The sequence below is a fragment of the Microtus oregoni genome, unplaced genomic scaffold (genome assembly GCF_018167655.1).
Source record: "Microtus oregoni isolate MIOR12 unplaced genomic scaffold, Mior012 000210F_ref0000141, whole genome shotgun sequence".
In the NCBI taxonomy this organism is placed as follows: domain Eukaryota; kingdom Metazoa; phylum Chordata; class Mammalia; order Rodentia; family Cricetidae; genus Microtus; species Microtus oregoni.
In genome coordinates this window covers 2,072-290,429 of record NW_024544868.1, presented here as the reverse complement: position 1 = coordinate 290,429, position 288,358 = coordinate 2,072, and the positions used below count along the sequence as shown (strand labels likewise).

The 288,358-nt window shown below is 41.4% G+C and overlaps 4 protein-coding genes across 6 annotated transcripts; 2 read left to right on the top strand and 2 right to left on the bottom strand.

Annotated features, from left to right (window-relative positions):
• Positions 1–40,762: 40,762 nt before the first annotated feature.
• On the top strand, positions 40,763–42,701 carry LOC121445573. The gene is made up of 2 exons (XM_041647711.1): positions 40,763–40,791; positions 42,029–42,701. The coding sequence occupies exons 1-2, from the start codon at positions 40,763–40,765 to the stop codon at positions 42,699–42,701; spliced, it is 702 nt and encodes a 233-aa protein (XP_041503645.1).
• Positions 42,702–57,805: 15,104 nt separating this feature from the next.
• Positions 57,806–58,967, bottom strand: LOC121445572 (cytochrome c oxidase subunit 5A, mitochondrial-like). The gene is made up of 2 exons (XM_041647709.1): positions 58,628–58,967; positions 57,806–58,188 (listed from the first exon to the last, which is right to left on the bottom strand). Exons 1-2 carry the CDS (start codon positions 58,952–58,954, stop codon positions 57,955–57,957), a joined length of 561 nt encoding a protein of 186 aa, XP_041503643.1. The 5' UTR covers positions 58,955–58,967; the 3' UTR covers positions 57,806–57,954.
• A 36,639-nt stretch (positions 58,968–95,606) lies between these two features.
• Shroom2 (shroom family member 2) lies at positions 95,607–215,153 on the bottom strand. 3 transcript variants are annotated; one of them, XM_041647705.1, is made up of 10 exons: positions 214,986–215,153; positions 160,583–160,734; positions 143,583–143,714; positions 140,426–142,769; positions 139,517–139,617; positions 110,526–110,735; positions 106,343–106,888; positions 105,189–105,351; positions 100,719–100,991; positions 95,607–98,580 (listed from the first exon to the last, which is right to left on the bottom strand). In XM_041647705.1, the coding sequence occupies exons 1-10, from the start codon at positions 215,133–215,135 to the stop codon at positions 98,314–98,316; spliced, it is 4,338 nt and encodes a 1,445-aa protein (XP_041503639.1). In that variant the 5' UTR covers positions 215,136–215,153; the 3' UTR covers positions 95,607–98,313. The 3 variants fall into 3 exon arrangements, with proteins under 3 accessions (XP_041503639.1, XP_041503640.1, XP_041503641.1); XM_041647706.1 differs by lacking the exons at positions 139,517–139,617; positions 140,426–142,769; positions 143,583–143,714; positions 160,583–160,734; positions 214,986–215,153 and adding an exon at positions 127,199–127,336; XM_041647707.1 differs by lacking the exons at positions 139,517–139,617; positions 140,426–142,769; positions 143,583–143,714; positions 160,583–160,734; positions 214,986–215,153 and adding an exon at positions 126,639–126,770.
• An 8,207-nt stretch (positions 215,154–223,360) lies between these two features.
• On the top strand, positions 223,361–251,126 carry LOC121445571 (G-protein coupled receptor 143-like). The gene is made up of 9 exons (XM_041647708.1): positions 223,361–223,677; positions 225,588–225,697; positions 226,925–227,019; positions 236,047–236,139; positions 239,219–239,328; positions 245,905–246,013; positions 248,280–248,397; positions 249,020–249,242; positions 250,995–251,126. Exons 1-9 carry the CDS (start codon positions 223,428–223,430, stop codon positions 251,042–251,044), a joined length of 1,158 nt encoding a protein of 385 aa, XP_041503642.1. The 5' UTR covers positions 223,361–223,427; the 3' UTR covers positions 251,045–251,126.
• The last annotated feature ends 37,232 nt before the right edge of the window (positions 251,127–288,358 follow it).

The following is a 288,358-nucleotide window of genomic DNA, read 5'->3' as shown; positions in this document are numbered from 1 at the left end:
GCTACAAAACCCTGTCTCAAACAAAATTTAACCTTGAAATGGTTTTCAGCACATAATGCGATTAACTACTGAAAAAAAAGAAGTGTGAATGTAGTAGCACATAGTATGTAAAGCCCATTTATTCATGTGGCGAGGTCTATTAAATGAAAAGTGCATATAACTCCTTTTATTTTTACGCAAAACATACATAAAGACAAACACAGTCTCTCTCTCTCTCTCTCTCTCTCTCACACACACACACACACACACACACATACACACATACACACACACACACACATACACACACACATACATACACACACACACACACACACACACACACACACACACACACACACACTTAAGTGGTTCCCAGAATCCAAGGACTGGAGATATGGCTCAGTGTGTAAAACAGTTATAATACCAACATGAGGACCTGATTGAAGATCCCTATCACCCATGTTAAAAAGCCAGGCATTGCAGAACACACCTGTAAACTCAGTTCTGGAAAAGCATAAACAGGAAGATTCATTGGTGTCAAAACACTGAGGTCAGGCTTTAGAGAGAGACCTGCTTCAAACAGTAAAATAAAAGGCAAAAGAAAATCCCTAACACTGACCGATTGCATGTACCTGCCTGTGTACATGTGAGTGGGCGCACACACACACACACACACACACACACACACACACACACACACACACACACGCAGGCATGCACACACACACACTCACACACACACTCAAAATGTAATAAATCAAAAATAAAATAAATGGCTTCCAGTGGAAATTTTTCTAAACTACTGTGAAGTGTTTGGGAATGTGTCTTTGTGAAATTCGTTAAAAGGGCTGAAATATATCTCAGGCTTAAATTTTCTGACAGATAACTTAAGGCAGAAATACACCTTTCAAAACCAAAACTTATATCTCATATATGAGATTTTGAAAAGTATTGAAAAAGAAAACATTAACTTAAATTTTATCAGAAGAATCAATGACAAACAGCTTTATCTCAAAGAAAAATAGTAAAACTTTGAAACAGAAGGACAACCAGAGGGAAAAAGTAGACAGCACAGGGGCATGAGTTTAGAGAGCATCGGTTGGCTCATCACGTCATAGCTGCAGCTAAACAATTATGCCAGTAAATGCAAAGAAAATAATGAGTAAGTGTGGGAGGCAAGAACAGCTCACAGGTAGAGTCCTCAGAACACTCTTGTGATCAAGGGTTCATGAGTTTTTCATCATGAAAACAATTGCTTCAGAGTACTTTTTTCCTGGCACACAGGTCTAACTTTAAATGCCTATAAACAAGAATACTTTCCAGACCTAAAGATGAAGGTGAAAAGGCTGCCTCTCTGTTGTTTGTACTCATTGTCCTTCAGAAAATTAAAACAAATGCCTTCAAGCATGCACTTCTGTATCGAGAGTCCAGTGTGGCCTCTCTTCACTTACTAGGGGGACTGATAATTGCTTGTAGTTCAAAGGAAACAATTTCTTCATAATTAAACTACAAGAAAAAGTAATAATTACTCCTCTTGCCATGAATTTGAAACATGAGCCCAAGATAAATGTGATTGTGAGCTGCAAAATCACTTAGGATCAAAACAAAAAAAAATATGGTGGTTTGGTAATTTTTTATGTTTCTTTCTTTGTTTTCTTGAAAGACAGGAGAGAGAGAGACAGACAGACAAATACAGAGAGAAAGAGAGGAAGAGGGACAGAAAGGGAGGGAGAGAACCTTAAATTAGGTGAGCATGGAGGTAGGGTGGATCTGTGAGCAGTTGCAGGTGAGAAAAAATGACCAAAATATATTGTATTAAAATTTCTTAATTAAAAAGTGATAGAGATGTTAGTAACTGGCTTCTGATATGTGAGGGGGTGTATAGAAAGAAAGAAATAACACTCCAATATCTAAGAGAACAATGCTTATCAAATTATGATTTATGCAAGTATTCAGTGATAAATTGAATAAACAAAACATTATGCAAGAAATAACTGTAAAAGTTATGGTTTAGACAATCCCAGATAAAGTTCATTTAATTTCTTCAAATCTCATCTTGATACCAACTAAATAAAATGGATATATTTAAGTCAAAGTAACCATTCTATTTTCATGATGGTATACCTTTTAACCCTAGATTCTGGTAAATATATTGATATCAGATATTAAAGTATCTGTGTATTTTAATATTTTAAATAACCCCTCCTACTTTTATCTAGAATATCTGGGTAATTATATTGTAGAATGAGTAAGGGATTTATCTAATTATGACCACATACCTTATTTGGAGATGTTTATTTCATTTCCTTTAAAAATTGTTTGATAGTTAAACTGAAATGTGATCACAGAACAAATTTCATTTTCATTTAATAATGTACTTAGATATCCAGTGCGCCAAAATTCTGAACTATTTCATCACTTCATTTTTTATTTATACAACTCATGTCATTGTGCCAACATACCTGGGCTGTTTAATTAGGACACATATAAAATTATTGTAATTGTCTCTATACTAAAAATGATAAGTGAAGGTATAAAGTAATTGTAGGAGTTCAGGTCATGAAAAATTTTTACCTAAAATATATCTAAAATATTTTGTAAAAGTTTCTGATGACTATAATAGCAGGGGAGTGGTAATTTACTAAAATTTGTTGCCATATACAGTAAAGATATTTTTATATTTATTTTTACATGAGAAATTGTGGATTTATCTCTTTTGAACTTCTATTAATTTAAAAAGTCTACGATGAATCATTTCTCATTGGTAATAAGACTTTAAGTGCAAAGTGATATTATCAGTATTATTTTATATTTACTAATTCTATATATCAATATCAGTGTTTACTAGTTAAAATTGATTATAATGTCTTTCTGTATCTGTATATAGATATACTCAATACTGGTAAATCATAGCTTAAATATAGTGATAACATCTTTCAATTTTCTGTCTGAATCTAAAGAATGTTCCATGGCTTAGTAATGCCATTGCATGTCAATGTTAATCCAGTGTCTTATCATCATCACCCCTTCATTGATGAAATACATTCCTAAATAGTGTTAACTTATTTGGCATCTGTTACCCTTGCTTTATATATAAATAACACATACAAAAGCTTTGTGTAAGTTTTCTTTGTCTTTTCTAATACACTTTTACTGATTCAGTTATAGCTAAGTTGTAGTGCTTTTGCCTAGCATGCACAAGGATTCACTGAATCAAACTCTCTTTGTACTTCTTCCCTCTTTCCTCACCCAATCACCTTCCCCTGTCACACACACATAAACACAAACACTGGCAAGGGAAGAGGGGAGGGAGGAAGAGACATGGCTTACCAACTTAAAGCTTTGAAAGTGTTCAATTCAGTAGAGTTTTAGTACATGCAAAATGCTGTTGCCCATCATCATCTCTGAAACTAAGAATGCTTTCATCAAAACCAAGCAACAAACCAAACTAATTTGACATTTATTCCTCACTATCATCTTGGCTTCTTATAAATATTTCCTATAAGTGGAATCATAATCATATACAATGTGGCCACACTGTTAGTTTCCCTTTGTGTTATGAATTATTTACTCCTAGTAATGCTAGTATGTCTAATGCTAAAAGATTCCTGAGTAATCCATTTCTTCTCATGACAATATATGAAACTTTTGTCTATTAACCATTTAACTCATTTCTATTATTTCCTATTTGGAAAACTCAGAACTTACTATTTGAATTCCTGTTATCATTTATATTAGATATATACACAGAACTGAAATTGTTAGGTTCTATAGTGATTATGATTCTATTTTAACGAAATGTCCAAATATTAGAACATTGTAGAAGTTTATATTTGCATTTGTAATACAGGACAGTTACAGTTTCTCAACAAACTCACAAATATTTTAGAACAAATTTATTTATGCCACTCTAATATACATGAAGTGGTATATCTGCCATTATTGTTTTGCCCAATAATAAATGTGCTTTCCTGTTTGTTTCTTTGGTAATTTGATCATCCTTTTGGAGAAGTGTTTATTGAAGCTTCTTGTCCATTTGCAATTGGTACTTTTGGTTGTTTTATCTATTTTTGTTGATGAAGTGTTTTCTATCTATATATTCTCACTATTAGTACACCATTTGATATACAATTTGCTAATATTTTCTCTATTCTATGGGTTTTCTCTTCACTATCTTGAACAAAAATGTTTTAGTGTTGACAAAGTGTATCAGGATTTCCTTTAGTTTCTTGTACATTTAATGTTATTTCTAAAACTCTAAAAGTTTCTCCAAATCATTCGATGGCTGCCCCCACAAGTTTTCCACTAGAATTGCTCCAGAACATATAACATGCAGGATACATTGTAAGTGGAATGTTTTGTGGATGGGTTTGGTCCAAGTTTCTCTTTCCAAAGAGACTAGAACACAGGGGTAAAGTCTCCAAGCCTGCACCAGCTTGACCTCTCTATTTTCAAAGAGCTGTATGAATGGTATCTTCACTATCAGTTTTCAGAGAGAGAGACTGTGTCCTACCATCAACCTGCACTGTTAGGGCTATCTACCATTGCCTTTTACAGCCTAAATAAAAGGGGTTTCTGCCTTGTCTTACTGTATCTTGTTTTGCCCTGTTTGGTTGTCATTTCTTGGAGGCCTTCTCTTTCTGAAGATGAAATGAAAAGGAAGTGGATATGAGTGAGGGGAGCGGGGATGTGTGAAAAGGTGAAAAGTGTTAGGGGTATATTATATAAGAGAAGAAAATATTTTCAATTACAAAAAATTAATAAAAGTAAAATCTCTAAATGTAAATCTTTGATTTAATTTTGTTAAATTTTTAATTGGTTTGAGGTAGTAATCCAGATTCATCCTCTTCCCTATGATCTATGACTGCGATCCTAATGAGAACTCCTATTAATAGGTAATATGGGAAACTCAACTGGGCATCTTGTGACCGGGCTTCAGTGGAGATACTGAATTGCATAGATATGATGTGTTGGTCAAAGGGGTCCCATGGAAATACCAAAACAAGCCAGGCTGATATTAAGGGAAATGGTTGCTCTCTGAAAATGGATAGTGTATCCCCATTGCTGAGGACAACATCCATACTCCTCAGTGAACATGGAGAAGTTGAGCTGTGCCTACATAGATGTAGGCAGGGACTGCTCATTCGTTCCCGGCTGCCCAGATCTGAATAATTACATAGCAACCATATTAATTACAACATTTCTTGGCCTATTAACTCAAGATTCTTATTAACTAACTCTTACATCTTAAATTAACCCATTTCAATTATTCTGTGTATCATCACAAGGCTGTAGCTTACCAGTAGGGTTCTGGCATGTCCTTCTCCTTCAGCAGCAACATGGCATCTCTCTTGTCTTGACTCTGACTAGTCTTTTTATTTTCAATTTCAAAAAGTGATCAATTCATAAAATACAATTTTCTAGAAACATGGTGGTAGATATAAATGAAGTTAAAACCCCTGAATTTTATCTATACTACTAAGATTGTAATAGTAAATCATGTATTTTTCATTCTTAACACAGTAATAATAAATTCTTTAACAAGCATGAGAAATGAAAGTTATATTGATAATAAATGTGTAGTTATATCTTGTTTCTACAAATAAAGCATGCTGGAAGATCAGAAAGCAGAGCTAGCCACTAGCTAACCATAGAGGTATGGAGGTCTATACAGACAGACAGGAAGTGATATGGCTAGGCAGAAAGAGTAAGTGATAAGGCAGGTAGAAACAGAAACTTAATCTCTTTTTGGATGGAAATTTGAGAGGTAAGGTGGCTGTGGTTTTGCTCCTTCGTCTCCCTGAGCTCTCAACATTTTCTCCTATATCTGACTCTGGGCTTTTATTATTAAGACCTCTTAGACCTAAGAAAAGGATGATAAAGACCACCAGAAACAGACTGAATAATGCTTTGTTAACGTTGAATTTTCTAAATGTTAATGAAAAAGAAATAACAACTTTGGAGAGACATTGTATAGTAGAAAAAAACCTGTGGAATTAAATAAACTGGTATACGATAAAGATATGTTGACCTCAGAAAGGAAACCAGGACATGAGCTATATTAGGGAAGGTATTTGCTTTGGATACCATAAAATTGGTAAAGCTATGGATGCCATAGAAATTGATAAAGATACGATTTGAAGAAGCGATAACCCTTAATTAGAAGAGGTAATATTTAATCAAACAGTATGGCTGTTCATTTTAAACTAACTTTAATTCTAACAAATGCTTTTTATTTGATTGGATGTAACTTGCCATAAGTGAACCTCCCAAAACTTAGGGCTGGGGAAGGGTTTTGTATTTGTCTTTTCAGAAGAATAAGGACATCCAGCTAAGAAATCTAAAGACCCCTGGACAAATGAGATATCTGAGGACAGAGGACAAATCATCCAGAAAAATGTCCCAAGAATAAAAGTAAATTGTCCTATTGGAATACAATATTTGTAACACGATAAATTTCATAAATCTTCCCAACATTTATTTTTGCTTTTCTCTACAGGAATTTAATGTAAATGGTCTTTTGATAGTCCCAATCTAGTTAAAAATTAAAGCTGGCTTTGGAGTTAAAGTGTACTCTTCTGCAGAAGCTAATAGTCATTGCATGTCAGAGAGTTAAATACCATGCTGAAAGGCAACAGTAGTGGTGTGGGTGACTCTACATATCATATGTGATAGCTGATGGACCTAAAGTGACTTTGTAGATAAGGCTGATTTTTGGCAATAACAATTATAATGCTTGGGAAGGAAGGAAAGGGAGCACAGAAAAATATATAGCTCAACAAAACAATAAATAAATAAAAATAAATAAGAAACCAATTATAATTTTCTTTAAATAGGGAACTTAATCAGACAGTGACATGTGATTACTTAAGTGTGATGAATTATAAAAAGACTGGGTCAGCTTTAAAGGCAAATGCCAATACATGCATTCTCAAAGATAAGAAAAACACCTTTGAGGCGCTTTGTTTACGAGCTGCCCAACCAACACGGAGATCTGATCTCTGCACCAGGAGAGCCATCATTGGGGTGGGATTTGGACCTGTGGCAGCAGCCCGGGACAGGGAACTCAGATTTTCCTCATCCTCCCTATACTTCCTGGGCTTCCTGCTGGGCCTATACTCCCAGCATAGTGCCTCTCTCTTCCTATGCCACCCAGCTTGCATCCAGAACCCTCCCCCTCTCTGCCACCCTTCACTCTTGGGGAGCTGGGGCTGAATCCCGAGGGCAACCTAGCGGGCAGGTGCTCCTTTGTTTCAATAGCCTGCCTGCAGCAAGCAAGGTAGGCTCTTTGTTTACGAGCTACCCAACCAGAACGGAGATTTGATCTCGGCACCAGAAGACACATCACTCTAGCACCAGGAGAGCCATCACTGGGGAGTGCCATCACTGGGAAGATACATCAGTAGGCAAGGAGACGTGATCCTGTAAAAGAAGATCCATAGGGAAGCATTTGGAGGAAGAGATGGGCAGGCGCCAATGCAAGAATTCACCCAACAATCTGACAAACAACATAAAACAACCAGAACCCAGTGACCACACAACAGGAGGACAGGAACACTTTAATCAAGAAGAAGTAGAAAAAAAATGACGTTATGAAAGTGATTGACACCCTTAAACAGCATGGGAAAATGCTTTTATAGAAATGGATGAGAAGTATAACAGAAAGTTTGAAGAATTGAATAAATGAGTGAATGATACCCTAGGAAACCAAGGAAAAACAATCAAACAGATAATGGAAGCAGTTCAAGACTTGAAAACTGAAATGACAGCAAAGAAGAAAACACAAACAGAGGGCCAGCTGGACATGGAAAATCTAGGCAAACGAATAGAGACTACAAAAACAAGCATAACCAGCAGAATACAAGACATAGAAGAAAGAATCTCAGATTCTGAAGATACCATAGAGAAAATAAACACACTGATCGAAAAAAAACAGCAAGTCCAACAAACTCTCATCACAAAACATTCAGGAAATATGGGACACAGTAAAAAGACCAAACCTAAGAATAATTGGAATAGAAGAAGGAGAAGAAGTGCAGCTCAACGGTCCAGAAAATATATTTAATAAAATTATAGAAAAAAAACTTTCCCAACAAAAAGAAAGATGTACCTATGAAGGTTCAAGAAGTATACAGAACACTGAATAGGCTGGGTAAAAAAAAAATCTCCTCACCATATAATAATCAAAACACAAAGCATACAGAATAAAGAAAGAATATTAAGAGCTGCAAAGGAAAAAGGCAAAGTTACTTATAAAGGTAAACCTATCAGACTTACACCTGACTTCTCTATGGAAACCATGAAAGCCAGAAGGTCTTGGATAGATGTACTGCAGAAACTAAGAGACCATGCATGCAAGCCCAGACTACTATATCAAGCCAAGCTGTCATTCACTATAAATGGAGAAAACAAAATTTTCCAGGATAAAAACAAATTTAAACAATACGTAGCCACAAATCTAGCCTTACAGAAAGTAATAGAAGGAAAATCACTAACCAAGGAGTCCAACAATGACCACAATAACTCAGACATCTAGAGACCCTTCACGAGCGCAATTCAAAGAAGGGGAAACACACAAACTCTACTACTAAAAAAGTGACCAAAGTTAACAACCACTGGTCAATAATATCACTTAATGTCAATGGGCTCAACTCACCAATAAAAAGTCACAGGCTAAGAGATTGGATAGGAAAACAGGATCCAACATTCTGCTGTTTACAAGAAACACACCTCAACCACAAAGACAGGTACCTACTCAGTGTAAAGGGCTGGGAAAAGGCTTATCAAGCAAATGGACCTAAGAAACAAGCAGGTGTGGCCATACTAATTTCTAACAAAGTTGACTTCAAACTTAAAACAATAAGAAGAGATGGAGAGGGACATTTTATACTTATAACAGGAACAATTCATCAGGATGAAGTCTCAATCCTGAATATCTATGCCCCTAATATAAAAGCACCCACGTACATAAAAGAAACATTACTAAAACTCAAGGCTGCCATCAAACCGCACACACTAATTGTAGGAGACTTCAACACTCCTTTCTCACCAATGGACATGTCAATCAGACAGAAACGTAACAGAGAAATTAGAGAATTAATGGAGGTAATGAATCAATTGGACTTAACAGACATCTATAGAATATTCCACCCAAATAGGAAAGAATATACCTTCTTCTCTGCATCTCATGGAACCTTCTCGAAAATTGACCACATACTCGGTACCAAAGCAAACTTCCACAGTTACAAAAAAATATTAGTAACCTCCTGTGTCTTATCAGATCTCCATGGATTAAAGTTAGAATTCAACAACAATGTTACTCCCAGAAAGCCTACAAACTCATGGAAACTGAACAGTCAACTACTGAACCACACCTATCCTGAGTGAGGTAAGCCAGACACAAAAAGAGGAACATGGGATGTACTCACACATATTTGGTTTCTAGCCATAAACCAAGGACATTGAGCCTATAATTAGTGATCCTAGAGAAGCTAAATAAGGAGAACCCAAAGAAAAACATATAGGCATCCTCCTGAATATTAACCTTCAGCAAGCCATGAAAGGAGACAGAGACAGAGACCCACATTGGAGCACAGGACTGAATTCTCAAGGTCCAAATCAGGAGCAGAAGGAGAGAGAGCATGAGCAAGGAACTCAGGACCATGAGGGGTGCACCCACACACTGAGACAATGGGGATGTTCTACTGGGAACTCACCAAGACCAGCTGGCCTGGGTCTGGAAAAGCCTGGGACAAAACTGGACTCTCTGAACATAACGGACAATGAGGACTACTGAGAACTCAAGAACTATGGCAATGGGTTTCTGATCCTACTGCACGTACTGGCTTTGTGGGAGCCTAGGCAGTTTGGATGCTCAACTTACTAGACCTGGATGGAGGTGGGGGTTCCCTGGACTTCCCACAGGACAGGGAACCCTGATTGCTCTTCGGGCTGAGGGGGGGGGGGACTTAATTAGGGGAGGGGGAGGGAAATGGGAGGCGGTGGCTGGGAAGAGACAGAAATCTTTAATAAATAAATAAATTTAAAATTAAAAAAAAAGAAATAAAAAAAGATATTAAAGTCTTCCTTGAATTCAATGAAAATAAAGAAACAACATACTCAAACTTATGGGACACTGTGAAAGCAGTCCTAAGAGGAAAGTTCATAGCACTAAGTGCCCACTTAAAGAAAACAAGAAAGCACACATTGGAGACTTAAAGCACACATTGGAGAGCCCACCTGAAAGCTCTAGAAAAAAAGAAGCAGACTCACGTAGGAGGAGTAGAAGACTGGAAATAATCAAGCTGAGGGCTGAAATCAACAAAATAGAAACACAGAAAACAATTCAACGAATCAATGAAACAAAAAGCTTGTTCCTGGAGAAAATCAACAAGATTGACAAACCCCTATCCAAACTAATCAAACGGCAGAGAGAGAATTTGCAAATTAATAAGATCAGAAATGAAAAGGGGGACATAACCACAGACACAGAGGAAATTCAGAGAATCATTAGATCTTACTACAAAAGCCTATATGCCACAAAACTGGACAATGTAAAGGAAATGGACACTTTTTTAGATAAATACCGTATACCAAAGTTAAACCAGGACCAAGTGAACAATCTAAATAGACCTGTTAGTCGCGAAGAATTAGAAGAGGTTATCAAAAACCTCCCTACCAAAAAAAGCCCAGGACCAGATGGTTTCAATGCGGAATTCTACCAGAACTTCCAAGAAGAACTAATACCTATACTCCTTAATGTATTTCACAATATAGAAACAGAAGAGTCATTGCCAAATTCCTTTTATGAAGCTACAGTCACTCTGATACCAAAACCACACAAAGTCTCAACCAAGAAAGAGAATTACAGGCCAATCTCACTCATGAACATTGACGCAAAAATCCTCAACAACATGCTGGCAAACCGTATCCAAGAACACATTAGAAAAATTATCCATTATGATCAAGTAGGCTTCATCCCAGGGATGCAGGGCTGGTTCAACATATGAAAATCTATCAATGTAATCCATCATATAAATAAACTGAAAGAAAAGAAACCATATGATCATTTCATTAGATGCTGAAAAAGCATTTGACAAAATTCAACATCCCTTTATGATAAAAGTATTGGAGATATTAGGGATACAAGGGTCATACCTAAATATAATAAAAGCTATATACAGCAAGCCGACAGCTAACATCAAATTAAATGGAGAGAAACTTAAAGCCATCCCACTAAACTCAGGAACACGACAAGGCTGTCCACTCTCGCCATACTTCTTCAATATAGTGCTTGAAGTTCTAGCAATAGCAATAAGACAACATAAGGGGATCAAGGGGATTCGAATTGGAAAGGAAGAAGTTAAACTTTCGTTATTTGGAGATGATATGATAGTGTACATAAGCGACCCCAAAACCTCCACCAAAGAACTTTTACAGTTGATAAACACCTTTAGTAATGTGGGAGGATACACGATCAACTCCAAAAAATCAGTCGCCCTCTTATACACAAAGCATATGGAAGGAGAGAGGGAAATCAGAGAAGCTTCACCTTTCACGATATCCACAAACAGCATAAAATATCTTGGGGTAACTATGACCAAGTAAGTGAAAGATCTATTTGACAAGAACTTTAAGGCATTGAAGGAAGAAATTGAAGAGGATACCAGAAAACGGAAGGACCTCCCTTGATCTTGGATTGGGAAGATCAACATAGTAAAAATGGCAATTCTACCAAAGGCAATTTATAGATTCAATGCAATCCCCATCAAGGTCCCATCAAAATTCTTCACAGATCTTGAGAGGACAATAATCAACTTTATATGGAAAAACAAAATACGCAGGATAGACAAAACAATCTTATCCAATAAAGGATCTTCTGGAGGCATTACCATCCCTGACTTCAAACTCTATTACAGAGCTACAGTAATGAAAACAGTGTGGTACTGGCATAAAAACTGAGAAGTCGACCAATGGAATCATATAGAAGACCCGGATTTTAACCCACAAACCTATGAAAACCTCATTGTAGATAAAGGAGCTAAAAGTATGCAATAGAAGAAAGAAAGCATATTCAACAAATGGTGCTGGCATAACTGGATGTCAACCTGTAGAAAAATGAAAATAGACCCACATCTATCACCATGCACAAAACTGAAGTCCAAATGGATTAAAGACCTCAATATCAGTTCAAACACACTGAACCTGATGGAAGAGAAAGTGGGAAGTACCCTACAACAGATGGGCAGAGGAGATCGCTTCCTATGTGTAACCCCAGTAGCACAGACATTAAGGGCAACATTGAATAAATGGGACCTACTAAAACTGAGAAGCTTCTGTAAAGCAAAGGACACTGTCACTAAGATAAAAAGGCAACCTACTGACTGGGAGAAGATCTTCACCAACCCTGCAACAGAAAAAGGTCTGATCTCCAAAATATATAGAGAACTCAGGAAACTAGACTTTAAAATGCTAATTAACCCAATTAAAAAATGGGGCACTGAACTGAACAGAGAATTCTCAACAGAAGAAGTTCAAATGGCCAAAAGACACTTAAGGTCATGCTCAACCTCCTTAGTGATCAGGGAAATGCGAATCAAAACAACATTGAGATATCATCTTACACCTGTCAGAATGGCTAAAATCAAAAACACCAATAATATCCTTTGCTGGAGAGGTTTTGGAGGAAGGGGTACCCTCCTCCATTGCTGGTGAGAATGCAACCTTGTGCAACCACTTTGGAAATCAGTGTGGCGGTTTCTCAGGAAATTCGGGATTAACCTACCCCTAGACCCAGCAATACCACTCTTGGGAATATACCTAAGAGATTCCCTGTCATATGACAAAAGCATTTGTTTAACTATGTTCATAGCAGTATTATTTGTTATAGCCAGAACCTGGAAACAACCTAGATGCCCTTCAATGGAAGAATGGATGAAGAAAGTATGGAATATATACACATTAGAGTACTACTCTGCGGTAAAAAAACAATGACTTCTCGAATTTTGCATGCAAATGGATGGAAATAGAAAACACTATCCTGAGTGAGGTAACCCAGACCCAAAAAGATGTACATGGGATGTAATCACTCATAATTGGTTTCTAGCCATAAATAAAGGTCACGGAGTCTATAATTGGAGAACCTAAAGAAGCTAAATAAGAAAGTGAACCCAAAGAAAAACATATAGTTATACTCCTGGCTATGGGAAGTAGACAAAATTGCCTGGGAAAAATTGGGATTATGGGGGTGGTGTGGGATTGGGGTCAGGGGAGATGGGGAGAGAAAAGTGAGAAGGGGAGGATGGGGGGAACTTGGGGTAACAGGGTGATTTGGATAAAGGAAGGTTGGATAGGGGAGCAGGGAAGCACCAATCTTAGTTAAGGGAGCTATCTTAGGGTTGGCAAGAGACTTGAACCTAGCGTGGCTCTCAGGAGCCCAAGGCGATGTCCCCAGTTAGTTCCTTGGGCAGCTGAGGATAGGGAACCTGAAATGACCCTATCCTATAGCAATTCTGACGAATATCTTGCATATTACCATAGAACCTTCTTCTGGTGATGGATGGAGATAGAGACAGAGACCCTCACTGGAACACCGGACTGAGCTCCCAAGGTCCCAATGAGGAGCAGAAGGAGGGAGAACATGAGCAAGGAAGTCAGGACCATGAGGGGTGCAAACCACCCACTGAGACAGTGCGGCTGATCTATTGGGAGCTCACCAAGGCCAGCTGGACTGTGACTGAAAAAGCAAGGGATAAAACCGGACTCTCTGAACATGGCGAACAATGAGGGCTGCTGAGAAGCCAAGGACAATGGCACTGGGTTTTGACCCTACTTCATGTTCTGGCTTTGTGGGAGCCTAGCCAGTTTGGATGTTCACTTTCCTAGATATGGACAGAGGGTGGAGGACCTAATACTTTCCACAGGGCAGGGAACCCTGACTGCTCTTTGGACTGGTGAGGGAGGGGGAGAGGAGTTGGGGGAGAGGGACAAGGGTGGGAGGAGGAGGAAGAAAATTTGAGGCTGGGAGGAGGCAGAAACTTTTTTTTCTCTTTTTCTCAATAAAAAATTTTAAAAAAAGAAAAACACCTTTCCAGGTGTTTCATTTTATTTCTTTCCTGCTGTTCCTTTGCTCTGTACTTTACTTAAAGAAGCTAGCACGCAATACCCTAACTCTCATACAGTCTTTATAAGAAAAAATTTGTATCTCTATGTAGCAGGAGACCCAAGATTGAGAATTTTCTTAGTTATGTGCACAGTGGGTGGTATCAAGCTTGCTTAACATTGAGAATGTTTACATGAAATCTAAGAAACTTCTGAGAGCAATCCAGGAAGAATGAGAGTCTTGTCATACAAATCAGATTCCAGAATGGCTCAGATTTGGAAGGAGTTAGAAATGACAATAAAGCTCAGTGTGGGATCCTAGATCATCCAGCCCCATGCTTTTGGTACCTGTGGCAGTTCACTGAAGCCACCCCAAATTGGTAGTAAAAATAAGAACAAAACAAAATTCCTCACTAAGTCTCCTAGAAAAGAAAAACACCTACCCCTCCCAATAAACACATACAAAAGAAGAAAAACTGAGCCATAAACAGTCTTTCTCCTTAAGCAGCAAGAAGAGTCCAAGAAAGTGAGGATAAACTTTGGAACCTCCACATTCTGTAATGCTGAAGATAAGGTTTGACTGTAGTGAGTAAATGAGAAGGAAATGAGCACTGAGTCCTGGGAACCATGGTTAGGATAAAAGCTCAAATCACAGCCAGATGATAGAAGATCAAAATGGCAGAAGAGAGGAGTAATTGATCAATACTACACATGGAGGGGCACTGAAAATTCTATAAGTTAAGCCAAATAACAAGACTGAGATCCATCAGATGGAATTAGAAGCGATTTGAAGTTAATTATAGACTTACATTTCTCAATTACAAGAAGACAGGAGAAAGTACACAAACCATTTTCTTTTTCTTTTCTTTTTTTTGTTGCTGTTTTTTGTTTTTTTTATATTTTTAAATTTTTTTCTTTTAATTAAAAATTTCCTCCTTTTCCCCTCCTCCCATTTCCATCCCCCTGCCCCTCATTTACCCTCCCCCACCCTCTACAGTCCAAAGAGCAGTCAGGGTTCTCTGCCCTGTGGGAATTCCAAAGTCCTCCCTCCTCCATCCAGGTCTAGGAAGATGAGCATCCCAACAGACTAGGCTCCCATAAAACCAATACATGCAGTAGAAATAAAACCCAGTGACATTGTCCTTGACTTCTCAGTCAGCGCTCATTGTCAGCCACGTTCAGAGAGTCTGGTTTGATCACAAGCTCCATCAGTCCCAGTCCAGCTGGCCTTGGTGAGCTCCCATGAGATCAGCCCAACCATCTCAGTGGGTGGGCGCACCCCTTGTGGTCCTGACTTCCTTGCTCATGTTCTCCCTCCTTCTGCTCCTCATTTGGACCTTGGAAGCTCAGTCCAGTGCTCCAATGTGCGTCTCTGAGAGCCACAAACTATTTTCTAAGTCATTTATGCCCTTATTTTTACCTCTGCAGTGTACAAAATATCTCTGGTTTCCATGCTTTAAAGTACATTAGAAGAAAGATTGAAGAGCTATAGCGCAGCTGTTATGAGTGTTTATTATTCTTGCAGAGAACATGGGTCAGACATTAGCAGCTCTCTACCCCTATAGTTCCCACTACATTAGTAGCCTCAACAGCATTCTGAACAGAAGTGATAACTTGCAATCAGGCAAAACAATAATCCATACAAAAATAAAATAATTAATATGAAATTATATCTTAGGGAAAATGATCATTGTGGGTGTTGTAACTCAAATCATAAGAATCTGCACTCAAAATCCTAACATGATGTACAAGTAAATTAAGGCCAGGATGACAGTTTACTGAGATTAACAAGGAGAGCACAGATTTCCTGTTTCTAGAATGTGTTCTTGCCGTGTAATCACCATAGTAACTAACATAGTTTAATATAACCACTTTGTAACCTTCTTCTCTGGTGATTTATTTCTCTAACATGTCCCTTCCACACTAATTTTACAAAAATATACTACAGACATTTCAAGTCTCTTGTTCAGTGAAGAGGCTCCCTAGTGTCAACAAAAATCAGTGACTCAGAAATCCTTAATTTCACTTATTTCACATTTCTCACTTCCTAGTTTTCAATACCTCCTAGACCATCGGAAAGTTGTCTATAATTGCTAAACTTTTAAAAATAAGTAACAAGTTTTATTAACTTGCTTCCCTTCTTCCACATCCCCTCTTCTCTGAACTTATTTATCAATTTATCATCCCTTATAAACTGACATCTGTTGTCAACATTATTGCTGCTTTTATTATTAACTCATAGTTACTCAGTCCACAATACTGAGTGCCTCAGTAGTCCTAACCTGGCTCTGCAGACCTGGAAGATTTCTGGAGGAGTGCTTTTGCCTAGTCCATGCTAAAAGCCAAAAATGCTGCCTCTGATACCAGCATAGAAAAAAAAAAGAGCAGTAGCAGGGCCAATTAACATAGAGGCAAGAGGGAAGGCCAAGAGAGCAAAAGGTGAGATGACAGGCCTTCTGAAATATCCTTTTTATCGGGACTGCTACCTGAAACTGACACACACAATTGGGCTGTTTCTTCCCACATCAATTGAGACAGCCAAATTATTCTAATTTATATCAAGTTGACATTAAAACCAACCATAATTAACTGCTTACCACTTCTCCATTAAGAGCTTGTAATACAAACATGCTGTGTTACTCAAGGATACTTTGGGAACAGAATCTGAGGGGGCTGAGAATGGATTGAGTCATATGTTTACAACCTGATATCAGTCAAATTTACCCATTTAAAAATTTTGATTATGACAACTTCCTCTAGCCTACCATCTTCTTTTATGAGATCAATAGTATCTGAAACTCGAAAAAAAAGATGACAGTTTTCATAATTTAGATCAAGCTTTTATGCAATTGGATTCATGATAGAAGACACTATTCAGAATAGACTTTAAGAATGGAATAATGAAAGTTAATGAAGAAAGAAAGTACAGAAATTGCCGGGCAGTGGTGGCGCATGCCTTTAATCCCAGCACTTGGGAGGCAGAGGCAGGTAGATCTCTGTGAGTTCGAGACCAGCCTGGTCTACAAGAGCTAGTTCCAGGACAGGCTCCAAAACCACAGAGAAACCCTGTCTCGAAAAACCAAAAAAAAAAAAAAAAAAAAAAAAAAAAAAAGAAAGGACAGAAATGGGTAATTCAGAAATATTTCATTAACATAGCTCAAAGAGTAACATAAAGTCAAATAAAATATTTTTCCAATGATTTAAAAAAATGAAAAATCTCCCAAGAATATGGTAGTGTTCGTGACTTAAAGTGTATTCTAAAAATAAAAGACAGTTTTTATAGCAGTCACATAATAGCTATAAAAGAAAATAGCATTGCTGATACATCACTTAATTCAAAGTCTGCACAAAATGTCTTTGCATCCTTGAAACTACTTGAAGATACAGTCACTACTATTATTCCCTATTACAAATAAAGGAAAGGGCTTGGAGAGCTTCAGCAATTTCCCCTAAAGTCAGATAGCTCTTAAATGCCAAAGGCAGAAGAATATGATTTTGAGTCACTCTGACTTCAAGTTCCAGGTACTAAACTGCAGTTATTATTGTTCCCAAGTCATATTAGAAAACCGACTCAAACAAAAGAGCTCATACTCTATGCCTCATGCTTTCTTTGGTTTCCTGAATAAAATAATAATAATATTATTATTATCATCAATAACTCAGGGACAAGATGCGTGCTACAAAAGTGTTTATTTGCAACAGAGAAGAATGGAGAGCACCAACCAATCACTGATTTATAACAAATAGTTAAATCCTTCTGGGGTATGGCATGTCTTGATTTGACCCCAAGTCACTTAAAGTTACAATAACAAAATAGACTGAAATAGATTTGCTATTAGTGCATGAGATTCTTGGTAAACATATAACTCAAGTAAATCTGTACTAAGAGAGGCAGGGCATTCCAGATGTGCCTTCTGGACATATATGTTCAATTTATGCTGGGAGGCAGTCCAGGTACCTAATAGAGGGAATAGAGGACTTCACTTAATCAGGCCAGGAGTATATTTTATAAGGAGAACTTAATCATGAATTTTTTTAATTTATATTTTCCAAGTTATTTTGTTTGTTTGTTTTTTGTTTTTTGAGACAGGGTCTCTTTGTAGCTTTGGAGCCTGTCCTGGAACTAGCTCTTGTAGACCAGGCTGGCCTTGAACTCACAGAGATCCGCCTGCCTCTGCCCCTGGAGTGCTGGGATTAAAGGCATATGCCACTACACCCAGCTTATTTTCCAAGATTTTAAAGAGCCTACCTGCGGCCTTTTGCACACATTATGTTGTCTCGGCTTAGAAATAGTTCACTGCATTGAGAGATAGTGCTGGATGACCCACAGCAGAATGAAGAAAAGATAGGTTTCCACAAAGCTGAGACTACAAAAGCCCTGTCAGGCAACAAACAAGGAGCAACACATTTGGCAGCAGATTCCCAGGGATTGGGAGAGCAGTTTGAAAAAGCAGAACTTGAGATATTCAGTTCCCAGCCTTGATAGAGATTTCTATTTCAAGCATAGCGGAGGTGGAACAAAGAGGAGTTCCATGACGCTAAGGTGCTCATAAGTCACTATTAGATATAGACACTCAGGTCCAAGTTGGCAGAGGAGATGACTGAATGATGGTTTATGTTAAATATCTCACTATCCTGTACATACAGCATTTTGAAATCAGTTTTGATTTGAAGAAGTAAACAATGGAATATTTCTTTCCCCCTTTTTGAGACAGTGTTTCCTGATATATCAGGCTGTCCTTGAACTGTTTTTGAACTTCCTTTTCTTCTACTTCTACCTCCCTCACACTGGGAGGTAGTCCTCATCACTACACCCAGTTCATATGCAGTTGGGAGTTTAACTTGGGGTTCCCTGCGTGCTAGGCAATTACTTTACCTGGACTGTTTCTTCAACAACTAAATTTTAGGCTGATACTCATATGTGTTGTGAAAATATGGTTGTCTCCTAAGGATAACATTTAGAAAAGTATGACATTTCTTGGGTGAGCAAGAAGGATATGATGCTTATGTATTTTTAAATGTTCAATTTGGAAGAAATATCATTAGCAACAAATATTACTGGTAAAAGAAGGAAAATAAAATCAATGTGAACATCATCAGTACATCATTACTGTGAAAATAAATGCCCCCAAACAACTACACAATCTCCACAGAAATTAGGATATGAATTTCTTGTGTGTAGTGGACTTTCCTGGACTGCCAGCCCCCAAATCATAACACAGAGACTTATTATTAATTATGAATGCTCCACCTTATTTTGGATTTCTTTCTAGCGAGTTATTTTTTTTTGTACTTAACTCATTTCTCTTCATCTTTGTGTTGCTCCAGGCTCGTTCACATCATCGATGTACTGTCCCATCCTGCTTTTCTGCTTCTGTGTCTGTCTGCCTGGCCCCTGGCTGGCTGGTTCCCCTTTTCTCTCTGCCCACCAGCCCTGCCTATTCCTCCTCTGCCTAGCTATTGTCTATTCAGCTTTTTATTAGTTGAATCAGTTGCCTTAGGCAGGCAAGGTGAAACAGCAACACATCTTTATATAGTTAAACAAATGCAGTACATCTTCACATAGTTAAACAATTGTTACACAACACAAACAAATGCAACACATCTTTACATAGTTAAACAAATATTCTATTTCACAACACTGGTGACATTAAATGTTTCCAATATTTTTGTTTTTACTGTCTCATATATATAACCACTGACATTATGATATTTTAGTATCTAGTATAGTACATCTATTGGAAGAGAATACATACATCATACTAGCTTTTGTTTGTAGCATAACTGACAAGTTTATTTTTCATTACAAATGAGATTTCTATTTTTATTTGATACTTCTGTGAGTTAAGAGGCACCTTAGTTATAAGCAGCGTTGTGCATAACTGGTGGTTTAGAGTATTAGCACAAATTCCATGACTATTTTTCTTCATGATGTGGTTGGTGGTCACAGCCTTGACAAAAGCCTCTTTCTTTTGAGACTTTCACCCTTGGAGTGCTGGGCACCACAAAAGAAGTTAGATTACTGTGATATATTAAACGAAAGAGGGCTTCATGAGGGCCTGAGACTATATGAAGAGAGGAATATTCTTGCTCCTGTAGTCATCCAGCTGAATTTCTTGATTCCTGGGACAGAGAAACTGTGAGAAATAATATACATTATTTCCTGGTAAAAGCAATTAAGTTGTGAATTGATTTTCTAGGCATGGGTACATCATTAGAAAATGTACCAAGGAGTTTACATTTCTGGGCCTGTAATGAAGAGGTACAGAATTTGAGCAGTGAGGAAAATACCAAATCAGTTCCACAGTGAAAGACTTTTGATGGTAAGTCAGATAGCCTCTGCCATTTAACTGGGACTTTCTCATTAAAAACTCAACCCCAGCTAGACATTTTTATGTACCATAAAACCACCTTTCATTGCGTGTTATCCTATACCTGACAGTGTTAATATTGAGTATCTATAGCAGATACGTAATTAGCACTAAGATGATCAATGAGATATCAAGAAAACCCTACAGTGCAGCTAAAAGTCTCCTGCCCCAGAAGATTTATCTTAATCAAAACTGCCCATAAATAAAGGACATTGAGCCTATAATTCATGTTCCTAGAGAAGCTAAATAAGGTGAATCCAAAGACAAACACATAGGCATCCTCAGGAATATTAACCTTCATCAGGCGATGAAAGGAGACAGAGACAGAGACCCACACGGGAGCACCGGACAGAAATCTCAAGGTCCAAATCAGGAGCAGAAGGAGACGGAGCACGAGCAAGGAACTCAGGACCACGAGGGGTGCACCCACACACTAAGACAATGGGGATGTTCTATTGGGATCTCACCAAGGCCAGTTGGCCTAGGTCTGAAAAAGCATGGGATAAATCCGGACTAGCTGAACATAGCGGACAATGAGGAATACTGAGAATTCAAGAACAATTGCAGTGGGTTTTTGATCCTACTGCACGTACTGGCTTTGTGGGAGCCTAGGCAGTTTGAATGCTCACCTTACGAGACCTGGATAGAGGTGGGCAGTCCTTGGGCTTCCCACAGGTCAGGGAACCCTGATTGCTCTTCGAGCAGATGAGGGGGGGGGACTTGATCGGGGGAGGGGGAGGGAAATGGGAAGCGGTTGTGGGGACGAGGCAGAAATCCTTAATAAATAAATAAATTAAAAAAAAAACTGCAGCTACCCTGGAATACTAACAGCTAACATTTTTGGATTGGCAAAATCTCTGAAGTTTTTCCTCTGTGCCCTAAACTCTCCAGGCTTTTGAAAACTTAATGCTTATAGCATCTCTATGATGTAGATTCCATTATCATCTCTATTTTGCAAATGAGGATACTGAGTCATAGCGAGTTGAAAATACTATTGCAGGGACACTCAGAAAAGAAGCTACAAGAGGAATGGAGCTCATGCTCTCTTAATATAATTCCACTATCTACTACAATTTTCTAAGTGGACTTATTCTATGACAAAATCATCACTCATTTTTGTATGTAGGTTATATAGTAAAGGATAGAGCACAGAAGACTTAGGGTCTGGTTTTGTGTAAGAGCTTAGTCTTTTACTGAATGTATTATCTCACACATGTTATATAACTATAAACATTCCTTTGTGAAAAAGTCAGTAATGGAGATACTACAATACCACTTTCAGGACTCAAAGCTTGTTAGCAGATTTGCATAATGCCAGTTCTAGTGACCATTCATATTTGATTAACTAACTGGATGGCTGCTATCTTCAGCTGATAAGGCAAACCAGAAGATGGAATTATACGCCAAAGGAAAATAAAACTAAGGCAGATTTAGTTCAATTGAAATTGCCCAAAGAATCTCTATATACACTAAATACAAAGCATATCAACCAAATATTCAAATTTTGAGGGAATGTGCTTGCCAAAAATATCAGAGATGAAGAAAAATTTTAATGTGGAGAAGATTTCCGTTATGAAACCTGATCTTAGTAATGATATAAGAGGTGAATCTTCCTTTTCATAGTCTCTGGCAGCTGAGGAAAGTGGCTCCAGGTTTCTAGTATTAGAAGGAAAGCCACTGTGTGCACATTGCCAACATGTCTTCTCAGTTTTGAAGAAAGACACCAGAAGAAACTTGACACATCCCAGAAATTACAGCCCAGGAGCCAGAGAGGCTGCTGTCCTGTCAAGGGAAACAAAGACTCCCCTGCCTGACGAGTTGCAGCTGCTGCCTGCTCAATCTGCTCTGAGAAGACCTGGGAAGAGCTGTCCATGGGAGTCTTGGAGAGCTGCCACTATACAGAAGAGGAGAAGCCAGCAAGCAAGATGGGCATGGCTCCTTATTTTATACCCCACAAACTCCACAAAGGAGGAAAGCATCCCATCCTTTATTCAGTAGCCCTAAACATAGCATGAAGGCAGATAATTTTGTTTGTAAACCTCTGAGGTTTTTCACTTTCATGATTTTGTAATGAAAAGTTTGTTTTGGCTTCATTCTCAAAGTAATTTAAAAGACAAATTACACTTATCTTGAGGAAGTATAATCCCTTTTAACCTCCTTTCTCCCTCTCATTAATGGCAATAAAGCAATTTGATATCTTCCTGTTACATTAGTAAAATAACAAACACCAAAACAGAGAAAGGTGATTTAATTTATGCTTAGAATAATATTCTTTGATGTTATAAAAGTTTAAAAACAAAGCATAGGGAGAGTGGTGGAGGACAAGAAGAAATTATCTCTTGACATATAAAACTGTTTCTTAGAGAAAATATTATCTCAAATGACCTTCAAAATAGACAGAATTTTAACTACCTGATTAAATTTAAGGAAAATCACAAAACCCAAGGAAAATATATGAAAAACATATGAATGAAAAACCATTAGTTTCTTTTAAAAAGCATTAGATTTTCTTAAAAGATGATCCAAATTGTGACTAATATCATATGACTACCAGAAATATTCACTAGTTTGTACTAATTTGGTTTCAATAAACAAATAACAGAAAATATTTTTATTATTGCATATAAATTATACAGTATAATTAGTTTGTATTGACATTTTCAAACATGAATAGAACATATATGAGTAATAGCTGCACTTCCTTAGGTAACTGTTGTGCTCCCAACTACTGAACTTTCTGCTTTTCGAATAAATCCCCTTGTACTTTTGTGATGTACCTTTCTGTTTAGATTCCACGTAAGAAAGTTTTGTGTGATACTTGTCTTTTTTAAGTCTGTCTTATTTCACTTAATGAGATGATGTTCAACTCCAACAATTTTTTGAAAAGTACATCGATTTATTACTTCTGAATGAATAATACTCTGCTCTGTAGCAAATACACAATAATCTACTGTATCGATTATTTTCTTCATCTATTCATTTGTTGATGGGTGCTTAGGGTGATTGCATTATTTGGCTATTGTTAATGCTGTACTTATAAGCATAGATATGCAAGTATTGTGTGTGTGTGTGTGTGTGTGTGTGTGTGTGTGTGTGTGTGATGTTTACATGTATGTATTCAGGTGGAAGCCAGGGATTGAAGTTGAATGCCTTTCCATCAATCTTGACTATAGTTCTTGATATAGGTTTCTCACTGTACCTGGAGGCTGCCATTTTGGCTAGACTGGTTGGCCAACAAGCCTCCAAGATCCTTCTGTCTCTATCTTCCAGCTCTGAGATGATAGGTGTATGCTGCCATGCCAGGCTATTTTTTTCATAGGTCCTGAGGATTCAAACTCTGGTCTACTGGCATGCATAGCAAGCTCTTTATCCAGTTAGCTATCAATCAGTCCATATTCACATTCGCATATCTATATTATATGTTTGCTTTTATTTTTAAGGGTGTATATCAGAGGATTGATGTAACTAAATCATATGGTAGGTAGATTTATTTTTAGTTCTTTTATTGTCTCTATGCTATTTTTCATGGTGTCTAGACCAATTTGCATACTGCCAAAGATTGTGTAATGATTACCTTTCCCTTAGATCATTACCAGCATTTGTTGTTTCTTTTTAGTTTAGTATATAGAATTTCAGCATAGCTTGACTTCCTTCCTTCCCTCCTTCCTTCCTTCATTCCCTTCGTCCCTCCCTCCCTCCTTCCTTCCTTTCTTCTTTGTGGTTTTATTTTGCTCAGTTTTTTTGAGACAAAGTCACATTATATAGCCTAGGCTAGTTTCAGACTCACAACTCTCTTGCTTTAACCTCTCAAGTACTGGGATTACAAGCTTTTACCAAACACAATGTGGTTTGAATGTAGTTTTGATTTGCATTTCTCTGAGAGCTAAAGATAGTGAACATTTTACCATATGCATAATAGTCACTTATATTTTTCACTTGAGACATGTCTGCTCATTACCACTGTCTAGTTACTTTTGAATTATTTGCTTCACTAGTGGAGCTCTTTGTAACAGGAGAGGGCTACTTGTTCATCTGGCCTCCTGACTAGCTTGGCCCCAAAATAACCATACAGAAACTGTATTAATTAAAACATTACTTGGCCCATTAGCTCTAATTTCTTATTGGCTAACACTTACATATAAATTTAACCTATCTCCCTTGATCTGTGTATCACCACGAGGTCGTGGCCTACCAGCCAAGTTCCAGCACGTCTATCTCTGGTAGTTCCATGGCATCTCTCTGACTCTGCTTTCTTCCTCCCAGAATTCAGTTTCGTCTTCCCCACCTACCTAAGTTCTGCCTTATCAGGCCAAGGCAGTTTCTTTACTAATTATCCAATACAAGAAACACATAGAAAGAAGGACCCCCTGCACCAGCTTTTTATTGTTGTTGTTGTTGATGATTATTTTTGTTTATTCCTTATATATTCTGTATATCACCTGTGAGATACATGGTTAAGATCTCATTTTCATTCAGTATGCTGTCTGTCACTCAGATAATTGTTTTTTACATGTGCAGAAGCCTTTCAAATTTCAAACAATCCTATTTATTACTTTTTCACATTATATTCTGCGTTGCCAGCATCCTATTCAAATGTCTTTGTCCATGCCTGTGTCTTGAAGTATTTAATTTGAGCAATTTCTAAGTCTCAGGACCTACATTAAATATTTTATCTATTTTGTCTTAATCTTGGTGAGAGATAGTTAGAGATAGGGATCTATTTTCCCAACAGCACTTGTTTTAAAAGTCTGTCTTTCTTCCCCTATATTTTTGCCATTTTTGAACCGAATCAGAGACCATATCTTCATTGGCTTAATCCTCAGTGCTCTCTTGCATTCAATTGGTTGATATGTCTGTTAAGGGCCCAGTATCATGCTGTATTTGCTATTATGGTTCTATATTACAACTTAAAATCCAGTATGATGCCTCCAGCATTGTTCTTTTTACTCAAGATTTATTTGAATATTTGGGGTTTTCTGTACTTCAATATGAATTTTAGAGGTAATTTCAAGACCAAGCAGATGGAGTATGTCATGGGACTTTTTTAAAATGCAATTTTCAAAATATTTTTTCTGCCTATTTTTTTATCTATTTTGTATTTTTTTCTTGATTTGGAGCTTTATTGGTTTTATTAAATTCTAAGTATTCAACCAACTTTCCTTGAGCCAAATTATCTGTTTTGGTAGTAATCTACAACTTACTGATATTAACATGGTGGTAATGGAGGAGCTGGCCATTACAGGTGTGGCATATTCATTTTCTAGTTGACTTAACTAGTATGATGGGTCCTTGAAAGACATTGGCCTACCCTTCCCATTGGCTCTGGGTAGATATTTTTCTTTTTAATACATTTTTAATTTGAGAGGGAGGAGCATGGAATGAGTTGGAGGGGAGAAATGGAAAGGGGAATATGATGTAATTATATGCTTACTTTTAAAATTTATAATTTTAACTTGCTTACAAAGTAGCAGGTTTTCTTATGGAATTTTTGTGGGGATGTTTAGGATAGCTTTGGATCTTTGTAGATTGCTTTCAGTAATATAACCATTTTCCTTATATTAATTCAGTCTTTTCGCATGGAGTTCTTTCCCTCTTCTATTGTCTTCAATGATTCTTAATGCCTTATAGTTTTTATTGAAAAAGACCTTTCTCCTTCTTATCTAGGTTTATTTTGAGATATTAATGTTGAATACAATAGTTCTCTCTTTTTTTGTTCTTATTTGGCTGTTACACGGGTTTTTGTTTTGTTTTGTTTTGTTAGCTCATGCATCAGATATAGATCCTGCTCCTACTGCCAGGTGCCTCATAGATAGTCCAAGTTTCAGCACTGTCTCCCACATATGGGGGGCCTGGTTTGGTCCCATGGAGGCTCCATAGCTGTCTGAATGGAGGTTATGAGTTTCCATGAGCTTGGTTCAGCTGTCTCTGTAGATATCTCCTTCATGATCTTGACCTCCCTTGCTCAGATATTCCTTCCTCCCTCTTTTTTGATTCGATTCCTGGAACTCGGCCTGGTGCTTGGCTGTGGATCTCTGCATCTGGTTCTCTCAGTTACTGGATGAAGGCTCTGTGATGAGAGTTGGGGCATTCACCAATCTGATTACAGGGGAAGACCAGTTCAGGCTCCTTCTCCACTATTGCTAGGAGTCTTAGCTGCTGTCATCCTTGTGGATTATTGGGAATTTCTTTTTTTTTTTTGTAAATATGATTTTTTTTTATTGAGAAAAGGAGAAAAAAAAACAAGTTTCCACCTCCTCCCAGCCTCCCATTTCCCTCCACCTCCTCCCCTCCTACGCCCCCTCCTCCCACCCTTCTCCCCCTCCCCCCCACTCCTTTCCCCCTCCCTCTCCAGTCCAAAGAGCAGTCAGGGTTTTCAGCCCTGTGGTAAGACCTAGGACGTCCCACCTCCGTCCATATCTAGGAAGGTGAACATCCAAACTGGCTGGGCTCCCACAAAGCCATCACATTACGTAGGATCAAACCCCCGTGCCATTGTCCTTTGCGTCTCATCAGCCCTCATAGTTCGCCATGTTCAGAGAGTCCAGTTTTATCCCATGCTTTTTCAGTCACAGTCCAGCTGGTCTTGGTGAGCTCTCAATAGATCAGCTCCACTGTCTCAGTGGGTGGGTGCATCCCTCGTGGTCCCGACTTCTTTGCTCATGTTCTCCCTCCTTCTGCTCCTCATTGGGACCTTGGGAGCTCAATCCAGTGCTCCAGTGTGGGTCTCTGTCTCTATCTGCATCCATCACCAGATGAAGGTTCTATGATGATATGCAAGGTATTCGTCAGTATTGCTCTAGGATAGGGTCATTTCAGGTTCCCTATCCTCAACTGCCCAAGGAACTAACTGGGGACCTCAGCTTGGGCACCTGGGAGCCCCTCTAGGGTCAGGTCTCTTGCCAACCCTAAAGTGGCTCCCTTAACTAAGAATTGTGGTTCCGTGCTCCCCTGTCCAACCCTCCTTTATCCCAATCCTCCTGTTTTCCCAAGGCCTGACCTCCTTCCCTTCTAACTTTTCTCTCCCCATCTCCCCTTACCCCCATCCCACCCCACCCCCAAGATCCCAATTTTCTCCCTGGCAATTTGGTCTACTTCCCTTAGCCAAGAGGATAACTATATGTTTTTCCTTGGGTTCACCTTCTTACTTAGCTTCTTTAGATTCACCTATTGTAGACTCTGTGACCCTTATTTATGGCTAGAAACCAATTATGAGTGAGTACATCCCATGTTCATCTTTTTGGGTCTGGGATACCTCACTCAGGATAGTGTTTTCTATTTCCATCCATTTGCATGCAAAATTTGAGAAGTCCTTGTTTTTTACCGCAGCGTAGTACTCTAGCGTGTATATATTCCATACTTTCTTCATCCATTCTTCCATTGAAGGGCATCTAGGTTGTTTCCAGGTTCTGGCTATTACAAATAATACTGCTATGAACATAGTTGAACAAATGCTTTTGTCATATGATAGGGCATCTCTTGGGTATATTCCCAAGAGTGGTATTGCTGGGTCCAGGGGTAGGTTGATCCCGAATTTCCTGAGAAACCGAAACACTGACTTCCACAGTGGTTGCACAAGATTGCATTCCCACCAGCAATGGATGAGGGTACCCCTTCCTCCACAGCCTCTCCAGCAAAGGTTATCGTTGGTGTTTTTGACTTTAGCCATTCTGACAGGTGTAAGATGATATCTCAAAGTTGTTTTGATTTGCATTTCCCTGATTGCTAAGGAAGTTGAGCATGACCTTAAGTGTCTTTTGGCCATTTGAACTTCTTCTGTTGAGAATTCTCTGTTCAGATCAGTGCCCCATTTTTTAATTGGGTTAAAAGAATATACCTTCTTCTCTGCAGCTCATGGAACCTTCTCGAAAATTGACCACATACTCAGTAACAAAGCAAACCTCCACAGTTACAAAAAATATTAGTAACCACCTGTGTCTTATCAGATCACCATGGATTAAGGTTAGAATTCAACAACAATGCTACCCCCAGAAAGCCTACAAACTCATGTAAACTGAACAGTCAACTACTGAACCATACCTGGATTAAGGAAGGAAGAAAGAAAAAAATTAAAGTCTTCCTTGAATTCAAGGAAAATAAAGAAACAACATACTCAAACTTATGGGACACTATGAAAGCAGTCCTAAGAGGAAAGTTCATAGCACTAAGTGCCCACTTAAAGAAAACAGCAAAAGCACACAATGGAGACTTAACAGCACACCTGAAAGCTCGAGAAAAAAAAGAAGCAGACTCACCTAGGAGGAGTACAAGACTGGAAATAATCATACTGAGGGTTGAAATCAATAAAATAGAAACACAGAAACAATCCAAAGAATCAATGAAACAAAAAGCTGATTCTTGGAGAAAATCAACAAGATTGATAAACCCCTATCCAAACTAATCAAATGGCAGAGAGAGAATATGCAAATTAATAATACAGAAATGAAAAGGGGGACATAACCACAGACACAGAGGAAATTCAGAGAAACATTAGATCTTACTACAAAAGCCTGTATGCCACAAAACTGGAAAATGTAAAACAAATGGACACTTTTTTAGATAAGTACCATATACCAAAATTAAACCAGGATCAGGTGAACTATCTAAATAGACCTGTTAATCATGAAGACTGAGAAACTGTTATCAAAAACCTCCCTACCAAAAGAAGCCCAGGACCAGATGGTTTCAATATGGAATTCTACCAGAACTTCCAAAATGACCTAATACCTATACTCCTTAATGTATTTCACAATATAGAAACAGAAGAGTCATTGCCAAATTCCTTTTATGAAGCTACAGTCACTCTGATACCAAAACCACACAAAGACTCAACCAAGAAAGAGAATTACAGGCCAATCTCACTCATGAACATCGACGCAAAAATACTCAATAAAATACTGGCAAACCATATCCAAGAACACATTAGAAAAATTATCCATTATGATCAAGTAGGCTTCATCCCAGAGATGCAGGGCTTTTTCAACATACGAAAATCTATCAATGTAATCCATCATATAAATAAACTAAAAGAAAAAAAACCATATGATCATTTTTAGATGCTGAAAAAGCTATTGACAAAATTCAACATCCCTTTATGATAAAAGTATTGGAGAGATTAGGGATACAAGGGCCATACCTAAATATAATAAAAGCTATTTGCAGCAAACCGACAGCTAACATCAAACTAAATGGAGAGAAACTCAAAGCCATCCCACTAAACTCAGGAACACAACAAGGCTGTCCACTCTCTCCATACCTATTCAATACAGTGCTTCAAGTTTTAGCAATAGCAATAAGACAACATAAGGGGATCACGGGGATTCGAATTGGAAAGGAAGAAGTTAAATTGCCTTCCTACACACTAAGAATAAGGAAGCAGAGAGGGAAACCCGAGAAGCATCACCTTTCATGATAGCCACAAATAGCATAAAATATCTTGGGGTAACTCTGACCAAGGAAGTAAAAGATCTATTTGACAAGAACTTTAAGGCATTGAAGAAAGAAATTGAAGAGGATACCAGAAAATGGAAGGATCTCCCTTGCTCTTGGATTGGGACCATCAACATAGTAAAAATGACAATTCTATCAAAAGCAATCTATAGATTCAATGCAATCCCCATCAAAATCCCATCAAAATTCTTCACAGATCTGGAGAAGACAATAATCAACTTTATATGGAAAAACAAAAAACCAAGGATAGCCAAAACATTCTTATACAATAAAGGATCTTCGGGAGGCATTACCATCCCTGACTTCAAACACTATTACAGAGCTACAGTATTGAAAACAGCTTGGTATTGGCATAAAAACAGAGAAGTCAACCAATGGAATTGAATAGAAGACCCTGACTTTAACCAACAAACCTATGAACACCTGATTTTTGATAAAGGAGCTAAAAGTATACAATGGAAAAAAGAGAGCATCTTCAACAAATTGTGCTGGCAAAATTGGATGTCAATCTGTGGAAGAATGTAAATAGATCCATATCTATCACCATGCACAAAACTCAAGTCCAAGTGGATTAAAGACCCCAATATCAGTCAGAACACACTGAACCTGATAGAAGAGAAAGTGGGAAGTACTCTACAACATGTGGGCACAGGAGACCACTTCCTACATATAACCCCAGCAGCAGAGACATTAAGGGCCTCATTGAATAAATGGGACCTCCTGATACTGAGAAGCGTCTGTAAAGCAAAGGCCACTGTCACTAAGACAGAAAGGCAACCCACTGACTGGGAGAAGATCTTCACCAACCCCGCAACTGACAAAGGTCTGATCTCCAAAATATATAAAGAACTCAAGAAACTAGACCGTAAAAGGCTAATCTACCCAATTATAAAATGGGGCACTGAGCTGAACAGAGAACTCTCAACAGAAGTTCAAATGGCCAAAAGACACTTATGGTCATGCTCAACTTCCTTAGCGATCAGGGAAATGCAAATTAAGACAACTTTAAGATACCATCTTACACCTGTCAGAATAGCTAAAATCAAAAACACCAATGATAGCCTTTGCTGGAGAGGTTGTGGAGAAAGGGGTACACTCATCCATTGCTGGTGGGAATGCAAACTTGTGCAACCACTTTGGAAAGCAGTGTGGCGGTTTTTCAGGAAATTCGGGATCAACCTACCCCTGTACCCAGCAATACCACTCTTGGGAATATACCCAAGAAGGCCCTATCATATAACAAAAGTATATGCTCAACTATGTTCATAGCAGCATTGTTTGTAATAGCCAGAACCTGGAAACAACCTAGATGCCCTTCAATGGAAGAATGTATGATGAAAGAATGGAATATATACATAGTAGAGTACTACTCAGCAGTAAAAAAACAATGAGTTCTTGAATTTTGCATACAAATGGATGGAAATAGAAAACACTATCCTTAGTGAAATAATCCAGACCCAAAAAGAGGAACATGGGGTGTACTCACTCATATTTGGTTTCTAGCCATAAATAAAGGACATTGAGCCTATAATTTGTGATCCTAGAGAAGCTAAATAAGAAGGTGTACCCAAAGAAAAACATATAGGCATCCTCCTGAATATTAACCTTCATCTGGCGATGAAAGGAGATAGAGACAGAGACCCACATTGGAGCACCAGACAGAAATCTCAAGGTCCAAATGAGGAGCAGAAGGAGAGAGAGCACGATCAAGGAACTCAGGACCGTGAGGGGTGCACCCACACACTGAGAGAATGGGGATGTTCTTTCGGGAACTCACCAAGGCCAGCTGGCCTGGGTCTGAAAAAGCCTGGGATAAAACCCGACTTGCTAAACATAGAGGACAATGAGGACTACTGAGAACTCAAGAACAATGGCAATGGGTTTTGATCCTACTGCACGTACTGGCTTTGTGGGAGCCTAGGCAGTTTGGATGCTCACCTTTCTAGACCTGGATGGAGGTGGATGGTCCTTGGACTTCCCACAGGGCAGGGATCCTGACTGATCTTTGGGCTGACGAGGGAGGGGGACTTGATTGGGCGAGGGGGAGGGAAATGGGAGGCGGTGGCTGGGAAGAGACAGAAATCTTTAATAAATAAATAAAATCGTCCATTGTCTTAACAAATCTGCCTTTGATTTTTATGAAGATGTGAGGCTTATTGCTGCAGAATAGAACAATAAAAACATGACTGAATTTCAAGGCAGCTACCTAGTTTGGCAGCAGTCCTTCAGGAGAGAAGAAAGCAAAACCTAACTCGTAGGGTAGTGACGTTAGCCACATGTAGCTCTCACCTATGACAGTGGCTGTAAAGCAGCAGGCCAATGGTTTTCTTATGAATTCGTATACCAAACACCGGTCACCAAATGCAGCACAATTAATGAAAACCCAGAGAGAGATTTTGCAGTTCAAGTGGAAGATTAAAAAACAAATCAGCCAAATACAAGAGAAACTCTTTACCTTTACTAAGTCTTCCTGTGTCCACGAATTCGTAAACTCCATACTCCAGTGAGTTCCTTTCTTGTCCCCTTTATATTCTTCTTTTCACCCAGCCTGTTGGAGAAGGGAAGCTTGTTGGTTCCCGGCCATCTGGCAAGCATAGACCCGAAATAATCACACAGACACTATATTAATCAAATCACTGCTTGACTCGTTAGCTCTAGTTTCTTATTGGCTAAGTCTTACATATTAATTTAACCCATTTCTATTAATCTGTGTATCTCCACTTAGCTGTGGCTTACTGGCTGAAGTTGCAGTGTCTGTTTCCAGCAGGGCTACATGGTGTTTCTTTCTCTGCCTTCTTTCTTCCAGCATTCAGTCCAGTTTTCCCTGCCTACTTAAGTTCTGCCCTATCCACAGGCCAAGGCAGTTTCATTATTCAATAACCAATAAAAGGAACACAGACACAGAAGGTCCTTCCACACTACCAGCCATATTGCTCTTGTCTCCACTTAGATAGTGCTCCTCTACCTCCATAGGATACTGGCATTAAAGATGTGAGCCATCACCATCTGGATGTGTTTCTGAATTGATTTTGTTTCTGGGTACTCTTGAACTCATGGAGATTTATCTGCCTCTGTCTCCTGAGTCCTGAGACTATAGAAATGTATGGCTGACTAGTGTGGCTGCTTTGCCCCCTGATCTTCAGGCAAACTTATCTATTAAAATACAATGTACCACTATAGGGTGCAGTATGTGGCTGTACTTGCCTATGAAGGCCAGCATGTGAGTACCTTTGTCTGCAGAGGTAAAAGGAGTGCAGGTAATGCAGGTGCCTGTAGGTGCCTGCAAAGTCCAGTGGAGCTAATGCATTAGAGTGAAGGTGTGCACATAGACCAAAGTGTGTCCACATGAGTGAAGGTGCCTAAAGAGGCCAGAGTTGGACTGTTGGCATGAGAGTACAGGTGCTTGGAGATATCAAAGTAAGGCAGCGGGCTTGTGAGTGCAGGTGCCTGCAGAAAGCAGACAGGGACAGTGGATAGAGTGAATGCAAGTGCCTGGATCGGCCAGAGGACAGTGGGTATGTGAGTGTATTATCGTGGCCGGCAAGTGAGAGTATTTGCCTGCAGAGGCCAGAGCAGGGCTTTGGGCATCTGAGTGTAGAGTTATGAAGAGTGTATATTGGTAAATTTGTTATATTAACTTAAGATTTCTCTGAAGGAAAGAGAGAGGCAGACAAGAAGTGAGTGCTGGTGTCTGCCAAGTCCAGAGGAGAGGGTGGCTATGAGTACAGGTCCCTGCAGATCAGAAGGGATTCGCAGGCATGCTTACAAAAGGCCGAGTGGGGACCAGGAACATCTGAGTACAGGTGGCGCCAAAGGGCAGAGAGGGTCAGTGTGCATATGAGTGTAAGTAACTACATAGGACAGTAAGAAAGTAGTCATGTGAATGCAGGTGTCAGCAATGATCAGTTGGGCAGTGGGTATGTGAATTCAGATGCCTGCAGAACCCAAAGGGGCAGTGGTCACATGTGTGAGATGCCTGCAAAGGCCACAGTTGGAATGTACTTTTACTGCACACCTTCAGTCCCTCAACTTGTGATGCAGAGGCATGTTGGTCTCTGATTTTGAAAACACCTTGATTTACAGGGCATTTTCCAGGACAGCCAGGACTACACAGGGAAACTATGGCTCAAAAAGAAAACAAGAATTAAAACTCTGGGGGTGCAATTGACATATGAGTGCAGTTTTATGCAGAGCCCAGGGTGCAGTAAACATGTTTGTGTAGGTGCACACAAAGGCAAAAAGCTGACAGGGTGCATATACAGCTTCCTACAAAGACCAAGTGGGCAGTGGCCATGCGATTGATGCTGCCTGCTGAGACCAGGGACAGTTGTCATATGAGTGTAAGTGCCTACCGAGGCCAGTGAAAATGGTCCTTAAGAGTTCAGGTGCATATAGACCAGAGCATTGATATGTGAGTGCAGGTTCTTGCAGACTCATGGTCCGGCAGTGAGCATGTGTGGAGGCCCCAAAATGTGAGCCTATTCCAACTTACCTGAAGGTCAGAGAGTTTCAGCTTTCTCAAAGTTATTAACAACCAGTGTGACTACATACCCTGACCTAGTGTGTGCTTATTTGGTGTTTTGGACATCAAGATGGCCCAAAGAGGTAGATTCACTCCACCCTGACCAAAAGTCAGAGAATTCAAGCCTAGTTCTGCTCCTTCTTTTGAGTTAGGAGTTTTGACCTAGGTAGTGACTGTTCTTAGGATATTTGATCAAGGGTGGGTTCACTGCCTAAACAACAGAATGTTTTTCTCAAGAAATAATGACTTGATGTCTCGAGTGTTGAGGCAAATAACAGTTCTGGTAGTCCTTTGTATCATGTTAAAGCAGTTTTTTGCCTTCTTTCCTCTTATTGTATTGGGCTATATAGATGTATGGAAAATTAAATGTGGGCAAACTCAGAAATAAGAAGTCAGAATAAGAATTCAGCATTCAGTGCTGAGTTGCTCTCCCATTTCTTGTCCCACTTGATGTCTCGAGTGTTGAGGCAAATAACAGTTCTGGTAGTCCTTTGTATCATGTTAAAGCAGTTTTTTGCCTTCTTTCCTCTTATTGTATTGGGCTATATAGATGTATGGAAAATTAAATGTGGGCAAACTCAGAAATAAGAAGTCAGAATAAGAATTCAGCATTCAGTGCTGAGTTGCTCTCCCATTTCTATCCTGTGTCTCTGTAACTCTTTCTTATCTCTGTTCCTCCTACCTAACATTTCTAATCCTCAGCCCCTACTCTGGAAATTGCAAGCTGGTTGTAGCTAGGATCATGGCAGAAGTCACCCCCAAAAGTGCACCCCTAACAGGCATGTGAGTGGAGGTGCCTGCAAAACCAGTTTGTGGCAGTGGGCATGTGCATGAAGGTGCCTACAGAGGCCAGAGTTGGGAGGTTGCCATGGCAGTGCAGGTGCTTGAGGAGAACAGAGAGGTTGCAGTGGGTCTATGAATCGCTGCCTAGGTCAGGGGGCATGCGAGTGTACTTGCCTGCAGAGCATGGAGGTCAGTGAGCATGTGAGTACATTTTCCTGAAGTTGCAAGAGCAGAGCAATGGATATGAGTGCAGAGGGTTTTGAAGAGGGTAGATGGGTAAATTTGGCATGTTAGAGAAGATTCCTTCTGAGGAAAGAGTGAAGAAGAGAGCAAGTGAGTGCTGAAATATGCAGAGGCCAGGAATGCAGTGGACATGTGAGTGTGGGCTCCTATGCTCCTACAGAAGACAGAGTAGGGTATGTAGGATCTAGAAAATGCTAAAGGAAGACCCGAGACTCAAATAGTATGTAACAGCAAAGAGTGTTAGTTATACCACATGTACATGGGCTCATTCACCTATACAAAATGGCAAGAAATCCTGAGAGAAACTTATAGGCTCCTTTTATGCATAGCTAAGGGGCATTTCAGGAGGAGTTAGGTCATCGCAAACTTAACTGACTAAGCAAGCATCAGTTATGTTAGTCTTATCTTTTTTGGACACATCTGCACAAGCTTGGAGGTCACTCAGAAATGGGCTGCCGTGTTTGTCCTTGAGATATTGTGAGGCTGACTTAGACCCTCTGTGTTTGCTCTCTCTCTCAACCCTGAGCATAAGGGCCTTGAAGATAAAGGATCCTTTGTTGGAAAAGACACCTGTGTGTCCTTCTCAGACAGCTGAAACTTAAATTCAGTTGTAAAATGTGGGAGAACTTAACCCCTTCGGATGGTAAGCAAGTGACTGAAGGTGCCTACAGAGGTCTGACTGTGCCAGTGAACTTGTGAGGACTGGGGCCTGAAGAGGCCCACGGGCAGTTGGCATGTGAGTGCAGATAATTGCAGAGGACAGTGGGGAAGTGGGATGTGAATGCAAGTGCCTGTAATGGTCAGTAGGCAATGAACAAGTGCCTGCCAAGAACAGAGGGGCTGTGTTCATGGGAGTTCAAGTGTGCACAGAGGCCAGAGGTGGACCATGGGTGCATGAGGGCAGATTCCTGGAGACACGAGGGCAGGCAGTGGGGATGGTATTTATCAGCTATAGGAGTTCTCTGGTAGAGTTTTGGGGGTCACTTATGTACACTATCATATCATCTGCAAATAACCAAAGTTTGACTTCTTCCTTTCCAACTTGAATCCCCTTGATCTCCTTATGTTGTCTTACTGCTATTGCTAAAACTTCAAGAACTATATTGAAAAGATATGGAGAGAGTGGACAGCCTGTCTTGTTCCTGATTCCTCAATATTTTCAAATTATTTGGCACAGAAAGATAATTATCACATGTACTCACTCATAGGTGGTTTTTAAACATAAAGCAAAGAAAGCCAGCCTACCAACCACAATCCCAGAGAAGTTAGACAACAGTGTGGACACTAAGAGAGACTTGCATAGATCTAATCTACATGAGAAGTATAAAGTAGAAAAAGACAAAATCCCCTGAGTAAATTGGGAGTATGGGACCTTGGGGAAGGATTGAAGGGGGAGGGAAAAGGCAGGGAGGGGAGCAGAGAAAATGTAGTGATCAATAAATATAAAAAAATGTATACAAATTATTTTACCAGTGCCTTTTGTGAAGTTTGAATCTCATGTCCAGTGTTTTGTTCTAAATGCTCTTATTGATGAATCCAAGTTATGAAATTTGTCCAGTAAAGATAACATCTCATCCTTGGATGTAATTGTGATGGTGTACGTATTTCCCTCCTGGAGAGACACCTTATCCATTAACCTATCATAACTTTTCAACAGATTCCTATTGGTAAGTTCAACATCATGACTTCTTTCAGATATTATCTCAGCACCCTTCAACATTGACTGGATTTTGTCTGTTAAATTAATGTTATCTTTTTCGATAGTATAAATTTTTCAACTAGCCGTTTATTATTAGTATGTAAAGACTCTACCATTTCTAAAAGTGTCTCATTCTTGGCTCTGTTATGAAACTATATTCTTAGTGATATAATACGAAAAACAAAACTATTTCCCAAAATCAAATAAATGGATGTATCACGAAAATCACATAAGCCTTGCAGAATAGCATAAGTAAAATTTGGTTAGTAAATTCATAAATAGTAATATTGTTAGTCATCATTTAATTCTCAAATCTTAATCTGCCTTAGGTAATTATGGTGAATTGGAATACGTGTAATAATCTGTATTGACCAGAAGGTGTCATGGTTGTAGCCATCTAGTAGAGGGACATCATTTCTTTGATACTGATAAATATGCTTTGTTTAACAAATTAATAGCAGTTATTAAGGACAATTAAAGTGATTCTGAGAGTTAGTGGTCAGAATAAGAAGGAAGCCCAAAGCTTTCATTCAGTTGTGAGTCATGAACTATGTACTACTGGCAGAAGAAACACCACAGGGATCACTGGCTATAAAAGGAATGGCATGTGAGTCGTGAGCCATGGGTAGGGAAAGTCAGGTAACTAAGCAGCGGCAGACAGGCTGGTGAACAAGGAGTGCCACAGGAGTGGGGCTGTCCCAATAAGTGTAGACTTGTTCCCATATTGGGGGCACCAGAGAGAGTAAATAAAGGAATCCCACACTAGTTCTGAATAGGGTGTATTAAGGTGTTTGTTTACTAAAAGGGAACTCATGGATAACTGCAATGAAATATCCAGGTGTGGTACATGGGAAGAAGAGGGTGAGTGGGTGGGACTGTGGCCTTTTTGTACACAAAGTCTTGCCTCAACCTGGTCCAGCCTTTCAAAGGCCTTTGGCTGAAGGAGGTTACTCATCAAATTTTTATTGAATTTATGATCCACTGCATGAGAAGACACCACTGAAGTGGAAAGGAATCTGGAATTAGATAGGTCATATTAAATCTCCTATTATTATTATTCAGAAAAGGAATACTGAAATAAAATGACTTCTAAAGAACTATTCCCATAGATTTATGTCCCACTATACCCCACACATATCATAGAAACTTCTGTACTAGATGGTAATTAACACAGAGGCCCACAACTGGACAATCTGCAGAATATGAGACATATTGAAATACTCAGTCCTCAATGGAATGTCCTCATCAGATTTCCCCCTTCAAGGCTTAGGGATCTGTACAGTAGAAGAGAGGGAAAGATTGTAGGAGTCAGAGTTAGTGGATGACTCTTAGGAAACAGTGTCCTGGAGACACAAGACAGATACCACATGAGAACTGAAGGAGACTTTGAAAGGACAAACAAGACCCATACTCATTCAAACCAGACCTTATGCCAGTATTATTAACTATGTAGTAGACACAAAAAATCTCCACTAACCAAGAAGATATTTGCAATTGATACGTGCTGGAAAAAGAAAATCAGTTTTGTTCAAAGGAATATAACTGGGAAAACTCAATACATTCCAGCATAGGCCTCATAACTAGCAGTAGCTGGCCAATGCAAACCTTATGCCATGTGTTCATTTTGTATTTTTGTCTTTCCAGTATTAAGATTTTTTTCAGAGAGATAGAGAAAGCAAAGACTGAACAAGTGGGCAGGTAGAGATGTGGGAAACAAAGGGATTAGAAAACGTTGTGGAAGGGAGAAATCATGATAAATTTATATTTTATGATAATTTTTTCAAATTAATTCTAGATTAATTTGTACCTTTAATAGATCAACTATATCCCTAAGGGTTTATACATATGAGAGGGACATTAACCACCCTGGCCCTTTAAGACTATATGTCTTGACTCTGGTTCTTTGCTCATAATGTGACATTCATCTCTGGTAGCTACGGAAACAAGAATTTTTTTTTTAATTTATTTATTTATTAAGGATTTCTGCCTCGTCCCCACAACCGCTTCCCATTTCCCTCCCCCTCCCCCGATCAAGTCCCCCCCCCCTCATCTGCTCGAAGAGCAATCAGGGTTCCCTGACCTGTGGGAAGCCCAAGGACTGCCCACCTCTATCCAGGTCTCGTAAGGTGAGCATTCAAACTGCCTAGGCTCCCACAAAGCCAGTACGTGCAGTAGAATCAAAAACCCACTGCAATTGTTCTTGAATTCTCAGTATTCCTCATTGTCTGCTATGTTCAGCTAGACCGGATTTATCCCATGCTTTTTCAGACCTAGGCCAGCTGGCCTTGGTGAGATCCCAATAGAACATCCCCATTGTCTTAGTGTGTGGGTGCACCCCTCGTGGTCCTGCGTTCCTTGCTCGTGCTCCGTCTCCTTCTGCTCCTGATTTGGACCTTGAGATTTCTGTCCGGTGCTCCCGTGTGGGTCTCTGTCTCTGTCTCCTTTCATCGCCTGATGAAGGTTAATATTCCTGAGGATGCCTATGTGTTTGTCTTTGGATTCACCTTATTTAGCTTCTCTAGGAACATGAATTATAGGCTCAATGTCCTTTATTTATGGCTAGAAACCAAATATGAGTGAGTACATCCCATGCTCCTCTTTTTGGGTCTGGCTTACCTCACTCAGGATAGTGTTTTCTATTTCCATCCATTTGTATGCAAAATTCAAGAAGTCCTTGTTTTTTACTGCTGAGTAATACTCTAATATGTATATATTCCATACTTTCTTCATCCATTCTTCCGTTGAAGGGCATCTAGGTTGTTTCCAGGTTCTGGCTATTACAAACAATGCTGCCATGAACATAGTTGAGCATATACTTTTGTTGTATGATAGGGCCTCTCTTGGGTATATTCCCAAGAGTGGTATTGCTGGATCCAGGGGTAGGTTGATCCCGAATTTCCTGAGAAACCGAAACACGGCTTTCCAGAGTGGTTGCACAAGTTTGCATTCCCACCAGCAATGGGTGAGTGTACCCCTTTCTCCACAACCTCTCCAGCAAAGGCTATCATTGGGGAAACAAGAATTTTTAAAGTCACTCTCATACTGGGCAGTCACTAGCATTTGGCCTTCATAGAAGGGAAGAGAGGCAAGTATTTTATGTTTTCTACATGGTTTCTGTTAAAAGCTTTCAATTTCAGGAGACATAGAAGGTCAAAGAAGTCAATGACCTAAGATTCAACTCTTTGTTGCTATCATTTCTATGTCAGTAAATCCTACTGAATATAAGTACTGGGAATCCCTGTGTAGCTGTGAAGGCTCTGTAGCCTGTATTGACCTTTATACATTTGTAGTTTCCTGAAACTGAGTATGTGAATTAGACTTTCTGTGGTTTTTTCTGTTTATTTAATGGGGTAATGATTGCGTGAATCTCATTGGAGGGTCAGGACTATCAGATGGGCTAATATCCCTGAAGGGTGTATAAATGAGGCTTCAACTAAGCAAAGCAGAGGAAGGGGTTGGTTTGTGTGAACCAGGGGTTGATGGTGAGACACCATTCTGAGCTGAAATATCTGCCTAACAGAACTTCTTTTACTGAAGGTGATTCAACTCTTGTGCGACTCCCTGTCCAACATTTCCTGCTATTTTGAAGATATTTATGATCGCGACATTCCTCAAATGGATCTCTTCCTCCTGGATAAACAAAGGTAAAAGCTTAAGATGAGCTTCATGGAGGGTTTCAAATTGGATCTTTATGAAGCATAAGCACCTCCTCCATGGGTTTCAGACATGGGCAAAACTAAATCTTGCCATGCTAGCTCATTTGTCTTGCACAACAGAATTTTCCACCCTGATTCTGGTTGTGCTTCAAAACTCACTGATTCTGACGTCAAAAGGCTCAGATCTGCCTTAACAAGGAAGAGGGCATGGGTAGGGTGTTACTCAATTCATACTAGATTTTAAAGTCACCTTGCTGATGTGACTTCCCAATTTAGTAGAGCTACTGCCTTTACCCCGTTAGGAAGTACATTCCACAGAGAATGTGGAGTAATGGGGAGCGGGTAAGGAAATTTTCCTGGCAAAGTGATACAGTTTGTAGGCCACTCAAACCTTCTGCATTGTAGGTGGCAATGTTATCATGTACATGCCTGAACTTGCTTTCTGCTCATGAACACAGTGACATCCTTCAGGGCATAGTTATTCATGAACATTAAGCCTGCATCCAAAGATATGAACCAAGAAGTGATCTAAATATATTGGTGCATACAGTAAATGTAGAGTATTAATTTGGTGCTGGAGAAGATAGTTGCTCACATAAGACAGTTGGGATACTTCATATTCAGCAATGAAATGAAGATCATTTTCTAATGTGTATGTTTGAGTAATTTATAAGAAATGATTGAAATATCCATGAGGGCTCATGTTTCACATACAGATTTTAATTTTGGTCACATAATAAGAATTTAGGTTTTCAAATATGTTTTCCCATGACACGTACACTAGCATACACATTTACAAATATAGCAGACAATATAGGTGAATTAAATTTGTATAAGTTCACTACCATAATTTATAGATATTTGTGCTTTCTTCTGCCTATACCTCTCATTTAAGCTATTTTTTCTTTTTTATGTATTGTAAAGACTGATTAATTAAACATCATTGTGTTGTAAACATTGTAATCTTTATTCACTATTAATTCCGAGCATTAAATGTTTAGTTAAAAATCTGCACATTTCAGCATTTGATAGATACAGTGAAATTGCTAATCAAAACCTCTTATAGAGGGAACTTTGGCCATAAGTATATTATTTAAATACAACTTTATGTGACAGCAAGGACAAGGTATGAGAACTTATTACTCTGTAAACCATGTCTCATTTTGTTTTCCACTGTCCTTTGTGTTCCTGACTTGACCATATACTTGTTGAATTTCATCTTCAGATTTGCCAATGCGAAGGAGTGCTTCTTCAAGTTGAGTGGCCTCCTTTGCAGCCTATCAGCTTTGGTGTTTGAAACAATCATTGCAAGAAGCCAATCCTGGCGCCTGTGGGAATTCGATGACAAGATTGTACAATTTGTGTCCCTAGGATTGTGGGAAGCTTATTACCCTCAAGAGTTTAACGTCTCAGGGACTGTAACCAAGATTCTGGTGCACACCCCTATCAATTCCACATGGACCATTTCACCCGAATTTCAGTACGCACAAACCCTGATAATGTGGACTGTTTTGATGAAGCCTGTAGTTCTGATTTTCGGGTCAATTGCCAATAAGATTGGCTGTATGAAAGACCCATTTATTGAGATGCAGATATATTGCTACAAGGTTGCTGCCTTTGTTTTGTATGTTAGCAGCATCTTCACATTTGTTTCTGTGAGCTGGAACCACTTTGTAGATCATTATGGCCAAACCACTCTTGACTTTCCACCTGACTTTCCAGTTAAAAAAGAAGCCTTAATAAGCAAACACTATACTGCTGTGTTCCCAGTAGGGGTACTGATGACCACCATTTCACTCATTGGTGTGATATTCTTTCTATCTGAGATGAACTCTTTGAAACTACAGAATCAAGTGAAGGCCAAGTGTGCTTCTATTGTGGCTGATCAGGAAATCTGAAGTGAGGACTCCTACATTTACAACATCTGTCAGAAGGTTCCTAGAAAGAGTTTCCTATTGACATACAAAACTCCTGTAGTTCCCAACTTGTTCTAAATAAAGCATCAAATGGATTCTCTTGGTCTGTCTAAATGACTTCTTCCTCTGTCTAACTTGTTTCTTTCTTTGGATATTTTCATATCCCAATCTCTGAAGGCCATGATCATGCGTTCAGATATTTCTGACAAGCAGTAGCAAGCAAAAGTAATGGTGAAATGCATGTTGCAAAAACATTTATCACAAGATAAATATCAAGTGAAAGAAGGTTGTAAGGAAACTGACACATAAACAGAAAAGTAAACACCATTTTATCTGGAGACCCTCTGAATCTCGGGTCTCCTGAAGGCAGAGCTGGACTTCATAGTGTTGGCTCTGCAGACAGTGTGTGCCTTTGTCATGGAGTATGAAGACTATACTGAACGCTGGACAGTCAGACATATCTTCCTGTTTGTTAATATTCCAAATTGCCAAGCATTCCCAGTGTGCTCTCACAGAAAATGTGGTGTGAAGATCAGAGGGCTGCTTGCCCGAGTTGTATTTCTTGTTTTTACCTTCTGAAACACTGGGTTCAAACTCATATTAAGCTTGATGGCAAGCTTACATAGCCACTGGGCAATCTCACTAACTTCAAATATACCCCACTTCACATAAGGATATCCCATGCTTGGCATCCATAGAATGTAGGCCATTTCATAAAGTAAAAGAAATTTGCTTGCAAATGGGTAGAACTAGAAAAGGTCATCCTGAGTGAGGTAACCCAGACCCAGAAAGACAATCATTGTATGTACTCACGTATAAGTGAATATTAGCTGTAAGGTAACCATGATGCAATCACAGGCCCAGGGAGGATAACCATGCTACAATCACAGGTTCAGAGAGAAGCTAATTAACAAGGGGTCACAATGGGGCTTGAGAATCTCACTGTGAAAGGGTAATAGAATAGACATCACTGATGGATGGGATAGGGGTCTAGATGCAGGTAAGGAATGGGAACAAGAGGGATCAGGTGAAGGGAAGATGGAGGGAGAGTACTGAGAGAGACATCTGGCTCCTGGGACATCTCTGGGATGAGCTATAAACCTAGGAAAATGGAAATTCCCAGCAATCTATGAGGTAACCCATTCCTCTCCATCATGCCTTGTACTCCATCCACTCTTCCTCCTCTGTTTCTCTTCAGAAAAGGGTGGGCCTCCCATGGATTTCAGTCAATCACGGAATATCAAGTTGCAGTGAGACTAGGCATCTTCTGTTTTATTTAGGCTGGATTAGGTAATCTGGTAGGCAGAAAGGGTCCCAAAAGTAGGCAACAGCTTCAGCGATAGCCCCTTTTGCCATTGATAGGAGTCCTAAAAGAAGACCAGTCTACACGGCTGTAATACACACACACACACACACACACACACACACACACACACACACACACACACGTAGAAGGCCTAGGGCTTCTGATTTTCCTTGTTAGATTTACATAACTTTATTCACCAGGTCAATGTCTAAGCACAAAGACCTATTTCTTGCATCTCTGCTTCTATATGGATTCCCTGCTTAATCCCATTAAAGCCAGGCCTACCAGAATAATCTGCAATCCTCAATTCTTGACTGTGCATGAATATATTATACATTGGATGTCCCTGTTGCTCTTGACCATATCTTACTCTTCTGTTTAATCCTAATGCTCTTAATAGTACTTCTCATCATATAGTTTCTATACCAGCTTTCCCTGATGGATCCATAAGACATAAACTCATGTTCTTGTCCTCTTCATAGTCCCAAGTCCTATCTGTGGGAACACAGATTAAGCACTAATTTCCATGATGATTTTCCCCATAACCTCTTCTGCTCTGTGCCATTTCCATACTCCTTGGCTTTGCTCTGGTAACACAAGTTCATTCACTGGCTTTCGCTGCCATGTACCATAAGAACAGATCTTGCTCCAGTGCCTTGATATGATACCTACTTCTCAATACACACATTGCTTAGCCATTTTCCTACTGCAAAAACCTCAGCTGTCAGTTATCCCCATGTCCCCAGTCCTACTTGTGATCACACAATATAATTGATTTGCCTGGTGAGTGCCCCTATTCCACATACACCTCCTTCATTTCCACACACAAAGCCCTAGACCTGAATGCAGAATCAGTCACCAGTTTTCCTCATGACACTCAACTCACTTCTGCTATCTCTGGACTAGCCAACTGTACATTGACTTTGCATGTGGATTTTCCAAGAATGGCATTTCACAGCCTCAAAACCAGACTTCTAACACAACCAGTAGTCATGCAACTTCTACATCAGATTTCATGTTGAGTTTCACCAAATCCAAATTCATCGGATCCATCTCTACACTTTAGTTTGACCCTGTGTTTGCAGGAATCTAAAACATGATTGTTTTGGTGTGCTCTCTAAGTCGTTCTGCACCAGTGCCTCCCCAACACTCTCAGATCTATCTGTGGAGATGCAGCTCCTGCAACAGATTTCCCTGATAAGTTCTGCAAAAAGACATCCTATATGATATTCACTATCCAATGCCTGCCATCAGATGCACAGTAGGCATATTAGCTATGCCTGATGGAATTACCCTAAGTCTGTCACACTTTCTTGTTTAATACCTAGCTGTGTGTTTTCAGATTGCATGACATATTTGCTCTCTGAGTTCAAAAAAAAAACATTGTCTGGAAGCAAGTTTTAAAACTGTGGAGTAATTCCAACTAATGCATATCCCGCTGTGGTCATACATTATAAATATCCCCAGTACAGGGATTGCTCATGTCAAATCCACAACCCAACGAGTAATTTGGGGTTGCCAATTTAGATATACATATACAGAATTCTCAGATTCCTTGAACCTTTCCAACCTCTGTGACTTCCATCCTCTTAGGTTTAGATCTGCTCATTCATATCTTGTTTCTTTCCATGCCACATTACCACAGAATCAAAAAGATCCCTACTATGTGCACTATTAGGCTTCTCTGTAGTCACACAGCTCTGGCACTTTCTCTTCCTGGTGATTCCCTCTCGGACAACAGCTGGCATGTCCCAAATTAAAAAGCTGATTCCTGGCTAAAGAATGAGTAAATGGCTTTTTGCTTTCACTGGATAAGAGTCACAGAACTTGCTCCACAGGACCATTCGGAATTTCCACTTCTAGCTCTGGCCACCCAACTGTTGCTCTGGATTTATCTAAGAAGTACCTTCAGAAACCTTTCCGTTTGGGATGTATTAACATTATCATGTTTAGCTCTGGAAACATAGATCCTCTCTAGGTCTGTTTGGTGGGATCCTAGGAGCCCTACCACAGCATGTCAAAGCCTAGAACTACCCATTTAGTTCCTGCACCATGTTTCCCTGATCCTTTTCCAGAACCCAGGCTGTGTAGAACACATCTACTCTTTTAGGAATAGCTCCCTTTCATTACCTATGCCAAATTTGCAACATAATTTCAACAGAAGTTTGTGTGCCAGCTTCATCCCCACAGTCCCAGGCATAGCTTGGTTTGCAGCTCTTTAGTTTAATTCTCCTTCACCATGCCCCAGAGCCACGCCTACCTGTATCATCTGCACACTCCAAGTGTTGATATGCAGGTCATGCATCAGACTATTCTGGTGATCTTTACCTATTTTCACTGGCCAGTTTTATCCATTTACTCCCAACAGTGTCTGCGACAAAACATTTGCTGTATCATCTTTCCCTGGTCTTGTCTTCAGAAACAGGTCTGCCTGTATCATCTCCACACTGACAAATACTAGTGCAATAAGTTCAGATTATGCACCAGTTTGTATTGGTGCATACATCCCCTGCCAGTACCCATACTCCCTGGTCTAAAGTTCCAACACAGTTAAATGCACAGAACACATACCTGGCTTGCCTAGTTTACTAGTACCATCCCTCCTGACTCCCATACATTGCTCCTTTGTAGCAGATTCTGTGAGATCTTCCCCTGCAGCATCCTCCACTCAGAACTAAGCCTCCTTCAACCGTCTGTCCAGTCCAAGGCCTCTCTGGAATTTCATCTACTATGCATCAAGTTTTCCTGGTGATCTCCACATAACCTCACCTGCTTTTGCCATTCCCACTCTCCCAGAAGAAGCTTCAAGGCAACTGCACCCAAATTTCCTAGTGAGTTATGCTTGAATCCAGAACTCTTGGATCTCTCTGTATTCCCAGGCCTACTTGCAGTTGCTTTCATTACTCACCAAATTTTCCTTTTGAGTTCTCCTTAAGGTTGACTGCCAGTGCCATCCGTACACTTTGAGATCTTATCTAGTCTTGAGGCTGCAGCACTGACTTTCCTTGGTCAGCTCTGATGGAAACAACACCACCTGGACCATCTCCATAATCCAGATTCTAACATTCTCACTTGCACAGTTCATGAAAATGTTTGCCTGATAATGGTCATCAGAAAGCTTTCCCTAGCATATAACTGCCTCCCTTTCTGATGGGATAAAATAATATGATCAACAACCACTTTGGAGGAAAAGGTTTATTTCAGCTTAGACATTCCAACTCCAGTCAGGAACCTCAAGGCAAGATCTGACACTGAGGTCACATAGGGAAGTTGGTTACTAGTTTTAAATCCATGGCTCACAAAACTTGCTTTTTAAAATATAATTCAATATAACCCGAACAGGTGTGATAGGAAGTCTAATTGGCTGGGCTCTGAAATATCAAACATTAATCAAGAAAATGTTTCACAATCTCCATTACAGGCCAATCAGATAGAAACATATTTTTTCAATTAAGTTTACTTTCTTACAGATGACCCTAGTTTATGTTAAGTTGGCAAATTATTAATCAACCCCACTGAGTACTTACCCTTCACATACGTGCTTCACTGTTAAGCCATAATATTTCCTTTCATGGTTATCCCCTAGGTCTCGGTTAATATTGTGATACATATATATATATATATATTTGTAAAAGCCCTTCAGTTTTAACAAATTAAAATACTGAAAAATTTCATGTTCTTTAAAATAATTAATGACTCTTCAAAAGTCCATAGACTCTTATCTCTTGGCTCCTGTAAGACAAAAATAAAACTAAAACCAAAATCAATATAAATGCACTCTTAGTCTAAAGGTGAAGAATAAAGGAAAAGTTTGAACAAACTAAAGTCTAAAAAAACTGTAGAAGGGTAAACCACTTAGTTTTCAATGTATGGGACTCAATCACAACTTTCTGGACTTCACAGAGATTAGGTAACTCTGGCTCTGTCATCAAAAACCAAAAACGTAATCTCACTGTTGGGTCCAGGTCCACTCCAGACCTGCCACTGCCCTTGGTCATACCCTGTCCTTCCATCTCCACCACACTGGGGTCTAAGATACAAGTAGGTTGTACTTTTTCCAATAGCCTCTCCTCAGGTTTTTACAGGGCTTCTGATCTTACATAATAGTGCCAAGGTTCAGCTTCTATCCATGTCTTCTTTAATCCTTCTTCCTTCACTGCAGGTAAGGTTGCTCCTTCAAAAAAAATGGCCTCTTCTGTTGAGAATTCTCTGTTCAGCTCAATGCCCCATTTTATAATTGGGTTGGTTAGCCTTTTACGGTCTAGTTTCTTGAGTTCTTTATATATTTTGGAGATCAGACCTTTGTCAGTTGCGGGGATGGTGAAGATCTTCTCCCAGTTAGTGGGTTGCCTTTGTGTCTTAGCGACAGTGTCCTTTGCTTTACAGAAGCTTCTCAGTCTCAGGAGGTCCCATTTATTCAATGAGGTCCTTAATGTCTGTGCTGCTGGGGTTCTATGTAAGAAGTGGTCTCCTGTGCCCATGTGTTGTAGAGTACTTCCCACTTTCTCTTCTATCAGGTTCAGTGTGTTCAGACTGATATTGAGGTCTTTAATCCATTTGGACTTGAGTTTTGTGCATGGTGATAGATATGGATCTATTTTCATTCTTCTACAGGTTGACATCCAGTTTTGCCAGCACAATTTGTTGAAGATGCTCTCTGTTTTCCATTGTATACTTTTAGCTCCTTTATCGAAAATCAGGTGTTCATAGGTTTGTGGGTTAATGTCAGGGTCTTCTATTCGATTCCATTGGTTGACTTCTCTGTTTTTATGCCAATACCAAGCTGTTTTCATCACTGTAGCTCTGTAGTAGAGTTTGAAGTCAGGGATGGTAATGCCTCCAGACGCTCCTTTGTTGTATAAGAATGTTTTGGCTATCCTGGGTTTTTTGTTTTTCCATATAAAGTTGATTATTGTCTTCTCCAGATCTGTGAAGAATTTTGATGGGATTTTGATGGGGATTGCATTGAATCTATAGATTGCTTTTGGTAGAATTGCCATTTTTACTATGTTGATCCTCCCAATCCAGGAGCAAGGAAGATCTTTCCATTTTCTGGTGTCCTCTTCAATTTCTTTCTTCAAAGACTTAAAGTTCTTGTCAAATAGATCTTTCACATCCTTGGTCAGAGTTACCCCAAGATATTTTATGCTATTTGTGGCTATCGTGAAAGGTGATGCTTCTCTAATTTCCCTCTCTGTTTCCTTATCCTTAGTGTATAGGAAGGCCACTGATTTTTTTGGAGTTGATCTTGTATCCTGCCACATTTCTAAAGGTGTTTATCAGCTGTAGGAGTTCTTTGGTAGAGTTTTTGGGGTCGCTTATGTATACTATCATATCATCTGCAAATAACGAGAGCTTAACTTCTTCTTTTCCGATACGAATGCCCTTGATCCCTTTATGTTGTCTTATTGCTATTGCTAGAACTTGAAGCACTATATTGAAGAGGTATGGAGAGAGTGGACATCCTTGTCGTGTTCCGGATTTTAGTGGGATGGCTTTGAGTTTTTCTCCATTTAATTTAATGTTAGCTGACGGCTTGCTGTAAATAGCTTTAATTATATTTAGGTATGACCCTTGTATTCCTAATCTCTCCAAGACTTTTATCCTAAAGGGATGTTGATTTTTGTCAAATGGTTTTTCAGCATCTAATGAAATGATCATATGGTTTTTTTCTTTCAGTTTATTTATATGATGGATTACATTGATAGATTTTCGTATGTTTAACTAGCCCTGCATCTCTGGGATGAAGCCTACTTGATCATAATGGATAATTTTTCTAATGTGTTCTTGGATTCGGTTTGCCAGTATTTTGTTGAGGATTTTTGCGTTGATTTGCATGAGTGAGATTGGTCTATAATTCTCTTTCTTGGTTGAGTCTTTGTGTGGTTTTGGTATCAGAGTAACTGTAGCTTCATAAAAGGAATTTGGCAATGACTCTTCTGTTTCTATATTGTGAAATACATTAAGGAGTATAGGTATTAGGTCTTCTTTGAAGTTCTGGTAGAATTCCGCATTGAAACCATCTGGTCCTAGGCTTTTTTTGGTAGGGAGGTTTTTGATAACCGCTTCTAATTCTTCGCGACTAACAGGTCTATTTAGATCATTCACCTGGTCCTGGTTTAATTTTGGTATATGGTATTTATCTAAAAAGATGTCCATTTCTTTTGCATTTTCCAGTTTTGTGGCATACAGGCTTTTGTATTAAGATCAAAAGATTCTCTGAATTTCCTCGGTGTCTGTAGCTATGTCCCCCTTTTCATTTCTGATCTTATTAATTTGTGTGTTCTCTCTCTGCCGTTTGATTAGTTTGGATAGAGGTTTATTTATCTTGTTGATTTTCTCCAAGAACCAACTTTTTGTTTCATTGATTCTTTGGATTGTTTTCTGTGTTTCTATTTTGTTGATTTCAGCCCTCAGTTTGATTATTTCCAGTCTTCTACTCCTCCTTGGTGAGTCTGCTTTTTTTTCTAGAGCATTCAGATGTGCTGTTAAATCTCCAATGTGTGCTTTCTCCATTTTCTTTAAGTGGGCACTTAGTGCTATGAACTTTCCTCTTAGCAGTGCTTTCATCATGTTCCATAGGTTTGAGTATGTTGTCTCTTTATTTTCATTAAATTCAAGGAAGAATTTAATTTCTTTATTTTTTCCTTGACCCAGGTGTGGTTCAGCAGTTGACTGTTCAGTTTCCATGAGTTTGTCAGCTTTCTGGGGGTAGCCTCATTGTTGAATTCTAAGTTTAATCCACGGTGATCCGATGAAACACATGTAGTCACAAAAATTTTTTTGTATCTGTGGAGGTTTGCTTTGTTACCGAGTATGTGGTCAATTTTTGAGAAGGTTCTATGAGCTACAGAGAATAAGGTATATTTTGTTTTGTTTTGATACTTATACTTGCAAGTGAAATCCTTTTAAATAAATATCAACGACAGGGTTTGAGCCCACTACTGAATTTCCCAAGTCAAGATATTACAAGGTAACATCCATTTTTTCCTCAGTCTCTTTTTATGCAAACCATGCATGTCAGTCAGTGTAACCCTTTAACAATTCCAATCTATATCTCCTGGGGGGGACATCTGTTTATTATATAGACAAGATATCATGAGAAAGACTTTTGAGATTTCTAGGCCACAAACAAGAACAGAGTAGTAATTTCTTTTACAGATACTGAGTATGAAAGCCCAACCAACTTGAGATCCTGTACAGTACTGAGCATAACTCCTATTCAGTCATTCAGAAGCACTGCTGTCAGTCTTCCAGTCAATAACTTCAACCTGGGTTTGACAACACCTTATACATGAACATTAGCTTTACACAAATGAATGATTGTCTCTGTGAACCTCATGAAATATCAACTGGAGCCATTCATGTCTGTGAAGGCCCCACTTGGGTTACAAAGCCTAATCGGAAATCCTTTCTGAGAATTCTCTGAGAAACCAACAGTGGAAGCAAGAAATAAGGCTCCATGATTAGAATCAACTTATTTTGTTTCTTACAAGTGAGATTTTATTTAAAGGAGTGGTGTGGCCATAAGATACTACTGACACATACTCCATTCTTGTATTTACAGAATTATTTATATGTATTTGTTAATATATAATTTATGGGGTGATGATTTAGAATCATAACACAGAAAAGACAAGTTCAAATAATGCTCATTAGAAAGTAACTGCAGTTAAAAGTTACAGCTATGATACAACAATTTGATATTTAACCAATTTGAAAATTTTTGGAATCAAAAGGTTGTAGCATAATATTGTAATTGTCTGGATATTTTGTTTAAATGGAAGGAATTACATTGATCTGTTTTCTAGTAGTAAAACTTTTTTTGTCAGTGAATGAATGTATGTAGTGAGAGGTAACATTGGGCACCATTGTGTATGTGTGTGTATATACACATATATATGTATATATATACATATATATATAATTTTACATACCAATAGCAACAGTTTCCTCCTCCTCCTCACTCTTCCCACCTCTCAACCACCCTACCCCTATACAGCCTACAGATAGGGTGAGGTCTCCCATGTGGTGTCAACAAAGCCTGTGCCAACAATTAAGGCTGAACCAAGGTCCTCCTGTACCTAGGTTGAGCAATGTACCCCTCCATAGGAAATGGACTCCAAAGAAATAAATATTCGTTCTACTGCTAGGGACCTCACACACTATCCATAACCCACAACTGTCACTACCCACAAGGCTAGCTCCCCAGCTGTCAATCCAGTGTCAGTGAACTCCCACTAGCTCGAGCCCGCTGTTTCTGTGGGTGAACCCATCATGGCCTTGGACCAGGCAACAATTATTATCTCAGTCTGTTCCACTCCAGTACATCTCCATAATCTAAACAAATTTCATCTACCTTTCACACCAATCATATAAGCTAATTTACTTTATACTAAGGACACAAAACTGTGTGAGATAACTTTCAATTTCTGCTACGACAGATCTTCCTACTATGGCTGCTGTTAACTACACATGCAATTGAAAGAGTCACCTTATCAATGTAATAGATTGAAGAACACATAGACATTGTTCATATTATCCCCATGTTATATCTCCAGAATGGAGCCCAAACCACCAATGTTACTTTGGTGGCCTGCTACCCTACCTTGATGTCCTTTGTTTATAGCTAGTATCCACTTATGAGTGAATACATACTATATTCATGATTTTGGGTCTGGGTTACCTCACTCAGTTAGGGTTTCCTAACTCCATCCATTTGCATGCAAAATTCAAGATTTCATTTTTTTAACTGCTGAGTAGTAATCTAATGTTTAGATGTGCCACATTTTCTGTATCCATTCTTTGGCTGAGGATCATATAGGCTGTTTAAAGGAACTGGCTATTACAAATAATGCTGCTATGAATATAATTGTACAAATGCTTTTGTAGTATGATTGAGCATATTTTGGGTATATGCCCAAGACTAGTATTGCAGGATCCTGAGGTAGGTTGAATCCCAATTGTCTGAGAAATATCATACTGATTTCCAAAGTGGTTGTACAAGTTTGCATTCCCAGCAGCAATGGATGAGTGTTCCCCTGACTCCACAATCTTTCTGCCATTAGCTATCATTGGTATTTTGATCTTAGCCATTCTGACAGGTGTAAGATGGTATCTCACAGTTGTTTTGATTTGCATTTCCCTGATGGTTAAGGATGTTTAACATTTCCTTAAGTGTCTTTGGCCATTTGATATTTTTCTGTTGAGAATTCCCTGTTGACTTCTGCACCCCATTTTTAATTGGGTTATTTGGAATTTTGATGTCTAATTTCATAAGTTCTTTATAAATTTTGGAGATCAGTCCTATGTCTGATGTGTATTTCATGAAGATCTTTTCCTATTCAGTAGGCTTCCTTTTTGTCTTATTGACTGTGTGCTTTTTCTCAGTATCAGGAGATCCAATTTATTTATTGTTGCTCTCAGTATCTGTGCTACCGAGGATGTATTTTTGAAGTCATTTCCTGTGCCGATGCATTGAAAAGTGCATTCCACTTTATCTTCTGTCAGGTTCAGTGTGGTAGTTTTTCAGGTCTTTAACCATTTGGTCTTGAGTTTTTTGCATGATGATTTTATGATGTGTTCTTTGATTAGGTTTGCCAGTGTTTTATTGAGTATTTTTGCATCTATACTCATTAGTAAGATTGGTATGTAATTTTCTTTCTTGGTTGAGTGTTCCTTGTAGGTTTGGTATCAAGTTAACTGCAGCCTTATAAAAAAAGTTTGGCAATGTCCCTTCTATTTCTATTATGTGGAATGCTTTGAGGTGTATAAGTATTAGGTATTTTTGGATGTTCTGGTAGAATTCTGCACTAAATCCATTTGGCCAGGGGCTTTTTTGGGTTGGGAGGTTTTTGATGATAGCTTCTATTTCCTTGAATTTTATAGGTCTACTTAAATTGAGCACCTGGTCTTGATTTAATTTTAGTATATGATATCTATCTAATAATTGTTCATTTCTTTACATTTTCCAGTTTTGTGGAGTACAGGTATTTATAATATGACCTAATGATTCTCTGAATTTCCTTTGAGTTGCCCTTTTCATTTCTGATTTTGTTAATTTGAATGTTGTCTCTTTCTTCTTTTTGATTAGTTTGGATAAGTGTCTATCAATCTTGTTGATTTTATCAAAGAACCAGGTCTTGAGTAGATGTGCTGTAGATACTAAGAGACCATGGTTGCAAGTCCAGACTACTGTAGCCATCAAAGCTCTCAATCACTATCATTGAAGGAAAAAATATTCCATAACAAACCCGATTTAAGTAATATGTATCCACAAACCCAGTGCTACAGAAAATACTTGAAAGAAAACCCCAACCCAAGGAAGCTAACTGTACCCACAAAAATACAGGAAACTGATATATTTGATGTAGGTCTTTCTATCTGTTGTTTCATTGGCTAATTAATAAAGAAAACTGCTTGGCCTGATAGGTCAGAATATAGGTGGGAGGAGTAGACAGAACAGAATGCTGAGAAGAAGGGAAGTGAGGTCAGACGCAATGGAGCCAGCCGCCAGGTCAAACATGTTGAATCTTTCCCAGTGAGACACCACCTCATGGTGCTACACAGATTATTAAAAATGGGTTAAGCAAGATATGAGAGTTAGCCAAGAAGAGGTTAGATATAATGGGCCAGGCAGTATTTAAATGAATACAATTTGTGTGTTGTTATTTAGGGTAAAGGTAGCCAGTGGCTGGGCGCTGGGTGGTGGGAAGTGGCCTGCAGCTCATCACTACATATATTTCCACTAGCAATACCCCCAACAAAGAAAACACACAACCACTATCACAAATAATAACAGGAATTTACATCTATTGGTGACTAATATCAATAAATTCACTTTGCCTATAGACAGATACACGATAAAAGAGAATGGATATGAAAACAGGATCCAGCCTTCTTTGTAAAAGAAACACATCTCAACTTCAAAGATGGACGTTATCTCTGAGAAAAGGAGTGGGAAAATGTTTTCCCAAGAAATAGACATAAGAATCAAGTAGGTGTAGCTACCTTAATATCTAACAAAAATAGATATCTAACTGAAATCAATCAGAAGACTTGGAGAACACTTTATACTCATAACAGAAACAATCTATGAAGATAAAGTTTCAATCCCAGACACCTATACCCCAAATACAAGAACACCAACATATGTAAAAGAAACACTACTAAAAGTTAAACAACACATCAAACCCCACACACAAATAGTAGGAAAATTCAACTCTTCACACTTGCCATTGAACAGGTCTACAAGACATAAACTTAACAGAGAAATAAGAGAACAAAGAGATGTCATGATACAAAAAGACTTAAGAGAATATTCAACCCAAACACAAAAGCATATACCTTCTTCTCAGCACCTCGTGGAACCTTATATAAAATGGACCACATACTCAGTAACAAAATAAACCTCAATAGATACAGCACCCCAAAAACTCTACCAAGGAACTCCTACAGCTGATAAACACCTTTAGTAATGTGGCAAGACACAAGATTAACTCCAAAAAATCAGTTGCCTGTAGTGAAGAGGCGAGGAGGACTGCTTTTTGTCCCGCCCAGCTCCCGCATGGCTAGCTTGTCCCCAGAATAAATACACAGAAACTGTATTCAGTTAAACAATTATTTATAGCCTCTTATTGGCTAACTCTCACATCTTGATTAACCCATTTCTAGTAATCTGTGTACTACCATGATGTGGTGGCTTACTGGGAAAATTCTAACCACCATCCATCTTGGGTAGGAGAAGCATGGCATCTGCCTGACTCTGCTTCTTTCTCCCAGCATTCTGTTCTGTCTACTCCACCTATCTAAGCTGCTGTCCTATCAAAGGCCAAGGCAGTCTCATTATTTGACCAATGAAAGTAACACATACACAGAAGACCAACTTACATCAGTTGCCTTCCTATATACAAAGGATAAAGAAGCAGAGAGGGAAATCCGAGAAGCATCACCTTTCACGACAGCCACAAATAGCATAAAATATCTTGGAGTAACTCTTAGGGAGAAGGTGAAAGATCTATTTGACAAGAACTTTAAGGCTTTGAAGAAAGAAATTGAAGATGATAGCAGAAAATGGAAGGATCTCCCTTGCTCTTGGATTGGGAGGATCAAAATAGTAAAAATGGCAATTCTACCAAAAGCAATCTATAGAATCAATGAATCCCTATCAAAATCCCAACTAAATTCTTCACAGATCTTGAGAGAACAATAATCAACTTTAGATGGAAAAACAAAAAATTCAGAATAGCCAAAACAATTCTATACAATAAAAGTACTTACAGAGGTATTACCATCCTTGACTTCAAACTCTATTACACAGCTACAGTAATGAAAACACTCTGGTATTGGCATAAAAACAGAGATGTTGATAAATGGAATTGAATTGAAGACCCAGATATTAACCCACAAACCTATGAACACCTGATTTTCAACAAAGGAGCTAAATTTATACAATGGAAGAAAGAAAGCATCTTTAACAAATAGTATTGGCATAACTGAATGTCAACCTCTAGAAGAATAAAAATAGATCCATATCTATCACCATGCACAAAACCCAAGTCCAAATGGATTAAAGACATCAATATTAATTGGAACACAGTGAACCTGATAGAAGAGAAAGTGGGAAGTACTCTACAACACATGGTCACAGGAGACCACTTCCTATGCATAATCTCAGTAGCACAGACAATAAGAGCAACAATGAATAAATGGACCTTCTGAAATGGAGAAGCTTCTGTAATGCAAAGGACACTGACATTAAGACAAAAAAGGCAACCTAGTGAATGGGAGAAGATCTTCAACAACCCCACATCAGACAATGGTCTGAATTCTAAAATATATAAAGAACTCAAGAAACTAGACATTAAAACTCTAATTAACCCAATTAAAAATGGGGTACTGAACTGAACAGAGAATTCTCAACAAAAGAAGTTCAAATGGCTAAAAGATACTTAAGGTCATGCTCAATCTCCTTAGTGATCAGGGAAATGCAAATATAAACAAATTTGAGATACCATTTTATACCTGACAGAATGGCTAAAATCAAGAACACCAATGATAGCCTATGCTGGAGAGGTTGTGGAGTAACGGGAACACTCATCCATTGTTGGTGGGAATGCAAACTTGTGCAACCACTTTGGAAATCAGTGTTGTGGTTTCTCAGGAAACTGGGAGTCAACCTACCTCAGAATCCAGAAATGCCACTCTTGGGAATATACCCAAGAGATGCCCAATCATACTACAAAAGCATTTGTTCAACTATGTTCATAGCAGCACTATTTGTAATAGCCAGAACCTGGAAACAACCTACGTGCCCGTCAATAGAAGAATGGATAAAGAAGGTGTGTCATATATACATTTTAGAGTTGTACTCAGCAGTAAAAAAAAACCCCGACATCTTGAATTTTGCATGCAAATGGATGGAAAGAGAGAACACTTTACTGAGTGAGATAACCCAGACCCAAAAAGAGTAATATGGTATGTACTCACTCATAAGTGGATTCTAGCCATAAACAAAGGACATTGAGCCTATAGTTCATGATCCTAGAGATGCTAAATAAGAAGGTGAACCCAAAGAAAAACATAGAGTTATCTTCCTGGATATTGGAATTTGACAAGATCGCAGGGCAAAAGTTGGGAGCAGGGGGGTGGGTAGGTTGGGGGAAGGGGAGAGAGAAGGGAGAAGGAGATGATGGGGGAAAGCTTGGGGGAATAGGATGGTTGAGATGGAGGAAGGGTCAATATGGGAGCAGGGAAGAAGATATCCTTTTTTTTTTTTCAGTTCAAACTCATTTCCCTTTATTAAAGTCCAAGTTACTATTACATGGTTTGATACTCAAAGGAAAATTTGTTCAAATAAAACATTTCCAGGCAACTATTTTAATCAAGTAGCAATAGCACTAAGTCCTTGGGAAGCCCATAAATGGGAGTTTACACTTTGTCGAGGCCCAGTTCCTCTGGAGTGGAAATTCCCAGTTCATTTAAAGTTGGTCTAAGTTCCTGGATGATATAGGGATAGATTTCCTTATGAGGTCCTGTTTTGTCCTTAACAACCTCCAAGATGCGAACAGCACTAGCAAAATCATTTAACTGTCTACATGCACGCAAAGCAGCATCAATGATTTTGGGCTCAGGAACCAAATCATAACCAACAAGTGTGTTCATCTATAGTAAATAGGGGTGGCGGGGCTGTGTCCCCAGCACCCCAGCTGCCTGGCTAGCTTATGCCCGAAATAACAACACACAAACTGTATTCATTTAATCACTGCTTGGCCCATTTCTATATAGACTCTTCTAGGCTAATTCTCACATATTAATTTAGCCCATTTCTAATCATCTGTGTTGCGCCCCTAGGTGCACTTACCAGGAAGATTCTAGCCTATGTCCATCCTGGGTCGGAGCTTCATGGCATGTGTCTGCCCAGGAGCCGGGAGCATGGCATCTCTGCTGAGGCGTCTGCTCCCAAGAAGAGAGCTGTGGAGTCTGAGCTCACTTCCTCTTCCTCCCAGCGTTCTGTTCTGTTTACTCCTCCCACCTATCTTCTAACCAATGAGGGCCAAGCAGTTTCTTTTTATTTAACCAATGACCTTCCTCCATCATTTATCCCTTTACGCAATTCCCAGGCATCGATGTCTGGCTTGTTGAAGTATGTCACCCAGCGAGCATCAAACTCCTCATCTGTCTCATGTGATCCATGAGAATAGCAGCGAATGGACTGGACAGCGGCGGCAGGGCTGGGGGCCAAGACAGGGTACAGAAAGTCTCGGGTGGCCACGGCTGCGGTACAGCGACGAAGGGCAGCGGCAAGAATGACGGCGACCGCAGCGCACTGACTGAGGCTGAAGAGAAGCTGGTGTGAGCTCGCGGGTGGCTCAGCAGCTCGTGGGGGCCCGGACTCACCGGAAGAAGATATCTTATCTAAGGGAGCCATTTTACGGTTGGCAAGAGACTTGGCACAACAAGGGTTTCCTGGTGTCCAAGAGACCATGGATGTTTGGATGCTGGCAGAATAAAAAATAACTGTCCTATAAGGATCATCAAGAAAGACGAGCATGACTCATAAGTACAGGTGATTTATATACACACATATATATATATATACATATATACATTAAATGGGTGTAAATATATGTGTGTGTGTGTGTGTGTATATATATAAAACTGGGTTTGGATTTAGACACTGGCTCTGTTACTCTCTAAATCAAAGCATGTTGTTAAACTAAAAATTCAGAGTTTCAATCTCACATCAGCAGCCATGACTTGGGAAAAACATAAAAAAGAGTTTAGAAAAAAAATTACAACTTCACCTTGTTGATATGATGTCATGATGTTGATAGCACTACTTTAAGACCTGTTTTGGGTACCGGCTGTTCAAGATGGTTCCAAATTAGTTAGCTGAAATGGGCCTTTTTTTTTTTACAATGTTCTGGCCAGACATTCAAATAGGAACCTCAGAAAAATCCTACCAAATACTCAGAGACTAGTTGCAATTATACCAGACAGTAATCTTGTAACTTAAGCATCATTTTCACTCCCATGACAGCTAGAAGTAATTCTAGAAGATAACGTCCCCTCTCTCAACAAAGTTTGTCCTCAGAGTTAGGGACATCTTTTAGGGGTTGATTATAATTGGTATAGGGTTGGGGGTTGGTGGGAAATTTAGTAGGCTCAGGGATCTCTTTGGGGAAAAATGAATTTTAGATGGGATAATAGATTAGTGTGAGCTTACACAAATAATAAAAGTGAGTAATAGAGTGAATACTTGTGAGTTATTATTTATAGGCAATTTACATTGGTTAGATTCTTGTATATTGATACAAAGTTAAATTATATTGAATATTGTATGCATGCATGCTTCTACCTCTGCTTAAAACACCTTTATATATTGATATATATTTATCATATTGCAATGTACATTTCTCTGATCAAGATGCTTATACACTGCTTACATTTTGAGGTCATTGTCCTCATTTATTGCACAGTTGTTTATTGTCTTAAAGATATATAGGTATTAAGAATTATAGATCAATAGTCATCTATGTTTGTTATACTTAATAGTTAGACAAATCAGGTTCTTTAGATACATACAGATTATATTCTGCATAGATAGATAATCTTTAACCACTTTAAAGAGCTGTAGAATATGGCATTTAAATAACTTAGGGTTCTGTTGAAGTGAGACCTGATTGCTCCTGGAAGCACTGATCTATTCCTGAGAGAATGTTGAACAACAAAGACACTCCACTCAGAGTTTGTTTTTTTCTTGGCAAAACTGGCCTTTGAGCAAGGAACTGCCCATGCAACAACCAATGACAAGATACACGGTATCCAGAAATGGATAAGCAGGACGGTCAAATCTTGCCAAGACAGAGTAAGATGGTTTTGAAAAAAATTCCTGACTCTGAAAATGGTCTGTCAGTTACTCTAGGCCATAGCCAAAGTTGGTTGCTTCAACATTGCAAATAAGATCTTGGGCGATTGCCCAGGTAGTCAGTTGTCTCTGTCATTAGTTGCACATTTTGGAAGTTGCTTGATTACACTTCCTGCTTACTCAAGTAATATTATATCCTTTTTCGGATCTTTGATGAGGTTGAAGACTAGATAATTGTAGTTACTTTCCTTTCATAACTTGGTCAAGTTATTTATTATACAAGACTTAAACTCATTAGGATAAGATAATTATTGAATATATTTGTTCTTATTGTATATAATTTTATATTAGGTGTAGAACTCTCTTATTTAAACAAAAGGGGTAGGTGTTTTAGCAAATCCTACAGTCAGTAGTTACCCTGCTCACTGGGGCATGGCCTCTTACACTATTTATGCTGCTGTAGAGCATGCGACCTGCCTCTTTTCCAGCTGCAGGATTTGGTTTCTGATCTTCTTTCCAGGGGAGGATTCTTTTTTTTTTGCATATTAAAATAAAATATGTGATGATTTTATTTACATAATCAAACTTTGTCAACATCTGATTTTGAAGAAGGAAGGTAGAAAAATATCAAGGACTCATTCTAAGACAAGTGTTGTGCTTGGTTTTTTTTTTTTTCCTTTTCTTTTTTTATTGAGAAAAGGAGAAAAAAAAAACAAGTTTCCACCTCCTCCCAGCCTCCCATTTCCCTCCCCCTCTTCCCATCCTACGCCCCATCCTCCCACCCTTCTCCCCCTCCCCCCACTCCTTCCCCCCTTCCTCTCCAGTCCAAAGAGCAGTCAGGGTTTTCTGCCCTATGGTAAGACCTAGGACCTCCCCCCTCCGTCCATATTTAGGAAGGTGAACATCCAAACTGGCTAGGCTCCCACAAAGCCATCACATTACGTAGGATCAAACCCCCATGCCATTGTCCTTTGCGTCTCATCAGCCCTCATTGTTCGCCATGTTCAGAGAGTCCGGTTTTATCCCATGCTTTTTCAGTCACAGTCCAGCTGGTCTTGGTGAGCTCTCAGTAGATCAGCTCCACTGTCTCAGTGGGTGGGTGCATCCCTCGTGGTCCCGACTTCTTTGCTCATGTTCTCCCTCCTTCTGCTCCTCATTGGGACCTTGGGAGCTCAGTCCAGTGCTCCAGTGTGGGTCTCTGTCTCTATCTAAATCCATTACCAGATGAAGGTTCTATGATGATATGCAAGATATTCATCAGTATTGCTCTAGGATAGGGTCATTTCAGGTTCCCTATCCTCAACTGCCCAAGGAACTAACTGGGGACCTCAGCTTGGGCACCTGGGAGCCCCTCTAGGGTCAGGTCTCTTGCCAACCCTAAAGTGGCTCCCTTAACTAAGAATTGTGGTTCCATGCCCCCCTGTCCAACCTTCCTTTATCCCAATCCTCCTGTTTTCCCAAGGCCCGACCTCCTTCCCTTCTAACTTTTCTCTCCCCATCTCTCCTTACCCCCATCCCACCCCACTCCCAAGATCCCAATTTTCTCCCCGGCAATTTTGTCTACTTCCCTTAGCCAAGAGGATAACTATATGTTTTTCCTTGGGTTCCCCTTCTTACTTAGCTTCTTTAGGTTCACCTATTGTAGACTCCGTGACCCTTATTTATGGCTAGAAACCAATTATGAGTGAGTACATCCCATCATCATCTTTTTGGGTCTGGGATACCTCACTCAGGATAGTGTTTTCTATTTCCATCCATTTGCATGCAAAATTCAAGAAGTCATTGTTTTTTACCGCAGCGTAGTACTCTAATGTGTAGATATTCCATACTTTCTTCATGCATTCTTCCATTGAAGGGCATCTAGGTTGTTTCCAGGTTCTGGCTATTACAAATAATACTGCTATGAACATAGTTGAACAAATGCTTTTGTCATTTGATAGAGCATCTCTTGGGTATATTCCCAAGAGTGGTATTGCTGGGTCCAGGGGTAGGTTGATCCCGAATTTCCTGAGAAACCGAAACACTGACTTCCACAGTGGTTGCACAAGATTGCATTCCCACCAGCAATGGATGAGGGTACCCCTTCCTCCACAGCCTCTCCAGCAAAGGTTATCGTTGGTGTTTTTGACTTTAGCCATTCTGACAGGTGTAAGATGATATCTCAAAGTTGTCTTGATTTGCATTTCCCTGATTGCTAAGGAAGTTGAGCATGACCTTAAGTGTCTTTTGGCCATTTGAACTTCTTCTGTTGAGAATTCTCTGTTCAGATCAGTGCCCCATTTTTTAATTGGGTTAATTAGCATTTTAAAGTCTAGTTTCTTGAGTTCTCTATATATTTTGGAGATCAGACCTTTGTCTGTTGCGGGGTTGGTGAAGATCTTCTCCCTGTCAGTAGGTTGCCTTTGTGTCTTAGTGACAGTGTCCTTTGCTTTGCAGAAGCTCCTCAGTTTTAGTAGGTCCCATTTATTCAATGTTGCCCTTAATGTCTGTGCTTCTGGGGTTATACATAGGAAGCGATCTCCTGTGCCCATCTGTTGTAGGGTATTTCCCACTTTCTCTTCTATCCTTTTCAGTGTGTTTGGGCTGATATTGAGGTCTTTAATCCATTTGGACTTCAGTTTTGTGCACGGTGAAAGATGTGGGTCTATTTTCATTCTTCTACAGGTTGACATCCAGTTATGCCAGCACCATTTGTTGAAGATGCTTTCTTTCTTCCATTGTATACTTTTAGCTCCTTTATAAAAAATGAGGTGTTCATAGGTTTGTGGGTTAAAATCCGGGTCTTCTATACGATTCCATTGGTCGACTTCTCTGTTTTTATGCCAGTACCACACTGTTTTCATTACTGTAGCTCTGTAATAGAGTTCCAGGGGAGGATTCTTATTTGTGAGTCTATCCCTAAATAAATAATCATCTATCTCTCAATTCTGAGCTAGTGTGGGATTTTTTAAGTGTCCTTCTTCATCCTCTGAGTCAGGAAAACCTCTCTTAAAAGAGCTCCGGTATGCTGCAAGCAAACAGCAAGAAGCTGTGTTAAACTCTGCATCTTTGTGTCTAGAAGTCCTTTTCAAGCTTTCTTAGGTTTTTAAGTGGATTTTAGTTGGCCACATAGGTGCCAATTTGTTTGAGGAGGCTGCTTGTTTTACCTGGCCACCCTGAACTGAAATAATCACAGAGAAACTCTATCACTTAAATCACTGCTTGGCCCATTAGCTCTAGCTTATTATTGACTAACACATCTTAATTTAATTAATTTCTATTTAACTGTGTATTGCAAAGTGGCTATGGCTAACCAGCTAAAGTTGTAGCATCTGTCTCTGGCAGGGCCTTGTGGCTTTTCTCTAACTCTGCCTTTCTTTTTCCCAGCATTCAGTTTAGATTTCCCCGCCTACCTCTATTCCCTATGCAGGCCCAAGTCAGTTTCTTTATTAAGCAATGGTATTCATAAGATACAGAGGTGAATCCCACATCAATAGGACACCAAGCATGAGCAAGGACCGAGATACCTTGAAAGAGGTAGCCATTTGGGGGTTAGCCAAAAAACAGGTACTAGGGAAACTCACAGAAAATCACAAGGATGAACCCAACTAAGAATCTCAGCAATATTGGAGAAGGTATCTAAACTGCCCTTGCTGTGTAATCAAATTCATGACTACCTTAATTGTCATCACAGAACCTTCATCCAGTAACTTATGGAAGCAGATGCAGAGATCCCCAGCTAAGCACTAGGCTAAACTCCTGTAGGACAGTCACAGACAGGGAAGAGTGATATTATGAGCAAAGGGGCCAAGGCCATGATGGGGTTGCCCACAGAAACAGCTGACTCAAGCTTGTTGAGAGTTCACTGACTCTGGATTGACAGCTGGCAAACCAGCATAAAAAAAATCTAGGTCTTGTGGGTGGTGACAGTTCTGTGGCAAGGATGGTTTGTGGGGCCACTAACAGTACTACCAGTATTTATCCCTAGGGCACAATATGTCTCTCTAGGGCCCATTCCGGTACCGTGCTCAGCCTATATACACGAAAGGGACCTTGTTTCAGCCTCAAGTGATAGCACAGAATTTTTTGACACCCCATGGGAGACTTCATCATCTCTAATGAGTGAGTGAGGGTAGACTGGGTAGAAGCTGGGAGGAGTGGGAGGAGGAGAGGGAGAGAAAACTGTTGTTGTTGGCATGCAAAATAATATTGCTTCAAATATATGTGTGTGTGTATGTATGTATATGTATATGTATATGTATATGTATAGGGTGCCCAATGATAGATCCTACTACATACATTCAGTGGCAGGAAGAATAGTTTTCCTACTAGAAAACAGGTCAATGTCCTATATAAATAAAACTTGTACACAACTCTAATATTATGCTTCAATCCTTTGATTCCAAAAATTTTCAAATTGGTTAAATTTCAGATTGTTATAACTCAGGTATAACTTTTAACAGCAGCTTAATGTTCAATAACGACCTTTTGAATTTGTATTATGATTCCAAATCATTACCCTATGGAATATGTATTAACAAATACATGTAAATGATTCTGTAAATAGAAGAATGGAGTAGGTGTCTGAAGTATCTTATTAGCACCCTACTCCTTTAAATAAAACTCATTTGCAAGAAACGAAATGAATTGATTCCATTCACTTCCTTTCACTGTTGCTTTCTAAGAGAATTCACAGAAAGGATTTCTATTAGGATTTGTATGGCCAAGTGGGCCCTTCACAGACATGAATGGCTCCAGTTGACATTTCATGAGGTTCATGCAGACCATCATTCATTTCTGCAAGGCTAATGTTCATATATAAGATGTAGGCAAACCCTGGTTGAAGGTATTGACTGGGAAACTGACAGAAGTGCTTCCCAATGACCAAATAGGAGTTGGTCTCAGTAGTTGGGGGGGGGGGGGGAGGTCTTGAGTTGGATGGTCTTTTATACTCAGTTATCTCTAAAAGAAATTACTACTCTGTTTTTGTTTGGGGCAAAAAAATCTGCAAAATCTGTCTCATGATAATTTAGCTATAACAATGAACAGATATTCCCCCAGTAGATTTAGATAGGAATGTGTTTAAGTGTAACAGTGACTGACATACACATTTTGCAGAAGCACAGACTGAGGGAAATAATGGATGTCGCCTTGTATCATCTTGGCTTGGAAATTTCAGAAGTAGCCTCAAACCCTGTTTTTGATCTTTATTTAAAAGCACTTCACTTGCAAATTTCAGTATCAAAACAAAACATAGAAACAAAAAGCAAACCACGTTTTTCGAACAGTGTATACTTGGAATACCCATAAGTTCCCAAAGCTATGGTGGAAGAGGAAAAGATTAACATGGATCCAGAGAGAGACAGAGTAGACTGCTATGAGAGAAATGAAGGAAGAAAAGAGATTCATTCTTAGAGTGAAAATGTTAATTTTAGATATTTATAAACATTGAATTGATTTTTGTAAATGTCACCGGTAGGGAAAACAATTTAACACTAACTGTATAAGCAGGGACTTTTAAAACAAGATTCTGATACCACAGGAAATACTCTCAATGATCAATAAATGAAACTATAAGAAATTAAAATATTTCACAAGAAATGGAAGAGAGAATATCAGGTGCTGAAGATACTATAGAAGAAATTAATTCTTTGGTCAACAAAGAAATTCTTAACACACAACATCCAGAAAATCTGGGACACCATGAAAAGACTAAATCTAAGAAACATGGGGATAGGAAAAGTTGAAGAACTCCAGCACAAAGGCACAGAAAATATATTCAACAAAATCATAGAGGAAAATTTTTCTAACCAAAAGAAAGACATCCCTGTAAATGTACAAGAAGCTTATAGAACACCAAATAGACTTGATCAAAAAGCATTCCCCTGACAACATAATAATCATAATGCAAAACAAACAGAATAAAGAAAGAATATTATGAGCTGCAAAGAAAAAAGCTCAAGTAGCATATAAATGTAGACCTGTTTGAATTATATCCAACTTCTCAATGAAAATCATAAAAGCCAGTAGGTCCTGGCCGTATGTGTTGCAGATACCAAGAGACTATGAATGCAAGCCCAGATGACTATACGCAGCAAAGCCCTCAATCACAATCAATGGAGAAAAAAATATATTCAATGACAAAACCAGATTTAAACAATATGTTTCCACAATCCCATCCATACAGAAAGTACTAGAAGGAAAACCCCAACTCAAGGAAGCTAACTGCACCCACAAAAATACAGAAAACAGATAGCTTCCCACTAGCAAAACTCAAAAAAAAAAAAAAGAAAAACACAACCACTACCACTGTAAATTAACAGGAACTAACAACTATGGATAATTAATATCTCTTAAAATCAATGGAATCAATTCACCTATAAAATGACACAGGCTAAGAAAATGTATACAAAAACAGGATCCAGCCTTCTGCTGTATACAAGAAACACACCTCAACCTCAAAGACAGATGTTACCTCAGAGTAAAAAGGTGAAGAAAGTTTTTTCCAACAAACAGACCTACTAATCAAGTGGGTGCAGCTATCCTAATATCTAGCAAAATAGATTTCAAACAGAAATCAATCAGAAGAGATGGAGGACACTTTATACTCATAACAGGAACAATCAAGATAAAGTCTCAATTCTGAACATCTATGGCCCAAATGCAAGAGCACCCACATATGTTAAAGAAACACTGCTACAGTTTAAGCCACACAGCAAACCTCACACACTAATAGTAGGAGACTTCAACACTCCATGCTTGCCAGTGGACAGGTCAGCCAGACAGAAACTTAACAGAGAAATAAGAGAACTAACAGATGTCATGACTCAAATTGACTTTACACACATCTATAGAATATTCTACCCAAACAAACAAAAGTGTATACCTTCTTCTCAGCACCTCATGGAACCTCCTCTAAAACTGACCACATACTTGATAACAAAAACAAACCACAATAGATATAAAAAACTAGAGCAACCCTGTATTATATTGTATCACCATGGTTTAACGTTAGAGTTTAATAAAAACACTACTATAAGAAAGCATAAAACCTCATGGAAATGGAATAGTGTTCTATTGATCCACCCCTGGGTCAAGGAAGAAAGAAAGAAATGAAAAACTTCCTTGAATACAATGAAAATGAAGGCACAACATACTCAAACCTATGGGACAATATGAAAGCAACACTAAGGAAATTTCATAGCACTAAGTGTCCACATAAAGAAAATACAGAAAACTGACACTAGTGACTTAACAACACACCTGAGAGCTCTTGAACAAAAAGAAGCAGATGTACCCAGCAGGAATAGAAGACAGGAAATCATCAAATTGAGGGCTGAATTCAATAAAATAGAAACAAAGAAAATAATACAAAGAATAAATGAAACAAAGAGCTGGTTCTTTGAGAAAATTAACAAGACAGACAAACCCTTATCCAAACTAATCAAAAGGCAAAGAGAGAACATCCAAATTAACAAAATCAGAAAGGAAAAGGGCAACAACAGACACTTAAAAAATCCAGAAAATCATTAGGTCATATTACAAAACCCTGCACTCCACATAATTGGAAAACAAAATAGAAATGGAAAATTTTCTGTATAGATACCATATACCAAAATTAAATTAGGAACAGGTGAACAATTTAAATAGACTTATTAAATGAAAACAGAAGCTGTCATCCAAAAGCTTCCCAACCAAAAAAACCCCAGAGCCAGATGATTTTAGTGCAGAATTCTATCAGAGCATCCAAACAGAGCTAATACTTTTCCTCCTCAAAGTATTCCATATAACAGAAAGTGAAAAAACATTGTCAAACACTTCTCGTGAGGCTACAGTTTCCTTGATACTGAAACAACACAAAACCTCAACCAAGAAAGAGAATAACTGATTGATCTCACTCATGAACATAGAGGCAAAAATACTCTATAAAATAACGGAAAACTGAATCCCATAATACACGAAAAAAATTCATCATGATCAAGTCGGCTTCATCCAAGTGATGCAGAGATGGTTCAACATATGAAAATCTATCAAGGTATTCCATCATATAAATAAAATGAAAGAAAAAAGCCATATGATCATCTCATTACATGATGAAAAATCATTCACCAAAATCCAAACCCCTTCATGATAAAGGCCTTGAGGACATCAGTAATACAAGTAACATATCTAAACTAAATAGATAGAAACTCAAGGCAATTCCACTAAAATCAGGAACAAGGCAAGGTTGCCACTCTCTTTATATCTCTTCAACATAGTTCCTGAAGTTCTGGATAGGACAACATAGTTCCTGAAGTTCTAAATAAGACAAACAAAAGGAAATCAAGGGCATTAAATATTGGAAAGGAAGAAGTCAAACATTTGTTATTTTCAGATGATAAGACAGTATATATAAGTGACCCCAAAATCCCTTTGAGGGAACTCCTACAGCTGATAAATACCTTCAGTAAAGTGACAGGATATAAAATCAACTCAAAAAAAATTAATATTCCTTCTATATACAAATCATAAAGAGACTGAGAAAGAAAACAGAGAAACATCACCCTTAATATTAGCCACAAACAGCATAAGATATCTTGGGGTAACCACAACCAAAGAAGTGAAAGACCTATTCGACAAAAACATTAAGTCTTTGAAGAAAGAAATTGAAGAATACACCAGAAGATGGAAAGATCAACATAATAAAATGCCAATCCTACCAAAAGTAATCTATAGATTCAATGAAATCCTCATCAAAATCCCAACATAATTCTTCATAGACCTTGAAAGAACAATACTAAACTTCATATGGAAAAACAAAAAACACATAATCACCAAAACATTCCTGTACAATAGAGGAACTTCCAAAGTCATCACCATCAATGACATCAAGCTCTATTTCAGAGCTACAGTAATAAAAACAGCTTGATATTGGCATTAAAACAGTGGTTGACCAATGGAATCCAATTGATTTCCCAGATATTAATCAAGCTCAGCGATCTGCCGGCCTCTGACTCCCGGAGGCCGGAATTTAAGGCGTGAGTCATCTCAACCCAGCAATAATTTCTAATTTAGTAAAATTCAGGAATGATAAACCTCCATGATAGACTTATAATGTATTAACATTAGTTCAGAGTTTCAAACAGTTTTGGATGTGTTAACCATATAGTTTAATGTATATGTGCTTGTTAGCACACTGTGATCTACTGACTAAAGATAATACATAGAAAAAGAATTCATTCTCATTGCATGACAGTTATGAATGCATTTCTAAAGGCATGTGACAACACGGTCTGGTGTGTACTGACTTTATCTGCCTTCATTGTCTTTCTTTGTCTCTCTCTCTCCCAACTCTATTAAATGGAAACATCAAGTAGGGAAATTGGAGCAAGTTGGGTAAAATCGATTATAGGGTCAATTGTTATTTAACAACATTCTTTGCATTTGGGTTGATAGAAGGTAGTGATGTGTTGCTTCATTCCAAAAGGATTTCACATGATATTGAAAGGGATGTTAGTTCAGACAGAGCGGTGGCAATAGGTGGCTCTTAAAGGGTAAAGATAGCCCAAGATAATCCATATCAGGATGTGAAACATTCCTAGCCTTCATCACCACCAGAAGTTTCAAAAAAAAATTAACTTCCTAGAATCTTTAACAAAGGTTTACACACACACACACACACACACACACACACACACACACACACACACCCTGCTTAGAGCTTAGAATGTCAGTTCACTTCAAACTGTCATTTGTCACTTATAATAGAGGATTTACCCAGTACAACTGCATCGAGAACAAGCATCTTCCTTTGAAACAAGTGTTTCTGCCATATACCTACCCAATTTGTATTAGACATTTCTAAACAGACCAATTAGTTTCCAGAAAGTTTGATATGTAGCCCTTACTCCTGCAAATATGACAGCTGTCACTGTGTTTCCATCCCTCACTTATATTAAAACCTTTGCAGCATGGTGAGAACTCCTCATTTCCCTTTGGCCAGGAAAGTGCTGTTGGTCTTTCCACTGTGCATCCTGTGTGGGATTTTGTGTTGTTTGCACAAGTAGACCGTATCTCAGTTACTCCAATGGTGTTTGGTCTGAATCATCTGTCCAAACAGTCCTTCTCTGTTTGTCGGCAAGTGACTGTCAGGTGGTTCAAATTCTTTATCAATGATCTTTAGATAAATCTATGTAAGGTAGACCTGGTGACCCACATTTATGACTCCAGCCCACAGAAGGCAGAGGCAGCAGACGCCTGCTTATCCTATATACCCAGATGTTGTCTCCAAACAAAAGCGAACACACAAGAATTTCTCAAGGGCCTTATTCCATATTGGGTGTAGCTAGAGTACTTGCATAGCATGCAGAAGGCTCTGGGTTCCATCCCAGCACTGCCAATCCTTTAAAAAGTGAACAAGTGATACTAGTGTTTGCCTACTAGGTCTGGATGCATGATTTCATTCCTTGACCAGGAGTGAGTAATGTTAAAATATCCTCCTGGTCAATTTGACAGGCCAGAAATACAGAAGCCATAAGACTTCACTCTTATCCTTTCATTTACCTCATGATTTTATTGAATTAAAAATATCCAGCCAAGTTAGGAAGAATGCTTAGCATGTGTAAGGTCCTTGGTTCTAGTCCCAGCATTGCAACCCCAGATAAAGTCACTTCTGTTGGCTTGTTTGTTGTTTTCCTCCTTAGATAGGCTCTCCTGTAGGTCATGCTTGCGTTGAACTCTCTATGGAGTTTGTGATGACTTCAAAATCCTGATCTTGCTTTCATCTTTAGACTGCTGCAATTAAAGGCACACACCCTGCCTTTAGATTACCTATTATTTTAGGGGTACAGTGAAACTGATATTTCAGAAGATGGCAACTCTTATTTTTAAATTTATTAATTTTTATTTTCTGTGCATTTGCATTTTCCCTGCATATATGTCCGTGTGGAACTGGGTGATAACCAGGAATTAAACTGCAAACAATGGTGAGCTGCCACACAAGTGCTGGTAATTGAAGCTGTGCCCTCGGGAAAAGCAGCAGGTGTGCTTAACCATTGGGCCATCTCTCCAGCCCCGAGATGGTAATTTTGTAAAAATTTTATTTTTTTAATTTTTATTCATGAGTGTTCTGCCTATTCGTTCGTTCATTTGTTCATTCATTTATCATTCCTTCCTTCATTCATTCATTATGGATACAGAATTCTGCCTGTTATGTCTGCCTGTTGGCCAGAAGAGGGCGCCAGATCTCATAACGGTTGTCTGTGAGCCACTATAATATGGTTTCTGGAATTGGATTCAGGATCTTGGGAGAGCAGCCAGGGCTCTTATACCTTGTGCCATCTCTCCAGCCCTCTGCATATATTCTTGCATGCCAGAAAAGGGCATCAGATTGTATGATAGGGATTCCTGAAACACAGTTTATAGTTCATAGGTTCTAAGAAAGAAGTTGGCTACATTGGGAAATACTAGGGCAGGCTCTGGATGGGGGTCAATATAAGGGAAAAAATGGGTTAGGTTGTAATAGAAAAGTCCCCTTGTTGTGTTGTGATTTGTGTAGGTAGGAAGGGTGCTTGGCTAGGTGAGCATGTTAAAGATTGGCTAATTTGAATGATTTCAGTGGGTGAGTCCAGACTTACCTAGAAACTGGCCCTGGGGAGAACTAGGGCTAGGGAAATACTAATAAAGGGGGTGGAGATGGAGCTAAGTTGGCTTTTGCGTTTTTGCATGGGAAAGGCACTAATCCAAGTAGCTGATCTTCCTGACCTTCAGCACCTTGGGACTCTGTGAGGAGAAGGGACAGGGGTCTCATGTGGGGGTGGGGTCACCGCAGATGGTGCGGCCATGCTTACCTCTGGGAGGCATCACTGTTCATAGCAGCCACACCCAACCAGTGACACCACCGCGAACCCAGGGACCACACCCACCCCCGAGTGGCATCAATTCAGTGGCCAGGCCCCATACCCACGATGTCATAACTTTGTTCACGTGACTGAGACCACGAGTAGTGATGCCCACACCCAGGGGCCAGCCCACTGCCATGCCAACATGCACCCTGTCACAATGCCCAAGAGGATCCTGTCAATCATCCGGGAGGAGATGGTTGTGAAAGAAGACAGGCATCGTGGGAGGGGTCAAGACTGATGATTGAGGGAGCCTGACTCTGCCCCACTGTCAGACTCGGCCACGCCCCTGCAATGCAGGCCTTGCCCCAATCGAATGCCCCTCCCCCACCCTAAACCCTCTGTAGGACCCACCCCTCACACAAAGCTGACCATGGTCAGAGGCACATCAGGTTCTGCACGCCCACCTGCTGGTCCTATCCTCAAACTCTAGCCCCTTCCAGCCAGGCCCTGTCACACCCCAGGCCCTGTCCATCTCCGACCCTCACTGTGGTTAGGATGGTAAGCAGGTCCTGCTTGTCCATCTGCAAGTCCCGCCCCCATCCGAAGTGCCTCCCACCCCTTAAATCCCTGACTGTGGTCAGCATGGTACCCAGGTCTTGCTCATCCACCTGCAGGACAGGCCACATCAGAAGCTCCTCCCACCAGGCCCCACCCACATCCAGGCCTTGCCTGTCTTACACCCTCACTGTGGTTGGCGTGGTGCCCAGTTCCTGCTAATCCAACTGCAGGCTCCACCACATCCAATGTCCCTCCCACCAAGGCCCCGCCCACACCCCAGGCCCCTCCTGTCCCCGTCCTCCCCCCCACCACTGTGGTTAGTGTGGTGGCCTGGTCCAGAGGGGCAGACAAACGGAAGAGAAGAACAGACACACGGACTGGAAAAGAGGACACACCGGAAAAGCAGACTCACGAAAGGGGAGGGAGAGTGGACCCACTTAGGGGGGAGTGCGGACACACGGACAGGGAAGGGAGGGGGACACGCAGACCAGAAAAGCGGACACACGGAAGGGGAAGACACACTGACCAGAAGAGCGGACACATGGACCGGATGATCGGACACACGGACGGGGAGGGAAGGCGAAAACGCTGAGCGGAAGGGCAGACAAACGGACCGGAATGACGGACGGACAGGAAGGGCAGGAACCGAATTGCAGACATGCCCGCTACTCAGCTCTTCTTAAAAACCGGCGCGTCCGCGGCGAGGGAAACGCGTCATCACAGTGACGTCGGGAAAACGGAGGTTTGCGTCATCACGGCGCGCTGGCTCACAACATGGCGGAACTCGGGGGCGAGGAGTGACGCGTGCACTCTCCTGCTACTTAGCGTCATCAGAACAGCACTTGCAACTTGAGGGCGCGTCATCAGAACGCGCCGACCGTCTCCATGGCGACAGCCCAACGCGATCTCACCCTTTGTGCGTGGGGGCTTAAAACGGGGCGCGCGTGTTAGTCCAGGTGAATCGCGTCATCATGATGGAGACAGACAGGAAGAAGGGGCGGTGCTCACGGCGGAGGGCGTTTGCATCTCGCCGCTCAGAGTCTTCATCCCCGCGGGGCCGTCCTTACACTCATGCTTCATCCCCGCGATGCCGTCCTTACATGCAAGCTTCACCGCTGGGCTGCCCTTACACCCATGCATCATCACCGGGGCCATCCTTACACTCGTGTGTCATCACCGCGGGGCCGTCCTTACACCCATGTTTCATCACCCTGGGGCCGTCCTCACACCCATGTTTCATCACCCTGGGGCTGTCTTTACACCCATGCTTCATCACGTGGCTCTGTCCTCAGACCCCTGCATCATCACCTCCTCGGGTCGCGTTCGTAAAGGTCTAGAGAGTAAAATAAGTCATAGAAGAGAGGTCTTTTTCCCTCCGTGGGTGATCAGTCTGTCTCTCGGAGAGAGGAAACTGCTGCTGCTAACAGCTTCTGGAAAAATCCACATCAGTGCCTACAAACATCGCAATGTATAGACTGTATCTCCCAGTCTTTTTTATAGAGAAGAAGATGCATTTAGTGTCAACGCCGCACTTTCTTTTCTTATTCAACATTATGTCTCTGAACATTTTCCCATATGCAAACACACAGATCTCCTTCACCACGAGGGTCTCCACAGGACTTATTGTAAAGACATAGCCTCCAACAGTACATACTGTCTAGACATTTTCTTTTTTGTTTTTTTTATTACTTTAAAAGAAATACCAATCCAAATTCCCACTCCCTTTCCTCCTCCCATTCCCTCCACACACCCTCCAACCCCACCTTCTCCAATCCTCAGAGAGGGTAAGGCACTTCGCTTTATGCAAGGTATAAGGCCCTCCCCCACTACGCCTAGGTTGAGCAAGGTATACATCCAAAGAAAATAAGATCCCCAAAAGCCAGTACATGCTGTAGAGGCAAATCCCAGTGCCATTGACATTGGCCGCTCATTCTGCCTCAACTGTCAACCACATTCAGAGTGACTGATTTGGTCCTATGTTTCTTCCTTCCCATTCCAGTTGGAGTTGGTAAGCTACCATTAGCTCAGGAAAACTGTCTCAGTGGGTGAATCCATCATGGTCTTGACCTCCTTGCTCATACTCTCACTCCTTCCACTCTTCAACTTGACTTTAGGAGCTCAGTCCAGTGATGTGATGAAGGTCTCTGCCTCTGTTTCCATCTGTTGTTGGATAAAAGTTCTATGGTGATATTTAAGGTAATAACCAATCTGACCACAGGGCAAGGCCAGTTCAGGCACCCTCTCCTCTATTGCTTAGGGTCTCAGCTAGGGTCATCCCTGTAGGTTCTTGGGCATTTTTCTAGAGCTAGGTTTCTTGCCAACTCCATAATGGATCCCTCAGTCAAGATATTGTCTTTCCTTGCTCTCATATATGTCCTTCCTCCTATCCCATTCCTTAAGTTCTCCTCAACCAACCATGTCCCCTTCCTTCTACCCCCTGCACCCCTGCTTCCAAATTTTTGTCTGATTCCAGTTTCCAGGTTAGTCTATATATGTTTTTCTTTGGGTTCACTGTATTACTTAGGTTCTCTAGGATCACAAGCTATAGGCTCATTGGCCTTTGTTTATGACTAGTATCCACTTATGAGTGAGTTGATACCATGTTGGTTTTTTGGGGTCTGGGTAACCTAACTCAGGATAATGTTTTCTAATTCCATTCATTTGCATGCAGATTTCAAGATGTCATTAATTTTTTACTGCTGAGTAGTACTCTAATGAGTAAATGTGCCACAATTTCTTCATCCATTCTTCAGTTGAGGGGCATCTAGGTTGTTTCCAGGTTCTGGCTATTACAAATAATGCTGCTATGAACATAGTTGAATAAATACTCTTATAGTATGATTGATTATCTTTTGGGTTTATTCCCAAGAGTGGAATGCTGGATCCTGGGGTAGATTGATTCCCAGTTTTTTGAGAAACCACCACACTGATTTCCAAAGTGGTTGCACATGTTTGCATTTCCACCAGCAATGGATGAGGGTTCCCCTTGCTCCACAACCTCTCCAGTATAAGCTATCATTAGCGTTTTCGATATTAGCAATTCTGACAGACGTAAGATGGTAGCTCAAAGTTGTTTTGATTTGCATTTCACTGATAGCTAAAAAAGAAGAAAATGTCCTTAAGTATCTTTTGGCCATTTGAAATTCTTCTATTGAGAATTCTCTGTTTAGTTCAGTACACCACTTTTTAATTGGGTTATTTAGAATTTTAATGTCTAATTTCGTGAGTTCTTTATATATTTTGGAGATCTGTCCTTTGTCTGAAAAGGGGTTGGTGAAGATGTTTTCCCATTCAGTAGGCTGCCTTATTATCTTATTGACTGTGTCCTTTGCTTTACAGAAGTCTCTCGGTTCCAGGGGGTCCAATTTATTTATTGATGCTCTTATTGTCTGTGCTACTGGGGTTATACATAGCAAGTGGTCTCCAGTGCCCATGTATTGCAGGCTACTTCCCACTTTCTCCAGGTTCAGTGTGGTCAGATGTATATTGAGGTCTTTAATCCATTTGGACTTGAGTTTTGTGGATGGTGACAGAAATGAATCCATTTTCATTCTTCTACAGGTTGACATCCAGTTATGCCAGGACCATTTGTTGAAGATGCTTTCTTTTTTTCCATGGTATCTCTTGTGCTTCTTTGTCGAAAATCAGGTGTTCATAGTTATGTGAATTAATATCTGGGTCTTCAGTTTGATTACATTGGTCAACGTCTCCACTTTTGTGCCAATACCAAGCTGTTTTCATTACTGTAGCTCTGTAATAGTGCTTAATATCAGCGATGGTAATGCCTCTGGCAGTTTCTTTACTTTACAGGATTGTTTTGGCTATCCTTGGTTTCTTGTTTTTCCATATGAAGTTGATTATTGTTCTCTAAAAATCTGTGATGAATTGTGTTGGGATTTTGATAGGGATTGCATTGAATCTACAGATTGCTTTTGGTAAGATTGCCATTTTTACTATGCTGATCCTTTCTATCCAAGAGCATGGGAATTCTCATTTTCTGGTATCTTCTTCAATTTCTTTCTTCAAAGACATAAAGTTCTTGTCAAATACATCTTTCATGTCCTTTGGGACTGTTACCCACAGATAATTTACGTGATTTGTGGTTATTGTGCAAGATGATGTTACTCTGATTTCTCTCTCAGCTTCTTTCTCCTTTGCATATAGGTGGGCTACTGATATTTTTAATACTTATTTATTATGTATACAATATTCTGTCTGTGTGTATGCCTGCATGCCAGAAGAGAGCACCAGACCCCATTACAGATGGCTGTGAGCCACCATGTGGTTGCAGGGAATTGAACTCAGGACCTTTAGAAGAGCAGGCAATGCTCTTAACCTCTGAGCCATCTCTCAAGCCCCGGCTACTGATTTTTTTTAAAGTTGATCTTGTATCCTGCCACATTACTGCAGCTATTTATCAGCTGCAGAGGGTTTCTGATATAGTTTTTGAGTCACTTATATACACTACCATATCATCTGCAAATAACGAAAGTTTAACTTCTTCCTTCCTAATTAGAATCTCCTTGATCTCCTTATGTTATGTTATTGCTCAAACTTCAAAAACTATGTTGAAGAGATATGGAGGGAGCAGACAGCCTTGTCTTGTTCCTGATTTAAGTGGAATCGCTTAGAGTTTCTCTCCATTTAATTTGATGTTAGCTGTCGGCTTGCTATATATTGCTTTTGTTATATTTAGATATGATCTTTATATCCCTAACCTTCCATAGGTTTATACATCTTATTGTTGGGTACAGACCTGCTGTTTTTTCCCACATAAATACTGGTATATCTATTGTTCGATTTTTAAATTGCTGTTTATGTATTATAAACATGTTTATACTGCCTGATTGGTACGTTTTGTTAGAGTACAGGAAACTATCAGAGGTAAATGAAGGTATTCTAGATTGTAAAGCAAAGAAGAAACATCAATCAGATTCTGATCTCAAAAATTTTTACAAGAGGAACATTTTGAGGAACACTTCAGTGCTATAGATCTAGGCCATAATATGCAGTATATATTGAGGTTGTAGAGGACACCAAAAAGAATAAATTTGGGTAGCTGCCTCATCAGCAGGAAATAGCTCACACATTAATCTATGTTTAGTGTAAATTAATGGCTGTAAACCTCTAATTCCCTTGATATACTTGTACCCATGAACCCCTCCTAAGGACCTACATTTGAAAGGTTTTAGCAATAAAACAGTCTAGCTGTTCTAAAGACAGAAGACAGGCCCATTCTAGCCACTGTTCTACTGAGGTAGGTAAAAGCCCAAACTTTGAAATAGAAATATGACTAATATATACCCAGGAAAAATGCACCCTGAAAAGTTACAGCCCCTCCCATGAAAATCTATACAAACCTAATCTTCCTCTCTGTTCTATATTGTTTCTTGTCTGAACATAACCACCTTCCTGATTTAATCCAACCCAAAAATCTCTGGTGTCAGTTTTTTTCTGTGAAGTGTGACATTTTGGTATCCTTTGGCACCCACCTGACAAGATTCTATTCCATCTGAGTGATAACAATTAATGAAACATTGCTGAACGAGGTAGCAATGGAAAACTCACCATTTGTGGGATATGATTCAGGCCTTTAATATTTTTGTTCAGAGTTTTAATTCTGGATGTGTACCAACTCTTTGATAAACTCTTCCACACACTGTATTCAGTGAGATGAGGTAACCATGACTTGGAAAAGAGTGTCAGTTGCTAAGTGATTGATCATGAATTTGATCAAAGCCTCATTTGGAAAATCGATTGACACCTATTCTGCCACTGAAGAATACTTATACAGTATACTTATACCTGAGACTAAAATCACAAAGGAAACACTACATTTCAATAACTCCTTGCTTCTTTGCACTTTTATATGAGCAGTAAGAATCTCATTGGCATTTGGAGGCAACAGTTAGGATCTCAAAGTCTGTCCAAATCTAATACATCTCCATATTCTAAAGCAACCCCGAGCACCTACATTTTCCACATTTAGCCTAATTTAATTTATACTAATGACATAAATTAGTTTGATAATACTATTATCATTTCTTCTACTCCATAGCTACTGACTATGAAACAGGAAACCACATATATGTGAAGGTGTTACTATAGCCTTATAATAGATTAAGGAACATTAAGATCTAGATCTTTTCTTCTATATTTCACATCCCCAGAATGAAGAAAGCACCAGTCGTATTCCTTTGTTTTATTCCATACCCTTAAATTTAAATAGTAACACGTTTGCTAATTCCTGTGTTTCAACCCTCTCAGAATTCTCATCAAGATCAAGCTATGTTTTCCAATAGTCTTATAAGTTGCTCTACACATGGTTGCCAGTAAAGGTCTTAGAAACTATCACAGGAAAATAGAAAACTCTGCTGACGAGAATAGATGACTGTCCGAACTACTCCAATGATTATAGCCTGTGTTAACCAGGGCTCTGATGAAATTTCTATCTGTAGATGGCCTCCTCTTTATAACTGTGTTTGTCTGTCTTAATATTTGGAAAGTTATTTTAGTAAATGTGTTGTTCTACATTTACTAATTGCAAAAATCACTCTGAAATTTTTCCTTCAACTTTCCCTGTACAGATTCATCTCTAGGAGACAAACACAGAATGCATAGTCTATCATTATTTTATGGGATTTCTTAAGTCAGATTTTTATATGTAATATGTAGACTTTAAGCTACCAATTACTCCACCTTGATTTTACCATATCTTAACAAAGAGTACTGACATGTTTTACCATATTATGACTGGAAAGTTTTATGAGTTTTGACCCTGATATTTCTACATGGGTTTTTATCCAACTTGAAAAAACTGCCACAGTAGTAAAAGTGAGTCAGGTATTTCAAGATGCATGTTGTTTAGGTTAGCCACAAAGAAATTAAAAGGTGGAAACAGATCTCTTCTTATTTCACTGGTTTAAACCCAAATTTTTGTCATAGCCAGAATCTGGAAACAACCTAGATGCCCCTCAACCAAATAATAGATAAGTAAAATGTAGTACATTTACACAGTGGAGTACTACACAGCAGAAAAAAATAATGACATCCTGAAATTTTCAGGCAAATGGATGCAGCTAGAAAACATCATGAGTGAGGTAACCCAGATACCAAAATACAATTATCGTATGTACTCACTCATAAGTGGTTTTGAAACATAAAGCAAAGAAAACCAGCCTACAAATCATAATACCTGAGAACCCAGACAACAAGGAATAACCTAAGAGATACATACATGAATCTAATCTACATGGGAAGTAGAAAAAGACAAGATCTCTGGAGTCAATTGTGAGCATGGGGACTTTGGGGGAGGGTTGAAGGGGAGGGGAGAGGCCAAGAGGCAAGCATAGAAAAATGTTTACCTCAATAAAATCAATAAGAATAAAATAAAATGAAGTATGAAAAAACACCAATTGATCACAACTCAAAAATCACTCCTTCAGCAAATCCTTATACTGAGAAAAAACACTCTTCTCTTTTATGACACATATCCACTGCCAGAACCAGATGCCAAATATCCACACCAAGCAACAAAGTTTCTAACACCAAGAAGTAATACTGGGACAATTTTTTTTTAGAATCATTGTTTGAAATGTAGTTAACCCATCATATTCATATTCACATATTTTACTGTATCCTGGTTACAGTTGATCCTATCTCATGTGATGTAACAAAATTATTGAATCCCCATGGGGGGCCTTTCCCTCCCTGACGGGTGGTTGGGGTTGAAATTAAAGAGTATATGAAGGGATCAGAAGAAAAGTATGGAAAGTGATCTGTGATTTTTATATAAAATAAAAATATTATTTATGAAAATGAAATAAAATTTAGGATTTAACAAAAGAAATGTAATAAAAATACATAAGTAAAATAATCTACAAAAGAAACATGTGTAACTAGGCCTTGATGGTACGTGCCCTTAATCCCAGCACACAGGAAGCAGAAGCAGGCAGATCTCTATGAGTTTGAGGTCAGACTGATCTGTAATATCTAGTTCCAGGACAGGCTCTGGAAACTACAGTGAAACCCTGTATCAAAAAATAAATGAATAAAAGAAAAGTAAGAGAAAATAAAAGAAACATGTAGTTTGGGATGATAAAAAAAATAAATGATGGAAAGTTGTTAGGAAGTCATAAAGTTACAAAAAATAAAGCTAGGAAGGAAGGACAAAGTCAACAAGTATAGCTAACAGAGTACTTATCTGTATTTACTAATAGATGGGTACACACATATATAAACATCAGGTGTTGGGAAAAGAATTATTAAAGAAAGGGGACAATAAAATAAAAGTAATGGGAAATGTATGTTTATGTAGTCATAGCTGTGGCATTTTATTGCAGTATTATTTTGTCTAAACAAAAAATTTTATTGAGTAACAAATATTTCTCTAACAGTAGAAATATTTCTTACTCAGTATCCTTGAGTTTCTTCTAGATGTTCATGAGGATGGAGTCCTCCTGCTCTTTCCACTAGAAATATAGGAAATTCCTCTGTCAGATTTCTGAACTCTGTTCACGCTCTCATAGTCATGTTTACCCTGTCATACAGGCAAGAATTTACCAGAGGGCAGAAAGCAAAGAGAGGTAAATGTGAAGTGTTCTAGATTTTGAAGCAAAGGGGAGACATCAGTCTTATTCTGATCTCAAAAGAAAACATTTTGAGGATGATTATAACCCCATGGGCAGAGACCAGAATAGAAGGAACATGTCATGTTTTCAGTGGACATCAAATAAAATAATATGGATAGCTGTCTCAGTAGAGGAAAATTCCTCAAATTTCAATCTCTGTCCACTCTGAGAAATGTCTTACAAACTGACTAACCCGAAGTATATGCTCAATGTCCTTTATTTATGGCTCGAACCCAGTTATGAGTGAGTACACACCATATTCCTCTTTTTGGGTCTGGATTACCTCACTTAGGATAGTGTTTTCTATTTCTATCCATTTGCATGCAAAATTCAAGATGTCATGGTTTTTTACCGCTGAGTAGTATTCTAGTGTGTATATATTCCACACTTTCTTTATCCATTCTTTCATTGAGGGGCATCTAGGTTGTTTCCACGTTCTGGATATAACAAATAATATTGCTATAAACATAGTTGAACACATGCTTTTGTAGTATAATAGGAAATCTCTTGGGTATATTCCCAAGAGTGGTATTGCTGGATCCTAGGATAGGTTGATCCTGAATTTCCTGAAAAACTGAAACACTGATTTCCAAAGTGGTTGCACAAGATTGCATTCCCACCAGCAATGGGTGAGTGTTCCCCTTACACCACATCCTCTCCAGCAAAGGCTATCATTGGTGCTTTTGATTTTAGCCATTCTGACAGGTGTAAGATGGTATCTCAAAGTTGTTTTGGTTGGCATTTCCCTGATTGCTAAGGAAGTTGAGCATGACCTTAAGTGTCTTTTGGCCATTTGAACTTCTTCTGTTGAGAATTCTCTGTTCAGATCAGTGCCCCATTTTTTAATTGGGTTAATTAGCATTTTAAAGTCTAGTTTCTTGAGTTCTCAATATATTTTGGAGATCAGAACTTTGTCTGTTGCGAGGCTGGTGAAGATGTTCTCCCAGTCAGTGGGTTGCCTTTTTGTCTTACTGACAGTGTCCTTTGCCTTACAGAGTCTTCTCAGTTTCAGGAGGTCCCATTTATTCAATGTTGTCTTTAATGTCTATGCTGCTGGGGTTATATGTAGGAAGTGGTCTCCTGTGCCCATATGTTGTAGAGTGTTTCACACTTTCTCTTCTGTCAGGTTCAGTGTGTTCAGACTGATATTGAGATCTTTAATCTATTTGGACTTGATTTTTGTGCATGGCGATAGATATGGATTTATTTTCAATCTTCCACAGGTTGACAACCAGTTTTGCCAGCACCGTTTGTTGAAGATGCTTTCTTTCTTCCATTGAATACTTTTAGCTCCTTTATCAAAAATCAGTTGTTCATAGGTTTGTGGGTTAAAATCCAGGTCTTCTACTCAATTCCATTGATCGACTTCTGTTTTTATGCCAATACTAAACTGTTTTCAATACTGTAGCTCTGTAATAGAGTTTGAAGCCAGGGATGGTAATGCCTCCAGAAGATCCTTTATTGTATAAGATTGTTTTGACTATCCTGGATTTTTTGTTTTTCCGTATAAAGTTGAATATTGTCCTCTCAAGGTCTGTGAAGAATTTTGTTGGGATTTTAATGGGGATTGCGATGAATTTATAGATTGCCTTTGGTCGAATTGCCATTTTACTATGTTGATCCTACCCATCCAAGAGCATGGGAAATCCTTCCATTTTCTGGTATCCTCTTCAATTTCTTTCTTCAATGCCTTAAAGTTCTTGTCAAATAGATCTTTCACTTCCTGGGTTAGAGTTACCCCAAGATACTTTATGCTATTTGTGGCTAACATAAAAGGTGAAGTTTCTCTGAATTTTCTCTCCGCTTCTCTATCCTTTGTGTATAGGAGGGCTACTGAATTTTGGAGTTGATCTTGTAACTTGCCTCATCACTGAAGTTATTTATCAACTGTAGGAGTTCTTTAGTAGAGTTTTGGGAATCACTAATGTACACTATCATATCATCTGTAAATAACAAATTTTGACTTCTTCCTTTCCAATTTGAATCCCCTTGATCTCCTTATGTTGTCTTATTGCTATTGCTAGAACTTCAAGCACTATGTTGAAGAGGTATGGTGAGAGTGGACAGCCTTGTCTTGTTCCTGATTTTAGTGGGATGGCTTTGAATTTCTCTCCATTTAATTTGATGTTAGCTGTTGGCTTGCTATATATTACCTTTATTATATTTAGGTACGACCCTTGTATCCCTAACCTCTGCAAAACCTTTATCATAAAGTGGTGTTGAATTTTGTCAAATGCTTTTTCCGCATCTTATGAAATGATCATATGGTTTTTTTCTTTCAGTTTATTCATGTGATGGATTACATTGATAGATTTTTGTATGTTGAACCAGCCCTGCATCTCTGGGAGAAGCAAAATAAGAAGGTGAACCTGAAGAAAAACATGCAGTTATTCTCCTGGATAATGGAAGGTGACAGATTGCCAGTCAAATAATGGGAGTTTGGGGGTGGGGGTGGGGTTTGGGTAATGAGAGATGGGGAGAGATAAGTGAGAATGGGAGGATGGGGAGAACTTGGGGGAATGGGATGGTTGGAATGGAGGAAGGGTGGATATGGGAGCAGGGAAGTATATATCTTAATTAAGGGAGCCATTTTAGGGTTGGCAAGAGACTTGACTCTAGAGGGGTTCCCAGGTGTCCAAGGAGATGTCCCCACCTAGTTCCTTAAACAACTGAGGAGGGAACCTGAAATGGCCCTATCCTATAGCCATACTGATTAGTATCTTGACTATCACCATAGAAACTTCATCTGGCGATGGATGGAGATAGAGACAGAGACCCACATTGGAGCACTGAACTGAGCTCCCAAGGTCCAAATGAGTAGCAGAAGGAGGGAGAACATGAGCAGTGAAGTCAGGACCATGAGGGGTGCGCCCACCCACTGAGACGGTGGGGCTGATCTAATGGGAGTTTACCAAGGCCAGCTGGACTGGAACTGATGGACCATGTGATCAAACCGGACTCTCTGAACATGGCAGTCAATGAGGACTGACTAAGAAGCCAAGGAAAATGGCACTGGGTTTTGATCCTACAGCATGTACTGGCTTTGTGTGAGACTAGTCTGTTTGGATGCTCACCTTCCTAGACCTGGATGGAGGGGGAAGTCCTTGAACTTCCCACAGGGCAGGGAACCCTGACTGCTCTTTGGACTGGAGAGGGAGGGGGAGGGGGAAAGGGGATGGAAATGGGAGGAGGTGGAAATTTTTAATAAAATTTTTAATAAATTAAAAAAGTAATTATTTGCTAAAATACTGGTCCAGGAAGTAGAATCTAAATTGCATAAATATAAATATTTGATATTTTCATTTCATTGAAAATTTTATAACCATATATATATATAGATACAATTTTTGCTGTTGTACAATGACTGTGTCTCAGTTTCTTACTTTTTATCTTGTGATCGGGAAAGTTTTCCTATTTGAACATGAAGGGTTAAAAGATTAGTGAAGATTGATCTTTTACAGACTGTAAGATGATGACTCACAACCATGGTAAAATAAAGCTTCCATCTCATTCTCTATGGAAAAGAAAAAACTGACGAACCCTGAGAAAGACTCTGGTCCAGGGTCATTCTCTAAAAAAATTCAACTGCCACTTCATACCCAGGTTAACACTCTAACTGTTACATAAGAAGAAATTAGCCTCCATCTTAGCCCCTATCTTTTGTATAAATAGTTTAAGCTCTGTACTAAAAACCCAACCAATGAATATTATGAAAAACTCTTGTAAACAGCAGAATGTTGGGTCATAATTTCGTTTCCCATCCTCTTAACCTGTGCCTTTTTATTCGTGAATGGAGTCATTTGAAACAGCCATGCATCTCTGGGATGAAGGTAATTAATCAGAATGGATAATTTTTTTTGATGTTTTCTTGGATTCGGTTTGCCAATATTTTATTGAGAATTTTTGCATCGAAGTTCATGAGGGAGATTGGTCTGCAATTCTCTTTTTTTGGTTGAGTCTTTATATGGTATGGTAACAGGGTAACTATAGCTTCATAGAAAGAGTTTGGCAATGACTCATCTGTTTCTATTATGTGAAACACATTAAGGAGTATAGGTATCAGCTCTTTTTGGAAGTTCTGGTCAAATTGTGCATTAAAACCGTCTGGTTCTGGGCTTTTTTTTTTTGTGGTTGGGAGGTTTTTGATGACAGGTTCTATTTCCTCATGACTTACAGGTCTATTTAAATTGTTCTCCTGGTCTTGGATTTAATTTTGGTACATGGTACTTATGTAAAAAAATGTCCATTTCTTTTACATTTTCCAATTTTGTGGCATACAGGCTTTTGTAGTAAGACCTAATGATTCTCTGAATTTCCTCAGTGTCTGCTGTTATGTCCCCCTTCTCATTTCTGATCTTGTTAATTTGCGTGTTCTCTCTGTGCCTTTTGATCAGTTTCAATAGGGGTTTGTCAATCTTGTTGATTTTCTCAAAGAACCAGCTCTTTGTTTCATTAATTTTTTTTTGTTTTCTGTGTTTCTATTTGTTGATTTCAGCCCTAAGTTGGTTTATTTCCAGTCTTCTAGTGAACCTGTGTGAGTCTGCTTCTTTTTTTTTCTAGAGCTTTCAGATATGCTGTTAAATTTTTAATGTGAGTTTTCTCCTTTTTTATGTGGGCACTTAGTGCTATGAACTTTTCTCTTAGCACTGCTTTCATAGTGTCCCATAGGTTTTGGTATATTGTGTCTTTATTTTCATTGAATTCAAGTAAGACTTTAATTTCTTTCTTTATTTCTTCCCTGACCCAAATAAGTGAAACAAACAGTTCAAGACTTGAAGACTGAAATAGAGGGAATAAAGAAAACAGAAACTGAGGGAATTCTGGATATGGCAAATCGGAGTAAATGAAAAGGAAGTACAGAGACAAGTATAACCAACAGAATACAAGAGATAGAAAGAATCTCAGACAATGAAGATACTATAAAGAAAATAGACTCATTGGTCGAAGAAAACATTAAATCCAACAAATTATTAATGCAAAACATCCAGGAAACCTAGGACACCATGAAAAGACCAAAACTAAGAATAACAGGGGTAGATGAAGGAGAAAAACTTCAGCTCAAAGGCACAGAAAATATATTAAACATCCTTTTGTCCGCGGGTCCTTGGGCTACCAGGCGTCCCTGTTTCAGTGCTGAGGAGTTCCATCTGGACAGATGAGTGTGTGCTATCTCGTGGCGGCCTGTCAGGGAAGAGAGCATAACCCCCCTCCCCCAGCCCCTGCTGCAGGGGTGTCTTTGGGCTACCAGGCGTCCCTGTTTCAGTGCTGAGGAGTTCCATCTGGATGGGTGAATGTGTGCTATCCCAGGGCAGCTGGGCCCAGAAGAGAGCACAACCCCCCTCACCCAGCTACTGCTGCAGGGATGTCTTTCTTACACACGACCCAGCCCCCCTCAAGCCTGCCCTTTTGTCTGCAAGGTCCTTGGCTCAGGAACTTTTTCCCGCTCCTGCACTAAGGCTACCCACCCAGAGGGGTGAGTGCCTGCGTACCGGGCAGGCCTGAAGGTCCCCAAAGGGAGTGCGGGCACCTTCAGCTTGTGCTGCAGGGTCTCCTGTGTTATACTCGACCCCACACTGCCCCCCACATTAGCCCTTTTGTCCTCAGTGCCTTTGGACACTGAGGCATCCCTGTTTCAGTGCTGAGGAGTTTTATCCTGACGGGCTATCCACCCAGAGGGGGATACCAGGCATCCAAGTATCAATGCTGAGGAGATCCATGCAGACAGGAACGGTTCCTGCTTCAACACTGAGGAGATCCACCCAGAGAGTCAGTCACAGCAAAGACTGGACCAAGACACCAGGCCTCTCCTGGATCCATTTGAAGGAAAAGATGGGCAGTCGCCAAAGCAAGAATTCCTCCAACAACCTGGAAGGCAACATGACATCACCAGAATCCAGGGATTCCCAAAACAAGAAGAATTGAACACCCTACTCAAGAAGAAATAGAAAAAATCGACTTTAAACTGAACTATATGAAAATAATAGAGGACCTTAAACAGGAGGTGAAAAACTGCCATAAAGAAATAGAGATAACAAACAAAAAGGTAGAGGTAATGAATAAATCTCTCAAAGATACCCAAGAAAAACAAAAGAAACAAGAAAAAAACAATCAAACAGGTAAGGGAAATGGTTCAAGACTTGAAGAATGAAATGGAGGTAATGAAGAAAACAATAACCGAGAAAAGGCTGGAGATGGAAAATCTGGAAACGAACAGGAACTACAGAGACATGTATTACCAACAGAATCCAAGAGACAGAAGAATCTCAGACACTGAAGATACCATAGAGAAAATAAAAGAACTGATTAAAGAAAACAGAACATCCTACAAATTATCATAACAAAACATTCAGGAAATCTGGGACACAATAAAAAGACCAAACCTAATAATAATAGGGGTAGAAGAAAGAGAAGTACAGCTCAATGGTCCAGAAAATATATATAATAAAATTATAGAAGAAAACTTTCCCAACCTAAAGAAAGATATACCTATGAAGGTTCAAGAAGCATACAGAACACCGAATAGGCTGGATCAAAAAAAAAAAATCCCATCTCCTCGCCATATAAAAATCAAAACACAAAACATACAGAATAAAGAAAGAATATTAAGAGCTGCAAAAGAAAAAGGCCAAGTCACTTATAAAGGTAAACCTATCAGACTTACACCTGACTTCTCTATGGAAACCATGAAAGCCAGAAGGTCCTGGATAGATGTACTGCAGAAACTAAGAGACCATGGATGCCAGCTCAGACTACTATACCCAGCCAAGCTTTCGTTCACTATAAATGGGGAAAACAAAAATTTCCAGGATAAGAACAAATTTAAACTATACGCAGCCACAAATCCAGCCTTACAGAAAGTAATAGAAGGAAAATTACAACCCAAGGAGTCCAACAATGACCACAATAACTCAGACATCTAATGACCCTTCACCAGCACAACTCAAAGAGGGGAAACACACAAACTCTACTACCAAAAAAAAAAAATGACCGGAGTTAACAACCACTGGTCATTAATATCACTTAATATCAATAGACTCAACTCACCTATAAAAAGGCACAGGCTAAGAGACTGGAAGAACAAAAAACCCAGGATAGCCAAAACAATCTTATACAATAAAGGATCTTCTGGAGGCATTACCATCCCTGGCTTCAAACTCTATTACAGAGCTACAGTATTGAAAACAGCTTGGTATTGGCATAAAAACAGAGAAGTCGACCGATGGAATCGAATAGAAGACCCTGACTTTAACCCACAAACCTATGAACACCTGATTTTTGATAAAAGAGCTAAAAGTATACAATGGAAAAAAGAGAGCATCTTCAACAAATTGTGCTGGCAAAACTGGATGTCAATCTGTGGAAGAATGAAAATGGATCCATATCTATCACCATGCACAAAACTCAAGTCCAAGTGGATTAAAGACCTCAATATCAGTCTGAACACACTGAACCTGATAGAAGAGAAAGTGGGAAGTACTCTACAACACGTGGGCACAGAAGACCACTTCATACATATAACCCCAGCAGCACAGACATTAAGGACAACATTGAATAAATGGGACCTCCTGAGACTGAGAAGCTTCTGTAAAGCAAAGGACACTGTCACTAAGACAGAAAGGCAACCCACTGACTGGGAGAAGATCTTCACCAACCCCGCAGCTGACAAAGTTCTGATCTCCAAAATATATAAAGAACTCAAGAAACTAGACCGTAAAAGGCTAATCATCCCAATTATAAAATGGGGCACTGAGCTGAACAGAGAACTCTAAACTGAAGAAGTTCAAATGGCCAAAAGACACTTAAGGTCATGCTCAACTTCCTTAGCGATCAGGGAAATGCAAATCAAGACAACTTTGAGATACCATCTTACACCTGTCAGAATGGCTAAAATAAAAAACACCAATGATAGCCTTTGCTGGAGAGGTTGTGGAGAAAGGGGTACACTCATCCATTGCTGGTGGGAATGCAATCTTGTGCAACCACTTTGGAAATCAGTGTTTCAGTTTTTCAGGAAATTGGGGATCAACCTCCCCCTGGACCCAGTAATACCACTCCTGGGAATATACCCAAGAGATGCCCTTATATGAGAAGAGCATTTGTTCAGCTATGTTCATAGCAGTATTATTTGTAATAGCCAGAACCTGGAAACAACCTAGATGCCCTTCAATGGAAGAATGGATGAAGAAAGTGTGGAATATATACACATTAGAGTACTATGCTGCGGTAAAAAACAATGACTTCTCAAATTTTGCATGCAAATGGATGGAAATAGAAAACACTATCCTGAGTGAGGTAACACAGACCCAAAAAGATGAACATGGGATGTACTCACTCATTATTGGTTTCTAGCCATAAATAAGGGTCATGGAGTCTACAATTGGTGAACCTAAAGAAGCTAAGTAAGAAGGTGAACCCAAGGAAAAACACATAGTTATCCTCTTGGCTATGGGAAGTAGACAAAATTGTCGGGGAGAAAATTGGGATCTTGGGGGTGGGTGGGATGGGGGTAAGGGGAGATGGGGAGAGAAAAGGGACAAGGGGAGGATGGGGGGGGGAACTTGGGGAAAAAGGAGGATTGGGATAAAGGAAGGTTGGACAGGGGAGCACGGAAGCACAATTCTTAGTTAAGGGAGCCACCTTAGGGTTGGCAAGAGACTTGAACCTAGAGTGGCTCCCAGGTGCCCAAGGCGATGTCCCCAGTTAGTTCCTTGGGCAGCTGAGGATAGGGAACCTGAAATGACCCTATCCTATAGCAATACTGACGCATATCTTGCATATCACCATAGAACCTTCATCTGGTGATGGATGGAGATAGAGACAGAGACCCACACTGGAGCACTGGAGTGAGCTCCCAAGGTCCCAATGAGGAGCAGAAGGAGGGAGAACATGAGCAAAGAAGTCGGGACCACTAGGGGTGCACCCACCTACTGAGACAGTGGGGCTGATCTATTGGGAGCTCACCAAGGCCAGCTGGACTGTGACTGAAAAAGCATGGAATAAAACCGGACTCTCTGAACATGGCGAACAATGAGGGCTGATGAGAAGCCAAGGACAATGGCACGGGGTTTTGATCCTACGTAATGTGCTGGCTTTGTGGGAGCCTAGCCAGTTTGGATGTTCACCTTCCTAGATATGGACGGAGGTGGGAGGACCTTGGACTTACCACAGGGCTCTTTGGACTGGAAAAGTTAAGTAAACAAACAGAGTCTACAGAAACAAGCATAACCAACAGAATACATGAGTTAGAAGAAAGAATCCCAGATTCTGAAGATACCATAGAGAAAATAAACACACTGATCAAAGAAAACAGCAAGTCCAACAAACTCTCATCACAAAACATTCAGGAAATATGGGACACAATAAAAAGACCAAACCTAAGAATAATTGGAGTAGAAGAAGGAGAAGAAGTGCAGCTTAATGGTCCAGAAATTATATTTAATAAAATTATAGAAGAAAACTTTCCCAACCTAAAGAAAGATATACCTATGAAGGTTCAAGAAGCATACAGAACACCGAATAGGCTGGATCAAAAAAAACAAAAAACATCTCCTTGCCATATAATAATCAAAACACAAAGCATACAGAATAGGAAAGAATTTTAAGAGCTGCAAAGGAAAAAGGCCAAGTCACTTATAAAGGTAAACCTATCAGACTTACACCTGACTTCTCCATGGAAACCATGAAAGCCAGAAGGTCCTGGATAGATGTACTGCAGAAACTAAGAGACCATGGATGCAAGCCCAGACTACTATACCCAGCCAAGCTTTCGTTCACTATAAATGGAGAAAATAAAATTTTCCAGGATAAGAACAAATTTAAACAATACGCAGCCACAAATCCAGCCTTACAGAAAGTAATAGAAGGAAAATCACAACCCAAGGAGTCCAACAATGCCAACAATAACTCAGACATCTAGAGACCCTTCACCAGAACAACTCAAAGAAGGGAAACACACAAACTCTACTACTAAAAAAGTGACCGGAGTTAACAACCACTGGTCATTAATATCACTTAATGTCAATGGACTTAACTCACCTATAAAAAGGCACAGGCTAAGAGATTGGATAAGAAAACAGGATCCAACATTCTGCAGTTTACAAAAAACACACCTCAACCACAAAGACAGGCACCTACTCAGAGTAAAGGGCTGGGAAAAGGCTTATCAAGCAAATGGACCTAAGAAACAAGCAGGTGTGGCCATACTAATCTCTAACAAAGTTGACTTCAAACTTAAATCAATCAGAAGAGATGGAGAGGGGCATTTTATACTCATAACAGGAACAGTTCATCAGGATGAAGTCTCAATCCTGAACATCTATGCCCCTAATATAAAAGCACCCACGTACATAAAAGAAACATTGCTAAAACTCAAGGCAGCCATCAAACCGCACACACTAATAGTAGGAGACTTCAACACTCCTCTCTCACCAATGGACAGGTCAATCAGACAGAAACCTAACAGAGAAATAAGAGAATTAATGGAGGTAATGAAGCAAATGGACTTAACAGACATCTATAGAACATTCCACCCAAATAGGAAAGAATATACCTTCTTCTCTGCAGCTCATGGAACCTTCTCGAAAATCGACCACATAGTTGGTAACAAAGCAAACATCCACAGTTACAAAAAAATATTAGTAACCACCTGTGTCTTATCAGATCACCATGGATTAAAGTTAGAATTCAACAACAATGCTACCCTCAGAAAGCCTATAAATTCATGGAAACTGAACAGTCAACTACTGAACCATACCTGGATTAAGGAAGAAATAAAGAAAGAAATTAAAGTCTTCCTGGAATTCAAGGAAAATAAAGAAACAACATACTCAAACCTATGGGACACTATGACAGCAGTCCTAAGAGGAAAGTTCATAGCACTAAGTGCCCACTTAAAGAAAACAGAGAAAGCACACATTGGAGACTTAACAGCCCACCTGAAAGCTCTAGAAAAAAAGAAGAAGACTCACCTAGGAGGAGTAGAAGACTGGAAATAACCAAACTGAGGGCTGAAATCAACAAAATAGAAACACAGAAAACAATACAAAGAATCAATGAAACAAAAAGCTTGTTCCTGGAGAAAATCAACAAGATTTTTAACAGATTTTGATTTTCAAATTCAACAGTATGAATTCTTTCCAATAATTTCTCAGCACCCTTTGACAAGGATTGTATTTTGTCTCTCAAATTAATGTTAATTTAGAGCAATTAAATCTATTATGTACATAGAGTTTTTTGATGGTCAGAATATCCAGGCCAGAGCTCATGAGCAAGGAACACAAACCGAAAGCTGCGCAAGTCACCACATAGCAGGGAAACCAGCAGGGGTGGGGAAGCATGTGCAATCCCAGGAAATTGCCAAGCCACTAAGGTTTTATTTTCCCCTAAAACCTCTTAGTAGGTGAAATCAAGCCAGGCGGGTAGTTTTGGGAGACCTTCTGGGTCACAGACCTTTTGGGGCTATCCTGGTAGGTGTGGAGTTGGGATTCATGTGGGCAACAGATGGACACTATAATGTAACCCACACTAATTCAGAATTGAGTATAATAAAGGGTTCTTTATTCAGGGGCAGATGCACAGATTACAGCCCTCTGCACAAATGGGGAACAGGAACTGAATCCAGCAGCCGAGAGTGTGCAAACTTTATGGCTGCATTTATAGTATAAGAGACCATGCCCAAGTGGGCTAAAATCTTAAAGGCTGTTTGGCGGAAGAGGTTCCCACAGCATAGCATGTTGGGATTGGAAAGATGACTCAGCAGTTAGGAACTGCTCTTCTAAAAGACTCATGTTTAATTTCCAACACCCATAAGGTAGCTCACAAAGGTCTGTAACTCCAGTTCCAGGGCCTGGAACACCCTCTTCTGGTTTCTGTGGGTAGTAGGCTTGCATGTGGTGCACAGACATACATAAAAGGTAAACACTACCCATACACATAAAAGAATATCAAAGTGCAAAGCTGAACAGACTTAACAACTTACATATCTCAAATCAAGGAACTTGTGCTCTGGAAAGAAACATTTTCAGGTGCCAAGCAAAGAGGATGAGTCATAACTAAAACATGCTACAGGGAAGAAGATGAACAGAGGAAGCCACAAGGACATGGGAAGTTTTTTGATATTTCTTCCAAGTGTCTAAGTGTTAGAAATGAGGAGAAGGGATAGTAACACATGTCTAAGACTGGCCTTGAACTGCAAGGTCAGAATAGTAGATTTGGATGCAGGAGAATGAAGGGTGAGATAGGAAAGCATTGAAGGTTGTGAAATTCCTAAAGGAGCTACCCTGGACAAAGAGGGTAAGAGGCTACTGTAGACTGATAATAGAAATCCCTCCTTTATGCTTGGGCAGTCCCGCTAAGGAACAAATTTATAACCATCCTTTTTTGGCTGATTAATCATGAACAAATTATTTTTGTCTGTTTTTGCAAATTGAAGCTAGGTTCCCGTGCATGCTAGGAAAGAACTCTACTAAGCTAGCCCAAGGAGGCCTTAATTTTGTAATTCTTCTCAGCCTGCAGAGTAACTTGGATTACAAGCATCTATCATAAAGCATGGACAAAACAAAAACAAAAACTATTTTTGAAAGGAAGGCCTCTTAAAGATTTCTATTGTTATGGTAAAATGCCATGATCAAAAGTACGTTGGAAAAGGTTTATTTTTATTTTCAGTTGTTTATCATCCAGGGAAGTCAGAGCAGGAACTGAAGGAGAACCAGGGAGAGGTGCTGCTTATTAGTTTCCTCAGATTGCTTTCTTAGAGAACTCAGGACAACCTGCCCAAGGGTGGCATCATCCCGCATTGGGCTGGACCCTCCCACATCATCAAATAGAAAAATGTCCTATAGACTTGCCTACAGACCACCTGGTGGCAGCTCAACTTGAGATTCCTCTTCCCAGATAATTCTAGCTTGACTCAAGTTGACCAAAACAAAACACACACAAAATCCAAACCAAAAACAAAACACCAAACAACCAGGTCTGATAATATAAGTTAGAAAAGTTAAGAGTGTAGTTGAGTGTAAATAACAGTGTATATGTTTCTTCTAAGATAGTCGGAAATGCCTGTCCCATTATAGGATTGACAACAAGTGGCTACATGGAAAGCATCAAACTTGTGGTTGAAGACGAAAATTTAAGTCATGGAAGTGTGGGCTAGATGCATTCTCACCTGGAAGCCTTTGTTACCCAGAGTATCAGGCAAGCTAGACAACCAGGCTTGACAAGAATGAAATAAAGTGAAAGGCTGCTTCTGAGGTCCTAAGATGAGCCAGGTGGGGGATAACACTCTGCTCAGACAAAAATTTACACCAGACAAGGTACTTAATGCTCAGCAGACATCATATTCAGCAGAAAACCTATGTCCTTCTGCTGTAACCACCCAAAGAACCCCATGTTTCTAGCTTCATGTGCCGAGTAAGGTGAGAGAGAAAGGTGTGGTATTTAAGCCAGATTGCAAGAGATTGGTAGAATGGGTAGGTCTAAACAGATCAGAAAGGCTGCTCAGAAAGTAGTAGTATAAAGGACAATGTCATGAATTAAAAAGAGTTGTTGTAGGTATACTAATGCACTTGAGATGTTAATATCTCATTGAATACACTCAACATACATGTTGTTCAATTGGTTTTTAACCACCAGGAAACCATTCATGTTAGCACACATTAATTATCACCACTGATTTTTAGTTAGGCCAAAGAATTATGACAAATATGATTGAATGGCCATACTGTAGACCTACAAAGACAAAATACACAGCAGCCCGCACCTAGCTAAATCACAAGAATCTTGCCTACCATGCCAATTAGGGATGTGTTTGGCACCTGTATACATAAGGAACACTATGCTGTGGGTCCAGCCACTTGCCACTCCACCAAGGGCTGGGCTTACAGGTGCTTGCTACTGTGTTTGTTTTAGGATTTTTTTTTGGTGGATGATACTGCTGGTATTTGAACACAGCACTATGCTCATACCCTTTCCCTTGGACTACATGCCTATCACTGGTATTTTTTTTTTTTTTTTTGGTTTTTCGAGACAGGGTTTCTCTGTGGCTTTGGATCCTGTCCTGGAACTAGCTCTGTAGACCAGGCTGGGCTCGAACTCACAGAGATCCGCCTGCCTCTGCCTCCCGAGTGCTGGGATTAAAGGCGTGCGCCACCATCGCCCGGCTTATCACTGGTATTTTTATTTTTATACAAGCTATAATATAGGAAATAAAGACATTTTTCTTTCATCTGAAGAGAAATTATTTATTCGTTAAAGTCAAGCAAGAGGATCTGTTGACAAGTGGTAAGCATCAAGCACAATTGTGCATTTTTTTCCAGGGCAGAGTTCAGGGTAAAGCCACAAAAACCGACCACAAGCAAGATCAGTGTGTATACAGAGAGTTCCACAACTGTACCCACGCCTATGCATGCCAAGGACAAACCATTAGCACCAGATTGTTTCTTATGCAATAGTATCAATAGTCACAGACATATGTACATGAACTCTCTGGAAATCTTAGATCCCTGCTAATCAGACATGGAACAGGCAAGCAGGGAATGGACAAGAATGTCATAATTGCTATATATTTTAGTACAAGCATGCTAGAGCACTACATATTGTTTTCCATAACAGACAATCTTCGAACAACACGAAAAGCCAGGTTACAGACAAACAAAATTCCACTATTCACAGTTTACACACATATCAAATTTTCACAACACTGTATTTGGGGATAAAGAACCACAGGTAAATAGCCTGGTGTAAATTAAAAGCAAAACAGTCTGCAATTCCTTGAAAAGTGTGTGGACAGTCAGCATTACATTTTCTGACATGACCCACATTCACAGCAAGGACTGACCAAGTGGAAAGAGGACGCTGCAGTGACAAATCAGGGACTTCAAAAGGTAGAAGTAGCTTTGTTTAATAGGATTCAATACGTTTGCAAAGGTTTTCTTCCAGCCGACGAGCGATAGATTGTCAACAAGGCCATCTGTGCTCTGCAGTACAGAAGCTTGCCTACCTCGACTCAATTGTACAGTGTCAACCTCTGTTCCTCTGGCTCAGGAAGCATGGATTCTGGTCCTTTAAGACAACTGTGTATGGGAGTGTGAGCTCATGCATATACACATGGATCTAAGTGTGCATGTGTATTCTGGAAAGGGTGTGGTTATTGGCAAAAGGGAAATCTTTGCATCTGCTGCAATCTCGAGGGAAAACAAGAATTAAATAATCCCTTGATAGAACAAAGATTAGTGATGCCTAAACATCAAGTCACTAGAGGGACTTGCTCATCTTTCACCATGCATTTAGTTACATAAACATCTCTGGAACTACACCAAACCTACACACATTTAACGCAAGTTATACACGCCATTAGTGCCTGAACATTTTTCATGTGTTTATCTGCCATACATACATTCTCTTTGGTGAAGTGTCTAGTCAAGTCTTTTGCCCACTTTTTCCAAATGATTTGTTTTCTACTATTGGGTATTGGGAATTCTTTTTTTTTTTTTTTTTTGGTTTTTCGAGACAGGGTTTCTCTGTGGTTTTGGAGCCTGTCCTGGAACTAGCTCTTGTAGACCAGGCTGGTCTCGAACTCACAGAGATCCGCCTGCCTCTGCCTCCCGAGAGCTGGGATTAAAGGCGTGCACCACCACCGCCCGGCTTGGGAATTCTTTATATAAATCTTTTATCAGATGTATACCCCATGGAAGTGGGTATGCTAGTAAACTTGGAACTCAGGAAGTGGAGGCAGGAGGATCAGGAGTTCAAGGTCATCAGGACTACATAGGGGGACTGAGGCCAATCCAGGTTATGTGAGACTCTTCTAAAACAAATAATAATAAAAATAAAATAAGGAACAAATCAGACACATGGTTTACAAATACTTTTTCCTAATCCTTGTCCTGTTAACTGGAAACCAATAGAATGACAGTGTTGCTTTAATGAGTAACACTCCATTTATCCATCTTTCCATTTCAACTGTTAAGGACAAGGAATCTTGAAACTTGATTTCAAATGTAAGTACTAATCACTCCATAGGACCTCTGACAAATAAGAAGATGGAATCTTAAGTCTTAAGGTACATGGTATGTGGCTCATGGTAACAGACAGAAATGTAAAAAGAGACAAACCACCAGTTATCATTAAGGATTGCATACACAAAGTAGTGTTTTGGGGGAGAAAACTTCAAAATATTCCATTGGTCTCAGAAAATAAAGAACAAGCAATAACATTACAGGTAGACACACTTTTAACCAAATAATGTCACTTGGTTAGAAATTATTTAAGATGTGACAAGAAGGACACTTAGCTTCTGCTTGTTTGGGTATTTCAAAGCATGCATACAAAGCTATATGATAATTTTATTCTTGGAATGAATGTGTCCAATATGTAGGTTGTTCATTTCATAGTTGGTTTTTAATCACTAGAAAACTGTTCATGTTTCCCACATATCAATAAATTATCATCATCACTGATTTTTACTGGATCAGAGAACGTCACGATGATAAACCAATGAATGCTCACATTATTAAATGAAAAACAGAACACACAGCAGCCGAGGCCTGGCTAAATCACAAGGGTCTTTCCTCTCATGTACCATAGGGATGTATTTGGCATCTACACAAGGGAGGAACAATGGTGTCAATGCTGCAAAGGAGTGCTTGCATGTATTGTGGGCCCAGCCATTGGACATTCTAGGGGTCCCTGCTGACCAGTAAAGGCTGGCATTCTGTGAAGTCACATGTAATATGAAACTCTGCTCAACAAACCAATAGAAATGAAAAACATAAATCAATCATCACATACTAACAGGACATTATTGCTTTTTTACTAGTCTTGTGGCTCCAGAGTGTGTCTCTCCAGAGATGGGCAAATAGGCTTGGATTCACTCTTGTATTCCCAGGCATTAATTTCCAAGGCTCAGTGTCCAACTTCTGCAGGGACAGGTCTCTTACTTGCTTCTCTCAGGCTGTAGGCTGTCAAACAAGCACTTGAGCTGCTCTTCACCCAGGTGGATTTTATCTTCCAGCTCTCGTTGCTCAATGATGAGGGCTGACTTCATCTTCACGAAGTGTTCATAGTCAGCCAGGTTCTCCTCACTGAGGTAGTTGGCCAGGATATCAAACACAATGCGCTCACGACGGTCCAGGTTCTCTTTAAGCTCCTTGGCATCCTCATGCTGCTGGGTTAGGATCCTCTGTTTCTCCAACAGTGACTGCTGTTGAGGGGAGGGAGACAGAAAGTCCTGTTGAGGCAGGGCTAAAGCAAAGACTCTGGCCAATTCTTTAAAAGCCCTGCAGCTTTTGGAAACCGGTCTGATGGAATCCTTGAAGTCACATGGGATCCCCATAGAAATGACCAGAATGTAGTCTACATGTGCTTTTAACTATGGCCAGCTTCTCTACAACTCCTCCTTTCCTCACCCTTCCTGAAGTCACTCTTAGGCCCCTCTGGATTTCCTCTTTGTCTGTGCCTTCTCTTCCATTTGCCTTAAAATCAAGGACCAGCAGTTACAGAGTTCTGACATGCTTCAAAGAGACAAAGGACTTGGGAATCCTGTTTGTCCCAAAATTGAAAAAGGGAAATACTATAATTAAGTTGAGCCCAGTGGCACAGGCCTGTAATCTCATCTACTCAGAAGACTGGGGCAGAAAGCTCATAAGTGAAGGTATGTCTTAGCTGTGAAGTAAATTCCAATCCAGCCCAGACAAATTACTGACACCTGGCCTCAAAATAGAAAGATTATAGGATTGGGCTATAGCATGAAGAGGGAGAGGAGAGGAGGGGAGAGAAGAAGAGAGAAGCAAGGGGAGAGGAGGGGGGAAGAGGAGAGGGGGAGTTTATCTTTCTTACACTACAATTGATGTAGCAATTTAACGTCCCTTCCCCCAACAATTCCCCTTCTCTATTTTTCTTGGCCCTCTCCAACTCCAAGCTTGCAGAGTCAACACTATGAAGAGAGGGGAAGGGAGGGGAAGGGAGGAGAGGGAGAAGAGAGGAGAGGGAGAAAGACAGGGGAAACACACACACACAGAGAGAGAGAGAGAGAGAGAGAGAGAGAGAGAGAGAGAGAGAGAGAGAGAGAGAGAGAGAGAAGAAGAAGAAGAAGAAGAAGAAGAAGAAGAAGAAGAAGAAGAGAGGGAGAAAGACAGGGGAACACACACACACACAGAGAGACAGAGAGAGAGAGAGAGAGAGAGGAGAAGAGAGGGAGAAAGACGGGAACACACACACACAGAGACAGAAAGAGAAGAGAGGGAGAAAGACAGGGGAACAGAGAGAGAGAGAGAGAGAGACAGAGACAGAGACACAGAGAGATTGATTGATTGATTGATTCTAGGACAGGATGAAATTCTTCAACAGAAGGCGGTACAAAGACAAAAAAAAAAAAAAAAAAAAAAAAAAAAGGCCAGTAAAGCAAGACCCAGAGCAAAAGCTGCTGGGAAGTATGTGTGGAGCAGCCCTTCACTCCTTACAGTGTCTTGCTTCAAACAATGTCTGACACACAAAACTTACCATCATTGCTTTTAGTTTATAGAATATCCACGTCCAATAGAAACCCTACCAAGTCTAAGATGAAGGAAGTGAAGAAAGGAAGAGATGAACGCACTCATTGTCTTCACATGGCAGGAGCTCAGGAAAGAGGGGCTGTTATCTCTTACACAATGTGGCCTGAACCGGAAACTCTCTTTGGGATTCCCATGACCATAGAAACTTTAGAGTACATCTTGCCTTGTCAGGCCTGAGACAAAGAGATGAGATACCTTCCCTGAAAGAGGGGAGGTCAAGCCAACATCCTCCAAACGGAAAACAAGTGGACATGATTAACGTGTTCTACAAATATTGCTCAAGTTGTGAAAATCACACGGATTCCTGAAAGCTACTGAGACAGCAGTGGGAAAGAGCCAGACGTGTTTCATTAATAAAAAGATTGATTTTGAAGTTCCATAATATGCAAAGAGCAGAGAAAGATGTTGGGCTGAAACATAACCTATGGAAGTGAGAAATTTATCTTCTTCTGAGTACAAGAAAACCGAGGATACATGTGACGGCATAAGCCTGTAATGCCCCTCCTCCCTGCGAAAGTCCAGTACCTATTTAATTAACAAAGAGATTGATTTTGAAGTTCCATAATATGCAAAGAACAGAGAAAGATGTTTGGCTGAAACATAACCTATGGAAGTGAGGGATTTATCTTCTTCTGAGTACAAGAAAACTGAGGATACATGTGATGCTTTATGCCATGCACAGACCTTATGAGGCTTCTAAGAGCTGACTTTCCTAGCACCCCAAGGATGGTCACTCTAAAGCATCCTCACCACTTCCCATTTCCCACATAGACACGTTTGCCAGTACCCGATCTCCAGGAGAAGGACTGTCGTCCAGATTATTGAGGGCATTTTCCACACGGGCCAAGCGGCCTGACAGTGACAGCAGGAGGTTCACCACTTTGTCTAGGTCCCCAATAAACATCCGGAACTTGTCAAACTCATTGGGTTTGCAGACGTCTTTCACAATGGCTTCCACCTCTTCTCCCAGGGCATTGTTGGCTTGGATGTCTTCCAGCAGGCTCTCTCGGGCTTCCCGCAGTACCCGCAGCTTGCGGCCGATGCTGTCGATGAGCTCTTGCTGTAGGGCGCAGGGAAGCATTGGGACATTAGTTAGAATCATCCCAAGCTGGGGTTCTAGGTTAGTATAGCCAAGTCATACACAGTCTGGGAAGAATTCAGCTAGATTGGGGATGTTAGTCTTTGAGCCATCAAATAACGGGGGATTTATAAAACCAGGGAGAGGAAAAGGCCTTCTGGTTAAATATGAGCTTCCTTGTTTGTGTGAGCCAAAGAGGTAGCTCAGCAAATAAAGGTCTGATGACCTGAGTTCTAATCCTACAACCCACTTGGTGAAAGGAGAACCAGCTCCCACCAGTTGGACTCTGACCACCATGTATGTGCTGTTGCATGCACACATGTACATGTACTTGCACGCTTACACACAAATGTTAAAAGAAATTAAATTAAATGTATATATAAAATGTATTAGAGACAAAACAGGGCTGGTGTATATATAAGTCAGTGATAAAGTACTTGCATAGCATTCATGTGGTTTTTGGGTTCCAACCTCAGCACCACAAAAAATACACGAATGAATCCAAAAATGAAAGAGGAACCCAGGCCTGGTGCTTTATGTCTTTAATTTCAGCATCAGGGAGACAAAGGCTCAAGGATGATGAACTCCAGGCTGGCCCAGGTTATATAATGAGATACTATTTCCAAACATAAAAACAAAAGCTAAATAAAATAAATTCTCATTTGGTGAATGTCCTGGAATGCTAGAGCTACCTCAGTTTGACTCACAGTAGATGCTATTCTGATCTCTGTGTCTGCAAGGATTCACGAAATCTATTCGATACCTTGACTGCTGTCATTTTAAGCATATAAATTAAAGATTTACATACAGAGACAGTTTGAGTCTATATCCAGCACTATTGATCCCTGTCTTTGAGCAAAACAGCTATCACATGTTTTTATTAAAAATTATTTATTTAGTATGTGTGCATATATGCGCACATGTGCATTCACGCATGCAAGTACAAACGAGCCATGGCACACATGGAGAAGTCAGAGGAAAACTGAGGACTTGTACAAGCGAGCCATGGCACACATGGAGAAGTCAGAGGAAAACTGAGGACTTGGTTCTCTTCTGACACCTTGTGAGATCTGGGGAGTAAATTCAGATTTTTATGCTTGTATAAAAGTGCCTCTACCTATATAGCTTTCTCCCAGGCTTGTCATTACTCAAAAACAAAAAAGACCACCAATAAGATCAGCTTGTTAACTCTTCCTCAGAAGAGAGAATAGGGAAGGTCATTAGACCCTTTCCTGAGATTCCAGCCACTTTCTCTCGCACATTTCCTATGAGCATGTAAGACCTCCCCCAATGCATGTGTCTTTGAGAGGGGCAAAATGGTGTGTAGACTAGGACTCCACCTATGTAGCTTTAGGGAAATTGTTACTTAAGCCGGGGTGAGACTTTCCCAGTGATGTGATTGTTCTGGGGTCATTCATGCTCCTTGCAGGAAATCCAGTAAACTCATTGATTCACCAAGCTATATATGGATGAAACCCATCTTTTTGATGCCCATTATGAAAGGAGTTAGAAATGAGGCACCTGAGGACCACTGAAGTTATGTGTCTTAACCACTATGTCTCTTTGAAGCTGCAGGTAGGCTGTTCCTCTTTGTCAGAAACGAAGGAGCCAGGGCATCCTCCTACACATGTGAACTAACGAAGAGTCTGTATCCACAAACGATCTGAAATCAGCATTTGCAGTAGGGTCGACACCCTTCCTTTTGGAGCTTTTTTAAGAGGATCAGGTAAACACTATCCCTTTAAAAAGGAAATCTGGTGCACCATGATTTCAGAAACGAAAAGAGTTGCTTTATTCCATGAATATGCCACCTGCCTCATAAATAGTCATTAAAATCCTTTCAAATTTCACAATGAAGAACTATGGGCTACTCGGTGCTTTGGGAAGCCCACCCAATTCATCTTCACAATGTTTGCTTTGCCTAGTTTTGCTATGGAGCCTTTTGCTTCATCTGTCTGTCTCTTAACAGAATTCTTTCAATAAGACAATACTGAAGAGAACCCTAACCAAAATATTACCTTGATACCCTTGATCTATGGTAAATAGGTGGTTTGTTCTTATCTTCTCAGAAAAATTTAACAGATACTGAATACCATGATTCCAGAGGCAATTAGATCTTAGAGCTCTGACCCAATTAATGGTTTTATCCATCTATGGTTTCAGAATTTGAAAAAATAAATTATTGGGAGGTGGTAGAACTATATAGAAGGTAGAGGACTGAGACACTGGGCATGATCTAAGCACTGACACAAGTAATTTAAAGCAGTGGTTCTCAACATGTGGGATGTAATCCCTAGGCTGAGTAAGACTATTAGAAAACACGGATATTTACAAAACATGATTCTGTGCACAAAAATAAATAAATAAAATGTAACAAAACTCATCACGCTCTGTGATTCACCCTGACCCAAAGCAGTGGCCTCTTGACACGGTATTCCAGTACCTGGTGCTCTTCAGAACAAATAGATAGAGCACTATATAGACAAAGGTGGTAAAATTATTTTGTAAATTGTTTTTCGGGGGTGGCATTTCTGAGAAAGGAACTTGCTGTATAGCTCTGGCTGGTATCCAGCTGGTTATGGATCCCAGCTGGTTATGATAATCCCCTTCCTTCTTCCTCCTGAATCACGGATTATAGGTACATATCACCGCACCTGGATTTTAAAGGTATTTTGGCATACTTTGTAAGGTAGGGAGCTAGAGAATGAATCTAGGACCTAATACATGCTAGGTAAGCAAGCATTCTGGCAATAAGCTATGTCCTTGGCCAAAATATGCACTTCTAAATGCACTGTGCTAAGAAATAACAAAGCCTAACTAGAAAGAAGGAGGAAGAGACCCAGTCAGTCGTCCTCATCAACTTAGACCATGAAACCCAATATGGACAAGTTCAACAGAACCGCCATATATGGGCTACCTGTGCATACTTCAGCATTGCCAGGGCATAAAATAAAAATGTATGTACAGCATAGCCTAAATCAAAATGCTTCAAATTCTATGAATTCTGTTTCATGAAGAAAAACTGTAAATGCTGATGTTTTTAAAAATATGGACACATGACTAGAATAAAGTGTATATTGCTCTAATTCAAAGTCTCTAAGAGATCATCTTTGGTTCCCAGAACCCAGAAGGTTACCATTTTCTACACTGAAAGGATTTTTATTATATAAATAGGTCATAATACTCCCTTCCCTAACATTTCTTACATAATTAAGATCAATCTGTGCTATCTTTCAAATCACTGGGTCAGGAGCAATAGCTAACAGTATCCTTGCCATGACTGCCGTGGGTACTGCATACAATGGCCCTGAGTTAACTTCCAACCTTCTTTCTTGGTTCATGAAGCTGAAGCCCTGCCTTTTGCTGCTTCTCCCCAAGACCACCAAGCTCCCACCAAGGGTATCCGTACCTCCTCTACCTTTCCATCACACAGGACACAGTTCTAGGGTAAGAGCCTGCCTGACATTACTCTGTGTTTCTACAATCACAGGCATTTGTCTCTTTCTAGCTATTCACTCTATCCAACTGTCTAATACCTGATACAGTATAGCAAGGGTTGGCAAACTTTTCCCATGAGGGACTAGTGTGTATATATTTTACTCCTTGTAGGTTCCATGATTAGTGACAGTCAATATATAAGCAAATGAATGTGGCTATATTTCAATAAAACCTATTTCTAAAAACAGGTAGAGGGTCAGGTTCACCAAGCCTATGTTAGACATGTCTTTTTTTTTTTTTTTTTTTTTTTTGTGGTAGCCGTACATAATTCCATAAGAACACAAAGGCCCTTACAGAGGGCTCCTTTCTCCAGTCTGCCTACAGATGGATCTTCAAGGGCTTTGTAGAAAGGCTAGAACATACAATTCTGAGGAAAGGGTTGTTTGTTTTTATTTTAATTTTTTTGAGGAAGGATCTCACTGTGAAGATCAGGCTGAACTTACCGTGCAGCGCAGACTGATTCAAACTCGTCACCGGCCTGCCTCAATCTTCTTAGTGTTGGAATAACATGCATATATCTCTATGCTCAGCAGGTAGGGAATTTTGATTGCATAGAGGAAGGTCTCCTTATTCCTTCCAGAATGGTCCAGAACTCCCAGCTTTAAATGATTCTCTAGCCTCAGCCTCCTTGGTAGTTTTCAATTAAAGCTACTGAGTTGAGGTCAGATTTGTACTTCTTACCTTCTTAACTGACAGGTCGTGGTCCAAGTCACCCCCTGAATACTCCTCAGGCTCCTGTAGGTCCTTCATCTTGATAAGAAGTTCTGCCTTGGGGGCTGATGTGCTGTAATAGGTAGAATTGGTGGCCAAGGACACGACCCCTGGCACGCCTGTGTCCTGTTTCCTGGGTGAAGAGGCAAAAAAATTGCTTTTCCCATCCCAGCAGTGATTTGGATTAAATCCAAGTCCTTTCATGCGCTAGGTAAATACTTTACCTCTGAGATGCATCCTTGGCCCCTAGGTAACCGAAATTTAAACAGATAGAAAAACAAACATCTCTAAAGAAAGAAAATGTTATCAATATAACATCCTTAGATTAGAGGCAGGCTCTGGAATGGGACTTAAAAGTAGGTGAGAGGCAGGAAGACCAAAGAGACACAGATTAAATACACGTAAAGATGCTAGCTCTCAGGAATCTAAGGCGGGAGGATTTGAAGTTTAAAGCCAGTCTAGGCAACTTGTCTCAAAACAAGACAAAATAAATAAGGCTTATAGCTCAGTGATGACAGCTTGCCTAATATGTATGAAGACCTGCGTTTCTAGTTCAACATTATCAAGAAGTGGGTAGGAGGGAGACAGGGACATGAGGTGGCATATTCCTATAACCCTAGCATTGAGGAAGCTGAGGTAGAAGAATCAAGTTCAAGGAAGCCCGAAGTTCATAGAAAGACCCGACTTTTCAAACAAATAGATGGACAGGCATGCGATCTTTATATTGAATATGGAGATTAGATGACGGACACCACACAACTGAGGAAGCAGACTGATGGCCTCATGCCAACAAAGGGTTTCTCAGGGTCAGCACTGATGGTATCTGGGAGCTGTCTCATACACTGTAAGGTCTTTAGTCGTTTCTGCTATGCTTCCACTAGATGTCAGGAGTGTTCCATTCTCCAGTGGGCATCATCTCGCCTCTGCTAAGCCCCAAGCAATCAAATCCAGGTATGAACATTTAAACACTTACCAAAAAGCACTAAGTACTAGGGACCCCAAGGAAAACCATCACCTCCCCCGAGAAGCAATAATGAATATCAATATGCCCCAAATTCCTTCTTTTACTTCTAAGCCTAGGAGATAGGGACTGATAAACAAGCAGGTGTATGCCATCTACTTACTGGTCCTCTGTGACTCTGGGTGAGGGGACTTTGGGAAGCAGCTTCCTCCGCTGCTGAGCTTCCTCCAGGAGGGATTCATCTTTGGGGAAAATCCCTTCCATCAGATCCATGGTGGTCTTGATCTTCACGCTAGGGTCCAGGATGTCAGCCAAGGACTTGTCTTTTCCCACAATCTCCCTGGCTAATTCTTCAGACTTCAAGTCATCCACGGTCTTTTCCTTGGCCTTCCCGTAGTTAAGTGAGGGAGGGGAGGAACAGCTATCTCTGACAGGAGGCACTGGAGTGCTGGGTGGCTGGGGCTCTGGAGGGCGGGCTCTATGAGGGGCTTCTACCTCCTGTCGTGTGTACACACAGAAGCGGGAGTAACACTGCTCTGATGTCCTCAATGTCTTGATCTGGTCCCTCTCCAGCCCACTGGGCAGTGGGGGCAGCTCGGCTGGGCACGCAAGACTCTGGCGGCTCTCCTTTTCGGGCTGGCTTTCTGAGTGCACGATTTTTATGGGCACCATTTTCACTGTGGTGTTATTGTCCATCACCCGCTCGATTCTGTAAAGACAAGGGCTGTCTTCTTGACATGTACAGGTTTCCACCCGCTATTCACAGGTATCCTAACACAAAGACCCACTGTTAACTAGTCAAACAGAAAGACAAAGCAGAGGTTGGAAATGGTCCCCGTTTAACCCCTCATATGGCCTCTAAATGTCTAGCAGTTCAACTCAAACTCTGCCACACATCTATAGGCATCGGAGGGAGAGGTTCTGAATGACACAAAATCTGTTTAATATTCATTTTTGTTTTCTTATGAAATTGGGCATTGAACACAGGGATTTAAGACAAATGCTCAATCACATGAGCAAAATCAAGCACACTCCTTGATTTTGTGTTTTTATTATGAGGGCAATAAAAAAAATGCAGTGCTGGGTGGTGGTGGCGCACACCTTTAATCCCAGCACTTGGGAGGCAGAGGCAGGCAGATCTCTGTGAGTTCGAGACCAGCCTGGTCTACAGAACGAGTTCCAGGACAGGCTCCAAAGCTACAGAGAAGCCCTGTCTCGAAAAAAATAAAATAAAAAACAATAAAAAAAACATCAAAACCATTTGTTAAATCTCTCTGTTTCACTATGAAGCCTACAGTGGTTCAGTATAATTCTAATGAATTGAGATGCTTATAGGCACCGGAAACTGCCTGTATGAAAATGGTATACAGTTTCTCTATCACAAAGGTCACCTTATTGTTTTTCCTACTGCTATGATAAGAACATGTATGTGCACCCAAACTCCTAGGATTTATTTTAAGACAGGTCTCACTATGTAAGACCATGCCGGTCTCAAACTCATAGAGATTCACCTCTGCCTCCTCAATGCTGAAATTAAAGGCTTTTTCCATGACATCTGGCTTCCCAGGTTGAAATTTAATACCCGAGGTGTGGTCTTGGGAGACAGAGCCTTAGAGAAGTGGTGTGTTGGAAATGGACTCTTCTAAATGGTATTAGTGTCTTTACAAATGAATATTGGAGAGCTTCCTGCCTCCTTTACCATGTGAAGACACAGCAAGAAAGTGCTATCTATAAACATGTTTCTGAATTTGCCACACTTTGACCTTGCTCTTCCATTCTCCAGAAACATAAGCAAGCCACGTCTGTTGTTTCTAAGCAACTCGGGCTGTGGGATTCCATTGAAGAAGAAACTACCAGAAAAGGATAGCTTCTCTGTAGATTACTAACAATATTGCCAATTGAAAGATGCTTAATTTAAGACATAAAGCACAGCTGAGGCATACACAGAAAGTCCTCTGGGAAGACAGAACCCCAATTGGACAATGCCTCCATCAGAGTGGCCTATAGGCAAGTCTGTGCAGGTATTTTCTTGATTAATATTTTATGTGGGAGGGTCCAGCCCACTGAGGCTGGTGGTCCTGGGTTGTATAAAAAAGCAGGCTGAGCAAGCAATGAGCAGCAAGCCAGTAAGCAGTGTTCCTCCATGGTCTCTGCCTCAGTTCCTGCTCTGACTTTTCTAATGGTGACCTAGATATTGTGAGGTGAAAGAAATCCTTTCCTCCCCAAGTTGTCTTTGGTCATTGTTCTTATCACAGCAGTAGAACCCTCACTAGGACAGAGATGTAATAACAACATCAATGATGTCCTTTCTAAAATGGCTTTTTATTATTTGAGGATTTCATACATGCTTATTTTTCATCAAGTACCCCCACTATTCCTTCCCAATTTCATGTTGCTTTTTGTTTTTTAATAAAACGTCCAAGTCTACTTAGTGTTGTTAGTATGTGTTTGCCAAAAGCTTCTCAACAGGGGGTAGGACTTTGTGAAGCTCTCCTCCATCTATGCTGGGATTTGTCTGGCTTAATCTTGCACATGCAGTCACAGCCACTGTGAGCTGATATGTGCAGCTGCCCCGTCCTGTCTGGAAAACAGTTTCACTGTAGTCATTCATTACCTCTGCCTCTTACAAGCTTCCCGGCCACGCTTCCACAATGATCTCTGAACTCGGGGAGAAGGTGTGATATCATGTCCCATTTAGGGTATTGTGGTGATATTTTGTTTGTGACCTAACAATTAAAGCTTGCCTGAAGATCAAGAGTGCAGACCTAAACCACTAGTTAGCCATGGAGGAGGCCAGGCAGTGGTGGTACACACCTTTAATCTCAACACTTGGGAGACAGAGGCAGATGATCTCTGAGTACAAGGCTACCCTTGGCTACACAAAATTGATCCAGTCTCAAAGAGAAACAGAGCTGGGTGGTGGTGGTTCACACCTTTAATCCCAGTACTTGGTAGTCACATGCCTTAATCCCAGCACTAGGGAGGTAGGATATGCCTGGGTGGAGAAAAGAATAGAAGGCAGGAGGAGACAGGAGCTCAGTTGCATTCTGAAGTGTGGCAAAGAAACATTCATTGTAAGGATTTGTAGAGACAGGATCTCCCCTTCAGCCTGAACATTGGTAGGACAAGAACTCTCTAGTGTCTCGCCACTCTGCTTCTCTGACCCTTCAGCTTTCACACCCCCCCCCCCATAGCTGACTCCAAGTTTTTACTATAAAGACCAATTAGAATTTATGCTACAAGGGTATGAAAACTTGGAGGTTTCATATTCTCTGCAAGAGTTATGGATCTCTATGTTAATTGTCTTCTATTGCAAAAGAAGCTTCTCTGATGAATGCTAAAATGTACCAACCTATGAGTATAAAGACAAGTACTTAAATGGGAAGATTTAATGCAATACCCTCTTATCAGAATGAGAGTAGTTGGTTCTCTCCTAGAGTCTTTGACCTACCCAGCTATGGGTTCTCGGCACTGTTAACAGTAGCAGGCATAAGTTCCAATTTGTGGAGCAGGTCTTAGATCCAATCAGAAAATAGTTACTTCCACAACATTCATTATTATAATTCCCAGAGTTCACAGCTGGGTAAGACTGTTTATTAGTTCACTCCCCTACCATCAGTAACACTTTCTGGCACTATGAAAGCTAGCCAGTGGGAATGAAACTTTTAGGTCACTACCAGCTTGTTTGCATGTTTTATGATTCAAGCATGTAACTTCTTCAGCAATAGGATAAAGTTCTGGAAGGTGACCAAGAGCAACAGTAATAACCTATAATGGCTGGGGTCTATGAGACCTTAATGAACCATAACTTGAAAAGAGGTAACCTGTGGCACTGGGCTTTTTATCTGGGTCATTCAGAAGTTTAAAGGGGGGTAGGTTGAAGAACTAATCAGTTGATAAGAGTCTTTGGCTATCTTAGCACTTTAGAGGCGAGAGGCCAAAGGGTGAGGAGTTCAAAGACAGTTTAGGGTACATAGACAGTCTAGGCTACACAGTAAATTCTTGATCAAGTTACATATCAAGATCATGTCTCACAAAACAACAAGAAGAAAGGAGGGAGAGGGGAAAATTTAAAGAGTATGAAAATGCTGGACATTACTCAACTTTACCTAAATATCTTATACTTAGGTTAAAACTGATTTTGATCACTGGCAAAATATGCTTAGTCTCAATGTGCCAGGTAGTAAGGCAAACAGAAATGCATTCAATACAGACAGAGAGAGAGGATCATGATGTCACTAAACTACAACTGGTCATTTGAGCTACGGCTCATTCTCTACACGATTTTTCATGACCAGATTTTACCCCAGTGTTTGAAGCTGTAGCATACTGTCATAGAACAATACCTTGCTGAGTTGTCTTCATGGATAAGCAGGGGAGGCTTGTCTGTCAACTTCTGTGGGGCAAACTGGGGTGAAGGGGAGCGAGAGGTTTCCATGGCTGATGTCTGTCGGTGTTGACGCTTAGAAGAGAGCTGGACTTCTGGTTCGGAGAAAGCTCTCTCCTCATTCACATGCTGGCTGTCTTGTGGTTGGGCACTGCTGATCACAGAGGAGCTGTAGGAGAATCACACACATATCCAGGGACTCGGTAAATGGTGTTGGTAAGGACTTGTTGGGGAGAGCTAAGTAAGAGTCTGTAGGCGTAGTGGACTTGAGATGAGTCACTGAAGGCCTGTGAGACAAGGCTGCCTTCTTAGCATGCAGGGTTGCACACACTGTCTATAAAGTACGCTCCTGAACAGGTAGGGGTAAAAGGCAACCCTGGACTTGGGGTCCCAAGTCTGACAGTATGCATATTCTTGAGGTAGAGCCCTAGCTTGGTTCAGGCCCTCCTGCAGAGGTTCTGCATCTTCCTGGGAGTGGGACAATTCAGGAAATGTGGAATTGGCTTGTGGGTCCTATAATGGTCTCAGGGCATCTAGAGGAAGATGTCATAAAAATGAGACAAGAATTCTGATTGGGATCTTCTCTAGTCGACCACTTTAGGACTATATGTTTTCCAACACCTTTGCCAACTACCACAAGCGATGTATGTTAGGCTGTATGTGTAACATGTTCTGTATGGAACATGAAGTATTAATGACACGTACATATAGATCTGACACAGACACACATGTATATACCAACAACATTTCTTTAAAAGAAACACCCCTTCCCCCCAAAAGAAAGAAAACAAATCTCTGATTTAAGAAAAAGAGCAATTCTTAATCTAAAATTGACTTTCGAGCTGGGCAGGGCACAGTATTTGGTAGGCCAAAGGACTATAGGACTATTATGCCTGTGTCCTGCCTTGTGGATGATAACCTTGCTGTGTTCTATGGAGAGGGAGGAGAGGGGAGAGGGGGAGTTTATCTTTCTTACACTACAGTTGATGTAGCAATTTAACATCCCTTCCCCCAACAATTCCCCTTCTCTATTTTTCTTGGCCCTCTCCAACTCCAAGCTTACAGAGTCAAAACTATGAAATCACCAACTGATTTTAACAGCCCCAGTTCATACAAATCAGGTCACAGATAGACACAATAAAAAAGGACCTAGATGTAACAACGTTGAGTTCTGTTGGGACCATATTCAAATCTGTGACTTTAATGATGTCCAAGAGATGTAGAATGTAGATAGTGTGATATGTTTGTGTTATGTTGGAATATAGTCGTACATTTATAAATAGATGTATATGCTATGGATGCTGTCTGTGCAGATTTATGTCAATGTACATGTGCCAGTGGTGCATATATGCCTGTGTGCTATGTCTCTGTCATGTGCTGTGGATTGTATATGTAGATGTGTGGCGTGACTGTATATGCGGCTATGCCATGTACATATGTATCTTGATCTATACTATTTTTTCTGAAGCAGGGTCTCATAGAGTACTGAACTGTGGATACAAAACCCACAATTCTCATCTTAAAGGGAATAAGAGATAGTTTATTCAGGGGCCATATTTGAGTGACTGCAGCCTGGGAACATGGGTTTAGGTGACCCCAAATTCCACGTTCCAATATGGAAGAAGTTTCAAGAAGTTTTTACAGTTTTACCAAACAAAGAAAGTCATACAAGGCAAGTTTAAAATATATTTGGCGTGGATATCAGAGAGGCGGTTGCAGAAAGATGAGGAGATCTGTCCTATAGGCCTGAGATGTTATCTGATGACATTCTTAGTTGTGGGATGGTGGAGGCAAATAGGTCTACTAAGTTAACAGATTACAAAAGGCTTTAATCTGTTAGTCATACGATGCTCCAACACAGAGGTGGACAATGAATTCACAGGGCTAAAGCTAGTCCAAGTAAAACATTCCAACATCTTCATTATTACTACATTTTAATCAGCCAAGCAGCCTCTATAAACAGTTTTTCTTTCCAGGAATTTTTATTGCTACTATGTTAGCCTCACACTTACCATCCTTCCACTTCAGTCTCCTAGGTGCACAGACCAGGCACGTAGCACCTTATCTAGCTTTTGGGCGGGACATAACCAGGAACTGAACCCAGGGCTTTGTACAACATGCTAGTGTGTGCAATACCACAGCCCCCCATTTTATTTTAAGACAGGGTCTCAGTAAATGGCTCAACTTGTCCTTAAATTCATTCCACAGTCCAAGCAAGCCTTGTACCTATGTGATCTTTCTGCTTCAGTCTGTTGAGTAGCTAGGCTTGCCCCTTTTTCATTCATTTGAAATAAAACACAAGTGACCACAGACCTACAATCCTGGCACTCGGGAGGCAGAGATATCAGGAGTTCAGGATCATCCTTTGATTGCATAATGAGTTCAAGTATAGTTTGGGCAATATGAAGATCCTAAGTAAAGGAAGGGAGCAAGGGAGGTAGCAGGGAGGAATGGATGTCCACAGAGACAAAAATACCTAAGATAATAAGAAGACTTAAGGACTGTGTTTCCTTATGTCTGTATGCTACCCTGAGAATAATGCTGGAGCTGGAAGGGTGCCATACAAAGGAAGGTGGCAAAGGCAACAGCATTCCAGAGTCCTGGCAACTAATATTCAGGCTAGGTATGTGGGGGAGTTGACCCTGCTGCGGGACCATGGTCTGTACCCTGTCACTTGTATTTTAAATAAACGCTGATTGGCCAGTAGCCAGACAGGAAGTATAAGTGAGGTGACCAGGCAGGAAGTGGAGGTGGGGCAATGAGAATACTGGGAAGAGGGAAGTTTCAGTCGGTACTGATGACCCAGACGCAGAGGAAGCCAGACACAGAACAAGCAAGGTGTGACTTTCTTGCCAAAAAAGGTACCAAGTCACGTGGCTAACACAGACAAGAATTATGGGCTAATATAAGTTATAGAGTTAATAAGAAGCCTAAGATCAATCAGTTTATGTAATATAGAACACTGTGTATTTCTCTGTGACTGAACGGCTGCCTGACCAGGCAGGACTGAGTGGGACAGAAACCTTTGTTGGAGGGAGGAGAGAGCCACTTGTTGATTCCGGCTGCTTAGCCCTGAAATAATCACACAGAAACTGTATTTATTACATCACTGTTTGACCCATTAGCTCTAGCTTCTTATTGGCTAACTCTCATATTAATTTAACCCATTTCTATTCATCTGTATATCACCACGTGGCAGTGGCTTACTGGCAAAGTTTTGGTATGTCTGACTCTGGTAGCTCCATGGCTTCTCTCTGATTCCACCCTTTTTTCTCCCAGCATACAGCCTAGCTTTCCCAGCCTAGTTCCGTTCTTCCCTGTCATAGGCTCAAAGCAGTTTTTTATTCATTAGTAGTAATTACAGCATCCAGAGACATCACCTTTCCCTTTTCTGTTTAAATAAAAAAGGAAGGTTTTAACTTTAACATAGTAAAATTAAATATAGCAAGACAGGTATCAAGCAAGAATTACAGCTACAATATTTATATCTAGTTTATCTTTAATCATAACTAAGAAAAACTATAACTATAAATTCTTCAACTCCATCAAAGACTCCAGACCTAAGTAAACATAAACTACATTGTAAGCAACTTCCAAAACTCTAAAAATGACAGAGACATCTCACCGCCTGGACAGTTACCCAAAGTTCTTCTGTATCTTTGGGGCATCCATCTTCAGTACACAGGTCCGTAGTGTCCAACAGACTTTTCCATGAAGAAGGAAATTTCAGTCCCTTTCTTCTGTGTCCTGCAGAATGTCTTACCGACTCTTTCATGAAGCTGGAACCCCAAAGGATCATCTCACCTTTAGGCAAGTTAAGCAGTCATTTCTCTGTGGATTCTGCATATCCAGTTAAGTAGTCCAGGCAAGGATAGTTTCTTGCCCAAATGGCTAACCAACTCCATAAGGAGGCTCTTTGATGCCCATCATCCTCTTGAAGTAACTTGGTGCTGCCAGGAGCAGATATGTCTCATTGTCATGAAAAATCTTAAGTTCTTAAACATTTTGAATGCCATATTTTGAAGGTCTAGTGAAAGATTCGAAGAATATCTATCTAACTGAAATGTATCTCTGTACATCTAGAAAATCTAACTAACATGACTACAAGCTTAACTATTATAGATGACTATCTATTAACCTATATTTCTTAATTATACATTACATTTCTAAATGAACTGCACAAACATGATACCTTAATCAAGAGAAGAAATATACACGTAATAAAATCAACCTGAAATTTGTATCAATAAGCCAAGATCCACACCAATACAAATTATTCACATCTATATCACCCCTCACCAGGTGCAGTACTTGGGAGAATGGGTTCTGAGCCTTGCCTGGGCAGCACAGTAGAGTTGTTCCTATTGATGGTGGGATGGGATGGGGGATGGGGTGAGGTATATGTAGGTGATGGTGAGCTTGGGAGCTCTAGCCCTGCCCCTTGTCTGCCATATTGTGCTGTGGGCAGGGGCGAGATGTTCCCCTTTACTAACCATGATGGGTGAGAGCTATAACATTTGGGAGAGTAGTGGTCCCTGCACCTTACCTGGGCAAGACAGTAGAGCTGGCCTTGCTGGTGTAGGTGTGGGAGAGCTGACCCCGAGGGCATAAAAGCAGCTTATGTTGCAAGGGGTGAACTAGCTGGGGCAATGTCAGAGTTCACCTTGATGGTGAAGACAGGGGAGAGTTGGTGGGATGACCAAACTTGCAATTACCCAGGCTCAAAACTAGGGTTGAGTTGACCCACCCTAACATCCATCCCATCTGGGATCTGCTGAAGCACGCCAAGGGACCAATCTTGCAGACCTAAAGCTGCTGTATCTCTATGACACAGGACAAAAACAGGATATCCAAGAGGAGTTCAGGGTGAGGGCCCAGTATCAATAGTGTAGCAGAAACTAGAGGTTTCAAACCAGACCAAGTACTCTTTGCAAAAAACACTTGCAAGTAGATATATGGATAAATGATTAAATTATGACTGACTGACTACAGCTTCCATGATGAGATCTTTCTTTTTCTTCTTATTTTCTCTTAAATTTTATTTTACTTTATTTTGGGGGTTACAGGGCAGAGGGCATATATGAAAGTAAATAAAAAAAGTTTTAAAAAAAGTATTTCTAAAAGTAAAATGGATACTATCCTACAGATTTATCAAAGTAAACCAGGACTATAGGAACACATGGTCATATTAAAACTATCAAATCAGAAAAGGACTGCAAGATGGCTATGTGGTTAAGAGTGTTGCATACTGCTTTCCCAGAGGACCCAGGTTCTGTTCTTAGCTGCCACATCCACGGCTGTCTCGCCTGTGTGACAAAATGCCTCTCAGGTGGTGGCTGTCTCAAAATGAGGGGCTCGTGCTTCCTGGAACTTGACCCCCGGCGGCTCCTTGGCAGTCTGCTCGAGTTGTGGTGCCTGATTAGCCTCAACGACCTCGTTCACTTTGTTCCTGGCAATGGTTTCATGTATTGGCTCTGCTATCTTTTTCTTCTGTTCTACTTTTCTCTTGACAAAAACTTAATCTGTTCAAGGAACCAGGAAACATTCCCAACGGAGAACTGATGCGTCAGTTCCCTCCCTTGATTCAGGCCATTAATGTTATGATTAAGACTCCGACTTGCTCTCTGGGGGAATTTATGGATACCCTAGAACAGAAAGATCTCATGATAGTAGAAGATGGGTAAATTATGAAGGAAAACGTATGGAGTGGCATGAGTTACCATTTATGGAGAGGCCAGCCAGAATGAGAAACCCCTGGTGCATTTTAGATAGGAAAGAAAGGCAGGCTATTCTTGATAACATGAAGCCAGCCATTTGATATTGGAGCAAACCCTGGGGGTGGAATCCTGAAGAATGGTGTTTGGGTTACCTTGGTTACCTTGAGGGCAGATATGATTTAGGGCCATGAGAAAGCGCAGTTGGTTAGTGGTGTGAGACGAATTTCAAAGAAAAGCTCTGCCCACCTGGCCCTGACCATAAGACTTGCTGAGAATAATCGATTGTCTGTAATAATTTTTCTATGGAAGCTTTTATGTCTGCCAACTTCCTTCTGTAATCTCTTAAAAGTGATGCTTGAATTTTAGTAAAGTTGCAGCAGATTCAAATCTCATTAGAGTTGTGTCTGTCATTCGCCGAATCCTGGGTTTTCCTAAGCCTTCACCCCTGTTCTCCCTCAGTCTTCGATCTCCAAGAGAGTCAGTCCACGGCACTCAGCACCAATGTATGGTAGCTCACAACCACCATACAGTAACAACCTATTTTTCAAATCACATAGGAAAATCTGGTCCATGAACTTACTGGGCACACCAGATAGAGGCAGAATTGAGACACTCTCAGATGGACCTTAAAAGGATGCCTATGGCCCTGCTACCCTATCCTCTGATGACCCAGGAGATGTATCAGAGACTCAGCTGGCAGAGGATTCTTGAGTATTCCAGAAGCTTCACTGAGATTCAGTCTCTACCGTTGAAACGATCTACTTGTTTTGTCTGCCATCTGTTTGTGGATTTATTCTTCCGTCTTGACCTACTTCTATGGCCTTTGCACTCGTCACGTTTGCAGCTCAATTCCACACTGATGCTTGACTCAAGCCTGATTTTTCAGCTTGACTGACAGCAAACCTTCAATGGAGTTCACCATAGCATACTCATTCCTACAGAGACCCTTTATGCTGATGGGAGTACTAGGTAAATTCCTGCCAAGGAAACTGATGACACACTTCATAAATTTGTTGTTTTCAATAAGTGTTGCCGTCACAGAAAGGCACAAATGTGTCTGTTCTGGTATAACATGTTCATGTCAATGTGGGAAAACACTCAAATGCTCTATAAAGTCTATTAACCTCACTATTATATAAACTGACATATCTGATCCTTCTCTGGAGACAGCGAGTCCCAGAACTCCATGGGAAGTTTCTGCATATGACGAATGGTAGTTTTATTTCCAGACGTCATCTGCTCACCACAGCAGCTGAGAAATCTGCATTCAATGCTGTCAATTTCTGTTTTCTCCTCCCTGCAGCCACATCTTAGACACATCTGTCTCCTTACCACATGGGCCACTAGGAATGCCAATATCCATGTTCCACCCTAGTACGGGACTCTGAAGTGGTCTTACAGTTTGTTTCTATTTAGCCTCTACTCCTCACCCAGCAGGAAGGGTGCTTTCTCCAGCTATTTTCTCCAGCATCTCCTTGGCCACCCATTATACATATATATGTGTGTGTGCGTGTATGTGTATGTATGTATGTAAATACCAGATGGGTAGTGGTGGCGCATGCCTTTAGCCCCAGAATTCAGGAGACAGAGGTACAGAGGCAGGCAAATCTCGGAGTTTGAAGTCAGCCTGATCTACAGAGCAAGTTCCAGGACAGCCAGGGCTAGAGAGAGAGAGAGAGAGAGAGAGAGAGAGAGAGAGAGAGAGAGAGAGAGAGAGAGAGAGAGAGAGAGAGAGAGATCGAGATCTAATTACTCTTGTTGCTACCACTCACTTTCAGTCACTGTGAAGAACGTTACACAAGGGGAAGGGGGTACTTTTTTACGATGCAAACAGCTAAGTCCTTGATGAAATAACCTAGTATATAAACATTCCAACTTAACTAAATGGGTTTTTTTACTGCCCTATTATCAAAAATCAATTCACTATTGTTTTGCTAATAGAATTTATAACTATCTTTATCAAGGGTGATGGGGAAATTTTCCTAATAGTTTGAATTTGTTAATGAAAATACTACAGGGTCTTTCTTTCCCATCCATTCTTGACTTTTGGTGTGGACAGGAAGAGGACTCTGAATTATCATCAGATATTACTCTATCAATGACATGGTGTCTAAGGCCTGAGTAAAATATGAGTCCCATCTGATTTGGGATTTTGCTGGCAGATGCTTCTAATCATGACCCAGGGTATACCGGCCTTATATCATCTAACTGGTAAACAAGCCAGAGGAAGCTTCATTCCCTTTCAAAAACACGGTCATCACAGGCCATACTGTATCACACAGGTGTGCATTAGTCAGATTCTTGTCACTGTAATAAAATATCTGATAAAATATGGGAAGAAAGCTTTCTTTGGACTCCTCATTTCAGAGGGATTTTGGTCCGTCATAGCTGGGGATGACATGGTGAAGAAGTTCGATGGCAGTGGGAATATATGAGAGGCCTTTTCATATATTCATAAAGAACAACAGAATAAGGGGCAGGAATAACCTTCAAAGGCTCACCCCACTTCTACCAGTTAGGCTCCACAGCCATCAAAATTGTGCTATGAGCAGTCACTGATTTTCAAAACAGAAGACTAGGGGAGAAATTTCAAATCAAACCATAAGTGGGTAGCTATAAGTTCTCTGAGGCACAGAGATCCCATGGTATAGGAGAGGATTTGTATGGAGCTCCTCTGAACCAGGGATCTTGGGCAGATGCAACAGTTGCTCTGAGATGAATGGAACCATCCATGGTTCTCCACGACAGAAATCACTATGCACTTCTTTCTAAGACACAAGGCATACATAGCCCAGACTGAACACACAGAGCTCAGGCAAGACAGTCTACTTGTTTCCCAGATGGTGGAAGTGTTTGAGAAGGATTAGGATGTGGCCTTGCAGAAGGAGGTGTGTGACTTGGGGAAGGCTTTGAAGCTTCTCAAGACCTGTGTCATCCTTAGCCTGTTCTTTCTCTGCCTCCTACTTGCAGGTAACGATGTAAATTTGGAGATGTTCTTGCTGCCTCTGAAACCATAAGCCTAATTAAACACTTTCTTTTATAAATCGCCTTGGTTACAGTGTTCCATTACAACAGAAAAGTAATAAAGACACTAACGTACTTTTCCTCCTTTCATTTAAGTATGATGCAAAAATTCAAGAATAGCAGCGTGGGCTAGAGAGGTGGCTCAGTGGCCATGGCAATTGATGAGCAAGTGGGAGGACCAATAATCCCACTGCTCCTATGTTGAGGTGGGAGGCAGAGGCAGGAAAATCCCTAGAAGTTTGTATGTGAGTAGCCTGATATAAAACAATGAGACCCTGTTTCAGACAAGGTGGAAGGTGAGGACCAATGTCTGAGGTTTTCATCTGACCTTCACATGCATCGTATAAATTACACACACACACACACACACACACACACACACACACACACACACACACACACACACACCAGGAGCAGTTCTACAACAGTTCCATTGGCTGTGGGTATAAACAAAAACGATCTGGGAAAGGGTAGATTCATCATCCATTATATATAGCTAGTCTGTCCTACAGCTTAGAGGTATGTATCAGTCAGATCTCTGTCAGTCAGGCAGCTAGAAGACGGGACAAGACGTTCCACCTACAATTTTCCACCACCTTTCCCACATTCCTGATAATTCTTAGCAGTCACAGAACACCAAAGAGCAACCAGTTAACCAACTGACCAATCAACAAAAGCACAGACCTCATCAAGAACATTTAAAGAGCATGAACATTTAAGAATAACAGTACCAGTTATGTTCTTAGAAATTAATCATCAGACTTCCTAGAGCATACGCTGCTGTAGAATAGGGACTGTCTGATTATCCTGACTGCCAAAGCATGGAAACAAGATGGTTGAGTGTCTCTTATTGCGAATGTTTGGGGGAAAACATATTTGAATTTGGAATTAAAAGATTTTTTGTACTATTTGCATATACAGGTATGAAAAATAAAACACCTACAGAATGGACGTTAATTATAATCATGAATGCAATAATGCTAACTTATGCCATATTTACTATTTTTGGCACACCTGCATTTTGACTGCAAGCCATCACAATATAATGTATAATGTTGTCTCTTGTGGCATTATGTGGGCAGAGTTTCTGATTTAAGATAATTTTAGATTTCAGGTTTGTGGACTAGGGATGATCAACCTGTATTTGCCAAATTAACAAATTATGCGAATGATAACAAGGAAAAGAACTATTTCTACAAGTTTTGGTCAAACTCTTGCATCTTTTCATTTCGCAGTTTTCTTCCTCTGGGAATTTTGGAGAATGTCTTTAAGACAAGGTCTCACTATGCAGCCAAAACTGGTCTCAAACTTGTAATGGAACCCAGGCAAGCCTGCCTGAACTTCCTAAGTAGTTGAGATAGCAGATGTATACAACCATGCTCAGTCTCCAAACTTTTGTGTCTTGCTGGATGTCCTTTGGGGAAAACGCAAACCCAGCAACATCCTGGCATTAACATGTGTTTACTGCAATGCTTCTTTGCTAAAGCTTTTCTCTCTACGCTAGTCTACATTTCTCATGCCATGTGGGAAGAGTAATTACTTTAGAAGACCAGATGAGTTTTATTTCTCCAATCTCTTCACAGATGGACTAAAAAGGTTTGCCGTTTCCTTGGGATTTCATTTTAGCTTACAGAAACTCAGATGCCAAGTAGTAATGAAGTTGATTTAGACAAAATGATAAGTCATTTGTGGTTAAATGGGTTGGGGGAGTAGACAGATTAAAAAGAGAAATTCCGCTCATAAATGATGCAAACTCAGATTAACAGGCACTGACTTTTAATGCTATCCAGTAATTATAGAGGGGGTGGGGAGTAGGCCGGGAAATTCCTGCTGTGCAAGCATGAAAACTCGAGTTTGGATCACCAACATCTTTGAAAAAGCCGGGTGTGGTGATATGTGTGTGTGACCCCAGCGCTGGGAGAGGGTTGGAGAAAAGAGTGTCTCTGAAGATCACTGGCCAGCCAGACTAACCATATTGATGAGTTCTAGGTTAAGTTAAGAGACTGTCTCAAAAAATAAGGTGGTCTGGTCTACAGAATGAGTTCCAGGACAACTAGGGTTGTACAGTTAAACCCTATCTTGAAAAACAAAATAACAAAGTAGAAAGTAATAGACACTAACATAGACTTTTTCACTCTGCATGCATGTATGTATGTGTACACACACACACACACACACACACAAACACACACACACACACCCCGCTTGAACCTGGAAATTATAATAATCTATTATAACTGCTGTTCAAATATCCCAGTGAACTAGCTGCTTTTACAAAATACATTCTGAGATCTGTGGCAAGGCCTTTCTCATGTCTGCAGCCCAATCACATCATACTTGCTACTAAGACTAGAGGCACCAAGGAAGTGGGTTCTGGTTAAACTTAGTAAGAAGGCCAGGAAGAGCATTAAATAGTGAAGGATTACATGCCTCCATATCTATGTCAAAACCAGTCCTCCAAACAAATTGGATGTCAAGAAAACATTATGAATCTGTTTTGCAAAACTTCGCCTTCCAAATTTCTTCTCTCCCACTTTTCTACCCACTCCGTGTAGATATCAAAAGCTATATTTCTGGCATTTTAATCTTTGACTCTGCATGTCCCTTCCAAAGGAAATAATCATTATCTATAAAAATGGTTTCACTGAATGTTCCCTGGCACCAGGCCTAGGGTGAATCTACCTATGTTCCCCCAGTGGGAACAACTTCCAGAGCCCTGGGCTATGCCTTCAAAATGATGTCTGTGAAGTCCCAATTGGGTCAAACAACACTGTCCTAGATGAAACTGAAAAAAGGCCAGGAAAGTTTGTTTTTTAAAACATAGTTTTCCAAACCACATCACATCCTTAGCCACATAAACTCTTCTTGGCATTCTTAAATGCATAATAATTCTCTCTTCCCATTAATCTCTCTGCCGTCCGTTCCTCCCTCCCTCCTTTCTTCCCTTCCTTTATTGAAGCAGGATCTCAGGTGTCTCAGATTGGTCTTGAGGTAACTATATAGCAAAAGGTAACCATAAACTTCTGATTCTCCTGTTTCCACCTTCTACATTCCGAAATTAAGGTATGCACCAGGATGTCCAGTTTCTGCACTACTGGGGATTGAACACAGGGCTCCTGGATGCCAGGCAAGTGCTTCCCTAATTGGGGTATATGACTAGCCTAATAGTCTCCTTATATCCTTCAGGGTGTTTATAAAAGGAACAATTATACACACTTTGTTGTTGCTTTATTTCCCCTTTGGCAATACTGGGAACTGCAAGTATCTAGGGCCACAGGCTATGAGACGATCACTCCACCACTGAGCTATAATTCCAATCTGCGTTTTACTTTCACATCAGTTGCCCAACCTGGACTTGAACTTGCATTTTCCTGCCTTAGTCTCTCAAGGAGCTGAACTAAAAGCCTGGTTAACACCAGGCCAAGTCACTTGTGATTTTAAAATTCTAGTATATGCCTTGCTATGCAGAACAGGGGTTAGCAAACTAGACGTTTTAATCCTTAGTTTGTCATGTCCTTTTCATTAAGAAAAAGTATGGTTATTAAATCACTGGTGTGATGCATGGTTTATAAACAAAGTTTTATCGTAATATACTAGTCTAGAAAAATTTGGTCCTATTGTATGAAAACTTTCCCCAAGACACTGGAAGACCTATGAAAGGGAGACAGGCAGGGGCTGGAAAGATGGCTCAGTGGTTAAGAGCACTTTCTGCTCTTGTAGAAGTTCTAGATTCGAATCCCAGCCCCCACATGGTGGTTAAGAAACATCCATTAAACAGTTCCAAGGATCCAACAGAAATATACATGGTGCACATATACACACATGCAGGCAAAACATTCATATACATAAAATAAAATAATCATAATTTTTAAAGAAAAAAGAGAGACAGATAAATCTAAGATTGTACAGAATGTAAATCGTTGAGATATTTACTAATAGAAGTGTAGTCACAGGTAGCAAGACCAGTTGGAGACCTACCATTTGTGTCAAAAAGGAGGATATATCTAGTGACTTCATCCTATACGTAATGTACCTGTTTATCTTAATTTAATATCAAAGAATCAGGAACATCCCTGGAGTCAGGGTGTGGAAGTTTGAAAGTAATTGGCTATCATGAGCTCATACGGAGAAGCATTATTAGGAGGTATGACCTTGTTGAATTAGTTGTAGCCTTGTTGGAGGAAGTGTGTCACTGTGGGGGTGGGGCTTTGAGGTCTGCTATGCTCAAGCTACACCTAGTCAGTTTACTTCCTGTTGCTTGCCAATCGAGATGGAGGACTCTCAGTTCCTTCTCCAGCACGTCTGCCTGCACGCTGTCATGCCCCTCTGTCATGACAATGGATTGAACCTCTGAAACCATAAGCAAACCTAATTGAATGTTTTCTTTATAAGACTTGCAGTGGTCATGGTGTCTCTTCACAGTGATAGAAACCGTAACTAAGACACAAAGTCTGGTTTGCTTATTTGTGGTATATAGGGAAATGATATGAAAGAAACAGATCAGGGTTATTTAGTATCAACCACGAAGGTGATGAGCGAAGATGCCAACCATCAGATCAAGCTGAATCCCTGCACCACTCTTCCAATTTTTGTTTCTTTCTTTGACATAGCATCTCAATATGTAGCTCACTCTGGCTTTGAACTCACTGTCCTCTTACTTTAGCAACAACAAATCCTGGCATCATAAACATTTCTAGAGTCCATAGCACAGTCATTTCTTTTGCCAAATACTTTGTAGACTAAGAGTATTTAGAATGCACGGGACATGGCACCCTACTCTAATACATGAGCACTCCAATCTCCTACAAAAGGTCAGCAGCCATCAACCTTTTCTAAAATATGATTTCCTCCTACAATACAATATAACACATCAGGCTGAAGACTCTTGTCTATTTTAATCCTTAGTCACTTTGTCTTCCTTGCAAAGCATTGTAGACTATTTAAGAATCAACAGAACTGTGGATGGTTGTATAAAATGTCATATTAAGTTACAAGTTAACAGCAACAACACATAGTTGCTAGAAGCTGCTGACCACCAAAATACAGATTCAGAGTGTGGGCCACAAGAAGAGAATTCAATTTATGTGTTACAGAAATAATCTAAACCTAACCAATAGTAGATGTTTGAAAAATACACATTACACTGCATGAATGTATTATATCCTAAATGGCAATGATTAAGAATGGCCCACTTTTAATAGGAATGTAAACAGTAATGAACAAAAGAAAAATAATACCAATAAATATACAAAAAAAGATCCCCTCTCCCCAGCCCCCAAAAATACATGTTAAAAGTAATTGTTATTTAAACCACAGAATTGTAAAATTAATCTTTAATACTGGCAAAGTTGTAAGAGGAACAGGACTTCCTAGGCTGCTGGTGAATAAAGCATAAATAACAAGAATACACTGCATAAATCCAAAAGGTGAGAAACTCCCAAATACATATCTACCATGTTTTAAGATAACCCATATGGAAATATATGGCTCTTACATTTTAGCTCTTAGCAAAATATGCTTATTAATGAAAGTATTATTTGCAATTGTGAATGACTAGAAACAGCTTTAAATATCTAAAGTATAAGACAGATTTCTCACATTTTAGAACACTAGGTAGAGTACATATAAAAGATTTTTGTGTTTTTAAAGTCAATTTACATACACTATGTAGAGAACGACTGTATATGTAAAATATATATTTGCATTGAAACAAGAATGCAAAGCAAACACATCTCCATGTTCTATAGTGGAATCACTGGGTAAGGGAATTAAGGATAATTTTAAATTTAAAAAAATTAATTTAAGCTATCTCCTCACCCCATCTAAGACTTTATTTTTTAAAGGTGTGTGTGTGTGTGTGTGTGTGTGTGTGTGTGTTAATAATTAAACAGATTCTGAATCCCTTTGGACATCCACAGATATCTACCTCACCCCATCTAAAACTTTATTTTTTAAAGGTGTGTGTGTGTGTTAATAATTAAACAGATTCTGAATCCCTTTGGACATCCACAGATATCTACCAATGATCGGTCAGCTAAGTTGCTCTTGCAGAAACCAGCTAAAATCTCTAGTGTTCAAAAAAGGGAAAGATGGGTAGCTCAAAGTGGATATAATGTCAGCTTCTTCCCATGGTTCTGCAAACATGATCATCACATACATAAACACACACACACACACACACACACACACACACACACACACATACACACATACACTCCAAAGTAGTAAATAGCCACACACAAGTATTCTAAAAGGCAACATAAATTATTACCTTCCCTAACCTTCAGCATCCAAAGTCAGACTTTGGGGGAGTGGCCAGTCCGTGCAAAGCATGCAGCAGTTAATACACATTTACTAAATCATTTATCACTGCAGCTGGGTAGCGGAAGCCTTCTAAAACCCATTTGGTTAACACATACTTGTGATTATTTCTAGAACTTTGAAAAACTGCCTTTGTGCATGCTTGCATAAATGAAAATGTCCCTGTAAAGTTTCGCTGAAGACAGAGGTAGGTGTGTATGTGTGCATATTGTATGCATATGAATGGCTTTTCCTACTATATATAATAAAGTATAGAGACATGTCCTCTTTTCAACTACAAATGCAATATTTCCTTACTGCATTATCAAAAATACATACATATATACATACACACACATATACTTTGCCTAGAAAAGATCTTAACCATTCATCAAATTTGTGCCAGTATTTTTATGCTTAAAATTATTTTCCACTCATTTTATAAATGCAGTTGGAATGCAGCAAGCTGCTTAGCTATAATGCTACCAGATTCAATAAACCTTTCTTTAATTTGCTGTTGTCTTTTTTTTTTCCTGCCTCGGCACTGGCACAATCAATGGCTAAATATGTGATTCAAGATGACACCTAGTCCCATGAGTCAGTGGATTCAGACTCAGATACCATGCGTCTGTGTGCACAGATAGCTATGCAGCAATTTCTCGGTGAAAATGGCATTCCTTCCACACATGTGAATGCTTCCTTGCCTGTAGCAAAGGCGATCCATCATTTAGCAACATGGCCAAAAACAATAACCTGCATTTTTAATCACAATGTAAGAGGCAGAACAGAAAACACAAGCACATGTATAATGACACCTTTAAAGAAAAAAACACTATCACGATCCAAATAAATGACAAATTACAAGAACTAAAGATTTTTCAAAGCCACAGAGATTCCATTTTCTCCTTGTAGGTTTTTTTTTTTTCACTGCAGTTAGGAAGCTGTGTGAATAGACCCATGAACCGTTTGCATGACCAAGCATGCACACCTGGTTTTAGCCACCCACCTCTGTCTGGATGTGTCTAACTCACCATTTTCTTTCAGGGTCCACACTCAGTGTCTTGGGAGTGAGCGTGCCTGCATCTTATAGCTACTGAGAAAGAAACGGCAATGCAGACAGGTCTTCACAAATCCCAGCATTCTACTGCCAGAAGTCACACAGAGCAATTTTTCTACACAGCCAGGGCTACCAGTCCCACTGGTAGGGACGGCAGCTTTCAGTTCCAATGTGCTTTCAGCCAGCTGTCAAAAAACAAGGCTGCAAAAACTGCATGCATCCTTAGACATACATGCAGTATGGACCAACGTGTCCCCTTGCACACGTGTGCACTCTTGCAGGGCTCCGGCCAGAATCTGTACCCTGATTTGCATGATTTTTTGTCTTTGACAGAACAATAAACAATGAGAATGTTAGCACATCTTGCCAGATCGGACCCACGCCATTGTGAGCTGACAAACAATGTGCCCTTTAAGACGGTAGAACAAAAGAAGCATTGGGTGCTACACCCTCCTCACAAATAGGACAAGTGATTTTTAAAACAGTTCCCTTCGGGGATAAGATGCCCTGAAAAGGAGCCCTAGAGTCTCTTACCTGCATCCCTGCTCGCTGCTGTAGGCTGTGGCTCACTCTGACTGCAAAGGCAGCTAAATGCTTCAGGGACCCACAGCCCGCCTCTGCCACCGCAGAATCCTGCTGCCTAAGGCACTGAGGAGTCACGAAGGCAGCTGGCAACAGCTGGAAGATCAGAGCCTTCTGCCTTATGATGGACAAGTTTATGCAGGGTCTGTTAACTCCAGAACTCGGTATATGTGACCTCCGGGAACTTTCCTAACACATACCATGATTAAGCTATAAGAGGTTTCTCCTTTGAAAATCCCTATCAGGCACAGAGCGGGGGAGTGGTGGTGCTTCTTTTCCTATTTTTTTTAAAAATGGAAAATATAAAAGAAGCTACTGCAAGAAGATCATTCATAAATTCTACTTAAGAACTCTCAGCCGTGCTATCGCATGGTCTAATGCTACAATGGAGTTAAAGATGACATTCAATAGCCTATTTTATGTCTGTGGACATTCTTAGGCTGATTACGCACTCATTAGGAATGTAATCCATCAGCTAACAAACCAAGTGTTTCAGAACCTTTCCTGTGTGCAAGGGCACTCGGGCGAGAATACAAAAGCCTCCAGGCTGACCCCAACTCACCCAATTCCTTGCATCCCAATGACTTGCATTTAAAGACCCTGTGCTCCACGTCCACTCTGAGCCCAGCCCCCAACCACAGTGCCATGGTCCTGAACTGAAATTGCTTCCCTTACAGCTCCTTCCTCTGAGTCCAGGGATTAGCCACCAGGGCTTTCTCTTTACAGCTTCCTTCCATAAAGCTCTTCTCACTGCACAGGAATTATTTCAAATTCCTGCTCATTTCACCAAATCACGTTATTATTCAACCTCCAATGCAGTACATTGCTAATGTGTTATCATTATAGCCATGAAGCATTGACTTTTTTATTAGTATATATTCGCTTTTACGGCATTATGGGTTTCATCCTTACATTTTCACACATGTAAGTCACATAGTTTGTCTATCCTCACACTGTTACCTTCCTTTGCCCTTTTACATCCTTCCTCTTCTCAAATACTAACCTTTCCACTACTTTCATGTTATATGCATACACAAGTTCATGCATGTTTAATCTAGATTCTACATGAAAGAAAACATTTGTTTTTTTTTTTCTGATTTACCTTATGGTACCATAAAACAATGGCCTCTGGTTTCACCGACTTTCCTACAAATGACATGATTTCATTTTTCTTTGATACACTCACCTCCCGCCCTACGGTTTTCCTTACGATTCTGTTGATGGAACACCCAGGCCGATTTAATAACTTGGCTATTGTGAACAGTGCTTCAGTGGACACTGATATGTAGGTGTCTTTGGGGTATACTAACTTGGATACCACTAAATCTGAGAGAAAGGGTTAGGAGAGTCGGGGGGCTGATATAAACACAGTGAGGAAGTGAACATGTATTTTTTTATTGTAAAGCCCATACTCTTTCCAGTGTTTTTTCACATCCATATAGTATTTTATAAATAAACAACAGTGTCCCTTACCTGCCACCCCCATCTCTACTTTCTTCTCCAAGGTACTTGTACATGCTAAGCACATATTATACCAACTGAGTATATCCCTAACTACAAATACTTCATTTAGAAATTAATTATAGAAAATTTAAATAAAAGAAAGGAGTTTCCATAATATACACCCAGTTTCTTCTATCATTAAGCCTGAGATTTGTATCTAAAGTGTACGATCAGTTGGATCTTAAAGTATCTCTCATAGTCCTGTGTTTTAAAGGCTTGAACCCCTGAAGGCCACTATTGTGAAATCAAATAACCTTTAGGTGATAGTGCCAAGATGGAGAAAGTTAGGCCCCTAAGAATATATACTGAAATAAAAGAAAAGAGTTTCCATACAATACTGTAGTGAGCCGGACAGGATCGCCATTAAAGATGGCACCGACATCCTGTCTTGTTGGAAATAAACAACTCCATATTTGGCTCTGCCTTTGGGAGCTGCATGTCCCCCGCTTCCCGCATGCGCGGTGGATAAGGGTCCTTGGGCCTATCCCGATGCAGTCTGGTGTCAGCCAATTACAGGGCGACCTGTGTGCCAATTCCCTATATAAGCAGCTGCTTTAGTGCTCTTGGCGCTCTCTCTCTCTCTCTCTCTCTCTCTCTCTCTCTCTCTTTCTCTCTCTCTCTCTCATTTCCTGCCCCTCGTTTCCTGCCTCTCGCTTCCTGCTCTCCCTCAACCAAGGGCACTCCAGTAAAGCGTGATCTGAGAAGAATCCTCGTGTGGTGGTTGTTCTTTCTCGCTGGTTGAGAAGTTCGCCGCACAATACACCCAGTTTCTTCTATCATTAAGCCTCCTACCGTAATGAGATAAATGGTTTCTTCTACCCTGTGTTCCTTCCATGATGTCCTGCTTCATCAACAGGACTAAAAGCAATGTCACCAACTGCAGACTAAACCATAAGCCAAAACCACCTTTTTCCTTTATAAGTTGGTCATCTCAGACATTTTGTTGAAGTGATGGAAAACAGTCTAATATAATTTACCCCAGATAATAATGCAATAGTGGTACATTTGAGACTGATATGCTACCTACTGCACTAATAAGGCACTTCAACATTTGTATACTAAAATGAACTAATATTATCATATTTTTATATTTTTTATTTTTATACTTTTATAAGTTATTTTATATTTTACTAATTACTATATACCATTTATTGTTCCTTTCCTGGCCTAGGATTCCAGCCAAGTACCACATTGTATTTAGTGGTTACATTTTCTTAAGCTTCTTTTATTGGGACTGCTACAAAACTAAAAGTTTGTCCCTCCCCTCAAATGTATATGCTAAAAGCACATGGAGATTTGTTCTTATCATCTCAGAATTTGGGATGCAGGTGTTGTGTAACAGTTGACTAGGTAAAAACCTTTCATCTTGGAGGGAAACTCTTTAAGACATAGGATGGAAAAAGGGAGGGGAAACAACAGGGTGTTCTAAGAGGACGTGAAATATTCTATCCTGTCGGGAAGCTCATTAAAACAGGAAGTAAAACTCACCCATGTTCCTGTAAGGAACCTCAGTAAAACTCACTGGTTTACCAAGCTGGACTTTGGCACTATCTGTACATAGTGAGCTCCTGGAAATCTTCTGGTATTCCTAAAAATGGGGAGATAGCCCTCCAACCATGGCCTTCATAGCTACGGTTGAACCCTTTGCTGACATTCATCCCTGAATTGCTTCCCTTAGCTGAAATTGTGTTTGTATGACCCTGGTGTCAGTCCTCCCGCAACTGGGGGCCCAGGATTCCTCAGATTTTTCTTTCTTTTTCTTTTCATTTGGACTACTCATCAATGGTCCCTGCTGTGAGAGACTGCTCACACCCGTGCCACATAGGCTCCACTGACTCTTCAGCTCTTTCTCTTCTCCCACTAACTACTCCATCAGCCCCACTGGAACATTCTTCCTCTCCAGTGCCTGGCCACAGCAGCTGCCCACTCTGGCACCCACCTTTACCCCTCCTCTCACATGCTCACATGGTGCTATGGAACTCAACCCTGACCAAGCCAAGCCAGCTGCAGTTCTCCTGTTGAGAGATGTGGCCGGCATAGATGGATTGATTAGGGCACATGTTCCTTTCTCCCTTTCAGAGAAAACAAAAACTGGGATCCTGTATGTCTAATTCTACCACTTTCATAAAACAATTCCAATATATTACCCATTCTTAAAATCTCACCTTTCATGATATCTATATGATCCTATCTAATAACCCACTTCCTGAAGATCACAGGCAAATTTGGGAGCAGGCTAGACTACATGCAGATGAGATTCACCAAACACATGCAACACACCCTCCAGGGACAGAGGCAGTCCCCAAGCAGGAACCACACTGGGATTATAACACCCCAGGTCGAATTTTAGCTAGGGACAGGTTTTTGACTTGCCTCCTGGCATGTCTCCATAAGGTTGTACTCAAGTCAGTAAAATATAATAAACTCTCAGCGGTCATTCAAGATACGAAGGAAAATCCTTCTGCATTTTTGGAATGCCTCACTAAAGCCCTGTTACAATATACTAACTTAGAATCAGAAACCACGAAAGGCAGACAGCTTCTCATGACTCATTTTTTTTTCTCAGTGCTATCCTGACATTAAGGCTAAACTTAGACGTTTGGAGAAAGGCCCCTTGACCCTGTAGGCGGAAGTCTTAGAGTTGGATTTTAATGTGTACCGTGTAAGGAATGACAAAGCCCACAGTCATCATTGTCACATGCTAGCCACAGTCCTCTCAGCGGCCGAGGCAACAGACGGCCCAATTTGTGCTGTCCGTGCTGTTCCCTTGATCCCTGGGGCTTGAGAACCAGCAGGCCCATGTTTCAAATGAGGGAGAACTGGTCACTGGGCCTGAGTATGCCCTACTCATCTTGGTCCCACAAGACCTTGGTCGAGATGCCATAGGGAAGGACACTGGGCAGTTGATTGTCCTCATCCACTTAATACATGGAAACATCAAACCCAGAAAATTCCCAAGTTGACATTCGAGATCTGGCCATGGACGAGTGAGGCTGCCCGGTCTCCTTTGACCTGACCACAACCATCATCTATAACAGGGAACCACGGGTAAGCATCATGGTATCAGGAGGGCCCATCTCCTTTCTCTTGGATACCAGAGCCACATACTTGGTACTGAGGGAATTCTGGGGGCCTACCTCTCCTTCTAGTTTCCCTATTGTCAGGGTAGGGGGACAGCCTTATCTACCTCAGCAGATCCCACTACGTAACTGTGTTTTTAGGGATATTTATCTCACTGATTCATTTTTAGTCATGCCAACCTGCCCTGTACCTCTTATGGGAAGAGATTTTTTAGCAAAGCTCTTCTAGTAGGAGCTTTCATTTCATTTGTTCCTTCCATTCACCTTACACTAGACTACCTCAACGGTGTGCCAATACATGCCCACTGCTGATTACTATTCTCTCCCCCAGACCAATGCCCCTCATGCCTTTCCCCTAAATGGCAGGGCCCCTTTAAATTAATTCTTGTAACTCAAACAGAGCCCTGTCCCCTTAAGTTCAAGAGGACATCAAGATCAGTCACTTTTTCTCTAGTTCCAGAAAAACAAAAGTTTCATCACCGACTCAAACCTCCTGTACCAAAACTCCATATATTCTCCCTCTTTCTCTTTCTCCTATCTATTATAACATCAAGATGTAAATCTGTTCCTGTTCTCTTACAGATTCTGGGGGAAAGTTCTGATACGTTAAACTCACCCAGTTTCAAACATATTGTACAGGCCACGCCTGCTGTACAAAGCGTTCTGGAGACAATGCCAATACTCGCACCAGCTCTTGGGACTTCACCATTGGAGCTCACCCCTTACTCTCCTCCTTTCTTCTTCTTCCCCTTCTCCTTTTTCCCTTCACCCCCAAAATAAAGAAGATGCAGAGGTAATGTCCTTGAGTTCATCTTTTTACCTCCAGTTCCTTGACTGCCATAGATATCCAATTCTGAGCCCTGAGGGGGTACTGAGGCTGATACTCAAGCACCCCACCCCCCATACTTCTGCCCCATCTGTGTCCTGGATCAGAACACAACAATGAAGTAGTTCAGACTGGGGAGAAATCAGAAGGCAGCCATGTGGTGGTGCGAACCCAGTTGGTACCTGGAGGACTGGGGCAGGATGGCTGCCTCAAATTCAAAAGCAGTCTGATCCGTATTGCAAATGAAGACATTGTGATAGTTATTGATGACTGTCAACTTGACAGGATCTAGGGAACAATTATGCGGGCATGACTACAAGGCTATTTCTAAACTAGGTTAACTAAGGTGAAAAGAACCACCCTATGTATGTATGGGCAGTACCATCCCTGGGCTGAATAAAAGGAGGGAGTGAGCTAAGCCAGCATTTCTTTCTCCTGGCTGACTTCACCACTATGGAGGATAGTATCCTCCAATTACGAGCCAAAATCTACCCTTCTTTTAGTTGCCTTGTCAAGTACTTTGTCACAGCAATGAGAAGAGAAACAAACTAATAACAGACATTAATAACAAATTCTGGCCCAGTGTGATTGCTACACACCATTAATCCCAGCACTCAGAAGGCAGAGGCAGACAGATCTCAGTGAGGTTCAGTCTAGTCTGGAATACACAAAGTGAGTCCCTGAACAGCCAGGGCTATATGGACAGACCCTGCCAAAAAATAAAAATTAAAAAAAAATAAAGAAAAGAAAAACAAAAACAAACAAAACAAAACAAACAAACAAAAATACCCAAAACCAAACTAGTCTTGTGCCTCTGTCTTTTTCTGGCAGTTGCTGTTTTTCTTTTCTGGGATGATGGTCTTGTCTTTGCACATATAGAAAGAACGCTTCAGTTCAGGGCTCTGCCTGGCCTTGCAAAACAGAAAGCTCTGCCCACATCATCCATCCCTGCCCACTCCCAATCCCTCTACTTCCAAGCTCGAGTTTCACCTTCTTAGCATGACCCACTCAGCACTGGATACATAATTATCTAGCACAGTCCTTTAGGAAGGCAGGCTGCAATTGCTGGACAGCTAATTGAAGGCCAGGGACAATAAACATCTGCCCTAAAGCCGTGAACATAGGGTAGAGCTCCCCAGTAATCAATCTTTGTTCCTTCTGAAATCCACTTGGCAGAAACTGGTTTTCTAAAGAGGAAATTGGTCTTCACAATAATTTCTACACGCCAAGTTTTCTCTCAGGGAAAACACCCAAGTGGTGTCCATTGGGTTTGCTTTTCTGGTTCATGTATTTTATATTAGAGCAAAATAGCTCTGAAAAAATTCTCCATGCATTCAGTTTTGTAGCTCTACTGGGAGTAAGAACATATTCTTGTTATTTTCTTTTACTCACCCCAATAAAATACAGCCTTGAGGTCAGTGGTAGCCCTGCTATGGGGGGTCAACCCCATAGCTCATGTTAGCCCCAATTCCTAGAATGTCCTAGGATATAATATCTTTACAGAAGAAGCCCAAATGTGAGGAGCAACAATCAAAACTAGTTACATTAATTTTCTTAAAGGGTTTAAGTAGGAATGTGGAAAGCAAGTCAGTTTTATGATTTCTTCTGAAACACTTAGATCTTCTTATCTCTGGACAACTTAACTCGAGAGCAAGTGCAGATGGTATGGCCCATTTCACTTACTAGCATCTAACTAAAATCTTTAGCAAAATTTTAACCCAGAACATGTACTACCATGGAATGCTGATCTAGAACTCAAGGAAGGTAAGACAGGAAACTACTCATCTACCAAACCAAGCATCCACCTACTCATCCATCCTTCCATTTCTCTGTCTATTCATTCATCCATCATCCATGCACCCAACCATTAACTGATCTCCATCCATTCATCCATTTGTCCATCCGTCCATCCATCTATCCTTCCGTCTGTCTATTCATTCATTCATCTATGCACCCAACATCCATCGATCTATCTATCCTTTTATAAACCCCTCATCCATCCATCCACCCACCTACCTATCCATCCATCCGTCTATCCATCCATCCATCCATCCATCCATCCATCTATCCACCCATCCATCCATCCATCTATCCATCCATCCATCCACCCACCTACCCATCTATCCATCCATCTGTCTATCCATCCATCTATCCACCACCCACCCATCTATCCATCTATCTATCCATTCAATTTTCCAACCATCTATCTACTCTTTCATCCATCCAAACAACCACTTATCTAACTGAGAGCCTGGGAGTTAGAAAGACTCTCTGGCAGGCCATCATGTAGGGAGAAAGGCCATAGCTAGGTACTGAAGATAGTGAGCTTCCAAGATGGCTTGCTTCTTCCTCACCCTCCTGACCTGAGACAAAAATCTGATAGCTCAAAACAAAGGCCTTGTGGGCTTTTTCTCTTGTTAAGAACAGTCTGGATTTTTTTTTTTTTTTTTTGCTTCACGAATCCCCAGTAGGCTTCAGAGAGGGTTACTTTCTCTATGTGTCTGCTTCATATATATGTTTCCTCACCCGCAATAAATGCATTTCAACTGCTGATTCTGCCTGTGCTTGTTTGTGGAGGTTAAGATTTCTCTGTTGCTACCTGTCATGCCCAATGAACCTGATTAAAAAGCCACAAACACATACACACACATACACACACACACACACACCGTAATGCAATACCCATCCTTATTAACTCATTCCTCCCTCTATCCCTCTGCTTATTCATCCAAGTGCCCATCCTTCATCCATTCAAATACCCATCTCTACACTTATCACCTATCTATCCATTCACCAATGCACTCATCCACCAACCACTTATTTGGCACCTAATCTGTGTAAGAACCATGTGTGATAAACAGCAAAGAAAAATTAAAATCCTATTCTTCCAAACTGCTCACCAGGAACGAGGAGGAGGAGTTTAGATAATAGGACAATGGTGTGGAAATATATCTATGATATTGAATCCTGCTCCCAGTATCCCAGTCTGCAGAGGATAACTCTGTTCAAAGTATGATGGACATCGACTTTGAAGATGTTAGGAAAGACTAATTTGGTGTCACAAAAAGGAACATACTAACAAAGTGAAAGTAACTTAGCATGACAATTTCTTTCCACAAAAAAGGGCACACCATGCCCTGGGATCAAGCCAGTAAGTAGCAGCACACATGGTCTAGATGACCTCTATCTTTTATCCCTAACAGAATATAGCTATGTAGGCAAACAAGACATTTAGAGTGGTGGTTAAGGAGAAAGGAGGTCAGTAGGATTACTAAAAACGAATCTGGCTGGTGTCCTTGTAAGAACTGGAGATTAGGAAACAGAGATACACAATGCAAGCAAATGAGGGCACAGTAAGACGCTAGAGTCTACACAGAAGTTAGAGAAGCATTGGGAGGAACCACCCTCCCTTTGATCTTTCAGCCTCCAGGGCTGGGAAGAAATCAGTGCTTACTATTTAAGCTATCCAGGCTATAGGACATTAAAAATGTCTCCACTGCATTTCTGTTTATTCACATACACACACACAATCAGAGGACAACTTACAAGAGTTGTTTCTCCCCCTTTCACTTTATGTATTCCAAGGATGGAACTTAGGTCTGCAGGCTTGGTGGCATGGGCTTTTACTAGTTGGAAAATCTCACCAGTCCCTGTGAGACCACTTTTTAATAACAGTCATTGAGAAATCAGACACCGAGTCTTTAAGGGACTCCCATATCAGTGATTGAATGCATTTGCAAGAAACAGACCCAGCTGGCTGTAATAAACTTGAGGATTCAGCATGAAATCTCTGAGGACGGTTGGAACCTCTAAGAAAAATGTCTTCAGAACATGTGAGATGGGCCGCTTGGGACCAGATGTGATGGAGGAAGGGAGAAAATGCCACTGTATCCGCTACCTTGTGGTCAGGCTACCCAGCTACAATGTGTTTTCCCCTTAATCCAACAGACTTTAATGATTTCTCATGTGCCATGTACCTTTCTATGTTTGTTTCTTAATTCTGAGACATGGTTTTGTTCTATAGTCTAAGGCTCATCTTGAATGTACAAGCTCCCTTCTTAGCCTCCTGAGTGCTGAGATTACAGACATATGCCACATGTTGCTCTCACATAGTTAAAAAAAAAAGAATGAAGTAGTTTCCTTTCAGTTACAGATACTTGTAATTCTTTCCCCATTACATGGTATGGTCTTGCAGGAGCTTATCCTTCACACATGCACAAAAAAGATGTTATTAGTGGGATATGATATCTCATCCCTGTCATCCCAGAAAGTGTTGAAGTAGGAGGATCAGCACAAGTCTGATGCCAACCTGTGTTACACAGGGAATTTCTGGGTGGGAAGTGACATCATATCGCAAAAAATAGGAAAAAAATTATATTAAAAAGTTATTTCTGTTTGGACTTTGGTGAATAATCAGCAAATAAAAGTAACTCCTATGTCAACATTTTTGTATGATCTCAACAGAATGCAACAAAATTTTATTTCAAGTATCAAATACCAGATCAATAATTCATTTCCCATAGAGACATGTTTATGTTACTTTAAACCTATGGAAGGTCACTAGGTATTTTCATACTTCTGCATTTTAGACTGCCTATTATTTTTATGATCCTTTTATTTCTCAAGCATATTATTTCTTTCCTTTTTTTTTTTTTTTTTTTTTTGGTTTTTCGAGATAGGGTTTCTCTGTGGCTTTGGAGCCTGTCCTGGAACTAGCACTATAGACCAGGCTGGTCTCGAACTCACAGAGATCCGCCTACCTCTGCCTCCCGAGTGCTGGGATTAAAGGCGTGCGCCACCATCGCCCGGCCTTCTTTCCTTTTTTTAAAAAAAAATATTTATTTATTTATTACGTATACAATATTCTGTCTGTGTGTATGTCTGCAGGCCAGAAGAGGGCGCCAGACCTCATTACAGATGGTTGTGAGCCACCATGTGGTTGCTGGGAATTGAACTCAGGACCTTTGGAAGAGCAGGCAATGCTCTTAACCACTGAGCCATCTCTCCAGCCCCAGCATATTATTTCCTGTTGATCCTCTAGAAACATATACTCTAGGAAAAGCTGAAAATGACCTAACATTCCTATTCCAAAATTTCAATATCCTTGCCTCTCTTCAACACACACACACACACACACACACACACACACACACACACACACACACACACACACGATGTGGGAGTGTCATATATCAATCTGTTGATTTCATTGGTTAAGTAATAAACAAACTGCTTGGGCTCATAGCTTAGAACATAGGTGGGTGGAGTAAACAGAACAGAATGCTGGGAGGAAGAGGAAGTGAGGTAAGACGCCTCAGACAGAGACTCCATGCTCCGCTCTCCTCTCCTGGGCAGACACACCCGATGAAGCTCTGACCCAGGATGGACGTAGGCTAGAATCTTCCCGGTAAGCGCACCTTGGGGTGCTACACACAGATGATTAGAAATGGGCTAAATTAATATGTGAGAATTAGCCTAGAAGAGAATGAACCAAGCAGTGTTTAAAAGAATACAGTGTCCGTGTAATTATTTCAGGTAAAGCTAGCCGTGCAGGCGGCCGGGATGCTGGGGAAGCAGCCCTGCCGCCCTTATTACTACACACACACAAAATGCAATCCTGAAAACTGCTAGGTTTGAAACTCAAAAGCAGGCTGCTTCTGGAACTAATCTCTTTAAGTCACTAAGCAGCCAGCTGAGAGACACAGCCATGATAAATAAGGCGAAGGCCCCTCTTCCCTTCCTCCTATTCCTGTGAGTGCTGACAGAGCTGTGGACACAAATAATCACGTGTGCACACACAGCTCATGCACATTATAGCTGTCCATGGTGACATTCTCTGCCCCCTACCCTGCACAGCTGCTGCTCAGCACGTGACTGACTCAGAGCCCAGGAATAAAGCTCTAATTGTCCTCTTCAGACACTGTTAAATTCCGTAGGCAGATTATTCCGCAGGCTTCCATCAGTTTAGCTATGCAGACTGTTAAGTAATTGCAGGGATTTCTGAGGCAGGCACACAGAGTATCAATCTGGTCCCTTCACAACCAAATAAACGTGGGATAGTTTTGAATACGGATAACAACAGTTAGTGTAAAAATGTGTGAAATAAGACACCATTACATAAAGTTCTTGAAAGCATATATCTAAGTTGGTTATTTCTACAGCAGAATCTTGACCTTTGAAGTCAGTGTTTAATTTGCCTTGTATGCTAGGCCATATAGGATGTATAAAACATTAGGAAAATCTTCCCTCAAGAAAGTCTGGTGTGTGCTGATTTTCATCTTTCCACCAGGGTTATTATATACACATCTAATCGAATCTATCCTCTGAACAGCTTATTATATGCTCCCCCAACAATCTGGAATTGTTGCAGGCAACAGTGTAAGAGCACAGATCTTGCTCGCCCTCCTCCCTTCTCTGGGAAGTCAGATGACTTCTATTTTAAAGCTTCAAGTTAACTCATTAAACAAGCCCAATTTAGAAAGCTTTACCAAAATCCTTTCTGACAATTCTGAGACTGTGGCCTACAAACACAGCTGTGTGCCAGATAGTAAAAGCATCTCTCCAGTTAAAGATTCTGTTTAAGGAGGATAAACTGGACATTTATTTTGACCCAATAAAGCATTTCACTCTAAGAAAAACACAACAGCTACTTTAAGAAACACTAAAGGCTATTACTGCCCTGCTTCTCTGGGCAGGGCTGCAGAACCCACGGGATCTCTCGCTTAAAAACTCTAAGATCTTAGTGATGGTGGAAATCACACTCAATTAGCAAAACCAAGACTTGTCCTATTAACATCCCATTCACCTTCCATAAATATGTTCACACTCAACACAACTTTTCAGCAAACGCAATTCACCCACCTTGGAGCAGAACGTCCCTCGTCAGCCTGTAGTGTACATTGTGGTACTCCTTTGTGCCCGCCAGAGTCCTCTGGCTGCCTGTCTGGCTCAACAGGCACTTCCTGTGAAGAGCGACACCATGAGACACAGACTCATCAAGCTGCCTTCATGCCTGAGACGACTGTTATTATGAAACCCCTCATTTGTGGGTTTGCTTTGTGTGCCTGTCCCACAACGCCCTTGGCAAGGCCTGTTGTCTCAGACTTGAGACCTGGTCACAGGACACGGCTGTTCAACTCCATAAGACACTTAATTGAGACCATTGACCTCGGACTTCTGCATTGAGCAGAAATCAGGACTCCTACATGAGGGCTGTTACCATGTGACACAATCGGCCAAAAGAAACACAATAAAAGACAGCTGGCCACAAGTCATGATTGCAAAACCTCACGTGCTAGGACTTGTGGGGGCTGGGATTCTGACTCCTGACAGAGAAGGCATGGAGTTCTCAGAGATCACACTGAACTGTGTGTGGATAAGTCAGAATGTAGCAGTGGCAGAAGCAAGCTCTCCCTGGGTCTGCGTGGAGTTTCAGTACCAAATGCTAAAAGCAAGCAAGCAACTCTCCTTCCGTGTACAGCATGGAGGTTATCTTCTAAGAAAATTACTAGTAGTTTGTTTTTAACAAGAAAATGAGGCTGTTAATATTACAGCATTTCAGTGAAATTAATATTACAGTGAAGTGAAATTTAGAACAGGGGAGCTGGGGATGAAAGAGATGTGTTTGCACAAAGGAAGCAATTTCATTCCCTTATCTTTCAAACTACAAATGACACTGTTGCACCTCAGTGAGCTCTCATACATGCTGGATACACCCTAAGTGTCTTCAGGTGGTACAAGCGAGGCCATGGCATACGGTATACTGCTTACCTGTGAGTAGCGATCAGTGGACGGTGACGACCGGGACCGTTCATGGATGTACTGTGTCCTCTGCTGCTGGTCTAGACCAGCATCCAGAATATCATCTGCTGAATGATAACGCCCGGAACTCCTGGCTTCCATTGGTTTCTTCTGCTCCTTCCAAGACGCCTGATATTCTGCAAAGGTTCCAAGCCTTCTGGGTGGGTTCAATGTCTCAGAAGCTTTTTCTCCTTGTCCATTATCACTGAGGATCTCTCCACAGGAGGTGGCCCGTGACCTCTTCTGGAACCAGGACTCTGTACCCTCACATTCACGGCCCCCTGTTTGTGGCCTCTCCGCCTTGCCTCTTGAAAGCCCACAGAGAGCTTGCCTGTGGCTTGGCCTTTGGAGAAGAGATTTGCTTGTTTCCTCAAAAAACTTCCACCTGTCAGCAAATGTCCCCACAGTATCCTCAGGTGTCCTGATGTTAGGATGAGGACTGTGGTCCCCTGACAGACCCACCTCGTTCATTTTCTCTGGCTCAGAATAGGACTTCAGTTTCTGCTCCGCTGTGAACCGTTTCCGGCCTCCAATTCGAAGAAGATGGGGCACACCACCACCAGAAGATGGTGGCTTGGCCAGACCTGCTTCCCAGAGGCTGGGGACAGAGTCTGGCTCCCCAGGGGAAGATAAAGAAGATGAGGCAGTACGGTCACAAGTCCTGTGTTCTGCTTGTCTCAGATACTGATCTGCTGGGGTGGGACCTAAATCACGGCGGTGGAAGGAGGTGGCCCTCAGGACACGTGTCTGGGCCTCTTTCAGGTGCTCTTTATAGGTGCTGGGGAAGGAACCTTCCGGGACAGCCCCCGCATCAGCTCTCCAGTCATCAGCAAGTGTCACGGTGCTTTTGCTGTTCTGTAGCTTCGCTCTGCGCATCTGGATCTCATTCCTCAGTGTCGTGGCAAAACGGTCACTCCTTCGCATGGGTCTACCCACCTGGGCGTCAAGCGACGGTGGCTTCTCGGGTCTCCATGCCCCACCTTGGGTCAGAGAGTGCAGCATGGGTGTCCTTTCACGAGAAATCCTCCCACGTTCTCCATCCACCGACTTGAGGTCACCATCAGGACACTGCGACCTGGCTTTCACAGTGTGGCTGGCTTGAAGAGGCTCTTGGATCCCTGAGCAGGAACCTTCAATCCCTGCATCCCGTGGATGATATCCCTCTCTTTCGTGAGAGGCCAGCATCTCCTCATGCTCTTGTAGATAGCACCTCTGGCCCATCGAGGGCAAGAGAGGATTGTCAAGGTCCACAGAACGTGTGTCTGAATGCCCAAAGTCACCTCGGGGTGTCACAACCTGGGCACACCCCTGCAGAGGCTGCCTGGGGGGTGCACAGAAATAATGGCCACGCCCTCTATCATCCAGCTTCTGGTTGGCAGAACCAGACCATCTCACCTGCGCATCATTCCGGGAGGGTTCAGGAGGCTCCTGCAAACCCCCACCAGGAGTCCTATGAGGCAGCTCCCTCGTTGATGAGGGGACCCTTGGGCTCTCATCAGTGCACTGCCATCTCTGCTGGCTCCCACGGTAAGACGTCAGGAAGTGGACATCTGTGTTGGACAAGGACAAGTGGTGCCTGCCCGGGACCCCTGAGGATCCACCCACTCTATCATCTGAGGATAACCAACGGTAATCCAGGTGGCCTTCTTGCTGGTAACCCAAGCTTCCTGTTTCTTTGCCACTGCTTGGGTGTGCCAGCCGACACTGTCCATCAGTCATTTCCAGTCTATGGCCCCCTCGGGGTTGGGTGGTAAAGTCTGAAAATGGAGGGTCCCGTGTCTTTTCACGGCCTCCAGCTGCCACAGCATAGCCATCACTGAGCAAAGGAGCTGCAAAGGGGGGAGGAGAAGGGGCTTTCTTCTTGTCAGGAACATACCAAACAGGCCCAAAATTTGACCTTCCAGAAGTGGTTGTTTTCGGCTCAACATTATCCTCTGGCCTTGGGCTTTTCCTGCTGTTACCAAAAACCCTGAGTGTGGAACATGAAGGCCTGTCCTGTAATCCCTGAGGATCACTTGCAGGCTGGCTCTGTCGGCTGCTGCCTGGCCTGGAGGCCTCCCAGAGGCCAACTTTGTAGAGAATGTTCTCAGTGGAAGAGGCATCAGCCCTGGGCAAGGTGTGGTCAGGGGTGCCGGGACAGGTAGAGAAGGAACCGTAAGCAGAATCTCGCTTGCCGTGGCCACCCAGGTGTCCAGATGGGGAGAGCTGGGAGCCGCGGTCCAGTCTGTCTAAGCTGCCCACAGAGCTGAAGTGCTCAGCAGTGCGCTGTAGGCTTGTGTGCTCCCATGAGCTGGACAAATCGTGGGAGGAAGAACTACAAAGGAAAAGCACACACAAAAAAGGGTTTGCAAACAGCAAGATCTCAGGAAAACAGCATTGTGAGCATAGCTGGACCTACGCTAAGGAGGACAAGGGCACAAAAAGAAAAAAGGTTTGCAAACAGCAAGATCTCAGGAAAACAGCATTGTGAACGTATGCTAAGAAGGATGAGGATGCTCAACAGTAGCTGAATTGAGAACTGGGGAGGAAAGGCATTTCTGAGGGCACACTGACTGTTAACCTTCTGGGTACCATGTCTTGAAGCCCTTCCAAATCTTCCAACTTACAAAAACCCAGGGCCAGATGGATTCACTGTAGAATTCTATCAAACCATCCAAGAAATAACATCAATATTTCTCAAATAGTCCATAAAATATTAAAGCAAGGACATTTCCAAATTCTTTTTAGGAAGCTAACAACCCCCTGATACTAAAACTGGACAGAACACAACCAAAAAAGAGAATTACTTCTGAAAGAATATGGATATAAAAGTTCTCGATAAAATACCTCTGAATCCAATTACAAAAAACCACATCCAAAAGGTTATCCACCATTACCAAGCTGCCTTCATCCCAAAAATGCAGGGTGCTACAAGAAATACCACAAGAGAAAACAAGCTTGTTCATCCTTTGTCTAGCCATTTCATTTTGTTTTCTTGCTGTGAAACATTCAGTTCTAATCCTAACTGAGCAGAGGTGGTCTTGACTGCTCAGAAGTCAAGACACTCGTGGGAATGTCTGAGTATTCACAGAACGTGACAGTTATACAGATCACACATGGTGCCTGGTCTCAGGGAAAGAATACTCACCTAGCCTGGTGCTGGCTCTTCCAGGAAGGGGACCCACTGGTGCTCAGAAACAGTGAGGCTGCTGGCTCTGGGTAGGTATCAGAGACCTTGGTGGCATGCCAGGAGTGAGGCCTCCAACTCGGATCACTCTTCCTGGAAAAAAAAATGCAGACGCTGAGGGACTTTGCATCCTGGACACCTTCCTGGCTGGCACCTCAGTAGGAATCCAACAGAGGAAACTAGTGGCGTCTGCTGGCACCCGATACACAGCATGTTTTACAACTGCTTCCTGTTAGATATGGTCATGCACATTATTTCTGATGTTTGTTAATGACCAAGTTGCCATGTGAGTGGAAATCACAGGCTCTAAAGCAGCCCTAAGTCTTTTTAATTTATTCTTCCATAAATGGGTATGATTATTGTTTGCCAGTTAGAAATTCTATAAGCTTTTGAGATGTCTCCTGTACCCTAGGTTAGCCTTGAATATCTGATCTGCCTGCCTCCATCTCCTGAGTCTTCAAGTGGACCCCCGTGCACAGTTTTATGTACTGATGGGGATGGAACCCAGAGTTTTGTACATTTCTAGCTCTTATTTTGTTTTGTTGTTGTTGCTTTGTGCATTTTTAAAAGATGGAGTATGCATGAGGCCTTAGGATTGATTTCCAGTACCCCCGAAACAACAACAACAAAATACCTTCAGGGAAATGCCACACACATGAAGACCCACAGAAGGTCCCTTTGACTTCAAAGTCACTGCATGAGGGTATCTTTACTTCTCCAGTTTAAGAAAGAAATGAACTCACAGTAGACAATTTTTCAGCCAGTAAACAATGGGAAAAAAACCCACTGAACACCTTTACGTAAATAAGAGATTACACATTTTCTCCTACAGGCCAAAATATTAAAGAATGGTATACAATAAAGAATATTTTCAGCCTGGCCTGGCCCCCGTGGGCTGGGGCAGCCTGGAAAATAACACCCAACTACGTGCCCAGTGTCCATGACCATTGCCACCATGGGTGAGCACAGGAGAGCGGTCCCACCCCTTGCCAGCTGCCACAGGTCCACCCCTCGCCAGCTGCCACAAATAGGAGAGCTGGCCCCACCCCTCCCTTGGCAAAGCAGGAGAGCTGGCCCTGGTTCAGCTACCACCTAGACTCAGATCCAGGTCGTTAAGTTGGCCCAATCCCCCAACAGCTGCTCCAACAAAGACCTGCTAGAACCTGTGTAGGGGCTAGTCCTGCAGAAGCCTTGAACTACTTCAATGACTCATTGCAATGAACACTTGCAAGTAAAGCTGTTTGGGCAAAAATGTACACTGTGTGACACCCTCAGCGTCCACAGTGAGAATTTTTTTGTTTGTCCGTTAATTTGTTTGTTTTGTTTTATGGGGAGGTTGCAAGGTCAGATGGTGGATATGGAGGAACAGGGAGATGAATGGAACCGGGGTGCACGACAGAAAATCCATAGAGAATGAATAGAAAGTGGAAAGAGAGATTATTTACCAAGATAAAACCGAAAAAACGTTATAACACAAATCTTTTAATGACCTGTATAGTTTCAATAAGTATGCAAGGTGTAAAAAAAAAATATGTTGACTTTGTAATGATTTTCCAGGAACTAGAAAAGGAATAAAACAGACAAATTCATTACACCTCAGAACTAAGAAATTATAAAAGCAGAAATGTACCTCATAGAATTCCTCAAAGTCTTCATAAGGAAGGCTCTAACCACATGCTCTTCGTTGTCTGCTGGTTTTTCATGTTACATTATTTTCATTTTTTTGGTTAACTGATGAGATAAATAAACTAGACTGGCTGAATATGAGGGCAGAGGGGAGGAAAAATATGGCTAAGTAAAGAAAATGTCAGTCGGGCAGTGGTGGCACTCACCTTTAATCCCAGCACTCAGGAGGTAGAGGCAGGCGGATCTCTGTGAGTTCGAGGCCAGCCTGATCTACATAGTTAGTTCCAGGACAGGCTCCAAAGCTACAGAGAAACCCTGTCTCAGAAAAGGAAGGGAGGGAGGGAGGGAGACGCCTCACCCATGATGATACTATTTCTACCTCCTCACTAGAAAGCCCTGAAATACTAGTCAGTGTCATGGGAGAGCAATGTCCAGGAAAAAAACTGCTATTAGTAAAATTCTAAAATAGTAGCAATAAATTTGTTGTAAGAGATTTAAAATGTCTATGGCATCTTTGCTACCCTTCCATTAGCTGGTTTTGTGTGTCCCTTCCCCTTCAGTGTGAGCTCAAGGTGAGAAGTTCCAGTAACAGAATGAAGCTGCTTTGCTTTGCTTTCCTTTTCCTTCCCCTTTTCCCTTTCTTTCCACCCTCCCTTCCTCTTAATAAATGGGAAGAAATAATACTCTAGGGAATCTGAGCATGGTTGTAGGGAGACTGTACCTTCTTGGTTGTCTCAGAATGTTTTCTCTGCGGAAAGCCATGGAAGAGTCATTAGTTAGCACATCAGGATGCTATGGAAGAGCGTTCTCCACAGCACCTAGGATTATATTTATGTGCAAGGAGCTAGAAGTCCTTCAAGGCTAGAGGGAATCAATGAAGAAAAGTAGGACAAAATGCATCTCTTGGCTCACATCTTTGAGAACTATGCATGAATAATGGACTATGCTCTGTAAAGCCATGAAGACATTTAAAAAAATACAAAAGATCCTTAAAAGGAGAAATACATGGGGCTAGCAAAATGGCTCAACTGGAAAAATGCACTTGCCATACAAAACTGAGAACAAGGGGCTGGAGAGATGGCTCAGAGGTTAAGAGCACAGACTGCTCTTCCGGAGGTCCTGAGTTCAATTCCCAGCAACCACATGGTGGCTCACAACCATCTGTAATGAGATCTGGTGCCCTCTTCTGGCCTGCAGGCATGGAGGCTGAACACTTTGTACATAATAAATAAATAAACCTTTAAAAAAAAAAAACTGAGAACAAAAGAGTTCTATTCCTATATGCAATCGCTGAAGGTTCCAATACCTACCAGGGGCAGTGAAATTCTCCTAAAACACACATGATCGTTTTCACACCCTCTGAATTTCCTGGTAGACCCTCAACAAATCTGGGTATCAACGGCACCAGGCTAATTACCATTTCAGATGCTGGATGCAGCTGAGGTTGTGTTAATAAGAAACAGATACATCTACCGCCTAGCTGGCCAGCCATTCAAAACGCTGAGGAGATTTTGTGTTATCTGATGCCATCTACTGGCCCAGTCACATCCAGCATCTCTTTGACTAGTTGTACCCATTCTTAGGTGGCCAGAACAGATTTGAAATCCACTGATGAGTGAGGTAACACAGACTTAGAAAGACAAACACAATACATATTCACTCATAAGTAGATATTAGATGTAAAGCAAAGGATAACCAGGCCATAATCCACAGCTCCAAAGAAGCTAGGTAACAAGGAGGACCCTAAGAGGAACACATGGATCACCCAGGGATGGGGAATTAGATGAGATCTCCTGGGTAAACTGGGGGGGGGGGGGGGGGCAGTGAAGGGAAAGTGATGGGAAATGAGAACTTGAGGGAATGAGATGGTCGAGGGGGAGATGGGTGAAGTGAGAGAGCAATGGAGAGAGATCTTGGTAAAGGGAGCCACTATGGGGTTAGGGAGAAACCTGGTGTTAGGGAAATTCCCAAGAATCCACAAAAATGACCCCAGCTAAGACTCCAAGCAATCGTGGAGAGGATGCTTGAGCTGGCCTTCCTCTGTAATCAGATCGATGACTACCTTAATTGTCAACATAGAACCTTCATCCAGTAACTGATGGAAGCAGATGCAGAGATCCACAATCAAGCACCAGGCTGAGTTCTGGGAATCCAATCAAGGATAGGGAGGAGGGGATATATGAGCAAGGGAGTTCAAGATCATGATGGAGAAATCTACAAAGACAGCTGAACCAAGCTTGTGGGAACTCACGAACTCTAGACCGACAGCTGTGGAGCCTCCGTGAGAATGAACTAGGCCCTCCATATATGGGAGACAGTGGTGAAGCTTGCACTATCTGTGAAGCACCTGGCAGTAGGGGCAGTAGGACCAGGACCAGGATCTGTCTTCCTGGTATGTGAGCTAGTTTATTGGAGCCCATTCCTTATGGTGGGATGCCACACTTGGCCTTAACGCAGGGGGGATGGGCTTGGGCTTTGGCCAGAGTTTGTTGACTTCCCATGGAAGCCCTTACCTGTTGGGAGGAGTGGATGGGGTTTAGGATGGGAGGAATGTGGGGGAGGCAGTGGTGGGGATAAACTGTGAATGGAATGTTAAATGAAACTAAAAAAATAAATTAACAAAAAAAGAAATTCACTTATAAATGAGGCTCTCCTGATTCCTCCAATGTGGGACACACAGTCAGACTGGCAAACAGGAAGAGAGATTTATTTCACTGTGATGCTCTAGTAACTTTTCTTGAAATTATCTGCCACAAATGTACAACAAATTGGGTGTACTTCATTTAAAAAAAATAACATCATAGTTCAACTAGGAAATGATCTTTAGTCTTTGTGTATGCACGCACGTGCGTGTGCAATCGTGTGTGCATGCACATACAAGCTTGCATTTCCATGCAGGTGCACACACTACAGTTTATGTACAGTTCATAAACAACCTTTGGTTATCAGGGCTTACCTTCTATATCATTTGAGAAAGGGTCTCGTGTTTGCCTCTCTATACATTATGCTAGCTGGCCCACAAGTTTCTGAGGATTCTCCTGTCTCAACCTCCCATTCTGCCAAAGGAACACTTATATTACAGGTATGTGCTATTACATCTGGCTTTACGTGGATTATAGAGATCCAAACTCAGATCCTCATGCCTGCATAGCAAGTATATTACACACCAAACCATCTCCCAGTCCGATACTTGGATACATTTAATTATGAAAGAACAGTACTTGGTATTTCAATACATAATCTGGCATAGAGCAATAAAAATTCTGTTTCTTCTCCTTCTGTTAGACAGTCTCTTACCGTGTACGCTGGGCAAATTTGGAGCTTGCTATACAGCCTACAGTAGCCTCAAATTTGTGACCGAATGCCACAAATGCAGCTTCTGTTTCATTCTGCTAGTTATTAGCATAACTATTTCAATGAAATTTTTGTTATCCAAAAGGACATAGAGAATCTCTTCCCTTTCCTCAAAAAAATAAACAATCACATATGTGTTGGGTATTTTTGTAAGTGTTTAGCGAACTGCACTTTCTCCCCAAATACAGTCTGTGTCTGGTCATCCTGCCCTAGTTAGGTCTGCAAGTAGTAAGTAAACACAGGAGGCCTTGCTTCTGGAAGCCTGCAAAAACAGTTCAGCATATCCCTCAACCTGGAAACAGGCAGGCTAGAGGGCTGTTTCCACAGACTTGGTGTTTTAGAAAGTCTAAGGCACAAGAGGCCTTATTTCAAAAAAAAAAAAGGATGATGTTAGATATGCGCTAGGAATATTTGGGTATTGGTGACTTCAAAAGCACCAGCGGGAAAGCCCACAGCCTGTGGAGGGACACACAAAGCCCACAGAAGGCAGGGTGCTTTCAAAAGGTCCGGGGTAAGGGAAAGTGGAATTGAGTTGGCTCTTGGTAACCACCCGCACTTGGAGTTCCTCAAACAAATTAAGAAGTTCCTTCCTCTAGAGTGGACCCTGGCTGTCACCTTGTACTTTCTTCTTGCTTTCTCTCTGCTACTCAGAGATTCACAGCTCTGTGCTTCACCTCAGGAGCACTGGGGATGATGCCTTAGGTTTGTATATTTTCATCTAGCATCTGGCTCAGCCACTGAAAGACAGCTCCATGGCTTTTTCTTCAGAACAGAAACACTCCACCCTCTTGAAGTTGCCACTCACTAGTTACAGCATCCTTTGCCCATGTCTTTATCTTTAGCTGGGAGCATTCCAGATGGCAGGACCTACTGGAACGATGTTAATCATTTGGCTGGGATGCTACTTGCAAGTTAAGTGAACCTATAAAGTATAGGTTACAGCACTCTTAATGATGACACTGTGTACCTGTGTATCTATTGTAAGGAAAAAATCAAGAAAGAAAAACGGTATAACAAAACGATAGAAGGAAAAGAAAGAAAGAAGCATTGACTGCTTAATGGCATGGTGATAGATTCATGGAACAGTCCATTCTTTCCTAGGCAGACAATACCCTGCTGTGGACTGGAGCGTCCTGCCTGATAAGATCTGGTCCTATGGGACATGAGTGAGAGAGTTTCTGCCTTTCTACACCAGAAAAATTCATTCAGGAAAGACACAAACTTCCTAATACACTCGGCGGCGGATGAAACTGATACAAGCTATCAAAGGCCTATCTTCAGTCACTACGGCAGCTGTCTCTGGATGAAAGCTTCATGGTTCCTCTTCTCCCCACTGCTGAAAAAACGTTAGTTACAAAATGAACTCACGCTGTACTGTACTGGGTACTGGAGTACATTCAAATCAACAATCTCTTTTCTTACCTTCTGTCATGTTTACCAATGTTGGAAAGCAAAGGAAAAGAAAGGCTACCTTTCTATCCCCTCCCCTCCATATCCAGGTCACTTGCGATCATGACTTCCAAATGCCTAGCCCATCAGACAACATTTAAAGACTCCAGCAAAAGAAAGAAAGAAAGAAAGAAAGAAAGAAAGAAAGAAAGAAAGAAAGAAAGAAAGAAAGAAAGAAAGAAAGAAAGAAAGAGAGAGAGAGAGAGAGAGAGAAAGAGAGAGAGAGGAGGCCAGATACTTGCCATCCCTTTATCCCAGGATAAAAGGGAAAGAAGAGAAGAGAAGAGAAGAGAAGAGAAGAGAAGAGAAGAGAAGAGAAGAGAAGAGAAGAGAAGAGAAGAGAAGAGAAGAGAAGAGAAGAGAAGAGAAGAGAAGAAAAAGACTCCAGCACAACCTCCCAGCTTCATTTCAACAGAATGATAATGTTGGCCAAGAAACAAAAGACATTCAAATGTGCAGTCATTAATGTAACCATTAAAATAGCCCTAAGGATAAACAGAGTTGATGAGTCTTATCTATAACAACAAAGATGCAAAATTGGGTCTGGTGACTCACACCTGTAATCCTAGGCCTCCGGTAGTGGAGGTTGAAAAACCACAAGTTTGAGGCAAGTCTGTTCTACACAGCAAGACTCTTTTTTTTTTTTAAGGTAGCCACAAAATCAGTACATCAGAATGACAGCTGAGGGTGGATGTGTAGTGGGTCCTCCAAGGTTATAGGTAAGGAATCTTCGGGGAACTGAGATTCCCCCACCCAGGAGTTCTATAAAGACTTCTTATCTAGCTCAGGTATTTGAGAGAGTCAGCAGAGATAAAAGGAGACAGATGTTTGAAAAACCCGCTTTAAAGGGCCAGATCAAAAGACACTGGAAATACCCTGGGGATCTCAGTGACTACAAAAGTGCCTCAAAGAAACAAATTCCAAAGAAGGCACAGTTGAGCAGGATGTTTCTGGAAGGCCTAGGGTGGAGGGACAATGAAACTGATGTGGCCTTTGGAAATTGTATATACTCCCCCAATTTTCATAAGAAATAAAAAGTACCTTTATACAAGCATACAGTGGATCCTGGCTCTCTTGCCTGTCTTGAAGAAAAAAAAAATCTCCTTAGAACTTTCAATTATGCTTACCATGCCCTGATAAAATGTTAGAATAAATTTGATAAAATTTGAGAATTTATAAGATTCTTCTCATAGAAAAATGATCCAGAAGTAGAGATTAGATATAGACAAGACGTCTAACAGGTAGAAAAGGCAAGCCAAGAGACATTGCATCACTGTGTGGCAAAGAGATGTTGAACCTTGGCCATTAAATAATTTCATTATAAAATAAAACAAATGACTTCCTTGAAGTTTACAACCAAGCCTGTTGAATACAAAGAACAGGCCTGCGATTTGTAGTGGCATACATCAGTCCTGGCTGCACCTGAGACTCTTAAGGGAGGGGGACTGTAATCTTAAGGGCATCCTGAACAATAAAGCAAGACCCTTTCTGAAGGGGAAACCAGCCAACTGCTGGAGGATGAAAGTGAACAGTTAAATGCTATGCTGAGTAAATAACAGTTCTCAATGGGGTCTGGTGGCACAGGTGTGCGACCTCGACACTTTTAAGTAGGAAGACTAGGAGCTCAAGGTCACCCTCTGGTTGTACACACTGAGTTTGGAGCCAAATGGGGATACCTAAGGCCCAGTCTCAAAAAGAAGGGAAAAAAATCAATTCAGTAACATTTTCCCCAAAGGAATCTGTTAATTTATACCCTTAACAACGCCTTCCATAGTTGGAGAAGTAATACCTCACATGGATGGTCACTTTACATCCATAAATTCTGAGTAGCTATGAGGAAATTGCCATTTGTTTTATCACACAACAGCTCAATAAGGATGGATGGTCCTTTTCTTTGGAAAAGCACCAAGCCACAGAATACCCTCCGTATCCTTAAATTAAATGAATCCCAAGACCTAGCTGAGGGTATGGTTCAGGAGTTGAGTACTTGCCTGGCATTCAGAAGCCCCCAAGTTCCATCCACAGCAAAAAAAAAAAAAAAATAATAATAGTAACAACAAAAAAATGAACAATAGTGTTATGTTTAGAAACTGAAACTTTAGAAGATGCTCAAGAAATACCCGTATGCTCTGTTTTTGTTATTTGAGGCTTTTGTGGTTGTTGTTTGTTTCTGTCACTTCACGACAGCTACAGACAAGCAACCGTAAGGCCGAGGGACAAAGCAATACAGTTGTTTTCCAGAGTGGAGGCCAGATACTTGCCATCCCTTTATCCCGGTCATGGTAACAGCTATTCCGTCAGAAAGAATACTGGCAGTATCAAAGTCAAAAGGACCGAAGTTATTTATTTTGGTTTAGTTAGTTTTTCGGACAGTGCTTCCTTATATACTTACTCTAGGCTAGCCTGGAACTTACTGTCTCAGCCTTCTCAATACTATGCTGTAGGAAATCCTACAGCCAGCAGCCTTTAAGTCACCCGCCCACTAGGGCGTGGGCTCTTATACTATGTGTCTGACCTCTTTTCTGGCTGCGGGATTCGGTTGCTGTTCTCTATTCCAGCAGAGGATTGTGATCTGTGAGTCTACCCCTAAATAAATAACCATCTATTATTCTCAATTCTGAGCTAGTGTGGGATTTCTTTTAAGCATCCTTCTTCAGTACTGGAATTATAAGCATGTGCTACCCTCCCTAGCATAACCCTGGTTATTTAGTTAGACATTTCATAATTCCATTAATAAAAGCACTAGCAATATAACTTTATTAAATTAAAAAGGCTTTGGATTTAATTACCATCAGCAGGCTATAAATCTACTTCCTTGGCTCCTATTCTAAACGGTTTTTGTGAGGGTTGGGTTATAGCAAATATTGGAGAGGGAAAGAGGGAGACACACAATGTGGTTCTCATACCATGAACATTTTCCTTGCATAAATGAAGTAGACAGTGAGCAAAGAAAGGCAACAAAATGCAAATACAACAACTTTTAGAAAACACCCGTTCTACATGGTAAGGTGTGTTTGCTTCTTTCCCCAAAGATGACCAAGGAATATTAGTAGCAGCAAACTTTATGGGACATGTGTAAGAGTAACATTTATTCGGTCTCTGTGACCTACTGGGCAGTCATCTGCTCATGGCTCTGTCCGTATCACCTCTCTCTACCCCTTGTAAGAAACCAAAAGTGCATTTTCCTAGACCACGCTGTGAGCCCAGAGGAACAGGGCATCTCCCAATCATCACCGTGACTAAAATCAAGGGCAGGGCAGAGAACTCTGACAAGTAACAAAGGTGAGTGGCCTGTTGGACATAACTAAAACATGGGCATCCCACCGTGGGAAGTCGATTGAGAGGTTGGCAGGATGTTTAAGGAATCTTAAAAGAAATCCCACACTAGCTCAGAATTGAGAAATAGATATTTATTTAGCGGTAAACTCACAAATCAGAATCCTCTGCTTGAATGAAGAACAGAAATCGAATCCAGCAACCAGAAAAAGCAGCCGGAAAATAGGCCAGACACAAGCTCTACATCACCATATATAGTATAAGAGATCATGCCCCAGTGGGCAGGTTACCACTAGCTGTAAGACTTCCCACAACACCTCCTCCTTCCTGTTTAAATAAGAGAGTTCTAAGCCTAATAAAATATTATATACAATAATAAAAACAAATATATTCAAAAATTATCCTATCCTAGTTTAAGTCTTGCATAATAAATAACCTGGCCAAGTAATGAGGGGAAAGTAACCACAACTATCTAGTCTTCAACCCAATTTAAGATCCGAGAAGGGAAATAATACTTGGGTAAGCAGGAAGTGCAATCAAGCAACTTCCAAAATGTGCAACAAATGACAGAGACAACTGGCTACCTGGACAATCACCCAAAGTCTCATTTGCAACATTGAAGCAAACCAACTTTGGCTAAGGCCTAGAATAATCATCTCATCGGCATATTTCACTTTTCGATTCAACTGCACATAGAGGAATCTTCCCAATGTGAAGTTCTTCATGTTAGGGAGACCTTACCACTGGAACCCCTTTTAAAAAGAATATAATTGATGGAGTGACTCTGAAACAGCATTTGGCTAGCACCACAAACAAAAACATTAACTGCATTGTTAATGCTAGAGCTTACATCTAACCTCCTCGGGTCTCAAAATGAACATCATCTGTAGCACCTAAGGCTAGTTATACAATTTACAGTTCCTCTGAGCTGAGTGTCATGGTATATATCTATTATCCTGGACTTGAAAAGATGAGGTAGAAAAATTAAAAATCTCATGTTTGAGGACTTGGGCCTCCTGAAAGTTTGTCTCAAAAAAGAAAAGAAAAAGAAAAAAAGGAAAAAGAAAAGAAAAATTGCCAGTTCCTTTAGAAACTTGAAATAAACAAAATTAACAGTTTCTTTTAATGTGTTTCTTAATATAGTAAATATGTGTCTCTTAATATAATTTTAGAAAACCATCAGTGAGTCTGGGATGTAACTCAATAAGTAAACCACTTGCCTAGCATCAGCAAGGCCCTGCCTGGGTTCAGTCCCCAATACCAGAAGAAAACAAAAGGCAAAGTACAATGATAATTGTATTCAGGAAAATGTCATAATAAGATCCATTATTTTGTATAACTAAAAAAATTAACAAAAATCGCAAAAGTAATGAGAACTAAAAGCCATCAATGTTTGCGAAGTAATGTTTTGTTTTGTTTTACTCACTAGAAATCATACTCTATACTTCTACCAAACAACTTTATAAACATCATTTGATGCCTAAGTTACAATATGGACACAGCCTTCATAAAGATCAAGTTCCTTATTTTTACAATGAATAAAGAATGAAAAACAGAGTCTTAACTTTGACCTAGAAAATGGAATGTCTCACAGGGATTCATCTGATTAAACTACTTAAGCTACATACAAGTCCAAACTCAAGATAAAACAAAAGTAACTATTTGGTTTTACTTCTTTTTGTGACCTTAATAAAGAAAATACGAAAGGAAGTGCAAAGAAATCAGGGCATAAACTTCAACATCTCTGCTTCGACAAGGAAAGAAGCATAGAAACATGCCTCCGCATGCTCACAAATAGAAATAATGCCATCAGCCATGAGCAAACGGCAGCAAACAACACTAAAGCATGGATTTCACTTGACACTCCCAGAAACCCTCCTTGGACACCCACACACACACACCAAGAATCCATTTCTGCGAATTCTGCAAGGAAAGGTTCTCTAGAATGTAGAAAGAAGGGGAAAGAGGGAAGAAGGGGACAAAGGACACAACCAGCTGCTGTCTTGAAACTACCACTCCAGCCATAGCACAGTAGTTACTCACAGAAATAGCTGTGCTAATAATCATCACTGGGGCCTCTGGCCACCCACTCAAGGTCAGTTTCACGAGGAGAGCACTACAGGGAACCTGAAGGCCAGGAAACTCTACAGCACCTGAGAAAGTCTGCATGTTGCACGGAACTTGCTCCCAGCAAGTGACACCCCTGTCAGGCATCTGAATCCAGATTTCTACAAAACGTGCGACCATCTAATACAGGCTGCCTAACCGTTGCAGCATCCAGCAAAAGAGGGTGTTAATCTGTTCCTGAATGTCAGCTTAGCAGATATCATTAGATTCACAAAACGGTTTGTGATGACCAGCAAAGAGACAAAAATATGAGTCAACCCCATCCTGGTTTGTTCCCAACAAAACGGCTTGCAGTCTAGGAGAATATCACCAGAAACTGCCAGAATGAGATTAAGGATAAACTGCCAAGCATATTTCACTGTAAAAAAAATCAATACTATAACATAAATTTGGGAAGAGACTGAAAATATATTCAAGGTGTAATATTGAAAATAAATCTTCCCTAGGGTTCACAGGTCTATTCTGATTTGTTTCTGCATTACTGGAGACTGAACCCAGGACTTCACATAGGCTAGACAAGCGCTACCTACTGAGCGCTGTCTACTTAGTCCTTCTTTGTGTTTATTATTTTGAGACAGTGGGTCAATAAACTACCCAGGCTGAAATCACTCTCACTCTACTGCACAGCCTGAACTCTCTAGATCTTTGTGCCTCTGCATCTCTAAGCCTTTTCCTTCAAGTGAGTGGCCAAATCAATACAGCCGCTGGACAAAACAGTCGGTAGCCTTCTGTGAAAAATCCTAGAGCTCAGAATCATGCCAGTGTACATGGAGAAAACAGAGCAGGTGACAACTATATAGAGACAATTAAATACATATTAAAAGACTACATAACATTGCAAAGGGACACACTGAAACACCAAACACCTTGGAAATGAAAGAACAAAGGCATACTGGACCCAACCTGTCACAGCCCCACAGATCTGGCTCCTATGGTCTCCAATCTACTGCTCATGAGCTCGAAAGCCACCTGGACATCATTGAAGGACAATGTGCTACTGCTGAAGATGATCAGATAGCATAGCTCCGTGTCCCTTCAGGCATCGCTGTCCAGACACCGCCTCTCAATCAGGACAGGATTACTGGATCCTTGTGAAAGGAGACTCCACTGCTTTGTGAAACTGGCCTATTGAAATCTCACCCCAGTTGGTTGGTCCCACACACTAAGATAAAAGGAGCACAGGAAATAAAAGCAGGCACCAGCTGTCATTAAGACAAGGGGAGTCTATGCAAGGACTACTATTCAAATGTTAACAGTCGCAATATGAGGTAGTCAGGTGCAGTAAGGCAAAGGATGGATCAACATAGTCTATTACTTGATCGACATCTTAAGCAGGGCAACATCAATTTATGTGTTCGCAGCTTAGGCTATGAGTCACTTTCAGAGTGACTTTTTGTGAGCTAGACTCTTCCTTGGGTTCTCAGAATCAAATCGGGGCCTTTGGTGCCGAGCACATGCTTTACCACGGAGCTGAACCCCAGGACTTGAAGTTTTTGTGAGAAGGCATGCTCCTCCATCTTGGAGCTTAATATAAAATATGAGTAAATGCTAACTAATCCACGGTGACAGAAAGCAGAGTAAGTGGTTGCCTGGAGCATGGAGAAAAAAGTGAGTGAGGAAATTCAAACTTTGAGAAGAATATATGCTAGAGTTTTAAGAACAACTGGTACATTTGTAATAAAGACTTGTTACTCTGGAGTATTAAAAGGCTTTACTAAGTACATCTTTAAGATTAACAGTAATTATTCACCCCACTCTGAGAAACAGGCATAAATTCTAATATTAACTAACTTACCACCTTGGGAAACTTCCTTCACATCTTTAAATAGCATCATGTCCAACCTGAACAATATCTCTAGTACTTACAATTTATATAAAATTATTTCCCCAAAATTAAAACACTATATTATTAAAAGGATGCTTTAAGCCAGGTAGTGTGCCAAGTAGTGATGGTGAACACCTACAGCGCTCAGGAGGCAGAGAAGGGTGACGGATCTCTGTGAGTTCTAGGTCAACCAAGTCGGTTACACAGAGAAACAAACAAAACAAATCTCAAAAATCCCACAAAATTACGTTGGAATAATAAATTCCTGGATAACCTGTTTGCTTTAAAATCTTGCTACTTAAATGATTCAATTTTATCTAAAGCAGGGAATTGTCTACACTCCTCATTTAAAGGAAACCGCAAAAATACAAAACAGGAGGAGTTCTCCATAATGGCTTACATCAGTGCCTTCATGACAAAAGATTAATTCCCCTTACTCTAATCTTTTATATATCTTTTACCAGCCAGTATGCTCTACGGTCTCCTCCTCTCTTTGCTTCCTATGTGGCAATGATGTATTTTAAACAAGTTTTATTCCTTGTATTGATATCCTTAGATATGTGAATCTAAGTTTAAAAAACAAATTATATCAAGCACACTAAGAAATATATGTAGTAATGTCCACTTTACCTCATAACTACAGAAACACAAAGCAAACAATAAAACTATTCTTATCCCACCAAACCCATGGACAGAAACACACACACACAACAAAAAAACAAACAAACAGAAAGACATCTACACTAGATTTGACACCAAAAATAAGTGGACCGAGAAATCTGTTCCACATTTCTATACATATCTTCTGACTCAAAGTCAGGCTTGGTGTGGTGGTGCACACATTCCTTTAATCCCAGCGCACTGAGGCAGGGGTAGGTGGATCTCTTTGAATTCTAGGTCATCCAGGTCTATACCAGAAATCCAAGGCCAGCCAGGGCAACAGAGAGAGAAAATGTCTCAAGGAAAAATAAACAATAACAAAACGTCTGCTCAGGAATCAGTTGGTCAGAGTTGTCGCAGGGATTTGAGATTTGTATCTTCCTTATTCAAAGGTCAGATCGGTCAAAGAGTGATTCTAGCCCCCTTGGAACCACGGGTTTAGAAGGCAGTGGCAACTCTCAGGGGCCATGCATGGCTCCTAGTCTGACCTTTAGAATCCACATCCTCATGACCATCACTTGACTAAGAATAACAGCGTCTTATGAGAACAAAGGACTTCTGTACTGGCTAGTTATATGTCAACTTGAGACAAACTAGAGTTATCTGAAGAGGGGTACCTCAACTGAGAAAATAGCTCCATAAATCCTGACTGTAAGGCATTTTCTTAATTAGTGACTGATGGGGGAGGGGCCAGCCCACTGTGGGTGGTTTCATCTCTGGACTAGCGATCCTAGGTGCTGTATGAAAGCAGACTGAACAAGCCAGTAAGCACATCTCTCCAAGGCCTCTGCATCAGTTCCTGCACCGTTTGAAATCCTGTCCTGACATCCTTCAAACAATGAACAGTGATATGGAAGTATAAAGTGAATAAACAGCCTCCCCAAGTTGCTTTGGCCATGGTGTTTTATCACAGTAAAAGCAATCATAAAAGAAAGCTTCCTTCTGAGGGGTCATGAGGCAATCAAGGAATTATACATTGATGATACCTCATTCCAACTTCCTCAGACAGATCAGAAACTCTCATTCTGAGATCGTATCTTCTGAGCCATAAGGACTAACTAAAAAGGTATTTAGGTCTCACTGTGAGATCGCATCTTAAGAGCTATAAGGACTTTAAAAAGGTGTTTAGGACCGGAAGTGTGGCGATTCAGTGGTAGAGAACTAGCTTAGCACAGAGCAGGGTCTGGGTTTGAGCCCGAGCACAATCGCAACATAAACAAAAGGTATTCAAAAGCGTTATCTCACGTAGAAATGAGAGTTGATAAATAATAAACAAAGAACAGTTTTATTTCCTTGTTTCTTTTTTTTAGGCCCTAATTATACATAATTATATGTTCAAGGCCTTATCAGCCTTGAACTCACAGCAATGCATCTACTCTTGCTTCTTATATACTGGGACTGAAAGCATGCACAACCACACCCAGCTTGACTCTTTAATTAAATCAATGACTTCACTGATTCCATCAAAAAAAGACATGTAGCCAGGCTCAGAGGTGCGTATCTGTATCTCTGAAAACAATCTTTCTCGTGATACCTGGGAGTACTGTTTGCTTTATTATTTATTTATGATGCACACAGCATTCTGTCTGCATGTCTGCCTGCAGGCCAGAAAATGGCGCCCGATGGGAATTGAACTCGGGACCTCCGAAAGGGCAGCCAGTGCTTTTAACCACAGAGCCGTCTCTCCAGCCAGGGAGTACTGTTTTTATCCTATACATAAATGCATCATCGTCCTAATTTTCTTTAAATTATTTAACCTCCTACCCTTAATCTAATTTTTTTTTTGAGACAGGGTTTCTCTGTAGCTTTGAAGCCTGTCCTGGAACTAGCTCTTGTAGACCAGGCTGGCCTCAAACTCACAGAGATCCAGCTGTCTCTGTATCCAGAGTGCTGGAATTAAAGGTGTGTGCCACCACCACCTGGCCCCTTAATCTCATTTATAGAAACAGGCCTTTTGCTCCCCCACGTATCTGTTATCTGCATCTGTCTCTGTCTTTCATGCATAAGCATGAAAACAAGCAGCCCATCACCTTCTATGAATAAGCATCATGTTCCCTCATTGGGAGCAGACTGTCCCCTATAGGCCTATGTTTTGAAGACGGTGGCGCCTTTGGGAGGCGGGGTCTGGCTATTAGAAAGTGCTGAGGACAACAAACCTTTGACAGTTGTAGCTCAGCATTAGTTCTGCTTCATCTCTTTCTGCTTCTTGGTCAGCAAAAATGTGAAGGGAGAATCTGCAAAACACTTCTAACACTATAAAGCCCCTTAATTCTCTAAAGGGATGTGCACAAATCTCTTGAGACCATGAGCCAAAAAGAAATCTTTCCTCCTTTAGGCTGCTACTGTCAGAAATTTTTTTCATGGCAACTTAAAAGTTTAGGCCACTTAGACAGTATTTAAAGTGTGTGCCTAGATTATATACAAATATAACGGCATTTTCTATAACGGCCACGTGCAGATTTTGGTGTCCGAAATGGGGATCCTGGAACAGTCTCCAGAAGCTAGTGCGGAATAACTCTAATTTTAAGTTCACATGCATGTTGAGATCTCTTCACATATGAGAAAAGGCATCCAGGCTTGGCATTTTAGCATTGTACTCCTTGTTTGGGGAGCAAAAAAAAAAAAAAAAAGGCACACGTCTCACCTTTTGACCACAAGCTTCAGGGTCTTATGGGAGCCTTTTACCAGGCAGATGGCTTCTTGTCTGAACCCTGAGAGATTCACGTCATTGATAGCCACGATCTCATCTCCAGCTAGTAGCTTGTCTGCGGCTGCAGCTTTGCTCCCTTCTTCAATCTGTAACACAGAAAGGGGTCCATGAACATCCCTAGGCAAGTTCCTCCAAGGCGGCTGGGAATATAACATATACAGGGTTCAAGCAAGTCAGTTTTGGGATTACTTAGAAGTAAAAGGACCCAGGAAGCCTGGAGCAAACAGGCCCTAGAAGCTGACTTCATTTCCACTGAAGGACCGATAAAACAAGGCTTCTTATTCAGCATCCCTCATCCTGGTCAGTCCCCCAGGACACCGAAGAGGGAATGGAAAGACTCAGAAACCCAGAAAACCAAACACAAAGGAACCAAAATCAGATTCATACTGTGGAATTCCCTTATGGGAACAATATTTTGGATCATTCTTACTCTTTGCTAATTATTTCTGATACATTAATCCTACACTTCGTATTAGTAATATTTTTGAAATGCAATTCAGATTTCACACATGCACTTGTCACAAAAGCCACACATTCATTCATGCAGTGTTTGGTTCATTCAGAGTTGCACACTGTCCATCAATTTCAGAACGTTTTCTTGACCAAGAGAAACACCTGCTCATTAAGCAGAATGGCCCCAATATCCTAATCGCCTTCTTTCCTTTCTTCCTTTCTTTCTTTCAGCACGAGAGAATGAACCGAGCCCCACTGAGCTATGTCCTCAGTACTATCCATTCATCACTCATTCATTTACTGAGAAAGGATCTCCTGATGTAGCCTGGGGTAGTCTTGGATTGACTTTTATAGACCAGCCTTGAATTTAGGATCCCTTTGTGTCTTATTCCAAAGGGGCTGGGATTTCAGGCCTGCACGGCCACCACCACATCCAAACTCTAGGTCTACAGATTTCCCTGCTTTGAGAAGTTCACATAAATGGAGTCATACAATGTATACGACCTTTTAATGTTTAGTTTCTGTAATTTTGCATAAGACTTTCAGTATGCATCTGTGTTATAGCATGTCATTACTCCATTAAACATGATGGCTAAATAAAATCCATGGCATGAACAAATCACACTTTCTTCATAGATTTACCAGCTGATAGTCATTTGTTTCTACTTTAGTGGTTATGAATAATGTGTCTATAAATATTGATATACAAGGTTTTATACAGATATATTTTCATTTCTGTTGGATGCACCTACAAGAAGAAATTATGGGTCCTATGGTAACTATATTTAACAGTTTTAAGGAACTATCAGTTCTTTCCTAAAACAATCATAACATTCCATTCCTCAACATAACATTCCATTTCTCATAAACATTCTGCATATCTTTACTACAGCCCTAATCAGATTACGTCATGCTATGGTTATTAAGAGCTTCATTAATCGGTGCTAAGAATATCCCCCACTGAAGTGGTGTGGGCTCACCAGTGGAGCACTTGCCTAGCATGGGCAAAGGTTCCCTCCTCAGCACAGGGAAAAGAAGAAACACATACATGAAACTTGACTAATACATCACCTTTTAAAGCTCCTACCTTACAAACAAAACAGAGATTGCTGAACCCGTAGCCAGTTATCTGATCTATAACTTATAGCACTTAGTAGTGACTAAACACCAGTAAGGCCAGCAGCTAACTATAGAGCCATACACATCCTGATCTTCTGCACAAGTGGTTGGCTAGCCAATAGTCCTTGGCCAAATAAAATCCAGCCAGGGGACTTTACTGTCCTTGTTACTTATTAATAAAACTTACCAGAACACAAATACACTTTTAGATAGTGCCACGAAGCACCACTGGCTTTTAGGCCCACAAAGCCAAATACATTTCTACTTTGTCTATTACAACCTGCTCCCCGAAAACTCTTTCAAAGAAACAAGAAGCTGCAAAGAACCCGTGTTCTTTACACCACCAAACATATGACTGGTGGCACTCACTGCACAATCTGTTAGCTGACTTGTTTGGTTTGGGACAACTAAGCCTCGTCTCAAGCTCGTGATCACACTTCTGTCTCATATTTTGTGGTGGTGCACACACTTTATAACAGTACTCAAGAGACTGAAACAAGAGATGGCTGGAGTGGTATATTATTTGTGTTTTGACAAATAAATCATGCCTGAAGACCAGAGCAAAGCTAAAGCAACTAGAAGTCAGGCAATGGTGAAACACCTTTAATCCCAGGATTTGGGAGACAGAATCAGATGGATCTCTGTGAGTTCAAGGCTACCCTGAGCTACATAAAATCAATGAAGAAAAAAATCCAGGTGGTGGTGGCTCACAAATTTAATTCCAGTCCAGGAATTAAATACACCATTAACCCTAGCACTAGAGGGATATAAAATGGGAGAACAGAGAGAGGCTTAGGGGGCTTAGTTTGCCCGGACTTGGTAGAGGTAAGACTTCTCTGGTGGCTTGGCTGCGTTGCTTATCTAGTTTTTAGATTGAACCCCAATTTGTCTCTGGGGTTTTTATTATTCGTGCTACAGATTGCTACAAGTTTTAGGCCAGCCTGAGCTATAAAATGAGACCCTGAATCTAAATAACTAAATAAATAAATACACCTATGCATTTTACTAAAATCCCAACCAAGTCCCCAGGAGAACTGAAGTTTTATGCTAAATGGACAATTATCCATAACTAGTACTCCCAGCTTGTCCTAAAGGAGCAAGCCTGTAATTTCAGCTACTCGGGAGGCTGAAGCAATAACTTAGCAGCCTTTGCTCGGAAACAAAAAACAAAAACTGGGCTGGAAGATAGTTCAGCAGACAAGGGTGCTTGTTGTCAAGCCGGATGAACAGATTTTGATCCCTAGAATTCACATGGGTAAAAAGAGAGATGCAACATTTGCTCAGTGGAAGAAGAGAACTGGCTCTTGCAAGTTGCCTGGAGTTACACACACACACACACACACACACACACACACACACACACACACACACAGAGAGAGAGAGAGAGAGAGAGAGAGAGAGAAACAGAGAGAGAGAAACAGAGAGAGAGAGAGAGAGAGAGAGAAACAGAGAGATACACACATGAATAAATGCAATAATGAATGAAATTTTAATGTTTTTAAAAACTGGGTTGGGGATCTAGTTTAGTAGCGACGAACTTATCTTCATGCATGAGGCTGCAGGTTCAAGTAAACACTCCTGTCAAAACCAGGAAGTAGCCCATCCAATAACAACTCACTTCCAAAGTCCAACTTTTGTTTTCTTTTTTGGGACAAGATCTCACAGGGTACTGTGATCAGCCTTGCTGTGTAGATAAATCAGGCTGGCCTCAAACTCACAGAGATTCACCTGCCTCTGCCTTTCAAGTGACAGCACAAACAGCAAGTCTAAACAATTTTACCCCAACGTAATAACAAACATACTTAATTTATACCTGCCTGGAGACATATATATACACACAGTCAAAATGCACTAATGACATCTAAAAGAAACTAGGTTTTGACAAGTCTCATAGGAAAGACTTAAGAGTGCTCAGGTGGAAAAATCATGTGGGCAACTGTCTGTAATGGTAGGACCCAAGGAAAGCCATCCTACCTGTGGAGTGACCAAAAACAGGAAGTATTTAAAGACTGCAGGTGAGGTTGGGGGTACCAACGGAGGCAACTTAGATATAACACAGACTGTGTAGGAAGAATGTATACCAAGAACAGATCCAGGATTGCTGACAGTGGTGGAAGAGAACACAAGACAAAACCCAGGAAGACGACACTGGAGCTCGGAACACTTCCCCGAAGTCAGCTGGTGGAATCTGAACATCAGACCTTTCGATCCATTAGGAGTCTAGTTCTCCAGTTGGTGGGCTGAGAAATAGATAATATTTTGGACCTTGCTACTAAATAACTACATATTCCTGATGCAAACAATCCAGATGTCCATGAACAGGTGAATACGTAAGCAAAATGTGTACATACACACGACATGCAATCTAGCCTTTTTAAAGAAGTGGAGTTCAGATAGAGCTCAGAGGTAGGGTACCTTCATAGCACGCATAAGATCTCAGAGTCAATCCCCACTGTGCTCATGCCCCCTCAAAGGATGTTCTGTCATATGTTACAATAAGGATGAATTTTGACATTAAGCAATGACATATATCAGAATTTTTTTTTCAAAAAAAAAAAAGCAGGTAACTCCATTTATATGGGGTACCTAAGTACCCAAAGCCATAGAGATAGAAGCAGAATGAAGGTTTCCAGGGGATGGGAAGAGGGAGGAAGAAGAAAGTTAGCACTGAATGGGGCCAGAGTTTCAGAACGAAATGATGGAACACCGTTAGCACACAACACTGGTGATGTGTGGGCAACAGTATGAACTATACCTCATGCCGCTGCATCTACATTTCAACATGCATTTTAAATGCTCAATTTTAACTTGGATACATTTTCACACAATAAGTTGTGTGTTCTTCAATATATAAAAGGAAGAAAACTATTCTGCCCCAACATAAAATTGATAGGGGCTGAACTTTAAAACACATCCCAACCCTAAACATTTTAAATTCTACTAACATTGAGAAAAATCTTCAGGAAAGTCATGGTGACAGGGTTATTGCACTAGGAATTGAAGTCAAGATTTTATGCACGCAAGCCAAGCACTCTATAAATACCTCCAAGTTCCAGTTTTTCTGAAACTGTGTCTCACAATTGTCATCACATTGCCCTTGAACTCCTGGACCAGCTAGTCTTATGCCTACTTGACACATTGAAAGAAGGGAAATCTCAATTGAGAAAATGCCTCCATTAGATTCAGGTGTAAGGCATCGCCACGGCTTAAAATTAGAATTCAACAGCAACACTAATTCCAGAAAGCCCAAAAACACATGGAAATTAAACAATGTTCAGCTGAATCATCAATGCATCAGGGAAAAAAATAGAAGAAATTAAAGATTTCCTAAAATTCAACAAAAATGACCACACAACATACCTAGATTTATGGAACACAATGAAAGCAGTGTTATGAGGAAAGTTCATTGCACTAAATGCCTACATAAAGAAACTGGAAAAATCCTGCATTAGTGAATTAACAACATTTGAAAACTGTAGAAGAAAACGAAGTAAACTCACCCAGGAGGACTAGACAGCAGGAAATAATCAAATTGAAAGCTGAAACCAACAAAATAGAAACAAAGAAAACAATACAAAGAATCAATGAGACAAGGAGTTGGCTCTTCGAGAAAAATCAACAAACTAGACAAACCTTTATCCAAACTAACCAAAAGGCAGAGAGAACATCAAAATTAACAAAATCACTCATAGGTGGTTTTTAAACATAAAGCAAAGAAAGCCAGCCTACAAACCATAACCCCAGAGAACCTAGACAACAATGAGGACACTAAGAGAGACTTAATAGATCTAATCTACATGGAAAGTAGAAAAAGACAAGATCTCCTGAAGACATTGGGTGCATGGGGACCTAGGGAGAGGGGAGAGGCAGGGAGGGGAGCAGAGAAAAAATGTAGAGCTCAGTAAAAATCAATAATTAAAAAAGAAGAATGTCCAAGATCAAAAACACTGGGCTGGAGAGATGGCTCAGAGGTTAAGAGCATTGCCTGCTCTTCCAAAGGTCCTGAGTTCAATTCCCAGCAACCACATGGAGGCTCACAACCATCTGTAATGGGGTCTGGTGCCCTCTGCTGGCCTGCAGGCATACACACAGACAGAATATTGTATACTTAATAAATAAATAAATATTTAAAAAAAAATCAAAAACACTGATGACAACTTACACTGGAGAGGTTGTGGGGGAAAGTGCATTGCTGCATTGCTGGTGGGAGTGCAAGCTGGTACAGCCCCTTTGGATGTAAGATGTCAGTGTGGCGATTTCTCTGAAAATTAGGAAGCAACCTTTTTCAAGACCCAGTAATACCACTTTGGGGTATATATCCAAAGGATGCTCAATCGTGCCACAAGGACATGTTCATAGTAACATTGCTTGTCATAGCCAGAACCTGGAAACAACATAAATGCCCCTCAACCGAAGAATGGATAAAAAAAATGTGGGACATTTACACAATGGAGTACAACACAGCAGAAAAAAATAACGACAGCTTGAAATTTGTGGGCAAATGGATGGATCTAGAAAACATCATATTGAGTGAGGTAACCCAGATCCAGAAAGACAATTATTACATGTATTCACTCATAGGTGGTTTTTAAACATAAAGCAAAGAAAATCAGCCTACAAATCACAATCCCAGAGAACCTAGATAACAATGAGGACACTAAGAGAGGCATACATGATGCTAATCTATATGGAAAGTAGGAAAAGACAAGATTTCCTAAATAAATTGGGAGCATGGGGACCATGGAAGAGGGTAGAAGGGGAGAGGAGAGGTAGGGAGGGGACCAGAGAAAAATATATAGCTCAATAAGAACCATTTTTTTAAAAAAGATTCAGGTGTAAGGCATTTTCTTACTTAATGATTGATGTGCGAGGGCCCAGCCCATTGTGGATAGTACCATCCCTGGGCTGGTGGTCCTGGGTTTTCTAAGAAAGCAGGCTGAGCAAGCCATGAGAAGCAAACTGGTAAACAGCACTCCTCCAAAAGTCTCTACATCAGCTCCTGCCTCCAGGATCCTGCCCTGTCTTAGTTCCTGTCATGACTTCCCTACAGCCTGTGATAGGGAAGTGTAGGCCATAGAAACCCTTACTGAAGTTGCTTTGGTCATGGTGTTTTGTTGCAGCCACGGAAATCCTAACTGAGACAGTTCCCAAGAACTGGAATCATTAAGTATGCCACGATGCCTGGTCAAGGCAGTTTTTAGAGCCGTGCTTCCTTGGAATGACACGTTACCTGCCTCTGACTCAGCTATGATGAGTGGGTTAAAAGTAGGCTTTCCATCCTGTTCCCATAAATGCTTATATAATAAGTTCAGGGACATATGATCAAAGGGATCTCATCTGAGTCCTTCCATCTTCTCAAAGAAGGATGACAACACTTGTTATTTCTTGTCTACAAAGACAAGACGTAAATAAACACCCTTAGGGCCTTCCTCGGCTAGACCCCATCCACCCATCTTTTCCAGGGAAAATATGTTTGCATCTGGAAGATACCATGGCATTTTCCTTTCCATGGCTCCCTTGACGAGAAATTTATATATGCAGGGGAAGTGTAATCAGAAAACAAAAATCTGGCCACCCACTATATCCCAGCCTGGTGTCACTACAGCCTACAAACCAGTGCTGATCTGGCACGGTGAGAGTGCCCAGAACCTGGAGAATAGCTTCAGCACCAACTGAGTGAGCAAGCACTGGGACATGCTGGCAATGAATTTGACATGTTTTTATCTCAGTGCAGAAAAGAACGATATGATCATCTGAACACTGTGGTTGTAGTCGAGAGGACCTGGCACCACTGCGGGGGTCTGACTAGCTTCAATGAAGCAGAAACCGCTGCCAAGAGTGTTGAAGCACAGCTGATGATCTGAAGGAGCTCCTGTGATGTTCTGCCACCACCAATGGTACCTAATCACCCCTTCCACAACATCAGTAAGGATCACAGGTATTCCGATCTCATTGAGGATCAGCTCACCTCTTATGGGAGTCTGAAGGACACTACTGTCAGAACTCTAAGCTCTTATCTGATTTATAGACAGCAACGATGGAAGATGGAAGATTTAGCTCCATGATGACCTCTTGAAAGAAACCCACCAGACACTTGAAGATACCCTAAATGCTGTTGCCGTGAGTTGTAACAAGAATGCCTTTCCCCTCTTTGATCCGAGAGTCTTCCTCAAAGGGGAGAAATTAAATAATAGCTTAAGCCAATAATCAAACCCATGCAGTTCCTGGCGGATGGAGAGACCTATTGTGAAGCTGTGAAAATTGTGGCTACTTGGGGCAAGGCCAAGAAGCAAAGGCAAGCAGGCACGCTATTCCTCCAAAACACACTTTCCCTGTATTCATGTCTTCTATACCTTTCTCCAACACTGATCACATCTTCAGGATGTTAAGTGGTCATTTGAAAAAGGGATAAATAGCTCCCATTTTCATCTTAGTATTTGTCCTGAGCCCACTGCCCTGGCGATTTGTCAGTATAGCACCTTTAGAGTGCAGTTGCTTTGTCTAAACCCAGGAAATGCTTCTCTTATCCAGGAGAATCAAGATGTAGTAATTATAGTTTGTCTTAGTGCATTGTTTATTAAGGAGCTGCTTGGAAAAAGGATAGAGAAGCACCATGATGGGACAAGCCCAACGAGAAACCAGAGTCTATTTGCTTTCAGTCCCCGGAGCCTATCCTTTGTGTTAAATCTCAAAGAAAGCCTGAACAAAAGGTTGAAGTGTCTGTTTAACATATCAAAGTGGATACCAACAGCCAGGTTGTCCCATCATTTCTCAGTATGAAAAGTATTTGCTACAGAGTTATCCTGGTTGGCATACCCTAGGCCCTACCCTAAACCTCTCCAGGCCCTGAGCTTCACATCCCTTTCCCCAGTTTCTCTTCTCCTACAAAACCGAGTCATTTTGGCTATGAATCCTCTTTGTTCCCACACACTCGCTTGGGTCCAGGTTCTTTTCTGGGCCCCCTCCTCTCTTCCCTTCCTCTCTCACTCTCTCCCTCCTCTCCTCTCCTGGCCCGGTTCAGTCTGCAATCCAATATTTATTTTATAGGCATTGGTGTTTTGCCTACATGCATGTCTGTGTGAGGGTGTTGGGTCCCTTGGAGCTGGAGTTACAGACAGTTGTGAGCTGCAAAGTGGGTGCTGAGAATTGAACCCAGGTCCTCTGGAAGAGCGGCTGATTCTCTTAACTGCTGAGCCATCTCTTCAGCCCCAATGTCCTTATTTTTCATTCACTATGTTTAATTGAAGTTGGGTAAATGAGGAATGCGGCTATTCCAATGGAAGATGAATGTATCCTGTGTAGTGATTTTTGAAAAACGATTCCCTCCCTGACCCTAGAGCAGGTGGCTCCAGAAGACAGGACTCAATCCTGAGCCAAGCTTATATGCTGTATTTAATATTACACAAAACTTTTTCTGAGGTTTCTAGTGGTAGCTGAAATAGTACTACATTCAGTCAAGAGAAAATAAACCATTCCCTACACCAAACTGGAATAAATTCCCTGTCATCAAAGGACCAGGAGTGCCTCCTGCTGTGTATCTTCTGCCATGCTATGGGGCAGTGAGATGTCACTTGGTAACATACAACAAGCACATAATATTTCACCATTGCCTCACGAAGCAGGTTCAGTTGCTCTGCCCAGCCATGTGAGGCCTGATAACCACTTTGCACCTAACAGGATGACATCTTTCCCCAAATCAGTACAATTTAAAATTATAATTTAAATTTAAATATAATTTTAAAAAGAAAATGCTTTGTCAATTTCCATTCTATACTGAATTCACAAGCTATCTTAAGTTGAGCGTAATCATTCGGGCTTGGAATAAAAAACACACCTAAACTTGGCACCAGTTTTCAAAGAGCAATGACTGGGGCTAACTGTGAGCCGGACATGAGTGCTACACATTTTTGATCCCAGTACTCAGGAGCTTGAGATGGAACAATTAAGAGTTTGTGTCCAGCCTGAGGTACACAGTGAGACCTTGTCTCAAACAAACAAATAAACACAGAAAATACAGAATTGATGTTTGTTACACCGTAGCCCCATGCTTGTAAGGTAAAGTCAGATTGTGTGTTGTAACTATCCATTCTGATACTATAGACCCTTACACACAAGAATGAAATCTTGGGCAGATAAAAAAACGTGAATTCTACAGGGAACCAGGTGCACTATAGACAAAAGAGTGTAGCAAGATGGAAATAAGAGGGGCCGTGTATAAGAGGGGCAGTGTCCACCTCGGTTTCTACAGACAAAGTGTTGTCATCAGCAACTTGAAAGGAAGACAGTGAGATTAAGGAGGACATTCCATGGAAGTCCTGGCATGAAGAAACATGAAGGCAGGAAATGGAGGCATGCCAGAGGGATGAATCAGGGGGAAGAGTGTAAAGAAAACACAGGAGTGTGGGAAGGTAAAGGCGGAAAGTGAGAAGACTGAGAACCTGACCTTGAAGCAGAATATGGGCACTGTTCTTCAGGTAGTGGAGGTAGGTAAGCCAGGGCAAAGAAGTCAAGTGTGAAAATATGAGGAAAACAACTACTTCAGGATGATTAACCTTGTAGTTAGAATCAAAACAGACTCCAGCAGCAAAAAGAATGAAACAGCAAGAAACATACCCCTGTGACCAGTCATCAGAATAAAACAGGGAAGAGCAACTTTGCTGTTTTACGAGCCTGATCTCAGGAGTATGATCTCATACTCCAAAATATGAGTCACACCTGCAGGTTATCAGCTGTAATTATATTTCACCTCGCAGTGAATAACCTAAAATGCATGACCAGACCATTTCTTTTGTTAGACAGGAGAAGAACAACTTCTCCTCGGTCTTAAGTCCCTTACTCATTCTGTCTGGTCTCAGTTCCTTCAGAAAGGAAGCTTGACTCAGGTTGGGAGTGGAGTGTTTAACAGGTTAGGAAATGCCATGAAGGTGGGACTTCAGGGAAAAGAATAGAGAGGTCTAGAGATCCTTTCATCCTCCCCGAAATAAGGGTCAGGTTGGACTTGATCCTAAGACACAGAGACGCAGACATGGCCTGGACAGGGTGACAGGCAGAGACAGGGTGTGATGCAAAGGCAGAGGTGAGTAGCCACCAAAATGTGAAGGGAAGTGCCCATGGGGGCCTCAGTTTCCCAAGGCAAGCGCAGGATCCAGGGGCTGTGCAGACAGCCATTAGTGAACAAAAAGGAGCTAACTCCTCTGACTGTAAGAGCCAGTTATTGGGTCAAATCTTTGTAAATGTAGACAGGCAGCCAGGTCAGATAGATTGGGAGCCAGGGAGACAGTAACATTCTATGGCAAGGGCTCACAGCTTTCATGGTAATGGAAATAAAGCCCAGCACTGTGTGGGCCTCTTCTCCAGATGGGGTGAAGGCCTAAAGACTCTGGTACCTGGCAAATCTCTATCAAGAGCAGACAATGCCTGCTACAATCTGCCTAAGAGACACCCATGAAGAGAACTAAATCCAGAGGACAATTTTCTGAAGAAATTTATATTTCTGTAGAGACAAGGGATTTGAAAACAGTGTATCCCAAACACCTTCTGTTATCAAAGTACCACGAGTTAGCAATGCATTGCCTCGACTTCAAACCTAATAAAATAGAAAAGAAGAACCTATCTACAGGGCTGAGGAACAGCTGGAAAACAAAATAAACCTGGAACCATCCTGATCTGACCCTCCAAATCCCCAAAGCCAAGCTGCATGTCTCAGTGACAGGAAGGCAGAGGCACCTCACCACCTAGATGAACAGCTAAGCTTTGGGGAGCTGAGGAAGACAGGTTTCTTTTGTGTACATACCCTGACTCTGACCCAGGAGATCCTGCCTTCTTCTTTATATGCTATTCATATTTATTTTGAGTTCTTTTTACCTGCAGCAGTTATTAGTTAATACCAAGTCAAATATAAACAAGAGCCTGTTGCTAATGATTCGGTGAAGTTTTTAAGTGATGAGTCCTCACTATGGTATTAAGACCGGCTCCAAACTACCACACTCAAGAAATCTCCTGCCTCAGCATCCTGAGAAGCTATGACTATAGGTGCATGAGCAGAAGAAATTTTGTTCATCAAGAGTCACAGGCATAAGCCTTACTTTGCAAGACCTCTGGTCTCTATGGCAACTACTCTAGTTTGTTTTTATACAGAGACAAATTTGGCACAGGAGGGAAAAATCAAGTGGCAAGGTGGGAAAAGGTCTGTGTCATGGAAGGTTTACAAAACACTGAGGGGAGATAACAAACTTAAGACTTGTCTGTACAGGATTTAGAAAAAAAAATAACTTATTTTTCCTTAGTCTCAGTTTGGTCATCCAAAAACTGTCTGGTTGTCTAAATGGGGTTTGGTGATGCACTGCTGTCATCTCAGCCACTTGGGAGGCTGACATAGGAGAGCTGGGAGCTACAGGTCAGCCTGGGCTATAGTGAGACCCACTCTCAACAAAGCAAAACATAAAAGCAAGTAAACAAAATACCACCAGGACAGCTAGAAACGGTGGCAAATACCGATAATCCCAACACTGGGGAGATTGTATGCAGAAGGATCCAGAGTCCAAGGTCATCCTCACCTACATTATTCTACTCAAGAGCAACCTGAGCTACACAAATTCTACCTTAAAAATAATGCAAGTGGGGGAGGAAGAAAAAAGGAAGATAAATAAAAGGGAAAGGGGAGGAAAATTAAAGGAAAGGGGAAATGATAAGGAAATGGAAAGAGGGACAGGAAGGGAAGGAAGAAGAGGGGAGAAGAAGGGAAAGGAGGGAGAATGGGGAAAAGAAAACACCCTAAGACAACTAGGAAGGTACAAGTGAGATAAAATGAAGATATGTTGCAAACTCATAATACAAGTATATGCACATAGCACTGTTATTACAACATGTATATGTCAGATTGGGATTAAAGCTGGGTATAGCAGCACAAGCCTGTAGTCCCTGCACTTGGGAGGTGAAGGCAGAAGGATTGGTTTAAGGTCATTTTACACACGTGTGGGACACACAGACACTGCCTTCAAAAACAAAAAGACCCTGGGTGAGCTACAAGGATACAAGTGAGACTAAGATGGAAACCATGTTACAAACTCCAAGTAGTATACAAAATTCTTCAGAAATTACTATTATTGTGACAAGGATACAAGTGAGATTAAGATGGAAACTGTTGCATTACAATCTCTCTATGACTGATGGGGAATGGGAGGTGGGTTTCATGGAGACTTCCCACAATCCCAACACTTGGGAGGTGGCGGCAGGAGAATAGCAAGCAGTTCAAAGTCATCCTCAGTGAGTGAGTTTTAAGTCACCTTGAGCTACATGGCACACTATCTCCATAACCAAAAAGAAGGTCATGAAGAGCGAGGAAGAAAAAAAGAAGGGACTGGAATGAAGCTCAGAAAGCCCCACTCAGGTCATGATGATCACATGAGAACACTGGAAGCTTAGTGGAAAGGGAGACAACGTCTCCACCTTCCATTTCCTCCCAAGTTACTCAGGTAGAATGCTTTCTAGCCCTCGTACGTAAGGAGATTTGAGAGAAAAACTTCTGTACATTTGTATTGTTTAAACACAGTTAAGTTTCCTATACAGCATTACAGAAAACACAAAAAGTTTGAATTTATAGCTGGGGTGGCTTAAAAGTTTAGCCTAAGTGATTGTATAGAAACCAGGTTACATTTCCCCCAAGAATTAAATGGTACTTAATAGCGAGGAGGTAGGGGGTGGAGCACTTGTTTGGCTATACTTAGAGATGTAGGAAAACTAAAGAATCTTTCGTGTATCTTGTCTAACACAGAGCCAATATGATTTTGACAGGTGTGATGGAGATCACCTGTACTCCCAACAATCAAAACACGAAAGCAGGAGGATTGGGAGTGAGAGGCCAGCTGAGTTACAGGCTACAGAGCAAGCAGGAGGCCAACCTGAGCTACACAAAAAGACTGAGGGGGGAAGGGATCAGCTAATGTGCCACAGTCTGAATACCCTTTATTTACAATCAAGCAAGGAACAGAAAAGAAAGCAAGGAACAGAAAAGAATACACGTACATACATGTATTCACCAGCTGGCCCTATGAAGAGCCTGTGCATCGGTCAGGAAACTGTCTTCAAGTATTTCCATTCATTAGGTCAAAAGAGAAAGCTGCTAAGGATTAAAGGCAAAGGTGACAGACTCACGTCTAGGTTACATGGGGCGATGAATGGATACGGAGAGGCTCCCAGAAGGTACCAATCCGTCTTCACACTCTACATCTTCACCTAGACAAGCAAGGCTATGTTAACAACCATCAGCACTTCAAACCAGTAAGGGATAACCAGCCCAAGACCCTCCATTTGCCTGTAACCCTTCTCCCAGTCAAATTAGTTTCTCATCTTTTTGAAATCCCCTTGCCACAGAACCCTCGCTCATTACCTCTGCTCCCTGGCCAAACCCAGAAAGAAGAAAGTTACTGTCCTTAGGTGCATAGCTGTGCAGTGTCAGCTGGTGCAGCCAGGAATGGGGGCAAGCACCAGCTTCAGAATGGTGCTGGGATCATGGTGTCTGCAGGGACAAACACACATGCAACTCTTTAAAGAAACAAATCCATTCTGACATACACAACTCAATGATATACAACGCACAGGACGATAGCAGATAACAGGAGATATGTGTGTCAATGTGTGTTAGTCAGCTTTCTGAAACTATGACAAATTGCCTAGGAGAACCAAGGAAAAGAAAAATGGATTGGTCTTACGGTCACTTGAAAGGCTGCCTCTGAGTTTGTAAGTAAACAGAGCAGTGGAAGCTCTTGGTAGAAAACATTTGTTCACCTCAGGGCCATCAAGAAGTGAATGAGGCAGAGCCTGGTGTTATCAACACTCCCTCCAAGGGTACGCCTGCCACGGTCTAACTTCCTATTAACAACTGATGCCACTTTCTAGGTTCCACCATCTCCTAAGAGCACCACAGACCAGCAACTTTTAATACAGGGACTTCAGGGGCCTTTAAGATCCAAACCAAAGACTAAAGAATGTTTAAACCAATATTGTCTACAATAACTCAACACTGGCTATTTTACCCAAATATTTGATTAGTAAAACCTTGGGCGGGGGTTGGATAGCCAAACAGAACACCTTACCTTAAAACACATTTCTCAACCTCAGCACTGATAACATTTGGGGCCAGGCCATTCTTTGTTTGGGCAGAATGGATGTCCTAATATTTCATAGGCTGTTTAGCAACATTTTCACCAGCTAGATACTACGATGTGCTCTCCAGACATCATCACACGTCTCCTAAGGGACATAATCACTCCCAGTGAAGAACCACTATGTTAAATAATATATGAAAGATATTCAGAATAGCTCACATAGGACAGAAATCCAAAGCCACGTCACTTCCTCTGCACCATGGCAGGAAGCGGGGAGCCACCTGGGTCACACAAATCAGACTCCTGGTCTGTAAAAGAACGCCTAAGTCTGGACAGGTGGGGCCATCACATTTAATACTGTTTTACCATTTCCAAGAAAAACAGGCCTTGATAAATCTAGTCACCCCAATAATGGGGTATCACACACCCCAATAATGATGGGTACACTGTCCACTCATCACCGAAATGAACATTATTCTGGCTTGCTCACATTCAGCCTAAAGGACCCCAGTCCTTATGTACTGAGACTTGATCCTACCTGATGGAGCAATTGAGAGGTAACTAGGTCATGAGGGCTCTGACCTAACTACAAAATAAGTACATAATGTGACGTCATTACTGGCAGGCGACGTGTAGCTGGAGAAAGGAGGTCATGTCCTAAACGGATGTATCACATCCCAGATCCTGCGCCCCTTTCTCTGCTTTCCGGCTATTGTGAGATGAGTAGTTCTGATCCACTACACTCTTTGGCTGTGCCTTGCCTTCCCAGAGATCCAGAAGCAACAAAGCCAACTGACCAAGGACCGTAACCTCTGAAACTGGGAGTAAAAAAAATAATCTTTCCTTCACTGAGTTATTTCTATCAGATAGCCTGTCACAGTGACAAAACATAACCAGCATCTTTCTAAGGAAAGAGACCAAATTTTATATTTTGTTTTTCTACCCCTTTTATATAGGTGGCCTTCATCACACACTAGACACCATTTCTGGAAAGGCTGAAAAAAGAGGAAAAGAATCAGCAAGGATAAGCAAAGTTCCTGACTATTAATCTTAGGATGCCCAGCATTAATCTTAGGATGATGCAGAGGAGAAATGGGCAGGGCACACACACATGCATACACACACATATGCACACACAGACACACACACAACCACCACCATGCCACCATGGCTGCTCAAGTAGATTTTCCAAATATCTAGACACCAAACAGGCTTCCCATCCATCTAGCAACAACACTTATCTGCTCCTAGGCAGTTCTCACAGATCTCTGGGGAAAGAGGAGCTGGGGCTTTTTAAACAGTTGCTTACATGGAGATTACTAGGGTTATTGAAATCTGCAGTTTTCAAAGCACAAAGGCAATCTGGAAGAACAGATACACAATCAAGAGACAGGAAACGGAACTGCTGGGTGTGAGGACACAGAGTTCCAGCTGCTCGGGACACATGGCTGTTTATTTTTAATGGGTATTCCCATCCTCAGGCTAGTTCAAAGGATGTGTAGCTCTTAAACAATTGAATGCACTGTGGCTGTGCACGTAAGGAGGAAAGAGGGAGGGGGAACCGAGCTATGGTGACTTCCCTTGAAGTAAACTCGGGCACCACCACCCCCAACCTTCCTCTTTCTCTCAACTACAGTATGACATTCTTGTTAATCACAAAGACTATCTTCTATTGGGAAACCTTTTTGATGATGCTTGCTGTCAGAAACAAACATGAAAAGCTCTTACATGTGCAAGTGTTTATGGAGTTGGAAGGGTGGACACACAACCCCCATGTAAAGGCATGATCCTCTCTTTAGGGACAGCAGGTATCTTGAGCTAAACATCTAGATTTTATGGAGATAGAATTTATTCTCAAATGTTTACACTGCTTTTCAAAAAAAGTGTTTTCTCCATTTCCATGCCAGTATCACGTTGTTGGGCATGGTGGTATACATGTCATTCCACGCTGGGGATACTAGGGCAGGAAGATCATGAGTCTGAGACCAACATGTGCTACATAGAGAGGCATTACTTTAAAAGGGGGTTATAGCTCACTGCTAGAGGCCTTGTCTTAATTTTAATTCCATAATACAAAATTAAATAGCAAAAGAAGTTAATGGATTATAAAATCACGTCTACAACTGATTTGGTGTTGGGGACTGCAGACCACCAGACCCTGAATTTCTCATAAACAACTTGTTTTCCTCTGCTCTGAGCAGCCTGCAGCTGGTCTAAGCACGAGACCCTGATGGCAGGGGAGTGGGTTCTGATGAGTCTGCAGCTGAAAGATCCCAAGAACTGGGGCGTGACCAGAGCCCTATATAAGCTGCCCCTGAGCACAATAAAGTGGGCATTCTTGGCATTCTTGTCTCAAGGATGTCCCCATGGCCTGTCTGTCTGTCTGTCTGTCTGTCTGTCTGTCTGTCTGTATGTGTGTTTATATCTTCTGCCCAGTTCCCATAGCACTTAGTGAGTAGAGTGCGGAACGGAATGGGTGTTGTTACAATTTGGCTAATTCAAAACTTATTCTCAGATATAAACACCCATGGTTTTTTGTTGACATCCACACAAGAACCCAGCACCCCAGAGTGCTCACGGCCCTTAATAGAATGACTATTGGGAGAAAAAAGGTACACCTCACTTTTCCTTTCTATTTCCTTTGTCCTGAACTTACCATTCAAAGGTCCGTGATTCTCCACAGTTGAATTTCCCTACAGCTTGATTCATGTCCAAGTTCCTTCCCTGTGATCCTTGGTTGTGTGTTCTGGAAGTCTTCCCTCTCCCTCCCTCATCACTATTATTAAATTCTCTGCAGTTACTCCCAGCCTTGTGTCTGAATCCCTTGCAGGGAGACAGTGTCCACTAGGCAGAAAAGAGCAGAAAACAGGTGGAAGCTTCAGAGCAGTCTTAGTGCAGAGATGCCTGGGGCCATCTCTTTGTGCTGGCCTTGAACTAAGACAGGATGCTCAAGGATGCAGGAGCTACCTATCAACAGGGAAGACATGAAGGGTTATAGGTCCAGAAGGGGCAGGAAAAACTCTGAGATTCCAGGAAATTCTCTGGTCCACGATTCCCAGTATCTGCCTGAAATAAGGTCATTAAAACAGCTCTTCCCAGAAAAGACTGATGTTTCAAATGGTTCTTTACTCCATTTACTCACTGATTTAGGTTTGTTTATTGGGGGGTCATGGCATCACTCTGTAGCCCAGGCTGGCCTCAAACTCCTGATCTCACCTTAGCCTCCAAAGTGCTGGTATGTACTATGCCCAGCTTATAGACCATGTTTTGATATTTTATTTCATTTTTTTTTATTTATTGGAGACAGTTCAGACTGACCTGGAACTCACTGTGTCACTGAGGTTGACTTTGAATTTCTCAATCTCCTGTTTCCACCTCCCGAGAGCTGAGATTAAAGGCATGTACCACCAAGCCTTTAAAAAATAAACCCAACACCAATGAGAATAGTTCTGTATGGTAAAACGTTGCTTGCTTTTATAATTAGGCAGAACGATGAAAGAGTAAAATCTATTATTGAGGAAAAAAACCAAAGAAAAATCTTGCTCGTTTTGCTTTCTTTAAGAGTGAGAGCTGGCTTTTTGGAACCTATTCCCTATGGTGGGATGGATACCTCACTCAGCCTTGATGCAGGAAGGAGGGGCTTGGTCCTGCTTCAACTTGGTATGCCAGACTTTGTTGACTCCCATGGGGCGGGGCGTGGGGCTTACCCTTTCTGAAGGGAGATAGAGGAATGGAAGGCATGGAGCAAAAAGAAGGTGGAAGAGGGAGTGGGAACAGAGGATGGAGGGGAAACTGTTGTCCGTATGTAAAATAAAAAAAGTTTATTAAAAAAAAAAGACTAAGACATATTCAGCTAAGTGTGTACTCAACAAACACACGCACACACGGCTTACATAGTGAAACTTTGTCTCAACACACATACACACACGGGTTACATAGTGAGATCGTCTCAACACACACACACACACACGGGTTACATAGTGAGATCTTGTCTCAACACACACACACACACACACGGGTTACATAGTGAGATCTTGTCTCAACACACACACACACACGGGTTACATAGTGAGATCTTGTCTCAACACACACACACACACACACACGGGTTACATAGTGAGATCGTCTCAACATACACACACACACACACACACACACATGCATGCACGCACACACACACACTCCACTCACCTTTTAGTTTACATTCTGCTAAGACGTTCACTTTTAGTCTAATGAGAAGAAATCAGAAACCAAATGGGGACCCGATGCATGAAAAGAGCCTCATCTTTTTCCCGACTGAAATTTCACCAGGCTCCTTTTGGCGTGGAGATGCACATCCCTGACAATATTGAGTTACACCGAGTATTAATTATCTCTGTCGTTTCCTAATTGGTGTTTGTTGAAACAATGTCTCACTATGTAACCCGTGTGTGTGTGTGTGTGTGTGTGTGTGTGTGTGTGTGTCTGTTTGTGTGTTGAGACAAGGTCTCACTATGTAACCCATGTGTGTGTGTGCGTGCATGTGCATTGTGTGTGTGTTGACACAAGGTCTCACCATGTAACCTGTGTGTGTGCGCGTGTGTGTGTGTTGAGACAAGGTCTCACTATGTAACCCATGCAGGCTTGGAATCACTGTAACCCAGAATGGTCTTGAATTCACGATCCTCCTGATTCTAAGTCCACAGCAACAGGATAACACGTGCACATCATCGCCACACTAGCTAGAATCTATATTTCCTTGGGTCTCACTTGTGACTTTGTGATGTTGTTGTCAAGAACCAGGTAGCCCTCCTGGACTAGAAAATGAAACGTTTTTTCTCACTAAACTGAGGAATGATGGGACAGCGATTCTAAAATTCTCTTCTTTAAAATGTTTGTCTTTTATGTGATTGCTGGAGCACATAGGTCTGCACTGACTTCCTACGAAAACTTGGGGAACAGTGATATGGATACCAATCATCCACCCTAATCCAAACCTGAGAGAGGATCAAACTCAAGAGCCTGACTGACATACCCCACTCTCGAAACGTTCCTCAAGGAAAAACAAAAGTTAGCTATGATTGCTTCCTATATAGATTCTTTCCTGAAGATTATCTCAATTCTTCTCTAGTTGTTATGACTAGTGCACCCCAAGGCTCACTCCTACTAAAACATAACAATAATAAACCACACATACAATGAGCCTTTTATATACACCATTTGCAGTTTTCCCAGATTTCAGCACTGATCTAGCTCCAAATAGCTGCCCATATTGAAACCCTGAGTATATTCAGTGTTCCAATCCCCTAGAGTACTGTTTGGGACCCAACCCTAGCTTTTCTGCTCATTTAGCTGAGCCCCTCTATGAACAAAGACCCAATACATAGGCAGGGAGGAGGGTTGTCCACTGTCTAAGGCTGTAAGAAACAATTGCAGTGTCCCACTGAAGGTGTCCTGACCAACCCATGAAATGTTTTATCTCCTAAGAAACAACTCAGAGAACACGCAGAAGGCTTTATCCGTTCTGCTGTCAGACTAATGATGTTACAAATTTTTCTTCATAGGACGAACACTGAGAGCAACTTCTTGAGGTCAAAGAAAGGCAACACGAAACACATTTTTCAAATATTTGGTTTATTAGATTTCCTTAACCATCCTAGAATACATATATAAAGAAAACAACCATTCCTGATCACAGGGGATAAAGTTTATATTCAAAAGACTTTCATGACCTGACTCCCACAAGCTACAGAGCTGATTTATTCCCAGAGCCTGGGACATCTCCCCAGAGTGCACCCATAGGGACTGGGAAACGACTCACACACGCAGACAATTCAGGGTCTAGTGAAGCCAAGAAAATGCCCAGCAGCTAACGAAGGAGGCCACCCAAAGCAGTCTATTAACACGGGGGATACACACTCAGCAGCAGACGGAAATGAACGGCCAGGGCTTCTGCAACGTACATGAACCTTGACAGTTGTATGGGCTGGTTTTGTGTCAATTCGACACAGCTAGAGTCCTCAGAGAGGAAGGAGTCATGAGAACCATGGCCCCATGAGATCCGGTTGTAAGGCATTTTTTCAATTAGTGATCAATAGGGAAAGCCCTGTCCATGGTGGGTGGTGCCATTCCTGGGCTGGCAGTCCTGGGTTCTATAAGAAAGCAGGCTGAACAAGCCATGGTAAGCAAACTGGTAAGCAGCACCCCTCCATGGCCTCTGCATCAGCTCCTGCCTCCAGGATCTTGCCCTGTTTGAGTTCCTGTGCTGACTTCCTCTGGTGACGAACAGCAATGTGTAAGCTGAATAAACCTTTTCCTCCCTAACTTGCTTTTTGGTCATGGTGTTCTGTAGCAGCAATATGCAAGTCTATGCAGTGCTACACAAAGCCAGACACAAAAGGTCTATGATATATGATTCTACTTACAGGAAATGTCCATGGCAGGCCCAACCAGAGAGTTGGAGAGCAGCCTCTTGGCTGTCTGAGATTAGTACATTAGCAAGGATGAGTACTTCACAGGAATAAAGCATCATATTGGGGGACAGGGACGGAAATGCCCTGAAATTTTATTGTGACATATACACAAACTCTGAATTTACTAAGTCACTAAACTTACAACTGTAACGAAAAAATTAAAAATGCTGAGGATCCCCAGCGGTGGCAGGCAGCAGAAACGTTGCAGGTCCCCAGGCGGTGGTAGCAGGCCATGAAGTGGCAGCAGGCAGTGGGCCCTGAGAGCAGCCAGTCCCAAGCAGGGACGGCTGCAGGTGCTGGCCCAGGGCAGGGAGACACACGGCAGTGGGCAGGAGACAGAAACATGGATAGGCACACCATGCAGAGTGAGGTTGGATATTTATTCAGGGGGTTATGGAGGAGGAAGGGAGAAGGGGAGAAGACCAGAGAGACAGAGGGGGGGGAGAGAAGAGAGAGGGGGGAGAGAGAAAGGAGGGAGAGAGGAGGGAGAGACAGAGAGAAGGGAGAGACAGAAGCTGCCTCTCTGAGAGGGAGATGGAAAAGAGGGAGAACTCAGGCTAGAAGCTAAAGATCAGCCTGTCTCAGCAGATGGGGGGGGGGGGGAGCAGGCATGGCTTGTCTCTTAAAGAGACAGAATAGATCATTACATTCCCATCTCTTTTTTATAATAAAAAGGCAGGAGGTTAGGCACCACAAGTTAAAGGAATTGGGGTGAGGGATTCTCAAGACTTCTTCCTGCTTATTTGTGGGCATCATCTTTGGGGGGAACCTGAGAAGGTTGGGTGCTGGTAACATCCTGGCATAGCTGGTCTCTTTGCTCCTGTCTGGTGTTTGTGGTATGGAAATGTCTAGTGTCTCTTACACCTGTTTAAGGTATTGGCAGAATAGAGGACAAAGTTAAATTAGGGGGAAAACGTTTAGGACCAGGAAATTGAGGGGGATGTATCTGACCTGTTTAAGGTGGATTCTTCAATTTGGGGCCTGGAACTCACAAGAATTCTTTGGGTTTGTGAAAACAGAAGTTTTAGACATATATATTGTATAAACAGTAGCATATTTATGTTAGAATGACTGTGACAGATATTTTTGCACAATGAAAATTATTTTTAAGACTATGGAAAGCAGCATGAGAGAGAAGTTTGATAACTTGTATTTGTCTTTATACCTTTCTAACTTGTAGGTCTTGGATTTGTAATTTACTGAAATTTGTTTGGTGAGGTTGTCCTTTTAAACTGACAAAACCTCTCAGCTGTCAAACTGCATCAGAGATCTGTGGATGGATAAAATTCGACTTGAGTTATTGATTAAAAAATACAAAGAACTTACTTGGTTGATACCTAGCGCTACCCCTCAGGGTCCTCCATGGTCACTGAAGGTCATATTTGCCTTTTGCTGTTTAGCACAGGCTTCAGAAGATCCTGTGGGCTGAGAAATCTGTAGGAAGACAAGCCTACCTTGACCTCAGCAGCTAGGCTGTCGATTCCAGTGATTCTGCCCATGTTTGGAGATCCTCAGTTTAGATGAAAGGTAGTTTTGCCCAGTGGTCAGAGCTTGGCAGTTGAAGCAAATTGGGGACGGACATTGTTGTGTGCCCATTTGTCTTCTGTCTTCTTTGGAGGAAATAGAGTGCTGCTAGGAGCCAACCTGTCTTTTTTGTTATGAAAAGTTTTTTAATAATTAAATATTTAAATGCCATATTCCCCAGATCTCTGAGTAGTTGAGTGCTGTTTATGAGGTATAGCTACAGTATAGAATCTGCCTGGAGAGTCGGGTCTGAGTTTGACTGTACTGGCTCAACTTAACAGGTAAGATTTATACTCACAAAAGGACAGAAAGAAGAAAAAACTTCTTGCAATAGGTTAACAGCAGAACTGACAATAGTATAGAACATCTTAATATATTTTAAATGAGGGTTGCATTAAAGTATTTTTGTAAGAGACTTAAAAGTACCCAGTTTAAAACATGAGACTTATTGTTTTTGTAGTCTGAAATGAGATGCAATGAACAATTATAGCATTAAGCATAGGTGCATTTAAGTTACATGTGTGTACACACACACACACACAGAGTGAACAGGAATTGGGCAAAGTGGATGCTCTTGGCAGGCCCTACCAAAGGCATGCCACTACATAAAACACACATGCAACAGAATCAACAAGGGGAATTTAGCGAAAAAAATGTAAGTAAACCAGGAGACAAGGCAGGGTATACTTCAGTAAAGATGGGAGAACTTGGTCATCTGACCTGGCTCTCAGCCAAGATGGTGATAAGGTCACCCTGCAACAGAGCCAACACTGGGGAACCAGGCAGGGAACACCTCAGTAAAGATGGCAGAACTTGATCACCTGACCTGGCTCTCAGCCAAGATAGCAGCGAAATCACCTGACCCCAGTCAAAATGGCAGCAGTCACATGTTGTATGGAAAAGCCGCAATTTTTGAGCTGCAGGAATTTTAAGCTTAATAAGAGAGACCTAGAGGCATGATCTGTCCTGTGGCTGAGCTACCATGCCACAAGCCACAGAGGGGAGCAAAAGGCTGGAATTGAAAAAAAAAAAAGCCTCCTCATGGATCCTACCAATCTTGTTGGCAGCAGTAGCCATGGCAAGGTCCATTTGCCTGTGTGCTGACAGTAGTTAGAAAGGTTCCGCTGACAGTAGCTAGAAAGCTCCCATAAAAGTGGAGCTGGCAGGACACTGGCAGAGTAAGGGTAAGAGCTGAAGAAGTAGGGCATTAAGGCCTGTGGTTTTAGGGCATCTAAAAGGCTTCCATCCCAAGAGGGATAGACATGGATAGCTTGCTACTCACAGCTGAAACCACGAAAACCCACAAAACAGAGACACCACAAGGCACACAGTAAGACGTTTCTTGACTGTGGGTGGGGTGTGAATCAGCACAAATACCATAGGACCCATGGGAGAGCATCCCCTGACACCCAGATGGGGTGCTATTGCATGACTGGATCCAATGGGGCAACTTGGAAGCCAGAGAGGCCAGAGGCTGCTCTAAGTGGCCTTTTATGGGGAGGGGGAGAAAAGAAAAGAATAAAAGAGAAAGAAAAACTGAGGGACCCTGGGCCCCCAGTCGAATGCACCACACAGAGTGTGCAGTGCTAGCACAGGAGGACTGACCCCAGGTTAGTCCGGTCACGATTTTAGCTGAGGGAAGCAATCCAAAGATGAATGTCAGTGGAGGGCTGAACCGTCCCTGTTTGGCGTCTGTCCATCCATTTCTAGGAACACCGTAAGATTGATGAGAGCTCACCAGACAATTCCTCGGGTTTGGAGAAATGGTTAAGCTGACCAGAATCGGGGAAACTCACCAACCGAAGTCAGTGGTGTGAGTAGAAATAACACTCAGGCATAGGGAACACGTGGTTGTTGTGGGAAAAAACACCTGGTTCAGGATCTAGACCCCGGGAGAAGGACTCGAGGTGGGAGGGCCTATTGGAGTCACGGCACCAATGAAATAGATTATTAAAAATACGTGGCTCCCCAAGTGTCTGCAGCGGGCCATGAGACCAAGCTGCAAGTCCCCAAAAGTGGGCAGGCAGGGGGTCCTTAAGAAGCCAGTCCTAAGCATGGACTGGCACAGTTCCCATGCCGCAGGTCTCCAAAAGCAGCAAGCCACATGGCGGTGGGCAAGAGACAAAGACATGGATAGGCACACATGCAGAGTGAGGTTGGATATTTATTTAGTGGTTATGGAAGGGAGGGGAAAATGGGAGAAGAGGGGAGAGAGGGGGGAGGGAGGGGGGAGAGAAGAGAGAGACAGAAGCTGCCTCTCCAAAAAGGAGCCAGAAGTCAGGCTGCAAGCTGAAGATCAACCTGTCTCAGCAGATGGGGGAAGGAGTGGGCATGGCTTGCCTCTTAAAGAGACAGAACAGATCATTACAACAACTAGTAATCTGAAGTGAGGCATGGTTGCTCACACCTTTAATGCCAACACTTGGGAGGTAGGCAGATCTATGAATTTGAGGCCAGCCTGGTTCCAGAGCTAGTTCCAGGACAGCCAAGGCTACACAGAGAAACCCTATCTTGAAAAACCTAAAAAAGAAAATGCTAGTAAACTAACGGGGCCTACTGGCACAGGTCCCTAACACCAGCTATTTGGGAGACTTGGCAGGTATGAATCCTCACACTTGAGACTGCAAGCCTGGACAATTTAGTGATGTTCTGTGTCAAAAACCCAAATGAGGACTTGGGATCTAGCTCATGCAAGGGGGCCTGGATTGGGTTCAAGTACCAGTAGTGCAAACAAAAAAGAACAGGTGAAAATTACACGCCTCCATAATGTTCTCAAAGAAAGGAAGGGCAGTGAGCTTGGGGATTTCAGTATCTGGGATCCAGGATGAGCAGACTAAAGGAAGGCCCTGTCCCAAGCAAGGGATGGGGTAAAAGAGGGGTGAGGGGAAGAAAGACACCACTTGAGACTGCAAAGGACAAGTACAGAGGGAAGACAGATTCCAAAAAGACACAAAAGTGATGGTCTGGCATGTTCTTAATTTCTACTTCAATCTTCTGAGCAGCTTTAGGCCCTACAGAATATGCCAACAATGCTGCAGGAGTTTCATCCCCCATTCAAGAGGAGGGGATGAAACTAGATGTGGTTCCTATTTCACCTTCGGTCATTTGTCCTTAGAAAACAGGTGCTTGTAATAAAGGAACTCAGGAACTCTGCCACCAAGCAGGCTGCGTTGGGCCTCAAGTTTTGAAGGGCCTGGCAGGGCGTTTCTGGACCCATCTGTGCTATGAGCTACCTTTCTCAGTTCCTCCAGATCCAGAGTCTGCAGCAGGCCAAGGATAAAGGCCTCCATAAATCGCAGTAGCTCTGGGGAATTCGCCCCCACTATGCAACAAGGCTTCCGGAATGAGCTCCATAGCAAGGCTCTCATACCTGATACGATAGCAAACTCCAGCTCCTACTAGCTAAATTCCGTGAAAATTGTTTATCCTTCAAACAGAAACCACCCATGTTGGAGCCAGGGGGAAGCTGGAACACTGTGGGTTTGTTTGCCCAATCCTCAGGGCAGACCTGGGGACTTTTCAGAGACCTGGTTTCTAAAATCAAAATTCTAGGATATGCTTAGGCTAAACGTTGCGAGCCTTCTACCAGGTACAGTTGTTGTGAATACACGAACTCAAGACTATTAATATTTTGCTAAAACTTAGTATGCTACGTGCTTTTTCAACTATAGTCTGCATTCATATTACCAAGGGAACAAAGGGAATGAAGCTGCCTTAGAACAGCAAGCTCAAAACATTACGGCTACTGGAAGAAGGGGTTCATGAACCCATGCCTAGCAGAGTGCCACACACACACCCACCCTTTCTCCTTTGGGTGTGGAGTCTTCAGAAGGAATAATTCAGCAGAGACTCTTGGGGTCCAACTTCAGACACCCATTACAAAACACACTGTATTTACAGTAAATAATGTCAGCTGCATTTTTCTCCAATGCTGAACAGTCTGCCGTGTTAATATAATAAAACCTTCTCTCCAAACAGAGACTTTCTTTCTCCAAAAGAGCTGCTGGCTGCTGGACAGGGGATTAAGACATGACCTTGACTGGCAGAGCCAGAGACACCAGGATCCAGGTGCTCCGGAAGAAGCTGCCCATAGCAGGCGCTGGGCGGGGTTTCAGAACAAATCCAGTTGGTGCAAAGGGAATTAATTAAACAGCACCAGGCACAGACAGGGCGGCTTGATAACAGCTCCCCCGACTCTCTCTGTCCCCTCCCCAGAAGAGCTCTCCAACAAGTCAAGTCCCAGGTCAGGCTTTGCAGATTTCTAAGAAATGTGATGCTCAGTTTGTGTAGTGATGGCTGCTGAGCATTTAGAACTCTTTCTGCTTAGTCTCCATCTCAAAAGCCTCGCATCCTTGTCCCCATCCCTTCTCTGAACTCTCAAAAAGGCTCAGAGTAAACTTCCTACAACACCAGGGCATTTGTAGAAATGGGCACAAGGGAGTCAGGCACAAAGGAGTTGGGGCAGTAAGCTTCCCTCAGAAGGGACTCTAGTGGTTTGTATGCCTTGGCACTGGAAAGCTACATACTACTCCTCGCTTGCTCCCTCTGCCTATCCCCTTCCATCCTTCTGGATGGTTCCTCTTTTCTCTTCCCTCATTTACTTCCTGCCCTCTTCTCCATTTCTCTCTGGGTAACCTCCAATCCAGCATCTTCAAACACAGCTCCCTACCAAAGGGAAAGCTACAATTCTGTAGTTCTCCACCTCTATTGTCCTGAAGATAGGTGCTGCCACCTTCCTTGTGGACAACCTCAGGTACAAATAACAAAGGATACAACAGATTTTAGAGGGAGTCTGGCTATCATGTGTGATTTACACGAAGCATGGAACACTCTGTAGACAGCTACCCCGGGTGATCTACCTTTCTTTGTAATGAGACCCCACTTCTTAAAGATCCCACTACCTCCAAATCATGCTACACGCTTGAGACTCAAAAAGCAAAGGGGGTGGCTTAGTGGATAAGAGACTTGGCACATGCAGCCGCAAAGACTGGAATCCCTAGAAGCCATGGAAAGTCAGATGCAGAAGTATGCATCTACAATCCCTGTGTGCTTACTCCCCAAAAGTTCACGAGTCCACTCCTTTGGCAGATGCTGCGGTGAAAAAGAAACCTTGCCTCAGACAAGGTAAGGAGATTGGGACAAAGGCTTGAGGTTGTCTTTTGACCTCCAAACTTATCTTCCTCGCTGACACGCGTCCACACAATCCTCTTACGATACCAGAAATACAACCTGAATAACCAATGTCCTATAAAAAATAATGGCCAGGAAATGCGCTTTTCCTTGGGGAGGCACATTGTCCCTGAAGCTCAAGTTCCTGGCACATAAACTATACAAGGTTGCCTTTGTATCAGTGTTGGAGGTAAACACAGGAAGCAGCAGAGAAGTTAGGATGTAGCTGTCTCTTAAACTCATTCTCAGTTAGAGCTTCTGAAAACAAAACACCAGATTCTCACCATGCTATGAGAACCAAATTTTTGCTACAATTAAAATTTCACCCTGTCATAGGATTATATTAGTACAGTCCCTCTCCCTTAGCGAGGCAGAAATCAGAATGACTAGGAATCAGAACAGTAAGTAAGTAACCCCAGGCAATGAAGGTTATTAAATACATTCTCACAGGAATTGGAGCAACAGTAGAAAACTCGCCTAGAGGTACAACTAGGACTCCAATCCCAGCAACAATACTTCAGGAGTCCTTTTATTCCACAGTCACTCATTTTCTTTACTTAAAAATTGCATCACAAAGGGTAGGGACATTACATTTATTTATGTGTGCATGACATGCACAATGGGTAAGTGCACACCATGCCGCACATGCAGAAGTCGTAGAGCAACCTGCAGATGTTATTCTTCTCCTACCATGGGATCCAGGGAACAAACTCAATTTTGTGCTTTTACCGGTAGAGCCAGTTCCCTACTCCACCCTTAGTAACAACTTCAATTTTCTAGATAGTAACCATTTCCAAATTTAAAAAAAAAAACACTCCAAGGACAGATTATCCCACAACTTCTGTAGTTTGGTATTTAAGGAGACTTATCCAAATTTAATACAAGCATAATGAACTTTCACTTAGGAAAAAAAAAAAAAAAAAACCTTTGTTGCTTTTATGTTGTTTGCCGGCCACCTGGGAGCTGCAGTAAACATGGGCATTGATTCGGTCTTTAAAAAAAAAAAAAAAAGAAAGAAAGAAAGAAAGAAAGAAAGAAAGAAAAAAGAAAATGAAATACTTTGTTTAAAGTGAGCCTGCCTTCCTTCCTCCTTCTCTAAAAGCGCCTCTCACAAACACATTCATTCATTCTCTCGCTTACTTGGTCCTGAGAATATCTGAAAGACTGGGGGCCCAGAAAGAGACTGTTAGTACCACTCCACAGGCGACTTGGGGGAACATTTGTCTCACAGAACTCTTGTCCTGGAGCTTTTCTCGCTATTTTCCCTGGACTGAGCAGTAACTGAACACCCCTAATAGGAGAAAACAGCCACAGGGCAAGACTCGCCCAGCCCAGCCCAGCCCAACCCAGCCCAGCTCAGACCCTACACAGTTCAAAAGGGCAGATTCTTATGTGCTGGGATCATTCAGCCACATTCCAATACCCAGACTGTTTCCCTGCCTTCCTTCACAGTCCTTAGGGTGAGCTCGAGGAACTAGCTATGAAGTTTTATAAAATTACCTTATCCAAGTACATGATTTCTTGGAATGAAGGGTGGGGGTGAGAAGGGCAAGGAAGAAAAGGAAAAAGGATAAGGAGGGGAAAGGAAGGGGGAAAAAAATCTATGGAGGATTTCTAGGTTTCTATATTAAATGTCCCTGCTCTTGCTGTAAATTTACTTTTTATATTGTTGTTTCAGCTTAAAAGATGAGAGAAAACTCAAAAACTTCATTCATTTAAAACGCAAGTCTTAAAGCTGGGCATCAAGACTGACCTCTGTAATTCCAGCACTAGGCAGGAGAATGGTGATAATGGTTTGTCAAAGCCAACATGGGACTCTTGCATAAAATAAAAAATAAAAATTCTTAATGTAGAAACTAGTGAAGAGGTTCAATGGTAAATTTTTTTTTTTTTTTTTTTTTGGCTAGCAAGTGCAAGATCCTGGTTCCATCCTCATACTGCAAAATTAAAATGTAAAACCTTAGGCTATTTCTCCACTTACATCTGGCACATAATTATAACATCACTATATAGATCAGCCTGAAAGTAGAAAAAGTCACTGATGCAAACCAGGTTTTCATGGCACAAGGTTACAATTAATGGAAAGCAAAAAAAAGCAATGCCTGTAAGAACTTGATTTCTTGTGGTAGCGATTCAAATGCCACCTTATGGTGAAGAATAACAAGGCTAGAAAGGTTACTCGGTTCATAGGGAGCTTGCCTGGCATTGGTTTAGTCTCCAGTATCACATAAACTAGGAAAATGAAAAAAGGAAATTACTGAGACCAAAACACTGAGAAATTTATTTGGTCATAAAATAATGAGCTTTCATTCCAAAATGCAAGTAATTTGGCAATGACCGTAGATAATAAAGTAGTTACTGATCTTTGCAGAATTAGGAGGCTTATCAGATGAACGGCTGTTCCGTGGTGATTAATATTCACACTGGGCTGTGTGAATTACCATAGCAAATTAGCTTAAAGCATTAGTACTGGAATTGGGTCCTCAAAGCAGTGACAGCCGAATGCAGTGAGTGGCTTTCACAGCCAAGGTTTCTCTCGAGTAGACTTACTGAATTACTTTTTTCTGCTAAACACACAGGTCTTTTCTGCCCATGCTCTAGAATCCCTTAAACCAGCACACACATTTCCAAGTAAAAACATCTCTCTGGGCTACAGATGGCTACAAATATAGCTCAGTGGTAGGTAGCATGCTTGTCAGGAACAAGGACCTGGCATCCATCCCCAGCACAAGAAAAAAATAAAAAATAAAAAAAGTTACACTTTATAGCCTTGGGTAGCCTGGCACTCCCTATGTTCCAGTTCTGACCTAGCTCAGAACCAGCAAATAAATACCTGCCTGCCTCTGCCTCAAGTGGCTACTCCTGGCTGATATTATTTATTCACTGTTAGTGACAGGCAGCTGCTATCTATCTTCTTGTACTACTGAAATCAGTATTATGACATTCAATCTCCACCTGGGGGTAGCTAGAGGGCTGCATGTTATTTTCAAAAAAAGAAAAAGAGATAAGGCTCTCATCTCTTCCAGGGGAAGCTAAGAGAGTAACTCCCATGTTTGTTGCATTCTTATTTGTGAGTTGCAATGTTTCCTTTAAAAGAAGGAAAATTAATCCCTTCATTTGGGAGAGGGAGACAGAGAATCTCCAGTTCTAGCCATGCTGAGGTACACGGCAAGAATGTCTAAAAAAAATAATAAATTAAAATAATATGTAAATAAATATGTAAAACAGTGGGGAGGATAGATTAGAAATTTTATATCGAAGTGACCCAAATGTGTTACCTAGAAAACTGTTTTGTAATAACCCTTATTGTCAAAAGGCGTAATGGTACACACCTGGGAAGACCTCAGTTTCATTCCCCTTGGTAGCTGTTGGAACTGAGCACAGAAAACGCACACTGCCTGTTGAATTGCAAGCTTTAGGGAGGGACAAGGCCCTAGGGCTCAGCCCCCAGCGGAGGCACCTGAGAACACCTGTTAAGGGCGTGTACCAAGAAATAGAGAAAGGCTTGACTGACGGAAACATCCAGAGATTTCAGGAACTGCTGTAGTGACTCCAGTGACCACACCTACTCAGCCTGGCATGGAATACAGGAGAAATAAAGCAATGAAGGAGAGGGAGCAGACCCTAAAGCCACACACACATCATCCTCCAGCCAAGTGTCAGGTGTTCCTAAAGGTGCCTTAGGGACACTTGAATACCAGACTCTTCTCCCCGGAAACCCAAGGTTTCCTTACACTCTGCACACCTCTGCATCTGCTCCCACACCTCGGGCCACTGGTCCTGGTCCCCGCACCCTTGCTTGAAACTATCCACTATCCGTGGTCCTGGGGGCCAGAGGTGGAGGATGTGCCTAGAGTATCTATGCCTGGCATGCTAGATTCAAATGCCAACAGAAAAACAAAAACAGCCAAGCCAAAGAGTATCCATGGCTCCCACAGCCTTTCAAAAGGGCTGCTGCTCCTCCCACCTCCCCAGCGATCACCTTCGATGACCTCTCCTTTTCCAAATCCCTGCACTCGGCAAGGAACCATGAGGCCTCTTAAAGAACAGCCACCTCTCTTCTAAGGTCTGTGCAGTCATGGGTCAAGATCCAGAGCCAAGCATACACAGACATGCACAAAGCGTTTAGCACTGAAATGTGAAATGCATGCTGGGCCATCCAAGGAATGGATACACTGGATCCCAAAAGAACTTCCAAAAGCCCAGGGCTTTGTAATGTAAATGTAAAACACATGGAGCCTTTTTTTCCATGCTGCGGATTGAACTCAGGACTTTCCACGTACAGACCCTTGACTTTTGGGGAGGCGTTCCCCCTTTTTGAGATAGAATCTCATTTATAGCGCCTCCACATTCAGAATTCCCCTTGAAAAACACCCCAGCTAAAGTTGTGACTGTAGTTAGAAAACATTCGGATACCTACTGTTTGCTTCTCCTTGTGGAGAAAGGTGTTATATTAGAATCAATCCTTTTAAAAATTATTAATTCTTAAAAATATGTGTGGATATTTTATCTATAAGTACGTCTGTATACCACATATGTGCAGTGCCCATGGAGGGACAGGCGTTACAGAAGGTGTTGAAGCTACCACATGGGAGCTAGGAATCAAACTTGGGTCGTCTGGACGAATGGTTGGTGTTTCTGAGCCACCTCTCCAGCCCCTAGAAATCCATTCTTATTCCAGGGTGCATCAGACCATCTAGAATTCAGCCCTGGTGTCCAGAAACGATGCTTTTGCATGTGTCAATAACTGTCTCAGTTGGACTTGGCGGCCCACACTGGTAATCCTAGTATTAACTATAAATTCCAGGCTACACGGAGGCCCTGGCCGTAAAAAAAAAAAAAAAAATCTGTGATGAGGCTAACATATTGTGCCTATCAAATTACATTCTGAATAATTACGTCTATGGCTAGAGAAATAATTAAGCAGTTAAGAGCCAAGTACTATTCTTTTTTTTTTAAACTAAAATTTTGGAGTAGTTTATTATACAACAATGTGTCAGGAGCTTTGTGGCCTAATTTCAGATCAACATAGGAGTGCTTGTCCTGTGGGTCTCCTAATGAGGCAGAAGCCCACGGGGACGGTCTCACTGGGCAAGGACCAGAGGACTTGGGGACAGTGTAGAATACATCATAACATTGATGATTCTCTTGGGGATTTTAAGTGTCATTTTGTCAGTCATGCATGGGTCAGGTGTGATCATTCCTAGAACCCCAGTTTTTCTCAAATATTTTCCCCTCAAATTCTTTAGGAGCCGATGCTTCTAGAATTTCCTGTCTAGGGATGCCAACTGTCACTTCAGACACTGAGAGCTGTTCTGATTCAGGGCTAACAGGATTGGAGGCAGATCACCCCTATTTCTGTAAAAATGGTTTGAATGGGATTATAGTTCTTGAAAATGTGTGCCTACGTCAATCACCTTTCAGTCTTGTAAAGTCAGGATGTACCCGGCTCGGTATTTGGCCAAGTTAGCAAAATGACAAGTGTTCTTGGTTTAAAGATGTTTTGATATAAAAGATAGGAAACGATATATTTGACGGTTTTTTTGGTTTTTTTATTTTTTTATTTTTTGCTTGAGATTAAAGTTGGAGGATGGGAAAACTTGTTAACATGGAAAAACATGTGATGTGGGAGTGTCATATATCAATCTGTTGATTTCATTGGTTAAGCAATAAAGAAACTGCTTGGCCCTGTGGGTGGAGTAAACAGAACAGAACGCTGTGAGGAAGAGGAAGTGAGGTCAGACTCAACAGCTCTCCTCTCAGGGGCAGACGCCTCAGAGAGATGCCATGCTCCCCTCTCCCGGGCAGACACACGCCATGAAGCAAGCCACCAGGTTAGACATGCTGAACCTTTCCCGGTAAGACCGGTGCTCACCGATTATTAGAGATGGGTTGATCAGGATAACAGAATTAGCCAGTAAGGGCTAGGGCTAAAGGGCCAAGCAGTGTTTAAATGAATACAGTTTGTGTGTTGTTATTTCGGGCATAAGCTAGCCGTGCAGGTGGCCGGGGTGCTGGGAATGCAGCCCCGCCGCTCTTAGTACTACAAACATGCTTGTTTTTGATGTATAAATAAAGATGGCTGGAACTATCTGGGGCCAGCCACTTGTGTGAAACTCATCTGGGGGTCACACAGTTCATTTCTTCAGGCCAACACCCCTTTCCCATTTCAGGCCCTGAACCCAGGCTGCAGCAGGACAGCAGCAACAATGGACAATGAAAACAGGAAAATCCAATCATATTGTTTTTTTTTTAATTTTAAACATAATTCTTTATTGATTCTTTGAAAATTTGACATCATGCACCACAATCCCTCTCAGTTCCTCCATATCCATCCCTCACCCTGCTACGTGCCTCCCCAAACTAATTAAAAAAAAAAAACAAAACAACAAACAAAAAACCTACCTCACTCCTCCATCTCTCCAACACCTCTTCATTCATCCTAGGGGCATCGGGAGCTACAATGTGTCACACAGCATACCCCTTGTGTCCAATCAGCCCTACCTACCACAAAGTGTCCACTGCAAGGAGTCACTGGTGTGGTTCAAAGCCTCTGGTTTCTGGTCCATCGTCATTATGGGACGCTCATCGAGACTCCTCTCAGACATCCTATGGTTACACCAAGTCATGGAGGTCCTGCAGTTACTGATGGTGGTGGGGGAGGGGGGTCAGCTCTCCCGTTACCATGTCCAGAGAGGGGCAGAACCAGCTCTCCTGGGGCCTATGAGGAACAGAGCTGGCCCAGCAGGACCCTCAGAACTCAACACGCCTGGTTCCTATAACTCAATGTGGTGACGTGCATGGACATCAGCCTAGATTCTGGCTGGTGTTGGGCCACAGACCCAGACGTGTTCCCTGTCAGCAGCCCAGGCTCAGATGTGAAACCACAGTCCTAGGTGTAAGCATAGGTCACTCCAATCAGGCCAAGCACTGTTCTGGACGAGGACCCATGTTCAGATCCAAACACCATGCTAGGTGGCTCATAATCACCCTAAAGTCCAACTCCAAAGGAGTCCAAGGTCAGAGGTCTCCATAGGAACCTGCCCTCGCATGTCGTGGTGCCTCACTCTAGATTTAAAAAATAAAACAACTACGTTGATCTCCTTACTATCGGCTTTGGTGAGAGAAGCCTTTTTTTCCCAACAGGCAGTAGTTAACCATAAAGACTTAAGTCAATGGGCTAAAAATATGTGACTACTGAATGCTCAGCCATAAATGGAACATCTGTATCATCCTCTCCAAATCTCACGGAGGGTACACCCATCCCTAAAGATCTATGGCCAGTTAATGCAAGTGAGGATGAGACTCTTCTTCAGTGGTGTAGCTGCTACTGGTAAGGTATCTGTGGCATTAAATTCAATAGATCACCAAAAAGAATTTTCTAAAGGCGTGAAAGTAGGAAGAGGACTAGCTGGAAAAAGGAAGAGAATCGGTGGAAGGGGAACAAGAGAGAGTAAGGAGGGAGGAGTAAATATTACCAAAAAACATTCTGTGCATGTATGAAAATGTCAGTGAAATCTGGTATGTACAATATATGCTAATAACGTTCTTAAAAAGTCAAATAATAATGATGACGATGATTCTCACACAGATGGCCTTACCTCCTCAGGGCAATAGTTCTCAAACTAGACAGTATTGGAATTCTCTGGCTTATCCTCAACTATCTTCCAACATAGCGTTCATACATTCTAGAGCAAGGTGTAAAAGTTTCACCTGCACGAATGGCAAGAGCTCTTAACTACTGAGATCTCTCCAGCTCTACCCTTAACTGCCTACTTTTATGAATAAAGTTTAATTGGTTCATGATCCTTTCATTTATATATTATCTGTGACTATTTCTGGCTACATAGACACAGAGAAGGAACTGGACTACAAACCCAAAAGTAGTTGTTCTGTGGACCTTTAGATAAAATATTTGCTGTCTCCTAATTTACAGAGGGTCATCTGGATATTAAGAACACCCCAAACACAGACACAGAGGTATTGTTAGTGAGACTTCTGGAATTTCCTACAGAGCTAAGAATGGGGGAGGGCATGGAACTGCATAAAATCCTGAGGACCCTTTTTGTACCTTGAAAGCTGGTCTTTAAAAAGACTCCAATTTTAAGTCACAGAGAAGGAAGAGTTATACATTAATGTGCTCAGTGGCCCAGGTTGGAATGCTGTCCTTTTGACTATGCACTATGACCTTTGCCAGGACACTGGAGCCTGTGAGCATACCGATTAAACATAAACAACCTCAGCCAAATCTCCTGGCAGACTTATTACAAAATTAGAGTTGAAAGATAAACAAGGGGCTGAGGAGATGTCTCAGTGAGTAAGCCGCTTGCTGTGCCAACGTGAGGACCTGAGTTGAAATATTCCACACCCACATAAAAAGCCGGGTATAATGGCACACACTGGTAACACCAGCAATGGGAGTTTGAATGTCAGAGACAGATGAATTCCAGTAGGAGACTCAAAGCCAAACCCTAGCCTCCACCTTAGCATATACAGAACACAGAATACACACATGTGCACACAATAAATAAATAAGGAAAAGGAAAGAGATATAGTTTAAAACAGAGTACCTGCCTAACATCCAGCCTTCACAAAGCCATGGGTTCCATGAGAAGCAGACACAAAAATAAACAACAGCAAGCATGTTGGCACACAAATGAAGTCACAGCACGCAGAATGCCAAAAAATAAACACGCAACCGAAACATTCAAAGGAAAATGACAAACTCTACAGTGCACTTGATGGCTTCTAATCCTAGAAAGAACAAGTTCATTGGGGCAGCTCCCTGCTGATGTGGACACAGGAAACATAATCCGAAACTATGATGAAACACGGTTTGCATTTTTTCTTTCATGGCAGTTGTTGATGCTATCAAGAGGAACGAGTGGAAAGGAGTAAGAGAAAGCGATTGATTTCCCAAACAAGATCCCTGGATCACTTCACGGTGGAGAAAAGGGCTCTCTTCTACTGAGCCAACCCAAGAATGGATTGGCATAAACCCCTGGGGAAGAAAGATATCCACCTTGCAAGAAGGTAAGTCTATGTTCCTATCCCCTGAACAGTAGACACACAGGCTGCTCCCTGTCTTCATCCGACAGTGGCCTTAGGAATGAGGGCAGTCTCTCCTTACAACATACCGGTCTTCTCAGTTACTATAAAACCACACTGTACTTTATAGGAGTGAAAGAGATTCTCACAGAACACATGTGCAGGTCAGAGGATTTCTCTCCTTCCTCCTTTGCTATGATTCAGAATTGAACTCAGGTTGTAAAGTCTGAACAGCGAATGCCTTTTAACCTGTTGAGCCATTTGACCGACCCCAACATTTTTTTTGAATCCACAGCTTAAATTCCAGAAGGACCAATTATATTCCTTTACGAGGTACAAGGTCCCTGTACAGAGGGCCTCTCACAGGTACTATGCCTGGGGGATGGAGGTAAGGGAGACTGTAACAAGCTGGAAACACAAGAAAAGTTCTTCAAATAAAGATATCTAGACAATAAATAGTAAATTATTATTATTATTTTAATTTATACTAATAATATAATTATATTAAAATATAATAAAAATAAATAGTAAATAAATGCTCAAAGCAACATCACTCATAAAAACTTCAAAAGTAGAAAGTACGCAAACATCCATCAACAGATGAAAAACAAAATATTGTCCACTCAGAAAATGGAATACTACTGGATCTAGGTAAGGGATATGAAGGAACTGCTAAAGGAGATGCAAGGTTTATTTTGGGATGCTGAAAATGTCCTGGCATTAAAGTGAGTAATAAAAAACAAGCAAAAAAAAAAAAAAGCTTACACTCTAAAAGGGAGAATTTTAGCTGAACACAGAAGCTGTCACCCATAGTCCCAGGTACTGGGAAAACTCAGGCAGAAGGATCTCTTGAACCCAGGAATGGAAAGCCAGCCTGGGAAACAAATATAACATAATCCCATCTGTGATGCAATGTGTCCAACGACATCATATCCCTAGAACCGTAACCTCCCTGCCATGGTGGATGGAATACCTGAATTATGAGCCAAAATACAACCTTCTTTATGTTGTTTGTTTCAGGTTTCTGTAGCAACCTTACAAGTAATACACCATCTTAGGAAAAAAAAAAAAACAATTAAAAGGGTGTTGGGAGCTGTGAATCCCCAGATCCTGAATTTCTTGTAAACAACTCGTTTTCTTCTGCTGAGACAGCTTGCAGCTGCTCTAAGCAAGAGACCCTCAGGAGTTCCTGATGGCAGGGGAGTGATTTCTGGAGGGTTTGGCTGGGGCGTGGCTATCCCTAAATAAGCTGCACCTGGACACAATAAAGGGGGCATTCCTGTTTCAAGGATAAACCGTGTCTCTGTCCGTGCATCTCAATGTGTTTCATTCTCCAGCCCCTTGCCCGGTTCATGAACTGTATGGTAGAGCATAGAGAGCAGACGGGCGTGGTGCGCTACAAAAGGGGATGGCCTAGAAATGGCCTGGTGTTGAAGAGGACTGGCTGCTCTTCCAGAGGACTTGGGTTTGATTTTCAGCAGGGACATGGTGGCTCACAGCCATCTCTGCCACACGAGTGGCACACAGACAGACATGGAAGCAAAAACACCCATACACGTAAGATAAAATACTGTTTAAAGGATGGTAGGAGGAGCCGGGCAGTGGTGGCGCATACCTTTAATCCCAGCACTTGGGAGGCAAAGGCAGGGGAGTTCATGGCCAGCCTGGTCTACAGAGTGAGTTCCAGGACAGGCTCCAAAGCTACAGAGAAACCTTGTCTTGAAAAATAATTTAAAAAAAAAAGTTGGTATGAAGAGGAAGTAGGAAGTATATCATAACAACTTTTCATAACTATAAACAAAATATCAAAAGGAAAATTGGATATAGTGGCACATATGTGTAATCCAAGGACTTGGGAGATACAGGTAGGATGATCAGAAGTCCAGCCTGGACTATGTGAAACTCTGTCTCAACAAAACAAACATCTCTTTCCAAGACCTTCCTTTCCTAGCTACCCCAAGGAATGAAACTTAGACACCATAGGGCGCATCTTCAATCTGAGATGCTGCAGAATGACCGTAATTACTACACTTTAATTTAGTTTAATCACTAAATGGGGTCCTCAACCTGTGGGCTGTGACCCTTTTCAGGGGGGTTGCATATCATATATTTACATTATCATTCGTTAACAGTAGCAAAATTGTAGCTATGGAGTAGCAACAAAATAATTTTATGGTTGGGAATCACTACAACATGAGGAACTGTATTAAAAAACTGAAACGCCGCTAAGGTTGAGAACCACTGAATTCAAAGAAACTCCTACAACCCAAGATCAGGATACTCCTAGGGCTGCAAGGTTAGGGAGGAGTGGAAAACGTTTGATTGCTCTTTGGGCTGACGAGGGAGGGGGACTTGACCGGGGGAGGGGGAGGGAAATGGGAGGCGGTGGGGAGGAGGAGGCAGAAATCTTTAATAAATAATTAATAAAAAAAAAAAATCAAACAAAAATTCTCAAAACAACCCTCCCCAAAAAGCCCCTCCTGGGTGCGTCCAGGGCAAGAACGCAGTTCCCTGTGCTCAGCTGCACCTCGTAATATACAGACATTAAATTACTTCATGATCACCTGGTTACAGAAGGTTCATGAGAGAGAAGAATCAAAGATGATTTCTACGTTTAGGAATAAACCCATGGTCAAGATTACAAACCCAGGAGACGAGAAAAGGTAAAATAACGATTCCCCCAGAGCTCAGAAGACAAGGAGAGGCTACACATAGTGAACCCCAGACTGGTAAAGACTACATAGAAAAAAAGAAACGGGGGAGGGGGGGATGGCAAGGAGTACATGAGTGAGACCACCTACACGAGCAAGGAGAGCCCTCAGAGAAACCAACATTCCTTTTGGGTACAGAGGAAAGGAGGCAGTAAGAGGCCACTGTGGAAATAGTTGGAGAGGAACAGAAACAATGAGCTTTCATGTGAAGTTGAAATCTTCAGAACTGCAATTACAGCGTGGGTAATTTGAGAATGAAACTCTTGTAAAAACAAAGCGAGTTCCGGCTGTTCATCAGGGCACATAGAGGCTTGCTGCCCCAGGAAACAAAATGCAAAATGCATTTCTGTGGTGGAAATTTCACAGTTACGCAGAGTGCTATGTGCTTTTAATTGCTTTTCTCCAAAACAGCCACTGAAAATGGGCTGGGGGGATCAGAAACAACCCCTCCACTCCTAGCTTCTAACCCCTAAATAGGATCAGGAAGTCAACATAAAATAAATATGACTGGATCAGCAGCAGCAAGCTGGTCTTTTCAAGTCCAGATGTTTTCTTTCCAGACTTTGGTTCAAGTTCAGGCCCTCTCCACACAATGAAAATGTTAAGGAAAACATCACAGACAAAGAAAACAAACAACAAAAAATAAAATTGTTTTAAAGACTGACATATTTGATCGACTTAAAGTACTGGTTCTAGAAGTCAGGGATTTCTTTTTAAACAGAACTATGTAGAAAATTATAAAAATATATTCCACAGAACCAAAATATTCTGGCCCCCACTGCCAACCTCCCAAGCCTTAGGGCTGGGGACTGACTGAGTAATATTAGCCAAGTGTTCTAACAAAGAGCTACATCTATAGCCGTAAATAGCATTTCTGGTTTTTTTTTTAAGATTTTTTATTTTTATTTATGCTACTGTGTGTCTACATGTATGCCACACATATGTGGGTGCCTGAGGAAGCCAAAGGCATCAGATCCTCTGGAGGTGGAGCTACAGGCATCTGTGGGTACAAAAGAAGAGCAGCCAGTGCTCTCCACCAGCGAGCGATCTTTCCAGTCCCAAACGTCATTTCTTAACATCTCAAAATGAACAAATTAAACTTCCTTCGATCTGTCTTCTGATTCCAAAGATGTGGCAGTATTTTTGTTTGTTTCTTTTCCTTTTTGAGATATGACCTTATGCAGTCTGAAACTCATAATATAATAGCAGAAGTTAACGTTGAATTCCTGATCCTGTCTCCACTTCCCGAGGGCTAAGAATTACAGTTTGACAAAGGGATTCTTAAAATAATTACCTTTAAGCATCCAATAACTAAGTCTTCACTGTTTCCAGCACAGAATTCCTGAGCAGAGGAAAAAAATACTGCTATAAATCCACAAGGATCATTTATGCTTAAGCTAATAATCAATGTATTTTCTGGGTCTGTCTAGGTGTGCCAACTGCAGACCAAACCCAAGACTTTGCACAGAAATAAGCGAGGGCTCTATCAATGAACTACGGCCCCAGGCAACATGAAAACATTACCATGCCACGATGCAATAAGTATGTACAATTAACACTGATAAATATCAGTGTTTACAAATTTACACACATAGGCACAATTAACCTACAGGTAAAATTTTATCAGATACAGAATCTGGATCTATAGACAGAGAATTACCTTTACCTACTTCACAAATGCAGAAAGGGCTTTCTGTTACTTCCTAGGCATCTCCTCACATCTCCCCTACATACCTGGGACCCTCATCTTTCATCTGCTTTCTCACTGCTGATCCAGCTTGTGTGTCTATGGGCTGCAATTATTCCTCAAGGGAAGAAAAAGTCTGCCATTCAAGATTATAATTAGCTAATCTGATGAAGGCAGCTCTGTTAATGACCACTTAAACGTGTAACCTTCACAGGCAACATGTTCTGCGCTTGAAGCCGTGTGGGGGAAAAAAAAAAAAAAACAGCCGCACTGACGGGTCAAAGGTACAAACTCTAACATCATCCCATCACCCAGGCCTACCCGAGGGCTAATTATCTACACTAGGCATTCTCCCAGCTTCCTGTGCTTCCTCTCCAAAATTCTCAAGTCAGCATTGACAGACCTGGAGGAAAAGCAAGACTAGGTGAAAATTACCGACTAAAAGGAATAGCTGGAGTTGAAGAAGCCACAGGTGTGGAGGTCTCGCATGACATAATAAGTACGTGCGGAATTAGCTGTGTGCTAACTGGACAACCTCTGTCATTCTTCCCACAAAGTCAAAAGTCATGTCCTCCTACACAGGTGTCCAAAGTGTTATAGATTCGCGAACATATCGGTTAAAAGGAAAAGTTTTCATTAGTGCTAGGATTTCATTTGTGTCTGACTTGTTAAGCAATTCAGGAACCAAACACAAAGCAGATTTCATGTAGTAGTAAGTACTAGGCAAAGGACCATGCCCTAGGAAACCACATTATTAGTCACCGGAGCTCTACTCTGAGATTACCTTCATCCCAACCGGGCAAAGGGAGAACCTATTTCGGAAAGGGGGTGACTATAAAATGGCAGACTTTACTTCTATTTGGACTTCACTGAGGAGGATGGTCACACATCCACACCCAGCTGCGTGGGGAGCTGAGAAACATAGCCCAACACCAGGAAGAAGCTACACAGAATTTTTTTCCCCACAAGGCCACACCACACCCACAGATCCATCTCCTTGAAAGATTTTCTATTACAAATAATTGAAGGCGTGAGATAAAATGAAGCCTGGTGTCACAAACATGTTTAGCCTTTATCCTTCCCACTAGTTTCCTTCGCCTTTGAAAAAAATCACCTTTGACAACTTCTGTTGATCTGAGAGACCATTCATTCACATTACTACAAAATTAGCAAAATGCTTTAAGGGTAATAATACAAATAATCCTTAAAGCATTTTGCTAAATTATTTAAAAATAATTTAAGTTTCGGAGGGATAGAAGAAAACAATCATTTATGAGGCTACATAAAATACAAACAATAGACTGAAGCTAATATTAAATGTAGCTTTTAACTAAACCCAAGGCCTTGCACACACTAAGCACTCTACCCCCGAGGAACATCCCCAAATTAGATGTATCTTTTAACTTAAATGCAAACTATGAACTCCATACTTAAGCAGTAACAAAATCTCCTTGATACATATTAAATTTCTGCCATGTGAAATTCAGCTCAAATTCTTTCTACAGTAAACAAGTCCTTTGATACATAAACATTTTTATAATTTCTCAGCTTTATAATTAATTAATCAGGATTGAGTAGGAGAAAGGAGGAAGAGAATGAATTCAAGTTTACATGCTGTCTCATTTAATCCCCACAATAATACAATAAAATAGAAACTGTGGTTTAACGAACTGGAGGATGGGGGCTAAAAAGGCTAAGGACCCTGTAGGAGAACTAGCATTGAATGCAAACAGGCATTGACAACTCCTTACTAGTAGGTGACTCCTCCAGGCTGGATCTGCTATGACCAGAGTAGGGACTCTGTCTTGTTCATTCAGCTAAGCAAGGCCAGGATCACCCCCTATGAGTATGCTTCCCGTCGCCTTGAAATCCGCTTTATACAAAAATATCTGCTAAAGTTACTCTATGATAGGGATATAGCCCATTCCAAAAGAAACCTGAAGTGTTGGCTCTCAGGAGTTCCCAGAAAAACAGCCTCGTTGGGTCGTCACTCATCCACATGCACCAGGTAATACATGTTATTCAAAGCAATCTGTTCTTTAATACCAGTAGAGAGTCAACGAGCCCTAGAGACTGAAGAAACTTCTGCCAGGAAAGAAAGAAGCCCTTTCTTCAGAAACAACCCCCCAAAAAAAAATCTTTGAGGAACACGGACGGTTTTGAAAACTAGCTCAGTATTATGAGACAAGAGAATTAGCCACGAAACAAGATCAGTATGGTGTCAAAAAAGAACCATGAGACGAAATTTAGAATTTGAAAAAAGAAAATAAGGTCACAAATTTGAAATCCAATGGAAGGATTGGAAGATAAGGTTAAACAAAATTTCCCAAGAGGGGCTGGAGAGATGGCTCAGAGGTTAAGAGCGTTTCCTGCTCTTCCAAAGGTCCTGAGTTCTATTCCCAGCAACCACATGGTGGCTCACAGCCATCTGTAATGGGGTCTGGTGCTCTCTTCTGGCCTGCAGACACACAGACAGAACACTGTATACATAATTAATAAATAAATATTTAAAAAAAATTTCCCAAGATCAAAACCACAAAGAATGAAAAATAAAGAGAGAAAAAATTAGAGAAAACCTAATGGATTATGAATTAGAAAGGTCTGACCTCACTTCTGCAATATTAGGAGCTGAAAGAAAACGGAGAATGGTGACCGCCATCAGAATAGCAAGATAAACCCTAATATTGCAAAGTGAAGAAAAGTTGCTTTGGTATATGTAAGAATATATGAAAAGATGTGTCATCGTTATCAATGATAACTGCAGAGGAAATTAACCAATGAAATAGAACTACCAAGGACTGCAAACAACATGACCAAAAGTAACTCGGAGAGAAAAGGGTTTATTTCAACTTAAGGTAATAGGTCTTCCAGTCCAGGCAGGAGTTGAAGCAGAGGCCATGGTGGTGTGTTGCTTACTGACTTGCTCCCTGTGGCTTGCTCAACCTGCTTTCTCGTACAACAACCCTCCCACCCCAACTCCACCCACCCCCAGGACTACCTGCCCTGGGGTGGTACCACTTACACACACGCACACACATACACACACACACACACACACACTCAAAAATCAATCAAGAATACACACCACAGACTTGCCTACAGGTCATTCTAAGGGGGGCATTTTCTCAACTGAGGTTCCCAAGCTTGGGCCGAGTTGACAAAAAAACTAACAGATGGCCCCACAACAAAGAATTATTTGGCCCCAAATATAAACAACGTCAAGGCTGAAAAAATATTTTTGTAGCCCAAATTATGGTATGAGATTCACCGGATATGTAAGGAAAGGCAGGAAATACACCTGAGGAGTTAAGAGAGGGAAAATCAGAGCAGATTTTGCAGAGACAAGGCTGAATCCCTGTCGATAGTCAAGAGAAAAAAAAGAGTAACAGCTATATAAATTATAAATGGACTATTTAAGGATAAAGATCCAGTGTCAAAAGAAATAAATGAGTTTCAAAAGCTGCTGCTGTATCTCACACTGGAGGTCATGGGAACCCACACTAGAGCCCTTGCATAGCAGACAAAAACAAGACCCTAGGTTCCGTGTCCAGCACAAGAGAAAAAAAAAGTTTCAATAGCCTAACTGAGAGTATAGAAGAACAACTATTTGGTTACTTAACTTTGATGCCAAAGAGCCATTTCCATAAACATAAAAATAAAGCTGGGTGGGTATATTTTCTCCGTCTCCCTCTCTCCTAGCACTAAAGAGGCAAGGCAGAGGAAAGACGGCTTGCATTCCAAAGTGGTCTAGGCAACATACTTAGTTTTGCTTGCATCAGCTTGGGATACATAGTAATAGCCCATCTCAAAAACAAACAAACAAACAACCACACAAGCACTCTATCCCCTTTCTTCTGCCAATAAGTAAAAATATTGATCTTCGAGGACACAGAATAAACCCCGCCTTCCCAAATGGTGTTGATCTGAAAATTTAAAAATCTCCTACGGCTTGAAAGAGAATCACAGCCGTCCATAGCTTGTCTAGATCACGAGCTTCTTTCTTCCTTCTCCTACAGAGGAAATCATATTGCTTGCAACTTAATACTCCTGGAATTGGAAATACAAATTGGTCTCCTCATCCAGGCAGAGGGAGGGGAGTTTACCTTTGCTTTGCAACTCATATTCTTCAATTATTTTCCTTTCCTTGATTCCCACTTAAAATTATGCTAGGGATCAAACCCAGGGTCTCATACCTGCAGACAAGCTCAACCACTGCCTAAACTCCCATCTCCCAATGCGTACTAAATAGTCAAAGCTAGAGTAGAACTTACTGCCCTCCTACTCCAGCCTCCCCAGTGCTGGGTTATCTATGGACATCAATATCTTGGCCTTGGTTTTAAATGATATACTGAAACACATTTTCCCAAGGCGAAATCTCAACAGACCTCTTCCTTGAATTCACTACTGGCTTTGTTTCTATACTGTTTTGTTTTTCTTTGAACCAAAGGCAAATGCTCTATTGACTGAACCATGTGCCAGCCCCCGCTCCCCAGCGGTATATTTTATGAATTTATTTGTATTATTTTTAATTATGTGTCTATGGAGACACATGTGCGAGAGCAGGTGCCCATGGATGACAGAAAAAAAAATGGGGGTGCCTGGAATTAAGAGTTACAGGCAGTTGTGAGCTGCCTCACATGGATGCTGAGAGCTGGGAACCCAACTCAAAGCTGACCCATGCAACCTAATCTTAGGGCTTTATTGCTGAAGACACATGTGTGTGTCATTGGATAGGAGAAGTCAAGCTGGTGCCGAAGTAGAAGCTTCGTCCTTACTAGTGTTCACGGTACTGGGAGAGAAAGCCAATCATCAATACCTCCCAGCTCAACTCTGTAACCCACAACAGTGACCTGCCTATAAGATATAATGAGTAGTGGCATGTATGTTACAGGAGCACTCAATCGTTTTCTGGTACGATTTAAGGTCTTCTCCATGAGATGGAACCCATATCTGGTACTGCTCAAGTGGCCAAGAACCTAAGACTAATTAGGTCATGGGCCTACGAGGAAACCTGATACTATTATTCTTCTAAAGAAACAGCAATCAAACAACTCTTAATAGCTACTGCTATTCCCGTAGATCAGTGCCTTGCTCCTCCCTCTTCAGAGATGTTTTTTTCTTGTCGTATACAGGAACTAACAGAGACCCACAACTGAACAATGGGCAGAGTGAGCCTTTGCGGTCCTCGGTGTTAAACGGGACGTCTTCACCAAAGCCCTCTTCTAGAGGGTGGAGGATCTGCGTATAAGAGGAAGCATAAGGAGAATAAGTGCCAGAGGGGAAACAGTGTCTTTCATACGTAAGGGGGGAGTTTTGACACCAGATATATAAAGTGAGGACATGACTGCTCCAGGCATGATGGATGGGAAGGTGTTAATATGGATATGAGTTAGAGTCCAGCCAGAGGCATCTGGAAGAGTCCAAAGTAGGGGAAGAAAGTGGTACGTGCTAAACATGATCATGTGGGGATGGGGGGGGGGGGGTGAGAGAGGAAGAGAAAAAGAGGACCAGGACACGGAGAAGCCAGAGAAGGGGGAGAGAAAGAGGGCACATGGCTGAAATTGCAGGGTTATGGAGGAAGGAGAAGCTGGAGAAGGGAAGGCCATGAGCCGGAAACATTTAAAGTAGGGTGAGAAGAGTCAGGATGCTCTGGAATAGGTATTTGTGATGCTGAGAACCTAGAGGCCAGCGTGTGCTTTGGTGTGCTAATAGACACCCCAGTTAGCCATTCCTGAGTTTCTTTGGACCTGATGATGCACCAATGAAATAAGAGACTGTGATGAGGAGCACATGGCCTACACAGGTCCTAGCACTGAGACTCGAAAGTGATAAGTGTACACAATCTCCCACCCCTCAGCAAAGCATTAGCTACGCTTGATAACCACAGGCAAAATAAAACTCAGTTTTCTCCAAAGGGAGTCTCAGTGAGCATATTAACCACACCTCAGGGGAGGGCAGGGATCCAACACAAACCGAACTCGATGGTATTTTTATACTTTTTATCTTGTTTTGCTTTGTTTGGGCTTCTTTTTTTTTTGTCTTATTGGTCTTTTGCTTGTTTTATTTTCTGGGTCTGTATTCTGTGTGGGTTGCTTTTTGTTTTGCTTTTGTGTGTTTAAACAGAAAAAACAAAGTTGGGTTGGCAGGGAGGTGGGTAGGATCTGGGAAGAATTGGGAATTGGGGGAGGGAAAAACAATAAAAATTACTGTATGGAAAATCTTTTTCAATATAAAAAGAAAGCTGAACCATATCTCCAGGCAGCGCGAACTATGCCCCTCACTCCCCACCCAGACGTATGTTCTAGAATTCTACTAAAGCTCTTTCAGAATTCTCCTATGGATTAAAATTCTAGGCATATGTCTATCAAAAGAGACTAAGTTTCCAAAGCCTGTACAATGTCTCCTATAAAGCATGATCCCACACCTTTCTAGTCTTTGAAAGTAAAAGACAGCCTAAATAAAAAGTCCATTCAGCCTTTATACCCTAAAATTACCTTGTTGAATGTTTCTGTCTTGTCTGGCATGCAAAGAAAAGTTCCACCGGCTCCAGAACTTTCCTCCTTTGTTTATTAGAGCTTAGTCATGAATCCAAGTCTATTTGCAGGCTGACACAAAACCACTTCAGCAAGGAGATAACTCCAAAATGCATTTTTAAAATGTCCTAAGGGCTGGAGAGATGACTCAGTGGATAAAAACAGGTATTCTTCTTACAGAGGACCTGAGTTCAATTCCCAGCACCCACATCAAGCAGCTCACAACTGCTTGTAACTCCAGCGCCAAAGGATGGCCCTAACCTCAGGTACATGCACATATACACATGTGTACATGTAATAAAAATATACTCTTAAAAACTCCTACCAAGGGGGCTGGAGAGATGGCTCAGAGGTTAAGAGCACTGACTGCTCTTCCAGAGGTCCTGAGTTCAATTCCCAGCAACCACATGGTGGCTCACAACCATCTGTAATGAGGTCTGGTGCCCTCTTCTGGCCTGCAGACATACACACAGACAGAATATTGTATACATAATAAATAAACACATATTAAAAAAAACTCCTACCAAGTAAAGACCTATGAAACATGCCAAGTGCAAAAAAATGCATCTCATTATGACCAAGTAAAAACTATTTATTATTCAACATGTAGCTCTTGGGCAAACTAACTTTTACCTGTATTTTTTTCAAAAAGATAAATGTTAGGACATGTTAAGCACTACTCTTAACTCAGCCAGCAAGACTGAACTCAGCATAGCACACAAGTGTGGCACACAGCTCAGGTTTATAGTTTTTTGTAGTGGTGGAAGCCTCTGCATTTATAGGTGTGAGTCACATACTCTCGTGCCTCCCATAAGGAGAATCCTCTAGGACTTGAACCTGAAAGCCTCCAGCTATAAGACCTTGGATGACAACTTTAGGCACCATGCCTGACTCCCCACCCTGCCTGGCTCCCCATGTGCCTGAAACATCTCCAAAGGAACAAGGATTAGAATTCAGTGAGGCCAAGTTAATTTGCAAGCTGGAAGGGGTAATAAAGATATATTTGAAAGCCAGTTGGCAAGGCCCGTCTCTCAAGTGAAAAGGCCTTTCAGCACAGGAAAGAAAACTTAACTTCGTGTTTTTTAACCAGACTATGAATTCTCACTACAGACGTATCTTTAGAATAACACTCACCCTAGTAACTCCAAACCCTGAGGTGACTGCCTTTGCAAAGAGACTGAGGTTTACAATTCTGAGGACTTATATAACATCAGCACGCTAGTGTGAAGAAGTAGGGATGGGAGTGGAGATGAGAACCAAGCACTCCAGACATTGACAAAGTAGTTTGGCCTGTGGTGAACGGTGAGGCACACAGAAGTGAACCAAAACCCAGAGTGAACCAAAACCCAGACGTTCACATCCAGTGTTCCGCCACTAAATTCAAGGATTCCCCTTTTCAAAACTTCAACTAAAACTTCATACCTAGCTTGTAGGAAGCTCTGGTTTCCACTCCATGCTCCTCCTCCCTCCCCCCCCCCCCCTGCACACACACAAACACACAAATTTTAAGCCAGGCATAGTAGTGCACCTACAATCTCAGCACTCAGGAGACTCAAGCCCTTTAACAGATTTCCAGGCCAGTTTGGCCAGACTCTGTCTCAAAAGTAAACAAAGGAGATAGGAATGGATCTCATAAGGTAAAGCACCTTTCTCACAAAATCCCAAGCACTGTACCCCTGTGTTGGCAGAGACCAGTAATCCTAGGTGAGGCAGGGCAGACAAAATGTTCAAGGTCGTCTTTCCCTATGGACCAAGTCTGAAGCACACGTAGACTGCGGAGGAGACCGAATCTCCTAAACAAGGGTTGGGAAGATACCGCAGTGGTTAGGAGCACTGCTTGCTTTTGAAGGGGGCTCAGGTTCAGTTTCCAACACTCACACAGCAGCTCACAACCCTCCGCCATTCCCAATCCAACCAATCTCCTGGCCTCTATGGATATTGGACTCACACGGTACGCTTCCATGCAGGCAAAACACTCATTCAAATAAAATAAACCTTTTTAAAAACAAACAAATAAGCCAAAGGGTACAAGGGCAAACAACTGGGCTACTATTCCAACATTTATGATCCCAGGCCACCAAGACCTTAACTCCGCAGCCTCTAAACTAGAGACTCCTTTTTCAATCACTAAGGTATTATTATATAGGATGCTTAGGGCCTCTGTTAGCAGTTTCTGTCATGGGGGATGGGATTTAATAAATTATGAATAGCCAAAGCCAGGGCTTCATACCCTCTCCCTTGATAAACATTCCTGAGATTGCAGGGGGCCTCCTGATACCCAGCTGGTGGATGGGACTCTCCAGTAAGTGATGTCACAGAAAGAAGCTCAGTCTCCACCCCCACCGAAATTCTCAAGGAACACCAGCAAGATTGGCTACAGATGTACCTCAGTGGTAGAGCACTTGCAAAGCCCTGTTTCCATAATGAATGTAGTACAAAGGTGTGTGTGGGGGGGGTGGATGAAGAAAACAAACCAAACAAACAAAAAAGACCAGAAGGCCACAACGGCTCAACCTACCTGCAAATCCAACTCAGCTAAAGTGTAATATTTCAGGTCCCTGGGATTTCCTAAATCCACCTATACTCTTAAAGAATATCACCAAATCATGAGACCTCTTATAACTTGCAGGTTGTTCCTGTTCTTTCTGCAACATCGGCATGAGAAAATGGGCTTTAGCGTGTTTTTGTGCTTCCCAGTTTTATGTGTGTGTGTGTGTGTGTGTGTGTGTGTGTGTGTGTGTGCATCTGCTTGTTTGTTAATGGTAGCGAGATTTCAAGCTGCAAATTATTATAAAGATTCTCAGCAGTTATGAGTCCTAATAATATCGTCTTTCGGCAGAAGTCTTGTAGAGTTTCAGGCATGCTTCTGAAATTCTATGAATGTGACTCCTCTGGGAAGTTAATGTCCTTTAACTTCAAACCAATTCCAGAGAATAGGAGACCTTCCTCAGCGTCTACTCTGATTGTCCATAAAGCACAGTACTGGGAAGTCTCTGCTCTCAACTTCCTTTCTCCAACTACAAAAATGCAGATGAAGCAGAGACTTGTTTGCAATTTACTGTGTAAATAAAGCCTTTTCTCGGAGCCAAGAGTTCATCTCAGAAAGAAAAACAGACCCACATGAAAACACTGGAAATGCCAAGGGCCTCCAAACACACCACCCTCAAGGCCACTGTTTTCCAAAAGAATAAAATCCCAAAGTCCTTCAAAGCAAAGGCAACGCACCATTAGCCTAACAAAGCAATTTATATATAACTAGGTTGGGGGCATGTGTCAATGTCTGGGGACATTCAGATTGCCATACCTGGAGACAGGTGCCAATGGCCTTCCATCAGTGGGTAGAAGCCAAGGAAGCAGCTAAATGGATGACAGTACACAGAATAGACCCCACAGCAGAATACCCTTGGTACCAAGATGGAAAAACTGTCAGCCTGCAGATGGTGTTGAGTTACTCAACATAAATAACATAGCAGGAGAGTTCAGTCAAAAGCAGACAGCGCCTACTGGACAGGAAGCAAGACTGATATTCACCATCAGAGTCTGACTTTCAAGACCCTGCCTAGGATTCACCAGATCTGTGATCTCAGAGTACACCATTTTACCAGTTCCGAGATACATGCTCATATGAGATCTTCAAACGATAGTCACATCATTAACAAAAGAATGTGTCCTCTTAAATTGGGTCAAGCTACTCCCAAATCAGAATCAGCTAAACATAAAAGCATCAATTAACAAAATCATAATTATAATTAATAGTATATAAATATAAAAATAGTAGAATAATTATAATTAATAGAAAATTAAACGGAAAATAATTATAATTAATAGAAAGTTAAACAGAAAATCCTTGTGGTCTACCAAGAACCCAACATATAAAAATTGCATAGATGTTTTTTTAATGGAAAAAGAACTATTAGAAAAAGTATTTAATAAGCTTCAATGGCATTACAATAGCTACTGGAAGAGGAAAAGTTGAAAGTGAACTCCAGTTGAAGAACAATTTCCCCTGGTATCTATCAGAGCAGTTGATTTCTACCTTGTAAGTGGCTGTAAATAGACACATTTCCTTCATCATTTTTTTAGATTTTATTTATTTTTATTTCACACATAGAAATGTTTGTCTGAATGTATGTCTGCATACCGCGTGCGGACAATGCCAGAGGAGGCCAGAAGAAGGTGACAGATCTCCTAGGACCAGATTTGCAGAAGTTGTGAGCCACCGTGCAGGTTGCTAGAAATTGAACCTGCGCCCTCTGGAAAAGCAACCAGTGTTTTAAACCACTGAGCCATCTCTCCATTCAACCCTCCGTCATTTTTAAATAAAGTGGCAATTAATTATCAGCGTCATGTTCTAAGTAAGCACCACTGATAAACTTTTGTTCTTTTTTTTTCTTTCCAAGACAGGGTTTCTTTGTGTGTAGCCTTGGCTGTCCTGGAGAACTCACTCTTGTAGACCAGTCTGGCCTCAAACTCACAGAGCCTGCCTCTGCCTCCAAAGAGCTGGGATTAAATAAAGGAGTGCGCCACCACCACTTGGCTGTCGTTCTTATTTTCACAGCCTGTGTGTGTGTGTCCTTAATCTTAAAGCATTGGCAGGTATTTGAAATACTGTTAATATATATGTATATATATTTATATATGTATATATTATATGTTAATATATGTAGAAACAACAGAACATGTGAAAATACATGTGTGTACACAAACACAGGAGCAACAGCAATTGAATGTGTATATATGCATGAAAATACAAAAACCACAAGTTGTTCTGAGTCCCATCCATTCTAAGCAAACAAAACCATCATTTTTCAGTTATACTGAGTCACTTACAAAAATTATGCAGGGGTAGTACAGCTTAGTGAGGCTGAGTTTGATTAACATATACTTCCATTTATAAAAAGCAGAGAGCCAGGAGGCCATCAAGCATGCAGAGTTTGTAAAACTAGAACTATCTTGTGCAAAGGAGGATGAAAATCTCCTTAGCAAATCATCCCATTTAAAGTAATCTCCAACTTACTTATATGGTAAAAGACCCGAGGCTAGGGGCCAGAGAGTTAGCTCAGTGGTTAGGAGCACTTGCTGCTCTTATAGAAGGCACATGTACATTCAGGCAAAACACACATAAATGTAAAAGAAAACAAACACACTTAAAAATGTCTTAAAAATCCTAAAACTTCATATTAATTGATGTATAGTTCATTCCATCTGCTTCTCAAACAAGGGTGAAGAAGATGTGTGGGATCTTTTTTTTGTTGTTCTAAAGACGTCAGCCAGACGTGGTAGGGAAAAGGGAAAATGGAGGCAGGAGAGTCAGAAGTTCAAGGTCATCTCTGAGCTACACAGACAGTTGAAGGCCAGATGCTGGGAATACTTGGGCAGAGAGGGGGGCGGGGAGGAAGAGAGAGAGTGAAAGAGAAAGGGCGGGAGAGAGGAGCAGAAAATAAATATATGCCAGGTGAGGCACTATTATGCATGAAAATTGTCAGTCACCTTCATACCACCCAACACCTCTAGGAAACAGAAATGATGACATTCTCAAGGAGACTTTGCCCTTAGTGAGACTCAGCTCTGCCCAGAACAGGCTCTCGTTTCCCTTAACCAGAAGACCTGAGAGATTGGCATGTTGTCTGTTGATACAGGTTTATACACGTTTAGTTGGTAAGTACCGAGATGGATTGCGTTTTAAGAGCATTCCCGTTCTAAAGCAACCTAAACACACACACATGCATGCAAGTGAGACTAAGGTCTCTTTCCTTATGATCAGAACTCAAATTCTATTTTATAAGCACGCTGAGAAGTCCCAATCAAGGTGCTGAGCATCCAGAGCGAGTGCGTGTAGGAGAGGAGGCGGAAAGTCAGCAAACACGGATGAGCTCCTGGGAATAGTGAAGCTGACTGGCAGGAGTTTCTAGTATCGGTTTCAGACTAAAAACCGGTGCAGACCAAAAGGTAAAAAGCAAAAAAACAACCAATCAGGGGCCCTAAAAACAGGTTTCAGACTAAAAAACCCGTGCAGACCAAAAGGTAAAAAGCAAAAAAGTAACCAACCAGGGGCCCTAAAAAGCAAACAAGCGCAAAGGCTATGTATGCCCAGTCCCTGGATCCTGGAACTGTTTATTTTCCTTCCTCTCCTGGCAGCCTCGCAGGTGTAGGTCTGGCCAGGCCAGGAGTTACAGGGGACAACCAGGCCCTTCCTCGAGGGGGGGGGGGGGGGGGGGGGGGCGGAACGGGAGCCATTGCAACTCCCAGCCACGTTGGGAGTAGCCCGAGGGCCGCCAGGCTGGAGCCAGAACCACACAGCTATGGCTGCCCAGACCCCAATCTCCAGGCACAGGTGACCCCTGCAGATGCGCCCCCAGCAGTGCCCCGAGACCCGGAACCAGACTCCATGCACAGGTGACCCCTGCATATGCGCCCCCATCAAGGGAGGCTGCGCACCGGACGCCCCATCTGCAGCGCCCAAATACCCGGACGAGCCTTCTGCATTGGGGACCCCTTCGGGACAGTCACCGTGCAGACCCCGAGGTCGCCTTACCTTAGTGATGATCAGAGGCTCGCCGTGCTCGCGACCGCCCTTCAGGGTGAAGCCCCAAGGGGCGCCTCCGCTCAACCGCACCTCCACTAGGCGGGCACCGTGGGCTTCGCCTGGGCGCTCCTGCCGCGCGCGGGGCTCGGCGCCCTCCATGGTGCGGGACGCTCAGCCCCTGCAGCCTCTGAGGTCCGCGGCCATTCACTCCGTCCCTACAGCCTCTGAAGTCCGAGGCCATGCACTCCGGGCAGCACCAGGGAGGCTCCAGGTGTCCAGGCCGCTGCAGAACGAGCTTTGCAACTTGGAAAGCGCAGCGCGAAGGCCCCACGCCGGGGCACTCTGGGCAGCACCAGGGAGCCTCCAGGCGTCCCGGCCGCAGCAGAACGAGGTAAGCAACTTGGAAAAAGCGCAGCCACTGAGGTCCACACCCACGCACTCCGGGCAGCACGGGCTGGCCGAGCACCACCAGGAAGCCTCCAGGTGTCCCGGCCACCGCCACCACCGTCACCGCCGCCGGCCGCCCCTGAAGAAGCTTTGCAACTTGCAAAGCGCGGCGCGGGCCGGGCCGGGAGGGGCGCAGGGAGGGGGCGGGGCAGGGGAAGGGGGAGGGGCATTCGTGCGCCCGGGAGCCAGGGCCCTGGCGGGAGCGCGCACAAAGGGGCTTGCGATAGGACTGCGCTGAAGGTGCGAAGGGATTTTCCGGGTTTTGTGCGCTCGGCGGATCGTGGTCGAAGCGCGCGCTCCGGGGACTCGGTCGGGCGTGAGATCCCACGGTCCCTCCGCCCAGCTCTGCAGGCGCTGAGAGGCTCAGGGAGGGAAGGAGGGCCGGGTGCAACGCGGAGAGGCTCGGGGAGGGCCGGGCGCAACAGGTGAGGCGGCGGAAGTGTGCATCCTGGACTTAGGCGGGACCTGGAGGCGAGCGCCACCGGAGCAGCTGCCCTCCAGCACCTCCCAACCGGGAGCTGAGTCGGCCCCAGCGCTGCCTCTTTGTAGCCCTTACGGACTGCTGGCGACTTCACAGGGGGAAGTTCATTACTTTTTAAATTGTTAACCTATTAATTTTAGAAATTATCTCTCCTCGACATCTCTGTAGCCAAAGATGACTGAATTCCTTCCTAATTCTCTTGCCTGAGTCGCCTAAGTGCTGGGATTACAGATGGGAGCCTCCATGCCTGGTAACACTTTACTGGGTTTCCATACCCGTGAAACAAACCCCCCCTTAGGAGATTCCATGGCTTGCAGAGTAGAAAAAAAGGTTTTTTTTCCATTGATGTTTGTATGTGCAGCTGGAGGCTGTACTTGTTTTCCCAAAGCAGCTTACACACTGAAAAGTGCAGGAGTCTTTTGATACCTAAATTACGAATCTTATCCCCAGTGACACACTTCCAAGACCGAGTATTCAAATATATGAGCCTATGGGAGCCAGTGTCATCAAACCACAGTGTTTTCATAAATCCATCGTTACTGTGTGCAGCCATAGAAATCTCCATTCTTCTCCATCTCTATCTTCTTTTGACATAGAATCTTACTCTGGAACTTATTGGGTAGTCCAAGCTGGCACCCAACTCTGGATGCAATCGCTTTTTCCTCTGGGTTGATGAAATAACAAGAGAGTCCCAACAGTTTCCTTAAAATTTTATGTTCATTATATACTAATTGTCAGGTTACCATCTGCCACTTTAAAGGATCGTACATTTTTTATTATCAGTTTCTTACTCTTTTATTTTTGTTTTATGAGACAGTTTTTCTCTGTGTTTCCTTGGCTGTCCTGGAACTCACTCTGTAGACCAGGCTAGCCTCGAACTCACGAGATCCACCTGTCTCTGTCTCCCAAGTGCTGGGATAAATGGCATGTGCTACCTCAGCCTCCTTCTTAGCATATTTATCAATGCCTAACATGAAGACTCTAAAAGAGAGTTCAGAAAATACAAACTTGCACCTAAGCTTAAGAAAGAAACCGAAGCCTGGTGGCGATGGTAGCAGCAAATACTCATACACATAAAATAAAAAATAAATCTAATAAGGCAAGGAATGTTGTCATTCATATGGAGATGCCATTCGACGGTAGGAATCATGAATCCTCAATATCAAAATCAGATAAAAGGCAGTATTAACTATTTTCTCTATAACCTACAGAATTCCTACGAATTTAGTGGCAAGACAGCTATCAAAACTAGAGAGTAAGAGGGCTTGCAGTTAAAGGACGACTTTAACTGCATGAAGTTATCCTTTTGACCATTGTCTCCTTAATCCAGCCTTCTGTAAGCCTTCATTGCAAACATTAGAGTTAATTTAGCTGCAGACCTACCAGTGATGAAACAGAATGCTAAATATCTCCTCATCCACCCAATCAGATCTTGAAAGTATTTCATGTAGAATCATGTGAGTTGCAATAGTTATAGATGTCTGTAAAGAGCTATGCAGTGAGCTGAATAGGGTCCATGTAGCCTGTCCATGACTGGCACCGTTATTTCGCTTTTATAGTCTGTAAATGAGGGACAGTTTTGTGCCAAAATAGAAAGCAGCCATAAGGAAAAACTTCACAGAATGCCTGTCGTGTGTCAGGCACATTGTGCACAAGTCCTCTTAGCAAATACGTGAATATACCTGTCACTGCAGTGTACGCATGGAAACACTGAGACCCTTAGAGGCTTTGTCAGGCAAGGACTCTGGAATGAAGGTTGCACGCTGACAAACATGTCCTTCATGGGACAGTAGAGGAGCTCCAGGAACAGAAAACAAATCTTTTCTCGAGTACTATCCACGTTGTGGTTTGAAAGACAAGGGCCCCCAGAGGGAGTGGCACTATCAGAAGATGTGGCCTGTTGGAGTGGGTGTGGCCTTTGGGAAGAAGTATGCCATTCTGAGGGCGGGATTTGAGGTCTTTTTCTCAAGTTTCGCTCTGTTTACTTCCTGTTGCCCACAAGATGTAAGACTCTCTGCTTTTTCTCCAGCACCATGTCCACTTGCATGACACCATGCTTCCTGCCATGATGATAATGGATTGAACCTCTGAAACTGTCAGCGAGCTACCCCAACTAAATGTTTTCTTTAGAAGAGTTGCCGTGGTCACAGTGTCTCCTCACAGCAGTAGAAACTTTAAGACGTACGAACGATACTCTACAATAGTAATCTACTCATATGTAAGAATTCCATTTCCACAGTCACAGTTACCACAACATCCAAATACACACTATTTCAGGAGACCACATTCATATAACTTTTATTAATATTGTCATAATTGAATTGTATTAGTAGCTGTTAATCTCTTCTTGTGCTTATGTTTTAAACTAAGGTTTATCGTAGGCATTCATGAATAGGAAAAAAATCATCAGGATGATATTCCAGTACTGTCTATGATTGCAGGAAGGTACAGGGATATTGGAACGCATAGGACCTGGGCCCATAATTTATTAAATGTCTTGGAAGACGAGACCTTGGGTTTGGGAGTGGCAATGATGAAGCTGTAGCCTCAAAATAGTGGCTAAATTCCAGGATGTCGAGCTTCCTTTTTGGCTTGGTTTGGTTTTGTTGAGATGGGGTTTTTCCGTGTAACACTGGCTATCTTTGAACTCACTCTGTAGACTGGGCTTGCCTCAAACTCAGAGATCCACCTGCCTCTGCCTCTGCCTCTGGAGTGCTGGGATTAAAGCTGTGAGTCGTGGCCCCAGAGATGACAAGCTTCTTGGCTGAAGAAAGGTGGAGTTCCCATCTGAGCTAGCCAGATGGGGGGTAGTTTGGAGAGGAGCTCAAAACTGACAGATATTGGGGGGAAAACAAAACACTACCATGCTATAAAGTCCATCCCCAATGGCAATAGACTTTTCACTCCGGTGATGGTGTTATCTCTACTGTGTGTGAAAAGTCCCTGCTGTCATGAAACCATCTTAAGAAGATAACAACAATCTCTTGGGTGGGGACCATCCTTAAATTGAGGACTTAGCTTCTAAATGGAATTTATCAGAGAGTGGGCAGTGCTAGTGATCAATTGCTGACCCTCCTCTGCATCTCCAAACACTGGCCAGATGAAATCATACCTTTTTCTTTCACTTTTTCATTAAACTCTTACCACCCTTAGCACTCAGATTTCCACTGATAATCTGCACAGTCTTTTGCCCCATCTTGAATTTGATATTGTTCATATAGGAAGTCATCCATGTGACTGGATAAAGACCTGAGAATCATAGATAGCTCTATTAAGTAAACAGCAGTTCTAGTGGTGATACACACCCTGGATAATGTTATTATTTAATTAAAGGCTAAATTGCAAAAAAATGATAATGTGATTACATGATACTCACAACTGATTTCATGCCTATAATTCCTGTCCTATAGGATGATGAGCCAGGAGTGTTGGTAAAGAGTTCTGGGCCAGCCTAGGCTACATATCCAGAGTGCATCTAAAAAAAATGTGAAAAGCGGCATGGACATCCATCTGACAAAGATGCAGTATATATCAATCTTTACTGACGAGTAGTTATTTTTCCTTTAAAGCCATCTGAGCCTATACTGATGAAAGCTGACACCCTTCTGTCCACAGCTATATGTAGTAACCCTTCTGTTTTGTGCCTGTTATGCCAGTGTCAAATGTATGAAGAGAGATTGATTTTTGCCCAGAGCTCAGTGTCTAGAAAGACAATGGGAAGGACAGAGGATAAATATTCCTTGTCATCCATAGTGACCTCATGTTAGCACTTGGAGGCCTTGCTGATGCAGATTCTGAGTTCACAAGGCCCTCCTTGATGCCCCTTGTCATCCACACTGCATAGGGCACCTGCAGATACTGCTGTCCCCATAAATGGCCTTATTTCAGCAAGCATGGACCTAGTCTGTGAGCACCCTGAGAACAGAAGGTCCAGAGTGTGCAAAGTTATTCAGAAAGCATGACGTACTTGTGTCTGTAGACATGAATCCGGCCCATGTGGGACCCAAGGACAGATGTTCCTGTGTGTTTTATGTGGCTTTGCTGGTACGCCAAGCCCAGACATCAGTCAAGCCTTGGGAGTTTTCCTTCTAACTGTGTCTGTAGTCCTCAGAAAGCAAATCATTATTCCTAACATCAGAGCCCTGGGAGCAGGGCCACCTTGGAGACACTAGCCCCTGAGGACAGTCAAGGAGCACACCTTTGTTCATATGAGCAGCACATAGAATGCCAGGAAGTTCCTTGGGTTCCAGAGGCTCATGAGAGGTCAACTCTTTGTCTCTTGGTGTCCAGACAGCCTGTTCAACTGCCCAAAGAGATGTGGTGTAGGAGGTCCTTCTGTCTTTGTGTTGCTCTCATTGGTTAATAAAGAAACTGCCTTGGCCTGTTGATAGGGCAGAACTTAGGTAGGCGGGAAGACATAACTGAATGTTGGGAGAAGGAATGGTGGAGTCAGAGAGACGCCATGGATCCGCCAGAGACAGATGCTGGAAACTTTACCACTGCCATGTGGAGATACACAGATTAATAGAAATAGGTTAAATTAAAATGTAAGAGTTAGCCAATAAGAAGTTAGAGCTAATGGGCCAATCAGTGATTTAATTAATACAGATTCTATGTGGTTATTTCAGGGCTAAGCTAGGTGGGTGGCTGGGACAAACAAGCAGCCCCTCCTTGCAACAATTGGCACCCAACATGGTCAACTAACTAAAGGTGGTGATGCTGTGCAATGAAGGAAAAGAGGATTGGTTGCACTGCTTTGGTTTAAGGTCCTAGATTGCAAAAGGAGCAAACAGAATCCTGATTCCGTGCCTTCTGCTTTCAAGCTGGTCACTAGAAATAGAGTAGCCCTTCTTTTATTCCCAGACATGAGCATCTGAGCAGAGGCCTGAGGAGAAGACCTAGGACTTTTCATCAGCCTGTGGGTCACCCAAGCTGCTTCTGAACTGCTCTGAGTCCTCTCTGACTCAAGGAGCCTCAGGTTCTCCTGCTCTGCTTAAGGGGAGCAGTGGCCTTCCCTGTCTGTTCAAGAGGCTTCATGACCTTTCTCATCTATACAAGGGGGCCTAAGATATTCTGCCTCTACTCAATGGATCCTGTAACATTTGCCTTACTCCTAAGAGGTTGAACTGGTGCCTTATATATACTGTATACATCATAGAGAATTAAATTTTGACATGAGCACAATATGTAATTACAGTTACAATTTATAGTTGAACATTTATACAGTATAGGTATTGATTAAATGTGAATTCAATATTAATAAAGTTGAAGATAATTTTGAAATATAATTGGCATGCCAACGTGGAGCTGACTATATCTATGTAAAACCTGAGAAAGCTTGGAAAGGAATTCTAGATGCAAAAAAAAAAAAAAAAAAAAAAACAAAACCAGAGTTAAGCATGGCTTCTTGGTAGCCAACATTTTTTTTCCCAGAGGGGCCCTGTTTGCTGGTGGTGAGGAGGGGCACCATGGCTCCTTTAAGAGGGGTCTTTCTGATTTAGCATTAGCAATAGAAAACTAATTTTTGCTGAATAACTTTTGTTGTATGTAATCTTGCTATGTTAAAGTTAATTTTTATTTAGATGAAAAAGGGGAAGTAATGTGGGATTTCCCCTGTATGCTATAAATATGTTTTGTTGCCATTGGTTAATAAAGAAGCTTCTTCCAGCCAATGGCTTAACAGAATATAGCCAAGCTAAAAAAGATATAGAGAGTAGGCAGAGTCAGAGAGAATCCATGTTGCCGCCACAAGAGACAGATGCCAGATGCTGGACAGAACCTTACCACAAGCCACAACCAAGTGGTGATACACAGATTAATTTAAGATATAAGAGCTAGCTAGAGATAAGCTTAAGCTATTGGCCAAACAGTATTGCAATTAATATAGTTTCTGTGTGATTATTTTGGATCTGGTCAGCTGGAAATGAACAAGCAGCCTCCGTCAACAACAGATATTTTAAAGAAGACTAATGTAGCAGTTGGAGAGATGGCTCGTCAGTTAAGAGCACTTCCTGTTCTTCCAGAGGACAGAATTTAGTACCAGTACCCATATGTCAGTTCACAACCATCTGTCACATCGGTCTGATGGATACCCTCTTCTGGCCTCGGTGAGCATGAGGCACACACATGGTGCATAGATATACATGCAGACAAAGCACTCATACTCTTAAAAAACAATCTCAATATAATGCATCAATTATTTGTTTTAGTAGAGTTGGTATCATTCCACTGTATGCATGACATAAACAGACACATAAATTAGTTTTTCTAGCATAATAAAAGAGGTTAGAACCCCTGTTCTGGGTCCTGTGGATATTTTCTGCACAGAGCTGTTTCCACTTGAAACGTCCCTGCATATGGTTTGGTTATGAAATTTGCAGGATGGAATTTAAGGAAGAGTCCTGGAAGAATACTTTTATTTTTTATTTTTTTTTTAATTTTGAGACAAGATGACTCTGTAGCCCTCTCAGTCGAGAAACTCATTATGCAGACCAGGCTGTCTTTGAACTCAGAGGTCTGCTTGCCTCTGCCTCTTGAGTTCTGGGATTAAAGGAATGGGCTGCTCACCTGGCTAGACTAAAACTCCACACATGAAGCTCTAACTTGGAAAACTCCCAGCCCTCTGCAAATCACGCTTGTCTTAGCTCACCATTCACGAACATAGGTGTCAGTTAGCCTGGGGTGGTAACGCACCTCTTTAATACTCTGCAGGCAGAGGCAGTTGGATCTCTGCAGATTTCAGGTCAGCCTGGACTACAAAGTCAAACCTTGTCCCAAAAACATAAAAGAAAACCCCTGAATTTGGTGCTGCGGATTCCTTTAGTTTTATTAGGTATGTCAGGGTGGGTGTTTATTTGGTGTTTTTTTTTTTCTTTTTGAGGGGTGGGTTGGATAGTCTCTCCTTATGTAGCTTTGCTTGGCACAGAATTCCCTATGCCGACCACGATGGATGTGAACTCAGAGAGATGGCCTGCCTCCACCTCCCAAGTGCTCAGATTAAAGATGTCTTTTATGTGAAAGGAAGGTCCCTGTGGGTTTGTTTCCATGCAGCAGGACCACAGAGAGAGTACAATGTGGGAGACTGTTTCTGCTTAGGAGAGATGTATTCAGTGGATGAACGTGAGTGTGTTGCCTCTCAGGCATTGCATGAAGATGGCACAGTTACAAACTGTCTGATGAATGGGACAGATCTCTCCAAGTTGGGGGCTGCAGGTTATGGGGAGGGAAGCTACAGGGAAGGCCTGGTGCATAGGGAAATTGCTGACCCCTGCTCACTCCTTGCGCTCCTCCCCCATCCCTCCCTCTGAAGATTCAGCTTTAGCCTCATGAGACCTCGTGGCCTACAAAGACAAAGAGGGAGCCAGGCGCCATCGCAGCCTAAGGGGCTGGGGTCGGGGGAAAAGGCCCAGGCACATGATGCCCAACCTCCCTGGCCACCAGAGCACCTGACCTGCAAAAGCCTTGGGTTTTGCCGAACGGAGCAAGACCAATTGCAAAAGCCTGAAAACTCCTTGAGTTTTGCAATGGCCTCCCCACGCCTGGGCATCTTCTGCTGCCCCACGAGGGACGCAGCCACGCAGCTGGTGCTGAGCTTCCAACCGCGGGTGTTTCACGCGCTGTGCCTGGGCAGTGGCGCTCTCCGCCTGGTGCTGGGCCTCCTGCAACTCCTGCCTGGACGCAGATCTGTGAGTCACACGGGGCCTGCGATGTCCCCACCAGCCTCGGTGCGCATCCTCCGCGCTGCCACCGCCTGCGACTTTCTGGGCTGCCTGGGTAAGAGCGTGCGGTCAGCTCCTTTTAGGGATGGAATACGCAGCTCACGGAGTAGGATGTGCAAAGTTGTGCAGCGGGCTCCTTTAGGGGATGGAATACGCAGCTCATAGAATATGCAAGGTTGTGCAGCTGGCTCCTTTTGGGAATGGAATACGCAGCTCACGGGGTAGACCGAGCAAGGTTGTTAATTCAAAGAGGAGAAACAGTCAACGCCACCCGTGCCCATGTTTTTCCCCATTGTGCTTATTTGTTGGTTATTTTGTTTTTCATCTAAAAATTCTATCTTCTGAGCTCTTGTTGAAATCACCAGGGTCCTGAGCTTGCTGGGTCAGAGCCCCCCCCCGCCCCCCCCCCCCCCCAGCGGCTCTGTCTCCAACCCCTCAGTCTGGTTTTGAACCTCAGGTATACAAAGTTCTATCTGGTGCATGTTTTGTGACACCTAAGAGAGATTCACATGGATCTAATCTACATGGGAAGTAGAAAAAGACAAGATCTCCTGAATAAATTGGGAGCATGGGGACCTTGGGGGAGGGGAGCAGACAGAAATGTAGAGCTCAATAAAAATCAATAAATAAAAAAATTAAAAAGAATGACACAACATTTTAAAATGTTTCAGTATCCCAGAGAAGACGTGATGGCTGCATAAATTTATATAAAGCTGCGTGGGAATGAACACAGCATTTGTTCCTGATCTGAGACCCTCTTATCTCTGCTAGGGCCAAGTAGAAGGTGGGAAATAGATGCTGTGGTCCACAAAACAATCATGGTTAACAACCTGGCCCTTAACAGAAATGAGTTTGTCGATGTCCTCTTTCAACTAGAGCATAATGCACGTTACTGAACTCCAAACTAGACGTTTTATTTTATCGGCTTGGTGTGGGAATTGTCCAATATGCATGCAGGTCGTCTATAATTATAAAGAAGTATCCTGAATCTCCAGATGCATCCTGCCTGGCTTTGCAGATGTTTTCCCTTTTTCCTCCCTCCTGGCTGGGTTAATTAAAAACAAATCCCAAGCTGGATGAATTTCTGTCTGTCAGGTTCCAATAGAAAGAAAGCACCAAAACCAAAAAATGTTGTGTAGTGAAGACCTGTTTTATACTATTGCCAAGAGTTACAAACATGAGATTATAGACACTGAAGAGTTTGAGTTCCCATGAATACTCTGTAATTCTAAGTCACTTTCTCACATTTGGAGAGCACGACAGGAAAAACCATTTCCTTTCCACAAGGGATAAATTGTTTTCCATGCAGGATAGCTTGATTCCTTCAGGATGTTTTTAGAATAGGTATAAGTAAGTAATTTAGTTCTGTAGCTTGAATAATTAGAAATAAAGACGTACCTAGCTATCTTGTTGAGTAGCAAAAGAACATAATCCTTCAAAAAAATCGGGTAGATGAGGTTGTAGACATGAGACTGAAGTACTTTTCAGAAAAGCTGTTCTAATTTATTAGTGGTGGCTTGATAATTAGAAGATTTGGCTTAAGAGTTCAGGGACCACATTAATTCTTCAGTGCATGTGTGGAGTAGTGTATTACATGGTACACATGCATTTTCCCAGATCCTTATATGATGAGTAACAAGGATATTAAAAGTACAAGTGAAAATCACAGATCTGCCAGTGGTGCGGTGATTCCCAATCACCAAACAAAACAGGAACAATGTTGTTCCTGCTTATAACGTGAACAGACGCTGAAGTGCCTGGGACAACTCTCACAATAACAATGATCTCGGTTGCTCAGCCTTCAGTTTCCTTGTTATTGTTGCACACCAATATGTCTGCTTTTCTCTTTCATCTTTCTCTCTTTCCTTTCTTTGTTCCCTTTTTTATACCCCCTCTAAAACAACCAACTTGTTTGCAGTTTTGAATTAAAATCAATAAAGCTTTTACTTTCTAATTCTCATCCAGGAATTGTTATCAGGTCCACAGTATGGGTAGCCTACCCAGATTTCATTGAAAACGTCTCCGGTGTGAATGGAACTGACATGTGGCCTGCTGCTTTCTGTGTGGGGAGCGCAGTAAGTCACCTCCCTTTGTTCACCCTCCTCCTTCTGCTCCTGCTGCATGATGGTCTTCACACACACACGTGCATGTGAACACACGCACACGCGCACATGCCTCCCTCTGCTCACCTTCCTCCTGCTCCTGCTGTATGACAGTCTTCAAAGTCAGCAGAACAAACACTGGGAATTGTGGTGAATGCAACTCTCAGGTCACACCCTGGACCTGAGGACCAGGAGTCAGTGTGAGGTCAAATCTACTTGGGGTGTAGATGAATACACAAGTCTGAGAATGAACCATCTAGTGTTTCAGCCTTCACCTTACACACACAAACACACGTGCACACACACACATGCACACACACATGCACACGCACACACACATGCACACGCGCACACACATGCACACGCACACACACACATGCACACGCACACACACACATGCACACGCACACACACACATGCGGGCATGCGTGCACATGCACACGCACACACGCACACTTTTTCCATAATGTGTACGCAGCCCCAATCAAAGTCAGCTATAGAGAAAGACAGAAAGATTGAATGTGGTTTTCTAAAGGAAATATATTTAAATATACATGAAATATTCCACATGAAATTTTTGTATAAGTAAAACATGCAGTAAACACATAGATTACACACAGAGAAACTCACTAAGCTTCTGGCACTGCCATTCCCTTCACAGGAATGATGTGGAGAAGGTAAGAATGCCATGTGGAAGTCTCAGTTCCTCGGTAGAATTTCCAGCTTACTTCCATTTCTACTCTCTATGATTCCCTAGCTGTATTCCAACAATGCCTCTGTCTCAGTGAACATGTGCCTTGTCTTAAGCACACCAGAGACAGAGTTCCTGTGTCAAATCTAACTCTATTGACAAAGGACACACACATACATGTCAAATCTAACTCTATAGACAGAGGATACACAGATTTCCCATGTCAAATTTAACTACATAGACAGAGGATGAACCTACATGTCAAATCTAACTCTATAGACAGAGTATACACAGAATTCCTGTGTCAAATCTAACTATACTGACAGAGGACACATGCATACACAGACACCACCGGGCCACAGCCATCGTGCGCTTCAGAGAATGTGTCCATGTGGGATGGCTCACCAATGCCGTCAGACAGAGCCGTGTCTGACCCTCATTGCAGGTGTGAGTTGCAGGCCTCATGCATGCTGCTAGAATTGTTAATGCTGAGCTCCTCTTGGTTACAGATGTGGGTCCAGCTGTTGTATGGCGCCTGCCTCTGGTGGCTCTTCTGCTATGCAGTCGATGTGTACCTGGTGATCAGGAGATCGGCGGGACTGAGGTATTTATGACTGGGAACACGGACAGGGATGTCTTTCCTGTTTCTGTGAGGGAAAGTCGGACATGCTGTTGGGCATTCAAAGGTTCTTGGTGGTGCGGTTCACGCCATATATCACCTGCCAATTGGATTTCTATCCAGAAATATTTATGCTTGCTCATTTTTATAGTGACATTTCTTTCAGACACCTGGTTCCACTATGCAATTCAGGCTGCCCCTGAACCTAGGATCCTCCTGCCTCCGTTTCCTGAGTGCTCAGATGAAAAGGATTTGCCGCTATTCCCAGCTGACAGCTCATTTCTATAAGATACCAATGGTAAATTCAAAACATCAAGATTCTTCCAAAATTGCAAACAAGTAACTTTGGAAATTAAAGAGTTAGAAGCTGTTGGTAAGTTCAAGTGAAAAGCGTATGTGTTCAAAACCCTGGGTTCAATTCCAGTGGCCACATCAAAATCCAGAAGCCTAAAAGCAGTGGGGGAATCAGGCATTTGGAAGTGAGCACTGTGTAAGAGCCTCTCACTCTGTCATCCTGCACTGCTTTTATGCTCTGTTTATCATCCGGGCTCCCACCCTGTCCCCTGCTCCTCAGAGGCTTCAGTATTAATTCTAAGGTCAACATTCATTTTAGCAGGCAGGATGATGGTAATGCCAACATCTAGAAGGTTTTGGGAAGTGCATGGCTTCTGAAGATGTGCGATCACATGGAAAGTTAATACATGGGCTGTGAAGCTTTTTAAAGGCAGGAGTGTGGGCAAGTCTCAAGCGTGGAGATATGTACCTGTCCCTCTGCACATATGTGACAGTTGCATAGCTTGTCTTTTCACAGGACTCCTAACAGTGGCAGCAGGAGCTGCCTCTGACTCTGGTGCCTGCTTCCCTGGCATTTTCCTCCTGCTGGGTTGCCTCATTCAGTCTCAATTGGAGAGGAGGTGCCTAGTGCCTAGTCTCAGTATAACTGGCTGATATCCTTGGGAGGTGGGCCTTTTTCTGAAGGGAACCTGAAGAGGTGAGAGGAGGGACTGGAAGGAGAAGAAGCAGGGGAAAGGGCTGGGATGTGAAAGCAAAACAAAATAGATAAATACAAAAAATAGTAAGACTTTGAAGAAAAAAAGTTATGTGCCTGTGTGAAACAGAGCGAGCTCACCATCCTAGAGACGCCAGGCATATAGCAGAAGTCACAAAATGCTCAGTTTCCGTGGAGACCAAGTCTCACCCTAGAGAGACTGAGGCTGGTATTAAATTCCAGGGCAGGGGCCCAACTTGGCAAACAAGGTTGGTAAATGTCACATGTCCTTTGGGATCTGGTAAGCACCCATCCACTTTCTTTGGCAGGGCAGAGTCCTTTCCCCCTTTAATTCCCATGCCCAGAAATATTATTAAGATAGACTTGAAGTTTAAATTTTAGCTTTCACTGTAGCTCCTGCTCTAGTGAAGAATATTGAGGTTTCAAAACAATATTACACAGGGCTTGACATCTTGAAAAAGACCTTGAACTAAACGTATGATGCATCGTAAGAAAATGACAATATGGTTCTCCTCAGAGTCATCTCAAGCACCCCAGAGTCAGGGGTGGGAAGATCTGGAGTTGGAGGTTAACTCAGGCTGAATAATGGGACCCTGTTGCAAAAAGAGATGAAAGTGTGGACATCAGAAGCCATAAGATCTCGGGCAGGCCACAAAGGTGGCTGGTCCTGGGCACAGGATGAGAGGCAGAGACATAGATGGGCACAGCCATGCCGAGTGAGGTTGGATATTTATTTAGTGGGTTATGGAGGGGAGAAGGGGAGAAGGGAGAAGAGCAGAGAGGCAGGGGGGGGAGGGAAGAGAGGGAGCAAGACAGGGGAAGAGAAAGAGAGAGAGAGAGAGAGAGAGAGAGAGAGAGAGAGAGAGAGAGAGAGAGAAGAGGAAGCAAGACAAGGGAGCACGGAGAGAGAGGGAGAGAGACAGGTGTTGTGTGGAGGAGTGGCAGGCTGCGTCCCTAGCACCCGACCGCCCACATGGCTAGCTTATGTCCCAAAATAATTACATGGAAACTGTATTCTTTTTTTTTTTTTTTGGTTTTTCGAGACAGGGTTTCTCTGTAGCTTTGGTGCCTGTCCTGGAACTAGCTCTTGTAGACCAGGCTGGCCTCGAACTCCCAGAGATCCTCCTGCCTCTGCCTCCCGAGTGCTGGGATTAAAGGCGTGCGCCACCACCGCCGGGCCGGAAACTGTATTCTTTTAAACACTGCTTGGCCCATTAGTTTTAACCTCTTATTGGCTAACTCTTACATATTGATCTAACCCATTTCTAATATTCTGTGTAGCACCACGAGCTGGCTTACCAGGAAAGATCTTAACCTGCGTCTGTCTGGAGTGGGAGAATTATGGTGACTGCCTGACTCGGCTTCTTTCTCCCAGAATTCTGTTCTGTCTACTCCACCCACCTAAGGGCTGGCCTATCAAAGACCAAGCAGTTTCTTTATTAATTAACCAATGAAAGCAACAGATAATACAGATGAACCTCCTCCATCAGACAGGAGAGGGAGAAAGAGGGGAACACACACACCCAGAGGGAGAGAAGGAGGGAGAGGAGAGGGAGAAAGACGGGGAACACAGAGAGAGGGAGGGAGAGAGAGAGGAGAGGGAGAAAGAGGGGAACAGAGAGAGAGAGAGAGAGAGAGAGAGAGAGAGAGAGAGAGAGAGAGAGAGAGAGGAGAGGGAGAAAGAGACGGGGACACAGAGGAGGGAGGGAGAGGGAGAGAGGAGAGAGAGAAAGAGAGGGGAACATATACACAGAGAAGAGAGAGAGAGAGAGAGAGAGAGAGAGAGAGAGAAGGAGAGGAGAGGGAGAAAGAGAGGGGAACACACACACACACAGAGGGGAGAGGGAGACAGAGTGGGGAGAGGAGGAAAGACAGGAACACACACACAGAGGGGAGAGGGATAAAGACAGGAACACGGAGACAAAAAGAGACAGAGAGAGGGAGGGGAAGGGGGAGAGATGGGGAGAAGGGAGAGAGCTGGAAAAGAAGAGGCTGGGGCCAACAGGAAGGAAGGACAGACAGGCATTGAGTGGGTGGGGCTTGTCTCTTACAGGGATAGGACAAACCATTACAGTTGGGAACCATGAAGCATTCAGACAAAGATACACAGGTGTTCACTTATGGTCTGACTGCCACGAGTCGACACTGAGTGAGGGTGCAGGTTCATAATCTGGTTGGGTTTTAGAAGGCGTCTGTTATTAACACGGCCGTCTCCTGTATCCTGTAGCCTAGATGTGGCTGTTGTGGCACACAGAAGGAAGAACCATTGCCCAGGTTTCAGTGACCTCCAGCCTTGGATTTGGCTAGTCTTGCCTCCTGGACTGAACTCCTTGCTCTGTCAATACACCTGGTGTGGCCCCAAATGAGGGGAGGGTGTGGTGGAATTTGCATGTTCTGCTGTCATCAACAACACAGCTCCTGCAGAGGGCCACTCCAGGGTAGCAGAGTCTGCGCATAACTTAGATCTCTGGTAATGCTCACATCACAGAGTGCTCCCCTTAGATCTCTGGCAATGTTCACATCACAGACAGGCTCCCCTCAGATCTCTGGCAATGCTCACATCACAGACACCCCCCCCCCCCAGCTTCCTGCCCCTGTGAGGCCGGAGAGGGATACTCCAGGAACTGGTTACAATGGGGGAGACAAAATAATGCTGGAGTCATTTCCTTGTGCTCTCCCAGCAGTTGGAACAAAGTGGTTTTTCTCTGGAAGCTTTGTGTGCGAGCCTCTGCTTCTTTTCCTGCTTAGTTTCTTGCTCTGATCCATGAGCATGATTTCTGCTCATACAGCTGCTCTTCAAAGTCAGAATCCCCACTGGACATGGCTGCCATTTGCTAGGTATCTTGCTGAATCTCACATGACAGCTAGTGTCTGTGACTGCTGGAGCCCAGCCTGCCCACCCGATCACAAAGAAGCATCTGTTTGAATGCTCTCCACTGTTCCATGGGATGAGCTGGCTCCACGTGGCTCTATGGAGTTACCAGAGTTACCGGCAGTATCTGAAGGCCACGTCCTCAAATCCAGAGAATTAGACGAGAAGGGTGGACTGGGTGGGTACGTGCAAAAGATAAAGGAGGGATATGGCTGGAATGTGAGCTATGCAGGGAATGGGAAGTGCAGAGGAGGGAGGAAGAAAAGAAAACCCTCAGGTTTGCCAGCAGAATTTGAGATGTCTAATACCCACCAGGTCCTGAGACACCGAGTCTCTTTTGAGCCTTCAGATTACACTCTTTGTCTGATTTCCACCCAAGATATCCATCCCCATTTTATCTATTAGTTATTTTTAATTATGTGTATATTTATATGTCTGTGTGTGGGCTTATGAGCAGGTACCTGAAGAAGCTAGAAGAGGGTATTTACCTGGATCCCCAAGAGCTAGAGTTAGAGACATTTGTGAAGCTGCCTGACAAGGCTACTAGGAACTGTACTCAGGTCCTCTGTGAGAGCGGTATAGTGCTCTTAACTGAAGCATCTCTCTAGCTTCTCACACTCTGTTTAAAACAGAGCCTTTTTTTTCCTAGATTTTAGTGTTTTAAACCTTAACACTTACCTTATTGCATTTTGAATTTATTTCCAGAGTTTTTCTGTGTATCCCTGGTTATTATGGAGCTCACCTTACTCTGTAAACCAGGCTGGCCTCAAACTCACAGAGCTCTGTTGGCCTCTGCCTCCTGAGTGCTGAGATTAAAGGTTTGTGCCATCACTGCTTGACTGATCTATCATCTATCTATCTATCTATCTATCTATCTATCTATCTATCTATCTATCTATCTATCATCTATCTACCCATCAGTTTTTGAGACAGGGGTATAGCTATGTGTATTCTAGCCCAAAATTCCTGTATTTTTATGACTTCCTATGATTATATTGGGCCACCCTGGTAATCTAAGATGAGCTCACCTCAACAATCCTTTTTTTTTTTAGGACTTTATTTTTTTTTAAAAAAAAAACATAAACAAAAAACAAGTTTCCACCTCCTCCCAGCCTCCCATTTCCCTCCCCCTCCTCCCACCCTTCTCCCCCTCCCCCCATTCCTCTCCCCCTCCCTCTCCAGTCCACAGAGCAGTCCGGGTTCCCTGCCCTGTGGTAAGTCCTAGGTCCTCCCCACTCTGTCCATATCTAGGAAGGTGAACATCCAAACTGGCTAAGCTCCCACAAAGCCAGCACATTAAGTAGGATCAAAACCCCGTGCCATTGTCCTTGGCGTCTCATCAGCCCTCATTGTTCGCCATGTTCAGAGAGTCCGGTTTTATCCCATGCTTTTTCGGTCACAGTCCAGCTGGCCTTGGTGAGCTCCCAGTAGATCAGCTCCACTGTCTCAGTGGGTGGGTGCACGCCTCGTGGTCCCGACTTCTTTGCTCATGTTCTCCCTCCTTCTGCTCCTCATTGGGACCTTGGGAGCTCAGTCCAGTGCTCCTGTGTGGGTCTCTGTCTCTATCTCTATCCATCACCAGATGAAGGTTCTATGATGGTATGCAAGATATTCGTCAGTATTGCTCTAGGATAGGGTCATTTCAGGTTCCCAATCCTCAGCTGCCCAAGGAACTAACTGGGAACCTCATCTTGGGCACTTGGGAGCCCCTCTAGGGTCAAGTCTCTTGCCCACCCTAAAGTGGCTCCCTTAACTAAGAATTGTGGTTCCGTGCTCCCCTATCCACCTTTCCTTTATCCCAATTCTCCTGTTTCCCCAAGTCCCCCCTCCTTCCCTTCTACCTTTTCTCTCCCCATCTCCCCTTACCCCCATCCCACCCCACCCCCAAGATCCCAATTTTCTCCCCAGCAATTTGGTCTACTTCCCTTAGCCAAGAGGATAACTATATGTTTTTCCTTGGGTTCACCTTCTTACTTAGCTTCTTTAGGTTCACCTATTGTAGACTCCGTGGCCCTTATTTATGGCTAGAAACCAATTATGAGTGAGTACATCCCATGTTCATCTTTTTGGGTCTGGGATACCTCACTCAGGATAGTGTTTTCTATTTCCATCCATTTGCATGCAAAATTCGAGAAGTCATTGTTTTTTACCGCAGCGTAGTACTCTAGCGTGTATATATTTCATACTTTCTTCATCCATTCTTCCATTGAAGGGCATCTAGGTTGTTTCCAGGACCTCAACAATCCTTAATCACATCTGTGGACTTTCCTGTCATATTGTATTCCAGGTTCTAGAAATCAGGACATGGACATCATTGGGACCTTGTTTTGGCTACCACACCGTTTAGCTACTTAACTTATACACTTAGCCTTCTACTTTGGATGATCACAGTTCTGAACTCGATTTCCCAGCCTCTGTTCCTATTTCCCTATTTAGTGCTTAGGGGGTACAATTACTTGCATGATTCTTATGAGGATTTGATATGACAACCACTTGAAATTGTGAAATTCAGAAAAGTGACTTGTGTTGTTCTTGGTATTTTCTGTGTCTACAACTTTTGCTCCATAAACGTTTGGCCACTGAAAGTTGCAAGTGATTTCACTGTGCCATATATGATCACCATAATGGATTACCACAGGGTCAGAGCAACGGGGCCAACTAATCACACATTGAAATTGATCACTTTTCAGAAGGCTCCACTTTTTGTCACTTCCCCATTAGAATTTCCTGATGACATTCAAATCACAACAGACGAGAACTGAACACTGCTTTCTCAGCGTATCTACATATGGGATTGTTTCTCTTTTTTTATTATTAAGATTGAATCTCAGAAGTAGCAGCCACCACCCCCCATTAGGACGGTTGTCATCAGAACTGGAATTATGTAATGGTGTGTATCTGTAGTTGCAGCTACTTCAAACAGGACAAGTTCTTGAGCTCAGGAGTTCAAAGCCACTCTGGACAACAAGGTGAACTCCCACTTAGTTTGTTTTTAAACACACACCCCCCAAAACCAAGAAAAGAAGAAAAAGTGGTGTTCACTGTTGTCAGAGACAAAGAGAATTTGGTTCATTCAAAATTTAAATATGAAGGGGTTGGGGTACAGCTTAGTCATAGAGCAACTGACTGCTGTCTATGAAGATGTACACTGGCTTAACATGGACATACCATTTAACCCAACAATTTCACACACACACAACACACACATGCACACACACCATGCACATGCACACCACACACGCACACCACACACACACCATACACACACCACGCACACACACACATGCACACCACACATATACACACACATGCACACCACACACACACGCACCACACATACAGCATACACACGCATACCACACACACTCATGTACACATAAACCACACACGCACACCACACATGCACACCACACACCACACACATGCACACCACACACACATGCACCACACACACACAACATACACATGCATACCACACACACTCATGTACACACACACACACTCATGTACACACACACACTCATGTACACACACACCACACACACAAACCACACACACAAACCACACACGCACACCACACATGCACACCACACACACACCATACACACACCACGCACACACACACACATGCACACCACACACACACCATACACACACCACGCACACACACACACCACACAATGCACACTACTCACACATGCACCACACACACACATACAACATACTCACGCATACCACACACACACTCATGTACACACACAAACCACACACGCACACCACACATGCACAATACACACATGCATACCACACACACACTCATGTACACACACACCACACACACAAACCACACACGCACACCACACATGCACACCACACACACACCATACACACACCACGCACACACACACACACCACACACACACATGCACACCACTCACACATGCACCACACACACATACAACATACACACGCATACCACACACACACTCATGTACACACACACCACACACACAAACCACACACGCACACCACACATGCACACCACACACACACCATACACACACCACGCACACACACACACATGCACACCACACACACACCATACACACACCACGCACACACACACACCACACACATGCACACTACTCACACATGCACCACACACACACATACAACATACTCACGCATACCACACACACACTCATGTACACACACAAACCACACACGCACACCACACATGCACAATACACACATGCATACCACACACACACTCATGTACACACACACACCACACACACAAACCACACACGCACACCACACATGCACACCACACACACACCATACACACACCACGCACACACACACACCACACACACACATGCACACCACTCACACATGCACCACACACACATACAACATACACACGCATACCACACACACACTCATGTACACACACACACCACGCACACACACACACATGCACACCACACATGCACAATACACACATGCATACCACACACACCACACACACACACACACACCCAAAAATTGAAAATAGGAGCTCAGATAACTGTATATACATGTTCACAACAGTACTACTCATAGCAGCCAAATGATAGAAACAATCTAAATTTCTATTTGAAGGAGCATAATGGGGCTTGTCCATATGACGGTTTATTACACAACCATGAAAAACTCACTAAGTGAAAAATACTATATGCAAAGCCATTCAGTTTATTATCGTCTGTGTGACTATCCAGAACAGACAACTCCACAGAATAAGGCGTATAGGTGGCTCTCAGGGCCAGCAAGGATGGTAGTGACTACTAACGGGAACAAATTCTTTTGTGCTGATCAAAATGTCCTGGAATTAGTTAGTAGTGATGGCTGAACAACACTGCGCATGTGCAAAGCATCTCTGAACTTCTCACTTTCAAATAACAAATTTTATGTGATGTGAATTTCACCTCATCTGAAAATACAACAATGTAAACCCAACAACCTCCTCACCGACAGCCCGAGAAACTCTTGGCAAGAAACCGTTCATGGCACAGAAGTCGATCTGGTCCTTTCCGTTGGGCAGGCATGTGACCATCTAATCTGTGGCGACCTCTCTTCTGTTCTCTCCTAGCACCATGATGCTCTACCACATTATGGCCTGGGGCCTGGCTGTGCTGCTCTGCGTGGAGGGGGCAGTCATGCTCTACTACCCGTCCGTGTCCAGGTAAGCCCGGTCACCCCGTAATGTAGTGCTCAGATCCCTGGTCTATTGCATGTCTCTAACATGGAATGAAAAGCTGGATAGATGAATCCCACTGGAAAAGAATGAGGGACAGTAAGTCAGGGGTAGAGAATTTTTCAACACGCTTAAGGCATTGAGATCCACCCCTCCCTGCGAACAGAGATATTTATAAAACCTCAGGGCCTGAGGATGACCACTGTAAATTTAAGCAGAAAACAGAGAGGTAGACAGTATCTCTGTGATTTTAGGAATGTGTCTACCGGGGCTCAGCACAGCACAGCCCTCCTGGTCAATCCTACCCTTTGCCTGTGTTTGTTAATAAAGTTTTATCGGAACACATGAAAGACCCCAGTGCTGGGCAGTCTTTCAGGCTGAGGAGACCCTCCCAAGGAGCAGCGAGTCACTCTTCGGATGCAAATAGCAAGAGGCTTTATTAAGTACTTAAGTACACAGGTACCTGGGGCGACTTAGTCTTTCTGAAGACAAGCGCGCCTGCAGACTGGGGGAAGGTCTTTTTATAGGAAAGAGGGCAGCAGAAGCAGATTACAGAAGCAAATGCATTGTTAGTGGTCAGTTGGAATGGGGCAAGGGGCACAGGGGGTTTTTCCTTTTCCCAGCACAGATGTATGGGAACAGACATCCTGTTAATTGATGTCCTGTCCGAATCTATGGATATAAATATCCTGTTTTGCAGCCAGGGACCCTGACCTTACTCTGCACTTACAGTCGTTCGTCAAAAGCTTTGTGAAATGACGTTACAGCAGCCAAGCTGGGATCTTTCATAGGGGGAGTTGTCTCTTCTGTGAATTACTGATATTCTAAGTTGGGCACATGTGCTGACTATAGGCATCCTGTTTCCCTAAGCAAACGGGATGTTCTCATGAGAGCCGGCTAGCTGCAGGTCCTGAGAGGGTCCTGAGGGTCTTAAGCGAACAGGATGTTCTCATGGGAGCAGGCCAGCTGCGGGTTCTGGGAGGGGGGGGTGTCCAGAGGGTCTTTCACACACACTTGTTTGTGTGTGGACCGCTGCCACCTTTGCTTGACAGACATAGGATTCAGAGCTACCAGAGACCACAAAGCTGAAATATACGAACCATCTGCTTCTGTACGGGAGAAGTTTGCTGACCCATAGTGTAGAATGCTTTTGATGACTCTCGGTTTTTTTGTTAGATGTCTGTCTCCACTTTGGTATTGCCTTGTCTAGGAATCACTTTTCTGTGGCTGTGAATAAATACCGTGACTCAAGGTAACTTAAGGAAGAGAGAGTTTATTTGAGCTTACACTTCCAGAGAGATGAAAAGTCCATTGTGACAGGGAGGCATGGCAGCAAGAGGTAGCCATGATTGCCATGATCAGGAAGCTGAAAGATCACGTCTTCGACCACAAACACAGAACAAAGACAGTGAACTGAAGGCCTCTTCAAATACCTGAGCCTGTTGGGGACATTCCTCATTTCAACAATTGCAACCTGCCAACCAGGGATCTTCTCAGGGAGCTCTGTGCAGGCACGCTCTATATTTTGCTTTCTGAAAAGCTTATAAAGAACAGACAACAGTGTTACCACTATCACAGTAGAGCACGCTTAACTGGAAAGCTCCTTCTTTTCTCCCTTTCTTTTCTTGTGTCCTCCCCTCTGGGACCTGGAAATTCCCAGAAAAAAATTGAGTACAAGACTTCCATTGATTCGTGGCTCGCAAGGAGGCCCCGGGTGCTCAAATGCCTTTAATTGAGCTTGGATTTAAAGTCTCGATGTGTGATTATCTCTTAGTCCTGTGCTACCCATTTTCTGGAACCCTGGGTGTTCTTTACGTATAGCCTCACTCTCGTTTCAACAATTGCAACCTGCCAACCAGGGATCTTCTCAGGGAGCTCTGTCATTTTCTCTCTGCCTGTCTGTCAGAATTACTCTTCTCTGCCTTTTCATGTCCCTGGAATTTTTCCAGACCACACTGATCCTTCATAACTGAAGAACATTATTTCTGTTAGAAAGAGTCATCATAGTGGCTCGTTGGCCTCTTTGTACCTGAACTGTTCCATGGCCTGCTTGGCCTTTGTTTATTAATTCACAGCCATTTTTCTCCTCTTAAATCATATGTGTTTTAGTTGATAGTTCTTAACTTTTTTAATTAAAAAATAATTTATTTGTACCAGTGTTTTGCCTGCATGTATGTATGTGCATCATGTGTGTGCCTGGTACTGAAGGAAGTCTGAAGAGGGCACAGGAACTCTGATGATTATGGTGTGTGGGTGCTGAGACTGAACCCAGGTCCTCGGCAAGAACAGCAAGTGCCGTCAACCTTTGAGCCATTCCTCAGTTCCAGATCCTATATTTGTCACATGCATGCATGACCTTTCACTGCATCCTAAGGTGACCAATGATTTTCATGATTAATCTGTAGAAATCCTCATTAGTTGCCCTAAAAACAACTGACTTCGTTATTCATGATAACGAAAAAAAGACTTCGTTATTCATGATAACGACATTTCATTTTAAATCTTTTTTGGAGGCAGGGTCTCTCTATTCTATAGCTCTGGCTGCCCTGGAACTCACTGTGTAGACCAGAATGATCTCAAACACAGAGACGCCACTGCTTTCCTCTTCCGAGTGCTGGGATTAAAGGCAAGCGCCACCACACCCAGCTTTTTTCACATCTTAAACTTCTACCTTCTGAGTTGCTCAAGGAGAGGAAGTGGATCGTATTCAAGTTCCTAGGCAAGGCCACATAGCAAGTACTCAAAGTCCAGAATTAAAATGGATGTCTTTGTCTCCCCTTCTACTTGGACTGTGTGTGTGTGTGTGTGTGTGTGTGTGTGTGTGTGTGTGTGTGTGTGTGTGTGTTTTCTTGAAGAGACTCAATGCAGAGAATCCACCACTCCGGAAGACTTTTTCCATCCTATACTTTCCCAGAAGGCCTTTAAAAGTTTCCCCCAGTGAAATGCTCTATCACTCCTCCCATATATGAGACAGGAACATGACCTCTTATCTCAGTTTCCAGGGAAGTGGGTCATCTCAGCTAAAGCTTTTCTTTAAAGAAGAATGTTTTGGTATTCCTCTTTTCAGGTGTGAGAGGGGCCTGGACCATGCCATTCCCCATTATGTCACCACATACTTGCCACTACTGCTTGTCCTTGTGGCCAACCCCATCCTGTTTCACAAGACAGTGACTGCAGGTAAATCTTGCAGGGGGCGGGGTTACTCTTGTTATATGAACATTGAGTACATTTGCATGCCTTGGAACTCACAGAAAAAACAGCTGTTCCTTCTGCAGTGACACACGACAACTGAACTTATCATTTTTTCAAGACATAAATGGAATAGTTGGACAAAACGATCATGTTTAATAAGTGAAGATGTGAAAGTCTACCTACACAGGGTTTTTGCTGGTATTTGCTCAGCTAAAGATCATCGGTTTTGGTTGAGGCTTCACTTCTTTGCTGGGCTCCTCCAGAGTCTGCCTTTAGTCTGGATGGCCTGAAGGTGATTTTGTAAAACTGTAGAGGCCACTTCAGTAGAGGAAGAGACAGATAAGGGAAGGGGTGAGGTTTGGATTCAGAGTTTGGTCATCCCTAGGCAGTCACTTGACCTATGCATTTTTCCACAAGGACAGGAAACAGAAGTGGAACACAGGAAACAAGTCCATTGTAATGGTAAAAACTGAATGAGGGGAAGATAGTGAGTCAGCAAAGGGATACAGCTCTTACAGCTAGGACTAGGGGCCTGCATCTCATCCCTTCCACCTCCTCAAGTGACCATGGCTCGGAGTGAGTGTCCATTGGTATCCATGTTTCTGTGCCTCTCTTGGGTAGAATGTGAGTTAAGGTATTTGCGCATTGGCCTTCACAGAAAGGTCATTTAAGAGTCAGGAGTTGTTGCGAGAAACTTCTAAAGAGTGTTTAAAGCCTCTATCACTAGTGATAAACTGTTGACATGTTTGATGCATCTTTTCCTATCTGCTTTTAAATATAGTACATTAAATATTTTACTTTTTATGCTATAGTCTCAACTGTTGGTTGAACTGAAAAATATTTATTTATTTACTATATATATGTGTGTATGCCTACCTGAGTTTATGTGCATCACATGCATATCAAGGCTAAAAGAGGGCATTAGGTTCTCTGATGGGTGTGAGCTCTCATGTGGTTACTGGGAACCAAACTCCAGTCTTCTGCAAGGACAGAAAGTGTTTTTAATCATAGAGGCATCTCTCCGGCCCTTGCTTGTAGAATAAAAAAAAGTTAAAAGTCTATTATTATTCCGGACACAGAAAGACAATTATCACATGTACTCACTCATATGTGGTTTTTAAACATAAAACAAAGAAAACCAGTCCACAAATCACAATCCCAGAGAACCTAGACAACAATGAGGACCCTAAGAGAGACATACATGGATCTAATCTACATGGGAAGTAGAAAAAGACAAGATCTCCTGAGTAAATTGGGAGCATGGAGACCATGGAGGATTGAAAGGGGAGGGGAGAGGCAGGGAGGGGATCAGAGAAAAATGTGGAGCTCAATAAAAATCAAATATATATATACACAAAACAAAACTCTATTATTATTGGTAGGAATTTATTGTCTTTAGATAAATTTTTTCTTATCTGCTTTTAAATATAGGAATTTTGTTTTAAAAATTTCACACAAGAAGTGTTTTTTGTCAAAGCAGTGGAAATGTCTTGGCCAAACACTATACTGTTCCAGTGGTTATATCTGTGCAACAGAACCATGGGTCATTATTCTCTAATTATATATTTTATCTTGTCTGTAAGGAGAATTTTTAACTTTTTCAATATTCTTTTTTTCTTTTATTTATTACTTTATAAATAATACAAATCAAAATTTCCACTTCCTCCCCTCCTCCGTTTCCTTCCCGCTCCCCCATACTGCTGCCCCCTCCCTCTCCAGTCCTAAGAGAGGGAAGGGTACCCTGCCCTGTGGGAAGTCCAAGGCCCTCCCCTTTCCATCGAGGCTTACTAAGGTATGCATCAAAATAGAATAGGATCACAAAAAGCCAGTACATGCAACACAGACAAATCCCAGTGCCATTATCATTGGCTTCTCAGTCTGCCCCAATTGTGAGCCACATTCAGAGGGTCCAGTTTGATCCCATGCTCGTTCAGCCCTAGTCCAGCTGGTTTTGGTGAGCTCCCATTAGAACAGGCACACTGTCTCAGTGGGTGAACCAACCCCTTGTGGTCCTGACTTCCTTGCTCATATTCTCCCTCCTTCTGCTCTTCAACTAGACCTTGGGAGCTCAGTCCAGTGCTCCGATGTGGGTCTCTGTCTCTATCTCCATCTGTTGCCGGGTGAAGATTCTATGATGATATTCAAGATAGTCATCAGTCTAACTAAAAGACAAGGCCAGTTCAGGCACCCTCTCCTCCACTAACCAGGGTCCTAGCTGGTGTCATCCCCGTGGTCTCCTGGGAACCCCTCCAGAGCCAAGTCTCTTGTCAACCCTAAAATGCCTCCCTCAATTAAGATAACTCCTTCCCTGCTCCCACATCCGTCCTTCCTCCATCTCAACCATCCCATTCCCCCAAGCTCTTCCCAATCCTTCCAATCTCCCATCTCTCTCCTCTTCTCCCCTTCCCCCACCCCACCCCAGCCCCATGCTCACAACTTTTGTCTGCTTCCAATTTCCAGGAGGATCTATATATGTTTTTCGTTCAGTTCACCTTTTTACTTAGCTTCTCTAGGATTGCGAAATATAGGCTCAATGCCCTTTGTTTATGGCTAGAATCCACTAATGAGTGAGTTCAAACCATATTCATATTTTGGGGTCTGGGTTATCTCAATCAGGATAGTGTTTTCTTCATCCACCCGTTTGGATGCAAAATTCAAGATGTCATTGTTTTTTTTACCACTGAATAGTACTCTAATGTGTATATGTGCCACACTTTCTTTATCCATTCTTCCATTGAAAGGCATCTAAGTTGTTTCCAGGTTCTGGCTATTACAAATAATGCTGCAATGAACATAGTTGAGCAAATGCTTTTGTAGTATGATTGGGCATCTCTTGGGTATATTCCCAACAGTGGCATTGCTGGATCCTGAGGTAGGTTGATTCCCAATTTCCTGAGAAACCACCATACTGATTTCCAAAGTGGTTGCACAAGTTTGCATTCTCACGAGAAATGGATGAGTGTTCCCCTTAGTCCTCATCCTCTCCAGCATAGGCTATCATTGGTGTTTTTGAATTTAGCCATTCTGACAGGTATAAGATGGTATCTCAGAATTGTTTTGATTTGCATTTCCCTGATAGGCTAAGGAGGTTGAACATGTTCTTAAGTATCTTTTGGCCATTTGAAATTCTTCTGTTGAGATTTCTCTGTTCGGTTCAGTACCCCATTTTTTAATTGGGTTATTTAGAATGTTAATGTCTAGTTTCTTGAGTTCTTTATATATTTTGGAGATCAGTCCTTTGTCTGATGTGGGATTGGTGAAGATCTTCTCCCAGTCAGTAGGTTGTCTTTTTGTCTTAATGACAGTGTCCTTTGCTTTACAGAAGCTTCTCAGTTTCAGGAGGTCCCATTTATTCATTTTTGCTCTTATTGTCTGTGCTACTGGGGTTATACGTAGAAAGTGATCTCCTGTGCCCATGTATTGCAGGCTACTTCCTACTTTCTCTTCTGTCAGGTTCAGGGTGTCAGATTTATATTGAGGTCTTTAATCCATTTGGACTTGAGTTTTGTGCATGGTGATAGGTATGGATCTATTTTCATTTTTCTACATGTTGACATCCAGTTATGCCAGCACCATTTGTTAAAGATGCTTTCTTTCTTCCATTGTTTACTTTTAGCTCCTTTATCGAAAATCAAGTGTTCATAGGTTTGTGGATATATATCCGGGTCTTCAATTCGATTCCATTGGTCAACATAACTGTTTTTATGCCAATACCAAGCTGTTTTCATTACTGCAGCTCTGTGATAGAGTTTAATGTCAGGGATGGAAATGCCTCCAGAAGTTCCATTATTGTATAGGATTGTTTTGGTTATCCTGGTTTTTTTTCCATATAAAGTTGATTTTTCTATCAAGGTCTGTGTGGAATTTTGTTGTGATTTTGATGGGGATTGCATTGAATCTATAGATTACCTTTGGTAGAATTGCTATTTTTATTACGTTGATCCTACCAATCCAAGAGCATGGGAGATCTTTCCATTTTCTGGTATCTCTTCAATTTCTTTATTCAAAGACTTAAAGTTCTTGTCAAATAGATCTTTCACTTCCTTGGTTAGTGTTGCCCCAAGATACTTTATGTATTTGTGGCTATAGTGAAAGGTAATATTTCTCTGATTTTACTCTCAGATTCTTTATCCTTTGTGTATAGGAGGGCTACTGATTTTTTTGAGTTGATCTTGTATCCTGCCACATCACTGAAGGTACTCATCAGCTGTAGGAATTCTCTAGTAGAGTTTTGGGAATCACTAATGTACACTATCATATCATCTGCAAATAACAAATTTTGACTTCTTCCTTTCCAATTAGAATCCCCTTGATCTCCTTATGTTATCTTATTGCTATTGCTAGAACTTCAAGCACTATGTTGAAGAGATATGGAGAGAGTGGACAGCCTTGTCTTGTTCCTGATTTTAGTGGAATGGCTTTGAGTTTCTCTCCATTTAATTTGATGTTACCTGTTGGCTTTCTGTATATTGCTTTTATTGTATTTAGATATAATCCTTGTATCCCTAATCTCTCCAAGACCTTTATCATAAAGGGGTGTTGAATTTTGTCAAATGCTTTTTCAGCATCTAATGAAATGATCATATGGTTTTTTTCTTTTAGTTTATTTATATGATGGATTACATTGATAGATTTTCATATGTTGAACCAGCCCCACATCTCTGGGATGAAGCCTACTTGATCATAATGGATGAGTTTTTGATGTGTTCTTGGATTCAGTTTGCCAGTAGTTTATTGAGAATTTTTGCATGGATGTTCATGAGTGAGACTAATTCTCTCTCTGTGTTGAGTCTTTGTATGATTTTGGTGTTAGGGTAACTGTAGATTCATTAAAAGGGCTTGGCAATGACTCTTTTGTTTCTATTCTGTGGAACACATTAAGGAGTATAGGTATTAGCTCTTCTTGGAAGTTCTGGTAGAATTCTGCACTAAAACCATCTGGCCCTAGAATTTTTTTTTTTTTTTGGTTGGGATGTTTTTGATGACAACTTCTATTTCCTTGTGACTTATAGGTCTATTTTAATTGTTCACCTGGTCTTAATTTAATTTGGTATATGGTATTTATCTTTAAAAATGTCCATTTCTTTTACATTTTTCAATTTTGTGGAGTACAGGATTTGTAGTGAGACCTAATGGCAATCTGAATTTCCTCAGTGAATGTTGTTATGTCCCCCTTTTCATTTCTGATATTGTTAATTTGAGTGTTCTCTCTCTGCCTTTTGATTAGTTTGGATAGAGGTTTGTCAATCTTGTCAATTTTCTCAAAGTACTAGCTCTTATTTTCGTTGATTCTTTGTATTGTTTTCTGTGTTTCTATTTTGTCGATTTCAGTCATCAGTTTGATTATTTCCAGTCTTCTACTCCTCCTGGGTGAGTCTGCTTCTTTTTTTTCTAGAGCTTTCAGGTGGGCTGTTAAGTCTCCAATGTGAGCTTTCTCTGTTTTCTTTAAGTGGGCACTTAGTGCTATGAACTTTCCTCTTAGCACTGCTTTCATAGTGTCCCATAGGTTTGAGTATGTTGTGTCTTCATTTTTGTTAAATTCAAGGAAGACTTTAATTTCTTTCTTTATTTCTTCCTTGACCTAAGGGTGGTTCAGTAGTTGACTGTTCAGTTTCCATGAGTTTGTAGGCTCTCTGGTTGTTTTATTGTTGTTAACTTCTAACTGTACTCCATGGTGATCCGATAAAACACAGGTGGTTACTCCAATTTTTTTGTATCTGTGGATGTTTGCTTTGTTACCAACTATGTGGTCGATTTTTGAGACGGTTCCATGAGGTGCTGCGAAGAAGGTATATTCTTTCCTGTTTGGGTGGAATGTTCTATAAATGTCTGTTAAGTCCATTTGATTCATTACATCTGTTAGTTCTCTTATTTCTTTGTTAAGTTTCTGTCTGGTTGACCTGTCCATTGGTGAGAGAGGAGTGTTGAAATCTCCTATTATTATTGTGTGGGGTTTGATGTGTGATTTGAATTCTAGTAATGTTTCTTTTACATATGTGGGTGCTTTTTCAATATTCTAAAATAGTAAGTGTATATTATTTTAGAATGGACAAAACAAGCCTTTAAAACACAATACTTGAATGAATTACTAATAAAATCAAGAGTTCAGTTAACAAATGATCAGTGTTAATTTCCAAGTTGTGACAAAATTCCTGCATTTGTGTTTGATGTCAGCACCAGGAGAATCTAGAAGGACCTATAGGTTTGCCGCTAATCCCTGAGCTCAGTCAGTGAAGTTGAAAAAGCTCAGGGGAAGAGCACTTTCCTAGCATGCATGAGTCCTTATGTATCATTCCTAGTATCACAATATACAGAGTTATTTCAAAGTGTAAGTTTATATGTCTGTGTATGTATATATGTGTACATGTACATGTGTATATGTCTGTATGCCTTGGTATCTGTGAGTACTCCAGGTACAACACTGTAATAACTGTCAGTGATGGGGTTTACCTCATGCTCTTCTGGCTATGTGTAAGCGTTCGTATCTGCTTTGATTTTCTTCTCTATTATGAGTTAATATAAGTCATGAGTATTGTCTGATATTTCTTTACACTCCTACAGTGGCCTCTTTACTGAAAGGAAGAAAAGGTGTTTACACGGAGAATGAGAGGCTGATGGGAGCCGTGATCAAGAGCCGGTTTTTCAAAATAATGCTGGTGTTGATTGCATGGTAACCTTTCTTCTAGTATTTTTGTTGTTGCTTGTGCTAGTGGGAAGGATCTGCCAACTTGTCATTTTACTTTTCCAAATGTGACTTACGTGTTCCAAAGGAAATCATCTGGAAGGGAAATCTCTGAGACAATGTAATGCATCCCCTGAAGGAATGAACAAAACACAGGTCAACAAGTCCAGAACTCACTTTTTTTTAAAAAAAAGAAAAACCTTTATGACAATTATGTATCAAACCCTGAGAATAAGAAGCTAACTATTCAAGTTTTTATTTATTTATTTTTTAAAGACAGAATCAGCCAGTTTTTCTTCTCCCTTTCTATTTTCTTATTGTTTTGAGACAATGTCTCCCCCCATATCCCTGGCTGACCCCTGTGGTTTGCTTGCCTCTGTCTTCCAGGTGCTGGGGTTGCAGAAAAACACCATCATGCCCAGCTATGGGTTCAGTTTTCAAATATTTAAGCTGTATGCACCTGGCATTTCGTCTCGTTGCTGGGCTGACCAAAGTAAAGGGGCAATGATGCTTTTTATCTTATGTAAATATAAGTATTTTGCTTGTGTGGAAGCAGATGTGCCATGTGTGTGTTTGGTGCCCATAGAGACCAGAAGAGTATGCCCAGATATCCCTGAAGTTAGCATTTTTTATCATTTATTTATTTATTTGTTTTTTAAGACAGGGACAGGGTCTCATGAGCTGCTCCGGGTTAGCCTGGAACTCACAGAGTTATGCCTGCCTCTGGAACACTGGGGTTAAAACACATGCCACTGTGCCCTGCAGGTACAGAATTTGTGAACTACCCTGTGAGTGCTGGGAACTGAACCCACATCCTCTGCGAGAACAGCAAGTGCTTCTCTGCCCTGGCCTAATTTTATGAGTGTACCCATCTGTCTTACTCTTGTCCCCACAATTCCTGTACCTTTAGAGAAAAGGCCCAGGGCACATCTTCAGTGTAAAGACTCAGCTCACTGAAGGGTAGAGAAGAAGCTGGGCAGTCATCCCCTTTTGTGCCCCCCCCCCCTTCACAAACGTTTCTGGTTGATGCTTTGAAAACATCTAACAAAGCTTATGTAAAAAGATTGCGATCCAAGCTGTAATGAATCAGTACCATACGGAACAAGGCAACTCTCCGTGGTATTACTTCCCCCAGCAGGAGGACATTTCTTTAATTGCCTTTCAGGTGAGGCCAACGTTAACTACTGCTTGTCATTCTTTCACCTTGTTATTTCACAGCGCAGGGACGCACCGAGACTAACATTTTAAAATTCCACACAAGGACTGATATTGAGTATTTTTCGGCTAGTGTGATAAAACATCATGTCAGAGGTAATTTATATAAAGAAAGATTTATTTGGGGCTTACAGTTACAGAAGGATAGGCGTTCATCACTCTCATAGCAGCAAGCGCGGCAGCAGGCAGGTTGGTGCTGGGGCAGAAGCTCAGAGTTCACAACCCGATTCACAAAAAAAGAAGCAAAGATGCTCACTGAGAATGCTGTGGGCATTTGAGACTTCAGAACTCACTGAAAGTGATACTCCTCCCACAAGGCCAGACCTCCTAATCCTTCCCAAATAATTCCACCCACTGGGGGGGGGGGGGCGGGTAGGGTCAAGAGGCCATTCTCATTTAAACCAGATCAGGACTGGTGAGGTGGCTCAGTAAGCAAAGATGCTTACGCTCAGGTCTGACAATTTGATGTCTACATCCTACAAAGTTGTGGGAGAAAACCGACTTCAAGAGATGTCCTCCGACTACACCCCAGCCCCGCCACAAGCACGCATGCACCGTCTCTCAGGGACACACAGATTCCTCATAAAATATCAAAATAGTATTTTGGTCTCCATCAAAAGTTTAGGTTACTTCTCAAAAAGAAAGAAGGAAGGAAGGAGGGAGGGAGGGAGGGAGGGAGGGAGGGGGGAGGGAGGGAGGGAGGGAGGGAGGGAGGGAGAGGGAGGGAGGAGGAACGAAGGAGCAAGAATGAAAGAGGAAGGAAGGAAGGAAGTCTTTAGGTTACCTCTCTTATGGAGGATGATTTCTGGTTTGATACAGGGTTAAACTTTACACCTTGATGTGATGTGCAGTGTTTCCATCAGGAGAATCATTTGAGGTCTGTGTTAGATCAAGAGAAGGATTTGTATCTCAACTAAAGTCTTGATGCCAACTCAACTCCTTCTTCCTAAAGTGGTCAAATTGCTACCAAAAACCGATACACACAAACCGTGGTGAAAGACATGATGAATTTCACTGAGTGACATTTTCCTTCCATCAGTTGGTCATCCAATATCATCAACGAAAGTCTTTTGTTCTACCTTGAAATGAAACCAGATATCCACGGAGACTCTCTGAAACGCATCCAGAATGCAGCCAGGACCACGTGGTTTATCATGGTAGGTCAATATAGACTTTTTTTTCTTCTCATAAAAAAGGAAATCAACGTAAAAAACATTCAAAGTCCAGCATGTAAACATATAATCAGCGCGAGGTTCTTGGATGACCTCTATCACCTGGTGCACTGGCAAGCTAGATTCAGTCATCGCATTATTGAGCAGGCTCAGGTCTGAGATGGAGCCTGGTGCTTGCATTCACGGGGTGTTTGATCTTTAGCACTGCAAAGTGAGTGAGTGAGTGAGTGAGTGAGTGAGTGAGTGAGTGAGTGAGTGGGTGAATGAGTTAATAAAAGCACAACAATCTCTGCTAAGTCACTTGCGCCTAGAATATGAAGGATTTGACGTTAACTCACAGGATCAAACTCTTACTCATTTTTTTTGCCTTTTTTAAAAATTAGATATTTTATTTTGCTTGTTTTTAAATTAGATGTTTTATTTTGCTTCTTTTTAAATTAGATATCTTACTTTGCTTCCTTTTAAATTAGATATTTTATTTTGTGTGTCTGGGTGTTTCAGAGGAATGCCAGTTCATTGGGCAAACCAGAACGGCACTTATCACTATGGTGACCAAAGATCGTCCCATTTCCCTTGATCTCCACATGTCCTTCACCCTCCTTCCCAGGGAATACTGAATCCAGCCCAAGGACTTCTCCTGTCTCTGGCTTTCTATGGCTGGACAGGATGCAACCTGGATGCCCATCCTCCCAAAATGGTGATGCAGTGGGAAGCAATGACTGCATCTGCTGAGTCCCCTGTGGGCTCCCGTGTGCCTCACGGAAATCCCAAGAAGGTGGCTTGTGCTGGGGGACACACTTCTGATGAGGTGGTGAGCGTTCTGTCTGAAGGTAATACATTAAGCAGGGAGGTGCATTTCCTCTTCCACATCTTTTCATTTTTATCTATTTATCCACCCCTTTTAGAAATCGCTCACATTTTAGTGTATGATTGTGTTACCTGCTTGTATGTCTGTGAACCACATGTGTACCCGGTGCCCATGAAAACCAGAAGGTGGGGTCAGGTCCCCTGGAACTGGAGTTCTGGGTGGTTGTGAGCTGCTGTGTGATGCTGGGAACTAAACATGATTCTTCTAGGAGAACAGCAAGTGCTCTTAACCACTACATGTTCTCCTCATTTTTTAATTTTTTTATTTTTAAAACAGAATCTTACTCTGAAACAGAGGGTGGTCTGTAACATCCAATCCTCCCACCTTAGCTGTTTGAATGGTATTGGAGGAATAGACCACCGTGCCCAGCTAACTGGTTGCAATAATATCCTGGCAGTCTAAGGGGAAATGTTTAAAAACACTCAGTGGCTTAGTTCCCACATGCAAATCGGGATACCCACAGTCACCTGTAACTCCAGGTCCAGGAGAGCTAATGCCCTCTTGTGGTCCGGGTGGGCACATAAACACATGTACTCGAAGATACATATAAATAAAAATAAATCTAAGCGACAATAAACCTAGTTAGGTTCATCAGAACAATCCTGCGCATTCTCAGTTGGTCCACAGAGAATGGGGAGAAACAGCTGATATTAGCTTACTAGAGTGTGACAGTGAAAACTCTTTACACATCAATAAATGTCTTCTGTGGCATAGTGTCCCCTGGGTCAGAAAACGTTTCCTTTGCATTTTGAACATAATGTTTGGGGCGCAAAAACATCCATGTACACACACACACGTGCACACACATACACACACACACAGACACACACACACACACACGCACACCACACACACAGACACACGCACACAAACCACACATACCATACACATACCACAGTGCACACACACACGAACACACTCACACACGTGCACACAAGCACACGCACATGCACACCACACATACACACATGCACACATGCATGTACACACACAAATACACGCATGCACGTGTGCACACACACACACACGCCCAATGACAATACACAGCACAGCCCCAACAAAATAATTTGCCTTGTGTCAAACTAGTGGGAAGAGTATTTTCAGGAAAGATGTGTGGAATTGGCTAGAGGAATTCTATCTTCTTTCCTTTTCCTGCTTTTTAAATACACGGAAGGAGGTTCATTCTTGGAACAAGTCTGACTGAGAAAATGTGTAAATAAACCCATGACCTGATCTCCCCAAGGTGCTAATATATAGTTGTATTGGGGAGCCCTAGAGGAAACAGAGAAGCCCTTCTGGCTAGACTGACAAGATGGAGAAACCTTGTGTCTGGGGACTTTTTTTTTGTCTGTACTGGAATGGAACCCAAGGTCTCATTCATGCTGGGCTATTTCTGCAACTCCAGTCACACCCCAGCCCACAGGCTTCTGATACAGCCCAGTAGTTCACGAAGGACAGGGACATACAAGTTCAAACCACTGTCAGCACGCCAAGTTACTGATATAACCTGGGGAAGGAGGCAAAAAGTTGCATCTAGAATTAGTTGTGTGTATTTGAATTCCCATGCTGAAAGCTCAAACAACTGAGCCATTTTGACACTATAATAAAATCCTACAGTAACAATAAACCCCACTACATCTGGTTCCTACACCCTACCTCTCCCGCCTAGAACAGAATTAACAGGACCCTCCTTGTTTCTATTTCTTCCAACTAGGTGTTGCCCTGGACTGTTGCTCAGAGACCGGAAGTGTTCGAAGTCTTTAAAAATGAAGGAAGGTCCAACGGGAAAATAAACAGGGCCATTGTTCTAATTTTTCTATGCATATGAATGTTCTGCATATTTCCTATGAATCACATTATACAGTATTTGCCATTTTCTGTCTGACTTCTTAGCCTAAAATCTTGAAGGTTCATTCAGCAGCAAACATCACTACACAGTTCATTTAACTGAGTAATATTTTATTTTTTTATTGATTTTTATTGAGCTCTACATTTTTCTCTGCTCCCCTCCCTGCCTCTCCCCTTCCCTTCAGCCCTCCCACAAGGTCCCCATACTCCCAACTTACTCAGGAGATCTTGTCTTTTTCTAATTCCCATGTAGATTAGATCCATGTATATCTCTCTTAGGATCCTCATTGTTGTCTAAGTTTTCTGGGATTGTGGTTTGTAGGCTGGTTTTCTTTGCTTTATGTTTAAAAACAATATTTTATTTTTAACAACTCCCGTTGACTGTAAAGAACTCCAGCAGACCATGCATTAGGAATGGTGTGCCTTTGCAGCAGTGATCATAAACACTGCCCTCATAGTTTATCGTACACATTTAAAACAGTTCAAATTATTCTTATATTGAATTAATACAACAGTCATTAAAAGTACTGACTTGAGAAAAGGATTGGAGGAACAGGAAAGCAAATGAAAGCAAAATAATTTCTGGTGTGGGACAATGTTCTATATTCTGTCAATTATGTTTTAAATAAACACTGATTGGCCAGTAGCCAGGCAGGAAGTATAGGTGGGACAACCAGACAGGAAGTAGAGGTGGGTCAATGAGAACAGGAGAATATTGGGAAGAAGGACGTCCTAGTGTGTAATTGTGACCCAGCCACAGAAGAAGCAGGAAGTGACCGCCTCACCGAATAAGGTACCGAGCCAAGTGGCTAGTATAGACAAAAATAATGGGCTAGTATAAGTTATAAGAGTTAATAAGAAGCCTGAGCTAATGGGCCAATTCGTTTATGATTAATGTAGACCTCTGTGTGACTTCATTGGGACTTAACAATTGTGGGAACCGGGCAGGACAGAAACTCAGACAACAAATGGTGCCTATGAGGACAACTGATCCACATAAAGTCTGAGAAAGCTTGGGAAGTAATTCTAGACATAAAATAATAGAGTTAAGCATGGCTTATTGATAGCAGCACTCTCCTGAGTGGGCTCTGCTTGCTAGAGGCAAGCACTCTCATTTAAGAGAGGCTTCCTGACTAGCTTTAGCTGTAAAACCTTGCAGCTCTTTGAAGAAGTCCTGTCATGAAATACTTAAATGGTGTTGATAAAAACCTGACCACATGCTTTTTGGTTTTCAGCTGCAGCAGCAAAAAAGCCACACTGTTTTAAAATGCCGGCTTTCTGGGCCATTCTGCCAGTGCAAACTCGGACTCTTTCAGGCAGGAGGCCTGGCTATAGAGCATTTGACTGTGGTTTGTGAGCAGACTGCTGCAGTTTGCTTGGTGGCAGGGACCTTGAAACACCACAGAGTCGTGGCAATAAACATGGCTATAAACATGGCTACAGCCGGTACCTCCCCTATGAGGCTAGAATCTCAGAAAACTAAAGAATGGGCTGGATCCAGCCATCAAAGCCACAGCTTTAATTCTAGCCATATTGCCTAGCAAATTAAAGACTCATGTGGTCAGATAAAGAGAGATATATGGTAAAGAGAGAGTCAAAGATGAAGAAAACCTCTTAATGTTTTACAGTGTGTTAAAAATATATGCAGGCGCCGGGCGGTGGTGGCGCACGCCTTTAATCCCAGCACTCGGGAGGCAGAGGCAGGCGGACCTCTGTGAGTTCGAGACGAGCCTGGTCTACAAGAGCTAGTTCCAGGACAGGCTCCAAAACCACAGAGAAACCCTGTCTCGAAAAACCAATATATATATATATACAGGCTTGGGAGAGAAAAGAAAAGGGTTAAAGTCCTTAAAAAAGAAAAAAAGAGTAGTTGGGTGTGGTTGCACACATCTTTAATCCCAACACTTGGGAGACAGAGGCAGGCAGATATCTGTGAGTTCAAGGACAGCCTAGTCTACAAAGGGAGTTCTAGGACAGCCAAAGATACACAGAGAACCTGACTCAAAAGGCCAAAAATTAAAAGTAAAAATAAAAGAAATAGAGGTTTAAATAAAGCCACATAAAGATGAAAAATACACAGAGAGTCTTGATACTGTATGTTATTATGCTCTCTTTGAATTGTTTGAATGCTGAGGAAGGAGCAACAGCTGCTAAAAGATATTTGTTTTTAAATGCTGATGAACTAATCCAAGATAGGTATTTTGAAAAATGCCTTGACTTCAAAATTGAAATCAAAAGATATGTTACTTTGGAAAAGAGGTTTTGCTTTTGTTTCCACAGAAAATGAGAGGCTATGGATTTATTCTGAGTTAAGAAAAAAATCAGGTTTGATCAAGGAAGACCACCTGAGAAATCTCCAGTAGGAACAGATAGCCCAGATGTCTGAGTTCTACATCCAGAACAGATTCAAGACTGATGCCTGAGATGATCAAGCCTCATAGGATAATCCAGTCAGGACTTGATCATAATTCTAAATTTTCTTTAGGTCCCCATAAGATTATCAGTGCCCCCAATAAGCAGGAAGTAGCCTGAAGAACTAAGCCCACATTCTCAAAAAATGGACTATGGATATTTTCCTTTGTTTCCAATGTTGGTTACAAGTTGTTATGGCTAATGGTCAGGAGAAAAGCTAAAGAAAGGATATTAGATTCAGAGTTCTTGTTTTTAAAAAAATAGGGGGAAATGCTGTAGGACAATGGTCTGTTTCCTATCAATTATATTTTAAATAAACGCTGATTGGCCAGTAGCCAGGCAGGAAGTATCGGCGGGACAACCACTCAGGAAGTAGAGGTGGGTCGATGAGAACAGGAGAATTCTGGGAAGAAGGAAGTCCTTTTGGGCATCCTGTCCTAGCTGCAGAAGAAGCAAGATGTAACTGCCCCACTGAATAAGGTTCTGAGCCACATGGCTAACACAGATAAGAATAATGGGCTAATATAAGTTGTAAGCATTAATAAGAAGCCTGAGATACTGGGCCAATCAGTTTATAACCAATGTAGACCTCTGTGTGATTTCTTTGGGACTTAACAACTGCGGGGACCAGGCAGGACAGAAACCTCGGACAACACATTGGGTGATGGATGGTACTGTGAATGAGGTAGCAGGACTGATGGTGAGGGCTGGGCAACTGGTGAAGAACAAGGCAGGACTGAGAAAAGAGATGTGCCAAATGGTGTGCCTGAGGTTGGAGCTGAGGGAAGGGGTCGGTCAGAAGGTTAGTGGAGGGCTAACTTTGGGTTTTGATGGTTAGGGTTGGAACTTTGGGTGAGAGTTGGGCCTGAGTGTGTCAGGGAAGAGTGTTGTGGTGTGTTGCCAGTCTGAGGGTCAGGAGAAAGGCAGCAAGTAAAGCTCATGACTGATTGTGAGTGGTTGGGGCTAAGAGTGAGGGAGCTGTGCAAGGAAAATGATGGGTGGGGCTACGGCAAATTGGTGGGGCTGAGCAGTGAGTGGACAGGATATGCATAGAAGTGAGGAGGAGGGACTGGGGTATTGGATCAGAACACTGCAAGATGGGACATAAGCCAACCTGAATTGAACTGTGATTAGGGGCAGTAGAGGGGAACCCTGAACAGGGGCTGAGTGGTTGTGGGGTGGGTTGTCTAATGAGCACAGAAACAGGAGAGGGGGCTTCCTTGTGAGAGTGTGGGAAGGGGGAAAGCAGGTACATAAAGGGTGTGGCACATTTTGGTTACAGGGACAGGGCCAGGTGCACTATCTGGACAATATTTGGGGGGGGGGTGTGACAGGGCAGGTCCCTTGAAGGTGTCACATGTCAGAACATGACTGAGGAGGGGAGTTTCTGCTCTGGGGGACATCAGAGCTGAGGTGTCCACTCTGACTTTACCATGATCCACAAGCACACCCTAACTAATCAGGATAGTGCAGAGGAGCAGGGTCACCTGCAGTCTTGGGAATGCTGTTCTTTTAGAGTGCCATTCACATCCAGGATACTACATGCTTATTTGTGCCTCTGTTCACCCAGGTGCAGGAAACATGAGAAACCAGGCTCCCTTTCATGGATTGCAGAAGGGAAGAAAGTATATGGGGTAGAGCTTAGCTTCTGGATTTACAACAGTCCCGGGGAGGTCATTTGACATAGGACAGGGGCTCTGGAGATGATAGGCAACCCCTGGACCTGAGAAAGATTTCAGGTGTCACTGGCTGCAGAGCTATGATGTCATGAAGACCACAGGTTTGGTACAGGGATGGCTTTAGCAGACTTGAGGACCAAACAAGACAGGGACAGAGCCAGCAGTAGTCTTCTGTGTATTCTATCCTGTCCATGAATGGTCTCCCTTGTCATCCAACTGATCCTCCTGCTAGGCCACCAGGAAGTCATATTCCTCCACTTCATACTTTTCCCAGTCCTGATCCAGGTCCATGGCTATCAGGTTTCTTTGTGATTGTGCAAGTGGTGGTACAGCATCCAGACTGGAGGATGGGATAACAGGGAGGGTGGCCCCAAAGGGGGCCAAAAAAGAGAGACCCCAATGTTCACCTGCAGGACTGAAACTTGCTCTCTTTACTACTGGTACAGATAAATATAGATGTCAAAGATGTTGAAAAAGATGTTGGTGAGCTTGCTGCACTTCTGGTCCCACAGCATGATCTTGCCTGTGTGATGGAGATGATCAGGACCTGGGAACTTGGGGAGGCAGTAGGAGGTGGCCATGTGTGTCCTGGATTTCCAGGCTTGCCTATGCACTGCAGCTTCACCAGGTAGAGCATGTGGCACATATTGTTCAGGAAGGACAGAACCTCAATTGCCCTGGCATCCAGAAGTCTGATATACTCCTCTTATAAATACTACAGCTAGAACATGGACTATACATGTTCACCATCCAGATCCATTCAGTGTTATCAGTACACTATGCTAACACAGTGCACATGTAAATCTGGCCACAATCATGGGTCATGGTCACTGGCAAGGGATGTAAACTACAGGATACAGCAATGACACTTGAGATATATCAGCCAACTTATGAGAATTAATTACGGCAGATACCTGAATATAGCCTTGCTTGAAGGAGTTCACAAGATAAAATGAAGTGAACGGACAAAAAATGCTGTATAGACAGTATAAAGGAAGACTGTGGAACCTTGGTCATGATAATAACACTAGCATCTAATACTGTCTAGAATTAGAACAACTGGAGAACCACCATAAACTGGCTGTCCATGCATACCTAACCCTTTCCAGAGCAAAAATGGTGATGATAATAATGATTACAAGAAGTCAGACTGTGAGATTATAACTGTTGCTTTGCAAGTCCAGTAGGAACCTATCAGCTCATAGGAAGAGCCCAAAAATCAGGGAGCAGCTAAAATGCGGTGGTTTCATTGGAGGTTTTAGTACCATGTATGTGTGTCCTCTATAACCTTCAGTGACTGCTTATTTAAAAGGTGATTCTGCTAATGAGGGTATTGCCAAATCCATTGACAATGCCCTTGCAGCTGGCACTATTTACCAAGTCACATAAACCTAATCTTACTAAATACAATCTTTGGAAAACCTTTATGATGACTTTTTGGTGGGTATTTTCTACATTAACAATTAAAACTATGAATGTAGTAATTAACAGCCTCCAAGGTAACTAACTGGCAAGTTGTAAATTTTCCAATGTTACTTTTCTTCAGCTGTGTTTTGAAGGCGTAAGTCACAAACAATGCCACACCAATTTGGGGTTATGATTATTAGGGTGGTATTTATTTAAAGGGAAAAAACTTACAGATCACTGTCCCAGGCAACAGCCCTCTACGCAACCAGGAAAAGGAGTCTAGTTGCCGGCGGAGCAGGAAGTGAAGAGAGAGAGGAGAGGGAAGTGGCCGCTTTTTTAAAGGGAAAGAGACCACGCCCCAATGGGCTGGTATCTCAGCGGCGATAGGCTGGAGGAGTGGGAGGACCTCTTGCAACAGTGTTTTATTAAGTGTTACAGCTCAGATGGTATTCTGGCAATAGGGGGATAAGGAATACCATGAAATAACAGGTTGCTACAAACCTAAAACAGGAGATTTAATGGGAGGGATAAAAATAGTAGGATGAATCTGTGTGCTAGGAAAGGAAACAGGAGAGAATTGAACAAAATGAAGGATTTATATGAAGTTTCCTTGGAAGAGCTGTACCTTTTCATGGTGCAGCTTTCCAGTGTACAGATTGGTGTGATTTCTAGTTCAGAGCTTTGGTTTAATTCAGTAGGGCAGGGGCTAGAATGGAGGCCAAGTGTTGCCATTAGGACAGTTAGAGTGTTCTATGTGTGAAACCTGGCAGTTGGGGGTCCTAAGTTTTGGGGTTCTGCCCATTATTGTACCTCAAAATGCCTGGAGGTTTTAAGACATTTCACAGACTAGACAGAGACTGATGTGTGAGCTATTTCCTCAAAAGTGCAGGTACCCAACTTATTTTATCTAATATCTGAAAACACGTGTCCCTGCTATTCTGGTCTCTGCCCATGCATTTGAATTCTTCCACATATGTTTACTTTTATATTTTGAAGACCAGATTATGATTGTTTATTTCCCCTTTATTTTGCCGTCTCCACTACCTCCTATTTACCTCTGCTTAGTCTCTGCACTCTGGACAAAATTATACCAGCGAAAACATGATTCTGATTGCCTTAACAAAAGCTTACAAATCTGACGATCGATGTTTTCAAATATATATGAGACACTGAAGGAGACCTTCACACGGTTCCATAGTAGGCCAATATTCCTTTTGAAGACACATGGTAATCATAGCTGGATTAATGTGTATCACAATTTCTAATATAATGTATAAAATATCTGGATTAAGAAGTCTGTGATTCAGGTAACTTCAAAAGACAGGCAACCATGTGCACAGCAACTTATTAGACAATTGAATTTCATAGGCTACTTTTGGTGAGGTCTCAGAAGAAGTTGACATGCAGAGATTAAACATCTGGCTTTTTGTTTTGTTTTTAAGCGGAAGTGTGCTGACTAAAGGAAGGACACATACACATTATTTCCATTCTGGAGATGTGACATCTGGAGTATATGAGCTACATCTAAATGCTCATCAATCTGTCATAATGTCATAGCTACAGTGTCACTTCCCTTCGTGCTTTAATGCAGTCATAGAAGAAGTTTTTTTTAGAAAAAAATAACGATAATTATAATTCGCTAAGAGTTGTATCCTTAGTATAATTAAATTAGTGTCTAATATGTGGGTCAATGATGTGTGGAGTTTGTTTAGAATTTGGAGATGTATTAGACTATGACAGGCTGTAAAATCCTAACTGCTGCCTGGAAACCCCAGTTTTATGCTCTCTGCTAATATGAAAGGCCCAAGATGCAGGGAGCAGCTGAGATATAGTGTTTCTTATGGAGGATTTAGCATCATCACATATAGGTGTCTTATGCTATTTTTGTGGCAGTATAGGTGGGAGGTTACCTCCAAATCCTTGGCAAATGGCCTTCCCACTGTCACTCTTTCTCAGGTCGTGAATATATAATGTAACTGAATAGAGTGTATAGAAAACCTTTTCGGAGACTTTTTGGGTGAATGTCCTCTTCACTGAGTAATAAAATTCTGAACTAATGAATTAGAAGCCTCAGAAGTCTTCACAAAATGGTGAGTTCCATTGTAGCCTTCCTTCCACTAAGTTTTTATTAAATATTGCAGTTCAGAAGGAAAAGTACTCTGGCAGGAGTGAATGAATACCAGAAAGTCGTAGCTTACAGAAAATCTCACACAGGAGATATATTGGGAGTGATAAAATCAAGGGAGTGACTGAGTCTGATAGAAGAGTCAATGGTGTAGTGAACAGAATAAAGGATTTATATAGACTTTCTTTGATTGTGATAGAAGTTTTGGGGTGCAGATTTCAGCTTATGGATTAGTAGGGTTTCTAGTCCTGAGCTTCACTTTCTTACAAAGTAGGGCAGGGGCTAAGATGAAGTCTAGTTTCTTCTTTTAGGACAGTTAGTGTTCTTTTGAGTAGAAAATTGCTATTGAAAATCCTTAGGGGATGGGCCTGGCACACAGTATCCTTTTGTTTTTTTAGCCATTTCTTAGACTGGATAGAGTTTGCTATGTGATTTATTTCTGATATCCACTAAAAACACAACATGTCCCTGTTATTTGGGCCTCTTCCCATGGAGTTGTAGTCTTCCTCAAAGTGTTTTACTTTTGTAATTTGAATATGATTGATATTTGCCTTTTCTTTACAATTTCCAATGCCTTTCATTTACCTCTGCTTGATGTCCACACTCTTCAAAATTTTATAAGTATGCCAGTGCAAACATGAGTATAATAGCTTAAACAAGAGTTTTAAAAGCTGACAATAGATGTTCCAATTTTACATGGGAAACAATAGGAGAAGTCCATACTCCAAAAACATATAAAAGAAATTCAAAGATTCCAGGTGTGTGAGAAATATTTGCAAAGGAAGGGAATTACTTGTTACTCAAAATTATACTTTATTGTTTGTTTAGAAGAAATAATATTGCAAAAAGGACCTACTTGTGAAAACATAAAAATGCATATTCCTTTGCATTATTTTAATGTTCTTTTTATTAGTAATTCTTCTTACAACACCCAATGTACATCTATCATACTACCTATCTTTCTATCTATCTGTTTGTGTTTGCATATATATGTGTCTGAGTATCCAGTTCTTTTTTATTTTTTTTTTATTTTTCCATTCAATTATTTACACTTCCTTCCCTACTCCCAATCCTCTCCCGGTCCCCCCACACTCCCTCCTCCCTCTCCCACCCTGCTTGAGAGAGGGCAGGGAATCCTGCCCTGTGGGATTTGGAGAGCTCCCATTAGAACAGGCAAACTGCCTCAGTTGGTGGACCAAGCCCTCACAGTCCTGACTTCTTTGCTCATCTTCTCCCTCCTTCTGCCTTTCTACCTTGGGAGCTCAGTCCATTCCTCTGATGAGGGTCTCTGTCTCTATCTCCATCTGTTGCCTAACGAAGATTCTATGATGATATTCGAGATAATCATCAGCGTGATAGTGGGGCAAGGACCATTCAGGTACCCTCCCCTCTGCTGTCCAAGGACCTAGCTGGGGACATCCTTGTGGACACCTGGAATCCCCTCTAGAGCCAAGTCTCTTGCCAACACAAAATGGATCTCTTAATGTAGGTATCTTCTTCCATTCTCCTATATCTGCCCTTCCTCCATCTCAGCCCTCCTACTCCACCAAGCTGTTGCCAGTCCTTCCCTTTTCCCTTCCCTCTCTCACTCTCTCCTTTCCCAAGCTCACCCCCACCCCTGCCCCCACCCCCATGCTCACAATTTTTGCCCTGCAATCTTGTTTGCTTCCAATTTCCAGGAGTATCTATAAATGTTTTTCTTTGGGTTAACTTTGCTATTTGGCTTCTCTGGGCTTGTGAACTACTAGGCTTAATGACCTTGATTTATGGCTAGAGTTCACAAATGAGTGAGTAAATACCATATTCATCTTTTTGGGTCTGGGTTATCTCATTCAGAATAGTGTTTTCTATTTCCATCCATTTGCATGCAAAATTCAAGATGTCATTGTTTTTTACTGCTGAATAGTACTCTAATGCATATATATTCCACACTTTTGTTATCCATTCTTCCATCGAGGGGCATCAAGGTTGTTTCCAGGTTGTGGCTATTACAAATAATGCTGCTATGAACATAGTTGAACAAATGCTTTTGAAGTATGGTTGGGCATCTCTTGGGGATATTCGTAAGAGTGGTATTGCTGGATCCTGGGGTAGGTTGATCCCAAATGTCCTGAGAAACTGCCACACTGATTTCCAAAGTGGTTGCATAAGTTTGTATTCTCACCAGCAATGGTGAGTGTTCCCCTTACTCCACATCCTCTCCAGCATAGGCTATCATTGGTGTTTTCAATTTTATCCATTCTGACAGGTGTAAGATGGTATCTCAAAGTTGTTTTGATTTGCATTTCCCTGATCACTAATGAAGTTGAACATGACCTTAAGTGTCTCTTGCTCATTTGCACTTCTTCTGTTGAGAATTCTCTGTTCAGTTCAGTGCCCCATTTTTTAATTGGGTTAATTAGCATTTTAAAGTCTAGTTTCTTGAGTTCTTTATATATTTTGGAGATCAGACCTTTGTCTGTTGCATGGTTGGTGAAGATCTTCATTATTTAGTAGGATGCCTTTTTGTCTTAATGACAGTGTCCTTTGCTTTACAGAAGCTTCTCAGTTTCAGGAGGTCCCATTTATTCATTGTTGCTCTTATTGTCTGTGCTACTGGGGTTATATGTAGGAAGTGGTCTCCTGTGCCCATGTATTGTCTGCTACTTCCCACTTTCTCTTCTATCTGGTTCAATGTGGTCGGATTTATATTGAGGTCTTTAATCCATTTGGACTTGAGTTTTGTGCATGGTGATAGATATGGATCTATTTTCATTCCTCTATATGTTGATATCCGGTTATGCCAGCACCATTTGTTGAAGATGCTTTCTTTCTTCCATTGTATACTTTTAGCTTCTTTGCCGAATATCAGATGTTCGTAGGTTTGTAGGTTAATATCTGGGTCTTCTATTCGATTCCATTGGTCGACTTCTCTGTTTTTATGCCAATACTAAGCTGTTTTCATTACTGTAGCTCTGTAATAGAGTTTGAAGTCAGGGATGGTAATGCCTCCAGAAGTTCCATTATTGTATAGGATTGCTTTGGCTATCCTGGGTTTTTTGTTTTTCTATATAAAGTTGATTATTGTTCCTCAAGGTCTATGAAGAATTTTGTTGGGATTTTAATGGGGATTGCCTTTGGTAAAATTGCCATTATTACTATGTTGATCCTACCCATTCAATAGCATGGGAGATCCTTCCATTTTCTGGTATCCTCTTCAATTTCTTTCTTCAAAGATCTAAAGTTCTTGTGAAATAAATATTTTACTTCCTTGGTTAGAGTTACCCGAAGATACTTTAAGCTATTTGTGGCTATCATAAAAGGTGAAGTTTCTCTGATTTCCTTCTCTTCTTCTCTATCTTTTGTGTATAGGAGGGCTACTGATTTTTTTGAGTTGATCTTGTAACCTGTCACATCATTGAAGGTATTTATCAGCTGTAGGAGTTCTTTGGTAGAGTTTTTGAGGCTCTAATGTTCACTATCATATCATCTGCAAATAACAAAAGTTTGACTTCTTCCTTTTTGATTCGAATCCCCTTGATCTCCTTGTGTTGTCTTATTGCTGTTGCTGGAACCCCTAGCACTGTGTTGACGATGTATGGAGAGAGTGGACAGTCTTGTCTTGTTCCTGATTTTAGTGGAATGGCTTTGAGTTTCTCTCCATTTAATTTGATATTAGCTGTTGGCTTGCTATATATTGCTTTTATTATATTTAGGTATGATCCTTGTATCCCTAACCTCTCCAATACCTTTATCATAAAGTGGTGTTGAATTGTGTCAGATGTTTTCAGCATCTAATAAAATGATCATATGATTTTTTCTTTTAGTTTATTTATATGATGGATTACATTGATAGATTTTTTTATATGTTGAACCAGCCCTGCATCTCTGGCATGAAGCCTACTTGATCGTAATGGATATTTTTTTTAATGTTTTCTTGGATTCTGTTTGCCAGAATTTTATTGAGAATTTTTGCATTGATGTTCATGAGTGAGATTGGTCTGTAATTCTCTTTCTTAGTTGGGTCTCCTACTTGGTTGAAATCTCCTACTATTAGAGTATAGGATTTGATGTATGCTTTGAGTTCTAGTAATCTTTCTTTTACGTATGTGGGTGCTTTTATATTAGGGGCATAGATATTCAGGATTGAGACTTCCTCCTAATGAATTGTTCCTGTTTTGAGTATAAAGTGTCCATCTCCATCTCTTCTGATTGATTTTAGTTTGAAATCAATTTTGTTAGATATTAGTATAGCCACACCCGCTTGTGTCTTTGGACCATTTGATTGGAAAGCCTTTTCCCAACCCTTTACTCTGAGGCAGTGTCTGTCTTTGAGTTTGAGGTGTGTTTCTTGTAAACAACAGAATGTTGGATCCTGATTTCATATCCATTCTCTTAACCTGTGTCTTTTTATAGGTGAATTGAGTCCATTGATATTAAGTGATATTAATGACCAGTGGTTGTTAACTCTGGTTTTTTTCTGGTGGTAGAGTTTCTGTGTTTCCCTTCTTTGAGTTGTTCTGGTGGAGGGTTGTCAGATGCTTGTGTTATTATGGGTGTTGTTGGCTTCCTTATTTTGTGATTTTCCTTCTAGTATCTGTAAGGCTGGGTTTGTGGCAACGTATTGTTTAAATTTGTTTTTGTCCTGGAATATCTTGTTTTCTCCATGGATGGTGAATGCAAGCTTTGTTGGGTATAGTAGTCTGGGCTTTCATGTGTGGTCTCTTAGTGTCTGCAGCACATCTATCCAAGACCTCTGGCTTTCATGCTTTCCATTGAGAAGTCAGGTGTAATTCTGATAGGTTTACCTTTATATGTTACTTGACCTTTTTCCTTTGCAGCTCTTAAAATTTGTTCTTTATCCTGTATGTTTTGTGTTTTGATTATTATATGACAAGGGGATGCTTTTTTTTGATCTAGTCTATTTGGTGTTCTTTATGCTTCTTGTACCTTCATAGGAGTATCCTTCTTTAGGTTGGGAAAGTTTTCTTCTATAATTTTGTTGAATATATTTTCTGGGATTTTGAGCTGGAATTCTTCTTCTTCTACTACCCCTATTATTCTTAGGTTTGGTCTTTTCATGGTGTCCCAGATTTCCTGGATGCTTTGTGTTAATAATTTGTTAGATTTGCTGTTTTCTTTGATCAGTACTTTTATTTCTTCTATAGTATCTTCAACATATGAGATTCTTTCTTCTAGCTCTTGTAATCTGTTGGTTATACTTTTCTCTGTAGTTTCTGTTCATTTACCCAGATTTTCTATATCCTGCCATCTCTCATTTTGTGTTTTCTTCATTGCCTCCATTTCAGTTTTCAAGCCTTGAACTGTTTCCATTACTTGTTTGGTTGCTTTTGCTTGGTTTTCTTGGATATCTTTGAGGCATTTATTCATTTCTTCAAATTTTTTGTTAGTCTTCTCATCCATTTCTTTAAAGAAGTTTTTCACATGCTGTTTAATGGTCTCTATCACTTTCATGTTACGTTTAAAGTCTATTTCTTCTACTTCTCCTGGATTAGGTTGTTCAAGTCTTCCTGTTGTACGTTTGTTGGATTCTGGTGTTATCATGTTGTTTTTCAGATTGTTGGAGGAATTCTTGCATTGGTGCCTGCCTATCTCTTCCTTCAAATGCTGTTATGAGAGTCTTGGCAGCCTGGTCCAATCTTTGCTCTGGCTAACTGTGTACTTGGGGGTTTGTCTTGGTCTGCCCTCTCTTAGGTCCCCTCAGCACTGGAGTTGACTCTCAGTTTCTCTCCACCCTGAAGTAGGCTGTGGTGGTGCATCCCTCTTAATGGATCTACTGGTACTGGATCAGGGCCATCGCTGAGGAAGGACCTCTCAGACAAAAGGGTAGATGCCAGCTTGGTGGAGCAAAGAAAGCCCTACAGCCTTGCACTCATCACTGTGTCCCCAGACCCTCAGCCCTGAAGCAGGCTGAGTTGGGGGATCCTAGGACCGCGCAGATGAATAAGGGTGCTTGGGGGCAAGCTGGGGTAGGGTATGTAGAGAATGCTGGTAGCTGGGGAGAAGCTCCACTGAATGACCAGAGAGTTTAAGCGATTGGAGGGTGCCTGTGCTCCCTTCCTGGGGCATCTGGACGGCCAGGAGTGGACACACTTACCCCTCTGCATGGATCGACTGGTACTGGATCAGGGCCAATAATAAAGTCTTTAAAGAAAGTAAAATAATAAAAAAGAATAAGCTACTTAGAGATGGGAAATACATAGAGCATCTTGATCTTGTATGTTATTGTGTTGTCTTTGTTTTTTTTTTTTCTTTGATTGATGGTAAGCAAACAACAGCCACATGGAGACAAGGGACTGTAAAAGGGACTACTGAAATAAACCAGCCTAGACGCTTTAAGACTAACTTAACTTCAAAATACAAGTCAAAAATGTTATGGTGGGGAAGAGGTTATACTTTTGTTTACACAGAAAATGAAAAGCTGTGGATTCATTTAAGGTTGGCAGAGATAAGATCTGATCAAGGAAGCCCCCCCCCCTTGAAAATCTGACTACAGACAAGAAGAGTTGCCAGTCAGACATGGAGGAATCAGTAAAGCAATATGGGAAGTAAATAGTAAAGTAATAATGCCATAAGGCAAAAATAAATTAATAGAAATGGATTAAGTTATAAGAGCTAGTTAGAATAATCCTAAGCTATTGGAAGACCTTTCATAATAAATAATAAGTCTTTGTGTGTTATTTGGGAGCTGGCAGGCAGGACAAAAAGTCCATCTACAAGTCTGCCTGTCAGTTACATTCCTTTCTTTAAATGTTTTCACATCCTAAATTCTGAAGGCCATGATCATATCTTCAGAAATTGCCAACAAACTTTAGCAGGCAAGAGTACTGGTGAAATGTAAGTTGCTTAAATAAACACGGCAAATACAAGGTGAAAGGTTTGTAAGTAAACTGGCAAATCAGTACAGAAAATAAACCAGATTCTTGTGCGGAGACACCTAAGTACTCATATCTCTGGAGAGTAGAGTTGAACATCTTAGCCTAGTGCCCATAGATGTGAGCAGGGGATGTCAGATCCTCTGAAACTAGAGCAGCTACAGATGGTTGTGAGCCACCATATGAGTGCTGGAAACTGAGCCATGGTCCTATGTAAGATCAACAAGTGCACTTAATTGTTGAACCATCACTTCAGCCCAATTTCTTTTTTATTTTATTTTATTTCCTGTTTCTTTCCTTTTTTGAGGCAGGGTCTCATTATATAGCTTTTCCTTGTCTGGAGATTCCTATGTAGAACAGATTGACCTCTAATTCATGTAAATCCATATGCCTTTGCCTCCTGAATACTGAGATTAAAATTGTGCATCACTTTGCCTAGCAATCAGCCTAATTTCTTTTTCTTTTTCATTCATTCATTTATCTCTTTGGTTAATTGTTCTTTGGTTTTTATAGTGGGGATGTCTGTGGACCCACTATAATATAAGAAATAATTTTTCATATGGCGATAGGTTTGCTTTCCTTCTTGGATCTGTTCTAATCCTAAGTAAATCTATAGACAGTCCAGAGTAATACTGTTTTAATTATAAGTTTAGCTACATATTTCTTAAGTGTTTGCTTTGTTCCATTTTCCCAGATGGTGAGGATGAGGCTTGGGTTATGGCAGTCCTACCTTAATATTTAAACTTTTCATAATTCTCTGAAATACTACAAATGACCACCATTGTCTGAATGAATATTTTCTACAAGGCTAACCTGTTTTAATACAACCTTAATTACACTACTAACAGTCATACCTGGAAGATAGAAGATCTCTACTCACCCAGAGAGATGATCCACCTATTACCTGTAAATATTTTTGCTTTCCTCCCATAGGCATTTCTTTGAAGTCACACTGGGCACATTTAAAGAGTATCAGTCCAGAAGGTCTCCTACCTGGGGTTTTCCATTATTTTTATTGTTTTTTTTTTGCTTATTGTTTGTCAAGTTACATATCTCTCAAACACACCTGTTTAACAATGGTAGAGATCTCTATACAACTATAAATTTAAAGGATTTCATCATACATGGATCCCTAATGACTTTTCAATTCTGGGGACTCCATAGCTTCTCTGATCAAGAAGACAGTTACTTATCAGACGAGTTCCATCATCATTTGATCTTGATTGACCTTGTAGAATAAGAGCCAAAATACCGCCTGTCCTTTTTTACCCTCTTATCTGCCATATCCCATGTCCCGGCTCTCTCCACTCCATGCCTACATTTGAATGTATGAATGCTCAGCTTCCTGCTCCTGCTGCCATATTTCCCACTTCTTGCTATGCTTCTCTGCCTCATGGACTTTTATCCCTCTGAAACTGTGGGCCCAAATAAACTCTTCCTTTTTAAAGTTGTCTTTCTTCAGGTGTTTTGTCAGTCTATGGTGACTGAAAATTTTTCTGGGTATAGTAGTCTGGGTTGGCATCCATGGTCTCTTAATGTCTGCATAATGCTTGACCACGACCTTCTGGCTTCTATTGTTTCCATTGAGAAGTCAGGTGTAATTCTGATAGGTCTGCCTTTATATGTTATTTGGCCCTTTTCTTTTGTAGCTCTTAATATTCTTTCTTTATTCTGTATCTTCAGTGTTTTGATTATTATGTGGTAAGGTTTTTTTTTGTCCAGTTTCTTTGGTGATCTGTAAGATTCTCATACCTTCATAGGGATATCCTTTAGGTTGGGAAAGTTTCTGGGCCTTTGAGCTGGAGTTCTTCTCCTTCTTTCATTCTTAGGTTTTGTTTTTTCTTGGTGTGCGAGATTTCCTGAATATTTTGTGCTAAGCTTTTGATAGATTTAATGTTTTCTTTTACTGGTGAGTCTATTTCATCTATCATATCTTCAGTGCTTGAGATTTTCTCTTTCATCTCTTGTATCCTGCTGCTTATGCTTGCATTTGTGGTTCCTGATCGCTTTGCCACATTTTCTATTTCCATGATTCCCTCAGTTTGTGTTTTCTTTATTGCTTTTATTTCAGTTTTCAAGTCTTGAATCCTTTCTTTTACCTGTTTGATTGTTTTTTCTTTGTTTTCTTTAAGACATTTGTTGATTTCTTCCAATTTGTTTGTCTTTTCCTCCATTTCTATGAAGGGATTTTTCATTTCCTCCTTAAGGACCTCAAGAATTCTTCTAAAGTTCTTTTTTAGGTCATTTTCTTCTGATTCATCTATATTGAGGTGTTCAAATTTTGCTGTTTTAGAGTCACTAGGTTTTTTTTTTTTTGGTGTCGTGTTGTTCTTTGTGGTGTTGAGTGTGTTCTTACCTCATCTTCCCACCTTTTCCTCTGATTGGTGTAGTTAGAGCTGTGTCTCTAATGATCAATCTTCCAACTGCTACTGGATCCATGGCTCAGATGGTTACTCCTCATGGTGGATTTGGGGCCACAGTTCCAGTCACCCCAGAGGTCACTCAGCATTCTCGGTGGTTTCTCAGCACTCCTAAAAGTCACTCAGTACTCCTGGAGCTTGCTCTGAAATCCTGAAGGTCAGTTGGTCTTTCTATCATGGAGGTCACTTGCTTGGACCTGCTCCCACAGAGGTTACTGGCCTGGTCCTGGTCTTGCAGAGGTCACTGACATGGGCCTGCTCTGGCGAAGGTCACTGGCTCAGGCCTGCTCTGGCAGAAGTCCCTGGCTTGGGCCTGCTCCCACGGGTATCCCTGTCTCTGTGTTATCATTTTTATTAAATTCTAGGTATTTGAAATTTTCTTTCTTAATTTCTTTCTGGACCCAACTTTCACTCGGTAGTGTGTTGTTCTAGTTTACACGAGTTTATGTAGTTTCTATTCTTATTGATATCAAGTTTTATTCTATTGTGCCTTGGTGGAATGTAAGGTATTATTTCAATTTCCTTAATTTGTTGAGACTTCATGTCGTAATTTGTTCTTCTTGTGGACTGGGGGAAGAATGCTTAACAGAACTGAAAGAATTAAAATACATTGCATGTACTTTCTGTGCTGGTTTTATGCTGAGATCACATGGAGAAATGGATCAATGCTATATGAACATAGAACTGAAATTACCTGGTCCTTCTGCTGTGTTTGAAGGGTTCATGCTGCCATCTTGTGGCTAAATGAAAAACACGTTAAGAAAGTAGAACATTTGAAATTGGTTTTTGTTTCTACTATTTTTGATGATCTTATGCTGCTACCCTGAGGCCATATGGGAGAATATTTTATGACTGTAGGGAAGTTATAAAATCTAAACACATTCTTATGTATTTAAATTTAAATAAATTATATGTTATACTTACTATTAACAATTAATAATTTTCCCTTAGGTAAAATTTATAGCATTCATTAAACTAGAATGAATATATAAAGCCAGATATGGTGGCATATGCTTGTAATCAAACCACTTGTGTGACTTGGGGAGCAAAGTCATAAGTTTGAGATCAGCCAACATAGCAAGTCCCTCTATCAAGAAAAATTAAGAGAAAGAAAGGAAAGAGAGATGAAGAGGAAGAGCAAACACCATAGTTTCATTGGACTATTAACTCAAGATACTGAGTTTCTTGGTGGAGATACATAGAGATTGGGGTGCAGTATTTTTCTCAATAAAGAGTTTTTGTTAATTGAGTATTAACTTTGTAGGAGGTTTTGACATTTGATTCTTGCTTTATTTTCCTATGAGTAAGTATTCATATACCATGTTCAAATACCATTGTTACTTTAATAACTTCTATTCTTCTCTTTCTTTCTTCTTCTCTTTTGTAAAATTGCTCATATATGATAATCTTGGTGAAGCAATAGAAATATCTAAAAAATATCTAAAGATAACTATCTAAAAAACTAAAGAAAAATAGAGGATATAGTAAAAGACAAAGCTTCATTTCATGTATCTTACAAGGCGAAAGACTCCAGGCCTCAGTTTCCCAGTGTTTCTGCCTGATCTTCAAAGATGTATTTTTAAATGCTCTAATAAATATTTTAAACTCTTGATTCTATTTCTTTATTCTTTATTTCTCTCTTCCTGGAAGGTACTGTGTAGTAATAAGGGTGGCGGCGGGGATGCGTCCCCAACACCCCAGCCGCCTGCCCGGCTAGCTTATGCCCCGAAATAATTACACGGACACTGTATTCTTTTAAACACTGCTTGGCCCATTCTCTTCTAGGCTAATTCTCACATATTAATTTAGCCCATTTCTAATCATCTGTGTGTAGCACCCCAAGGTGCGCTTACCGGGGAGATTCTAGCCTAGTCCATCCTGGGTCGGAGCTTCATCCCGGGAGCAGGGCATGGCGTCTCTCTCAGGCGTCTGCTCCCTAGAGGAGAGCTGTCGAGACTCTGAGCTCACTTCCTCTTCCTCCCAGCGTTTTGTTCTGTTTACTACTACCACCTATCCTCTAACCAATAAAATGGGCCAAGGCAGTTCCTTTATTAGCCAATGACCTTCCTCCATCAGTACTGAAATCTCTACCCTGCCTGCCATGATATTTTATCTCTGACAAATTTTATGCCAGTTTTATTCCGAATCAATTTTAAAATCTTCTATCAGCTTTACTAAGAACCTGAAAGGGGGATTCTGTGTCCTTTGACACTCCAAAAATGTTCTTTGATGAACAAAATGAAATAGAGAAATAAATTATTTAGGATTTGCAATTAGACTAACAGATCCTACACCTGAAAACAAACACCAAAAAGAAAAAAATGAGTAAGCAAGCAAGCAAACAACAAAGGAGTGTCTTCAAAATACTGCAGAAAACTAATGCTCACATTAATCTGTATTTAAGGATGGATCACTCAAATTTTGAGGTAAAAATAAAGACACAAAATTTTGAAGAATTTTGAGGAACGCAGAATGGAGTTGAATTCAGAAGTAATTTTGAACAAGGAAATTATGATGCCTGTTGGTAAACCTAAAACAACACTGGTCATACTTTAAATTGTTTTTTTTTTATTGGAGACCTCACAAATCCCTCAGTGCCTTATCTCCAGAATGACCTGCTTTTTATGAGTGAAGTCATGGATGGAACAAAATAATGGTGATCACAACTGAGTGAATCTTTGCCAGTTTCTACTATACAACAACAACAACAACAAAAAAAACCCAGGATAGCCAAAACAATCCTATACAATAAAGGATTGTCTGGAGGCATTACCATCCCTGACTTCAAACTCTATTACAGAGCTACAGTGATGAAAACAGTGTGGTACTGGCATAAAAACAGAGATGTCGACCAATGGAATCGTATAGAAGACCCGAATTTTAAGCCACAAACCTATGAACACCTCATTTTTGATAAAGGAGACAAAAGTATACAATGGAAGAAAGAAAGCATCTTTAACAAATGGTGCTGGCACAACTGGATGTCAACCTGTAGAAGAATGAAAATAGACCCATATCTATCACCATGCACAAAACTCAAGTCCAAGTGGATTAAAGACCTCACTATCAGTCAGAACATATTGAACCTGATAGAAGAGAAAGTGGGAAGTACCCTACAACATATGGGCACAGGAGATCGCTTCCTATGTGTAACCCCAACAACACAGACATTAAGGGCAACATTGAATAAATGGGACCTACTAAAACTGAGAAGCTTCTGTAAAGCAAAGGACACTGTCACCAAGACAAAAAGGCAACCTACTGACTGGGAGAAGATCTTCACCAACGCCGCAACAGACAAAGGTCTGATCTCCAAAATATATAGAGAACTCAGGAAACTAGACTTTAAAATGCTAATTAACCCAATTAAAAAATGGGGCACTGAACTGAACAGAGAATTCTCAGCAGAGGAAGTTCAAAAGGCCAAAAGACACATAAGGTCATGCTCAACCTCCTTAGCGATCAGGGAAATGCAAATCAAAACAACTTTGAGATATCATCTTACACCTGTCAGAATGGCTAAAATAAAAATCTCCAAAGATAGCCTTTGCTGGAGAGGCTGTGGAGGAAGGGGTACCCTCATCCATTGCTGGTGAGAATGCAATCTTGTGCAACCACTTTGGAAATCTGTGTTTCGGTTTCTCAGGAAATTCGGGATCAACCTACCCCTGGACCCAGCAATACCACTCCTGGGAATATACCCAAGAGATGCCCTTATATGACAAGAGCATTTGTTCAACTATGTTCATAGCAGTATTATTTGTAATAGCCAGAACCTGGAAACAATCTAGATGCCCTTCAATGGAAGAATGGATGAAGAAAGTGTGGAATATCTACACATTAGAGTACTACGCTGCGGTAAAAAACAATGACTTCTTGAATTTTGCATGCAAATGGATGAAAATAGAAAACACTATCCTGAGTGAGGTAACCCAGACCCAAAAAGATGAATATGGGATGTACTCACTCATAATTGGTTTCTAGCCATAAAAAAGGGTCATGGAGTCTACAATTGGTGATCCTAAAGAAGCTAAGTAAGAAGGTGAACCAAAGGAAAAACATATAGTTGTCCTCTTGGCTATGGGAAGTAGACAAAATTGCCGGGGAGAAAATTGGGATCTTGGGGGTGGGGTGTGTAGTAATAGTAGGGGGCGGCGGGGCTGCGTCCCTGGCACCCCAGCCGCCTGGCTAGCTTATGCCCCGAAAAAACACCACACAAACTGTATTTATTCAATCACTGCTTGGCCCATTTCTATCTAGCCCTTACTGGCTAATTCTGATATCCCGATCAACCCATTTCTAATAAACTGTAGCACCGGTCTTACCGGGAAGATTCTAGCCTATGTCCATCCTGGGTCGGAGCTTCATAGCATGCATCTGCCTGGGAGCGGAGCATGGCATCTCTCTGAGGTATCTGCTCCCGAGAGGAGAGCTGTGGAGTCTGAGCTCACTTCCTCTTCCTCCCAGCGTTCTGTTCTGTTACTCCTCCCACCTATCTTCTAACCAATAAAATGGGCCAAGGCAGTTCCTTTATTAGCCAATGACCTTCCTCCATCAGGGGTGGGATGGGGGTAAGGGGAGATGGGGAGAGAAAAGGGAGCAGGGGAGGATGGGGGGAACTTGGGGAAAAAGGAGGATTGGGATAAAGGAAGGTTGGATAGGGGAGCACGGAAGCACAATTCTTAGTTAAGGGAGCCACCTTAGGGTTGGCAAGAGACTTGAACCTAGAGTGGCTCCCAGGTGCCCAAGCCGAGGTCCCCAGTTAGTTCCTTGGGCAGCTGAGGATAGGGAACCTGAAATGACCCTATCCTTGAGCAATACTGACGAATATCTTGCATATCATCATACAACCTTCATCTGGTGATGGATGGAGATAGAGACAGAGACCCACACTGGAGCACTGGACTGAGCTCCCAAGATCCCAATGAGGAGCAGAAGGTGGGAGAACATGAGCAAAGAAGTCGGGACCACGAGGGGTGCACCCACCCACTGAGACAGTGGAGCTGATCTATTGGGAGCTCACCAAGGCCAGCTGGACTGTGACTGAAAAAGCATGGGATAAAACTGGACTCTCTGAACATGGCGAACAATGAGGGCTGATGAGAAGCCAAGGACAATGGCACGGGGTTTTGATCCTACGTAATGTGCTGGCTTTGTGGGAGCCTAGCCAGTTTGGATGTTCACCTTCCTAGAAATGAACGGAGGGGGGAGGACCTAGGACTTACCACAGGGCAGGGAACCCTGACTGCTCTTTGGACTGAAGAGGGAGGGGGAGAGGAGTGGGGGGAGGGGAAGAAGGGTGGGAGGCGGGGGAGAAGGGTGGGAGGAGGGGGAGGGAAATGGGAGGCTTGGAGGAGGTGGAAACTTGTTTTTTTTCTCCTTTTCTCAATAAAAAAATCCACCTGTACCACAAAAAATAAAAATAAAAAAAATAAAGAATACAGAAGGAGCTTCTAGGTTTCCCAATAAATAAGTGCTGCTGTGTAGTAACTCTCCTGGTAGTGTACAGGATACCTGTCACTTCCACAATGCATAGCTCCAACAACATGTTTTCCTCACTTGAAGTCTAGCATGGAGAAAACCCTCAAAAATCCTCAAGCAAATATGGAACATGAGAGAGAAGTGTTATTTTCATCACATCAAGCAAAGACAAACAGCATGTGATTGCTGCTCGGTAACCCCAGGGCTCAAGAGGTCCAAGTTTGAAGCCAGTCTTGCCCTATACAGTGACTTTCAGACACACATAAGCTACAGAGTGATACTGTCTCACAAACCCAGTAAGCAAGCAAACAAAGAAACAAACAATAAACAGCACAGAAAATATAGCTAACACATATATGCTTCTTCAACTTGCAGAAATTTTGTTTCACCTGCCCTAGTAAAGCTACATGGTCCAAAACCAGACAGTATACAAAATAACTTCCTGATGACCAACGTGCTTAATAAGGCACTATCAAACCAGACTTTACTAGATATACCTGTTACCCCAGATTTAATTGTGATGTTTTTGCACATCTTTTGAGAATGTAAATTCTACAACTATAACCTTTGCAACTATAATCAAATCCATGAGGTATTCCATAGTCTTTGGAAGCCCAAGAAGTGTTTGCAGGAACTACCAATCATTTTACTACTCCAGACATTACAAATAACCCCAAGGAAATCAAGTGAGCACAGGAAAATCCATTGTTATGCAGCACAGCTGAGGGAGTAAACAAAATTAAAGCCTATGCTAGCCATGTTGGTTCAAATCTTAGGACGTGGGAGTCAGAGGCAGGAGGCTGGCCTTAAACTTATTCTGTAGACCAAGTAGGTCTTGAACTTGCATTCCTCGTACTTTGGCTTCTCAGGCATGTGGCAATATAGGTCTAGACCACTAGGCCTGCCTCAAATTTTGTTGTGGGATATCTGTACATTGTGTGAAGGTATATTACTGTGATTGGTATAATAAAAAGCTGAGCTGCCAAAGGCCATGTCTGGATCCATGGTTCAACTGCAGCTGGGGTCTGTGTTAATGTCCTAGAAACCATACTTCATGAAATTAGAGGGCTATACTGAGCCAGTCCTGCCCTTCACTGCTGGGGAAAAATTCCATTGCCTCTCACTGCCCACGACAGCAAGAGAGCTGGCCCCTGCACTCAGGAGAGAGGGCCCTACTCCTCACCACAGGCCATGATGAACCTACCCTGAGGGCATGCATGTAGAGGATGTGTGCCCTCGGGGTAGGTTCATCATGGCCTGCATCATCACCACTGCACCCAAGGTGGGTGGCCGGCCCCAGTGGCTCAGTCTGACATGCTTGGCTAACTCTCAGGACTACAACTAGGCCTTGGGTTGACCCACCCTAACATCTACCCCATCCAGGTCCTTGTGGGAACTTGTGAAGGGACTGGTCCTGTGGAACGATACCCACAAGATTCCCAAAACACAGGATACCCAAGAGGAGCTCTGGTGAAGATCCAGTGAGGATGGTGTACCAAAAATCAGAGGCCTTGAACCAAACCAATGACTGGTTCAAATAAACAATTGCCAGTCAAACTGATGGGACAAATGGGCATACTATATGACACACCAAAGCCTCCAATACTGTCAGAATAAATGGAGAGGTGATGGAGAGGCAAGAGAGAAGGAGAAGCAGAGATTTTGCTGTTTTGGGTGTGTTTTTTTTGTTCTCTTTTGTTTTATTAGTTTTTGTTGTTGTTTTTGTTTATTTGCTTGCTTGTTTTGTTTTCTTTTAGGGAGATTCAACCTGATGATGGGAAAATTTGGGGAGACCAGGAGGTGAACAGAATTGTGATGCATAACATAAATCTCCCAAAGATTCAATAAAGAAGTTTAAAATAAATTTTAGGAAATATACTCAGGTTAGAAGCACCATGTAACACACTCTCAATTGCACCAAGTTTTTCTTGCACCTGGTGAATCTTTGTTTATTGAGATATTCATGATGGGGAAAGGTTGATGGCCCTTGAATCTATAAATGACTCTTACTTTTTTGTTATTTGTTTGTTTGTTTGGTTGGTTTGGTTTTGAGACAAGAATTTCTCTGTGGAACAGTCCTGGCAGTCCTGGAACTCATTTTGTAGTCCAGGCTGTCCTTGAACTCACAGAGATACATCTGACTCTGCCTCCTGAGTGTTGGCATTAACGGTGTGTGCCACCACTGCCTGGTTTAGAGTTTGCCTTTGAAAAAAAGTCTGTGGTAAAGGAATTAGAATGGGGTGAGGAGTGCTCTGCCTGTCAGATTTGGCTGTAACTTGGATGAAAAGAGTTTCTGTGTCGTATACTCAGTCTCAGAGTTAAAGTGCTGAGTGCAGCTCCTACCTGGTGGCCCCAGAGCTAGCACAAAATGGAATGTCCTCCATTTTGAAATTGGAGAGAGGTGGAGTCAACATCCAGAGCAGCCCAGCGGTCGATCAGTTGAAATATTTATTGGTAATTATGACCACTATATTCATTATTTTTATGTTACTGTGGAAAAATAATGTATCAAGAGCAACTTCTATAAGGCTATTTTTAGCTTATGCTTCCAAGGTTATAAGAGTCCATTATGGCAGGGAGGCATTGCAGCAAGTTGTAGGCATGGTGGTAATAGGAGGAAAGCTGAGAGTTCACATCTTCAAATGCAAGTATGAAGCAGAGAGAGCCAACTGGAAGTTGGGTGAGGTTTCATGCTCTCAAAGAGACATTTGCCTTCAACAAGGCCAAACCTCCTAAACTTCCAGCAAAAGTGACACCAACTGGGAACCAAGTATTCAAATACTGGAGCCTGTGGGGACATTTCTCATTTAAACCACCATAACCACTTACTGATTAGGTGTAAGCTTTTCCTCTCCCTTTTAGCTGTAGCTAAACATTTAACAAAGACAACATTAGAGGCAACAGTCCCAAGATTTAGGTTAACTGAAAATATAGATCCAGATAAATTAAGCAATTCTTCTAAAAGACCTCAAGAAGACATCAGATACTAATAGGATACATCTTGGCACTCTCCTGATGTAAAGTTGAAAGAATGAATCAGACCCTTCAACAACAAATTGCTGTTTGATTTAATTGCCTTATGCCAAAATTTTGCTTATAGCTTTGCTAAGAATCCCCAGGACTGTCTTATTAAGGGATGCTATATGGATTATCATACATGGAAAGGGCTACTGATCTCCCACCATGGAAATTAAAGAAGAATTCTTCACAAGTTATATACTGGGTTATTCCTCCACTTTGCTTTCTCTTAGGTTAAAAGGCCTTCTCCCTCAGATCCCTCCACTCAAATGTCTAATCCATTCTGTTCTGCATGGGGACTGAATGCTAACAAAAAGTTGAAAAGAGAATAAATTGAAATCAACTAGGGTGTGGTCTTTTTTGGTACTTTTAACAACTGAAACATGGTGCATATGGCTTAAAGAGGTTAGATACTGTGCTAGTTGGTTTTTGTCAGCTTGACACAAACTAGAGTCATCTGGGAAGAGGGAACTGCTACTGAGAAATTGCTTTCATTGGCCTGTGAGAATGTCTGTTGTGCATTTTCTTAAATGCTAATTGGTATAAGTGGGTCCACCTCACATTGGGCAGCAGCATCCCTAGGCAGGTATGTCACATCTAGCATGGCTCAAGGCATAGAAATGACTGCTGTGATGAGGGAATGAAGAAAAGAAACATAGGTTCATAAATGCATAAAATGGACACAGGAAATCTGGGATTAGGTAGACTGGGATCTCTGCTGGAGAAACCACAGCAGTCTGGAAGCTCATATTTATTATGTGGATTTGAACAGAAAGGAGGGGTTGTTGTATACAGCTCAACAAGGAGGTGGGATTATTATATACAGACAAACAAGGAGGCTAGGTTTATGGCATGCAGCTAGATCAATGAGACAGGTTTTGCTAATCTCTGTAGGAATGGTTTCTATGGGAGAACAGGGCTCACGTCATAAGTATCTGAGGGAAAAAGCTATGATGAACATTTTTGTACACACTGTAAACACTCAAAGAAGGATTTCCCATCAAATAAGGCTTTCCCATCCTTTTAAGAGGCTTTTGGGGTTCTTGATATGTTAGGACCCTTGTCAACATTACATATTCTCTCAGGACAACACTCAGAACTTTCTTCTCTCTCTGTACATGGATCTGGACTCAATAAGAAAATTACCTGAACAAGGCAGAGGAGTCACACTAGTAAGCAGCACTTCTTCATGGTCTTGGATTCAGTTCCAACTTCCCGACTCCTATTAAGTTCCTGCTCTGAGTATACTCCAAGATGGATTGTGATGTGGAAGCATACTCCAAATAAACATTTTCTGCCCCAAGTTGCTTCTGATTATGATGTCTATCACAACCATACAAAACAAACTAGAACAGATACACACATTACACCCAAATAAAAGAAGGCAAAAATACTCAATAAAATACTGGCAAAAAGAATACACATCAGAAAAATAATCCACAATGGCCAAGTAGACGTCATCCCAGAGATGCAAGGATGGTTCAACATTTGAAAATCTGTCCATATAATCCACCAAATCAACAAACTGACACATAAAATGCATGATCATATCATTAGATGCTGAAAAAGCCTTTGACAAAATCTACACCTCTTTATGATAAAGGTCTTGGAGAGATCAGGAATACAAGAATCATACCTAAACATAATAAAGGCAATATATAGCAAGTCAGCAGCCAACATCAAACTAAATTTAGGAGAGAAACTCAAAGAGATCCCAAGTAAATCAGGAACAAGACAAGGCTGTCCAGTCTCTTCATATCTACTTCATATAGTACTTTAAGTTTCAGTTAGAGCAATAAGACAACAAAATGAGCCAGGTGGTGGTATCACATAACTTTAATCCCAGAACTTGGTAGGCAAAGACAGGCAGATCTCCATGAGTTTGAGGCCAGCCTGGTCTATAAGAGTTAGGTCCAGGACAGGCTCCAAAGCTACAAAGAAGCCCTGCCTCAAAAGACAAAAAACAAAAACAAAAAATCAAAAGACAACAAAAGGAGATCAAATGGATACAAATTGGAAAAGAAGAAGTCAAAGTTCACCATTTGCAGATGATATGACAGTGCATATAAGTGACCCCAAAAATTCTACTGGGAAACTCCTACAGCTAATAAATATATTCAGTAATGTGATTGGATACAAGATAAACTCAAAAATTCAATAGCCCTCCTATATACAAATGATAAATGGGCTGAGAAAGAAATTAGAGAAACATCACCCTTCACAATAGCCACAAACAACATAAAATATCTTGGGTAACTCTAACCAAACAAGTGAAAGACCTATATGACAAGAACTTTAAATCTTTGAAGAAAGAAATTGAAGAAGATATCAGAAAATTGAAGGATCTTCCATGCTCTTGAATAGGTAGTATCAACATAGTAAAAATGGTAATCTTACCAAAAAACAATCTACAGATTCAAAGCAGTTCCATCAAAATCCCAACACAATTCTTCACAGACCTTGAAAGAGCAATAATCAACTTCATATGGAAAAAACAAAAAACTCAGGGAAGCCAAAACAATCTTGTACAATAAATGAAATTCTGAAGGCATCACAATCCCTGACTTTAAACTCTACTATAGAGTTACAGTACTGACAACAGCCTGGCATTGGCATAAAGACAGACAGTAGGACAAATGGAACTGAATCAAAGACCTCGATATCAATCCACACACCATGAACACCTAATTTTTGACAAAGAAGATATAATTATACAATGAAAGAAAGGAAAGCATCTTCTACAAATGGTGCTGGCATAATGTATGTTGACATGTAGAAGAATGAAAATAGATCTTTATCTAGCCCCATGCACAAAACTCAAATCCAAATGGATCAAAGCCCTCAACATAAATCCAGGTACATTGAACCTCATAGAAGAGAAAGTAGAAAGTAGCTTTGAATTTATTGGCACAGGAGACCATTTCCTGAATATAACACCAGTAACACAGACACTGAGATAGACAATTAATAAATGGGTCTTTCTGAAACTGAGAAGCTTCTGTAAGGAAAGGACACAGTCAATAAGATAAAACAGCAACCTATGAAATGGGAAAAAAAATTTCAACAACCCCACATCGAACAGAAGAATGATGTCCAAAATATACAATGAACTCAAGAAACTATGTCAAAATATCAAATGTGATACAGATCTAAACAAAGAATTCTCAACAGAGGAATCTCAAATGGGCAATAGGCACTTTAGGAACTGCTAAACATCCTTAGCCATCAGGGATATGCAAATCAAAGTGACTCTGCGATATCATCTTATACCAGAAATAAACATCTGGGTGAGGTAACACAAACACAGAAAGACAGACACAGTATGTACTCGCTCATAAGTGGGTATCAGACATAAAGCAAAGGATAACCAACCTACAGTCCACAACCCCAGAGAAGACAGGAGTAGGCAGATGCTGCTCAGTCATTTCCCAACTGCCCAGACCCGAAATAATTACACAGAAACTATATCAGTTAAAACACTGCTTGGTCAATAGCTTAGGCATTTACTTAGTTAACTCTTATATCTTAAATTAACCCATTTCTTTTTTATTTTATTTTATTTTTTTAGTTGTTGCAAAAAAAAAAAAATTCCGGCTCCTCCCTGCCTCCCATTTCCCTCCCCCTCCTCACACACATCGCCCCTCCCGCCACTCCCCCATCCCTCTCCCCCTCCCCCCCCCCCCACTCCAATCCCCCTCCCTCTCGAGAATGAAGAGCAGTCCAGATTCCCTGCCCTGCGGGAGGTCCAAGGTCCTCCCACCTCCATCCAGGACCAGGAAGGTGAGCATCCAAAGAGGCCAGGCTCCCACAAAGCCAGTCCATGTATTAGGATCGAAACCCAGTGCCATTGTCCTTGGCCTCTCCTCAGCCCTCATTGTCCGCCACGTTCAGAAAGTCCGGCTTCATCCCACACTTATTCAGTCCCAGTCCCACTGGGCTTGGTGAGCTCCCAATAGATCAGTTCCACCGTCACAGTGGGTGGGTGCACCCCTCTTGGTCCTGACCTCCCTGCTCACGCCCTCCCCCCTTCTGCTCCCCACCTGGACCCTAAGAGCTCAGTTCAGTGCTCCAACTTGGGTCTCTGTCTCTCTCTCGATCCATCACCAGATGAAGGTTCCAAGATTATATGCAAAATATTCATCAGCATGGCTACAGGACAGGGCCACCTCAGGTTCCCTCTCCCCAGTTGCCCAAGGTACCAGCTGGGGACATCTCCCTGGACACCTGTGAGTCCCTCCAGAGTCAAGTCTCCCGCCAACCCCAAGATGGCTCCCCTAACTAAGACATATATTTCTCTGCTCCCGTGTCCACCCCTCCTTCATCCCAACCATCCCATTCCCCCAAGCTCCCCCCATTCTTCCCTTCCCATGTTTCTCACCACATGTCCCCTTAGCCCCATGCCACCTCACTCCCAAGTTCCCAGGTTTTGCCCTGCAATCTTGTCTACTTCCCATATCCAGGAGGATGACTATATGTTTTTCTTTGGGTTCACCTTCTTATTTAGCTTCTCTAGGATCACAAATTATATGCTCAATGTCCTTTATTTATGGCTAGAAACCAATTATGAGTGAGTACATCCCATGTTCATCTTTTTGGGTCTGGGATACCTCACTCAGGATATTGTTTTCTATTTCCATCCATTTGCATGCAAAATTCACGAAGTCATTGTTTTTTACCACTGAGTAGTACTCTAATATGTATATATTCCACAATTTCTTTATCCATTCTTCCATTGAAGGGCATCTAGGTTGTTTCCAGGTTCTGGCTATTACAAATAATGCTGCTATGAACATAACTGAACAAATGCTTTTGTCATATGATAGGGCAACTCTTGGGTATGTTCCCAAGAGTGGTATTACTGGATCTTGGGATAGGTTGATCCCGAATTTCCTGAGAAATCACCACACTGATTTCCAAAGTGGTTGCACAAGTTTGCATTCCCACCAGCAATGGATGAATGAGTGTGCCCCTTACTCCACAACCTCTCCAGCAAAGGCTATCATTGGTGTTTTTGATTTTAGCCATTCTGACAGGTGTAAGATGGTATCACAAAGTTGTTTTAATTTGCATTTCTCTTTTCACCAAGGAGGATGAGCATGACCTTTAGTGTCTTTTGGCCATTTGAATTTCTTCTGTTGAGAATTCTCTGTTCAGTTCAGTACCCCATTTTTTAATTGGGTTAATTAGCATTTTAAAGTCTAGTTTCTTGAGTTCTTTATATATTTTGGAGATCAGACCATTGTCTGTTGCAGGGTTGGTGAAGATCTTCTCCCAGTCAGTGGGTTGCCTTTTTGTCTTAGTGACAGTGTCCTTTGCTTTACAGAAGCTTCTAAGTTTCAGGAGGTCCCATTTATTCAATGTTGTCCTTAATGTCTATGCTGCTGGGGTTATATGTAGGAAGTGATCTCCTGTGCCCATATGTTGTAGAGTACTTCCCACTTTCTATTCTGTCAGGTTCAGTGTGTTCAGTGAGGTCTTTAATCCATTTGGACTTGATTTTTGTACATGGCGATAGATATGGATCTATTTTCATTCTTCTACGGGTTGACAACCAGTTGTGCCAGCACCATTTGTTGAAGATGCTTTCTTTCTTCCAATGTATACTTTTAGCTCCTTTATCAAAAATGAGGTGTTCATAGGTTTGTGGGTTAAAATCCGGGTCTTCTATACGATTCCATTGGTCGACTTCTCTGTTTTTATGCCAGTACCACACTGTTTTCAGTTTCATGAGGTCTCATTTATTAATTGTTGATCTTACTGCTGGTGGTTCAGAAAGGCATCTCCGAGCCAGATATTATTTAGAGAGCATTTAGCTTAAATGGGAGGTTTGCATGAAATTCCTCCCCTCAAAGCTCAAGGAATCCCAGAAAAGAGGAGGCAGAAAGAGTGTAAGAGCCAGGGAGGATGGAGGACCCCAGGAGGAAAGGCCCCCTGAAAGAAGTAAGCAAGGTGCATATGAGCTCACAGAGCCTGAAACAGCAAGCCCAGGGCCTACATGGGTCTGCACCACATCCTCTGTGTGTATATATATATATTACAGTTTTTAGCTTAGTAGTTTTCTGGGAATCCTGACTGGGAGAATGAGTGGGTGTCTCATTGCCTGTTATTGGGACTCTTTTTCGCCTCTTCAGTTGCTGTGTAACTTTGATATGAATACTTTTGCTTCATTTTAATATATTTTATTTTGTGATATTTGGTTCATACCTCTTAGAGGTCTGTTCTTTTCTAATAAGAAGTAGAAATGGAGTGGACCTGGAGGGGAGGAGAGGAAGAATTGGGGGGAGTAGAGGGAGGGGAACTATAATCAAGACATTAGAAGAGAATTTATTTTCAATTCAAAATGAAATATTCAACAAAAATAAATATAATAGAATTTAATAAAAGCCTTATTGCAACACAAAATCAATGCTTTTACTTACCAATCTTCATAGCAATGAACACTTACAAGTTAAGATGAGTGAATTAAAGGGTAAACTATGTAACTCAACAGACCACAGCACAGCTTCCACAATGAGCATCTTCTCCTTTTTTAATTTTGTTTGTTTGGTTGTTTTATTTTGTTTTCTTTTGGGACGAGGGTTACAAGGGCAGAGGGCAGATGCAATGGTACAGGGATATAAGTTGAATCAAGATCCATGATGTGAAATCCACAAAGAATCAATAAAGGTTAAAAGAATTAAAAAGAAAATTCTCATTAAAATTTTAATAACTTAATGAAATATCCTGCAACACATCAATTGTCATCAAAAATATTAAACTATAATAAAGAAAAGCTTAGTACTTCTTATATAATGCAATAGTTATTTCAACAAAAACTATACTTTGCTAAATATTTAGTTCAGGAAAAAATAAATCTTCTATCAAAAACTTCATGTAATATTACAGATCACTCAGTTTTCACTTTTATTACTACAGGATGACTACAGAATGAGAAGATTTGCATTGGAAATCCAGTGTAGCAATTGAACCAAAAGTGCTTAGAAGACACTTTTAATCATCGGTAATATCTATTGGAGAAGACAATAATTTGTGAAAACATGTTCAATAAGTATTTTAGCTATTATTTTAGCACTGAACTGGTCATGGTAGCACATACTCGTAAGATCAGTACTAAGGAGACAGAGTTAGAAAGGTTGTTACCACTTCAAATTAAGCATGTAGTACATAGTGAGTTCTTGAACAACCAGGGCTACAAAACCCTGTCTCAAACAAAATTTAACCTTGAAATGGTTTTCAGCACATAATGCGATTAACTACTGAAAAAAAAGAAGTGTGAATGTAGTAGCACATAGTATGTAAAGCCCATTTATTCATGTGGCGAGGTCTATTAAATGAAAAGTGCATATAACTCCTTTTATTTTTACGCAAAACATACATAAAGACAAACACAGTCTCTCTCTCTCTCTCTCTCTCTCACACACACACACACACACACACATACACACATACACACACACACACACATACACACACACATACATACACACACACACACACACACACACACACACACACACACACACACACTTAAGTGGTTCCCAGAATCCAAGGACTGGAGATATGGCTCAGTGTGTAAAACAGTTATAATACCAACATGAGGACCTGATTGAAGATCCCTATCACCCATGTTAAAAAGCCAGGCATTGCAGAACACACCTGTAAACTCAGTTCTGGAAAAGCATAAACAGGAAGATTCATTGGTGTCAAAACACTGAGGTCAGGCTTTAGAGAGAGACCTGCTTCAAACAGTAAAATAAAAGGCAAAAGAAAATCCCTAACACTGACCGATTGCATGTACCTGCCTGTGTACATGTGAGTGGGCGCACACACACACACACACACACACACACACACACACACACACACACACACACGCAGGCATGCACACACACACACTCACACACACACTCAAAATGTAATAAATCAAAAATAAAATAAATGGCTTCCAGTGGAAATTTTTCTAAACTACTGTGAAGTGTTTGGGAATGTGTCTTTGTGAAATTCGTTAAAAGGGCTGAAATATATCTCAGGCTTAAATTTTCTGACAGATAACTTAAGGCAGAAATACACCTTTCAAAACCAAAACTTATATCTCATATATGAGATTTTGAAAAGTATTGAAAAAGAAAACATTAACTTAAATTTTATCAGAAGAATCAATGACAAACAGCTTTATCTCAAAGAAAAATAGTAAAACTTTGAAACAGAAGGACAACCAGAGGGAAAAAGTAGACAGCACAGGGGCATGAGTTTAGAGAGCATCGGTTGGCTCATCACGTCATAGCTGCAGCTAAACAATTATGCCAGTAAATGCAAAGAAAATAATGAGTAAGTGTGGGAGGCAAGAACAGCTCACAGGTAGAGTCCTCAGAACACTCTTGTGATCAAGGGTTCATGAGTTTTTCATCATGAAAACAATTGCTTCAGAGTACTTTTTTCCTGGCACACAGGTCTAACTTTAAATGCCTATAAACAAGAATACTTTCCAGACCTAAAGATGAAGGTGAAAAGGCTGCCTCTCTGTTGTTTGTACTCATTGTCCTTCAGAAAATTAAAACAAATGCCTTCAAGCATGCACTTCTGTATCGAGAGTCCAGTGTGGCCTCTCTTCACTTACTAGGGGGACTGATAATTGCTTGTAGTTCAAAGGAAACAATTTCTTCATAATTAAACTACAAGAAAAAGTAATAATTACTCCTCTTGCCATGAATTTGAAACATGAGCCCAAGATAAATGTGATTGTGAGCTGCAAAATCACTTAGGATCAAAACAAAAAAAAATATGGTGGTTTGGTAATTTTTTATGTTTCTTTCTTTGTTTTCTTGAAAGACAGGAGAGAGAGAGACAGACAGACAAATACAGAGAGAAAGAGAGGAAGAGGGACAGAAAGGGAGGGAGAGAACCTTAAATTAGGTGAGCATGGAGGTAGGGTGGATCTGTGAGCAGTTGCAGGTGAGAAAAAATGACCAAAATATATTGTATTAAAATTTCTTAATTAAAAAGTGATAGAGATGTTAGTAACTGGCTTCTGATATGTGAGGGGGTGTATAGAAAGAAAGAAATAACACTCCAATATCTAAGAGAACAATGCTTATCAAATTATGATTTATGCAAGTATTCAGTGATAAATTGAATAAACAAAACATTATGCAAGAAATAACTGTAAAAGTTATGGTTTAGACAATCCCAGATAAAGTTCATTTAATTTCTTCAAATCTCATCTTGATACCAACTAAATAAAATGGATATATTTAAGTCAAAGTAACCATTCTATTTTCATGATGGTATACCTTTTAACCCTAGATTCTGGTAAATATATTGATATCAGATATTAAAGTATCTGTGTATTTTAATATTTTAAATAACCCCTCCTACTTTTATCTAGAATATCTGGGTAATTATATTGTAGAATGAGTAAGGGATTTATCTAATTATGACCACATACCTTATTTGGAGATGTTTATTTCATTTCCTTTAAAAATTGTTTGATAGTTAAACTGAAATGTGATCACAGAACAAATTTCATTTTCATTTAATAATGTACTTAGATATCCAGTGCGCCAAAATTCTGAACTATTTCATCACTTCATTTTTTATTTATACAACTCATGTCATTGTGCCAACATACCTGGGCTGTTTAATTAGGACACATATAAAATTATTGTAATTGTCTCTATACTAAAAATGATAAGTGAAGGTATAAAGTAATTGTAGGAGTTCAGGTCATGAAAAATTTTTACCTAAAATATATCTAAAATATTTTGTAAAAGTTTCTGATGACTATAATAGCAGGGGAGTGGTAATTTACTAAAATTTGTTGCCATATACAGTAAAGATATTTTTATATTTATTTTTACATGAGAAATTGTGGATTTATCTCTTTTGAACTTCTATTAATTTAAAAAGTCTACGATGAATCATTTCTCATTGGTAATAAGACTTTAAGTGCAAAGTGATATTATCAGTATTATTTTATATTTACTAATTCTATATATCAATATCAGTGTTTACTAGTTAAAATTGATTATAATGTCTTTCTGTATCTGTATATAGATATACTCAATACTGGTAAATCATAGCTTAAATATAGTGATAACATCTTTCAATTTTCTGTCTGAATCTAAAGAATGTTCCATGGCTTAGTAATGCCATTGCATGTCAATGTTAATCCAGTGTCTTATCATCATCACCCCTTCATTGATGAAATACATTCCTAAATAGTGTTAACTTATTTGGCATCTGTTACCCTTGCTTTATATATAAATAACACATACAAAAGCTTTGTGTAAGTTTTCTTTGTCTTTTCTAATACACTTTTACTGATTCAGTTATAGCTAAGTTGTAGTGCTTTTGCCTAGCATGCACAAGGATTCACTGAATCAAACTCTCTTTGTACTTCTTCCCTCTTTCCTCACCCAATCACCTTCCCCTGTCACACACACATAAACACAAACACTGGCAAGGGAAGAGGGGAGGGAGGAAGAGACATGGCTTACCAACTTAAAGCTTTGAAAGTGTTCAATTCAGTAGAGTTTTAGTACATGCAAAATGCTGTTGCCCATCATCATCTCTGAAACTAAGAATGCTTTCATCAAAACCAAGCAACAAACCAAACTAATTTGACATTTATTCCTCACTATCATCTTGGCTTCTTATAAATATTTCCTATAAGTGGAATCATAATCATATACAATGTGGCCACACTGTTAGTTTCCCTTTGTGTTATGAATTATTTACTCCTAGTAATGCTAGTATGTCTAATGCTAAAAGATTCCTGAGTAATCCATTTCTTCTCATGACAATATATGAAACTTTTGTCTATTAACCATTTAACTCATTTCTATTATTTCCTATTTGGAAAACTCAGAACTTACTATTTGAATTCCTGTTATCATTTATATTAGATATATACACAGAACTGAAATTGTTAGGTTCTATAGTGATTATGATTCTATTTTAACGAAATGTCCAAATATTAGAACATTGTAGAAGTTTATATTTGCATTTGTAATACAGGACAGTTACAGTTTCTCAACAAACTCACAAATATTTTAGAACAAATTTATTTATGCCACTCTAATATACATGAAGTGGTATATCTGCCATTATTGTTTTGCCCAATAATAAATGTGCTTTCCTGTTTGTTTCTTTGGTAATTTGATCATCCTTTTGGAGAAGTGTTTATTGAAGCTTCTTGTCCATTTGCAATTGGTACTTTTGGTTGTTTTATCTATTTTTGTTGATGAAGTGTTTTCTATCTATATATTCTCACTATTAGTACACCATTTGATATACAATTTGCTAATATTTTCTCTATTCTATGGGTTTTCTCTTCACTATCTTGAACAAAAATGTTTTAGTGTTGACAAAGTGTATCAGGATTTCCTTTAGTTTCTTGTACATTTAATGTTATTTCTAAAACTCTAAAAGTTTCTCCAAATCATTCGATGGCTGCCCCCACAAGTTTTCCACTAGAATTGCTCCAGAACATATAACATGCAGGATACATTGTAAGTGGAATGTTTTGTGGATGGGTTTGGTCCAAGTTTCTCTTTCCAAAGAGACTAGAACACAGGGGTAAAGTCTCCAAGCCTGCACCAGCTTGACCTCTCTATTTTCAAAGAGCTGTATGAATGGTATCTTCACTATCAGTTTTCAGAGAGAGAGACTGTGTCCTACCATCAACCTGCACTGTTAGGGCTATCTACCATTGCCTTTTACAGCCTAAATAAAAGGGGTTTCTGCCTTGTCTTACTGTATCTTGTTTTGCCCTGTTTGGTTGTCATTTCTTGGAGGCCTTCTCTTTCTGAAGA

Excerpts from the sequence above, each read along its gene's own strand:
- LOC121445573 (XM_041647711.1), top strand. The coding sequence starts at position 40,763 with ATGGATCTCTTCCTCCTGGATAAACAAAG. Across the intron at positions 40,792-42,028 it reads TTCCTCCTGGATAAACAAAG|ATTTGCCAATGCGAAGGAGT; the intron begins GTAAAAGCTTAA and ends TTTCATCTTCAG.
- LOC121445572 (XM_041647709.1), bottom strand. The coding sequence starts at position 58,954 with ATGGCTCCCTTAGATAAGATATCTTCTTCCGGTGAGTCCGGGCCCCCA. Across the intron at positions 58,189-58,627 it reads CCTGGGAATTGCGTAAAGGG|ATGAACACACTTGTTGGTTA; the intron begins ATAAATGATGGA and ends TATTTACTATAG.
- Shroom2 (XM_041647705.1), bottom strand. The coding sequence starts at position 215,135 with ATGGAGGGCGCCGAGCCCCGCGCGCGGCAGGAGCGCCCAGGCGAAGCC. Across the intron at positions 160,735-214,985 it reads AGCCTCTGATCATCACTAAG|ATTGAAGAAGGGAGCAAAGC; the intron begins GTAAGGCGACCT and ends TCTGTGTTACAG. Across the intron at positions 106,889-110,525 it reads CATGAAGACAACTCAGCAAG|AATCGAGCGGGTGATGGACA; the intron begins GTATTGTTCTAT and ends TTGTCTTTACAG.
- LOC121445571 (XM_041647708.1), top strand. The coding sequence starts at position 223,428 with ATGGCCTCCCCACGCCTGGGCATCTTCTGCTGCCCCACGAGGGACGCA. Across the intron at positions 223,678-225,587 it reads CGACTTTCTGGGCTGCCTGG|GAATTGTTATCAGGTCCACA; the intron begins GTAAGAGCGTGC and ends ATTCTCATCCAG. Across the intron at positions 239,329-245,904 it reads TCACAAGACAGTGACTGCAG|TGGCCTCTTTACTGAAAGGA; the intron begins GTAAATCTTGCA and ends ACACTCCTACAG.